Source organism: Parambassis ranga, chromosome 15 (genome assembly GCF_900634625.1).
Source record: "Parambassis ranga chromosome 15, fParRan2.1, whole genome shotgun sequence".
Lineage (NCBI taxonomy): Eukaryota > Metazoa > Chordata > Actinopteri > Ambassidae > Parambassis > Parambassis ranga.
Genome location: NC_041035.1, coordinates 12,285,445 through 12,544,091, shown reverse-complemented (window position 1 = coordinate 12,544,091; position 258,647 = coordinate 12,285,445). Strand labels below are relative to the sequence as shown.

General features: G+C 41.9%; 12 protein-coding genes across 36 annotated transcripts; 8 read left to right on the top strand and 4 right to left on the bottom strand.

The window, feature by feature from the left end:
• Positions 1-14,756: 14,756 nt before the first annotated feature.
• On the bottom strand, positions 14,757-22,666 carry klf5a (Kruppel like factor 5a). Its single transcript, XM_028424149.1, is given in 6 exon segments — positions 14,757-16,693; positions 19,010-19,069; positions 20,140-21,277; positions 22,208-22,395; positions 22,398-22,442; positions 22,445-22,666. Coding segments are annotated over 6 exon segments (1,803 nt in total). The 5' UTR covers positions 22,638-22,666; the 3' UTR covers positions 14,757-16,514.
• A 505-nt stretch (positions 22,667-23,171) lies between these two features.
• pibf1 (progesterone immunomodulatory binding factor 1) lies at positions 23,172-36,162 on the bottom strand. The gene is made up of 19 exons (XM_028423096.1): positions 35,575-36,162; positions 35,400-35,500; positions 35,112-35,310; positions 34,895-35,014; positions 34,609-34,742; positions 34,303-34,411; positions 34,074-34,193; positions 33,927-33,988; positions 33,683-33,808; positions 33,408-33,506; positions 30,466-30,631; positions 29,308-29,458; positions 29,074-29,164; positions 28,556-28,658; positions 26,225-26,355; positions 25,183-25,267; positions 24,108-24,287; positions 23,781-23,865; positions 23,172-23,553 (listed from the first exon to the last, which is right to left on the bottom strand). Exons 1-18 carry the CDS (start codon positions 35,839-35,841, stop codon positions 23,812-23,814), a joined length of 2,298 nt encoding a protein of 765 aa, XP_028278897.1. The 5' UTR covers positions 35,842-36,162; the 3' UTR covers positions 23,172-23,553; positions 23,781-23,811.
• A 168-nt stretch (positions 36,163-36,330) lies between these two features.
• On the top strand, positions 36,331-42,450 carry dis3 (DIS3 exosome endoribonuclease and 3'-5' exoribonuclease). The gene is made up of 21 exons (XM_028423094.1): positions 36,331-36,872; positions 37,193-37,350; positions 37,449-37,645; positions 37,736-37,809; positions 37,908-38,075; positions 38,208-38,372; positions 38,599-38,712; positions 38,809-38,946; positions 39,082-39,228; positions 39,316-39,432; positions 39,531-39,632; positions 39,875-39,939; positions 40,038-40,122; positions 40,301-40,428; positions 40,530-40,616; positions 40,705-40,861; positions 40,950-41,164; positions 41,254-41,422; positions 41,526-41,684; positions 41,799-41,921; positions 42,050-42,450. The coding sequence occupies exons 1-21, from the start codon at positions 36,654-36,656 to the stop codon at positions 42,116-42,118; spliced, it is 2,856 nt and encodes a 951-aa protein (XP_028278895.1). The 5' UTR covers positions 36,331-36,653; the 3' UTR covers positions 42,119-42,450.
• A 230-nt stretch (positions 42,451-42,680) lies between these two features.
• bora (bora aurora kinase A activator) lies at positions 42,681-46,331 on the bottom strand. Its single transcript, XM_028423097.1, has 12 exons — positions 46,195-46,331; positions 45,761-45,915; positions 45,479-45,585; positions 45,354-45,399; positions 45,183-45,261; positions 45,005-45,049; positions 44,863-44,919; positions 44,493-44,770; positions 44,213-44,363; positions 43,547-44,106; positions 43,307-43,447; positions 42,681-43,200 (listed from the first exon to the last, which is right to left on the bottom strand). Exons 2-12 carry the CDS (start codon positions 45,908-45,910, stop codon positions 43,180-43,182), a joined length of 1,635 nt encoding a protein of 544 aa, XP_028278898.1. The 5' UTR covers positions 45,911-45,915; positions 46,195-46,331; the 3' UTR covers positions 42,681-43,179.
• mzt1 (mitotic spindle organizing protein 1) lies at positions 45,675-48,247 on the top strand. 3 transcript variants are annotated; one of them, XM_028423100.1, is made up of 4 exons: positions 45,675-45,689; positions 46,568-46,656; positions 46,821-46,966; positions 47,851-48,247. In XM_028423100.1, the coding sequence occupies exons 2-4, from the start codon at positions 46,605-46,607 to the stop codon at positions 47,872-47,874; spliced, it is 222 nt and encodes a 73-aa protein (XP_028278901.1). In that variant the 5' UTR covers positions 45,675-45,689; positions 46,568-46,604; the 3' UTR covers positions 47,875-48,247. The 3 variants fall into 3 exon arrangements, with proteins under 3 accessions (XP_028278901.1, XP_028278900.1, XP_028278899.1); XM_028423099.1 differs by lacking the exon at positions 45,675-45,689 and adding an exon at positions 46,367-46,455; XM_028423098.1 differs by lacking the exon at positions 45,675-45,689 and having other exon boundaries at positions 46,379-46,656.
• Positions 48,248-55,554: 7,307 nt separating this feature from the next.
• dachc (dachshund c) lies at positions 55,555-77,012 on the top strand. 2 transcript variants are annotated; one of them, XM_028424248.1, is made up of 11 exons: positions 55,555-56,350; positions 63,217-63,326; positions 66,001-66,111; positions 68,965-69,143; positions 70,281-70,401; positions 70,533-70,658; positions 73,353-73,549; positions 73,939-74,086; positions 75,294-75,422; positions 75,583-75,690; positions 76,612-77,012. In XM_028424248.1, the coding sequence occupies exons 1-11, from the start codon at positions 55,767-55,769 to the stop codon at positions 76,647-76,649; spliced, it is 1,851 nt and encodes a 616-aa protein (XP_028280049.1). In that variant the 5' UTR covers positions 55,555-55,766; the 3' UTR covers positions 76,650-77,012. The 2 variants fall into 2 exon arrangements, with proteins under 2 accessions (XP_028280049.1, XP_028280048.1); XM_028424247.1 differs by having other exon boundaries at positions 73,936-74,086.
• A 2,502-nt stretch (positions 77,013-79,514) lies between these two features.
• On the top strand, positions 79,515-84,433 carry ubac2 (UBA domain containing 2). The gene is made up of 10 exons (XM_028423299.1): positions 79,515-79,723; positions 80,118-80,242; positions 80,557-80,676; positions 80,782-80,888; positions 81,650-81,773; positions 81,878-81,925; positions 82,315-82,423; positions 82,567-82,709; positions 82,855-83,001; positions 83,120-84,433. The coding sequence occupies exons 1-10, from the start codon at positions 79,693-79,695 to the stop codon at positions 83,225-83,227; spliced, it is 1,062 nt and encodes a 353-aa protein (XP_028279100.1). The 5' UTR covers positions 79,515-79,692; the 3' UTR covers positions 83,228-84,433.
• Positions 84,434-100,478: 16,045 nt separating this feature from the next.
• ank3a (ankyrin 3a) lies at positions 100,479-201,836 on the top strand. Of its 19 annotated transcripts, XM_028423039.1 has the most exons (48): positions 100,481-101,062; positions 149,651-149,752; positions 149,857-149,955; positions 151,989-152,087; positions 152,842-152,940; positions 154,133-154,318; positions 154,727-154,750; positions 156,131-156,229; positions 156,827-156,925; positions 157,079-157,177; positions 157,724-157,921; positions 158,149-158,247; positions 158,341-158,439; positions 158,540-158,638; positions 158,734-158,931; positions 160,088-160,186; positions 161,478-161,576; positions 163,149-163,346; positions 163,476-163,574; positions 164,236-164,334; positions 164,442-164,540; positions 164,646-164,741; positions 165,787-165,859; positions 165,994-166,050; positions 169,537-169,660; positions 170,997-171,008; positions 173,965-174,052; positions 175,603-175,712; positions 177,844-178,068; positions 178,159-178,313; positions 178,604-178,815; positions 179,018-179,225; positions 179,451-179,547; positions 179,978-180,206; positions 180,325-180,450; positions 180,784-180,906; positions 181,400-181,426; positions 182,825-182,906; positions 192,225-192,299; positions 192,535-192,666; positions 192,804-192,947; positions 195,066-196,464; positions 196,554-196,701; positions 196,934-197,011; positions 197,304-197,387; positions 197,518-197,625; positions 198,407-198,498; positions 199,756-201,284. In XM_028423039.1, the coding sequence occupies exons 1-47, from the start codon at positions 100,994-100,996 to the stop codon at positions 198,476-198,478; spliced, it is 6,645 nt and encodes a 2,214-aa protein (XP_028278840.1). In that variant the 5' UTR covers positions 100,481-100,993; the 3' UTR covers positions 198,479-198,498; positions 199,756-201,284. The 19 variants fall into 19 exon arrangements, with proteins under 19 accessions (XP_028278843.1, XP_028278855.1, XP_028278856.1 ...); XM_028423048.1 differs by lacking the exon at positions 165,994-166,050 and having other exon boundaries at positions 100,480-101,062; XM_028423049.1 differs by lacking the exon at positions 170,997-171,008 and having other exon boundaries at positions 100,480-101,062; positions 173,950-174,052; positions 192,804-192,884.
• A 1,142-nt stretch (positions 201,837-202,978) lies between these two features.
• LOC114447469 (coiled-coil domain-containing protein 6-like) lies at positions 202,979-214,026 on the top strand. The gene is made up of 9 exons (XM_028423749.1): positions 202,979-203,326; positions 204,391-204,540; positions 206,083-206,211; positions 206,666-206,769; positions 207,124-207,284; positions 208,118-208,274; positions 209,414-209,514; positions 210,276-210,397; positions 212,770-214,026. Exons 1-9 carry the CDS (start codon positions 203,072-203,074, stop codon positions 212,968-212,970), a joined length of 1,380 nt encoding a protein of 459 aa, XP_028279550.1. The 5' UTR covers positions 202,979-203,071; the 3' UTR covers positions 212,971-214,026.
• A 2,924-nt stretch (positions 214,027-216,950) lies between these two features.
• Positions 216,951-224,094, top strand: LOC114447450 (monocarboxylate transporter 9-like). Of its 2 annotated transcripts, XM_028423717.1 has the most exons (7): positions 216,951-217,410; positions 217,537-217,641; positions 218,325-218,576; positions 219,906-220,049; positions 220,885-220,980; positions 221,368-222,240; positions 222,461-224,094. In XM_028423717.1, exons 3-7 carry the CDS (start codon positions 218,378-218,380, stop codon positions 222,643-222,645), a joined length of 1,497 nt encoding a protein of 498 aa, XP_028279518.1. In that variant the 5' UTR covers positions 216,951-217,410; positions 217,537-217,641; positions 218,325-218,377; the 3' UTR covers positions 222,646-224,094. The 2 variants fall into 2 exon arrangements, with proteins under 2 accessions (XP_028279518.1, XP_028279519.1); XM_028423718.1 differs by lacking the exons at positions 216,951-217,410; positions 217,537-217,641 and adding an exon at positions 218,064-218,209.
• A 247-nt stretch (positions 224,095-224,341) lies between these two features.
• LOC114447133 (protein FAM13A-like) lies at positions 224,342-240,525 on the top strand. 2 transcript variants are annotated; one of them, XM_028423220.1, is made up of 22 exons: positions 224,342-224,534; positions 224,941-225,136; positions 225,226-225,435; positions 225,676-225,856; positions 227,256-227,427; positions 228,142-228,248; positions 231,960-232,178; positions 232,386-232,488; positions 232,683-232,714; positions 234,112-234,169; positions 234,563-234,643; positions 235,978-236,182; positions 236,881-237,130; positions 237,247-237,379; positions 237,714-237,795; positions 238,148-238,368; positions 238,470-238,553; positions 239,056-239,157; positions 239,345-239,559; positions 239,793-239,894; positions 240,007-240,040; positions 240,328-240,525. In XM_028423220.1, exons 1-22 carry the CDS (start codon positions 224,505-224,507, stop codon positions 240,379-240,381), a joined length of 2,871 nt encoding a protein of 956 aa, XP_028279021.1. In that variant the 5' UTR covers positions 224,342-224,504; the 3' UTR covers positions 240,382-240,525. The 2 variants fall into 2 exon arrangements, with proteins under 2 accessions (XP_028279021.1, XP_028279020.1); XM_028423219.1 differs by lacking the exon at positions 240,007-240,040.
• A 335-nt stretch (positions 240,526-240,860) lies between these two features.
• On the bottom strand, positions 240,861-258,424 carry LOC114447134 (phytanoyl-CoA hydroxylase-interacting protein-like). 2 transcript variants are annotated; one of them, XM_028423223.1, is made up of 6 exons: positions 258,253-258,424; positions 257,625-257,741; positions 245,824-246,020; positions 245,148-245,322; positions 243,989-244,106; positions 240,861-242,635 (listed from the first exon to the last, which is right to left on the bottom strand). In XM_028423223.1, exons 3-6 carry the CDS (start codon positions 245,986-245,988, stop codon positions 242,092-242,094), a joined length of 1,002 nt encoding a protein of 333 aa, XP_028279024.1. In that variant the 5' UTR covers positions 245,989-246,020; positions 257,625-257,741; positions 258,253-258,424; the 3' UTR covers positions 240,861-242,091. The 2 variants fall into 2 exon arrangements, with proteins under 2 accessions (XP_028279024.1, XP_028279023.1); XM_028423222.1 differs by lacking the exons at positions 257,625-257,741; positions 258,253-258,424 and adding an exon at positions 253,246-253,905.
• Positions 258,425-258,647: the final 223 nt, after the last annotated feature.

Sequence of the window (258,647 nt, the reverse complement as noted above, 5' to 3'; positions counted from 1 at the left end):
CATGTGTGTGCAGAGTCTGTACAGATGTCTGACATCATGGGTGAGACCATTGTGTTTTCAGTGATTCAGTAATGTGAAAATGGCTGACCTCAGGGCTTCATAACATATACAGTAAATTAACTTATATAACCTTAACAGGTGCTAATAAACCACTGTACATGGAAGATTTGTTGATATTAGGAGTTCAACATTAGTGGTGATGTATTGGAAGAGCTGAATTACCCAAAACAGGAGAAGTGTTTTCATAATCATATTAATAATAATGATAATAATAATAATCCCATGCAGGGCACTATCAACTGGTGAAACTGTCATATGATTCTGTTTTTTACTGCTGCAGGATATGGAACTTGTTATCTAGCTTCACAGAAGGGCCGGAGGGATGTGAGTACGTGCATGTAGTGTTAGAGTGGAATAATCTGTGTAATATAACTGGTGTATGCTGGACCAAATAACTTTCTAAAATGTGAGATGTACAAGGTTGTTGTGTAAATGTGTCTTCATTAAAACTCAACACTCGTGGACGCCTCGTGGAAGGCTCGGAGAATATTACTGTTTTGTAATGAATGATCAGAAATGGCAAGGAAAGCTGGTTTGTGCGTCACAGTGCTGTTTGTGATTTGAGTGTGGGGCATGTCTCACAAGTACGGAGGAGGATTAGTGAAACAGAAATTAAATGAAAGAGAACCCTCTTTGCTTTCAGTTTATCGAAGTGACATGCTGCTCACACACTGATGCTTCATTAAATATAAAATTCAATAATGTCATATATAATAATCCATCAGTCAGAGGGATAAAACTAGTATTCAAAGTATTCAATGCTTTTGCTACATGCTAATTTTGACTTATAATGAAGTATTCGGTACTTGTACTTAAGTACTTCTTCTAAAACTACTCATTTTGTGTGCTTTACCTGTTCATTGACAGGGGCTGCTATAACATAGCTCTTACCTAAATGTCATTGGATTCATAGATCATCTGTATGAACCTTTAGAACACTGAGCTCCAATTACAATAAAGGTATGAAATGCAATTGTTTAGTTGTCATTAAAACATGCTCAGAAGAAGCAGAATAGTCTTGAACCATTTCAGATATTTGTGTTGCTATAGAAGCTGGAGGCTGTTTGTTCTGCAAAGACTGTTTGTGGTTTGCGGAGCCATTCTTCTCTGGGTGAGAAAAAAAAACAAGATCAGAGGCTTTCATGGTTCTCACCATGTTCAGATTTTACTTTCAACACTTAAGTAACCAAACCTGCACGTTAACTTACAAAGCCAACTCCCTATTTGTCCCGAGGTTATGATAGGACTGGTCTTCCCGCTTTTGTTTCTCACCAGGTTTGACCCATTATGAAGGACTCACTGTGCTGTGTAAGGCTCCCTCGTTGTGTGCATTTATCCTGCTCTTCCTGCTAAGGACTGATGTTGTTGTTTAGTGTGTGTGTGTGTGTGTGTGTGTGTGTATACACTCTGTAGAGTTTTCTTTTAGCTTGAAAAGCAGTCGAAGCATTAACTAATACCAACAACAACAATAATACAAAGTTTCATGTAAACTGTGGCAACTCCACCACTATTTTCACCATGCACTGTGTCTAATAAATGTTCTCGTTTTGGTAAACATGTCCTGTGTTGGAGTATTTGAATGTCAAGAACAAAAGAACACAAATACTAATATTTATTGCAGAAATTGTTTTACATGTTAATGACATTTAAATACTGTGGTAGAAAAAGATGGAGCAGTGGTAATGTGAGAAGTTATGTTTGCCCTCAAAATTAAAAAAACTGGTCCCAATTAACGACCAATAAACCCAAAATCACAAATGTCATACAAAAATATTCAAACAAACAAACCATACAGCCACAGTGAGTGGTAACATCATTTTTAGCAGTTAAATATAAGCTGCATATTAGGATGCAACCAGTAGAGGGAAGCAAATTACCATCTCCTCCACCACTTTAACCATCAGCCCATTGATCAGCCCTGAAGGTAAGTGGATTAAAACTGGCCTGAGCACCAAAGTGAGACTGTGTAACTGAATTATTTTTGCGCCTTATTGATGACATGCTCTGTAACAGACTGTCTGGCTGACCTCCTAAAAAGTGAAAGGCAACTTAACCTCCTACAAGAGGCAGATTGGCTGAAAAATAGTGGCATGTTTTCCCATCTGCATCTGAGTTCAAGAAGCTCTCAAGGAAAATATTATTTCTGCCTCTGACTGTGGTGTGTGTGTGTGTGTGAGGGATAAAGACAGGATGAACAAGTGATGGAGAACGAGGCAGGCCTGACTCTTACATGCCTAAAGCAAAGATTCATTATGATTTATACAGAACTGAGAAGCCTGTGGAGAAGTTACACAATAGAAAGATCAATAGAGCTGCGCACTGAGCTGCAGCTCGTCTCCGGGTCTCAAACAGAAAGGATCCCAGAGATGGACAAACACAGGGGAGGGAGAGGAAGATCAGTGGTGGTGCAGATAGTTGGAGAGGCACACATCAGGAAAAACAGCAGCAAAAACCAGATTGTTAATACTCCTTCACTTTTTAGCTAAACCTATGTCTATACTTAAAATATAATGAAAATATATCGATTCAAGTGTTATTGTTTATAATATACAGTAAATGTTCAATAATGTTCAATAATTTTTTTGCTAAGTTGAATAGTGTGCAAATGTATAGTGACACTCCTAAAAAAAGATGAGAGAGGACGGCAAACATAAGGAGATTGAATGAAACATGCCACTGTTGTGTCTACCAAGGTAATTCTGTGAATTGAACCTTTTAATATTTATTACCTCACTTATGGCCTTGTGTCATCTTGAAGATTCCATGTAATGAAGACTCTCATAGTACATAAATAAACTTGCCTATTATTAGATTGTAAGTATGAGTGCATTCACATGTACTGTAATGACTGTAACGTTTGTGTGAGGGTGGGGTTAATACTTTAAATATTGCAGTGTATCTTTGACATTGCATGATAATGTACTATATCATCATGATAAAATATTTGCTTAAACTATACTACTACAGATCTTAGTTTCATTATTATTATTATACCTACATACTTTCCGCTGCTGCAACTAAGATTTAATATATTGAGATATAACCATAATTCCGAAAATATTATTGATATTTACATACTCTTAAACTCTTAAAAACAATAAATTACACAGCGTAGTAGCATTTTTAGCATTGGCAGCATAGTAGCAAGGCTGCTGTGCAGGTCTGACTGACAGACAAACCATTGAATGCACACTAGACAATTTATGGTATGACAGCAGGCGCATCTATTCTTTATATTTTTACAAATTATGTTGTGTCTTTTTCCATGGTTTAAAAATTTATTTTACAGTTGGTGTTGCCCTGGTGTGTTCAGCTCCTCATCACTTGCACTGTAACTTGTATAAATATCAGTATACAGCACACTGCCTCTTACTTTACACACCGTAAACACACCTTTGCTTTTTTTTTTTTTTTATGGGCATTTAATAGACATTACTCATCTCAAATATGAAAGTTACAATCCTGAGAAAATGCTTTACTCAATTTTATAACCTCTGTCTCCACGATGTCTGGAGACTCCACCCGTCCTATGTGTGCAAGGTTATGACATTCTCAGCCCTCTTTTAATCAAACTCTCAAACCTACACCTACACAAGCACGTGTCATTGTGTTGTAATCATTGGTTGTATTTCACGCTAATCACTCTAATGGTTGTATTTATGGCTATTCTTTGATATCTTCTCTTTAGAGGTCAGTGGCAGATTGTGGGGGCACCTCCACCATCCTTTTTTTTTAATAGAAAATTACATAAAGACACCTTCATGCTCATATTTTATTGGGTTGGTTACATATGTATTTGTCTGAGAAAGGAGTTGATCGTTGATGTAGAATGATTAACCACAGTCGCCCATGTCTGTTTTTTTGCTGCTGGCCTGTTGCAACACTTGTTACACGTTCCTAGAAGAGAGGAACTGGAAAAAAAAATCTCACTCATTTTGACATGAAATATGGTTTTCATGAACAAGGGCCTGCCCTGTGTAGATAGGGCTGCCGCTGGACTTTTGACACTGGCAGGCATGATGCTAATTAGGCTGCTATAATAATGAATTCTTCTTCACATAAAGGTGTCAAAAAACTTTCTGGAAGGGCTGCATGTCATCGTTTTCCAGTCAGGTGGCATGAGTGAATGTGTGTGTGTGTGTGTGTGTGTGTGTGTGTGTGTGTGTGTGTGTGTGAAAGAGAGAGAGAGAGGGGATCTAACATGTATCTGTCATGTTTCCTGGTGGATGGTGGCTCACTCATGAATCACCATGTTTTCTCTAGACAGATAAATAGACAGATAGATAGATTTCCCATTGAAACAATGGCTTACAGCTGTAGTGTGTGTGTGTGTATGTGTGTAAGTGTGTGTGTGTCAAGTGGGCCTCTTTACTCCCACTCAGGTCACATCTAAACAACAGGACAGGGTCAAATTCGTGCACATTAAACTATTATAAAGTGAGTAGGACTCAAGGGTGGAATCATGACCAGCAGTTATGAATACCAGGTTTCATAGAAAATACTTTAAATGACACACAGCTGCCAAAGAAGAAAGGGGAGAGAGAAAACTGAGAGGAAGGAGGAGGGGGCATGTGTGATTCTTAACCTCCTTATATACGTGTGTGTGTCTAAGCCATGTGTCCAGTGACTGTGTGTAGGTGTTAGGGGATATTTTGTCTGCAGCAGGGGGATTCAGGCATGAGAGAGAGGCCTTCATCATATAATAGGATAATGTTTTATCTCATCGGAAGAAGAGGTGAGGGTTAATGAGAAGGAGTGAATTATTTTCATAAGACTGATCTGTTATCCACCCACAAAACTCTGCAACGTGTTTAACTCACAGACACACACACACATACACACATTAGGATTACTGTATCTGGTTAGACGGGTTAGAACAAGCCACAGAACTGCTTTTCATTATGTAACATCTATTCATACAGAGAATTATGGGCTTATCCTTTAGCTACAAGAAGCCACATGCCTCCTGCATGTGTGTCGTACAGTATGTGAGCGCACACGCTGCCAGTTAGAGAGTCATACCAATACAAGAGTCTTAGTGGACAAAGTGGCATAGCTGTGAAAACACCGGACACTCCTCCCACTGCAAACACTCCTCCAGGCCGGAGCTAAAAATAAGATAGTGGTCCTAGTAAACCGGTCTGGTTAGTGAAGGACGTTTAGGTTTATGACTGTTATTAACTTAAGGCCTCTTTCCTAAATACTTTTCCTTCAGTCACAGCCCAGAAAAATCCATTTAGATGTCTTTTTTTGTCTTTGAGTGGAACCAAAGTTGGATTATTCCTTTCTTTTTAAATGTTTCACCTCATTTTAAACAACAACACACACAGTTCACACAGTACTGATTAAAATTCATAATTTTACAACCATAACACTTAGGTTCAAGCTGGATTAGTATCACTCCTGTAACATCAGAAGAGTGTTTATATACACATCATATGCAACTTTTAATGGGATCTGTTTAATATCTCAGAGCTTAAAGAGCACTGTAGCTTTAAAAGTAGCAAGGTCTTTATTCTGTTCTCTCTAGCAGCACACTTGGCAAAAAAAACATGTACTTCTAATAACTGAAGGTATGTTTTTGGACTTCTTTCACATCACTGTGTGATGCTGTGAGTCAGAGGATGAACTGTAACTACCCAATGATATAACATGAGTAACTAACTGACCACTGCTTATGATTTTGAGAAGGAATGTCACCACAACCACCTAGCTTGTGATTACTGTGGCGGTCATACAGCATCATCAGTGCCTGTATTACAATTTTGTCACCACATTTATGGATAATAAAGATATTTCTAAATTAAAAATCAATAAGATTCTTTACTGTTGTCAAACTTAGGCTGTCAGTAAGTGGGAATCTCAGAAAAGACTTAAAGATGTAGGATCATTTTACTGACACATTTTGTTCTTTCGCCAAATAGCCAAATGTTATGTGGCTATTTACATTACATAATAGAACACGCCTGATGCCACTTGTTATAGGAAGCCTATAGGTTCAACACTTCATCTGTATCACAGTGCTTATCAGACAGTTTATCATACTACTGATAGATTATTTTCACTCCTACGTGCAGTGCAGTGCTATTGCACTCAGCCTGCGATGTGTTTGTAATGTGGGAGGACGCTTTAAGAAAAGGCTTCCAGAAACTGAGCTCATGTGTCAAAATCATACATGATTATTCAGTTTAATGTGATGTCAGATTATCTTTGGATTATTTCTTTGTATTTACAACAATGCATTGCTGCAAATCAAAGTGAAATTCCCCTTTGCAAGCAAGTAATTTCATTAAGTGGTCAGAGTGGAGTCATACTTTCTCATTCATCATGCATATAGATTTAGCAATAAACCCTCCTACATTTTTATTAGCATGTATCAAAATACCATTATAGTGTGTTTCCTGAAAAAAGTGATTTAAGCTCTTTAATCAAACTACCTCGGTTTCCAACTAAAACCTCTTTGTGAATACCAGAATTTATGTCCTGCCTGAGGATACAGCATGTTTCTTGTGAAATACATCAAATAATAGTCAGCTATAGTTTTAACAGAACTGCCTCACTGGGACTTTAAATTTCGGGAATTTAGTATGTTCTCTGAAGATAAGTGATTGGATGTTGCTGAATGATGAAGACCTAACAATGACAGTATTGTATTTTGTGCGTTTCTGTTATGAAAAGAACTTAAAATCCCCCGCTAGAGATTTCACAGGATTAGTTTCTCACAGTGAAATGATAACAACAGAAAGAAAAATAAGTGCTTTAAGTCGTCATCTGTTCTATACTCATGCTGACAAGTCACTGACCTATTACTGTGTTCCCCTCACATTATGAAAATTAGAGAGTGGGTGTTGTGGTCAGATCTGACTATTTACCACCTTTAACCCCCACCCCCAAAAAAATATGTACAGAAATGAAAATGTATGCAAATATATTGCTCAACTTTACAGCTTAAAAGTGACCAAATATTGAAAGAATGCCTTTCCTTTAGAGCTGTTTTTTTATCTTTACTCAGAAAGGCCTTTCCTGTCATGGCACTAATCTGCCTCACAGAGCCACAAGTTATTTACCTGCCAGAATATAATAAGACCTCTGAATCCACATGTGTCTGTGTGTGTGTGTCTGTGAGTTAAACACGTTGCAGAGTTTTGTGGGTGGATAACAGATCAGTCTTATGAAAATAATTCACCCCTTCTCATTAACCTCTGAATCCAAGAATCACTCTGTTAGTGACGTTTTGTCTGGCAAAAAAAATGTTAAAGAGCCAATTTTTCCTTGTTTACATAAAACTAATGTGAAAACTAGTGAAGCCAATAAAAAAAAAATTCTACATTGGTGACTTCCTAAAATCAAATTTAAAAGGTCAAAAAGGTATAAATAACAACATAAATAGGCATTGCTGCGCTAAACAGGGATGCTAGCTCACATGTAAAAAGATTCATTTTTAAACAGATGCTCAGATATGTAGATATGTTATTGGAAATAAAATGATAATATACATCATGTATATTATTGTAAACATGATGTTTGTTTGTTAGCTAAACCTGCTTCACAAGCCTGATATGCAGTCAACTCAGCTACCGGTAAGTAGGCAGCTTGCTAGGTAGCAGCTTTTTATTTTAAGTGTGACTAACGCTGATTTATGTAACTGACGGAGCCAGGCCGTTTAAGTTGTTGTGTTTTGCGTATGCGTGTTTCACCTCCTCTGCGTCAGCGGGGCGTGCTGGTTGGTTGGCTCGTCTGCTTCCGTGCCTAAATTGCTGGGCCAATCAGCGGGCAGCCCTGGACTTATTTGAAGTTTCACCGGGTGGCTGTGTTGTCCACCCATGTGCCTGTCCTTATGTACTGGCTGTGTTCTTGACTGAAAGTGAAACCCGGTTGTAATTTCCAGCCACAATGTTTTCGGTTGGCTCGTGATAATATGTAAATATTGTACAAATATCACGGTTTTGATACATTTCGTTTATAATGCCCATACCAATGCATTATTGTGCTGTGGCCCCTTTAAGACGGCCCGATGCTCGGGCTACTGGCGGCTCAGTTCAAGTTAGCTGCTGGGTGAACCTGTCTGTCCATGCTATCTGTGCTGCTGCTTCGCCTGATAATATTCTGTTTTCCCTGCTAGGTAAGCATCAGTAAAAGGCCAGTATGTGTTTTTATTTTACTAATGATGTTTTATGTTTATGTTGATGTGCCAACCTGTGAGTTGGCAGAGTATCTATCTGAGCATGCTAATGGTATCAATGTAGAGGAAGTGTCACAAACAAGTGAACAGGAAATGGACAGCATGATACCTGCAGTAGAATCATTATTGTGTGAGGATAGTGCTTTAAGACCCAGTCCTGATTCCAGTTCCCTCAGCTTTTCCTGAAATGCCTATGGGGGACTGCTGTCTTTTGCAATGGTAAAATTTTGCTCTAGCAAGGCTCTTAGGCATTCTTGAAGCTCAGTCTGATGATGACGTGTTAGACAAAGAATCTGAGGAGCCACAAGTCACTCTTTTTTGCGTGAAAAGTCCAAACTAATTTTGTTAGGGTGTGCTGCACTGAATTGGTTTCAACCAGAGGGGTGATGTTTTCCATCAGCTGGTCATGCTCGAAAGTCATAGGGAAAGAGCAATCCATGGTGTTGATGATGAGACTGGACACATGGGCATTAAGAGAAATCGAGAACTCGCCAGAGCAAGGTTTTATTGTGTAGGAGTTGTGCAAAATGTGTGCAGTGGAAAAGCCAGGGCAGAAAGGGCATCCAAATTGGTTAACACCAAGGTTAGTGGTCCCATCAAGCTAGTAAGTATAGATTTTAGTAACTGGACTCAAGACACTATGAACATATTTGTCATAACTGATCACTACACAAAATTACTACAAGCATATACAACAAAGGGCCAGACGGCTACAACAGTTCTAGCAGTGTTATGGGAGAGCTTCATTAGTCATTATGGCTTTCAATGCAGGCTGCATAGTGATCAAGGAGCTTGTTTTGAGTGTGAAGTTGTAGCAGAGCTGTGTAAACATGTAGGAATTTTTAAGTCATGTACAACCCCTTACCACCCAAATTGAAATCTGGGTGAAAGATTTAACAGGGCTCTTCTTGACCTTTAAGGCACACTGGAGGAAAAGAAGGAGGAAGAATAGAGAAAGTATGTGAGACATTTTGTACATGCGCTTTTTTTTCCTCATGCTTAGTTGAGAGCCTCATCTCCTTATTGACCTCTGTTTTGTCATCAATCCCCAGGGGCACAACCCCAAAACACATTCTCAGTCTGTGCGGGACTTACAGAAAAGGCTCAGACAAGCTTTATGCACTGGCTTCTAAAAATAATGCTGAGAAATGTCAGATGTTGAACAGGAGATGCAAAATGTCAGGTTTGCCCTGAACAGCCTGATGAGAGTATCCCTATTGATGTACTAGTTGGTCCTGAGGATGGAGTAGGCAGAGAGTGGGTCTTGCATCATGACCTGCTGCTTCCCTGTGGCTTCTTACCTGTGAGTTTGAAAGCAGAATGCGTGAAAGATCTCACCTCTGCTGTTTTGTTGGTTTTTCTTATTTGAGAACAGAAATCTTCCTAAATGGTTCTGTGTGTGTAAATAATTGTTGTCCATATTGTGATGACAAGATGTTGCTTCTGACCTGAAAATGAATTGAAATCTTTAATTGATAGTACAATGTTATGGGAACACTGACCCGCCGCTGCTCATTGGGTTACATAAGCATTCTTATTCATGTTTGCTAGCATTATGCTGAGTACTAGTGTGTTTTGTGTTCTCGCCTCTCGTTTTCTTGCATCGACTGTTAGCACTGTGAATTGTCATGCTCGTTTTTGTTAGTGTAGCACTAGTTGAGGCACTTGTTTCTATATGTCAGTCCCATGCACTTTATTGTTTTGTTCACTGTTGGAGCTGTCCCTTCTTTTATTGTATTATTTGACAGCTGCCGCGTGTGACTTTGTCAATTGGAAAAAAATCAACAAAGGTAACACATAAGTTTATTACGGTAACTTCCCTTATCATTTCCAACTGGTTTATGTTACTTTCCTTTTCCCTAGTAAGCCGGGTCGTAACGGTAATCTATTAATTTGAATTATAGGACACTGTGCCAGGTAGTTAAATGTGACTCTTCACCCAGGAATTTAAATGTTAGTAATGCAATACTGTTGAATATATTTATCTGATTCTATTAAGTACATAGTGTATTAAAGTAAAATTATAAAACAGTCTGAACATATCTTTAGTTGAATCCTTGGTTACATTCCATCAGTTATCTGCTATCGGACAGTATGACAACCCAAATAGTGACCACATGTGCTTCAACACCTCTAATCTATGACACCACATAATATGTTAGAAAATAAGAGGAAACTATTACCGGTAGCTGTTTGGTGAGGGAGGCGTTCAGTACAGTCATAACACTCGAGACACTTGCAGTGAGCAAATAGATATGATTGAGTATATGGATAGTGAGGGTATATATATATGTTTTTTTTTCATAAATCATGATAAGAACTTACGAAAGACCTCCACTTCTACACTTTAAGTGTTAAAGCAAGAGGGTATCATTGCAACTGGGTCTTTTTCAGGTGTAAAGATATTGGTCTGATATGACAGAAAGCTAATGGGTTTGTCCTTTGAACTCCTCTTATATACAGTGGAACCCATTGGAAGATTACCAGACTTATAGACTGCGGACTGTTGCAATAGATTTCTGACTAATAGAACTGAACCTGAACTTTCTTCATCAGGAACAGTGTTGAGAGTCTGTGACTGGTTTGTAGGTTCTGCCATAATTTTCCTATTAGTTATGTGGATTGATGTGGACCTGCTTTGACAACATCCGTTTTGTGTGAATATTGGGCACTCGTGTGTTGATTTGGTAGAAGAGCTTTCTCCCAAGCTTCTCATGTTGAATATTTTTCTCCTTTAGCTGCCTAACCTCACCAGGAAAATGTAACATGAGGTTTAAGGTTGATACTTGCTTGTGCTTAAAAATGGGCATATGTATTTCTCCAGCCACATCTCTACATGTTTGAGGTGTGATGGTAGCCACATGTGACTTTGCAAGTAGAGTTTTTCTTTTAAAACATGTTTGTAATGTCATTTGTGATCTTCATTTAACCTCTTACCTTTGTTTTTAATGCCTTACTTTACTTTGTTTCTTTTTGCTTTGCCCAATTCAGCCTTCCCTTTACTCCTGTAAAGGTAACATTTTGGTCAATTCATCCATGTGTTCCATTAGCATGAACATAACCATATGTCATATCTGCTGGGTGTATTATCAACCAAACGTGTGGTTTTGCCATGAGGACATGTTGCCTTTGGAACAATGTGATTCACCAACGGCACTTCCAGAAAACAGAAGATCTCCTGTGGCACATGAACCTCACTGGTTTGGTTTGGTTTTTCTGGGAGCCTGCTGTTCTTTCTTCTTTGGTTAGAATTTGTGCACCCAAGTCTGATTGATGATTACATATTGCTTAAGCGATCTCTACTTCAGAAATGGCAGATTCTTTGTACAATTTGTAGATTGTTGTTAGAAATCACATGGACATGTTCCTGTGTGTTGCACAGGGCCCAACTTCGAGCCTCATTGAATTCATTGAATTCAGCAGCCCTCTTCATTATGCTGTAAGAAGGAACATCTTGTGTTCTTGTGATCCTCCTTTGGTGATAAACACTCAGGACTGAGGTAGAGCTTGACAGTATTAAGACAGACAATGTCAATTTTCCCAGACAGTCCTCACTTTTCAATTTTTAGTTGTAGTTCAAACTTTGAACTACACATCTCAAGGATTATTGAAGGTCTGGGGTCTGGGTGTCAGTTGCCTGCACTGCCCAGATAATGCTTTACTGTTGAGTTGAAAGATGCAGTGATGCAGTCTGGGTCTCAACAACTTTTTGAATATATTCTAGGCAACACTACTAATATAGAGAACCATACAGTTCTTATCAGCAACCAGCGCTGATATTGATATTAAACCTTTAACATTCTCTAACTACTCCGTAGTTCACCTGAGGCAACATTTTTTTTAAATGAACGTAACGTCTTGAAATGAAACCCTCCTCACTTTCTGATATTATCTTTAACTTTGTGTCAGCTGTTCTGCTATCTCTTCCATCTTTGATAACAACATGTTCTATTCTAAGAATATTGCAAAGGGTTGATTTTGGAGGGAGTTACGTGTGTGTGTGTCTGTGTCTTTCCGCGCTCCCCATGGTCATTCTATTGGTCTTCTGAGTGGGTGGTCTGTTCCAGGAGAGGAGCTCTGGAAACATTATACCAGCATACACACTCACAAACACACGCACACACACAAAGGGAAACTGGGAATCACACCAACGCAGCACAGCAGAGGGTGGAGCAGGCAGGAGCCTTCTTCCAGATGTGTGACATTAATTTAGTTGATCCAAAACATGAACCGGTAGCTCCCACTCACTCATCACCACAGTGTGTGTGTTTGTGTGTGAGTGAGAGTGTGTGTCACAATTGTCCTATTTTTTTTTAATATTCTCAGAAAACACCTGCAAGCTTTCATAAAGACTTGGCCACAAAAAAAGGAGTCAAGATTTTACAACTAAAATAAAAATTCTCCTCATGAGTTACAGGTGGAGGAAAAGATGGAGCAGAGAGGACTTAAGGGAGAAGAGGTACAGGATTTAAAACAGGGAAAAGATGAGGAGTGGAGCAGGTTATGAGAACAGACTCCACTCTGACCCATGGAGCAGCGCCCCTGGACTTTCATACAATACACTCCACCGGGGAGGAGAGGGGGATATGGTGCATGGAAAGACAAAGAGAAAGAAAAAAAAATGAAATTAAATAAGAAGAGCGGAGGAGTAGAAGAAGCTGTGGAGATGTAGGAGGACGGAAGTGGTTGATTGGGTCTCCCCAGAGATTCTTTTGTTTAGATTGTTCTGCATTTCACTTCTTTCACTCTCTCCCCTCTACCTCCCTCGTTTCTGACATCTGAGGTAGATTACAGCAGAGACCCCGGGTTACATTTATGACTTAAACCAAGAACATATGGTGTGTGTGTGTGCGTGCATGTTTGTACGTCCATTTCAATGCAGTGGGATTCCCCTCCGGTCCCCGAGTGGTGGTCAGATTTATTTTCTTGTCCATTGTCTCTTGCTGGGATATCAAAGGACTATTGTTTGTTGATCAGCAAGGGTGCTGCAGGTTACTTGCAGGTCCTGGACAAGACCGTTTTGCCTCTCCTCCACATTTTCCTTCTTATCTCCTTTTGTGCTTAAGCTGAATTTTTAAGCATGACGACCTAACCACAGTATAATCCAAGACACAAAGGATCAGTGCTTTTAAGAAACCTTGTTCTGATTTTAAAAGATTAAGTGTGGTTATGCATCGTTTGTTTTATTTAGGTTCTGATAAGGCTTGTCTGAAAGGCACCACATTCACCCAGGATCTGGGTTTTATGTAGGACATCTCTTTCTCACTTGTGTTTTTTTTCAGACTTTCAATGGTTTAGGAGAAGGAAAAGCTTGTGGTTTGGGTTTCAATGCAAACATCTTACATTTGCAACAAGCTTCTCTGCCATTTTAGGCCAGATTTTACATACAGCAAATTCACACGACTACATGACACTTGTATATGTACAAGTACATGTGGGTGTGGAGAGAGTGTGCATAGCAGTGTAAACATTGGTGGCTACAATTACATGAACATTTTAACCACTACATGTTATGTTCTTGGCAAAGAAGGAAATCGATTCAATCTAGCACAAAAAGCACATATGTAAAAGTGTCATTTGACTTTATTAGCATTGGCTTCGCTCAGTTGAAGAAAAACTTTGTCTTTGGAACGTTTAACATGGAAGAAAAAAAATCTACAAAATAAGTTGTTGGAAGGACAATATATAAAACAATGGCTTCAAAATCGCTTTGACAAAAAAAAAGAAAAAATATAGGCTCATATAGTTTTGGATGCGGGGCATTTTCCCTCTTTTTGCCCTATTGTTACAAAATAATAACAAAAGAGGAAAAAAAATAAACAAAAAAGGTATTTACAGTGCATGTATTTACATTAAGGCATTTTTGCTGGGGAGAAAGACGGCTGATCTGATACAACCCCCACTTTGACACAATCAAATAAATAGTCAGATTTACCATGATACATTACAGTGCTATATTATCTTGATGCTACCTGCAGTGAGTGAACAAATACAGTTATAGGTGCAGGCTAAATCACACCCTCAAAAAGGACATGGAGATCTATGTTAAAGGATAGGTTCGCACTTTTTCCAGACATGTTCATATATACATTAATATAGTTTGTGTATGCAAGTGTTGGATAATGAACCTGTTCTATGAAAAGACAACATCTGAACTTAGCAATAAATTAAAGAATCTTCTCACCTTTTTTATTAAATGTCCATGTGACCTACATAGTAGTGTTTGTATTGTAGGGATGCACATACACTACTATACTGTACATACACTAAGTTTGGGGTCACCAGGCCAGTTCTATAGCTTCTCTGATCGGCATAACAGTTCTGCTGTGCTAGCATAATTTCACAGGCCTTTTCTAATCATCAATTAGCCTTTTTAGCACGATTAGCTAACACAATGTACCGTTAGAACATAGGAGTGATGGTTGCTGGAAAAGTGCCTCTTTATACGGTACCTTTGTATATATTCCATTAAAATCTGCCTTTTCTAACTAGAATAGTCATTTACCACATTAACAATGTCTAAACTGTATGTCTGATTACTTTATCTTCATTGGAAAAAAAAAACATTTTTTTAAAAAAAATACATATTTCCAAGTGACCCCAAACTTTTGAACGGTAGCGTAAGTGTAGTGATGAACTGGAGGTCTATAATCATTGAATGCTGAAGAGACGTCTAAAATACTGTTGACTTTTCTGTGCTTGTCTGACCAGAGATACTGTCTAGTGAGATAAGGGATATGTCTTTGTATGCTGCCAGGTTAATTTGTTGTCTATTTTTACCTCCAAACATAACACAACGCTGCCTAGTTTGGTGAAAATTGAGTAAGGAGGAAATGTGATGCTACTACTACCACGAGGACCAGTCACAGTTTTTGTGGTCACTGTATTTCTAAAGTAGTGCTAGATTCACTCCAGAAGCGCAAATGAAGCTTTTGCATGGAGCCCAAAGATGCACAGTGTCACATGTAAAGGACTGTGGTTATGCCAAAAACAAAATATAGATGAAAATGAAGTGAACCCATCCTTTAACAAACCACATGTCCAAGTTTGTTTGACTGATAGAGCAGAGTTAGCTGTGTACAGAGTGAGAGAGTGAACACCCCTCAGAAAAAAGGACCACACAACATCAGGATGTCCGTGAAGTGGCCAGAACCAACCTGTTACGTTACTATGACGATGGCTAAAAGTCTACAGATAAAGAAAATAAAAACAGCACCATGTGTGATTTACAGGACTGTCTACACTCAGCTCTGCTACCACAGGACAAAAAAAAACACATGAACCAGAGGAGGAGGCACTTAAGAGGTGTTGATGACAATACTTTGGTTAAAACATTGAAAAGAAGTCAAATGCTGCATGACTATTCTGAAGACGCTTAATTCAAGCTTGTGCGTCAATTCTATTTTAACTGAAGGATGCGTCTATGGGAACATTTCTCTGGTTAGAAATCCATTGAAAGACAACCTGAATAATTCATCACCTAAGTGCTGCTCTTTAGCATCCATCCACCTCCCTCTTGTTCCTCAGTTATCCTCAGATCTCCTCTCTATAAAATCAAAACTCTTCCCTCTATCTCCTCCCTCATTTTCTTCCCTCTCTCCAGAGTATAAATGCCTTCAATTTTTAATATCTGAACAGCAATGATTTGTGTGGCGTTCACTGAGATCCAGTCCAGTAGTGATAATGATCGCTCCAGTGGTGAATGAGACACGTGCCAGAAACAAGGCTGAGATTTCCAATTCTAGTGCAAACCTAAGGATTTCGTAAAAACAAAAATCTGGATTTTCCAGTTATAAGCACAAACTAACAAACCCAGTAAAAACAATGATTTGGCTTGATTAGTTTTGCAAAAAAATAAAATAAAAAAAAAATGAAGCCAGTTATGTTACTAAAGAACAAAGATGTTTTGAGTGCTTTCATTCCAGTCACATAAGAGTTCAAATTGACTGAAATCACAATTTGGAGCTACCATTTTGTTATTTTTCTTCTTTGCAATTGTCCAAAGAATTCTTTACCTGGAGGTTAATGGGCTGGGAGCTTCATCTGGCCACTCCCTTCTTTCCTTTACAACCTCTGTATTGTCCCACTCTGGGTTAAGAGATTTTGTCAGGCTATCGCACCATTTTAGCACATGATAGCAGCACCAGGAGGAGCAGTGATGTCAGTGAAGGCTGCTCAGGCAGCTTGTAACATTGCAACTTTGAGTGCTTTGTGTGTGTTGAAATAGTGCTTGTGTATATGTAGTAGTGTGTATGTGTGTGTGCAAAAGTTGCTAGTTCTGGTGTCTCTTCATGTGCAGGGCGAGGTGGTCGGAGCGGGAGAAGGAGCGTGAGCAGACAGCACACTGGAAGGGTTTGGCGCCTGTGTGTTTCCGGTAATGACGTGTCAGCTCATCCGAACGGGCGAATCGCCAGTCGCAGTTGTCCCAGGTACACCGGTACGGCTTCTCACCTGCAGGACAGGAGACGGAAAAAGGGAAATAATGAGTGCAGCTGCCCTGAGATGAACTGAGGGAACAGAGGCCCTAAGCAGATGCTGTTGCTTAACCGACAGACAGAGCAGAGCTGTGTCAATTTACAGGTACTGACAGTACTGTCTGATGACACTGATTATCCTGAAAATACAAACTAATTCTCTGACTTACATGATTCATCCAGCTGGGTGGAGGAACTGGGGAAACAGGCTTTACTGAAAACTCCAGTTGTCTAACAACATATACAGTCATAACACTGTCATTCACAGGCATTCATCAAGCTCTCAAACAGCAGGTTTCTCACGGTAACTGCTGTGTATCTTCTGCATTTAGCTCTGGATTTTTCTCTTTGATAAATGCACTGCGTTTGTCTGTCACTCAGTTTTCCAGTAAACCTAAGCTGCAGCCACAGGCACTGTGTTAAAGTGAGTGTGGCCTCTCTCTTTCACAGACAACTTGGCTAATGCATACAGAAACTACAGGCTCAAAGGTGGGCGTAAAAAAAATCTAAAAACCTGAATCACCTGTAGTGATACGTATTTACACAATAACTTAATACAAAGGAGCAAAGCCAAGTTTAATTTGTGGCATTAAAAATAATGTAGTAGTAAATAACCCTAAAAGTTCTTTATTCGTCCCAAGCTGGGACATTTCGCAAGAACTTAAAACATTTAGATTTTTTTTGTATCTTGACTGTATGTACATGTTTCTATGTAATTAATGCCCTAACTGGATTCACACCGTTATTTGAAAATGTTCTATTCCAATGGTGACCGGCTGCAGATTTATAAAGATCAGTAGATATTTGTTATTCTGATTAGGGAAGTTAGGTTGAGTCAAACCTGCAGTTTTGACTCAACATCAACTTCTCTATTTATTATTTTACAAACCTAAAATGCATAAAAACATGGCTAGAAATATGTCTATACTATATTTAATTATTTAGTAAACCTAAAAAAAATACTCTGAGTGATTACCAGTCACAATAAACAGCTTCCAATTGATTGACACATGGAAAACTACCCACCAATGAATGTGAGTTGAGGTTTTTTTTTGTAATTTGGGCAAACCAGCAGTTTAAAAGAAGCACTACAAGCTCTGCAGGGACATTAAAACAACCAGAGCAAACCTGTTACAAAATTAACCGTCACCAAACCCACACACCTGAAACTAAACACAATAAGGAGAGACAATGAAAAGACACTGAGGGGGGGAAAAAAGAGAAGTGTTCACACACACATGGATAGACACACAAACAATCAGGGTAATGGATGTTGATGGAGATTAGAGTGGGAACTCCCACTGGGACCTAAATGCATTAGGAATCATCTCATACAGATTACTGACAGGTGTGTGTGTGTATGTGTGTGTATTCAAGCAGCTGAATAAGAGAAGAAGAATGAGTAACAGACAAAGATAAGGGAGGGGGGATCCAGTGAGGGGTGATGTTGGGAGGATGGCACAGAAACAGGTCGACTCAAGATGAATGAAAGTAAATAACTGAGCTGACGCTGACAGAAGCAGTGAGGATATGTTGTTACTGCTACACAACCTTTTACGTGTTGTGTTCTCATCTTGTGGTCTGTAATAACCACAATCAGCCTGCAGCATGAACGATGCCAGATCTAATTGTCGTGTCATGTTCCCAATACTGCAATGCAAGGCACGCACACCCACAACCATGCTCTGAACAAGCAGTTCAGATTCACAAGTAGGACAGCTTCTGGGTCAAGAGTGAATTTTATGTGTGTGTGTGTGTATGTTTGTGTGTGTATTCAGATGAGTGAGGAATGTGTAGATAGCAACAGAAGCTTTGTTTTGTTAGCTGGAGCTTTGTTAGGTGGGGCTCAACACCTAAGCACTTGTTTGTTGACTTAGCAAAAGTTCAAGATGTAAATGTGAAAGAAGAAAGCAGATTGGAAAAACTAGGCGCATAGAGGAGAAAGGAACATGCAGAGGAACAAGATGTGCAGACGCATCTTGTTTATATTTATTTATAAGTGTATTAAAGCATTTAAACAATTTTAAAATGGGCATGGAGAAAGATGGCACCGCGCGTCTAGCGCTGACCACATAGTCTGAGAGTCATCCCCTGGCAGAAGTGTGTCACTTCCACCTGTTTTGATGGAATAGTATATTGGGCAGAGGATGGAAATGGGGTAGGATACATTTACACACACATGCCAAGAAGACAACATTCTGCCTAGCAACATGGTGCCAGCGCAGATACTGAAATTCGAGTCCTTTGGGCAGCGTCCTTTTTTTTTTCTCATCAATTATGAGGAACATCTTACCCGTGTGAGTCCTGAGGTGGGCTTTCAGATGGGAGGACTTGGTGTAGACCTTCTTGCAGCCTGACAACAGGAGATAAACACAAACAGACAGCTTAATCCACACATTCACATGTGTTAGATATGTATTTACCCAATAAACTAAGCTGTGGTATGTGAGAAATCTGAGCTAATGGAGAACAGAAGCTGGGTGGAATGAGAAGTCATCAATGTTTGTTTTGCAGAAACCCAAAACTCACTAAAATGCAGCCACCATAAATACTGTGATTTGGTATTAGGCACTAATAACAGTTATTTTGAGATTATTTTTGAGTACGAGGATTACAATGTAAAATATGCAGTCAGGATTTTAATAGTTTAAGAAACATTTAACACAACTATAAATAAAAAAAAAATGAAAAAATTTCCCACATTGCTACGATTAAACTACGAGCAGCTGCAGCACAGCGTGACTAATATACACTTGGATCTGTGGATATGATGGATCTGCTTCATCTGACTTTAAAGAAGAAAGACGTGCGCTAACATGCAGCAGGAGGCTCTGCTTAAGCCTATTTTACATGCTGCCACAGGCTAGTTGACATTACATATCCTACAAGTAGCTGCACATACAGCAGCTTACAGTGTGTGTGCCAGTTAAAACAAATACTTTAATCAGAGTGAGCAATCTCAAGTGTGCCTGTATGCAAATGTACATGTGGGAAAAAAGGATCAAGGAAAATATCTATCTAGTTAACACGCCCACACACACTTACTCAGGTTCATTCCACAATCATACCAGCAATGACTTTAAAACCACAGTATTGTGTAGCTGAGGGTGCAATGGCTATTGAAAACCAGACGCTTGATTGAAAGGCAGTGACACACTGGCTGCGCTGCCAAAATATTCTAATTTCAGTACAGCATGTTCTCTGTCCTGGACCTAGGCACATATTGTGACACGATGGTCTGGGAAAGTCATTCAAAACGCAACATATAATTTGAAAAAAATGCACAGGGCGTCTTAAAATAAAGCTGGTTTTCATAAAGCCGACCTTTGAGAGTGACCAGACATTCACCTGACCACAGTGCAGTGAAAAAAAGAAAAAATGTCAGCATACAGAACAGCAGCGGACGTGTGTTATTCTTCTAACCTGGGTAATCACAGTGGTGGATCCGTCTTTTCTCCAGGTCTGGGTTGTTCCTGCGGTTGTAGCGGACAGGCGCGGTGCTCTGTGCTGGGTTTGGAGCTGGGGTTGCTACAGGGGCTTGGGGTAGGACCGTGGGTGAGCCTGGGACTGCTGTGGGACCTGTGGTTAGGGGTAGAGCTAAGCTGCCTGGTCCTGTCCCAGGTCCAAGTCCTGGGGTGCTACTAGCCAGCTTGGAGGCAATTGTAGCTGCATAGGATGGAGGAGGTGACATGGTGTGGAGAAGCTCCTTCTGTCTGTCAGGGCTGCCGGGCTCTGAGCTTGGCGGGGAGGGTGGCAGGTAGGGCACCTGCTGCTGGAGGAAGTGAGGGTGTGCCTGAGAATGAGGATGGGGGTACACCCCACCACCCAGGCTGTGGTAGGCAGGCTTGGCGGTTTGATCTTGTTGAGAAGCAGAAGAAGCTCCTGGCAGGTCATGGAAAGGCGTGTGGATTGTGGTGGCGGAAGTGTGTTGTATCTGCGGCTGCTGCTGCTGATGATGATGATGATGATGATGCTGATGCTGAGCCTCCATACCATTGCCATGGTGATGATCCAAGCCAGAGTTTAGGAGCTGAAACAGCGACCCGCTGTTGTCGTGGTGGAGAGCATGCTGCTCAAACTGTGAAGACATTTCCTGCTTGACAAACACCTCTGGCACTGAATCGCCACCATGTCTGCCGCCCGACTGATTGAAAACACTAAAGTCAGGTAACCCTGTCATGTTTATGGCTGACGTTTCCATGGCAATACTGCCAGGGGCATGCCGAGATGTGCTGCAGCTGCTTGTGGGCGTAGTGTTGGGGCAGTGAGGCTGTAAATTGGGGGAGAAACACGAGGAGGCGGATTCTGTTTTGATCTGAGTGAGACCTGCGTGATTCTGGTGCTGAGAGGGCCGCACCTGCTGACACAAGCCCATCCTCAGGTAGGCAACGTCAGGGAGGTAAAGATTCATGTTGAGTGTGTAGGGAGTGCCGGTGTTATCATCAGGAAAGAACTGGTTCACCACAGATGTGCTGTCTCTGTGTGACTTCTGCTGGTTGTCTGCAGGAGGTGCATGAGGAAGAGGCTGAGGGCTGAGATACCGGTCCATCTCACACTTTGTCTGCAGATAAAAACAAAAGGCAAATAACACGTAAAAAGAATGGTTTATATACAGAATAAACTTTGGGTAAATGAAAAGTACCCAGCTCTGACATGTGCACCTCTGAGGCACTATATTGAGAAGACAAAGGTTTGATAAGACGGTCACTGCTAAAACATTTATCAAGTAGTCATCAGTAGGCGGCTGCCACATTCCCTCTCTGCCTGCTAAGGCTGAACTCAGAAACCCGCTGGCTGTTGAGGCCAACAGTGAGGGTCAGGCTATGTTCATGTGGAAATAAAATCAGATCAGAATAGGAATTTCATGATAAAAAGCAGCTCAGCACAGGCACCACAGGTGAACAACTTTTTCCTTCATATGAATCAGTATTAAAGTTGGAGGAGCCCTGCAGCAGAGGATGAAACAGCAACATGAAAGGGAATGAGGAAACACCCATGCCTCCCTGCCCGCTGCAGCAGCAGCAGCAGCAGTCTGGGGATGGGCTGCTCCTTAAGGCTCCTGTTAGTACCAGCTGTTATATCACCCCTCTGCTGTTTCACTGCTAACTGTGGGGGACAGAGAGTTGCCGGGACCTTTCTGTCCGAAGCTGGAGTCAGTTGTTGTCAGCGTGGTATGATGGTAAAACGGGAGGAGGAGGAGGGAGGGAGGGAGAGGGGGGGACCAACAACTGGTGACCAACTGGCTGGCACAGCAAACATGCAGTGAATGCAGGCGGAGCAGATCAGCTTCACGTCCAGCTGGTCGCAGCCTGCTCGCTTATTACCGAAAATAGTGCAAAAACAAAAGTGATGATTAACAGCAGGCAGCGAGGCCGAGTAAAATTTGGAGGCCACCAAAAAAACAACCTGGCTTTACAACCAATCTGCCACGCCCATTCAATGAAACGCATCACTAATGTGTGAAGTGGGTCTGATCTGTAAACCGGGTTACCTGTGTGTAGTCATTCTGTCCTGCCTTGTCCGGGTCGGTAATCTTGCAATCCAAGCCAAACAACGCCGACTCCTCTAAAGCAAATCCAGCGGAGAGAGTCGCCTTCTGCAGCGGATAGAAAGGATCCTCCTGCACGCCGCCGCTCATCGTGAGTGTTGCGGCCATGAAGCTCCGACGCAGCGCCGCAAATGATCGCTCGCCTTGTTATGCAAAACGGAGGATGCTGCTACGGAGAAAAGAGCGGAGTCCGACGAGGTGTAGTGCGTGTGGTGGAGTAATTGAAGTGTGCCTGTCGGCTACATCTCCTTCCACTTGTTTCATCCCTCCGGCCCACAGACAGTTTTCTGTCTCGTTGTAGGGCGGAGCGGTCCAGTGTAAATACAGAGCACGCACCGCCCCCCAAACCTCCAGAAACGCTTTGATCATTCATTCACTGGCCACCGCCCTACGCTCCATCTAAATACATTATCAACAGTGTCGTAAAGTGTACAGGACCGAGCAGGCCGCATAAAGGTAGTGTGAAGGTTACACACGCGTAAAAACCTTCTTACGCAACATTTATTCATATTCTTCCTGCAGATATTAAGGAGAAAATCAGAGCAAGATTTTTTTTTAAAATGAAAAAAGACAAAAAAATGTTTACAATAATGTTAAAATGTCGCCACAACGTACATACAATAGAAATACTCATAGGGAGTTTTTATTAAAGAAGTTAAAAAGAAATTAACACTCTGAGAATAAATTTAAAATGTCCAAATTTTAGACAAACTGTCTCAGGTCTAAGAATAAAACTGACATTTTCAGCATAAAGTCACTGTTTTGAATATAATATAGTTAAAATAAATTTCATAGCTTTATTTAATGTTCACACCTCGTTTGTAAAATTTAAACTCTTTTTACTCTTTTCACATAGATTTGAAATTATTTAATTTCTCATCCTTAGCCTTAAAAAAAAAAAACATGCTTAGGTGGAATGCCCCTTTATTTTAGTCTGAAGTGTCTGCACCCTGGTTGTTGTACACTTTCAAAAAAAATCCAGAACTAAAAGGAATATTTACAGATGCAACCAGGGAGGGAAAAGGAGACAAATCATCTTTAGTGCAGTCCTCTGGCTGTGTTTAATATGACACCAATAGGAACATGGTCTGAAACGATAAAGGTATGTCTACTATGTCTATATTTAAAGCCAAAGGAAGCTCAGCTTGAGCAAAATCAAGGGCTAAACTTCCTGCGGTGCTGTCCATCTGTAGTGACCAGTATCTGCAAAACCTGGAAAAGATGAGAAAATAATGATAGACAGTCCTAATAAAACGACCACAGCCAAGAAAGAGGAATTTTTGGGCAGTCAGTTAGGGAGGAATGTGTACCTTGTGGAAGGTAATACCTCCGATTTTGGACCAGCATGCAGGGAATTTACCCTCAGAATGATATTTAGCCAAGGATGAGAAAAACAAAACACACTGGTAACTGGTTTTCTGCTTTTCTATTTTTAACAAAGATATAAAAAATGTGTAGTTTATAAGTTTACAATGCAAAATCCTTGATAAAACCTCCTACAGTTAAAGTCCTGAGTGAATGCTAGACATCAGTAGCAGCACAAATGTTCATTTGGGTTTCTGCTTCAGCTTCTGGTACCAATCAGGAGCTTCTTTTTTGGTCTGCAAACAGAAGAGACAGAGAGAAATAAACGATCTTAGAAAAATACAAGGTGCATCGCAGCAAGTGGAAGCGAGAGCTTTATTCTGACTTTCACAGTAACACACTACAGCCCATCTGCATAGAAACACTCAAATGAAACTAAATGATAATAATCATGTCCTATCAAGTTTTGTCTGTACTTCTGTCCAAGCAGGTTAAGGTAGTGTGACTCACATGGGTGTTGGCGAGTCAAGATACTTACAAACACAGTGGGTTTAGGTTTGTTTGGTGATTCTTCCTCTGCTGCCCTGTTGATACGTTTGGACTGCAGTTTTCCTGAACCAGAGGTCCTGATAGCAGTTTTATCTGTTTCCAACAGGTTTGGAGCGTCTCCCTGTCTGGACTGCATGCTGATCAGGACCTGCTTCATCACTGCTAACTCCTGCAGAATCACACGGTTTGTAAAAAAAGAGAGAGATGTGGAAACAAGAGTAAAACAATAAATAGGAGATTATGAGGAATGACAGAGTAGAGATCAGAAAGCCTAAAATTTAAAAAGATATCCAGGTCACATTTGACTTGACTGAAACATTTGCTTTATAATATTTGTTTCTAAGAATGCGCTGCTTCCTGGTGACATATTTGTCCTCAGGCTGACACAGCTGAGCTCTTAAAGTCCAACTATGGGATGACTTGCAGTCAGTTCAACAAGCTCAAGGGTCTGCAGGGGTGGCAGCAGCAGGGCAGAGGGGAGGACTCTGGGCCATTTCACGGTTCTATTTATCACCTCTGAGGACATGAGCCCTGGCATGTCGCACACACGCACGAGCACACACACGCACCCAACAGGCATCTCAAACAGCCAAGCGGGGGAACAGCTGTCTGTGACAGGGCACATACTTCATACAGCAAACGGCTGGTTTGGGGAACACACTCCGACGTGCACACACACACACACACACACACACACACAGGCGCATACAATTTTGATGAAAACATTGCAACACAGTGCAATACCTTGTCCAGACTATCAAAATAAGATTAGTTATGCTTCTCAACGAAGTTAAGATCATTAATTAATTTTACAGCAGATATTTACATGCCCATGTTAAAGCAGAAGCAATAACCAACAATATGTTAGCAAACACAGAAACAGTAGACAATAGGGGTCAACAGCTACTTTTTGAGGAATATTAAACTGAACAAGCCACTCTCTGAATCACAAAACATGAAATTATTAACTGATTGGTCAATAAATAATTCCCTCGAACTTGTTTTGCTCCCTTTTTTGTTATATGTGACAGCAAAATATCTTTAGCCATCGTCACCATGTTTACCTCTCGATGGTTGAGAAGTCGCTCCAGATCGGCAGCCATATTGTTTTTCACCTGCTGCAGAGCACTCCGTTCTTTTCTCAGAGAACTGCAGGTTGTGACAGAGACATAAGAGTTAATATAGAAACATTACTACACTGTTTTTAATTCAGTGTGTTAGGTGCTTATACTGGTTTCCGTGAAAACATAAATCCACCAAAAGCCTGTAAGGTGTCTGTAGATGTCTGTTTCATTTTGTATTTCAGAGGGAAGTCAGTTTTTGATAAACTCAGGATTAGATGTAAAGTTTACATTTTTATTTAAAACAAATCAAACAAACAGCACTATAACAGAAACACAACTCAAAAAGCCTTTAACAAGTGTTTGTGGCTTTTACGTTTTTAGAATGCTGCTGAAATGTTTTTTCCTGTGGCTGTGAGGCACACAAGTAAGAGCATGTAAGATAGATTTAAAAAAAAAAAAAAGCTGCACCGCTGTTCACTGTACTGTGGTTTATAAATATTATTCATAATGGCCAATTCTGAATATCAGCAAGAAAACGGTTAATGTGATTAAACCAGCACAGACATAAGCAGAGTAAAACACGACAGTGAGTGAGAATCTCCTGTGTCTCTGCTGTTATATTGGTAGTCCTGCACAGCCGCAGGAAAACTTCAATATTTCTGTCAGATGAGGAAGTTTGAGAAGCTTGACAGCATTTTTTCCCTCTCCTGTTGCCCCAGGTGAGCGTTCAGTGGTAGTGAGCAGCAAGAGAAAACCTGCTTTCTATCAGTTTGCATATTTGTCTGACTAAAATACAGAGGGTGACAACAGGGATTTAGGTCAGTGCCAGGTAGCTGTAAGAGTGCTGATGTGAAACAGACTTTGGGCAAGGACCAACTCATGCACACGTACAAATTTGCTCACAGGCAGTGTGAGCCAAGGATAAAGCAGAGGTACCTCAAAGAGGGGGAGGGATGTATTTTTGCAGGCTGCTGTGACCACAAGCAAATTAAAAATGTGACAAAGTTTTGTGAGAAAACTAAAATAAAATATTTATGTGTACCTGACGTCTTCCTCGAGCGAGGCCATGCGTTCCTTCAGCATGTTGATTTGTGCATCCCTTTGTTTCACTGTGTCAATCAGGAAGCTGTAAGGCTGCTGCGTCTGCTGAAGGAGTTGGTTGGCTGCCAGCAACTGAGAGATGGGTAACATGCAATGTGAATATACTACAATAGACATTACAGCACAATTACTTCTCTGCGCTATGTTAGCTTTAACTTTAATTGCATGCCAGAGTCAGGTATGTTGCAACAGGATCTAAACGTGGGCCACCACATGTGTACGTGTCTCAACTTTTACATTCACTTGTAAAACCTGATGTTAGGACTTAAGGAATAAAGTAGATTATACATGTGGTTAGTATCATAAAATAAAGCAAATCTCCCTCTGATCTCTGATGTTATCAAAGGCAGCTCGGGAGCCCATAAATGTTACTTTTATGAAGGCATATCTAAGTTGTATTCTTTTTATTAAAAGCATACATTACTGCTCAGTCAGTATCATGCTTAAAATCAGCTAAACAATAGATAAAGTTAGGGTGTTACATATTAAACCACGTTTACAGCCAGCCAGTAGTGAGTAGAACTGGGTGGGAGGGTAAGGACAATAGTTAGTTAATCAGAGCATTTGTGTGGGTGGTTAAGTGGGTAACACCCTTAGCCTTTCTGAATAGGAAGTATAATTCTTCACTTTTTTTTCTTTCATACTTGATGAATCATGAGGTATCCAGGCGAGTGCTAGTCAATCACAGCTGACATTTGAATGGGTGGCTTATTTAGTCTTAAACCTGCCCACACTCTCTGTTCTACCGTACACGCCCTCTCCTCTCTTTGACATTATAATAAGTAGAAAGGAAAAAAGCTAGTTCACTGGCCGCCAAAGCTGTCACTCTTACAGTTTCAAACCTCACTGGAGGATTTCAGGTATTGCTTCACAAGAGGTAGCCATGTGAGTCCTCATGCGGTCACAAACAAAATACACACACACCCAAAATGAAAGACACGAGAGTTGTATACACATGAACACAGAGTGCCAAACACAACAAAAGCTCAATGATTTGTGCAGTGAATTGTTTGGGGAATAAAGAGTGTGGCTGTCACGGCTTTTGGCAGCATTCCACGCTATGTCAACAAGTGTGACAGGTACTGAGACGAAAGCTGGTTACATACATACTCCGTGAGAACAGAGAAATTTGTTCATTTTCTTGGGATGGCAAGAACAAAAACAGAGTTTGTTTCGGCCGGGACATGTCGTACTTCTCAGAGAACTCCCTTATACAGCCCTTACACACACAAACAGGTTTTGAAGACAATTCACTGCAGTTTAGGTGAACATGTTTGAAGCAGAGGAGGAGGAAGATTTGGGATTGGGTCACTTTTTGGGATTTTGTAGTTTTGCTTGTTTGCCCAAATATAGTTAAATAAATATAGTTTACCTGAATGAGGGATGATAAGCTGATAATGTTCGTGCTCGTAGCATAACAGATTGAATAAAAGGTCTACTCCTACCCTGAAACTCTGACCAATCACACGACACAGCAAAAAAAAAAGGTTCTGCCCAGACGATGTGTCGAGAACAAGCTGCAAGACCTCCCAAACCAGCACCCCAAGAGCAAAGTGACGTCATTCTCTTCCCGGGGCTCTGAGAGCAAGAACAAGTTTCTCTGTTCTTGTGAAGTATGTAACAAGCTTTTACGTAGAAATCTGTCTGCAGTCTCTAGTGTGTCTGTCTGCTCTTTGACAACCTGCCATGACTTAAAAGGTAGACTCAGGTATTTGCCAGAGCTATTAAAAAGCTGAGGATGTTCACATCAGTGCTGAAGTGGGTTTGATGATTTTAACATACATTACTGCTAGTTTCTACTTCCTTCTAACCCCTGGTAGAGTATTGTATCTATATTTGCAGGATTCACTGCTCTTCTAGTCCTTGAAGAAGTTTGCAGTTTATTATGCTGCAACTTAACGTAACGTGTCTAAACATAGTAGTGTTTGGCAGCTTTTTTTTTTTAATTTATTTCGCAAACCTGCTTTAATGTCATGGTTGCAAAGTGTCTTGATGGTGTGAGAAGGTAAATAGTGGCTGATGAGAGAGGAGACACCAGGCCTGGCTCTGTAATAATGTTATGTCATGAGCTGGAACAAATCATTACAGCTTAGATAGAAGCTGTGGAGTAACTATAACCTGAGCTGTAGAAGATTTGTAATAGAGGGGAAACTGTGTGCTTGCAGGTACTGACTTGCAATCCTTTTAAATGAACATTAAATTGGACTTTGTCCCATAACAACAGTGCCCTGGTAGACATGCACCTGAGTGTTGTGTGTCTAGATGTGTGTACCTCTTCAGATATCTGTCCTGCCTCTGATTTGTGTCTCTCCAGCTCTCTCCTCAGTGACGTGTTTTGCCTCTCGAGCTGCAGTACCCTGCGGGCCAGGTGAACGCTGCACAATAGACACACAGACAGAGTTATGGAAACTACAAAACATGATGAAGAATACAGTAGTTTGTGATTGCAGGTCATTTTTTATGGATTATATAACTTGTGTGAACAGTAGAAATCTAGACTGAACATATACTGACTGTGACAATGACAATGTGGATGACAGCAAGATGCATATCAGCACCTGATTTGCAACTTCAGGCTGGAGCCTCTTACATAAACAGGGAGCTCACAACTCACCATTTTGACCATTTTCAAGAAGATACAGACTTCTCAGAAGGATTATTTAGTTATTAATTTGCAGCATCAGTTGTTATAGTGATGCAGCCTAGTTAAAAGAGATCCCACTAACACTAACTCTGTTTAGTGCATTTTATTGCTCACAGTGGAATAATAAGTGTTTCATGTGACTGTACCTCTGTTTTAGTCGTCTTTTGGCCGTTGTGGGAACATTAGCTCCGTAGCCGTATGAGAAGAGAACTCTCTCTGCCTCCTCTTCATTCTCAACTGGCAACAGATACACAAACACAAACACTTTGTTTGTCCAGACAGAGGTATTGATATCAGCCTTGCTTTGCTTTTGTTTTGCTAAGCCTCCCAGTTATGTGTTCAATGTGCTGGCTAGTATAGAACTACTGCTATGTACTTACTTTCAGCAGCCTGCATGGTGACCTGGTCCAACTCCTGCTCAAGCTTTTCATACGTCTCCAGCCGAGATGCCTGCTCGGCATTCTGAGCTTGCAGCTCTGCCGTCCGCTTCTCCGATGACGTCTGTAGCCTGTAAAACTCCTGAGTGAGAAGCTGAGAAGGGAGAGGGGGGGATACAATGATTGGACTTTCAGTGCTGCTTTTATTTGTTTACCTGTTGGACTTGAGGGTGGTACATTTTGTTCCTGTGTATTTTGCAACACACACACAATTAATTTCATCTTGGCATTCTAATTCTCATACACAAGTATTCACTCCTTAGGATAAAGAAAAAGTAAGAAATATGTAGTAACAAGTAAACAAAAACAAAATTATATACCTAGAAATACCTAGAAAAGGGAACTCTAACCTTAGAAGAATTTCACTTCAAGAGCATGCAAGGTGACTCAAACCTCAAATACAAGTTAGTGCAGGGTGGTGAATGTACCTTAAGGTGCACAGAGGCAGATTACAAATGCTAAGAACTCCACCTGTACTAGAGATCATGTGAGGACAGTGTGTGCTGTGACACTGCTATTAGCATGATTGTGTCACGTTGCCTGAAATGAAAGTGCAATTAACAACATGTCACAACATGACTGAAGAGCTCCTCTCATGTTAATACTTTTTCTTTCTAACTGAAACATTTATAATGGGATTGTGGGGTATTTCCTAAAGACCTAGTACCTACCACATAGCTTCCTATTAGCTTAAGGGAAGCCCTACATCTGTTAAAACTGACTATAAGTGACTGAGCAGTTTAACTTAAGGCCTTCAAATCAACATGTAATTTATAATTGCCTTATATAAAAATGTTTTTTTTTGTACGAGGCTATTTATTTTAACTGGGAAGTTGGTCATTTTAACATAGAGGTCAATGGGAGCTGACTTGATTTGGAGGTATGCAGATATTGACCATTTCTTGTTAGCTTCATTTTTCAGTCCTGGAAATTGCCACTTGGTTTCACCACAATTACATCATGTTACTACGATTACAATTCAAAAGTATGGAGTATGCAGCGCCTCTTTGATGTTATGATATCTACAGTATTATTTAAACCATCTGGCCATCTTTAAACTGTGAATACATTTGCAGTGTCTGTTTTATCAAAGTACCGTACCTCCAGTTTCTTCTGCTGCTTCTCACACTCCACCTGGCACTGGGCCAGAGCTTTAGCTGTCTCATCTTTGACCAAATGGGCACGTTCAGCTTCGAAGGAGTGCAGCTTGGCCTGGTTGGACAGCTCTGCTACACGGCTGTCGGTACCCAGCTGGAGCTGACGGAACCTTGTAGAAGAAATCACGGACACACACACACACACACAGATTATCACACACCTCACTAAAAATGAATCTGAGTTTTATTGAAAGAAAAAAAAGGTGAGATCACATGTTTTGGCAGATTATAGAGAAGTGTAGATAATAAAGCAGGGTGAACTCAGCTGTAGGCTTCTAGCTGAGCACAGGCATGCCTCGTGGTTTCGAGTGTTGCAGTGTCTACAGACCCAATTACATTTGGAGACAATTTTCTTGTTTGTTTGGAAATTGTCAAGAAAGATTACTTGGCGTGCCTTGTGCAAGAAAATATTTATTAGGCTTTTATGTTTCCAAGTGTTGAGTGGCAAATAACGCTGCTCGACAACAAAATTCAAATATGAAACAGGGGAGCCAATTCTTAAATCATTTTGTTTCATCACAGTATTACTCAATGACGCTTGCAGCAGCATTTGATCTTAAGTGGCTTTAGCTGGCAGCAGCCAGAAGGTTGAAGTATTCAGGTTTTTTTAAGAAAATATGAACATGCAGCACATTCTCTACTGTTTTCATGTGATGCATATAGAGTCATAGCTAAGAGGTATTAGTTTCTATGCATACAAAACAACAAAACAAAAATATTTTGTGGTTGATAAATGAAAATAATCTTTTCATTTATTTATCAGGCACCTTTCCACATCAACACCCTTATCCTATTCTTCCTTGTTTTTGCTTAATAGAGAAAATGGGTTTTGACATCGACACAAATTATGATCTTCAGCAAATTAAAAGAAAATGATCATTTGTTGGAGTCGTAAAATCAAAATCACAACAAGCAACGGTTTTCAAGTTACTCCTCAGGCAGCTTTGAGGCGTGCACACACACTCCATCGAGCCATAGAGTTTGGTTGGATAATATTAATAACTCTCGATTACAGCTGACCTGATAAGATTTCATCATCCATAGTGCGCAGGCCAGAGCTATGTGCTCACGGTGACAGACGTGTACACATGGTTGACATTTTATCCCAACTTTTATTAATGGCGGCTGAAATCTAGAAGCAAAAGTACCCGCAAAAAAAATGTTGCTTGCTTTTCCAGAGGTCTACATCAAATTCCAAATTTATTAGAAAGATTTACAGCTACAGCTGGTAAGAGAAAAACTGTTATGCCCCCTTAAGGGGTTTTTTCATTGCATAGCAAATTGAGGTCAGCTAGAGAAGTGAAAACGAAAGAAATGGAATCGACATTTGGCTTTTGTTTGGTAGGATTTGATCACTTTAAATGGTCAGTATTCTGAAATAGAGCTGGACATCCAAGCTTCAATCATCTGACGCCATTTCAAGCTTGTCCCATTCATTCTTTGCCCCAAAAATAGGGGCATGCGTGGGGTTAGGGGTTAAGGGCTTGAGGCTAGCATCTGTCGTTGCTGGCTTGCGATGCGACGCAGAGAGGGAATGTGATCGCAGCAGAGAGAGAGAGTGCAAGGGAGAGTGTGTGTATGGAAAGACTAACAGCTGGTGGTTTGGATCTAGAGAAATGTCTGGCATGTAGTAGTAACCCAGGACAGGGACGCACTACTGCTGCTGCTGCTGCTGTTGTTGTTGCTGCTGCTGTTGTTGCTGCTGCTGTGTGTGTGTGTGTGTCACTTCTGTTTGTCTGACAAAGTTAAGAAATTAGAAACTCTGGTAACTTAAACATGGAAAAAGGAAACATTTCCCCTCAGATCTGCCCACACATGACTATGTTAACTGTGTATGCTATAGAGGAATAGCACAAAAACAGGAGGATGACTCAAATATCTCCTTCAATGAGAAAAAAAGGTGGCTTAATATATGTGTGTGTGCAGCAAGGCTCACAAATTATCTGTTGCAATTTCCATGCAAGACGTCTATGACCCAGAGGGAACTTTCAGAGCCTATACCGACATGACCACTTGTCTAGCAATGCGCAGGTGGACACAAATCATTCGAAAAATGTTTAGAAGTGAAACACTGACAAAGCTGAAGTGTTAAGACGCTCTATAGAATCCTGTAAAACTGGAAGTATTTCCCTCCTGAGGCAGAGAGAACACTGAAATGTATTATTAGTACTGAGCAGACCTTCAGTAACCACTGATAACATGACCTCCTGACCCCTCCATTACAGCACAACATATTTGTGATGTTTGTAAACCACAACCACCAAAGTCCTGCCACGCCCACATTATGGAACAACAGATTGCCGCTGGCTCACAGATCTGCGTCAGAGCAGGAAGAAGCTAAAAGCCTTTTTGGGTTAACTTTGAGAAATTCCAACTCACTCACTGGTTTTTAAAAATACACTTAGAAATACCAGTTAACACCTGCCTATTAATGACTCTAGCATGGCCACACACACTACATGCTAACACTGGTTGCACAAGGAGTGAATTTGAAATATGACAGGTTAACAGTGACAACAAAGAATTGTGTCAACCGGTTCCCTCTTCCCTCCGGTGAAGTTCCTTAACTTTCCATGAAAAGCAGGAGGTAACCTGTTAGGCTAAGTGCTGCTGGAATCTGTAGTTAATGAGTACTAGTGAAAAACTATTTGAGCAGTTCAAGGAAATTGTTCTTTCAATTCAAGTTGTCAGTTGTGTTTTTGGAATAGTCTGCCGATCCTAATTTTAATTGATAGATTGAAGAAGAAGAAAATAAAACCCATGTTATCAGAATGGGAGGTACACGTAAAAAAGAAAACACATTTTGTTGTAAACTAGACCAACCAACCTCTGTATATGTTTTTTTTTATATGTATCAAATTGTGTGTGATGGACGTTAAAACTCACTGCTCCAGCAGCTGGTCATATCTGGACTGGGTGTCTCTCTCAGCAGCCACAGCTCGGTCCTTCTCTAGCAGGGCATTGTCTCTGGTCTCACGCAGGCTCCTGGTCAAATAGACAGAAAACAACATTTCAACATTCAACATTTTTTGTTATATTCTGCAAGATAAAAAAAACTTTTCTCTTTAGAAGTTGGTCTTTAATAATGTGTGATATCTACAGTGCATAAACCCATATCCTCATTTTACTAAATAATATATAATCATAATAAGTATTAATACCTGTTCTCCCGCTCATACATCTCCCTGGAGGTTCTCTGCAGGTTGTCTATCTCCTGACTGGTTTTCAGTCTAATGTTCTCCAACTCCTCTCTCAGTTTCATCTCATACTCTGACTTGTAGTGGTCTCTGTTGTGGAAAGAAAAACAAATATAAACCAAGAAATGGAAATGTTTTATGGAGGCTTTGTTGAGAGGTGAGATTATAATGCAGCCGGTAAATATACTGGAGGAGCATAGCAGCTGACCTGGAGGCTATATATTTTTCATAGGCATCCTCCCTGGCTTTCTTAGCGTCTTCTAATTGGACCTGGACAACAAAAATAGGCAATATTGATGACATCTTTCTATTACGGAATGTCTTTTTTTTATTGGTGATGATGAGCTATAGGGACCTGTAGCCTCTCCAGGCGGTCTTCTTCATGTGCACAGCGGACACTGCTCTCCATGTTCTGCCTGTGTAAGTACTCCTTGTCCTTCTGGAGGAGAGTCACTGATTGCTGCAACGTTGCCACCTGGAGGGCAATAGGAGGAAAAAATTATATGCAATCACAAAACACAGCATGACCAAGGAGCACTAGAATTACGAAAACAATGTTAAAAAAGTGTGAATATGTGATGTACCTCTTTGCTCAGTGTGTCCCTTTCTCTGGTAACTGCAGTGTGAGTCAAGTCAAGGGTCTCATATCTCCTCTTAAACTCTTTGAGTTCTGCTTCAAAATCGTCACGTTCTCTATTGAAAGAGTTAACATACAATCAAAACTGAAACATCACATGGTATGTATTACAAGAAACAAACCAACATAGTTGTTCCAGATATTGCTGTTGTAGTAAAATGTGTTTTATACATAAATTAGTACTTTTCTATTTGTGTATTGGTCAAGACTCATGTGTCAGCCTGAAAACGTGACTTTTCTATCACACACACACCGTTTGATGTTCGGGTAGTTCTCCCGCCTATAGTCTCCTTCTTGAATCTGCTGTTTGGTATCAGCCAGTTCCAAGGTCAGTCTCTGGCTCCTCAACTCCAACTCTGTGCGCAACCGCCGCTCCTCCTCATAGCTCTGCGAGTGCACAAAAGAGAAAATGAGGCTGAGTGTATAGTACATATTTGTATGTGTGCACTTGAAATTTCAACATTTCTGTTTATTTAAATTTCACATTGTAAAAACATGAAACTACAACACAATGCATAGGCGGAGCAAAGGGTTTATACCTCCATCAAAGCCTTCATCCTTGTCCTGTGTATGTCCAGCTCTTCAGTCAAGCTGCCATTCTTCACAGTGAGCTCAGTCATGTGAGTCCGCAGAGGAGTCACCACCTCATAGAAACGCATCTAAACACAGAGCACAAAGAAACAGTCACCATGTTTCCTGACAGTTTCATAATCTTATATATTATGGTGTGACAAGAGACAACCCCTCCACACTTACAGCTACGTATTCTTGTATAGAGAGTTTGCCATCAGGGAGGCCGCGGAGCTCCTGGTATCTATCCGGGGAGATGTCCAGATCCCTGAGAGACCGCCGCAGCTCTCCAGCCCTGTCACACAGCTGGTGGTTTGTCTCTTCCAGCTGCTGCTGCCTGAGCAGGATGGCCTCCATCTCCTGCTTACGCAGAGCTTGCTGCTTCCTGGTGATCACAAATATTTGTGCTTGAGGAGGTAAATTAAAGGTTATAATACAATAATTGAGTTTCTTCTGGTACCTGACATTTCTCACCTGTTCTCCTCCTGGGCAAGTTTCAGCTGGCTGTCCAGTTTTAGGGACAACACTTGTTTCTGATGCAGGGTGTCGTTAAGCCTTTCTTCCAGTTCCTCAATCTGAGACATAATAAACATGTGAAACAACTCAAAGGACTACTTGACTGTCACCCTGCGGCATCCCTCTCTCCTACCTTAGACATATGATCCGCCTTCATGTTGTCTATGATGAGATTCTTCTGAGAAAGCTCGATTTTAAGTAGTTGGACATTGTGCAGCAGTTCCTTCCTCTCGATCAGCTGCCGGGTCACCTTCTGGGAGCCGCCACGCTGCTCGTCGGACGAGGAGACATCCTCGATGGTGGGCACAGTCGTCTCCAGGCTGATATCCTCAGACTCGAGGTCCAGGGAACTGGAGGCGTTGACTGCTGCTGTCCTCAGCTGCTGCTTCTTCGGAGGCATTGTGTATTGTTTTGGGTTCTGACTTCAAGTGATCTTTTTTAGCTAGCAAATGTTAACCGGCAAGGCTAGTACGGAGGAGATTATTGAGAGATTACAAAGTTAATCAAGACTTCGCGGAAATCGCGATATGTGGCTTTTAAACGTTTGGTGTAAAAATTCTAGGCGCCTTTGAATACTTTTATTGCCATTGCTTGGCAATCAAATTATGGCTGACTCCATCCACGTCCAGGGATTACCAACGGCACTGAAATGTTTTTGTTTTTAAGGGTCCCGCTTCTATCCGTCTGCTAACCGCCGACAGCTCCCCTGTTTGGTGGCATTACCTGCAGCCCCCTCTGTGGTACTACACGTTTATTACAATCGACACGCCCTCCCCGACATACAGTTACAATGCACAGCCGTGCAGTACCCCCTCCTAACTTCTAGGGGTCGCTACAACATTGGTGAACTCTAATAATCGGTCCCTCCTCTTCCGTCTTCTGCTTTGTTTTCATGGAATAATTAGATGGCCAACCAAAAGTAACCCCACGATTTAATATAATTTTATACGAAATCTTAAATTTATTGATTCGTTTTTTTGAGCTATGTGAATGCTGTTTAACATTATTTACTAAAGATAAACTAGTATATAGGAACATTGATATAGACTATATGAAATTACTTGCAGTAATACTTTTGAGTTACTTCAAAACCCCTGGAAGGTTTTGTGGGCCTACCGAGTTGTTTCATACACATGGACAACTAACTGCTTTGGATTCGGTGGTAGAATTCAAAACATCTCAATTTTACTTTTTTAATCGTCTACCGTCATTATGTTGAAATCTAAAACCTTCGTTAAAAAGACCCGGTCGGGTGGGGTGATGAAGATAGTGCGTGAACATTATCTGAGAGATGATATTTGGTGCGGGAGTGAAGCTTGTACTGAATGCAAACATGAGTCCACGGTGTTGCAAAAAGACGCGTGTATAGAGAGCAATCTGTGCTCTTATCCACATTATCTGGTCCCTGACACGAATGTGGTGCTGCATCAGGTAAATTATTACTATATATATCTATCCTATGTGTTCTGTATTATGCTTGGTACCAGAATCAGTCCAGAATCAGTGATGTTTTGTCAGTTCTCTCTGAAATGAGCACTATAACAAACAAACTGGTCCATAATCATCAATTTATAAATATGAATTGACTTCTAGTTATATGTTTTCTACATGTATGGTGTGTTCTTGTGTTAGTGTTTTCTTTTACATGGAACAGTTTGTTACATATGGTGATTCCTTGATTATTATTATTTTTAATACTCACCTATCCATATAATCTTTTCCCCAATTTTCAATTCTCATTTGTTCTGCAGATTGACATTTTGGAAGACCCTGTTATTCGTAATGTGATCATCCTTCAGACTGTACTACAGGAAGTACGGCACCGCAGTGCACCGATCTATAAACGACTGAAGGACATCATACATGAAAAAGAGAAACACGTCTACACATTTACCAACGAACACCACAAGTCAGAGACATTACTAACATTGTAAAATTGTTTCACAATATGCTAACTTAACTTATTGATCTGTTTGAGACATACTGTTGTAATTTGTGTTTTTTTAGGGAGACTTTCATTGAACGTGAACCAGGGGAGAGTGCCAATGACCGCAACGACCGCGCCATCCGTGTGGCAGCCAAATGGTACAGCCAGCATCTGAAGGCATCTGAGGCCGAGGCAGATGGGCTCAAAGTGGTCCTCCTCACCAATGATCAAGGGAACAAGCAGAAAGCAGAGGAGAGTGGCCTGCTGGTGTACAAATGTAATCAATGAAAAATTTTAAAAGGATAAACCTCCTAAGTTGTGGCGTCATCTTACTACTACTACAAAGACTGTTTCACATTCGTTGTAGGTGAGGAGTACATCAAGAGTCTAATAGCAAACCCTGAGCTTGTCGATCGCCTGGCTTTGTCCAATGATGAAAAGGTAATCATTTGAAAAAGTTTTGCGGTTATATTTGTCTTTCCTCCTTCCTCCCTGATTTTTTTTGTTCCCTAACTATTCTATTCCTTTTTCTACCTCAGAATGAAATCACAAGCAGTAAAGTGTTGTTTCCAGAGCATCTTCCTCTCTCCAGGATCCAAGCCGGAATTAAAAGTGGCACCTTCCTCCAAGGCACCCTTAGGGCCAGCAGAGACAATTATTTGGAGGCCACAGTCTTTGTCCAAAGAGAGCAGGACGATGGCACAGAGGTGTGTTGTTTGTGCATACAGAGTACAACCTGTAGGGGTCAGAACATGTCATGCTATTTATTATTATTAGAGAATTAATTCGCTGTGAAAAGGTGTACATGTATGTTAAAGGCTCTTTTGCCTTGCTGCCAGGTTCTCATTCAGGGTCTTCAGAACCTCAACAGAGCAGTGCACCAGGATGTAGTTGCCGTGCAGCTGTTGCCACGCAATCAGTGGGTGGCACCTTCCTCAGTTGTCCTGCAGGATGAAGGCCCAGCAAAGGATGACGGTGTTGAAGATGAAGATGAGGAGAATGTGGTAAATTTGGTGTCAGTGGAAGAGTATTTAGTCTTTGCTTACAGTCAGATGAGATATGGTCTTTTACGTCTTATTATTGTAAGAACCTTCAGCGCCTTGTTAACTGATGTGCATAGATGTGGTTGCATAATGTGTTACTCTCCAAGAGTAATGTTTTACTTTGAATTTGGCATTTGTAGCTGCATGTTGTGTCTTAAAGAACACTTGTTCTTGTGTGTCTGAGCAGTTGAAGACATCAGCAGCAGAGTCAGCCAGGAAGCTCACAGGAAAGGTAGTGGGCATCATAAAACGGAACTGGAGGCCATTCTGTGGCATGCTCAATGTTTCCCATATTAAAGAGGTACATTAAAAGTTTGGTTTGAAAATATGTTGTCCCTCAAAATCGGGATATCTGTTTTAGGTGGTTAATAAATATTTTTGTTTCCATTTAATTCAGTCCACACGCCATCTGTTCACCCCAGCTGACCGCCGTATCCCTCGCATTCGCATTGAAACACGACAAGCGTCCTCACTGGTGGGTCAGAGGATCATGGTGGCCATCGATGGTTGGCCCAAAGACTCCAGATATCCCAATGTGAGTTGGAATCTCTTCTAATCTATGGAATCTTTTCTACATTTTTTTGGGAAATCAAGCTTCTAGAGCACAACAGATAATAAAATGTAAAATAAAATATTTATGTAGGGAAATCTTTTTTTCTCTTCTTATTAGGGTCACTTTGTGCGCAGTCTGGGAGGTGCTGGGGAGAAGGACACAGAGCAGGAGGTGCTGCTGCTGGAACATGATGTTCCACACCAGGCCTTTTCTCAGGCTGTGCTCAGTTTCCTTCCCAAGATGCCTTGGAGCATCACACCAGAGGTGACTATTCTTCTTGAGACAGAGTAAAAACTATATGTGTTTATGCATGTATTAATGGGCCTGTGCACAAATGAATGTATGGTACAGGACATGGTGAAGAGAGAGGACCTGAGGAGCCTGACAGTGTGCAGTGTGGATCCTCCAGGATGTACAGATATAGATGATGCTCTGCACTGTAGAGAGCTGGAAAATGGAAACCTTGAGGTACACTTGTCATAAACTTGTGAAATAAGCATAATTTGTATCTGTATCATGTATATGATGTGTATTTCACTACATGGTATTTTGCTGTTTTGCTGTAGGTGGGTGTCCACATTGCTGATGTCAGTCACTTCATCAGATCTGGCAACGCTCTTGACAAAGAGGCTGCCAACCGTGGCACCACTGTGTACTTGTGTGGCAAAGTAAGAAGATCTCACACACATGTTTGCATGCCTTTATTACAATTTCAACTCCAATACCTACCTTAAATCAGTGGGACAAGAAAAAACTATTTTTAGGTATTTGTATTGTGCCTTGTTATGTCTGCCCAAATGTCTTCTGCAAATGTCACTCATTTTTAAAATAAGATGTTTATAATTGATGAAATTTGAAATGCATACAGTTCACATGTTGTATTGATCATCCAAACTCTATTGTTTAACAGAGGATAGACATGGTTCCTGAGCTCCTCAGCTCCAATCTATGTTCTCTACGCTCTAATGTGGATAGGTAAGGACTGAAAATACATACACAATAGTCAGTATTGTCGATCTATTGAAGAAGTAAATCTGTCTAAATGCACTGATCTGAATCTTGTCTTTTACCAGGCTGGCTTTCTCGTGTATCTGGGAAATGAACCATAAGGCTGAAATTCTAAAGACCAGATTCACAAAAAGTGTGATTAACTCCAAGGTATATTACCAACACACAAGCACAAAGAAATGTTGCATTATTTCTAATATGTTTTATACTATGTGCATGTGTGAAATTCCCTTTTGATTATTGTTTTGAAACAGACAAAGACATAAAACTACAAGGTTAAGATATTTTCAGGCATGATGTTTACTTGTTTTTGTGGTGTTTGATTCAGGCCTCTCTGACCTATGCTGAGGCCCAGATGAGGATTGATGACACCAACAATAATGATGATATCACAGTCAGCCTGCGGGGTCTCAACAAACTGGCCAAAATCCTCAAGAGGCAAAGGATAGCAAAAGGGTGAGAAATATGTCTTTACATGTAAGGGAAAAGTAAACTGGGAATGCATATTTAAAGTAGGTGTAATTAAACATTGACATGACTTTTGTGTCCTCCTTCAGGGCATTGACGCTGTCGTCCTTAGAGGTCCGCTTTCACATGGACAGTGAAACCCATGACCCCATTGACCTCCAGACCAAAGAACTCATGTAAGTAAAAATGTGTATTTATTTATTTTTTCTAGTGTGTCGGGTGTGTTTCGGATGGATGCAAATAAAGCTATATCTTTTGTATTAGGGAGACAAACTCCATGGTAGAGGAGTTCATGTTGCTGGCCAATATTTCAGTTGCCCAGAAGATTCATGATGAATTTCCAGAGTGTGCTCTGCTGAGGAAACATCCTGCACCGCCTCCTTCCAACTATGACATTCTGCTCAAGGCTGCAAAGTCTAAGGTGAGTGGAGACAAATGGTTGGACAGGAAAGAAAATGCTTTTTTACTGAGCTTGCTTTTCTATTTTTTATTTTTTTTTATTTTTTCAGGATGTGGAGATCCACACAGATTCAGCCAAGGCCCTGGCTGACTCTCTCGATGTGGCCAAAGTGGATGGCTTCCCATACTTTAACACGCTACTGCGCATCTTGGCCACTCGCTGCATGATGCAGGCTGTCTATTTCTGTTCTGGCATGGACAGCGACTTCCACCATTATGGCCTTGCCTCACCCATTTATACACACTTCACCTCTCCTATTAGGAGGTATGAAACCAGATATTCTCTATGTTATGCCGATTGATCCTTTTTTTTTTTAAACTTCTGTCCTCCACCTTGTTTCTCTGCTTACACAGGTATGCAGACATTATAGTCCACCGCCTGCTGGCAGTGGCCATAGGGGCAGACAGCACATACGCAGATTTGACAGACAAACACAAGCAGTCAGCTCTCTGCAACAACCTCAACTACAGACACAAAATGTCTCAGTATGCACAGAGAGCATCTGTGGCCTTCCACACACAGGTAAATCTGCATGACTGAATCATGGGAACTGGTTTGTAGAATACATACAAACAATCTGAACTATCATAACCGGAATTTTAATATAATCATTTTTTATTTGCAGTTGTTCTTCAAGAGTCGAGGTGTACTGAATGAAGAAGGATTTGTTCTGTTTGTGAGGAAGAACGCAATCATCGTACTCATCCCAAAGTTTGGCCTGGAGGGAACAGTCTTCTTTGACAGTAAAGACAAAGCTGCCCCGAATATCGCTTTTGATGAAGAGGTACTTTAACTCCTTTCTTTTAATGTCATTTTACTAAAAAAAAAAAAATAACACACACACACACGTTGTCTTGAGTTACAACTCCTGTTTTATATATAATGTGCATATTTGTAGGGTCCCACACTGAAGGTTGAACACCATACATTTCACATCTTTGACAAAGTGAAGGTTACCATCAGTCTGGATGACTCCAATATTCAGCACCAGAAGATCCGCATGGCTCTGACTGAACCTGTGGTAAGTTCCTCTTCATTTCTCAATTTAGTCATCGTTTTTAAGATTGAATAGTATAATAATTCTCTAGTTCAAATGTGATGATGTGTTCATTGGAGCTTTGTTGTAGCAGTAAATGTTGTTTCTTTTAGATCGCTGGTGTGAGTGTTGCAATCCCAGATGCTGAACCACAAGCCAAGAAACCTAAACTGGACCGCTGACATAGAAAGCAGCACTGAAATTCAAACCTGAACCACAAAATCGATCTTTTAGATCAGGTGTCAATAAAAGGACAAGAATGTACTGCTCAATGTAATGACACACGTGTAATATAAGTTTGTCAGTGTGGTATGTTTTAGAATTTATACCATAGCAAAGGCACTGCTCCATTCTCAGTTGTACCACTCTTATGTTTGCCATTTTGTATGATTTAAAACAAGGGTGGGTGCAAAGGACTGTAAGTAACAAATACAGTCAATGAGGCAACTCAGTCATTAAAGTGTTTTTACTTGTATATTTCCATATTTTCTCAAATACAAAAAAAAATCTCCCACTGAGTTCTTTTTAAAAACCATAATATTGTAAATGTACAGCAACATTTGTTAATGCAATTAAACATTATCTAACAAAGAAATCTTCAAGCCAGACAAAAATTCAAGTTAAGTTTTGTGACAATGTTCAAGCTGAGTATAGGGGGAAAAAAGGCTCAATTAGCTTTTAATTCACTAGTGGTGCTATTCAGTGTGCTATTGTGCAATAAATAGTCAAATAAAACAAGTAAGGTCTTGTCAAATAAAAACATGATTTAGTTTTATAAAACTTAAATACAGTACAAATCAGATGTCATTGTCACGTTGGCACCAATTCAGATTGAAGTTATAGCATTAGTCTCATTACAGCATTAAAGAAGGATTGTTGTGCAAGGTTGATATATATATTACCCCCCCCCTTTCCCTTGATGACATCAAGACCCAAAACTACTGCTGAATTGCAATAATAGCTCTTCAGTGTACTCCAGAGGGGCTTGATCCAACATCCCTTTGATAAAAGTGGTAACGCATTTGCCGGCAATGTGAATTTAACAAAAAAAAAAAAAAAAAAACACCTGTGAAACCCGTCGGTTCTTTTCATACTTCACTTAATAGCTGAAATCATTTACTCAAACCAAATAAATATGCTATAAAAGCTTCAAACATAGTTTAAACGTTTCTGTATTTCACTGCAAAATAATCATCTTAGGCTTCCACTGGAGGAGGTGTCCCTTTAAATGCATAAACGAGGATCAGTGGTGAGGATAAAAAACCTGGAGAAAAAGAAACATATATTTAGTGAAATGTGAAGACTGTTACAGTAAAACTATGACCTCACACATCCACACCCTATGACTGTGTGTGCATGTTTAACTGTACCTTTGCTTTAGTGTGTCGAATAGTTTGGAAGGCTTCATCCACCACACTTGAACTGAAGGACTCTTTATTGTGACAGTATGAGCTAAGGCCATCGATAAGACTAGCAGTGCCTGCTGAGGTAGTGTTGTATCCGCTGTCCACCTGCACACACACACACAACAAAACAAAACAAAAAAAATCAGTTAATTTACAAATACTATGTAGTAATTAAGCTGCTCGACTGAAATCATCCACACAAACCTGCATGCTGGAATCATAGCGTATGCTGCTTCCCTCTGCCAGAAGGGATACAAACATCTGTGAGCTTTCTGTTGCTGATGCATTGGCCATGCGAGAGCTGGTCAGCTGTGCCGAAGGCCCACTGCCCTCTTCTTCTTCCTCCTCTAGCCTCATGTCTATGCCGGTTTCCTTGCCCTCATCCATTTTCACAGGTCCCATGGGTTCCAAGCTAACTTCCTCTCTGTCAATAGGATGAGCCTTCCAGGGCAGGGGTGAGGAAGGGTCCAGTTCCATAGAAGGGAGACATGAGAAGGAAGAGGAGGGGAGGTGTTCTTCAGCCTCCTGATTGTCTTGAAGCCTAGGGTTGAGCAGCGGGGAGATGAGAGGAGGAGAAGCAAAGTAGCGGACTTTGGGTCTGGACCTGGGTCTGATATTGTGGTGGGGGTCTTGCTGGCGATAAAGCTGGTTTGGGGAACAGCTACGAATGGGAGAGCAACCTTCCACAAATGGACTCTCACTGTAGGGAGTGATGTCCAGGGGGACACTGTGTGGGGTCAAATTGTTAAGCAGCCTCTTCTCAGCTACGGAAAGCACACAAATATAAGAAAGAAAACATGAATGTCACAACAGATTCCGCTTTACTTTGATGTTACAAATATCAATATGAGTTAAAAAGTGAATGTTTACCTGATCCTACAGGTGTGCGTGCTGCATAGGCAATAATTGGAGAAATTGTGGGGGAGACAAGGCCAGCAGGAGAGGATCTGTCAGGGAACAGTGGACTGTTGATGCTACTCAGGCTACAGCCACGTTGAATGGGACTGGATGAGAACTGACCCTATAATGGAGACAATAGACATCAATTAGCAGATTTTCATAATTTAAACAAATCCTTTAGCTGTCTAGGACTAAAACATATTTATATCTTTAAGTATTGAACATTTTTTATTTGGATCCATAAACTCACCGTAGAGGGGGTCGGAGCCGAAACACCACAGGACAAAGGGGAGGAAAAGACAGACATTTTAGCTTCTCCCTCACGAGCTTCAGTCCTTTCCACTCCTTTGTTAAGACATGGTTTCTCCTGGCTGACATGGCTTCTCTCTGGGCTGGGTGGGCCAGAGCTGTCAGAACCGCTACCACTACCGCTGCCCTGACCATCGAGGAAGAGTTTTCGTCTCAAAGAGGAGGAACTAAGACTCTCCTGCACAGCATCACACACTTCCTCGCAACGGTAGTACTCCCCTGAGATTAAAGAGACAAAGATAGTGACTTGTTTGCAGAATACTGGTCATAATAAATTCTCAGACTTGCAGTGGCATGTAGCAAAGACATACCTAGTACTTTCTCCAAATCAAAAGCCAAAGGCAATGAAAGAGTGGTCTGACAGGCAACTATGAATCAAACAGAGGCAAATTAGTATACAAGAAGCCAATGAAGCTCTGAACATAAACATAGAATGTTCATTATGACACCAACCTGACGTTTTTTCTGGCTCCTCTGCAATCGTTGCAGACACAGCACCTTGACATCACACAAGAGAAGGTAACATTGAATAATGTACAAACATAGCTTAGAACAGCGTCTCTAATGCAAATATAAGAGGGGGGTGTAATTAAAATTTAAAGGCAGAATTTAAAACAATAAATAAACTTACTTTTCTTATACACCTGAGGGACTTTACGAGTGTCTGGTGCTGCCCAGGGGGATGGCACTATAGCTCCTTTAGTGAAAAACTTTTGAAAAACAGCAGAATTACATGAATACAGGACAAACCATTAATATGTACATTTTATTTTAGACAAGAGATTTAATGAGATTTCCATACCTGGTCAATAGCATTCTGACGTTTTTCCTCAACAGCAATATCCGTCCTAAAAAAACATTGAAGAAGAAGATATATTAAGAAACGTTGTCAGTGTCATCGTTATTGATTGCCATGACAGTACATACCTTGTCTGACTGAGGTATAAAGACTGTCTCTGGATCTCCTCTGGGTCTATGTGGACTGGTAGTAGACTGGCCATTTCTTCAATAGACCAGTTAAACTTGGGAGGAGTCTGGAAATGAGACAGACGAGGAAGTGACTAAAAGACACCCTTTAATAAAGCAAAACACTGTGCAGTGATGAATGCAGTGAAGGTTGTGGGGCCCTCACACTGTGGTAGGTCAAATTGGCATATAGTGATCGATGCAGTGTGTGTGTGTGTGTGTGTGTGTGTGTGTGTGTCTTACAGCTTTACAAGGCTTTGATTTGAAGACTGACGGGCTTGGCACCAGGGGTTCACGGAGATGGTGGTAATCATTGGGACTATCAAAAGGGTTTCTGATGGCAGGTCTGCCTGGAGTCTCTGGAGTGATCTGTAGCTCAACAGCGTCCCCCATGTTAGCTGAAAACGACAAATCCCACTCAATGTAAGAATAGGAAATAACGAAGAAAACTAAATCGAGGTAACCCACCAAAGCAGCAGTCTGTAACATTTATAATCCAATGTTTACTTACGCACTGTTTGGTGCGTTATCACCACTCAACATTTTGACTAGATCTCGAAAGAAGCGACTACTTACTCCGAATTTGGTTACAGCGGTACGTTACACGCGTTTCTAAAAACTAAACATGATTACAACATTTACGTATGGGTTATATAAATCACACCATTTGTACTTACTACTGTTAGTGCGACAGAACGTTGATCATACAGTTAAAAAACAATCTCCATTAAAGAGCAAGCAGCAAACAACCGCAGTCAGTGGTGGTTCAAACGTTTATTTCAATTTAGTACGCACAGCCGTGAGCCAATAGGAATGCAGCAGGAAGTTCCTGGTATCCAATGAAGAAATGTATGTCGTCACTTCCTCTAACATTTTCGTTAGCGTGTTTAGCAACCTAGGTGGTTAGCCAGCAGCTAATATAGGTTCCTATTTATTGTGTATGTCACTTTTGACCTAAAATGAATACGACACGTTTAAAGTCTGATTAAACTGTTGTAATTTGTGCCGTGTCAGAGATTTCATCAAGATAATTCATTTTTCATTTATTAGCCACCTGCTAATAAGCTAACTGGATTCATCCATCACTATGGCAAGTGCGGCAAATGCAAACCTAAACGCGGTTCGGGAGACAATGGACGGTAATTGTGGTTTACATATAAGATTGTGTTATTGTAAATGTATCTATAAATATATTGGCTTTTGGTGTATGTTGTTTGTAATTGTTTTGCTGCCTAATCGTACAGGAAGTGCAGCATTCACGTTTTATCTTCTGACTGTAGTGTGTCGCATCCTTTTTCTCCAGTGCTGCTAGAGATCTCAAGGTTGCTGAATACAGGGTTGGACATGGAGTCTTTATCAATATGTGTGAGGCTGTGTGAGCAGGGCATCAACCCAGAAGCCCTGTCTGCAGTCATCAAAGAGCTCCGCAAAGCTTCAGAGTCCCTCAAGGTACCTTGGACTACCTCCTTATGATAAACCTTCTTATACGACTGTAGATAATGCGTTTTAGGGTTTTGTTTCAGTGACTGGCTGCAGAGAAATACATTTTTTGGGTCATCATGCTACTGGACATGTGTAAATCGATCAATTCAATGTCATAAAATGTCTTGTGTTGCTTAGGAAATGGTTCAAAACAATGACAACACTCCTTTAGGAGCTGTAGTTAGTGTACTGTTTTAAGTTGACACATTGCTTATACATCATCTTTTGCTCTGAAATAATAAATACATTTCAGTACTACTATAGATGGTGAATTGAGGTCAGTACAATAGCCTACACCTGTTCTACTTGTAGTTTCAGGATGTAAGGTGAGATGCTGTTGTTCTGATATTGAAACCTAGATAATCTGTGAAATTGAAAACTGTTAACAAAGCTGTGATGTGCATCTCTACAATAAGTAGGTGTAGGGTTGGTTGAAATAACAATATATATACAAAGAGACAATACAAAAAGTGGGTCAGCTGCCAGATATCATGCCATGCTATTTAAACTGTGTCACTTTGTGCGTACACAGATGTGTCACTGAGATATTTGTAATGTTTGTAAAAAGGTGAGAAAGTATACCGCCAAGTCCTGAATCCATTACTCAGGTATTTATATTGCATTCGCCAAAAAACATACCAGAGTGATTTCCCTAAAAATGGACTTTGCCATTTAATTAGTGAACATCATGCAACTCCATACGTTAATATGGAATCATATATGAATATTAAATAAGAAATTATAATGTGAAATTGCAGCTTATGGTTATGTTTTCCTTTCCGAGCTGTGTATATTGTAATTAGGTCACTATTGGTTTTGAGTCATCACTGATTCTATTTTTTGTCTTTCAGGCTTCTGAGAATTCCACAAACTGAAGTTTGGGATCTTTAATGGCCCAGTCATGGCCCATTCCTGGATCTGTACCTACCATGGGCCATGAAGCCCGTCAGATTTGTCTGTGTTCTGGCACTCTGTCCCTCGTACCTCTTTGATAACTAATGTGCTCCTGCTCTGTGCTTGGGCCTGTGTATTGGTTTTTGTGTGGAGGCCCAAAACTCAGTCTTCTAAAGAAACAGCTGCCTTCTTGCTCTTTATGCCTAAGATGCAGGTTGTTATGCACTTTTCATGTTTTTTAGACTTTTGTAATAATTTGTGAATATTATTTTGGTCATTTTAATCTGTGTCCCATTTCTGTTATTCATGTGACCATTAAGGATTCAGCTAAATTAAATTGTTACGCTAAGTGGCCACCAGGTGGTGTTGTGTGTCTTATTCCCATCTGAGGTGTATGAAGGTCTTCATTAGGTGTTGGAACTTGCGCAGTCTCACCTATGAAATAGTTTCCTGATGAGTCAGAAGTTTTGTGATTTAATTCAGTGCTTTTTAAAAACACATTTCCTCTCTCTCTTTATTGTCATTTTGTATATGTTGTCCTGATCCAAATGTAGAATATAGCAAAACAAATGTTCCCTGTGATATCACTCCCACAGGCCTTTCCTTAATAGGAGGGACCTTTCTGATTAATTTTATAAAGGAAATTATCTTTCCTGTGAGACTAGGTGAAAGGAACAAAGATACCGGTAGATAATTGCACAATACAAAAACAGCATGCAAAAGTGATGGCTGTGGGTGCAAGCCAGCACACTTCAGACAAAAGAAGACAAGAACAAGGGTCATGCTTTATAACAGGATGTCCTGTTGATCTGAAATCTACTCTTTTATCCACAACAAGTATTAGAGATGTATTGCAAACTTGACAAAAAAACACATCTTTGATCAAAAAGAAATGAACCCCCTACATCATGTATCTAACTGCACGGCATTGTTTTGTTTCTCCGCTGTCTGTGAAATAGCTCTATTCATCTTCCAGACGAGGGAAAGTGCTGAGAGCACAGAACATTCCTCCACAGGCCAATATACAGGCAAGGAACGACCTCTTATCCACACAGGCTCATATCTGTATCTTGTAAAGTCTGCGTGTGTGTGTGTGAGTCCCTCTGTGTGTGTGAGAGTTTAGATGTTCACGCAGCGCTGTAGATGTCTACAAATGAGTAGCCCCTAAGCCATCTGACAGTAACACCTCACCCCTCACAGGCACACCACAGAGAAAGGCAGCAAGCGAGCAGGAGAGTATATGTGTGTGTGTAAGCATTTCTGTCTTCTTTTGCTTTGTCTCGCCATCTTGACTGACAGGCCATGAGTCTAAATCTCTGCACTGCTGCTTTGATCTCTTAACACAGTATCTCTCTGTTCCTCAATACCAGCATCGTGTTAGCCAAGCATGAGAGACGTTCAGATTCAGTGCAGTGGCTCTTCTTGATAGCCCATAAGCTTAAACTACCTCTGGTCTCAGCAGGGGGGGTTGGTTAGGGGGGCTGCATGAGATGCTGATGGAGGGAGACCCACACTGAGAATCCTTTCTTTACAAAGGAAAAGAGTTATGCATGGCTTGATTGGCTACTATGGGCGTGGGATTCAGGATGCATTGCTTTCTGTTTGATGTGTTTGAAGGGTTTCTACTTATCCAAGCCAGTTACTTTGATCTCTGTTAAACAAAATATTCCCAAATCCCACAGTCCTAACAGAGATTAGCGTCCATATATGCATAAACATCTAAGGGGTGTTCAACTAGGGCACTGGTCAGGTCACATGACTGTATCAGCTTAAGAAGCAAGCGGGTCCTCACATCAGAACTTCTAAAGGTGTTTATATTTGTATGTCTGATAATTATCCAGGCCGAGGATTATTTTTCTGATAAATGAGGGCAGTCTCATTTAAAAGTGAAAGATCAATGTGTAGCAATTACTCCTCAGGTGTGTGCAGTGGATATTAGGAAAATAATTAGACTGGACTGATTAGAAGTTTCTTATGTCTTATTAAGGAAAGACAGTGTGTTGATGTTTTTCCAAACTTAAACTACAAACATATTGTCTCATGAAAACAAACACAGCCTTATTTGAAGCGGAGTTTATCCAAAAGTCAACGATCTCTGTGTGCAGAGTTAGGTTTAGGTCAGTAATTACCATTAACAATAAACAGGTAGGTTTTAATGGTCTCCCTGCAGAGACGAGGCTTTGTTTGTCCATTTCATGTATTGTTTTAGGGAAATTTGTTTTAGTCAAAAATCATTCTGATTAGTTCTCACTGTTGGATGATGACTTAAGGAACAAAAATCTGTTTTTTTTCTGTATCAGATTTTATTTGTATTTTTTTAGTAATTTAATATGATCTGTCCAAAACATTTTTCACCACTGCAACAGGATACTTCTCGTACATAATGCACACAGGTGAAATATACTAGATTGCTACCATACCTCCACTCTAGCATTTTATACTCACACTCCATTGCACGTGTCTGACACCTACAGTACAGGCTGTGATAGCTCCACTCCAGCCAGGTAGGACACTAAATTGCACCATACATGCAAAATGTTCTGCACAATTTTGTAATCCTGTTGTATATTGTGTGACATATATGCTTGCAGCAGTATGTATCCTGGAGAGATAATGCTTATTAGTGATTGAATTATTAGAATTTCTGTAAAAATCAAGCATGTGTGGCCCCAGCAATGTGAAACTGACTGAGGAGTTCCGTGACCTTGTTAGAGGATTCTCCCTCACACCAGCCCTGATTAGATACAGGCCAAACTTTTACGCCATGTACGAGTATACTATTTAGATCCCAATTAAATTCATAGCAAGGAAATTAGATCATAAACTCTTTAAAGGATCGTTAACAATCATTAGACAGGATAATAGCATGGCAATCAAAATATGTAAAAGGAAAAAAAAACTTCCAAAGTCTTTTAGTGACTTTGTTGTTTTTGGACATTTTCCAAGCTGATTAATGTAGAATTGATTGATTTACAGTTGTAATTAGCTGCACTCTGCATAGATGCATAATAATCATATATCTCCTTGCTTGTTTTAAAGTATTAATTGCTTTCATTAACAAAAGCAGTTAATTGAATAACAATTAACAAAGTTGATGATGATGGTATCGATGCGGCGCGTGCGAACTCCCTTGTGTTTTCATCATGATGATAATGAAACCACCTTTTTATCAGATTGGAATTTTGTGTGTTGGACTATGTAATGACTAATATGATATTGGGCTTATTAGTTTATTCGAGTGGCTCACTGAGGCGTTAAGCTGGTAGTGAACACATTGTGTTTAACAGGTAGGGACCATATGCTGCTTTAATCAGACATTGGAATCACATTTGGTTGTTAAATTGTTTTCTAATAAAAGCATGTAGTAAAACAACTCGAGTTAATTTAATTTCAGGCCAGTTTGGGTGAAGAGAGCAGCTGTTCATATTTGTTGAATTGTTTTAACAATCACCTTCTTTTTTTGTCTGTTTTTTTGTGGGTTTAACTCCAACAGCCTGCTTGTTCTTCAACTTTTCTTGTAGAAAATAGAGATGGAGGGTGGACGAGCTGTCCACTCTCCTTAAAAGAAGACAATACCAGGCATATTGTAGTGACAGCTTGCATTGTGTGTGTGTGTGTAAGAGAGGGAGGGGCAGAAGGGAGAGAGAGCATGTGTGTGTGTGTATGTTAGAAAAACAGAAAAATATAGAGTTGTGTGTGTGTATGTATGTGCATGTGTGTTACAGTGACAGCTTGTATTCTCCGTGATTAATGATGTGCTGTGTGACTTGATAAGTGCTTCGGAGGACCAACGCTTGTTTCAATTAGACCTTGTGAAGGTCGCGACGCCGCGCCGGCCTCTCATTATCATATCCATAATCAATCCACATTATCATAGTGGAATGTGGAATGGATGTGTGATATCTTGGTCATGCACGCACACACACACACACACAGACACCTAATCACATACCAAAACACAATGACATACTCTCTCACTCACGAGAGAGCACACACACACACACACACCCTTCACTCCGAGTTGATTTGAATCATAACAGTGGCTGTCGGAACGGATTGTCTGTTCAGATTAAGTGTGTGTTTCTGAGAATTAAGCAGCATTGATGGTGTTGGCATTTCAGATCCCCACTGCAGACACAAATGCCAAAACATCATTCTGTCACCCCCTCCGTCTCATTCACACAACCACATATAATGCCACACACACACACACACACACACAACAAGGACCCTGGGGCATTTTTAATAGAGGCGAAGTGATTCGTATGTTTTTACTCCTCTAATGAGAACAGATTGAGTGGTATTTACACTTCATCGGCTGATCTAACCACCTACACATTTCCCTCATGCTTCTGCTGCTCACTGGCCAAAACAGACATGTGGAAAGGACCAGAGCTTGGCTTTCAAGCAGCGACACAACAGGAACATTATCTTTCTCTCTTTGGCTAACAGTGGCACCATGGCAAGATGAAAATTGAACAGTTAAAACATGAAAGCTGCAGCAAGATCTAGTTTCTGTAGGAAAGCTGTGTGTGTTTGTCTCAGATGTAAAAGTGTGTAAAACCGGATTTTAATCTCTGGTAAGCATATTGTTTGAAGGGGGCGACCCACTTTGAATTTAATTAATTCACGCCAGGAATGATTGATAAGTTTGTGCCCTAAGGTAGAAGGAAAAAACACACACTGCCTTTGTGCTTCTGGGTCTCAGTATTTTTTAACGCGTGCACGCAGTCTACAACAAACTCTCAATAACCAAGATGTCAGCTTGCTGGGTTATGACACACCCTGCAGCATAATGAGGGATTTATATCACTTCTTGTACCTGAGATTAAATCATGCAAAACCTGCCGCACAAAGGTCACCTGTTTCCTCAATACATCAAACTAATACAATACAAATAAAGTGAGGCAAATGTTGGAGGTTAAAACTTAATCACACTGTACTGGAGCAATTAGAGGAATCGAAGAAGATATAAAACATTAATTAACTCAGTGAATGAAGAATCTTCCCAGGTGGTCTGGACAGATAGGCCTGCAGAGTGTGAGGAGAAACTTCAAGGAGTGCTTCCAACTACACTGCAGCACAGGGGTTAAGACAGCCAGAGGTTCAGGTGTGTCGAACTGGCTCATGCCGATTCAAGCACAGATTCTCCCAACACCTATAAACATCTTTTAATTAAATATGAATCTGTTCCCTTCTGTACTGCATACAGTGTTTTTACAGAGATATTGTATAAGTATCAGTTCATTGTTTAAGCACAAAGGCTGCTGTATGAATTAAACCTGTGACCTTCCTGTTGTGAGACAAAGTCACTTCCTACCAGAGCATCGTGCAACACACTGCTAACAGAGTTCTCTTAAATACAGGAGCTGGGAATGGATCAGCTAAAATGAACATTTTAATTAACACTTACAAATAATTTCTTTAAGCTGCTATATTACTCATCAGGTTCTGCCACTATTGTAAATTAACTCAGAGTTCAGTGTATATCAGTAAATCTATTATCAGATCGTGCCACCAGCTTAAAGCACCTGCCTGGGAGGTTAAAACTGAACATTTTACTTCTTATTAAACACTTTAAGGTGGGAATTTACAACATGAATCAGCTCAGCTTAACACTGACGACTTTATCTGTGTGTTTTCTACAGATGGAGAAAGAGAGTCGTGACATTTCTTTTTGGCAAGGAAAAGGCCATACTCAGCAGGAGTTATCAAAGGCAAAAAGTAAAAAGTTCGAGTTAGCTATCTCTCTCTCTCCCTCTCTCTCTCTCTCTCTCTCTCTCTCTCTTCCCCTGGAGATACTCATGTTAAGCATAATTAAGCAGATTTGATTAGCATCAAGCCTGGCTTCCTCTCTTGACTTTTAATGAATGTAAATCTACCATCTACATCCTAAAGATTAATTTCTGCCAATTAAAAAACACAAGAGGGCTTATTCGAGAGAGGGTGGGGGGGCAGAGAGGAAAAGAGTGTTAAAGTCCTTTGAGTTAGAGTACAGTTGGAGTTTTATCCTCTTCCCCCTTGTCTTATGGTGAGATGGTCTCTGGAGATCTGTGTCTCTCTCTCCCTCACGACCAAGATCATTATCAACACAATGTTCCGTGAAAGCCACTTTGAAAGGACTGCAAGCTCCATATGTAAATGATGGCAGTGTGTGTGTGTGAGTGTGTGCGAGTGTGTGTAAGTGCGAGTGTGTGCACGGACTGGATGAGGAAGAAGCAGTACAGGGAACAGGTAAAGGGGTCAATTTGTCAAACCAAGGTTATTGTTCCCTGTATGAGCTCCTCAGTCTCTCATCTCTCAAATTCAAATTTCAAACATTAACAGGTGCAACATTAATTAACAGAGGAAGGTGCAATATTTTCTCAGGCACCTGACTCCTGTGGCAGGTTCACAATGAACCATAACTCCATTTATTTATAATTACAGCGTTTTTTTTAGGTTTTGGCAACAAAACTTTTATTTAAAAAAATAATCATGGTTAAATTTTACAAGGGTCATTTGTCAGAGTGGCAACAACCTGCCAGAGTTGGCTTCACACACATTCTGAAATGTGCAATATTACTATAACCACAAGGGGGCACTACATAGATTTAAAAACTCTTCTAGCATAGTTTTAAGGGCTGTTGTTTACAGTATATACAATATTGCTGGCTAGCTACCATGCTAACATAGCAAACATGACAGTTGTAAGTGACAATGTTACATAAGGAAATTATGGTTCAGTGCATTGGCTGTAGAACAGATGGTCAATGCAGTTCTGCCTCCACTGATTTTATGAAAGTGAGGCCACAATATCTCACTTATGGGCGCTGCCATGTTGGGAAAAGACACCATCCTGGAGCCAGACTCTGCACAGTGGTGGTCGAGAGGTGAAGCCGCTGAAGCACTTCCACATCAAGCCAGCAGCACAGCTCTTCTTTTTAAGGCAACAATATGTAAATAAATAAAAACATATAGATACAAATAATAATTCTTGAACACAGATCAGAGGGATTAAAATATATAGCTAACCATGGCTGTTAAAAATGTATGTAGTTTTTCGTTGGGTCAGTGTCCCCATCCTCTAACAAGAAGAAGGCGGGGCTTATGACTCAAAGCGCACTCTGCTGGACAAACTGTGCAATGACACCATTTCTAAATTACCCCAAGCGTCTTTATTATGTACCATCTATAAATAAAAACGTTTTGTAACACTTCACATTCTGTTTTAATCAAGGAAACTTTGATGAACAAGTTCTGCGCTCTGTTTATGTATTTCACCTTATAAAGCCTGTTATGAATAATCTCATTTTGCATAATCTCTCAGATTATATCCATATTTACTTGTCATTAAACATGAGAAACATTTGCTCTGAGGAACAGCACTACAGTAATCAGATCATATTGTGCGATTGTCAGCTTGTTTTAGGAAGCTTACAGTGATGTGGAGGTTTGGACATGCTTAAAAGACACACACACACACACACACACACACACACACCAATAAGAAGCATTAATTTTAAGGTGTCTTTTCTTGTTGGGCGTTCATTAATAGGCTTATCCAAAGTTTACGTAGGCTGATCTTTGCTCTCCTCTGCCTCTCTCTCCTCGTGTCTCACTCTCTAAGAACATGCCCAGGCTCCTCCTCTTTATGATAATGTGACAGTAGCATCTCCAGCTCTGAGACAAGCCTCCGCTCATTCTGATTCAACTATGTGATCTGTTTTTCCACACACGGACCCTGTCTCCTGTCCTCTCTTCTTTTATCCCCCCTCTCCTCCTCGGCACACTCAATGCGCAGCGCACACTCGCAAATCATCTGCGTGTGTTCAGCGAAGCAAGTTCTTAAATAGTTTGACTTTGAAGTTTACTTGTTCTCCAATTGTCGGACATGACCACCATGGCAACTCCTGCTGCTCCGGCTCTGCTCCCCGCCGCTACACTCGGACACCATCCGGCGCCGAGTTCCGTCTCTCCGTCCACCAACTCTCCGCCACCTGCGGCCACCTCCGCCGCTTCCTCGCCGGCTCCACCGGTGGCGCACCCGGCGCTACTTCACCAGTTCCGTGCGGACCTCTTATTACCGAACGGGACCCCACTGAAGAGCGGAGGAGCACCGGTGTCCAGCAGCGCTAAGCCCGTATACGCCACCGCGTCACCCGTGGAGAGCACGCCGCAGAACAACGAGTGCAAACTGGTGGAGGTGAAAGGTGCCAAGCTGGCCTCCTTCACAGTCAAAGGCACGGAGCTCATTTGCCTGCCTCAGGCTTTCGACGTGTTTCTTAAGCATCTGGTCGGCGGGCTCCACACCGTTTACACCAAGCTGAAACGGCTGGACATTAGCCCGGTGGTGTGCAACGTGGAGCAGGTCCGGGTGCTGCGGGGGCTGGGGGCCATCCAGCCCGGGGTGAACCGCTGCAAACTTATCTCCAGGCAGGACTTCGAGACGCTCTACAACGACTGTACAAACGCAAGGTGAGGTGTGTGTGTGTGTGTGTGGTGAGGGAAGGCGGAGGTGACAAGTGTGACCCAGTCTGATGCGGTTCATGGAGGGGCTACCCAGCTAATGTCTGAGGGGGTGGGTGGGGGAGGGGGTGCAGCAGGTGGGGTTAGCAGGTATCTGTAGCAAAGATGATGAACATGGAGGGTTTAACTCACCTCCTTTATAGTTAGATCACAGTAAAATATGAAATTATGAAATATATAATTTTTGATATTATTGGCAATATTAAAGAGTAAAGGCCTCTGTTTAACTTGAAAGATTTGATAATTCACTTCCATGACAGTATCGTTTATTTTGTGTGCATTAGAAAGTTGTGTCCCATTTGATGAAAACTGACTGGACTTCCAGCGAACTCCCCTTTCTTCACTGCTGCTATAGGCCTCTCACTAATTACCATTTTAATGGATGATAAAAGCTGTGATGGTGATGATGGTCTTGACGATAATGAATTTTAGTAATCCTAATAAGAAAAACACTCTTAAAAGTTTGTCATGTTATCATATGCTGTCATCTCTCTCTCTCTCTATCTCTGTCTTTGTGACACACACACACACACACACACACACACACACACACACACACTTTCTCTGTGACACTCACACATGCACACATTGAATCTGACACTGTCATTCTGAGAAATTGATTCTTCACAGAAATTAATTAATTTTCATTTGGCCCCAAGCGGCAGCTTAAATCAGGACAAGCTCACTCACTCACTGGCTGATCCCTTTGCTCTGCCTCTCTCCTTCTCCCTCTCTCTCTCTCTGTCGCTCTCTCGCTTCTTAATAACTTGCTGTCTTATCATATCAACACTCTTTAGCCCTGAGCATCAGAACAGAGGAGATGATTAAATGAATTCTCGGTATTTATGATGCGATTATGTAAATTAGCTGTTTTGCAGAACTCCAATGGTGACCAACTACATGGGTCATCAATCCGGTGTGCCGCAGAGATGTTTGGATAAAGGGGCTAAATTGGCTGGGATTTGTGGTTTCCTGGTGCCTCAGTCTGCTGTTGTGCGGGCCACATGCTCGTAACAGCATGAGTTTGAATCCAGAGGAGTGTGGATTAGCCTTAGTTTGGGGAATTTATATTGTTTGATGGTTAATCCTTGCTCCGCCGAGCATGAATGATCCAATTTACACCTGCCATTAAATGCAGATAGAGGATGCATCAAGATGTGTACAGATAAACGAGCAGTTCTTCTACTGTAAAAACTGCTTTTTTTCCATTTTCTAAATCATTCCTGTGCTTTGATGTGGATCCTCTTTTTTTAGCTTTAAGGTGTGATGTTTTAAGACACGCTTTGACTTGTTCAAACACTCCAAAAGGAAACAAACTATTGTGAGATTCAGCTCCCAGCTCCATGTGCGTGGATTAACACCTGCGCTTTAAGCATTTGCGGCCCTCCAACCAAGACAAAAATCCAGATGCATCTTCTGGCTGCTTTGGGATTTCTTCTGTGTGTGGTGTTAATGGGAACGTTGTTATACAACCCCCTGAAAAACACACAGCCTCTGCCGTCTCTAATTATCCACACAACACTCAAAACAGCCTTTAGTTAATGAGATCTGAAAACATCACTCGTCTGAAATCTTCAAACAACTTCCGTGATTCTTTGTCTGAAGGCTTTAAATGTGCTGCCATTAGTATCAGCGCCCCGGCATTAGAAGTTTCTAAGTAATCCCTCGTGTGGATAAGGCAACATATAGCAGCAAGTAACACACACACAAAAAAAGAAGTGGGATGGTTGTCGTTAAAGCAGGAAAACTCAAAGTTTCTCCAAGAAATATGATGTTGCTGCTTTCTGACAGTGTCAAGGCTCAGTGAGGGTTTTGTTACTGATTAAGACAGCCATCACTTATTATTTTCCAGTTCAGTACAGTCAGACAGGCTGGAGGAGCAATAACAGACCTGTCTGATAGTTTAACATGACTAACAGAAAGTAGTACATGATATCTGCTGTTTGATTATTCACTGGTTCTCCTTTGTAATATTAAAATGAAGTAAGGTTAGAAAAATGTCCAACATTGTTTTTCCTTCTCACCCTCTTTGTCTCCCTCCACACACACACACACACACACACACACACACACACACACACACACACACTGACCACTGACTCATCAAACCATGAAGACGGGTCGACTTCTCCCTCACTCAAAGCCTGGTTATAATTCATGCATAGGTGGCACACAAACACACACTCCTATGCTCTGTCTCGCTCTCTCTCACACACACACACACACACACACACACACACGGTCACGCCTGTGTGTTTGCTGGCTTTGCTGCTAAATGACATTAGTTCCACAGAGAGAACATGGCGTGTAGGAGGCAACCTGATCCTCCGTCCTTTTCTTTCTCCCTCACAAAGGAACAGTTTCATTCTCTGTTAGTAACACACATCAAACAGCTCACCCAGCTCAAAGTCTGTGTGTGTGTGTGCCTATACTGTATATGTATACAAAAAAGCCACCCATCACGTGTGACATAAGTAGTAGAAAGGAACAAGATCAGTAACAAAGTATGTGGAAGTGATAACATTCTTTCTTCATTTTTCACTTGTGACATTTTTAAACACACAAAGACTGGAGAAGTACCACAATATACATATTTACGCAATATCTTGTGTGCAGTTTATATTTTTCCTCTTTAGCCCTGTGATACAGACCATGCATAGGATTTTGTTTGTCCTCATTTTAGTATATTTGCGTGAAGATTCTGCCTAAAGCCTAATAATATTGAGGCAAAAGTAAAAGTGTTTTTTTCAGGTGGTGCGTCATTGGGGTAAAATTGTCCCTTCTGATCAGATCCTCACCAGAAAAACCAGTGCTCTTATTTAAAGTTGATTAAAGCGGCCGATGTTTATGCGACTACAGTGTGTTCCCTCGTGCTGATTAAGCGCACGTATAATCTTTCATTTGCCGCAGGATGCTGGACAACTTGTAGCAAAGGGATGAAGTCGACCATGATCTTTTTCCTAAACCTAACCAAGTATTTTTCTGTTGAATCTGATCATAAAAACAATGCTCTGACTTTGTGTACGAGCCTTTATAAAGCTTGAACAGCACCATTTTCTGCCAGCTTGTAAACATGTTTATTTCTGCTGTGATATTTTAACATGGACTTTAATGTGCATGGATTTGCATTAGGAGCCAGCCTCCAGTGGCCATTAGATGAACTGCAACTCACTGGCAACCTACACTGCTGTTAAGGATTTGAGGATTTTTGTGAACCAGACTAATATTACATGAAGTATATTGAGGTGGAAGCAGAAAATAAAACCCACTGCACATCCAAATAGGTGGAGACATCAAGTAGGTGTAAACATCACACACAAAAAGGCAAACTCAGACAGTGATGAATGAAAAATTGGCCCGTGGAGTTATAACAAAAGCATTCTCTTTGTGTTTCTCAGTGGCAAAATTTTGGCCGTGCAGTTGGCAAAGTGGAGCTGATGTTGTGTATGTGTGTGTATGCATGGGAAGGTGGACTCCTCAAAGCTGAGCCCCACTGCCATGCTATAACTCACTGTCAAAGTCAGCAGTGTGTTAGGATGAAGGGGAGGAGGAGGAGGGTGCTGTGCGTTCTGGTGTGTGTGTGTGTATGTTAGGGTGGGGTGGTTAGCTCAACTTTAACCTCCGCTCTCTTTTGATGTTTTATAGAGACGAGCAGGACGAGATAGAGAGAGGGCCTCCATGTCTTCCACTGTGACAGGTTTTAATGGACATACTTTTACAGACACACACACAGTCTTGACATCGTCTTGACCCTGGAATGTGGGAGAGGAATGCAAGGCGGTATCAGTTTAGAAGATCAGATTCTTGCCATGATCAAACGTCCTGTGTGTGTGTCTGTGTGTCTGTGTGTCTGTGTGTGTGTTTCCAGCAGCCTGCTTTTTTCATGACATCATCTCACAGGCTTTCCTAATAACAATGGTGCATAAAGCTTTCTCAGCTCTCGATTTGAGAGGAAGATCACAACATCAATCTTTGCCTGCCTTCTCTAACCAGCAACATAAGTCTTCCTGCGAACAGCGACGACGTTATGATTTATCAAACCGGACCGTGACGGCAAATACAAACCCATGTGATAAACACAGATTGAAAGGATGGGACCATGGGAGCTGTAAACTGCCGCTAATATATTCCAAACAAAATCTTGTTTGAGCAAGTTCTCTCTTCTTTTTTTTTCTTCTCTCTGTTCTACACACACTCACATAAACACATGCACACACAGCTGCTACCTATCAGCACCTCAGTCCCTCCAAGCCAGTAGCTGTTCCACTGTTTTGACTGTAACACTTCCTCTTCTTTCATTACTTTTCTCTTTCCCCCGTGTGAGTGTGTGTGTGTGTATGTGCGTGTTAGTGAGATCTGTCATCTTTGTTGTGTTTTGTTTCTGTTCCACCTGTGCTAAGCTCCAGCTGCCATGTTTGGCGTTTCATGTTTCAGGTAACACACACGCCAGGCTTGGAGGACAGAACTCAATGTACAGAGCACCTTTTTTTAAAAAAAAAATGTGTGTGTGTGTGTGTGGCCAGAGTGTTGGCATGAGGGAGGACGTCTGGGTGAGATTTTAATTAAAGTTTGAGACAAAGAGGTCATAAGCCATACACCCCCTCCTCTACACACACACATACACACACACACACTTTATACACACACACACACACAATGAACTGTGTTTTCTCTCTTCCCCCTCCTCTCTCTCATTCCATCCCCTCAGCTTGATGACTTTTCCATGAAAGGCTTTTTCATTAATCCTACCTCAGGGAACCGGTGCTCTCCAACCTCACTCACTCACACACACACACACATATACACACAAAAAACACACTTGCATGCACAACACACATATAGACCTCCCTCCATGGGTCACTTTGATGTATCAACGCACTTGCAGACTAAACACAAAATTAGGTTCCAGTTCTTTATGCCCCCTAAAATGCAACATATACAAAGGAGCACAACACACCCACCCACCAACACACAAACACACACACACACACACACAGGCCATTAATTAGTGTGTGCAAATAAACAGTAGTAGGGAAAGGGAAGCGGCTGCAGTAAAAACCAACCACAGTCTTTGGTCTCAGTGTGTTTTATTTCCCCCCACTGATGCTCACTTCTGCGGGCGTGTGTGTGTGTGTTTGAGTGTGTGTGTTTTCGTTTGAGGTGTTTCAACATCAGTTGCAGTGTTGCTTTACCTTCAAACTTGAGAACTAAAAATACATTTCCTGCTTTTGTTAAGCCCAGTATGATTCTCTATATGTGCTGCAGAAAATATTGTGTGCAAGTGTGCATGCCCATCTACCCACACACACACAAACACTCACAACTTTACCCTTGTTGCACATTCCTGCTGTCTGTCTTTCATGTTGTGTAATGTGTTTGTATGAGTTTGTACCTGTGTGTGTTTTTCCCACTGCATGTCTATATGTATGTGTGTGTGTGTGTGTGTGTGTGTGTGTGTGTGTGTGATATCTGATGTCAGCTGTCACATCCCAGTCGGTCTGGGCCCATAATAAGAGACAATAATAACAACTCATTAAAACCGAGGGCAGGAACTGTGGAGCTCATCGGCTCATCAAATTAACCTTTGAACACTTCATACACACACAGATACACACACGAAACAGACACGACCTGACACACACACACACACACACACACACACATGAGTTACCTGTTTTTCTCCTACAGTTAGTGACTACACAATCTTTCTCTCTGTCTTTTTGTCTCTCCCCCCTCCTCCTCTCAGCCAGTGGGTGTGTCAACAGGGGATTGGTCCTTTCTGCTGGGTAATTGATGAATTATATGCAATATGCAAATGAGGCGCCATTAATCTCCTGACTGACAGCTTCGTTTATGGGGCCTTAATGACGGCTGGATTAGATTCTAATTAAAATCTGCTCAAAGACACCCCACGCTAGGAAGCTGCTGCTGCTAGTCTATCTCTTTTTTTACTCTTTCCCACCTTTTCTCAGCATTTCGAACTCTCCCTTCATCTTTTCCTCTCGCTTTACACCTCTTCATCCTTCCTTCCATCTTCACTTTCAACTTTATTGTTTAGTTTTTTCTCTCGGTCACACCTTCATCTCTTCTTTCCTTTTCCACTCACTCTGTCTTTTAATATCACGCAGACGCACACATGCCTACAGACTCATGTTATGTCAGGCTGCTATGAAAGGAGACGAGGTACGCTGGTTGTCATTAAACCTGATGTGGCCCGTGTCATTTCCCCTGTCAGGACATTCACACCGTTTAGTCAGAGCTAAAGTGATGTCTGACAGCTTTTCACATACTTCCTCCAGGATTGATTGAGCATGCCCAGCTCAATCAAAGCACACACAAGCGCACACACACACACACACACACTTAGACACACACACAAGAATCCATGTGATTGCATTTGCCTGCATTCATTGAGGGAATATGTGGCATGGCAGGAAAAGGGGAATGAATGACCAAATGAGGAGAGGATTGAGGGCGAAGGAGGCGAGCAAACACATTTAATAAGCAAACAAATGAATGAGTAAGCTAAACAGTAATGAGGTGCTTTATTGATGCCACAGGGAAACTCCTTTTTGCTTGCTCGAATCCACAGGGAGGTCAGATTTGCTGTACAGCTTGCCTTCCTGGAAGTGGTCAGGTTTCAGTGTTTTTGCTTGTTGACACTTCAGCAGGATCAGAGGTTTACAGACTGAAGGACACTCTCTCTAACCAGGCCACCCATCTCAGTCTCAGCATGAAGCAGTGACTGACTGATGGGGGTAAAGTATTAAACTGCCTGTAATGACTAACGTTCGCCTGTGTTTTCTGCACTGCAGTTCGAGGCCTGGACGACCGCCCAAGAGACTGCAGAGTGTGACAGAGAGCGGGACTCACCACATGCTGTCTCACAGTGGTCTGATGCACGCTGGGATCATGCCTCCTGCAGGTGACCACCCAGACTTCATCACACACATACAGTACAATAACGCACACTGTTTTCATCCCAAGCATCATATACACTGACCAACATTTTTTTTTAAAAATGTCACAAAGTAGTGACATTTTTAAAATATTTTTTTCCATGGTTCACACTAGCTGTGCTGTTTGATTCATATATGCCTTTGGTTTGAATTTTCTCTGTACTCTGTACCAGACTATTCACAGACTCACAAAAAAGTCCTGATCAGGATCCCTTAACTGATCTCTTTGACCTCACTCTGCACAGCTGCCTTTTAAAAAAAGGTTTCCCCCTTTACATGTCCAAGCAGGCCTATCAAAGAGTCAGCACACATGTGTAGTCAAACTCTCATGAGTTATGATAAATGAACAAATCGGAGCGTTTAGTCCAACCACATGACATTTTAGGGGGATAAAATTTCAATCAGAAAAGAATAAAGATATACTCACAAAAATGTTCTTTATTTGGAAAAATAGAATTGCCGTTACTGATACATCTTAAAATGAAAGAGAATTCATAATTCATACATTTTTTTGTAAAATATAAATACTGCATGCAAAATTATACATTATCGTGTGACAACAGCAAGTATAATTCCTGCTTTTGAGTTACACTGCTATCCTTGACACAATTGTTCCTTTTAAAGGTAAATTATAAAATGTATTATTTCTTTTAGACCATCATTTATTTGCTGTGTTTGGTGAGGTTTTTGTGGCACTCTCTGACATGCCATAGGTCAAGTGTCAGCTGCCACAGGAGAGCCAATGTCTCAAGTGAATCACAAATATGAGCATAGTTTATCTGAACTTGCTTCTCTTCTGGAAGGCTTCTTCAATTCAAAACTTATCAGAAAGTTGAAAGAATAATCAGCCAACTGGCTGATTTAGCCCATTAATTTAAAGAAGAAAACAGGTTACTTATGCAGAAGAGATACGCCGACCCCCTTAATGACACATCTTCCCCATCATCAATAGTAGATGGTGGTAGGGTTCTGGGAGGTGACCGGTGTGCTGATTAATAAAATTAGCATACGCACTGCTGACACACAAAAAAACAAGTCATAATTTGCAAGCTTGTTCATTTTTTCTTGAATTATAAGTACACAACGTCCTCCGTTTAGGTTTCGAAAGATTCTTTAGACCTTTTTAAAATTCACCTTATAATTGAAGTGGGAATATGATTAGTTCGTTCTTCTTGTGTAAATGAGACTCCACTAATTGTCTCTTCAAGTATGCTTCTATACATAGTGGCAGAATCTGTTTTATCTTTCTAAGAACAGTCAACTACCTGCTGAAGCCCATAGTCCCACATGTTTTTGTCACAAGCATTTTGTGTTTGTGTCTCTTCTGTGTGTGTGTGTGTGTGTGAGGCAGAGAGAAAGGGAGAAAAGTAATTGTTGGCACCTCACCGCTCTCAAAGTTGCCCTTGGCTTTGTGCTCTTCACTGCAACCTGATCTTTTCATTCCCCGCCTCAAAAGAAGCCATTTTCTATTAGCCTCTGCTTCCTCTCACTGTTCAAAGGTGCTGGAGTGTGTGTGTGTGAGCGTGTTGTGTCTCTGTGAGCGTTCAAGAGCATCTTTCTCAGTGGGAAAAGAGTCTTTTTCCACCAAAGGAGAGGGCACGGCGGCAATGTCAGCGCCACTGATTAGAACTGGCCACATGAGAGGGGAGACGTAGACAGAGAGAGGGAGGACATTTGAGCGTAAAAGGCAGAGAAAATCTTTGATGTGATCCTCCTTAGTCTCTTTCTCTCGCCCTCGTGGGCTCACACACACAGACACACACTCACGCACGCAACACAGTGGCTTATGTCCCGCTGTGATGCTGACATTTGAAAAGGTAAAGTAAGGAAAGGGGATGGGAGGAGTGAAGGGGAGAGGGCAGGGAAGAGAGGGAGAGAAGATGAGAAGAAAAGTAACAATTTGTTGTGGTTGTCGACGTCTCGGGCAGACAAACTATTCACCTCAGACACCCATTGTCTGAGGGAGATATAAAAAAAAACACTCAACGGTTCAGTTTGTTGCAAATGTTTAGATGTTTCCAACATCAGGAAATTAAGACTTATGGTTTGTTTGTATTTCCTTAGTGGTGTTTGCACAGTTGTGCGCTTTGTCCCAACTTTAATAATTCAGCATGTTTGTCTGTATTAGAGCGAAAGATATTTAATTTTCTATTTTAAAGCTTGCACTCTGGGTCAAACTACCTTCAAAGGTTCAAGACACAAATTAAAATGTATCTCAGCACTCCTGCCACATTTTGTCGCTCTCTATTACGTATTATCCAAAAGTGCACAACCCCCATTAAGGAGTACCCTCACTTTTTGCCTTCTAATTCATACTGATAAAGAGACACTTTCTGGCTAAAAGGTGGAGCTGCTGCTGCTGTTGAGTGTCGTCCTGTGTGCTGTGGGATGTGATATCCCTGTGTGGGAGAGATGAATGTCCTGGCTTGTTCCTATCACTGCTGATTCCCTGGCAGACTAAATGGCCAGTGCAGTGGTGCAGTCAGAATGAATGGCTGGCCTCTGTCTTCCCATGACAACCTCCTGCCTACCCACAGCTCTAATCCTCCACCAGGGGCCATTGATCTGGCTCTTATTGATTCTTTTTCTTTCTTTCTTTCCCTCTTTTTTTCCTCCTATCTATATCTGTCTCTCTTTCAGATCTCTCTGCCCTGGCCAAAAAGATCAAGCTGGAGGCAATGGCCAGTTACCACAGCAACCAACAACATGGCGGGCCAAACGGAGAGAACGGTGACCACAACCCAGGATTGGGTGAGTTTCACTTTGTCTATCCACGCATACACATATCTGCATTGGTGCGGAATGTTTAATCCGACGGTATAACACATCGCACAGTTGTTGTCTGTACTCATCAGCGGTGCCAAGTCAATACAACTTGAGCAGCTGTGTTTATGTGCCGCCGCCGAAACCGAGCTGATTAAAACCAGGATGTGACATCACCTCTGCTGCATGTACGTTTCCTTTGAATGCTGAATGAAAAACAAACAACAGCAGCAATGAATCCATTCTTCAGATAGAATTAGGAATAAGACATCTGGGTTAGGTGGTCCAGACAATCCAAACTTTTAGTGCGTGTTTTTTATCACTGATTTTTTTTCCCTTCAGCTTGGATTTGTTTGGGATTCAGTGAGATTCAGGAAACATTTCCTGAATAACACAGTTGGCCATCCGCTCCGTCGGCTCAAAACTGCCAGCAAATCATTAGTACTTATTAGTCATCACATCAACCCGATCTTGTTGTTTTAGTCACGCTATATGACTGCAGTATTTGTCATGTGGGGTGAAGGAAAAAGAATCTCTTAGAACTGGATAAACAGGTTACTCTTTACAGTTACAGGAAAGCACAGAATCACTTCAGTTCAGAGTTAAATCTCTTTGGCATGTACACTTTTTAGTGGTGTGTTATTAAAACACTGCACCCATCCCTGGCTTTGCAGCAATAGGGGAGAAATCATAGCATGAGTGTATGAGAGCAAGCAGCACACCGGGATGATAGAGAGATGAATAAGATGAGAGGCTGAAGCCAAATCAATAGTCTTCTCTCTAATTCACTATCCTGAATGCAAACGACAAACGCTGGACAATCGATGGCAGGACGGGCACACACACATGCGCACATACACACACACACACACAAACAAATCGGACGCACCGCCCCCACTGTTATCGACAGGTTAAAGCGACATCAGTGTGTTTAGACAGATGACAGGGCTTATGGAGGTCTGTGTGGAATACACTATCAACCTGGGACACACACTTCTTAACATGTGGAGCACACAGCGAGGCTTCAGGACAGGAATGAAAATGTGCCCTTGTGTATTTGTATGTTTTTACTCTCTCTTTTTGGCTTTGCGTGTAATAAATTCTCCTCTGTATTAAGCTTTGTTTACTGTTGTATACACTCTGCCAGCATCTGTGCGCAGTTAGGTGGCATGGTTACCACCAGCCATTATAAACCTGTAAAGCTTAATCACTGTTAATGATAGAGTCAAGTGGAAACACACACACACAAATACAGCGCAGGCATACACACACACACATATATGTGTTTTTTTTCCATACCGCCACCCACGGCCTTATGGGAAGGATAGGCCCCTACCAGCGCTTTAAACCACTACAAAGGCAATCTCAGATTACACACATGCACACACTCACAAATGCTGAGTGTGACACCTTATGGTCTGGGGAAGAGCCAGGGAGCAGCCATTTCTGCATTTAACAAGATCTTCTGGGAAATTTACAGTAACTGTTTGTTTACAGTAATGGTTTGTTTGGATAAACATAAGAGAGGCACTTTGACTTTTGATGTTTTTTAATGAAACATAAGAGAAAGTGATGGGAGGGAAAAGAGAGAGTGAAGAGATGGAGAGAGAAAAAAAGTTAAGGGGGCAGAGAATGAGTGAAAATGAAATTATAGAGAGGATGGGTGGGGGGGTTGGGGGGTTGGGGGGGTGACAGGAGTGGAGCACTGGTTTCTAACCAAGGCTTAATATTTGGAGTTGGCTGCTAGTTGATTGTCGGAGCATCTGGTTATTCAGCTCCATTCAGACAGATCTTTTGTTTGGATTGGTTTCTGCTCTGGGCAAGTGAGAGACTAATCTGCCAAATGCACAAAGCACTGCACATATGTCCAGCGAGCCCAACTCATAAAGTCAACGCCTCACCCCTTTATTTCTTACTTTTCTCCCTTTCTTCCTCTTTTTTCCCGCTCTCTCTCTCTCTCTCTCTTTATTTGTTCTATTTCATCTCTCTTCTTTGGATAGCCTTTTTTTGTTTCCATGTACTCGTTCTATTATTTGTGACAATTGTGTGGAATAGAGTCCAAGATTTTTTCCTTTGTGTTTATAATTACCCAGCGTGCATTGCTGGCCCAGCACCAGGACTGCCATCAGCTTCTTTTGTTCTACTTCCTCCCTGCGTTTCTTTTGTTTTTGTTTTTCCTTTTATTAAATGATAAATATTTATGTCATTTTCTCCCCCCACACCCACCTCCCCAACAGGATTGTTTGTTTCATGAATAGAAGGACTGCAACAACCCACTGGGGTGCTGTTGGGAGGAAGGATTTTCTTTAAAGATAGTGGATGCTTGTCTTAAATGGAGGAGTGTGAACAACAGATTGGCCGAGATAATCAGAGTTTAGTTTCACCGTGTTGGATTATCATAAAGAACACCAGGGCATTGATGGAAAAGTTTATTTTGTTTATCTTAATTCCAGCAAGGCTGGGTTTTTGCGAATGACACTCATAAAAGTCGCAGTCTTACACCGGGAACATGCATCCAGCTCATTACAACACAGTCATGTCTTCTCCTACTCCCCTCCTCCTGTGCTCATCTCTCCACAACGCACACATATCTTCTAGCAGCAGAGCGCAGCCATCCAGGTAATACTTCACAAGTGGAATGACGTTAGTGGTCAGATGCACTTTCAACTCAGTACACATCACTGTACCCAGCCAAGAAGGTCTGGTACAGCTGAAGGAAAAAGGAAAGAAGAAGAAGTTCTTCCTTTAAATCTGCTGCACCTGACCTTTGCCATAAAAGTAGGACTTCACTGTACTCTCTCTCATTCTATTTCTATTTTATTCTTTTCTATTCTACTCCAGTTCTGGATCAGTTGCCCTTCATGATGATGTCACATCCTCTGATTCCTGCCAGCCTGGCGCCGGCCTCCGTTTCCATGGCGATGGGCCAGATGAACCGACTGAGCACGCTGGCCAGCATGGCCAACGTGGCGCAGCTCCACGCCAACCCCCCTGCCAGGGCTCCCACCTCCGTCATTAAGGTGAACTCAGAGGCACATCAGCGTCGCGGATCTGAACACAAGCCAGTAATCGTCTGAGTCCATGTGACACTCAGGAAGAGTTTCCCGAACATTTACATGGAAATGTTTTTTTAAATATATTCACATTAAATGTCCAAGAGAAGCTTTCATCCCCTAATTTTCAAGATGAATAAATCTTACACGGACAATTTAAAAAGACATTGTAGCCAAAAACTAGTATACTGGTGGATGCCCGAGTTCTGGATCACTACCAACCTAATCAGTTGTTGCTTGGCTTCAGGTCAATCCCATATACATCTTTGATATCCTGCAAACAAACAGGAACAGCCACCTATTTTAACCAGATTGGTCAGTCAGCCTAAAAACACTCTTCTGTTTTCTACATCAGTTAACCAAAGTTTTTTATCATTATATCCTCATCAGTAGCAGGAAGTTGCGTCTTTCAGGTCATGATTCTAACGATGCTGACCATTGTTTTTCAGATGTTGGACTGTATCCTAGATAGTTTATGAGGCTTTTTGAAACAAGTGCCAAATTCTCCTGCTCATACCAAAGAACAGGTCCACCATATTGTTATTGGTAGTGTTTCCACAGACATGGGTGGCTGTTTTGTTTGGCTGAAATTGAGTTGTTTTTCTTCCTTTTTCTTATTTTGTTTTTACTTTTTAGTTCTTACACTAAAAATATTGTGTAAAAGACGCCATGCACAACAACCAAAGCACAAAAGCATTTTAGCTAATTAAATTACCACAAGCTAGCTTGCTACTTTTTGCACCAACTCTCCCTTTGGTAGCAGTGTGTTGCTTATAATGATAATGTTAATAATTAAATGTGTAATCCATAAAAATGAAAGGAGACCAGAGTAGCCCTGCTTAGTCACAATAAGGACACTGGTCAAGAGACCATCTAAACAACAATGCTGACATATAGTCCATATATAGTTGGTCCAAAATAGATTTCTCAATATCATTTATGGTTTGTGATACAGAACTCTTTAAAGAATTTAAGCAGCTCAAATGCATTATTGTTTTTATTAATTATTTCTGTAGCTGCTGTATTTTTGTATTTATACCTTTTTTCTTTATTTCTCATCATTTTCATGGATTTTGCGACTACATTCTTTCTTTCATTTGTTAGGAGCGGCTGCGCGACAGTCCCTCCCCTTCTCTCTCACTGGAGGAAGCTCAGATGTCATCCAATCACAGCAGCAGTGGGTCCAGTTCGCCGTCCCACACAGAACGCACTGCAGAAAACACACGTATGTACTCGCCTGTGGGATCCCCCCCACGGCAAGGTGGCATACACACACTCTTACAGAAGTGAAGCATTTCAACACAATACGTGTGATTAAGTTATAGAAGTTGTTAACTTTTCATATTTCCTCTCTAGTCCATGACGGCCTGACGTCCAGTCACAGTGTGTTGGGTCACTCCCCTGGATTGGCGCAGGTGGTCAGGGAGTCAGATGTGACTGTGGAATACAACAAGGAGAACAAGAGGAGCCATGCTGACAGAGGTAAAACACACAATTATATAAATGCACTTTGAGAGGTCTGTTAAATCAACTTCAGCACAAAGGTCGACTTCTTGCTGTTTTCTGAGAATTTCTTGTTACGGTCATTAATCATTTAATAATTATTAATGACTAATGATTATTTCACAGAAAAATCAATTGACTTTGAGCACCGTCTGTCAATACAGGACAACTGGCATTCAGTTTCCATCCATCTATGTCATGTTTTATACTGGATTCAAACACCTGTGTTAGCTGTGCAAGAGAACCTTTGACTTTATTTATTTTTAAGGGTTTTAAACAGTTCAAGAGGAAAGAAGTATCAGTAACAGGTCGATAAGGATTCATCGTCCTTTCTCTCCACTTCCTCTTCTGCTCTCCTCCTTCACGCTGTCAGTGGCCCACCGGCTTCCCGCAGAGAGCAAAGACAAATAATTCTGCAAAACAGGACTCCATTAGACCAGGAAGCGGTGTTACATTAGTGAGCCATTTGCCGGGCCGCGGCCTAACGAGCCAGGCGGCCTCCCGCGCTCTCAGCTGGACCTCATCTGCATAACGACCGCCTCCCTGTCGTTAGGGCCTGCGTTGCCACGGCGCTGCAACGTCAGTTGTTTGGTTCTCTCTGTCAGGGAGGTTTGCATTAGCTTAATGAGGACTGCTCAAGGACAAACAGTCAGCAGAAATCTACAGCGAGAAAGCGAGAGAGGGAGAGATTGTTTGTATGCGAGTTTGTATGTGTGTGCACGCGCCTGTGTAAATGTATTCTAATACTGAATCACATTATTCAGTAATCGAATCTAAAAAATCACAAAGGCCTCCCAGGTAAGGTTTCAGATGCTGTCAGGTATCTGTGAACGTATTGACAAAGCAGTGATGGCACCAACAACGTGAATGCCATGCATCGCACATCGCATTTATGCAATTGATTTTCAATTGATTTTCCTGCATGCAAATGAAACACATGTACATTTGCTGGATTGCAAGCTTTTGTATTTGACCTACAACATCACAGGATAGGTTTATCATGGATTGAACGGAGTTTCAAAGAACACTTCAGCGCTGTCATTCTGTCAATCCATTGTATGATAATCTGTGAGTGTGTGTATGCAAGTCAGTTTTGGCTGTGTGTGCTGTTTCAGTGGTCTTTGAACAACGTATCCATGCAGCAAAGATCAGAGGCCATCCCTGACACCTCACTCCCATTAACCAAACATCAGCAGAATTTTATTCTCTCTCTGTCTCTCTATTTCTCCCCCCTCCTATTCTCTTCCGCTGACTGGCAGTCTTCACGTGGTGAAGTTCATTAGCCCTGGGGACGGGTGGGAGAGGAATAAGAGAGGGGAAAAAGAGAGATGAAGTTAGGAGAAAAGAGAAAAACAGACAGTGACCTTGGTTAGGGAGATGGGTAAATGATCAAACAAGCTGGCAGCAATGTGCGTGTGTGTGTGTGTGTGTGTGTGTATTTATGCCAAACGTGTGTGTGAGGTAAAGTAGGCGTAAAACAGTAACTCAATAAAGGATCAGTCACATCCAAGGAGCCTGGGGAGCCCACGCTGCTGACTGCGCACTTCAGCGACTACGAGTGTGTGTGTGTGTGTATGTGAGCCACAGGAGTGTAGTTGGATGCCCTCCGCTGAGCTCGCCAGCACCTGCTAATTACCTTTCTCTACAGAGCAATGCTTTTAGCAAGAAAGAGGGAGAAAGAGGAGGAGTGGTGGGTGGGGGTGGGGTATTGCTTCTCATCTGTGAAACACCTTGAATGTGACAGTTGCCAAGACGTGAGGCCGAGGCAGAGTAGGGAAGGTGGGTGGATTTGGAGCAGAAGATGCTGTGGTCAGCTAAGTGGAGAAAACACTGTCATTTGTCACAGACAGAGAAAAGTGCCAGATATCACATCGCACGTTCACACTCCTCTCTGCTCCAATAACCGCCGGACTCCCAGGACGTCTTCGTCCTCAGTGGCTCAGATGACAGTGAGCGCATAAAGTGAGCGACTGCCTGATGCTAGAGGGGGAAAAATGCAGAAAGTGGCTAATCTTCATCTCCCTCACTGTCACGAACAGGGAACACGGTGTCTCAGGTTTATAAACAGATGGTCATCCATAATGCAGGTTCTTAGCTGCTTTTATGGGAGATGTCAAGCTGTGATGCATTATCAATAGGCAGACTGCCATCTAATAAAGGGTAACCACATTTTTAAAACCCCAAACCGGGACTTCTGTGTATGTGTGTGCACTTGCAGGCGAACAGTAATTAGTGTAAACACCAATTTACTGTTGGATATGTTTACGAGAAATTAAGTAAATGTATTGGTGAGCTAGAAATTTGCATTGCACTCTGATTACATGATGTTGCACAATTGATGATCCCTGTGCAGATTTTAAACAAACATTAACACCTGAATGCTTAGAAACAGCTATTGAGCTATGAAAAAGATAATGGAGACTGGTTATTGCTAAATTATATTGCACTGTTAGAAAAGGTGAAGGGTAAAAAATAGATAGATAAAAGATAATGTATAAAAACAAGCAATGATAGCCCACATTTTTTTATTAATGCCTTAATTTTACATATTGAAGTGATGTCATCCAGTGTATGTGTGATCCCTGGGGGTGTGTGTAGGAGCAAAGTAGAGGAAGCTTGGTGTGCTGAAGTGATTTCCATCAGGAGACATCAAACTGTCTCTCTGCCCTCCAGATAACAGCTCCGTGGCACCTCAGACAACCAGGGAGAGCTGTGATAGACAAGTCTACCAGAAACCCCCATCAGGCAGGGACGGCTGCGAGAGGGTATCTTACCCTGCAGGACAGAAGCTCCCAGCAGGTCTCCACCACGCTCCCTTCATCTTCCCGGAAGGCTTGTCCTCCATAGAGACCCTGCTCACGAACATCCAGGTGAGGCTCTGCCGGGGCTTTATTGTTATTATGCTCTGAGATGAATAGGAAAGAAGATGAGACACACTCTTTGGGATTTCCTGAAATGGTAAAGAGCAGCCAAGGCAGACATTTAGGATATGCAATAATTGGCATTGGGCGTGTGCTGACCTGCTTCTCAGATTTTACATGTCTTTGTTATAGCACAGTCATTATAAAAGTCCTCACTGCTTGGGTTTCCACTGGGGAAAGCAACATGTTTTTAACCTCATCTGACCCTGATGTGTTGGCAGTTTTGCTTTAAAAGTCGTTACATTAAAACATAAAAATAGAAATATTGACATAAGTGAAGGTTTTAGTTTTTGCTCAGTGTGTAACCTGTTGATGTGTGCTTATGTGTCTCCAAGCAGGGTCTGCTGAGGGTTGCCATAGAGAACGCTCGGGCGCAGGAGAAGCAGGACCAGCTGGAAAGGACGGAGCTGAAGATGGAGCTGGTCCGTGAGAGGGAGCTCAGGGAGACCTTAGAGAGGCAGCTTAGCATGGAACAGAAAAACAGAGGTAGACGGCATGGCATGCAGTTTCTTACTGTAGAGAGAACCCTGTCCGTGTTTCCTTGGCAAGTGTTGATCGGAGTGTTAGATTTACCCCCAGATGAATTTATTAACACTGGCATGTTGTGGATTTTAACATCCAAACACTCACAGTTCTGCAGTGCAGCTAAATGCGCTCGGTCTAATCCACTTCTAAGCTGACAGGACGTCCATTAACTTGAAAATCAGATAAGGAAGTGAGGACACCTACTGTATATTACCCCTCAAAGCATCTGCAGAGGTGAATTACACTGAGGCTGGCAGTACGCTGCACACTAAATCGAGTTTGGCAAGTTCACAAAAGCTGCCATTTACAGCCCATGTCAGAGCAAAATCCAATCAAGGACAGTTTGTTTGATGAGGTCACACCAGGTGGAGAAGTCTTTAAGTTGTGGTGGAAAGTGATGTGATTTTACATACCTGTAGAAGATGATGCAGTTAAACATTTTAACCCTTTGAATCCCTGGTGTTTGCACAGTGTTGCTTTGTTACTGTAGAGTATGTTTTGTTTTCCTTTCAGTCTTTCTCATCACCTCCTCTGCAGATCAGTCATATAGTGTCTGAATTGTCATTATCTAACTGTCAGTCACAGATAGGACCTTTAATGTTGTAAAGCACCATATTTGTTTTTCACAGACTCTGTGCAAAAAAATATAGTTTTCACAAATTTTTAATTAAAACATACAGAATGAAAATTCCCGAGTTGATTAAATTTGTCAATTTCAGCCCAACGCTCGGCCTTTCTTTTCCATGATAGAAACAGAAAGAACATTCACATTTTTAGAAGATTGATATTTCAACACTTATTGCAAAATTGTCAAACTCCATCTGTGAACAAATGAAATGGTGTGCTCTTACTATCAGTGGACTGTAGGCCAGAAGTGTATGGACTTCCTTTACTGAGTAATTCTCTGAAAATCACAACAATACACCAAACACTGCAAGCTCAGAATAGCTTCAAAGTCTCTCAAATCTCTTGATGTAAATATACTGGAAAGTCAGGAAGCATGGAGGCCACACAAGAAATATAATAAATGAATTCTTGCAACAATAAAAATGAAGTCAAGTAGAAATTTAAGTATTTTGACTTCTAAGCTATTTTAATTGTAAACATGTATTCTGACATTGTTCTCTGTCCATTCTCCTTTCATTTCTCCTCCTCCTCCTCTGTTCAGTTCTAATTCAGAAGCGCCTGAAGAAGGAAAAAAGAAGTAAGAGGAGACTACAGGAGGCCTTGGAGGAGGAAGTCAAACTCCGTGACCAGGCAGAGCACACGCTGCTGCACACTGCCAACACACAAACGGGTACGTACACAGATGCTTTTTATTATCATGTATCTTTCAGCTTTGTGAAAGAAAATTCAGATTTTTATATTAAATGTCACTAAGCCGTCAGTGCAACTTAGTCTCAACTGTCCATTTGCCTCTAATTAAGTGTCTTTATTAATTAATGACCAAACCACAGGCCATCAATCATCAGCAGCAGCAGCTCCTCACACAGAACCTGTGAACCAGGACGTGGACGGGAGCAACCATGATGACAACAGGCTGGATGCCAAGGCAACAGTACAAGGTGCATGTGTCCACAAAGCAGATACAGCTTCCTCAGTGCGTTCCTGTGAAAACAACCTTGTGTTATTTCATCTGTAAAATTGTTATAGTTGTTTAATTATTAGACAGAAAAGAAAGCTTTATTAACAGTGCTTTCACAGTACGTCTGCCTGTGAGGATTTATTTGGCTCCTATCGACAAAAGGAAGACAACAGATTTCATTATTTCACCTACTCACTGCTTTTGATGCTTAACTGACCAGTCTACTGGAAGGGTTTTCAAAGATTTCACAGGGAGACCGCGCCCGAGAAATTGAGCAAAATGAAATGAAGCATGAGACAGTTCACTGGGGCTGCCATTTTAATGGAGGCAGGCACTTTAATATTTTTTTTTCCAAAGTTATTGTCTTCACAGGGATAGATTAATGAGAAAATCCCACATGTAACATCTTAAACAGACAGAAAAAGAAATGGCCATGATCTTTAGCCCGGCCTCATCAAAGCAGTGTACGGGTTCCAGCCCACCTCTGCTCCGCGCTGTGCCAAGACCGCCATACCAGACAGCGTGCTTGTTCAAAAGCAATTTTTAATTGAATGTCAGTGAAGCAAGAAGAGAACTGGCCACTAATTAATGGCTGTCTTAATTGTCCTCATGACGAGTTTGTTTGGACATCATTTGCATAATTAACACCCAGTAATAAATCATTTAAAGGGGAATTGTCTGTCAGACAGCAGGGCAGGATGTGCTTCCTTTTGTGCCAGGAAGTTTTATCGCCAAAAAATGGGATCTGGGACTAAAAACCTTTTCAGCTGAGCCTTTCTTAATAATGTTCCTTTGTTAATGATCTTTGGTCGGGGTTGTATAGGACTGTCTTCAATATTTGGATGAATGGAAAGTATTTCTCCTCCAACTTTATTAATGTAAATTCCTTTGTTGATTTCAGAGGGAAGAGCGTTCCTGCAAACCGGTGGGATGTACTGAGGATGAGGTGAAAGGATGAATGGATGAATGGGTGAAAGAAGAACAGAGTGATTTATGGGAAATACAATCGGCAGGCACGCTCAGCGACACCACCACCTCCTCCTTCTCCTCCTCCTTCTCCTCATGAGGACTCCTGCATTTCAAGAAAACCAGACATATGAACTTTTTTTCCAGTGTTTAATTTATTGCATTTATCACCAAATCTCAGCCGTAGTGGGACAAGTACTTTCATTCCGATGTTGTGTTTGACTGTGTTTCTTTTAAAGAAGATTTTTAGCTCCTAGTTGAAGATGACCATCGTTGTTTTTTTTGTCAGTGCTGTTTATCTGGACACAAGTGTTAATTATAACTTGTATCAGAGTTGTGTACATAAATATAATCGACTTTTTTTGTTATTATTATTATTATTATATAAAAAAACATAAAGGCATGCTGTACAGTCAGTAAACGACTTGTATTGTGTATGTTATGCAGTAGTGCAGTTTGACAATACAAACAATACAATTCTTTTTATTAAACTGTGTCATTGCTTCTTCCACAAACCCTCTATAAAAAGTTGTATTTGCATAAGAAGGAAATGTCCACCTGCATCATCGTCAGCATGTGAGGGTGTGTGTATGTGCGTGCGTGTGTGTGTGATGCGGCATTGATTCTCGCTCTGATCTCCAAAAACGTACACGTACTGTAAAATATTGACAGGATGGTGGTGAGCGGGGTCACATGTAAGCTGTCAGGGAGTAAAACATGTTGACGATGCACTTCTGTGTGGCTGCACTCATTTTTATCATGTTCCTCAGAATAGACCGAGGGACAATGCAAGTAAAATATATGCACTTTATTCTGAGTAAACAGACCAGGACAGGAAATAGACAACATTGATAAATATTCGGAGGATTAGGAGCCATAATTAAATGAAGATTTTTTTATGTACTGTATGTAGAAGAGGCTTGTGAATGTGACTACTTTAGGTCTTTCCCGACTGAGGCAGAAATTCTGAATATATAATAAATTATGTGCAGGGGTCAAAGATCCTGTAGGCTGTCCATAAGAATTTAAAGAAATTTCTTCTTGAATATCCTCAGGATTGTAACCGCTAGGGAATATTAACCTTCTTCTGAACTCCTAAATAATACATCTTCTGAAGACACTTGTGCCAAAAAAAGTCCACGTTTTTTACTCATGCAACCTAGTCTAAATGTGCTGTGTGCCATTTCCTGGACACAGGCAGATAAGCTGGGGATGCAGGAGTAAAACAATACCTCTGTTACAAGCAATTCTTCCTGAATGCAAAGTGGCTGACAAGTGAATAGCAATGATTCACATAAATGAATGTGTGAATGAGTCATCAGCTTTCAGATGACCACCTCAGAAGCTGTCTTTACTAAAAAGGTTTGTGACTTCATTCAGTACTGCCCCACTCTTTCACGGTCCCTTCTGTCACACACACACACACACACACACACATCCTCTCACAATTCACCGAGTAGCATTGTCCTGCCGAGAGATGTGTAATGGAAAAGATAAATGGAGGATAAAGCTAAGGTGACAGCACAGAGCACACGTGTGTGTGTGTGTGTGTGTGTGTGTATGTGTTATTTGCATGTGTGTTTCTGTGTGTGTGCCCGCATGTGTGCACTGCACAACAGACCAGCAAACCATCTGCTCATCTCCTCTTAATGAACAAAGCAAACAGCAGGAGTCAAGGCTGTCTCCAAATCTGGAGTCTCTTTATTGGTAAGCACACACAAACACACACATACACACATCCCTGCGCTGTTTAATCTGATTATCTTTGATTGAGAACAGGGGCAAAGCAACCTTTTTAGACCTCACTCCTACATCAGTGACAGAGAAGGTCTGAAACACAATTAGCAAGCTGTTACTGAGCTCTGCTTTGCAGTCACATCTGACCACAGGCAGCCAAATAGACCTAATGGTTGGGAACTAACCAATGGGAACTAACACTACTGCATCTGTGGATGATGGGGAAATGCAACACTATTAGACAGCTGTTCGCCATATCTTTACAAATGTACTCTAAGCTTTGAATTGGCCAGCAGAAGAGCGATCTCGGCCAGGCATAGAGATACACAGTGTGTTTGATGTGACTAAAACTGGCAGCTATAGAGATATAAGACAAAGCAGGGCCTCTGCTACGGAAGTCTGGACCTTCACAAGATATGACACTGTGCACATAAGGCCAGAGGACCATAAGAAAAAGTCATCAATCTGGACTTTGTGTAGCCACATCCTGCTTCAGGCCCAGAGGATAATTAACAGAGTTACCACAGAAAGGTAGGCCACATGGCTGTAAGACATGAAACACTCCCTGTACACACCTTACCCTCGATATATTACATGAATGACCATGGATGACAGGGCTAAAGATCAACATGATTAGACCGATGTTCGAAGGTCCAGGAATGTTTGAGGTTCATAAAATGGCAGCAGGGTGGCATCATGGGTAAGAAGGCCAGCAGGAGGATCATCCAACCTGCCCTGCATGACACTATATCCCAGCTGCAGAAGTGCTGCTGTTGTTAGATCAGTGGATTTTAATCTAGGGGTGTAGACCTTTCAGTGGTCACTCACCAGGCACAGTCTGCAGATGGAGATGACTGTCGATGAGATGTGTTGTAAAGGCACTGTGACCTGCCATAAAAGATACATTTATGTCCACAATAATTCCCTGCTATGCATGAAGATGATGATGATGATGATGATTATTGTTGTTGTTATTTGTGGGTTTAAACGGTTTAAATGTATACAAAAGCCTGGTGGAATGGCATATAAATAACATACCAACATAGAGTAACAGCGTCCTCTACTGACCACTTTTCCCTAATATTTTCCAGCTAAGAATGAACTCCTTTTGGCCTTCTCGGGCATCCGTAGCGTCTTCTCTCTCTTCTTCTCTCTTTCTTTCTGTTCGTAGTCACAGCATGGATTCTGTCTTTAACTTTGATTCGGTGTTTTAGTGTCAGTTTAGTTTTGTCCTGGGATTGACGGCCTTCGTCTGGATCAACTAACTCATACAGACACCATGTTTACCACCACCGGCTCACGGGGCCTCTGTAAGTATCCGGGTTTCACCAATAAACCACAGCCCGGCTGTCGTAGCTTTCTCCTGTCAGTTTCAACAAGCGCCAGCTAGCTTAGCTAACTGCTGTTAGCATAGCACTGTCATTCATCTACTCGAGTCTCTTTCCGTTACAGTTAGAGCTTAATTTTATTCTAAATTAAACACGTTATGTTTTTACGGATCAAAATATTAGAATCCAATTACATATATGTAAATATAGCAGTAAGGGGCTATGTCGCTGCACCGCATCTATTTAAACTTGATTAGCGTCTTTTAGTCATATTTCTATCAACAAACCTTACAACCACAGAGCTGCTTGTTGACGAAGACAACGCTGTCAGTGTTTATTAGTAACCGTGTTGTGTATGTGTGTGTATTTTTCATAGATAAGGCTCCTCTGTGTAAAGGCCTATTGCTGGTTCTGAACGGGCTAACTGTGATGCTCACTCTGCTGCCACAGTACCAGGAACTATTCGAATACAACTTACAGGCTGTCACACAGCAGCACCAGGTGTGTTTACTTCACCAGCTATTGTAATCATTCACATGTTCATAATAAATTACAGACATTACAAACACTCAGAAAGGAGTCAGGAGAGATTGAATAGTAGAGGAGACAGCAAGTGCATTCACATTGTGCATCACCATCGCTTATCACTGAGCTGAAGTTAGGTCACACCATGCCATCTGAGCTAGTTTTATGAGCTCAGCAAGATGCAGCTGAACACTTAAAACATGTCTTTGCCTTAAATTTATTTTGACCTTAAAGTTGAGTACATTTCAATGAATCTGCTCGTGAGATGACTTCTCTCCTGTCTGCTGCAGGTGTGGAGGCTGTTGTGTGGCAGGCTGGTTTGTCTCGATGTCAAGGACTCCTTCTGCAGCAGTCTGCTTATTTATAACTTTAGAATATTTGAGAGGAGGTTTGGCACAAGGAAGTTTGCTGTAAGTACAAAAAAACTTGCAAACATTCATATCTTAAGTAGCTTGAATGATGCAGTTTTTATTAACTGTTGTAATAACCATATATGACTTTCTGTTTAATTCCAGTCCTTCCTGTTGGGCACTTGGGTTCTTTCTGCACTGGTTGACATCCTTTTGGCTCAGGCTTTTCAGTTCCTGTTTGACTATGAGGTGGAGGAACTGCCTTCGGGACTGTGAGTAGCATGTTACAGCAATGCTTTACTGAAAGTGAATTTATGGCAGATGTGAATTATAAGACGGACCTGTTTCAATCACGTTGGAAGAAATGGATGGATTATATAAAACAGCACAGACCAGATTTTGATTTTGTTCATTTCAAACTCTACAATATGTAATTACAGCAACGAACTCAACTCACTCCCTAGTTTGTTTTTATTTGTATTTGTAAATGTTTCGTTTCTCTTTTTTGTATGTTTTTTTTTTTTTTTACTTGTTCTAAAAAAAAAAGAATATTCAGGCTCGGTGTTATTGATCAACAACATTGATAATGTATGTTGAACTTGTTCTGAATGTTAATAAAAAATTAATTATAAAAAAAAGAAAGTGAATTTATGGCCGATGAGGACTGTACAAAAAGTAAAAAAAGTCAATCGTGTTAGCTGTCTTAAAGCAATGTTTAAACCCTGTGTCACTTTAGTGGAAAATAGCACCATGTAAGCCTTGGGCAGTGTTCAAGTATTAAAATTTTTAATCCTCCTCCTGCTTTAAATTTGGGTATGTTGTGTTTAGATGCCAGTAGACTGTGACAGCAGCAAACAATCCACCTCCACAAAAAGAGGAAGATTTAAATGCCCTAACAGACTTTGTGAAATAATGAGTTATTAGTCAGAGAAAATAAAATAATATGGTAATCAGTGAGTGCCAACATTTATGTAGTTTTTGCTCAACTTCTGTTTTCTGCCCTCTCCTAAGTTTTGTGTTTCTCCTCTCACAGGCTTGCTCCGGTCTTCTCTCTGTTTGTGCCTTTTTATCAGTCAATACCCAGAATGCCAGTCACCCAGGTAGTAGGCCAGATCCACATCACCAACAAATCTCTGGTCTACATAGTAGGATTACAGGTAAACCCATGTTCAGCTAGTGTTGATGGTTGTGCAAATACTCTGTATCTTTTTTTTCTTTTGAAATCTTGAAAATACTCAGTCTTAAACCTTTCATCCTTCAGCTGTTGACTTCCAGCCCCTTTATGTGGCTCCTTGCACTCAGTGGACTGGTGAGTTGATTGGTTCTTCCTGTCGTGTATATTGTATCTAGGAAGTGCATCAATATATTCAAAACTAATAAGCAATTTCTGGGACTTAAAATATAAGCTATGTTAGGGTTTCCTTTAGCACAGTGTGCTAAAGGAAACCAGGAAGCTTTGCAAGATGTATTGGTGATGATCATGTTTGCCATATTGTTCAATGTTAAAACAATTCCAGAAGTTTTGCACAAAAATCTGAATATATTTGAGTGTTAGACTGTTAATTAGGCAAAGCAAGGCTTTAAAAGGTGTCGTAAGAGTATTCATAGATGAACAGTAGATTGCAAGAAAATTGCTTTTAATACAGCTCTGCCTGAACATGTTACATCGATCTTGTCTATATTCCCTGTGCCTTTCAGATCTCAGGTGGACTGTACCACTCCAACATTTTGCACTTACAGAAGATCCTCTTTGTGCCCCTCTGGGTGTCTCGTATTGGCCGATGTCTTCTTGAGCCTATTTTCTCAAGTGAGTTCTTCCATTTGTTGTCACAAACACAAATCCTGCCCAAGGACCCAAAATGTATGTTTTTCACAGACAATCTTTAATTTCCTTGTTTTTTGTCCACCTTTTTCCTGCCTGGAATTGTGTTAATATCTGTGATTGTAAAGGTACCCAGCCAACCAGTGAGACACCTCTGGGAATGGGAGCCACTCTGGACATTCAGAGACAGCAGAGAATGGACCTGCTTGACCAGCAGCTGCTGCTGGCCCAATACAACGAGGCCAGGAGGAACGCAAGGCAACAGCCGCAGGTAGAGAAGCACACATTGATTTATTATACACTGATTTACACACAGAATGTCAGAACCTAATTGACTCCAAGCACGATGCCTTTGACTGCAGTTGTTCTATCTATCTAGTCTGTATTTGATTACAGTTCTGAGTGTGTTTGTGCAGGCTGGATTGTTACAGTGGACCAGGCTGTTCCCCTCCTTGAGACACAGGGGACAGAACCGACCTCCGATGCAGCCCCGCCCACAGGCTCAGACACAACAGTCTACACAGCCCCCATTACTGGATAACTCTCCTGTTGCAGAGGAACAGGTGGGAGTTCTCATGAATGTGCATTCTTTGTCTTTTTCAGTTATTTCTTGCTGTTACTCTTAATTGATTTCCTGTGCTTTTCTCCACCTCATGTGAACCGTTGTTTTTTGTCCCTCAGGTTGCACGGTTAGTGGAAATGGGCTTTTCCAGGATTGATGCCCTCGAGGCCCTCAGAGCTTCAAACAATGACATAAATATGGCAACCAATTTCCTATTGCAGCACTGAGGGAAAGAGCTCAGTGAGAAAACAAAGAGGTGAGCGAGGACAGAAAGAGAAAGCAGAAAAAGAAGCAACCAAAACAGAGAGAAGCTAAATGCAAGAACAGTTCAGAGAATCAAAGATGGTGAACGCTGGAGAGTAGGTGAGAAGATTTTGTACACATAAGGCGGCATCACTGCTCCTTTGAAAAAGTGTTAGGCTGACATGAGCTGAACTGAGCCCAGTGAGGGTTGGCTGATTAATGCAGAAGTGTGAAGCACAAAGTGAAAGACATTTGCGTCATAGCTTTCTGACGGCCATCATAGTGTGAAACAGGCGTCATTGCTCAAGGCAAATGAAACTCTTAAGGTGCCCAGTGAAAATGACACAGAACCCAAACAGGTCTGAGCTTTCTTCACATCGTTTAGTCTTTAGTCCAGTGGAGGAGAGTCACTTTAAAACAGAACTGATGCCAATCAGTTGTGACTCTCCACATGGAATGTATAGCTATGTGAAATACAGTTTTATGTATCATAATGTCCCATACTGCCAAGTCCAAAATGGCTACTGTGTAACCACATTTTAAGACCCTGCTAACTGAGAAAATAATGGATTAACCTCATACTAGCAGTAAAATGCATTAAAGAAGTAGATTCCATAATTTTACTACACAGTTTGTTTGGCCCATTCTGCATTGTTGCTGCCACACAGTGTTTGGCAGGATACTAGTTAGGTGGGCTTTCTCAGGGTCTGACTTGTGTTAATGACATCACATATACGAATTGACAATAGCCAGTGGAGGAGGTCATTACGTGTTCTCTCATGCCTACACTGCACACACTCCCCAAAGTTTTATTTATTCTGTCTTAACAGAGTCTTTTTGGTGCCAGCACACTTGTCTTCAAGTCATAGCAAGTCTTAACAGTCTGTTAATATTTATTATGCAATATCATCCCAAGAGGACTTGACGGAAGCTATGTAAATAAACATTCATGAAAGAGAAGTAATATTGTGTATTGATGTCAGAGACAGATGCTAGTTTTATATTTTGTGCATACTAATATTGATAATATATGACCACTGAAAGGAGTCTGTTATTTGTGCGTATGTGTTTTTGAGAGTGATATAATAGTATATGATTGTGATGAGGGAGTTGTTGCATGGGCAACTTTGTGATGAACTGTAACCAATCACATTTGATCTGTGGAATAAATCATCTTGCTGATTGATTTATTTTCCTGTTTTCTATACTGACTCTTATGTTATATAATAGCTCTATTATGCTACCATACATTATACACACCATACATTCATGGTGGACTGTTGTGCTTCTTTACTTGGTTAAGTAGTTCTTGTCATAATAGAGATTTGAATAGTAGCTAAATAGAGCTATCCATCTGTGTTCATTCACAGTTTTGATGTCTAGATACGGTGTAATAAATTTAAACTGTAGTACTACTTTTCAACACACGATGGCAGCCTTTTTCTAAAAACAGATATATTTACCATTTATCTGTCACTTGCAGCCAACCAGACAGACTTGTCTAGTAGAAGCCACTGTATGTAAAACAGAATATTTTTGTTGGTGCCTCTTTTACCACTGCATGCATTATAATGTTCGGTGTTTTGGGCTGTTAAACCGAACCTTAAGTAGAGATGCCTTACACATACATGTCTTTTTTAACAGTTGGGGTGAAAACTCATTGATACATACATGGATGCTCATTTGGAAATCTAGAAATGGGACAATATGTGTGATAAAGTGCAGCTGCCATACTGAAAGCAATCAAAATGGAGTCTCCCAACACTTGTGTGTGTCATTTAGGGAAGAAATAACCGATACAACTAAAATATATAGATTATCTTTAAAGTATATTTCTGGAAAATAATTGCCTAGAGCTGCATTTAAACTGTTCAAATTTTCAAATGGGAAATATTTTTCAGCTTCCAGACTGGATCTGAACAGATGTGTGTGTTTGAAATCGTGACTATAATTTCTTTTGTGGGAAAAAAAATCCATCTCTTATGTTAGTCTTCCTTTGGTCACTAGATGGAGACATTGAGTCAGGGCCGTGGTGGTGTTGTTGCCAGTCAGTCCTCTGCCACACCCACCAGCTCCCATTATTGCACTAAGCAGACAGCTCCAGTAGACACCCTTTCTCCAGAGCTGTGGAATATCAATGCTGGGAAATTATGCACATCTTCAAGCCATTTACATGGTTCACCAACTATTTCATAAAATACACTAGGTAAATTCCACAGTGAGCAGCCTATATATTGTTGTGTATGCATGTATGTATGCATTTGTTGAATTCTAACAGGCACTTATTTGTTTTGACTTAAAGCCCTCCTGAATTCACTGTGACACAGTTTTCATCCAGCTGATGCTGAAATCACTGGAGCGGTGCAACTTTTAATGGCAGCTGAATTGAAAAGCAGCTTAAACCAGAATGATTGATCTCTTTGTGTCACTGTGGTTTAGTGTTTAATTAAAGACAGTGATTAAAGGGGGAAAACTCATTTGGGAGAATCTTTTGTGGATGGTGTTCTTCATGTGCAGAACTAATTGTGTCCTGTTTGGTGGCAGTAAGTGTTGGAGGATATTTTGGTGGAGGAAGCATGCTTTATGTTTAAACTACGTCTGCTACGTACCCCTTTGTTTGAGTATCCGTAACAGTGACAGTATGATGATGGATGGTATGTTCAGGGGGTTTCTCCTTGTCTGGCAGGAAAACCATTATCATTTACAGTACAGCCAACTGTGGCCTTGAAGCATCAGCAAGTCATTTTAACACTATTTGTCATTTCAGGTAAGCCGTTTGTGAGTCTATTACTGTACTGTACAGTCTATTATGATATACTGCTACGAACAGAGTGGTGAAGCTGTGCTAAGAGCTGCCACGCAGCCTTTCCTGACAAAGCAGAGACACCAGACTACAGCTACAAAAACAGTAATTTTACCTTGCCAAACACTGGCATTACATCCTCAGTGCTGTGTGGCTTCTAATGTTGTTGTCTTCTAATGTCTGGTGGCTTCAGCTCCTGATTGCAAGGTAAGGCAGGGCTTATATGCTGAACATATTGGCATTGTTATATATATGTTGCTGCTGACACCAGATCACAACTCAGCTGCTCTCTGCCCTGTCATGTCACCTTATACTACAACATTAACATGGCATTTTTACCATTATTAATAAAAGATACTGCTTGAAGTTACACCTTCAGCATGATGCAAACAGGCTCCACTCCCTCCCACATGTTTTACGTTTCAGTGTGAGTGATTTGCTGATGCTTTGCTGCTGGCTTGCATGTATCACTTCAAACACCCAGAGGCCATCACCAGCTCCAGCACCATCTCCGCTATATTCCCTCATCAGCTCTGTTGCCATGGTGAGTGCATGCCGGTTTGTGTGGTTGCCATGGGGACCCCATGTTACAGCTTGCACTCCCTGCTCTCGTCATGTTTCTGCACGATCATTTGTATGCCTCCTGTATGCTAATGCTTAAAAAAAAAAAAACCATTACCAGTGAAAGGAGGCGCCCTGAGGGATTGCCGTCTGTAGAAACACGCCCAGGTATTTCTGACGTTTTTCCACAAAATAGAAAAAGGATACTAAAACAGCTGGATGATTTTTCTCACGGTGACTCTGCATGTCTGACAAGAGGAATGTGTGGCTGTGATTTAGAACAATGCTGTCTTTTATTTTTTATTTTTTTCCTTTCTTCCTGGCTACAGAAGGCCAGAATGCCAAACGCCTCCTACTGTTATGGTAATAATATTCAAGTGAGTGTGCTTTGAGATAATGACATCATTTGTTTGCCTGAACAATTACACACTGGTTATAGTATGCTGCATTCGTACATGTATGTGTCAATATCTGACTGCACTGTGCACCATATAATGCTTGCATCCCATTCTCAGGGCAGAGAGCGGGCAGTAAAGGCCACTGATGTTTTCCTCCAGTCATTTTTTACAGGAACTTCAGTTAATGGGGCAAAACAGTGCACCTGCCTCCAGGCCATTCAGAGCTTTGGCATTTCACTTGCATTGTGTGCCGGCTCCTGTATGCCACTTGTGGTCTGTTTAGTCTGTGCTTGCTTCGGTTAAAGTCAAAAGCAAAGCGATCTTCTTTAATCATTAGGGTTTGTCTAGGTTCACTTTAGGATCTGAGGGTTTGTATAACCTGTTTTTTATCCTCGTGATGACAGCGTGCGGATGTGAAACTTGTTTTTTTTCCTTTGTTGTCATCTCTCTCTGCACCTGGACCTACACTATACCTGGGACCAATTATAATAAAACCCCACAATCCCACAGGATGCTAAACAGTCATTTGTCTGTTCATTAATCCTGTGAGGTAATCACATGTGACCATCAACTGAAGCATAAGTCCTTAAATTAATAATGAAAGGTTTTAAAGTCCACCAGCAAGACCACATAAACAGCATATGGATGTTATGAAAAAAGCATGATTTCCATTTCTTTTTATATCATTTATTTGACAGGAAGGAGATTCATTGAGGTGTTTTCCTATTTGGAAAATACACATTTAAACACTCTTGTTAGTTGTGAGAGACTCAAAGACCATTTTATAACTTGATTTTTGAGTAAAGAAAAAACTTGACACCAGTCCAGAAAAGTGACAAGTAAGAATTATGAGCTTTTTTGTGCCCTTTACTCTCACAGTCTCTCGCCTTTTCTGTCCGTTTCCTGCTCGCTCACACAGAGCTGAAACTCAGACACACCACAGGCTCCCTCAGTAAAACTCACATGTGCAGAATGTGAAAACACTCTTACTCTTCCATAAACTATACCATGATCTTTCTCCTGCACAGCACTCAGTACACTCCCAGGAATCTTTGTGTGTCCTCTGACCTTTAACAGGGTTCACTTCCTCTGTAATTGTACACACACAAGGTATGGCATGAACGCCTGCTTCGTGCGCGGGTGCATTTATTTTTATGCATCAGTGGATACATGCCTCTCTGTGTGTGTGTATGTGTGTGCGTGTCTATAAATGTGATGCGCACAGATTGTCCATTCAGACTTCTAGTTAAGGTGAAGGTGTTAAGCTGATGAAAGCTTTCTCTTCCGCTGCTGCTTTGAATGAATGCTACACACTTACACACGTCAGCAGATCCATTACATCCGGTTTGACACAGACTTCACTAAACACTTCCAACATTGTCCGGACTATGAAAGCGTCCAGCTGCTAGCACATCCATCACCAAAGCTCAGAGCTGATCCTTGTCGTCTTTCTGCAGCACTAACACGCAGCACGAACATGTTTCTTTGACTTAACGGCTGAGAGGAAGGCCTTTTTAGCAGAGCCATCTTTCTGTGGTTTCTGCACACTCATGGTACCAATTCTCATTTGCTCAATCAGTCTGTGTAAGTAGTGCTAATTGGGCATCCTGTTTGCATCTAGTACAGGACTCAGTCAGCAGGTAAACACATGCTGCAGGTTTGGTTGTAGAAACAGATCATTTAAATGAAAAAAAGGTGCAGATTTCATCCAATCAAAAATACTTGAATTCATTTTGGATGAATATTTAATATTTAGATGTGTACAAAAATAACCTTCTCATGTACAAGGATTGGAATGTGATGAAGAAAGTCTCAGACACTGGAAGGGAATGTGAGACTATGAGGTAATATGAACTGTGATGGCATCATACACACAACAAAACTGCATGTAGTCACACATCCTCACTCATAAACAGCAGAATAGACTGACTGCCAGTGATTCTCAAAACAACACAAATATGACATTGTTTATGCGCAGCAGTAAAAAAGACCAGTCCACCAGTAGACAAGGTCTGCAGGATGGTGTCACTAACCTTAAAGAAAAGTCCAGACTTTCACCAATAGTTCATTTTTGTTGCTCCAAAGTAGGATTTAGGAAAACAGGAGCTCTTCCCTGTATTAAGATTCTTGATTTCTTGGTCATGACATCCCAGCCAGATCACACACACATCACACACACACATCACACAGTTCATTCACTCACTGCATTTAATGAGGACTCTTATGTTTGAGACCATGAAATAAAAAGGCTATTACGGTTATTATTCCTGCAGATGAACAATGAACAAACCAACCTCCAGATCAAATTAATATTAGTTATGGGTAAATGAATGGTGCCGTGTGCAGTGGAAATATTTAATGTGCCCAGAAAGGAAGGTGGACACTGTGGTAGTACTATAAATCTCAAATTCGGTGTATTTCTGGTACCTTTTCACATCATCATGCAGGAACAGTCAGACACTTTGATCACCTCAGTGTTGAGAGTAAGATAACACAGAGCTCACAGTGTTCTTTCAGTCATGTTTAAACACAAAGAGACCCCCCCCCCTTTCTCTTTATAGTCTGTGCTGATTCACAACGGTCTGGAGCCAGCCTGCTCTGGAAGCTTGTCTCCATGGAGACAAGGGTGGGAAGGAGAGTGATGATGTTGCTGGCAGAACAGCAGTCCCGAATCAACCATGTGTTTCAGTGTGTATGTGCTGGTACACAGGAGACGAACTGAGACGCAGATTATATTTTCCTTCTTGGAAGAAGGGTAATGCGGTCGTCTAGCAGAGCAGAAGAGGCGGCAGCTTTCGGTCACTGTGTGAGTTCAAATCTAGGCAGAAACAGCTCGTATTGATAAGCAGTGCCACACCGAGGATTGATTGATGGTACAAGTTGTGACAAGCAGTGAGAACAACCAATTTCCTGTGACACACATATTGTTAAACATACAGAATAAAGATAGCAATGAGTGACATCTGAGGTTAAAAACTGAAGCCTTTGCAGTTTATTGAAATGACCACTTGAAGCTGCTTCCATTAACTGTAAATAAAAATGGATGAACCCTCCATGACATCATTCATAGATCGACTGAAGAGGAGTTTTAAAAAGCTCAGTAGCTCAGTCTTTTAGTGGGGTTAGTGTAAACCTGACAGTATTTGTTATAGAATGAGTGAGAATGAGTCCTAACTGCTTGTTATTTTGAATGTCTAATGCCACAAGTTTGCATTTGGCCACAGCGTTGAAGTGATGACAGTGACGATGATGCGGTCGCACAAAGCAACTGGTGAGGCAAATCTTTGTTTTGCTGGCGCTCTGTGAACTCACCTTACTAAAATTAAGCTCAAGGTTTTGGACGCCATGGTGATGGAGAGGTGTTAATACCAATTTTGTGAGGTGGAAAGAGAGGGGAGGACCGGATTAGTCATTGTTTTCGATGAGGTGTGTGTTTGTGTGATGCTCACACAGAGATGAACACAGTTAGACTGTTTGATTGCAGCTGGCTTGAGGGCTTCTTATGTTTTAATGCAGTGAATTTCACATGTATGATATGTTACATGGCAAAGAGACTGGCTCCTGCTTTACAGGGACACAGCCATGTTATAATGCATCACTCAGTGTGAAGAATTTGCTGTTTCCTCCATTAAAAAAACCTGCACAGACACACGCTCTCATTTGTCAGAGTATATTATCACATTTATATCATCTCTTAGGAACAACCGTAGCAGAAGCACATCTAATATAGTGTGATACAATAAAGAGAAACCAGAAAGCTGCACACTCAGACCCAGCTTTACTTTATTTTCCATAGAAGAGTGTCAAATAATACCTCTTGACTCTCACGGTCGCTTACCAAACACACAGAAAGGAGACTGTGTATAGAGATGAATGATGAATGTGGGTTCAAGAAGATCAGACTCAACAAAAAGTGACTGAGTTTAGATCATTGGCAGGCCTGGTGTGCCTGTCACTTTAAGAGAGAGTTGCATTAAGGGTAGTTTGTAGCTATGGTGGACAAGTCAGCTACTTCCCACCTGCAAGCAAGTTGGAAACAAATATCTGCTGTCAAACATAGAAAGAAAAAAAGGTGAATGAATTTCCAAATGTCTTCGCACAGCACACAACAAAAAGTCAGACTTACAAAAGTAAGTCTGACTTAATTAGCAGCTGCCACAGGTGTGTTTTTAGTCAGTCTGTGATGGTTCTGCTAAGCCTCACTGTAGCCTTATGCTATGCTAATGGTGTTTAAAGTTTGCCTAATGCATTGACTTCATACCAGCTATTGTTGTGTGCACCTTCAAGCTAAACAAAAAGATTAGCAAAACATTAAGAGCTCAGGGGTGCAGCTGCAGCTCGATGACAGCCATGCATGCACATGGCTGTATGTATGCATGGCTCTATATGTTTAATGTGTTTACAAACACAAACCTGTAATTTTGTAATCTTAAATTAGACTGTGGTGATTGACCTGGAAACCAACATTGTGTTAACTACAGACCTGAATGTAAGCATCTCCATGCTTTCCCCCTTAAAAATTACGACTAATTTATGAGTGAAAAGGACGTAACATTTAAGTCTCTCTCTGCCTGAAAAACATGGTGTGGAAGTACAGGACATAAAAATACAATCAGTTCATATTTTTCTTTACTTTATGCTTTTGTTTTATATAGAAAAACCTCCAACAGTGAATCTGTTTTATTAGTTTATATGTCCGGTGAATTTGAAGACAACTGGTGCTTAAACAAGTTCTAAACTGGGGGCTTTGTTGCTCAAAATGTCACAAAACTTGTTTGACAGCTTTCTTCAAATTGTTTTCCCTCTTCTTGTTGCTACATGTTACATAACTGCGTGTGGAGGGCCACTGAACGCAGTGTGCTCCTGGTGTTGTTGGGGAAATATCTGCAATCTACCTAGAAGTAACATGATAAATTAACAGGTGTCTTGGATCTTTGTCAAACAGACACATATTTGTTTCTCTCTGTCCACAGGGACAAAACAAATTCATCAGGTGTGTTGTGTACTGCCTCTGCAGTACAAAAAGTGTCAATAAACACCACTGTGCATTGATTATCAGTCATCCTGAGCATGATGAAAAGATCCTGCATCTGTGCTGGTGTTTTGCTTTTATAAAGAAAGCATGATCCTTCAAGATGTTTTGCACACGCACCTGTGATTTTGTTTTTACAAGCATCAAATTACTTTGATTCTGTTGTACCTTCAACTCCCTGTTTGTCGGGGTGAGCATGTGTACAGGGCTTAGCACAGCAAAAGAATTCCTTCGCCCAGAGGCTGCTAAGGGACATAGCTTAGGAGAATGCATTACGATGATATTAACCAAGACAACAATGACTGACATTTAGAGCTGGAGGGTAAGAAGACTTCTGGCATAATCAGATTTCTCCATACATCACTTCAGCATGAAGACATAATGATGAAGTAGCAGGGCCTCAGGGGGAAACATTTTCACATCTCATATTTACAGCATCAAAAGAGGAGTTATTAAAACTGATATGGTAATACTGTATTGTTAATTTAAGTCTATTATGCTGTTTTCTATTGTAAGCTATGTCACAAGGCTTTTCTCATTTCTGTTTCATCACCCTTACTCATGAGTGCTGCATTTGTTTTCACTCTCAGGGAAAAAAAAAACAAAACAAAAGCTCTCCGGGTCCAGTTCTCCATCTTCTGGGAATGCCGCTCTGACGTTAATGGCCCATTTAAGAAGGTAAATGTAATTTTATGGTGTTTCAAACAGCATTATGTTGAGCTGTAATAGCAGGTAATGGTGCTGAGTCACAGGGATATGTTCTATTCCCAGCATAGAATGATATCATCCACACATTCTTCATAATGATAATTTGTACGTTTATTATAACAACAAAAAATAAATGTTTCATGGGACCTTTAAATTTGACGGATCTTGCTTTAAAGTGAAGCTCATTTCAATACCACGGACAAGTAACATTCCATTGAACAATAGTGTCACATGTTAGGCACATGTCAAAATATTTCCCTCCCATCACCTTCAAGTCTGTCGGAATTTAAATTTGACATGTTTCACAGCTAATCAATCGATGGTGATCATGTTTCCAAGGGGACACGCCATGGACAGGAGACACAACAGCAACACAACCCTCTGTCTTACCACAGTCTTTCAGCTCTTTACTGTAGCAGAGCTGACACCGTTTCAAACATTTTGTTGGTATAAGACAAACTGCCAAACTGTATGTGTATGCATTTGGCTGGTGCCAGCAGAGAGGTAGTCCAGCATTCACTTGTTAAATGAACAGCTTCATGAATACATAAGCAGATCCAACACTTTCAGTTTGAAGCAGACCTGAGTTGCGTAACTGGATCCGCACTAGATGTCTGAGCCAGATCATCAATCATCAGGGAGTGCAGACACATAATCATAATCACAAATCACCTGTTTTTATTATTTTGTCAACCCCCTCAGGCTCATTTCAATGTTGCGTGGCTGATTAGAGGTGAATCCAGACCTACAAGTTCCTTCAGGTTTCATCACATTAGACTGAGCAGGAATAAAACTAATTTGTATTTAATGAAAAAATAAAATTCCGAATTTAATTTTAAGCTCACCTCATAGGACTTTCTGTTTACCCTGATATCAGAATGAATGTGGATGTTGCATCTCACCCTATCTGCACTATCATTACTTTGCTTTGGGAGAAACGTGTTATCATAAAAGTGGTTGTTATGCTAAATAATAGTAATTAGAGCATTTCTTGTTTGTACCGTCATAACTGAGGAAGTCTGCTCTTGAGTAACTCCCTTCCTCTGCTCTCCTCCTCCCTAGTGTTGAGACTGGATTGACTGGAGAGTTCGGGCAGCCCCTGGACATTGCAAAGTCAGCAACAGCAAGGCAAGTGTAAGACTCTCAGCACATCCACCATTCTTACTGTGCTCACTAGAAAGTAGCCAGACACACATCTTTCTGGTAAAGCCCTGGTGCACACAGACAAATATGAATTTACCCATCCAGCCTCTGCATTGATGCCCCAACCATAGAAAAATGCGAAAATCAATAGCCGGCTCTTTGTCATGTTTGCATTGCATGCTGCATTAATTTTCACAGAAGGCAGTCGGTTGTGATGGGAGCGCTTGGTGTGGGGAACAATTCATTGAATAATACAATACAACGGTATTGATTTTTTTAAAAGAACACTGCAGGCTCGAAAAGCAGAGCGTTTCCCTGCTAATTAAAAGATGTCATGTTTATTTGCTGTAGAATGATGAGTTGTAGACCGGATTAAGTGAGTGTGAGAAGGTAATTTGAGAAGGAAATATACAGTTCCACACATAGGAAAACAAGCAGAACCTCCTTTGTGACAACCGACCAATCAGATTTCCAGTTATGACAATAATTTAATGTACTTATTCAGTGTGTCTTATTGACTGAACCGCCATTGTTCTGATACAAGTGTTTGGACTGAACTTGGCAAATTTTGATGTCATCAATTTTATGAGCAGCCTGCCTTCTCACAGAGTACAGGATGATGTGTTTAGAGCCACAGAGTCCATGTAGGCTGGAGGTTGAGGTGGATGGATGGGCCAACACAAATCTTTGGAAAAAGAGTATTTGTTTTTTTTTTTAAACAAAAACTGACATCCGTGGTTTCCAAAATGACATAGATCCCCAGAAAAATACTGACAAAATCATTTTAATAAAAAGCTACTGTTTTTGATTACACAGGAAGGACAATTTGGGAGCTGTGTCCTTTTCTTTCAATCTAAATAAAGTCCTAATGAATCACAGCTAAATAACAGGTTCACTTCTCTGAAAATAAATGTACCAGTTGCTTGCTGTGCTGTGCCCATTTGTGCTCTAATGTTGGTTAGCATTACTCTCCAAAATCATCAGTAGAAATGGAGCCCTCTATCCACACAGCTTTTTATCAGTCAGAGAGCACCTGTCCGGACCTGACCTGATTACTGAGGAAAAGTAGGTCTGAATTTAACCCTCATCGCAGTCAGTCTGACTACCTGAAAGGACACCGCTAATAATGAGCCCATCCCTCACTCTTCTCTCCACAGCTCAGACACAGTTAAAAAAGGGAAGCTCTGTGTGAGGGTCTGTCTTTCAGAGATACTGCCGGTGGATAGTTTTGCAAATGGATTGTGTATTTTCTTCATGGAGCTGTTTGTGCTTGAGGTCTTGGCTGGATTATTTTGTGTGCTGGTACTCACTGGTTGACAAACCTAAATGTATGTGTAGCAGCAGTACTTGATCAACAAGCCTTTTTACTGAGGTTTTTTTTCGCCTGCGCTGTTGTATCTTCTCGTCCCTGTGGCCGTCTTTTATGAACGTTTTGCAACTTCTTAACCCCAAAACCATATGAATAGTCTGCAGACGGAGAGACAGGGAAACATTAATGTCATCCTCTTTGGTTTAGTTGTAATGTTCACCAGAGGTGCATTTAGGCTGTTTATTTGGTGTTTTTAGCACCACATCCTGTTGCCATTTAGAGCTATTGTATTGGAGAAAAATCCTCAATCCTCATGACAGCAACTCTTGATGGACAAATAGCTTATCAGCCCACAGGAACAGTATTAATATTTTATTTTGAGGCAGACTGTCCCATTTTTAAATATTTAATTCCATTGATATCTGAGTTAAAGTGTGTGTGTGTGTGTGTTTCTCTTTCTCTTCTAATTGTTCAATGAGTCTTCAGCAGTAATTTTGTTTGGACCAGACCTGCTGTCACAAGCAAAATGATTGGGGCAATAATGACAATGAAGGCAATTGATTCCGGATAAACACACTAGATGATTTTTAAATGTGGGTTTAAATGACACAGAAGATGTGTCTGCTGTTATTTCGTGCCATCAGTGAATTGATGCTAAGCTCACTATGATTCATTGGAGCATTTTTTTGATGGAGGAAGCAGCATTCATCTCATGTGATGATTGATTTCTAGTGAAGATGCACTTGATTTGTATGGAGCCCCTCCCCATGTGAGCGTGGGATGGGACCCCTGTAGAGCGGCCTGTCAGGCCCTATCTGGCCTCTGCGTACAGCACATTGATCAGAGATGTTCGATTGCAAGCATGATGGATGTGAGAAGACACTTCAGTGCGAAGGCTCTAGGGTGGCTGTAGTCGCACTCTTGAGTAGCTGACATGTCTCAGTTACAGTAGCCGTGGAGATTCCTTCCCAGATTTACATGTATATTAACAAAGCCCTGTCAGTGGGTGTTTTAATGGAGCTCTGACAGGACACATGCAATCCACACCATCAGTGTCAACATTTTATTTCACTCGCTGGATTTATGGATGATTAGATCCAGATTGAACCATCTCAGCTGGTTATTCCATGAATTGCAGTGTGTGTACAGGCATTTGTGATCCTTCCGACATGTAGAATCCTGGTTTTATGTCTGCATGTCTGGTTGTAACACCATGAAGCTGCAAAACAAGTCTTCTACTGACAAAAATGCCTTTTATTAGCATTTTTTCCCCCTCATGCATTCTAATTTCACTGTCTCATTCTTGTAAGTGTGCACATCTGTGCCCGGACCACTCACATGTCTGGTTGTTTAGGTCTCAAAGAAATGAGAGGAAAATTAGATTTCCGTGCATCACTACATGTGTCTGTCAGTGTGTGTTTGTGATCAAAGTCACATTAATGACAAATGTAACTGCAGCCAAAAGATCACAGTCTGATCTTGTGATATTGTCTGGTCCTTGCCTCAAGGACAGGACACAGTTAATGACACGGTGTTGGAAACTGGATGCTCGTTTAATGTTTAATTTCTCATTAAGAAGAGCTAAAGTGATATATCAACACATTATATGGACGTCTAGTGAAGTCTAAACGTTTTTTTTTATTTGTACGGCTTCTTGTCAGTCTGCAGTGGTATCCACTCTGTCCCAGATATCACTGGTTTTATTTTCAGGACTATTATTTGACATATTATGAAATACAGTAGTTCAGCAGTTTTTTTTGGTGCTGTGGTCTCCAGTAGCTCATTATAGCTTTTCCAGGTAATTAAAGACCACATAGTAACTGTAACTAACTTAACGTGGATTGGTAATCAGGGACACTGACTGATAACCCTGCAGATAGCCTAGCTACTGTACCGGAGACATCCTAGGTAGTGTCTTCTTACAATGATAACCTTTGACCCCCCCTCCTGCAGACAAGCTCACACCACATGCTAAGCTGCTCAGCATGTGAATGTAGAACATACTATGTACAGGGAATAATTGTTGGTCTTAATTTAAATAAGAGAAAATCCAATAAGTGTGGGCTAAATATATAATATATAATTCAATTAAACAAGATTAGGGAGGAATAAAGCAGAAATAGTGCTCAGAACACAGAGACACTGAGAGGAATGTATGACCTGAATGTGACCTTTTGTCTCTTCCTTTCTCTTTATCCTGTAGTTAGCTAGATTAGTAGCTGTATCTCCCTTTACTTCTACTACATCTCTTTCTGACCTTATCAAGGAGATTATGGACAATTTGTGGATGATCGGGCAGCTGAATTAGTCACAGTGGAAATCCATCATCTGTACAAAACACATACTATGTCCATTAACCATTAACCATAATGGTTCTACTATGTGACTCACAGGTGCCCTAATAAGAGGTTTTAAAGCCCACTGTGGGAGGCTCTGGTAATCTGTCATCATCTGGTGATGGCACCCACATGTTACTAATGCCTAAATTTAAGATTGAATACAACGAAAACACATGAATTATACATAAATATGTACCAGGCTGCAATAAACATGTTGCTCTGCTGTAAAGGTGAACATTTTAACATATATGGAGTCTGCCGTATGTGTTCCTTCGTGGAACTGCAGCTTTTGGCACTCATGTGCTGGCTCATTTTTTAGCCCCAGAGGATGCCGATTTGACTGATGTTCTAGATCAGCAGCAATTGTGCATATGCACAAGTTACATCACAGCCATCAAGGAAGCCAAGCTAAGTGTGCCCTTGAGTGTAATGTCAACTTTAAAGGCTTGTCAGACTGTCATGTTGCAATGACTGTTGTAATTAGTTGAAAATGTAAACAGGGTTATGGGCAACTTTAGTTGATATAATTAAGGGCACCAACAACTGTAGTTTTTATTGTGGGAGGTGCAGCTCACACATCTGAGTGTAGCTCACCTTCACATAATGTTGTTGTGTTAACAGATTTCTTCATGTTGGCAGTAGTTTGATGACTTGAAGGGGAAACACACAGATGTGCATGGCTTCATATTCTGTATTATTATATGGTGTGAGGTGTGTGGATTATAAAATGCCTGGCTGGTGGAGATGCCTTCTGGCAATCAATAATATTCACCACTGGCACACACTCAGAGGCACCACACCCTGAAACACACACAAACACACACACAGTGTGCCTCTGCCATGTGCACACATCCCTGTCGGCTTTGCCACACACAGATGCTTTAAAAATGGAGTGAAGAGAAGATATGCCCAGCTACAGATTAATGTGTGAAGCTCTGTGTAATCCTTCACTGCTCTCACTCTAATGGCTTGATGTTGTACATGGGGGAAGGTGGAGTAAGAAGAAAATGACAGAGGGGAGGATGATGGTCTTGACTGCATGAAGAACATCATATGTCACTGATGCTACTGCTGCAGTAGTAATAAGCTTTCACAGAGCTGTCATACGTTCAGGAACCTCCACTGAAAGTAAAACCAGCATGACTGTCCTGAACAGCATCAACAGGTCTGTTAAAGGTAGGGTAGGAGATTTTGAAAACTCAGTGAGTCAGCCAGATTTCGAAGGTAAACACACGCCCCTTTCTCTCAGAGCTCACCCGAAGCCACGCCTCCCAATCACATGGACGCGCATTACCTGAAGACGAGCTGTGGTCTTCGACTTCGGCCATCATGCATGTACCTCTCTGGTGCACACAGAGCAGGAAGAGAGCAGACAACCAGCAAATACTCTGCACAGGGTGGTCCCGGAGGATTGGCTGATGTTTTTAGGGTTTTATAGCTTCCACAGATGATTAATATTCTTTGTTTTAATGCGAAACTGCCAAACTAATTGGTTGCTATCGGCTTGTAAAGAGAAGTTACACTAATTTAACAAAACGTGCAACGTGAAATCTCCTACCCTACCTTTAAGTGATGGCATTAACCGCATTCACACATACATGATTAACAGTCATGTAAACGCCTCCTGACTGTCTTATTGGATTTGATGTCATAATTACTGCAATTAAAGGTAATGATCTGACCAGTTTAAGGTTATTAATGTTCATGCAGTCTGATTTCATATAGTGTCTTTACAGTCTCGTGGCTGTCGCTACAAAAATTGTATCACAATTTTATTATAATAGTGCATCTATCTATCTATCTATCTTAAAGTATAAAACAGGTTTTATCACTATGATAAACGATGCGCCCAAAAAGGTTTGCCCTTTTCCACAGGCTGTTTGAAGGATATAGGAACTGGAGGCTGCCTTTAAACAGGAATATTAGTGGAATTCCCTTCAGCCTGTGTTTTTCAGAGTAGTGACAGGTCCAGAGTATTTTGTTCATGATTTCTATCTGCTGGGTTTTAATTGCGTTCTTGTCACTTCTGTTGGTGTTAATTGGACTTCTGGAAAGCTCTCAGTTGTGAGGCTGTGAGCTGATGCCTGGCAGCATGGTGGTGATGGCATACAGCTCACCAGGAGCAGACGGGAGGGAGAGATGGTTAACAGCAAATGTACCCTCCCCCAGAATAAAGAACCTGTTGTTTAGAGGCCAGTCACAACACACCCTGCCTCTCTGTGCCTCTGCCTGCTCCTCATTTGTTCTTTCATCCTCTCCATGCCTTCTTGGTTTGACTCTTTCACTGATATCGCATTGTTTTTTTTCCCACCCTCCCTACCTTACTCCTCCCCATTTTCAACCATCACCCCCTCTCTCACCCCTCCCTCCCTCTGATCTCTCTTTCTGTGTCACCCAGGGCTTTTTGTTCCCATTTTCTAACCACTTTTCTCTGATTCTCCCTTCCTGCCTCAGATGCTTCAATAGGCGTGGTCTTTTTGTCTCTGTTGAGTCGTCGATTTATTGGTTGGATAATATCAGCCTTGGTTGTATGTCTCACACACACCTCAACCAAGACAGCCAGTCAGTTGGTGCTCAGTGCAGTTCAGTTCTGTTCCAGATTTCAGTAAGCTGATCCTGCTGGCACAGTCTGCTGGGGAGACTTCCTTTTCTGGAAAGACCTGATGCATCGTGTTAATGATCCTCTCCCTCTCTCCCTCGCTTTCTTTTTCCCTGTCTCTCTCTCTCTCTCTGTCACTCTGTTGGCCTGCTCATGAAGAGTCTCATTTCATATTACGTCTGTGCAGAGAGCGACAGCGGGTTTCATCCAGCAGGCTGAAGTGAAGAAACTGTGGATCACACCCCCCTTTTAAGCCTCGTGCTCCTTCTCTCTTTCACTAACGCCAACAAAACACTCTTTTCATTTATTCTTTCTTTTTTTTTGTGTATTTTTGAGCTCTGTCTCTCTTCATGTTTCTTTCTTCTGGTGTCCAGCTTCAACTATAGCCAGCCAGGAGTACACTGCTTTCTACTTCTGTCGTTCCTCATCTTCCATCTCTATCTCTCCGCTCTCCTCCTTCCTCCACACCCTGCCTCTGTGTGCGCTGGAGAGAGCCGCCAGTTGCGCGCGGCAAAGACAAGCAAGTGGGAGTGGACCTCAGTAAGTGAGTGTGTTTCCAAGTGTGTGTGTTTGTGAATGTGGTGAGGAAGAGGAGAGAAGAGGAGGAGGGAGAACGAGAGAGAAAGAGAGAGAGAAAGAGAGCATCAGCACAGTCCTCCCCACAGCCTCTCCTCTCTTCACGCACACTCCCACTCTGCATGGAACAATCCTGCCTTCACTGCTTCTAAATGGACATTTCTGTGGCAACGTTTCACCAGTGAAGATAGCTGCTGCCGCTCCATTCCACAAGCTCCTACATGCTGGATTTAAAAAAAAAGTGAGGAGAGAGGAGAGGAACAGTGGGTGAGATCTCTGAATATGAGTGAGGAGGCTAAGGAGAAAGCAGGCAGCGGGAAAGCTGTCCATCGCAAGAAGAAAGGCAAAAAGGTAGGAGAGAGAATGAGTCTTCTTTGTCTTTGTTTGGTGTGTTCAGCCTTTCATGTGTTTGTATGGGAAGTAGGAGGTTGGGTGAGGTCCATGAACCCTCTACAAACTGAGAGAGGGTGTATTTCTCAGCAGGTGTAATGCTGAGTTTTTGTACAGTTTGCACACCTGGTTGTGTTTTTTTTCAGTGGAATGTTTCTCTTTGTAGCTCGACAGCACGAGGGAGAAATATTTGTTCAGCCTCACCCGGAATGTTACCAAAGCCAACTGACATGCTGTCTGTCAGTCACAGGTTATTATAATCCTGACGCTGCAACTGGTTGGGCTGGTTGTTTAGCTGTGGGTGACTGCTGAGGCTGAGCACTGGTATGTAAAGTGGAGAGAGAGAGAGAGAGAGAGAGTGTATAATGGGAAGCGAGGGGATGTCCTCAGGGGTTAGGGTGGGGGCAGCATAATGCACGCTCCACGCAGGCATCTGTTGTACTGTCAAACCCCTTCACTGTGTGTGTGTGTGTGAGAGTAAGACACATGCACACCTATCCTGTTGTGTTGCCCAGCAGCTGTTATTATGGCTTTTAATTGGAGGTGTTCTCCAGAACAACGTGTTTTGACTCATGGCAGGGAAGGCTGGGCTGGGTTTTGCTTGTGTGTAAGATTGTGGATCATCATGTGGACCTTGAGGTTGTCTGTTTTTAGCACCACTAAAGCACCTCTTCTTTGCCATCCATGCTTTTTTGTCTATGTGGAAAGCCTTTGGTGAAAGTGTTTTGGTGGCAGAAGCCCCTGATCATACACACATAGAGAGAAACATATTCACAGACAGTATTTTCCAGATCCTCTGAGCTGGATCAGAGGTGGCCCTTGAGACCTGGGATTTGTAGGTTTATGGGAAAGACCAAAGCATAACACAGAGGCACAGTTACAGCTGCCCGTAACATTTTTTTTTTTACACGGTGAGTGGAGCTGTTGGAGGAGGCAAATGTATTCTGTGTTTCCCATTAAATAATTTATAGCTGCTGTAATGTGTGCCACCCTCAGTGGTAAAGCTGTCAGTCTGACTGACAGTGATGTTTGAGATGTTGACACAATGGTATGTCACATTTTATGTAACAAGGGCTGCTGAAAAGCAGAAAATGGTAAACAGGAGTACTCTGGATCTTGTTTACCAGGTGAACAGTATGAACAAAAAGTGTCATTACAGAGGTGACCTTTCTGGTGAAACACATGGGATGTAATTCAGAGAGAAATATGCAGAAATTTCTGATCCTAAGTTTGGCCTATGTAGTGTGCAGTCGAAGGCTGTAAAACAGAGGTGGAGGGGTGGATGGTGGCTGAAGGAGATGTTTGGGTTTCCATGTCCCATTATTTAACATTATTTGATTTTTTTTCATTACATCAGACTCATTTCCACCCATTAGACTGCTTGGTTAGGGTTAAAACGGACCATTTCTCAAACACATAACATCTGTAACAAGCTTCTCTGCTGTTTTCTTGGTCACCACGGTAACAGCGTATACCCCCATCCAAAACAATATTTCCATGAAAATGATTGGCAGCATTGACAACAAAATTGACAAGTCTGGTCATGTTAAGAGCCCACCATGCTCAACTCTAGCTTTGTAGCACTCATTCTTGTAATTCAGGGGATGGTTCAAACCATATGAAAAACAATGATAGCACTAATGAAGTGTTTCAGCCAATGGTAATATCATATCATATCCTTATCCAGAGACAATAAATTGTGAAATATGTTTTTTTTTACATTTGGAATATACCAGAATCGTAAAGATTCTAACTCCATTTCCCTCTCGGATTAAGATAAAGAAGGTTGTGTTAAATTCACCAATAGGATTATGACCGAAGCCAAAAGTTCTCTGTTGATGTATTTTCCCCCAACAAGCCTCCACCCGTTATCTCTCTCACACAAGCTCCAGACTGCAGCCATGAAACTGCAAACAGCAAATGATGAATATTAATGCTTTTTATGTATGTATGTTGTTTGTGTGTCCATGTGAGGCTGTGTGCGCATGTGTGTGCCAGATAACTATGCCAGATGTGTTAATGATTGTAGTCATGGCAACTAGTTTCTGTTCTGAGCGAAAGATGTTGAGGGCAGAGAGTGAGTGAGTGAAGAGGGGGTGGACTGGTGAACTTGGTGGCCAGAACAGAAATATATTTTTCATGAGGCAGCTGCTGGGACGGCTGAAGCTCAAGGATACAATCAAACATCTTTTGACTCAAGGTCCCAGACTTATCCTGATTTTGACAGGGGTTGTAAATCAACACCAATCACAATGTTGTGCTTTTTTTGCCGTGTTTTTGTGTGCGTGTGTGTATTTGAGTGTAGCATGTCTGGTATGTGCATATTTCTGGCTGTTTGTCAGCGTTGTTTGTGTAGCACTTTGATGTTCCTCCAAATGCTCTATGATCTCAGAGAGGCTTAATGATAAGAATTTGATGTAGTGATAGTGATAATGAGGTTTACATAACAAGCATGCATGCACGCACATTAAAAAGAATTCAGATCCATACATTCCCATCGCACAGAAGCTGCTCTTGACCTAAGAGCGGATTTTAAATTTTAAATCGGATATTTGAGCATGTGTGCATTTTCATCCATGTACTATTTTGTCATTGGACATCTGGTTTGTTGTGCTCTGCTGAGTTTCGCTGTCTAAATTGCACATAAAGCAGTTTCTGCACACTTAAAAAGGACAGAAATAAGAATGGAAAGTGTGCCTACGAGATAAAAAGACCCCGGAGGGAAATATCTTCCTTCCAGAATCCTAATAACTAAAACTGAAGCACAATAAAATGTAACTGCTCGACTTAAGAAAGAAAACGCATTGATTATGGAGACACTGTAATGACGTATGACCTGTCACTCAAATCATCATTCCATCAGGTTCACATAAGGGTTGGGTAGACCTAATTAACAACATGTCAACATATGCCACCACTGTATTAAACTGACATGTCATTTTGTTTTGATTATTCCCATTTTGGGTTTTCTTGTATTAATACAATATGCATAACATTATTGTTTATACAATGGGGAAAAAACTCACTTGTCAAGCATTAGCTAGGCTGTGTATGTTAATACCCAATAAGTACTTAAAAACTTGGTTTATGGGGAAGAGTAGTGCTAACGATAACAGTACAGTTGGCCCACATCAATGTCTTTTCCAAAATAAATCTCCACCACATTATATAACAGACGCTCACGCGGAAATACCACAGTTTTACCAGGTTTGTACTTCCCAAAAATAAACTGTCCTCAACAGTAAGATATACTGGATGGTTTACACTTGAAGATTGTGTAAGGAGCGGTGGTGTTTGAGTAAGGGGGGGGAAAACTAAGCAGAACTGCTTCTGTCAAACGTGCTGAAAAACAGAGACAGCTGTGAAATCACTGAATTCTGTCACAGACAAGCTTCTGCTGTTTATCATATTTCTCCACAGTCAGTATATCCTGCTCAGTGTGTTTCACACTCGGGACAACAACTGCAGGTGGCACAAAGAGTGCATTAACTTGTTGCTTTATGGTTTTTTCAGGGATGTACCTGCTCCATAAAAGCATCTCCCCAACTGAACTTTTTGCAATCTTTTAATAAGAACTATAACTTTGGCACATTTTTCCTGCATCCTTCCACTTTTCACTGGACTGCATACATCTCTCTTTTGTGCTGCCTCTGTTGTCTTGTTCCTAATGAGACAGCCAGGCAGCCAGGCAGCAAGGCCTGGGCAGCTCTGTTCTTTGTCTTGGATGGAAAAACCCTGCTAGAGACAGAGAGAGCCCCGCGTCTGGAGGACTGGTGAAATAAGCCGTTCTGTGACAGTGCCTTCAAAGAGAAATGGTACATTACATCCCCCAGATAACAGCAGGGCACTGGTGAATGTGCTGATGGAGGATGTAAAGTGTGTGTGTGAGGGTGGGGAGGTCGAACGAAGTGCTGCTTTTGTTTTTCAGATTACACTAATGGACTTGGCACAGATCAAATCCTTAAAGTGGGGATGGATGTGCTTCATGGGCTGTTTGGGAGAGAGTGTCTGGAGACAATTTAGGGGAAAATACAGTAAATACTGTTGCTACAGTAGATTTAGCTGAGCCAATCACATTTTGATATTTAATTAATTGTCTAAGTCATCTGTAAACATCTCTTGTTTATGCAAATCAAAATAAAGATTTGATGTTTTTATTAAATCAATAAAAGTAAAGTAAATAAGTAAGTAAAAGGCTCTAAATGTAATCCTTTGTTGTCGTTTTCAAATTTTCACCCGGGGTTATGAAGGCAGATTTATGACACAAAGCTAACTTTAAGGTTATCACCCCTCGCCACACAGCCCAAGATAGGAATAGTAAGATTTTACACACATATTATTCACCCATGTTCAAATTCTTACATATTGATCCTTAAATGAGCATGAATTGCAGCTAATCTGTCATAGACTTCTGAACCTGGACATTGGTATTACCATGCCAGAATATCCTCTAATCTCTGACTCCCCATCACAGCACCTCTTTGACATTCCTCGTTTCTGCTGCATAAAAATGTGATGACTTATGTAAAGCTGCGTGCACACACACACACATGCACATGTGCTGTATTAGTTGGAGTGTGGAGGTGTGAGCGAGTGCACATGTGTGCTACCTTGATAGCTCTATAAATGTATGCATGCATGTGTGTAGGTGAGTGTATTCCTGCCGCTTCTGTGTGGATGTGTGCTTTTGTAGGTAGGCGTCGCAGAGCCTGGGCGCAGCTGCGCGCCCTGGGGAGAGGGCAGAGGGATCAGCCTGTCAGAGCTCCATCACTCTCAGATGAACTGTCTCTGTTCCTCTCTTGCCAATGAAAGGATGGGGTGAAACAGGAGGAGAGAAGCCAAGGGAGAAAGGGATGTGGATGAGAGAAAAGGAGTTGGCTGAAAAGACGGACATGGATGGAGAAGTGAGAATGAGGTGTACTTTGGGGAGTGATGAGGGAGAAGGTGTAAAGAAATAGAAGGAAGTGTGAAAGAGGAGTGTTTCTCTGTCACCCAGTAGCTTTTGAGCTCTCCCTTGATCTCTAAACTGCTGGAGGGGAGGTTTAAGGGGCGTGCCTCAACAGAAGGGCTTCAAACACCTTAAGAAAACACCTAAACCAAAATTATCTTTTCTGATGTCAGAACTCATGGTTGTACCTGGCTATTTCTCAAGCTTTTCCATAAGTAAAACTGTTCCAGCACCTGGATGGGTCCGATAGTGAGACAGTTAGAGATGTTTATGTACGTATGTGCCATCTCTGTGGTCGTATGAGAGGGTGCATGTAAAAATGATGGAGAAACTTGTTGCAAACCAAGACGTTTTGGTGCCTAAATCAACAAAAAAAGAACTGAAACAACTGAAAATTAATGTTCTGACATCAGAACTCTGTAAAGGGACAGTTTGCTTCCTATGGCCACTGGGGTGTTGTCATTTTTGCCTTTTAATATAGTGAGACAACATGTTTTAGAAACTTGTAAGGCTAAGTTGCACCCTTACAAATGCCTGATTTACTGATCATCTGAATGTTTAATAGTTTGAAACAACACATAATCATACATAAATTACATTAATTGTTTATCTTACTCTTCCTGTTTAACATAACCCTGAGGCAGCAGCTTTTGTCAGACAAAAAGATGTGCTTTCATACTCTCAAGCAGCCTTTGGTTTAAATACAAATGTGGTACATAAAAACAGGAACACAGACCAGAGATGGAGACAGATCGGCCTTGGCCAGCTAACAAGGCTGTTGAACCAGACCTAATCAACAAAAAAGCCCTAACAAGGGCTCGCCACGCTTCTTTCTATCCATCCCTCGCAGCACAAACCTCTTCCCTCACCCCCTCCTCCATCAACAAAAGCAAGCAGTTTGAAAAAAAATGCCTTGGTTAGTTTTTTGTCGGCGAGAATGAATCAATACCACTGAGAGCTCAGCGCAATTTCTCTCCCTGCCCGAGCCAGCGTTTGAACACTTCTTATTAAGCACATGTGAAAACCTGTCTGTAATAGGAGGATATGCTTGTGTCATTTGAAATTTTGTATTTTAATCAAAATGCAGCAAAGCATAATAGACTTGCTGAATTAGAGCAGAATTAGAATATGAAAACATTTTCAACCTGGGCTGCTCAGTGACCCAGACAGCAGTTGCTTTGAGACGTCTCTGGCACAATCTAATAATTTGTGCTCTCACATCCACTCTACTGGTATTTTCCTCTGCTGGCAGCAGCTGCAGCCTGAACCCCGGCGCCTCTTCCGTTTCCCACAGCTCTGTCCGGAAAGCTTTTTACATCTCACTCTGTCGTGCTTTTTCCTTCCCTCGTCTTCTTCAAAAGACTTCGCTGTACAAGTCATAAACAGAAAGCAAGTCAAATTGAGCCTCACTGTCAGATTTAGAACTGCTTTTTTTTTTCTTTTTTCTTTTTTACCAAGTTTGGGATCCTCCTTGAGCCTCTACTCTTGGCTCATTGTCTCCATGGCAACCATTAAATGCAACAGAGGCAGGATAACAAAAGCTTTTGTTCCCTACCAAAAGCAATAAATGTGCTTTATGTTCACTGTGTTGTCTGCCGACCCTGTTGTGACCGCAGCATGCTCTCACATCAGACATCAGTGACGAAGGACGCCGTATGCAAACAGATTGAAACCAATGGTCTATTTATAGTTCATACTTTTATAAGGAACTGAGTCACAGATGAGCTGGATGTTAATTGGTCTTCACACTAAAAATCAGCGCCACGGAAACTGATGTACAAGTTATTATCATAAGGCTGAAGTCATGATGCAGGAAATAAGACTGGACAAAGATTGCACTATTCCCACACCAATTCCCACAGTAAAGCAGCAGGGAAAAGACAACTTGTCACGTGGTGTAAATTCTGGTCTGTCATGTCTGCTGTGAAGCCTGATTGCATTTATTCATGATAAATATGCATAGCAAGCACCATGGGTGCAAACAGGCATGACGTTAATTTCTGATCTCTCTAGCAATCTAACAGAAAGAATTCTACTATTGAAAAGGAGGAGAGGAAAAAAAGGTTCTGCATCTCTCTCTGTCCCTCCTGGTTCTCAGGTGTTGTTTATTTAACTCGGATGAGTATTCTGGGATCAGGAATACATCCACAGTGGAGCCTAGCCAGATGGCTCACCCCTGCTTCCTCTACTGGATGAAGTATGAAACCTTGCGAGTGTATAAAATAAATGAAATGAAAAATGAAATGTGAGGATGAGAGCTGCACACTCTCTTAAAACTGTCATACGCTGAGACCCTTCTGCTGGCTCTCAGCTTGAAGTTTCATTTAACAGCAGGATCTGACTTCCTCAGACATTCACAACAGCTGATGGATAGCCACAGAATTTAGGCTGTGTTTTGACATGTGAATTGTTTAATATGCTAATCTGCTTCCAGAATTGCTGTGAATATCCTGGAGATGCACAACAGACTAATAGACTAAACAACCTTTCACTCAGAGACAGACAATGATGGTTTTCATGGTATTTAATTGCATATAAAATTGAATGTGCTGCTCCTTTGATATGTTGCTACCTGAAGAAATGGTTTATTCAGCATTCAAGTGGAGTGCGATGTCCTTGTACTGAGTGTTAAGTCAAAAGATGGCAGTTTTGCATTGATTGGAGGCAAGTGCAATACCTTCCTTTTGGAACGGCTGGATTTATTTTTGTAGTTGCTAATAGGTTTAGAAGCCTTTTACAACGGTCAAAAATTGAAGTGCAATTTCCAGGAGAGACATCTTTCTCTGTTGGGTTGTTGTTCAAACAAATAATTGGCCTCATAGTGAGGTAAAAAGGTGATATTCCCCTGGAATAGGCTGCTGTGCTCTTTTCCCACATATTTCTGTTCACAGATCAATGAAACATTAGCTAACATTGCCATTAACAGTCAAAAAAAATTTGCATTAGCAGTGGGATTTCCATCAGCCGTCAGCAGGGGTTCCACAATGTTACGCTTCCCTTACTCATGGTTTTAATGTTTTTTTTTCCCCAGGCTGTCTGGTGTGTTTTTTTTTTTTTGCAGGGGCAACCCTATCTGTGCGCTCCTAAAGCAGCACATAGATGTAGTGGTGCGGGGGTGGACAAGAAGGTATACCAAGTTCAAGGACTAAATGCTCTCCTTTTTAGATTTCCGTTTAGGGATGACAGCAGCATAATGTGAAGCCCTAAGGCAACACCACCTGAGCCAGGTGGTACAATAGCACTGGGGAAGTGGATTGGAAGGAATGAATCGGTATAGAGCTGAAAGGTGGAGGAGGATGATGGATGAAATGTGGAAACACACCGGGAGAGTCACATCTTTAAAGGAGAGCAAAGTGTGGAGATTCGTGACAGGTGAAACCAAAGGGGATTGTTGAGGAAAGTAAGGAGAAGTGGGTGGGTATGTATGTAAGTGAGTGTTTGAATAAACCCCTACTGGTATGCCTGAGATGCACAGTCCCAGGGGCTTCAGTGACAGATCATTGTACTATGAGACTCAAGCAATCATCTCCTTTCTGCTGTAGTAAAACTGTGACACTTGTCAGAGCAAAAAACACCTCATCTGTTCTGTCACTCCTTTCTTACAGTCACACAGGCGAGGAGCCAGACAAATGAGATTCGCTTGATATCGATATTGATAATTCAATCTCTGCTGACCTCAGGGGTGAAGTTAAAGTTGGCTGTCTGCTTTTTTTTGTTTCTCTAGCCTTACATTGCTCTGACTTTTTTATTTTCACCTGTGTGGCTACAAGCAAGTGTTCGTCATAAATGATAAGATAATCTTCACTTTTATTGCCGAACCTTTTCTCCTCTCCACTACATTATACACTCCCCACACCAGTGCCTTTAATGAGAAGCTCTTAGTGGTTAGTGCTTTGTCATTTTCAAAAACATTTGCTTCTCTCCACACACATCCCAATATGTTACCAACAATAGGGATGTAATGGCCCATTAAATGAAAGAGTCACATGCCACTGGGACAATATTCACTCACATTTCTTCCCAAGTGTTTTTTTTTATTTTATATCTCAGTATAGCTGAATATCCAGTTGATCATACACAGAATGTGTTGTGGTCAAATGCACCCTCCGGGGGTCACATATATAACGGATGTAAATGAATGGTTTGACCATTTCAGTAACAGCCGTTTGTCCCCTCCGTCTCCATTTGTAGGCTCTAAACTTGGAATGAACTTTGTCTAAACAACCAATCAACCTTTTCTGTCTTTGATGAATGAGGACGTGCAGCACATTTTTGTAATTGTTGTCAGATGACAGTTGATAGGTAGTTAATTGATCGAAGGTTTGAGCTTCCTGCACAGTAATCCCTGACATTTAAAGTCTTTCACTATGTTGGCTTCTAAACAATGCTGCTATGCAGGAACATCTGTGAAAGTCGCCGATCATTACAGAATGTTTTAAGACGGCGTGTTCCCTGTCAACATTGATGACACAGGTATTTTTAATTTCTAGAGGGTGTTTTTGTCCAAGCTCAAGCTTCCACATTAGAATGGATGGTTACCTGAAACAGAGGGGAAATTATGGATTTTAAAATTGAACATTGATTGTGGTCCAAGTGGAAAGTGCCTTCTAGGCACAGTTGCCATTATGCTATAAACACACTGTAACTGAACTGTGTTTACTGGGCTTGCAATAAGCTGAGGCGTTAAAGCGGCATCGCCCGAGGCTTATATGAGGCATGTGGGAGTTGTGAGGGATGGCATGCAATTTTCACATATATATATATATATTTCTGTGTGTGTGTTGTTGAATGGCCCGGTGGTTGCAGAGGGCTGGTGTGTGGGTTGTTGTCTTTCCCCTAACAGTGACAGGGTTTCTCCTGCCCTGTGGTCAGTGACGGCACACACACACGATGTGACAACCTCCAGCTGTGAGGGTGTGAGTCTGTTAATGAGATGCCCTTTGGACCTGGTGTGTGTTTATATGCATGTGTGTGCATTGTGTGTTAATGGAATGACCTGAACAACAACAACAACATGGGCGTCTTACAAGAGGTGGTGATTCTGTCAGCTGCCACATCAGACCATTAAAAGGCTGCAAATACGTTTAATAACTCGTAAAATTGGCCCTGCAACATATTTTAAATGGAAGCCAAAAGGCATACAGTGTCAAGTTAAAGGGATGTTTTAGGGTTGATTGTCATAAATCTATGCTTTAAAAGATGAAGCATTACAGAGATGAGACTGAACAAACTGTTCCCATGTAAGGTCAAATTACTCATGCCTGTGTCAGTTTGTTGCCTTTTGTGGGGGATCATGTCAAGTTTGTATTTATAGTTCATGGTAGTTTTAACCACTTTTGCTTGTAAATGATTGCCCAAATTGAAAGCTCTGAGTGTTGCCACCATGAAGAGAAAGTAAATATTGTTCATTTGTGCATTTGTATTACCCACATTATATTAAAGTTAATTCAAATTCTAATTATGAAGCTACAACCAGTAGTCCGCCATATGTAACGACAACAACAACAACGATTTTTGGTGGTGTGGTCAGATCCATGTAGTTAAAATAATCCCTGCTCCACACCTTCATTGCATGCAGTAGGAGTGAAAATGAATTGCCTGACACTCAGTGACTTAATGTGATTAATATGAGTAGGTAGAAAATGAAGGGAGGGGAGGAGGAGATGTGGGCAATACGGTGGGATCAAGCGGAGGAGAGAGGATGTGAGGACGATGCGATAGTGTCTAGGATGAAGCTGAGGGAGCAGAAAAAGGCTCAGTCTTCACCCACTTGTTTCATGAATAAATCACCGCTGAGATCTCCTTGCTGTCTCTGCCCAGCACAGACCAGTATGCTTTCATAGTTATAGCTCATCCCAGATGGCCTAGTTTACCCACAGAGAATAAGCCAAGTCGTAATTTACCAGCTGGGGACTTTTTATGATTGCTTCATCCATCATCAATTACCCAACACAACTGAAGTATGCAGGGGAGGCCAGTTGAGCACTATGGGCATCCCCCGCTTATTGAATATTACCTGCATGGATGACAGAAAGATAAAAAGGAAGATGGATGAAAGTGACAACCAAGAATAGAGAGGGAATCCAGATACTGACCAGTATTTTAATAGAGACCTGAATCCTCTAATGTCAAACATGAAATGCCTGTGGAAAAAAATACTGGGCTTCTTTAATACAGTCGCAGCAGAGGAGGGTGTTACATAAAAGCGAGTGGGAAGACATGATCAGTGCCAAAAAAAAAAACCCTAAATGATGTAGACTTGTCAGCTCAGTACAGTACTGCACAGCCATACACAGTGATAGAGTTGTAAGGGAACAAAAAGGAACCATTTCCTCCCTCAGTGTCATTAAACAATGGAGACATCCTCCTCACAGCCAACACAGAGAGCGATTGAGTGTCCTACTATGGCTGTGATGGATGAATGTTGTCCATGAGGGCTGGTGTGTGTCTGTATGACACACAGGCGTGTAAGGCACCGAGACAATGAAGGGGATAGAAAGTATAACAGTGGGAAGTGAACATTTTCTATTTATGGCGGATGTCTCTCCACTAAGTGGGGCTGAGAAACAAACCCTACATGCAAGTGTCAAAAACTGCAGTTCTCCAAGTGGCCTCTAGGGGCTGACTCCAAAATGAGTCGGTCCCGACTGTAGAAATAATCATGTGTACAGCCTGGTACAAGGAGAGGAGGGAAGTAGGAGGTTTGAGATGATCATGAACTACAGTTTTTCACTTCACCGCATCACTGCATGTCAGACATAAGGGTTAATGCAGGCCCTTGAGACTGAACCGTCTCTCCTTGTGCTTCATTCAAATGGTTAAAAAATGTGCTACTTACTACTACCTAAAAACTTGTGTAGTCAGAAAGACATCAAGCTGGGGATTTTAATTATCCATGTATCATCTGTATTTGTATCAGATGATCTCTGAGGAAGTGGCATCCTCCATATTTCTATAAGCTACGAGACGCCACTGCTGGAAGCTTTTATTAAATTCAATAACAGCAGTAGCCTGATTCTGATTAGCATCTTTGTAATATTGGTCCTGCACAAGGTCGTCTTCGTGTTGCTCAAGCTTCCAATAGATTTCAGAGAAGAGAAATATCATTTCCTAACTGACACTGGCAGATAATTGCCGGCGTTACCAGCACAGTCACAGTTAGAAAAAGATCAAGACAGCATTAGTATTGATTCTACATAGGCCTGTGACTGGGTAATGTGCTGAGAGCTGGAGAGATGTGGCTCACAGTGTGGTGGACAAGGGACAAATAAAGTTAATGTTTGGTGCAATTTTAAGATGTGCAAATAAATGATAAATCACAGCAAAAAAAAAAAAAAACAGCAAACGGCACTGGAGGCGTTTGAGGGGTAAAGCTGTGAGGTGCCCTTTTTGGTGGTTCTTATAAATGTAATATCTGTATAACTTTGATGTTGAGATTATCCGTCTGAAGAGTGATTCATGTGGAATTCTGAAGGGATCTTCTCCACCGCCATCAGAGAGGAGATTGGAGAGAGTGGGAATGATCCACGTTCCACAGTGGGACTTTACCTTACAATGCAGGCTAATTGGAGCTGTCAGGGTGGGTGCTGATAATCTGTTTCAGGCTGTGCTGTTCAAAAAGGCACAAACTGCACAAAGTCAAGATTTCTAAGAGACATGATTAGAGGGTGAGAGTGTGAGTACGAGTGGCAGAAAGAATGAAAAGAATCTTGCAGCTTGTGAGTGAAAAGGACAAACCCAGCACTGGTTTGTGTGACAGAAGACGTAATGAAACAGATTGGTGATTCAAAAAATTCCTCTTTCCGCTTCCTCTTAAGGCTTCAGTTTTTGCAGCATAATGATGACAGCTTGTGACTTCAAACCATGAGATGTCTTTAATTAGCCTAAAATAATTTATTAAAAAAATAAATTCTCCATTCTAACGTGTGACATCAATAATTCTTCTTACATCTTACATGCAAGGAGTGACTGAAAAGTCTTCGGTTTAAGGTAGAGGCCGTTCTGGTTACATACTTCACATGCTCATGCTGAAGGTTTTTTTTGGCATTTTTACTGTGTAATCAGCATTCTTGCAGCCATCCTGGAATGTGAATTTGAACTTGTCCAAACCTGCCCTGTTTGCCTGATTTGACAGCTCAACATCAACAGTGTTGATGATGTCACTGTTGGTGTGAACCACTTTCTAAGTGACATTCTGTCTTTCAGCCACAAATCCCATTCATGTTAATGGTCCTTATGGCCTTATTCAGACAATAGTGTTGACGTGGAGTTGTCTGTTCTTCTCGCTTCTCTTTTCACATCTGTATGACACATTTCTTCATGTCTATGAACCATGTGTTCAAACTCTCCTCATATAGTCCATGGTACTGGATCCAGAGGGGCTCCCTTTGATTTCAGCCTCTGCTGATGTCGGGACTTCAGGCATGAACCTGTTACATTCAGATGGCAGCGCCTTTCTATCCCAGGCCACACACTTATCAATCACTCCTCATGCTTTAATTAACATCCGTCTGCCTGTCCATGTTTTTTTTCCTTTCTCAAACTAAACCTTCCACCTTCAGGCATTCACACTCTGGCTCTGTGCTATACAACATTATCCACTGTCTGACCTCCTTTTCTCCTCACACTCACAGCTCTCTCTCGCCTTTTCTTTCCTTACTGTCAGTCTGCTTCTTTTCTCACTGCTGCCTCAGACTGATGGGAAGGAACTGTGAAAACCTGACGGAGGGTACAATCTTTGACTAAGAAGCAGAGTAACACACACACACACACACAGACACTGTCTCAACATCAAAGCTCCTGTCATCCTCTGCCTGCTGACATGCCAGATCACTGGGCAACCTAGGCTAGAAAAAAAAGAAAAATGGAGGTAGAAAATGAGGCGAGACAGAGAATGTAAAACAAGGACATCCTTATCTGTGTGTGTCACGGTGGGTATAGGTGCTTGACAAAGCCGTAGTAGGAAATGGAAGTGTGTGTTTTTACCGATTTCCTGTTTTGGCACATCCAGCAGCCACTCAGCCCAGCATGTGGCATCTGGAACCATCCTGCAAGCAGACTCTAACAAGGCTTCCAGAGTGTGTATGTGTGTCAACACATGTGGTGAAAGTGTCTATTTAAGCTGCTATATGCACATTTCTAATGATACATATTGAATGGAGGGGTTGTGTATCCTGCTGCACCTCTCTCTCTCTCTCTCTCTCTCTCTCTCTCTCCCTCTCTCCCTCTCCCCCTCCCTGTCTTTGTCCATTTCTCTTTCTGTCTGTGTTCCTGTCTCATTCGCTCACCTCCTCTGTCTGGGGCAGCCACTGATACTTCATCATCTGTTCCCTTTGCAAAACACATATCACTGTATGTACCTAAAACAGTGTCAGCGTATTGCCCCATAGAACTAGTATGCAGAAGGAATGAACCTACTTACTACTAAAACAAACATTGGAAGCTTAAAAATGGATTAAAAGGACAGTCATAAAGTAGTGAAATAGTCTGAATAGTGTGGAAACCCTGAATTTGTCGTACATAAACAACACTTTGATTCCAGAGGGATTTGAAAACTGTCTGAGCTGGAGTCTGAGAGATTCCAGGATCAGGACATGTCTTTTTGTTTTCTCTTGTGATGATGGTCTTTTTCGCAGCCTCCCTTGTGCCTGAACGTTTCTGTCCCTGTTTCCATGGAGACCGAAAGAGGTGTAGAGAATCCTGAAGCCCTTCTGTGGTCCCTGGCTTTGTCATATGTAGTGCCAGCCACAAGCACTTACCTTATAATGGCCCTTCACAGCCAGCTGCTTTGCAAAGGAACTGTTACTTGAGTTTGGTAATTAGAAATAACAGGTGGTTGTGGTAGTCGTCTGGTGCCACACTACGTATTTTAATATTGTTTATACATCCACAATATCAGTATTATGTTTTAAACTGACCGCTTTATGACTTCAAATGTGTTGCTTTAAGATATTAAGTCAACAATCTGTCTCATAAATTATTCCCACCAGAAGGCTTAATGCTCCTGCTACACTCGGCCCTCATTTAGATCTGAATTATGACAGTAATAACCTCGTTCTATACATACTGTTGTTCTCTTACACAATGGCATTGACCTGCTCTATTGTCTGTCGGGTTGTGTCCTCCTTTTCAGCGCTGAGAGGCTCATTTGTTGATCTCCTAAATAGATTAGCACTTGTCTGATTAACTGCCTGTAACCCCTGCTGCTACTTGTGGAGAAGTGGGTTGTGCAGGGCTGCGCACTCTCACTGTGGTGTCTTCTTAGTCGGCTCATGGCCTCCGATACACTTTCCCTTGTTCACTTGTGGACCATGATGGATAAAGGCAGGATTAACTGAAGATGCAAAGAGTTGAAACGGTGAGTTTAAAAAAAATCACGTGGGTTAGTCTTTTACTGCCCATGATGACCAGCCTGTGTATAGTACAGACAGTCCCACAGAGTGGCTGCAGCTTGACTAACAGGGCTGCTGATTTGCTCATTAACACTGGTGACCTCTTTACCTGTTAGTGCGGCTCAAGATGTACTCACCCATGCGGCTTTGTTTTGTTACTCAGTTGTCATTGCAACACTGTTTATCAAGATATACTAATATTTAGTATGCCACCTCTTTTTTAATGGAACAGCTTTTTTTGTTATAATAATCACACTAATGAGTAGACCTGGACCTCTTTGTTCCAGACTGACATTTCCCCTTTGCTATTGGGTGAATTCTGTATTTGTACTGTATTAATAGGTCTACCAAGGCTCAGTAAAAGTGACCAGCCAAAGTTTTTTGGGGGCTATTGTTGGAATGAGACTTGTGGAGCTTCTCTGGTTAATTTTACAAATGAGTAGAGAATAAACACACGCCACACTGCAGACTGTCACACACCACACTGCCAGGGGGCCAGCGCCCATCCTTGGCCAAAAGCACTCACTGAGAGCACACAAAATTAATCTTTTATGGGGGAAAACATCCTTCTTCAGTTGTGGAGGAGGTTGACTTTCTTGTTTTTGAATAAACACTAATGAGCATTTAGACATTTTAGTCATATTTGTATTACAGTTTTTAACCCGATGATGTATTGTATTAACCTTTAAGATATAGATTGATGGAGGTTTCTTGCATAGAGGAATTCCCTTTACCTTTTTCTCCTTTGACCCATCACCTTTTCATTCTGGCCCCTGGCTGAGCCACCATGACAGGCTGAACTCTAAGAACGAGGAGGTGAAGACAGAATATGAAGGGGTCGAAGGAGGCGAGTCACAGTGGGAGGTGAGGTTTGAGACAGAAAGATACACGCATGGCCGGGTAAATTTTGCCTTCAAGTGCCGGAGATGGGGTGACAGCCATCGTGCAGGGACTGTGGACAATGGGCTGGGGGAGAATTGTGTGTATGTCTGGCCATTGCAGCAATACTCCCCATGCTATGCAATCACTCAGACCATCCACTGGAGTGACAGTTTAGGAAATTTCCACTGATGTGGGACTGGGGCCACAGCTGTCATCTCAGAGCAGCAAGGAGGGGATGGGTGGAGTGAAATGAGTAGGAGAAAGAGAGAGAGGAGTGTTGGATGTTGCTTATCAGAATTGGCAAGATCACACAGCTTTATGGCGTATGGGGGGGGGGGGGGGCGTTGATAAGTTCTCTCTCTTCTTCCCTTGTTTTTTGTCTCTGTTCATTATTGTGTTCAGTGATAGAGCGAATGATAGCCTGTCTGTGATGTTTGCTGCCTCTCGCAGAATGACTTGGGTTTTGTTTTCTGATCTACCTAAGATGAGATAAGTGATGCTTTCAGCCCCACAATTTATGAAACCACACTGAATGCAGATGGGATCCTGGTCAGGAGGCTGTGTGTTCGAGGACTCTAAGTGGTTTTAGAGGCCTTCCAATAAATGTTATCTGATGTTTCCAATATACTGTACCTAATATTTATTCTGAACATTTAATTATGTTTTACCTTAGAAATCCCTCTGGGTGGGTATGTACCCTATACAGCAGCCTATAGGATATGTATCCGTCTTGAACTTTGTAATACGGTTACTGAGAGGACTTGACATTTACACCACCTCTGTCTCACCCTGCTCTATGATCCTAACCATCCAGTGTGTGTGTCAGTCTGTGCATGGTGATCATTGCAAAGGTGTGAGAAAGATGAGGTGACTGGATCTACACTCTGTTTATGTTCTATGTACAGTATGTGTGCTTGCATCTGTAGTTTTCTGCTCAGCAAATACAATTAGCTGATTTACATCCAATTAAAACTGTCTCTAACCTTTCCAGTGCTGTATACTTTCCAGATATCATATCAGCACGTTGACCTTTTGCCACAGAATGAACTAAGCTGTAGTAGTGCTGCATTTATTAGGCAGAGTCGTCTGTCTGGGGTGGCCTCCGTCTCTGGCTGACGGTCATCTTCCTTGTTCCAGTGAGTGAAAACGAAGCCTGCATGATGATAAAACGTCCGAAGCTGTTAGTGTTACTAGGCAAAAGGTCACCATTGCAAAACATTAGTTTAATTCCAGTTTATAAGCTTTAGTCACTGGCAAAGTTCTGTGCTTTATTTATTGTATTTCTGATCATTGTAAGTGTAGATGAAAGATCCAGTGAAGGCGATGCTATGAAATGCTATTCTAAGCAGACCAATCATATATGTTTGCATCAATTAAGCCTGAATTATACAGCACAACAGATCATTTGCATCTATTCCCGAATGTTGCACATGTGTATGTTATGCTAAAAATGCTAAATGTCTCCAGGCTAAAAACAAAAGAACAATTTCTAAACATTCAGTTTGACCTTTCTTCAGTGAGAAAAAAGCTGCAGCTGAGTGTGTAAAAGCATTTGTCTGTGCTTGGCTGTGTGTTTACTCTCACAGTAACACAAGACTTAGGGGTTCGCTGGGTCCGACAGTACTTTCCAGGTGGTTGCTTTGTGTGTTTGTGTGTGATGATACTTTGATATGGGTCTGGCATACTGCGCGAGAGTGAGCAAGGCTCCCCAGGCACTGTGCTTCTTGGCACATCTCTATGATCCCGTCATGACAGGGAAACTTGACACCGGGGAGGATATTCCACTGGCCAGCAGCTTAGGGAAAGTAACAAGGCCGTGCAAACACACAGCTCCTGCAGTTCCAGTAACAGGGTCTAGTGAGGTTACGCCTGCACAAACACACAGGGCTTTACACACTCCTGCTCTTTGTCACTTTAACACAGCATGCCATGCAAAGAAACATTCAACACCGTGTAGCATGTAAATGCTGTGTATACTATACACTGTGTGTGTTCGTGCATGTGTGTGTGTACAGTTATCTATATACAGATACATACGCATGCAGCCATGCACACACCCCCCCACCCCCAGGACTGCACTAATGAACACTCCCATTGCTGAGCGGACAGTGAAATGATTGGCACAGAGAAAGCATTACACCAGCACTTTCAGGCATATGGCATGTAGACCCACTGATGGGCACACACATATGGTGCTGGTGGCTTCCACTGCTTCGCACGGGAGGAAGGCAGTGCGCTCGCCTTTGATCAGACTCCAAATCACAGAGCACAGCACACAAAGTACAGACTAAAAAACCTCTAACTGTTTGGGTTGCATCATTTTCGCTCATTATATAAGATATAGAAAGGAATAGATGACACCTCTTGAAGTCAAGAAAATGACCGATGTCACATGTAGCATTGTACACCTCACACATTAGGAGACATGAGTCTGAAATACAATAAAGTTGTGAGAAGTAATGAATTAAAATGACACAAGTCTCTTCTCACAATCAGACTCCACAACACAACTTGTGTGTATGTGTGGTATTTATTGCGAAAACTGCTGTAGTTATCACACATTTAGCGCCCTCATGTTTCTTTCATCAGCAATATCAACCTCCGGTTACCACGGCAACTTTGGCTTTCTTGATGTTTTCTGTGTGTGTGTGTGTGTGTGAAGGAATATCCCACCACCTCGCCCACCAGAGGGTTCCTGAGGATTTCGATCTAAAACTGTCTATGACAGGGACTAGTTGCCATGGTTACAAGCCTTTTTTTTTTGTTCCTCCTCGTTTTATATGCTGGGTATGATATGAGCTGACATGGAAGGGTCATGACCTTTAAGATATCACACTGTATACATCTACATCCAGCCATTAGCCGGTTGCTAATAAGAGTAGCTTCACTGGAAGAGCTGTTTTAGGTCCACCTAGAGGTTACAGGTGTTCATTCATTATTTGTCCACAGAACCAACTAAACAAGCTAAAGGGGCAGTTCACTTATTTTTCCTGTGGCTTGAAGCTGCCTTCCTTCTTTTCTTTCTTTTTTTATAATTTTACATTTGTGGCGATGATAAGTATTGCACCAGCAATAGCAGCAGCACTGAGACATTATGAATTTATTGCTGTCTTGAAATGACTCTCTAACTGGCGTCTCCTCAGTGGCGACAGTGTAATGAAGCTTATGGGTATTGTAGCATTTTCGGCCAGCTGTCAGGTTTAAATGACAAATATAATAACCCAGTTCTGATAATAGAAACTGCTTGTCCTGTTTATTTTTTTGCATTAAAAAATACTGAATATATTTGTGAAAGAAAAATGAAATGGGAATACAGAGGGACGAAAATACTTCCTGTCTCAATCTAAAAATTCAGTCAGCAAATGTTACTTTAATTTTAAAGTCTGTTTGCCTTTTTTTGTATTTGTTGTCCTTTCAATAACTTCAGGACTGTAGTTTTCTTTATTTATGTTTTCAATTGAAATCCACTCAGGCTGACTTGTAATAGCCACCATGAGGAAATGTTGTTTATTAATGCCCCAAATTGGACTTTCTGCTCAGCCACAATTGTAATGACTCTGTGCACTGCTGATTTCCAGGACAAAACAATATAATGACTTACTGTAAACCGACAACAAAGCTTGCAGAATTGAGAGATGAATCAAATGGAAAATGCTGCATTCAAAAACATATTGCACCTATTAATCAATGCCATGTCCGGCCTCTCTTTTATACTTTTTAAAGCCTCTCATTTGTATTGTGGAATGACTTATTGCTGTACAGTATGCTAATATGAAGCGGCCTGTGAATAGGAACACACTGGATGTGATTGTGCAAGACCGTGTATTACTCTCCCCAACAGACCGTGAAATTGTTTATTCTTCTGCTGCCGTTTCTGTGTAAAAACAGAAAGGAGTTCTCTTCCTCCCTTCTGCAAGCCTTCACAGTCAGACCGCCACTTGTTTCAGCCAAGAAATTAACTCCCTATTGATTACCGGAAATTCTTAATCACAAGGCAACCATGTTTTGTACTGGATGTTATTTGGATAGCCTGAAGTTGTTGTTGAGGAAAAACCTTCAACATATTAAAATTATTGATTATATTTCCTTGCTTCTCCACTCTTATGGTACGGTGCTTAATTTATTTACTTGCTCTGGTTGACCCACTTAATCTTGTGTACACAGTGTGCTTTCTAACTGTCATTGAGTATGAATGAAAAATACCTAAGGGTCCTCTCTAAATTAAGCCTACTAGCCTCTACAGTCAGCTAAGGCTCCACCTCAAAGCTTATAATACACACTGTCTGCCTTTGGTTGTATGTGTGTGTGTGTATTATTTCATCCACTGTGAATGTCTGTCTGCCCCTCAGTGGGGAAACCATGGAAGGACATTTTGGTCTGGTTTGAAGGGGACCGCTTGGTCGTGACACACATTTAGGTAGGTTACTGGTAGCTAAACTGGGTTAAAGCGCACGTCTCATGGCACATTTTGCTTATCCGGAGGGAAGACATTAGAATAATTTAAGTGATGGAGTAGAGCAAAGAGGGGGACATCCAGGGTGGGGAAGAAAAATCGATGTAAGAGTGAGCTTGTGCATGTGTTTGTAAGTGAGATCCAGTTTGCAAACATCTGTGACCTTAGAAGCTGCAGAAGTCCTTGAATCTGTGACACACTGTCTTGTTGGTAGAACTAATCCTGAACTGATGCTTTGTTTTCATCTAGGTTTTTTTTCTTTCTTTCTTTTTTTGGTTGTCACACCTTCCACCGCTTTTTTACTAGCAGTGATTGATAAGTTTGTGGCCTACACTAGCATCCTCATTTTGCTCTTGTGTCCCTCCTGGTGTTTGGTGATTAGTGTTTGTTTCCGACTCAGTACCCTCTATTTAGCCTCATTCCTCACCATGTTTTCCCCATGTTTATGCATTAGTCTTCAGGCCAAGTGTGGGTGGTGCAGAGTGAGGATTGAGGGGAGGTTTCTCTATGTGGGTGGATGTACTTCCTGTCAGTCTATAACTGAACGACTTGCCATTTTGACCTTGCACCTGGTATACTCCTCCTCCTTTTTCTTCTACCTGCAGGCGATTCAAGAGCAGACAACCATTCCTCCATAGTTGGAGAGGAGGGGGGGGGGGTTGTACCTGCTACTGATTGACAGCTCTTGCTGTTATGAGTTCTTTCAGCTGCATCAGCACATGATCATAAGTGGAAAGCACTGAGCAGAGAAGATTAAACATTAACATTTTTAGTGTTTATTTGCACAAAGAGAAGCATATGATTCAAACATTTGATTATGTTGCTTGAAATATTTAGGCGCTGTTTAAGCTGACAATTTTGTTGTTGTTTGTTGTTCTTTGATGTGTAATTGTATCAGTGCATTTTCTGGACATTGTTTGGACTGCTGATGCAGTTACTCACTAGGGGGCAGCAGAGTACAAAGAATGAGTGTAGTCTGGCTGATCCAAATGGGGACACAGTGTTTACCCCTTTCCCTCTTTTTCAAAACACCAAAACAGCTGTTAAATCCAAAGCATATGCAACATAAATGTGTTTTTACAAACTACAGTATGTTTCAATATGATGATTAATAAATGATATCGACAAGGAAGGCAACCCTTGGCCAATACATGACTAAAAACATCATGCATAGATAAGGGCAAAGCTATTTCCATCAGTGCAATCCTTTATTTATGGCATTAGTATAATTACTTTGGTGTTATTGTGTAACCTCTGAGTGACCTGTCCAGTTCAAACTCTCCAGATGGCTGTGTCTGCTTTGGCTGTTTTTGTTGGTGTATGGGGACACACTATTGTGGCTGCAGAGGTCAAAAAGGCCAATGAGATTGATGCTGTGATTGGTCATGTTGCACTCAGGGGAGTTCCAGCAGTCGGACACACACAGACTCATGCTAACAGATAGCAGAATGACCCAAACAACCTGGTGTCAGCACCATCTGAACACGATGGAGAAGATTTGGAACATTTAGTTTAAATGTTCTGTTTGTTGTCTCTTCTGTTCATTAGCCAACTAATCATCTTAACTTTGCACATGAACTTCATTTTGTGTGAGATTTATTGTTGTAGTAGCAGTGCTTGTTTGATCCTGGCTCTATATGTATATGGCATAGTGCCTGAAAAATGGTGGAAAACGTCCAATAACGGTCCACTTCTCCAGTTCACCGGCCCCCAGCCAACACTGCTCTATTGTAGTAGTCCTTATTTCTCTTTGCCTGCAGATTGCTGGTGTTTGAAATATCGGACACCTTGGCAGAGGCTTTTACTACGAGTGTGGCTGTGGGGCGGTTATGGTCTTCTTCTGGCTGTTAAAGTGTGAATGGAGTTTTATTAGTGAATGGATTGTTAAAAAGGCATTACAACTGGCACTTGTTATAAGCGTGTTTTTCTGTGTTGTATTTTATATTCCTGTTTAATTCCTCATTATGTCTATTTGCTTGCTTTTCTTCAGACAACATTTCTTTTCCTTTCAGTATGGTAATTTGTTTATCATATCATGTGCACATTTGTCCCATATATCTTCTCCATGCATCCACACGTACCCACCCCCTGCCCCCCTCGTCTCCCAATCCCCCACTTCTTACCTCTCCACGCTCCTTATCCATCCATCCTGTCCTCCCCAATGCTACCCCATTGGCCCTCGCCTAGCAACCGCATGATAATTTGGCATAATGTGACACCCCCTGATGCATGATGGGGGCTGTAAGTCAGCTTCACCCCCCCCCCCCTTTTTTTGCTGGTGGCTGGCATTTGCGGTTGAAAAGAAAGAAAAATGAAGTGGGGAGGATGAATAGATGTGAGCAGGAGAAAAGGGAATTTCACGCTCATATCGTTACATGACTGGTGTCCACTGGCTAAACCTGTCATGTCTCCCAGGAGGGTTGTCCTCTTGCTTTCTCTAGCAGCAGTGCTCGATCATCTTCTTTTCTTATTCTCAGCTTCTCTCCACATGGTTCCCATTGTAGTCCATATGTAAAGCCAGAGCCGTGACCAGATAACGTTAGATTTTCTATGGAGTAGACAGGCATGTGATGAGGCAGCCTTTCAGTTCCGACAGGACCCAGCCAGGCTCATAGGTGCCTCTGACATGCAGGCAGCGAAAGAAACACAAAGATGGCCGCTGCGTGCTCCATCTGTCTCCACGCTGCCATGTCTGACGTGAGCACGGCCGTTGTGAAGGACATCCTAACTAAGACGCCTGGTGTGTTCCCCCCCTCCTTTCTCTATGCCTCTCTTTTCTCTATAGTCACAAAATCAAACAAGCTTTTGTGGTCTCTCCCTTTCTATGTGTAGGTCTTCATTTCTGCCTCTGCCTCCTTCATCTTCGTTCCCTCCTCTGGTGTTCCTCTTCTTTTAACAAAGACCCGAGTGATTTAGTGAAACAAAAGCTCCCCTGGTCCTGTTTGACCCCTCCATCAGGATGTCAATGATCCCAGATGGGTTGAATACATACTGAGGTTAGAGAAGCACTGAGGAGTCATGAATCAGAGAGGGTTAGCCGTTAAAATTTTGATTTGTGCTCTCCTTTAATTATTGATTCATTCATTTTAATAAATTATTTAATATTTGTTTAGTGGTTGGTTCATTCAGCAGTTCATTCATCCACACATTGATGATATAGCTACCTCTTACGTTTGTGAATCGATCATTCAGTCTCTCCTCCCTCCGTCTTTGCCTTCACCTGTGTCCTTTTCATGTTCTTCCCTCTCTGTTTCTCAGCCACCTCCAGGTGCAGGTGTGTGTGTCATAGTAGTAGATAGGTGGGGGGTCTAAAACACACTCATACTTAAATACACCCCCACCCATTCGGTTGTTGCTCCCTGGCACCATTTCCACTTTGTTACCTGCCTTTGCTTCATTCATGCTCTCAGCACACTCACACACAATTGTACAATTTCTCTTTCACACTGTCACTCAGACACACACACGCACACAAACATATATACTTACACACACGTATCTTCAAGGTGGAGCACCAGACAAGCTGCAGCAGGATGAACCAAAACACAGAAAAAAAGAAAAGAAACATTTAAGAGAACAGACTGAAACAGAGCGTTGTTACCATAGTAACCCCCCCTTGCACCCTCCCTTCCTCCTTCTCTCCACCTCCATTCTCTCTCTCCTCCCTCTTTCCCTCCCTCCCTCCACCTCTGTGCTGGTGATGCTCGTGTCTCTTTTCTTTCCATCCGGTTTGTCCTCACCTCTCCTGGATGCGCTCCTCTCACACTGCCAGCGGATGACACACGAGGAGGAGGAGGAGGAAGAGGAGACGAGGAGAAGCTGCTGTCTCTTCTCTCCCATCTTTCCATCACTTTAAGAAAAAAAAAAGAGAGAAAGAAGAAGAGAGGGCAGACCAGACCAGAGCAACAACCAAGAAAAGAGAAAGGACATACAGGATATACATACATACTAACACTAATAGAAACCCTACTCTTCTCCATTCTCCTTTTCAAGGAGGGCATTTTTCTTCCCTTTCCCCCCCTTTCCTTTTCTACCCCGATTTTTTCCTCTGAGATCCCGGTTTTGTCAATTATAGCCCCCTGAACTTCTCTGGGATTTCAGGTGAGGCACGCGTGTGTAGTGTGTGGTGCCCCTACATTTTTTTTCTAACCTATCATGGCTCACGCGGCCTCCCAATTGAAGAAGAATCGGGGGGAAGTGGATGTGAATGCAATAGAGGACGAGAAGGAGAAGCGGAGGAAGAGCAGGAGAGCAACGTCCCGGGAACAAAAGAGAAAGGTAACAGACGAGGGCTGGCTGGCGGACTGACTTGGCTGGCTTGGCTAGCTGGTGGCTTCATCTGCTCTGCTCCACTGTCATCACTGGAGCGTGACTCTGTATGTGTGTGTGTGTGTGTGGATCTGATATATACAATTTGGGAATAGACATATGGTTCTGCTTTGTGGTGACACTGGTCACACTGTCCTCTAAACATGTGTGTGAGATCAGGTGGAAATCTTGTATGCATATTCCCCCATTTGTTGGTGATGATGTCAGCTAGCTGTCTAGGTGAACACAGTCTGGACACATGGACTGGTTCTTATATGGTCCATCTTCCTAAAAAGTACGTCACACAGAGCGTCTTGAAAGATTTCCACATCATTCCTTGTTTGAGTGAAAAATGATAGTGGATCGCTGGGAGTTGTGGACTTTTTACCAAATAAGACAAAGTTTCAAAGGTCATGGCTGAGTGCGTTTAAGATGCTATCAAATAGAGCACACACAGGGCATGGCATATAAAACTCCTCTCGCTCATGGTTTTTGGGAAATGTGCGTGGATGCTTCAGTGTATATGTGTGTGTGTGTGTGTGTGTGTGTGTGTGTGCCTGGATGCACAGACAGCCATGTATAATGTATACACAACTGATTTATTGATGACAAAGCTTTTCGTATGATGGAGGAGGAACTGAAGTGCACGTGGGTCTCCCTCCTCTTTCTTCCTCCTCTCTGACATGACAGCTCCTTCCTTTGGACAAACCAGTGGATGGAACTCATGCAAAATACAGAATAAGCTACAACTAGTGACAAGCCCGGTTACATATTAAGATAAATTCCACACTGCATGACTATTTCAGTGCATTCTGAGTATTGAGAGATTTGACCGTGAGAGATCAATTCAATAACATTTACTGTACTTCGTGCCCATGGGTGCTTGGTTTTGAATTATGCTGCTGGCAACGTTATTTGACCTTAGCATAGACAAGGAGTGAGCCATCATGGCCTAATCCTTCCAAACCAAAAAAAAACAATAAAAAAAATCTATTGATAAACTATTTTTATGCTGCGAAGTATGTTTTGAAATTGTGGTCATACCTGTAAGTGTGCATTACTTTGCACTTTTCTTCAGCTTGTTGCGTGCTTGTGTGTGTGTGTGTGTAAATGATGTGTCTGAGATGCTGATGTGTATTGGAGGTTTTATAGTCCGTATGAAGGGTCATGTTTCATAGAAGAGAACAAGAGACTGAGATGATGAGGAGAGGAGAGTGTTGTATTGATTGAATTGTGCACAGCACTATCCATGAGGATAATCAGCTTTTTTTTCTTCCCAGTGTCCTTTCCCAGCGTCCTCACACAGGTCTGACTCTCTGTCTGTCACTTTTTGTCCCTTTGCTGTCCGGTGTCTTTGCCTCCTCGCTGTTGGCATGGCTTCTCTGTCCCACCCTGTCCATTCATGTATCTCTCTCTGACTTTTTTATTATTAAAGCTTCCATTTGGCTCATGCTACTACCTTTTAATAATACACCGTGACAAAACAAAGTCAAGCACTAAAGTTCATTTGTTTGTCACTTGTTCTTTACTTAAAGGTGGCGGACTGTGCGGCCGTTGCTGTCGGTCATTCACTCTCTCTCTTGCTGTTACACACCTTTTATTGGTTCCATTCCTGTTCTCTGACTGTCCTTGCTCAGAAAGTGGTAACTCCTGTTTAGCCTTCCAACTCTCACTTTGTCTCCCAGTAGACATGTATTGACTGTATTTGCATTGGTGTGATTGAACTTTGTTGTCCATCTCTCTCCACTGTATTTCTGTCAGCCTCCTGTTGCAGTAAACTGGTCGCCTTGGCGCAAATTGTGCAACAAGCTGCTTTTGAGTCACTCCCTCCACAGCCCTGCAAACACTATATTTAGATGGCGGAGCAGGTAGAAAACTGTTTGTAGAGAACACTTGTAAATGCAGAGTAGACTTTTGTGCATTAGTCACCATCAAGCAGGTGGATCCTTATATAGGCGATGCCTTGAAATGCGGCAGAATGTTTTCTGAATCACAATTTAAGGCGTACGCAATTTGCAACAACTCCTGCATGACCCCAGAATGTGTCCTTTAAGTTTAAGTCATTATGTACATTAAGGTTAACTCATGTGTTACATAGTTGCATATCAACTGAACTCAATAATATACAATATTATTGAGTTCATCATATTAGTTATTTTATGTCATTTGAACTGTTTGAACTATAAAATGATTTTGGTGTCCTGTATCTGAACATAACGTAATATGCAGCCAGGTGGAACAGATTGTCTCTGGCTACTACTACTACTACTACTGCTTCCTCAGTGTACTCTGAGATTTTGGATGTTGGTTTGTGTCTCACTCGCAGGTGTAGAGTCACACAGTTGTAATTTAAGCACCTATGAAGTGCAACACATTGTATTTGTGGATTTGTTAGTAGTTTCACTTTCCTGAGGGCATTATATAATACACACATTTCACCAACGCTCGCATTTTGAAAGCATATAGAGTGTAGAGTGTTATATAAATATTTGACAAAAAAAGTCATGTGACAGAGGCCAGAAGTGGTTTAGCTATATGTCGGGCAGTTTAGGAAGAAAACGAAAATATGCTGCCTAACAACTTCGTCTCTGAGTGTTCATGTTGTGCGTCGGCACAGAGGGAGATGAAGCTCCTACCATTACCTCCATGGGAATTGTGGGATGTTAACCTCAGAGACTGAGAACACAGAAGAGGGACGAGCCTCTAAGTAGCTGTTTGTGTGCACAAAAGCTGGAATTAATCTTCAGTGTGTTGTATGACAGGTTGTGAGAGAGAGTTGGTGAAAACTTAGCAGCCACAGTGGTCATCTTAGTGGGAAACCCCCATTACGACGTTACATAAATTCTCCAAGCGGCTTTACTTCTAATGACATTATCTAGAGCCAGGAGCCCCCAATGGATTCCCAGAGAGAGAGAGAGAGCGAGAGAGAGAGAAAGAGAGCTTAGCAAAGCACAGGTTTCCTCTTGTCGTGTCCCAGTTTTACACACTGTTCCTGTGTGCAGAATGTGCATTGCTATTATTTCCTCTCAGGTTTATATGGGCCACAGGCTAGCTGTTGATTTGATTTGTGTGTTCGCTGTGTGTTGCTGAAGCCTGTGTCGTATCATTGAGCTTGATAGAAGGTTTACCTGTGAAATACTTCAGCACCTCCTCCTCATCATCCATCACTGTTATCACTGTTCATTTAGAGGTCTGAATCTGGATAACAGTGAATCTGAAGCAGTATGGGACGAGTGCTGAAAGGGGAGTGGCAGTATTGAAATTGGATTTGAGCCCTATGCTGCCTTCAGAGCCAGCCCATGGCAACAGTGGCAAAGCAAGAGTCTATCTGGCCCTTAGAGGAAAAATAAACTGTGGGGAAGAAGAGTCATCAGGCTTCAGGCTGGCAGGAAGGGAAACATAATATCAGTGTGTATTTTCAGAGTTTCCCCTCCTATTTTTCTGTATTTATTCTCTTTCTGTCTCACTTCATCCTCTCATGTCTCTCCACACACTCTCTGGCTTGGCTGAAACAAAGCCGGCACGCGTGCTTCTTCCCACCTCTTTCTTCCCACCTACTGCTTCACCTCCTCCCCTCCCCACCAGCCCTATAAAAGATGGAGGTTAATGAAGTCGGCGCTCATGCGTGCCTCGGCTAATTGCATTGGCATTGGGAACTCCTCCCAGTATTACAAAATGTTTTCACCATCAAGATGGCCACTGGCTGGACAGCCAGTGAGTGTGACTGAGAGAATGCTGCCAAGCTTCTGTTAATGGGAATATTGACAACCAATGTAGTTTATATTGCATTTTTGTATTTACTAATATGATGTGTGAGACTCAGATTATATTGTTTAGTATTGCTTGTGTGTGTGCGCATGCACTTGCATGTGTGTGTGTGTTTTAGTCCCAGAGGGGCAGTATAGTCACCCCCAAGCATGTGGGATAGCTTCATCGGTCAATGTCCACTAATTAAAGTGAACTGAACATAAAACACTTTCACACATGCAGTAACTCAGATGCAGATGGACAGACAGACATATGACACATTCACTGATGGAAAAAAATGACTTTTTACTCCATGAAAAACCAATTAAGACTGATACAAAATTTAAAATCTTAAAACCTGCTAGTCACTGCTGTCATAACCAAATTTTACAATTTTATACCAATAAGTCATCCATGGATGTATGCACTTTTTTCAATACTAACCTCTCTTTCTTTCATTCTGAACATCTCACCAATGTTAATCAGTGTTATTGCAATATTGCTAGTGGCTGTTATGTCTCCTAGATTACTAAAATGCCTCATAAGTGGGCCGACAATGCCTTTCTCCTTGCCTTTCTGCATTCCGCTAACTTTTACCCAATATGTTGACCCAGAGACAAATACAGTGCTACACTGTATATTGTATACAAGTTTACTTTTTTATAGTAATATTCAGTAAAAGTGTCAGCAGACCTGTGTTTAAATTTGGAATTCTGTCCTCGGTCTGTGCAGTAGATGCATTGTGGCTGTATCAAATTCACACACACACTCTATAATACAAGTTAATCAGTCCATTTTAATCCTCAGTCTTGTATTTCACATGTCCAGAAACGTGCAGGATCCTCCAGTGTGCAACGTAGCGTCCTCACCCTACTGTATGCTGCTATTGTTCTACATTAGCTTCAGTCTCTGAGGGGAAATGAGAGCATGTAATAAGGATTGTTCTAATTATTGATCGACCACTTCGAGGGTCCTCACTGCGAGCTGTGGCTGGGGGATGGTGTGTGCGTTGGTGTCTGTGTGTGTGTGTGTGGGGGGGGGGGTTTCTTAGGGAGCCTTCGTAACTGGAAACCAGTGTATGAGAGGATTTGTTTGTCCTACCACTGGGAAAAAAATCCATGTTGTCTAGTTGTGGTTGCTGATCTGGAACGTCTTTTGAGTGTGCATCAGGTGATATGTTTAGTATTAATATTTTACATCCTTTTGATGCTAACCAATGTGTGTGTGTGTGTGTGTGTGTGTGTGTGTGTATCATAGATGAGAGAAGTGCTGAGAATAAGGCATAGATGTAGAAACAGAGAGATAATGGACGAAGAGAGAGTGAGCATGTGTGATAAAAAGAGGGCGAGATAAGAGGAAATGGAGAGAATTATAGATGCAGGGAGAGAGGAAGCATGATCGTAAGCCTAAAGGTCATTTGAAGGTGAGTGGCGTCTTTCTTGCAACTCTTCTCATCCATGTGCGCCCTCTCTCCTCTTCCTCTCATTGTACCTAATTCTGATGTGGTGTCATATGAGGAGCTACAGTGCGTGAGTTCATATTAAGCATAATAACACAGTAATGATCAGATTTCACTGTGTAGAACCACCAGTTTATTTTTTGTGGGTTATCGTTCCAACAGCCCCAATATGGGGATACATACACACTTTAGTAAACAATAATCACATATGAACTGTATGTTACATTATATAACATGGCATTTAAAAATATGTGAAATACTCGAGTACTTGTGTATGACAAAATAGAGCTTGCTGAGTAGTTGTGATGATTTTCTGTTTGTGTTACATAAAACAACCAAGACATTTTAGGTTCTTGTTTTCAGACAAAATGAGCAACTGTTCTTTTTTTTAGCTATTTATGTGAAAATTCATGCACCAAGTGATTAACTGAGGAGTAATTACAACCCAAATGTAGGCCCAATTATGTTGTAGCTGTGTTTTGTTTTTAAAATATTAAAAATGTGCATGTAATCTCTAGTAGAATAAAAGGACGCCTATAACCTTCCAACACTGCCTGCAGCTACGGAATATATGCATATAAATACAGTGCTGGTTGTGCCATTGTACTGCTACATAAGTAAACGGTATGTTGTTAATTGTTGGCACCAATTTGGTGTTCCAGTCTACCTTAGTGGAACCATGAGCATAACATTTCCTGTAGGGATAGAACTCACCTCTGATGTGACAGAGAGGGAGTTCACCGTGAGATTATTCACACATAGTTAAGAATACATGATGCTGCTTAGTGACATAATTACAGAGATGAATGAAGAAGGGGAGGGGAGGCCAGAGACAGAAGAAAGGGGGGGGTGATAAAGATGTGGAGAGTTGAGGGAGAGAAAGAGAGGGCAAGGGGCAGCAGGTGTGGAGAGACACATGAATAGAAGTGTGGATGACGGCAGAGGAAGACGTCCACTGTCCACAGTGAGTGATTAGCTCTCCATCTTTTCACCTGCTGATACCCTGTTAATGCCTTTAAAAGCATAATGCTGCCCACAGGTTCTGGTGTATTTCTTCCATTTTAAGCACATGTCCGCTGTTGAGTCAATTTCAACTCACTGCTCACTGAAGCACCACTGTGTATGTATGTGTGAAAGAGAGAGACCCCCCCTCCCCCCTCCTCCTACATCACACTTATTAATCCCCTACTGTGCATCAATGCCAGACCTCTTCCACCATCAGGCTCTTAAATGGGCCAAATGTTGAGTCACAGGCGTGTGTGTGTTTTATGCATGTATGGCAGGTGCTCCTCACACACTCGCAGATAAAGCTGAAACTGTGCAGTCCTGCTCTCTCTCTGTCTCTCTCTCTCTCTCTCTCTGCCGCTCTGCTGACCCTTGGGACTCACGCCTGTACGGCTTGATAATTACTTTCATTTGCTCGCCCCCACCTCCTCCTCCTCCTTCTTCTCCTCCACCACCATGTCTTCCTATCCTCCACTTAACCACCTGCCATTCCACCATAACGTGCAGAGATAACAAGAATCATGGTGGTCATCAATTTTTTGTTGTTGTCAGGCTTATTTTTGAGACCCCCAGAATACTCAGAAAGAAACAAGAAGAGACAATAAAACCTTTATTTAGCAGGATTCATTTAAATACATTAATACTTAATTAATGTTATGTTGTCAATAGGTCTGGATGTGTCGTCCAGTTGTCACATTTTCTTTCCCATAAAAAAAAAAAAACATGTTCTGCCCCTGGCCAAGGACAGTAGCATGTGGTCCCGGCCTTTTGGCAGACCCACCATGCAGGCTGGAGCTCGGAGGCTTTGAGCTGAGGAAATGGGCTGTGTTAGGACAGATCGATGGTAATCACACCTCTTCACAGTTAGCACGCGCACTCTCTCTCTCCCTCTCTCTTTCTCTCCCTCTCTCCTTCTCTCACGTGGGGGGCAGGGAGAGGAGAGAAAGGAGAGAGAGGGTGCGTGTGTGTGTGTGAAGGTGGCAGGGGGTGTATGCAGGGCTCTCATGGGAATACAAAAAAAACGCCTACATTCATTATTAGAGTAAAAAATAACCCCCCCTCCCCTCTATTTGCTATGTACCAATTCCAAATTCCCAAATATGGATGCGCCCCATCCTTCCACCCAGGCCGCTATATTGTTTAAATTTAAACCGTTCTTCTTACAGGTCCTCTTGTGCCACACTTCTTCCTTACTGAAATGTGTATTATTATTACCCACTAAAGCACAATAAACCTCCTGCAAAGGCAAGCTAATGGACTCAACTACAACACTGGCTCTTAATACCACTTTGTCACAGCATATAGACTGTACTCCATTGCACCCTAAAGGAGGTAATTTAGTGTGAAAAGGTTGCAGTGCAATCTTAGCATGGAAATTCAGAATTTTCACAGTGTGTATGTTTAGTGTGCGGTATACTGGGAGGTAGAACAAGGGAGTGAATTGATTGCCTTTGTCATCTCCTGGCTAGTTGTATAGCATATGTCCTTATTGTAGGCCTGTGCAGAGTGCGGTAATCCAGCATAATGCCAGCTGATGGGAAAAAGGTTGATTGTAGCTCCGAGGTGGAATTGGTATTCTTTTACTCAGCTGGTTATGTGTCAGATCACTGGAAATGTAGACCTTTAGACAGTAAGTATTGCACATAAACACACACAGAGTCCAAGACTTTGGCTGCATGTCTCGTGTTTCTGTACACAGCCAGAATAGAAGCGAAGCATTCTGTCTACTTAACGTTTGATACTGAATTATTCACAGGCAGCTTTGCCAAACATGTTTGCACTCTGGTATCAGTGAGCGCTCACAGCATATTGTGGGATGCATGTGTTTTTTTTGTTTTTTTTTTTAATTTGTTTGTTTTTTTTTATTGAAAGATGACTGAAGTAGCAGACCCTGTTTTTTCCACAGTGGTAGCTTTAGAAAGGTCAGAGAGGATTCCTGCCGTAGTTCCACAGGAGCGCAGTATCAAATTGTACTATGTCTGAAATTTAAGGATGCTGGCTGGGAACAGAGCTAAGCGGTGATGTATATCATACCTATATTTGTGCCTCCCTCTCGAAATGTCCTCAATTTCAAACCCAGAGTCAGCTGAGGTTTTTTTTTTTTTAATCTTTCTGATTTTCTTCCTCCGTCCTGCCTTCTCGCCCTCTTCCCGGTTCTTCCTGAGTGTAACCAGAGAAGGAAAATCAATGCCTGGCCTGGAGTTATTAGCAAAGGAGTTTGGCTCTGTTTTGACCTCTGATCCAAACCCTCTGATTACAGTTTTCTGTCACACACCTGTTGGTGTATAATTACAGTAAAACACAGATTTTGACTATATAACAATTGCTATATAAACTAGTCTACAGTTTACAGGAATGTTTTTAGAGCCTCTTTGAAAATACTTTTAATGTGTAGGGGGGAAGATTTCAGTGCACGGCGTCTGTACATGCTGTGATATAGGTTTACCATCAGGACAGAGGATTGTGTACGCTGGCTCTGTAGTGCCCTCCGAGCACACCGCTCCTGTCACAGATCCATTACAAATACTGTGGAGCAAGGGCAAAGGAGAGGAGAGGAACGAAGAGTAAGGCTAACACAGGAAAGAGAGCTTTAAATTTTCTCAGTCTGTTGTGTCATTTTATAAACCAAAAAATGATTTTAAAAGAAAATAATCAGTAATGAAGACAGTAAAGAAACCTTCGCTGTATAAACTTTCACCTTGTGCAGTCATCGCCAACACATGAGCCCACCCTTCCAGCAATGTGTGTTAATAATATTTATCCCTTAATGTACAGCTGTACGTGTCATCCCTCCTTCTTCTTCCTCTGCTGGTTCATCGTCACTCCTGTTTGACGCTTTCACAAGCACCCAGTGTGTTGAAAATAGAACAGCCCCTACAGCTACTTCCAGACAGCTCCCTTGATGATCTGTATTGCCATGTTGACAATCTCACATCAGATATTTTTGGTCTCTTTCTGGTTGTTATTTCGAAAGCAGCCTGACTCAGAGATGCTCCACCGTCTCTTCATGATGTGTCTCACCTGTGTTGCATCATACAGTTTATCTCGTAGTAGTATGATCAAACTGACTCCAGAATGAAAATGAGAGATATTACCAAGAACTGCACATTTCTTGTTTTGCCACTATTTTAACAAAAATGGATTTGAATCTGTTGTATTTGAGATGTATGGACATTAAACAGAACCTCTGGCCTCTGGGTTTGTCATGTTTAAGAATTTGAGGTATGTACAGCAGCTCGCAGCAGGACTAATAAAAGTTTCTTAATCAATTAAATAATTATAATTGACAATTCATACATTTCAAAATTAAAACATTTTAAAATTAAAACCAACAGCTACAGCGTGTGACAACATAACCTTACACATAAAAAAATGCTTCTATAAGAAATAGTATAGTATAGTATCCCTCTTCAGTGTCTGCAGTTGTGGTGGCCCATCAGTAGGCAGCATACTATTGGAAAAGGAATAACTGGTTTTGTAGCCTAAGGAGGATTCATGCATTTCAAATGGTTAAAATGGTGACCACTTCCTCCTCCTTCATCTTCATGGGAATAAGATTGTAATCTGAAGGTGGAAAATCTTATTGAAAGAACACATCCCTGCACTTACTTCAAATAGAAAGCAAGACCTGAAATGTTCAACATAAGCTGATCACCAATACCACTATTCGGTTGGATGAAAGGAGTCTTTAGTTGTCTTTTGTGATGAAGATAAATGTTAACACAATCCAAAATGAATCAACTAATGAACAATACTTAATCCAAATTCTGCAGTTTAGACAACATTGTTCTCTTTGTGAAGGTCTGTCTAATCGCACACTTTGCTTTCTGTCAGAGGAAGGGTTGATCTGATGCACTAAGACACAGCAATACCAGTCAGGTTGTTGTTAGCGTTGCTGCTGACTGTTGCTCTCGTCCTGCGTGTGTGTGTCTGTGTGTGTGTCTGTGTGTGTTGCTGACTGGGATTCTGTCAACTGTGTGTGTCAGCTTGACACCTAGAGTGCTTTTTGAACTTTTCTGGGACCTTCCCTTCCTGAAGGCTAAATGGCTGCTCCAATCATGCAAGTTGCTGAAGTGACCAATTATAATAAGTGTTGGAACTAAGCAGAAATGACACAGGAGACAACAATGGGAAAAAGCTGTGCTTGTTTTTCCTCTTTTTTCGGGGTCAGCATGACATCTGTGTCATTGAAGTCCTAACCTTTACAATTTGTTGATTATATGATGCCATGTATTGATTTAAAATGGATTTAAAGCTCTTTCAGATACTCTTGATTGGTAGGTTTAACAGTCGACTGGAGAAAATGGCTGCAGGAGTCTATCCTATCACGTTATGATGTGCTGGCAGAATTGAGATTCAATCTCGCCATCAATCCAATAATGTTATGAGTCAGGCTGAAGCCCTTTTACAATAGCTGGTGGTGTAGTATGGAGCTTTGGTGAAAATGCAAGATTGAATGTGTGTGTGTATTTGCATATTATGTGTGTGTGTGTGTGCAAATGGTACAGTGCATGTGTTTATGTGATTTCTCTGTGTGTAAACTGCTGATTGCTAGATTGATGTTATGGAAGAGGCATTTAAAGGTGAGCTATGCGCGGGAGCGGAGACTGCTTGATCATATAGCCTCAAAATGTCCCTATAAGAACACATATCACCTTTAACCTGGTGGAGATAACCTCGATACAATGTCTGCCTCTCCATCCTGTAATGCATCATCAGAAGTCAATGGCAATTTTTCCACAAAGTCAAGAACTCTTTATGTTTTTTGTAGTACAATTAAAACAGGAAAACACTGCTAAAGAAAATAAAACAACACTGAGAGATAAGATGCGAGTGGTGAAAAAGATGTGGTAAAATTATGTATAGCAGATTAGAACCCACCTCAGGGATGAGATGCTGATGATGCTGAGCTGCAGAGAGCAGAGGTGTGTGGGAGAGAGAGATAATGTGTGTGTGCTGCTCTTTTGGCTGCTGCAGCCAAGCTAACTGACTGTCCCCATCAGTCAAGGTTGTGTCTTATTATAGGTCATTAGTCTCTCCGCTCAGCTGCGACCTTGATGCTACCTGCTCCAGCATGTATATGTACCATAGTAGGCAAAATAATACGTATGTGCACTAAAGTGTAATGCACTTGTAAAAAGTGTTGATTGAAGACTGCTTACAGTGTGTTGTGGCTGCAGCCTTGATGAGCAGTCAGCTCTGGCTATGTGTGATGGATGGACGGACACGGGGGGTGGGGGGTGTTTGGGGTGGGGGTCAGAGCGGGTCAGCTAACACACCCTCATACAGGGTGTTGGAGGTGGATGTCAGTCACAGGTTTAGTGCCACAGGACTAATGTTGGTCCAAAGTAAAAGTGCTGCCACCAACAATAAAAAAATTGTCTGCCGTGCAGGACAAGGTTGTGTTCCAACTGCCAGCAGTCATTTACTGGCTGTATCTCCTTTACCCACTCTGACAGTTGCACAGTTACATGCAAACCACAGTATATCATCAGGTTTTCATACAGATATATGGACCTTATGTCGTCACCAGTTGCCTTGCTTCCCCATAAAATAGTCTGGCACAACTCGTCATCTTTCTTATTTGTACTGATTATACAAACTAGATATAATGTTGTAACAAAGCTTCCAGTTGATATTTTAGCAGTAGCTGCTTATTTAAAGACATGAAAGCAGCATCAGCATGATTGTAAACAAGCTGAGTAGAGCTGGAGGAAGATGCTTGAAACTGGGAGGCTAGTGTGACCCTGATTAAAGAAGAGCTGCACCTCTGGCCTCTTCTGTTTGATAGCCTTCATCCTGTAAATAAAAAGATACATGAAACTTGTTTATCTGTGCCACATGAAACCAGCAGATGTTGACTTGATGCTCAAACTGTTTTTGTGTGATCTCAGTGAGCTGCTGTGCTTTCCGAGCCTTGGTGTGGATGTACACTGGTGGATCCAGGTACATATTACAGCGTCCTTCAGAAAGAAAATAGCCAACCAAAAACCCAGACCCAGATGAGGAGATGAGAGGGAGTCAGAGACATTCTGGATCATCCTGTACCCCTCCCTTTATCGATTTTCGTGTCCCATGTCCTGTGCTAAACACAGCACAATTGGTAGAGACACTGATCATAAAGTCTGCATTAGCAGGAAGGCTAGCAGCAGAGAGCTTTTATATTTCCATCTTACACGGTCTAACTTTTCAGGCCCACTCCACCTCAAGTGTAGTAGCAGCATTGTTTGTGTGCACTGACATCTGCTGGTGTTATTAATCTATATGAGTCACTCTAATCTCACTGAATGACTCTGTCCACTTAAATGTATTGAAATCCTTCTTCAGGCTACGCTTGACCCAGTTGACCTCTTTAAACTGTGATGGCCTCAGGAACGGCTGCTAGGGTTTGATCATGGCATGGTTACTGTGAAACATGGCCTGATATGTGTGGCTGTAGCGGCTGGTTAATTGAAACTGAATTGTTCGAATGTATTTAGACACACACTTCAAAGAAAACCAGCAGTCTGTAGTGATTTTTTTCTTTTGAGAAATTGACCATTTCTATACAACTAAACCCAGGTGAATGCCTTCACTGTTGAATGCTCACATGGCCTGTCTTGTTGCCACCTTTGGGGAGAACTGCTATTATGGATTTGGGCCTCCCCATTCAACAGCCTATTACTTTACACTGCCTAAAGGGGCAGCTGGCTGTTTCAGCACCTAATAGCCTTCTGTTTGCTGAGCAGAAACACTGGTGACTGAGGAACGTGTTAGAACCTCTGTGTTTGAGGAGGATGGTACACAGATTAACGAAATGAAAGATCAGCAGTTGTATTGGTGAGCATTCGGGATAACAGATAAATCCAGTGTAAATCCTCTTTTTACTTCCTTCCTTCTCCTCCTCATCCGTCATGTCTGGAAGGAGCGTTTGCCTTGTGTCAAAGGCCGATCATCATTAGAAAACTTTCCCCTAATTTTGACATGTTTACCGAACCATCCGTGTGTATGTTTAGTTTAGGTGCTTGTGTGCATTTTGGAGTCTGCTTGTGCATGTGTGTATGTTTGTGGACAATAAGGAGTGTGTGTGTGGGGGGGTGGGGGGACTCAGGGGGGACAGATGGCTCGTGGTCTGCTCTCGTCTGGTACTCCACGCCTGCCAAAGATCAGGCGAAAACAGTTATAGCACCCTCAGTGCTGCCCGACGGGCCAAAATAACAGACTCTTTATATGTCCTGTTTTTATAGATAACTTTATGAGCTATTAAAACGTTATGGTGGATGCTACAGAACAGACATTTACAACACATTTTGTTTTGTTTCACTGACAGACAGCGAACGCCTGCTTTTCCTTTTTATTCTTGTTAAGCTGCAACATTACAACTTAGACCTGTAGGGAGGCGTGTGTGTGTGTGTGTGTGTGCTTATGTGCTGTCTTTCAGACTGCAAGACTTTAATATTTCATCAGGGAGTTTTCTTCATCTGCTCAGATTGTTGATGCATCATATTTTACACGAGGTTTCATTTGATCTTAAAACATTGTCACGGAAGGCAAACACAGCTTATCAAAAACTTTGTAAGTCTTTCCATAGGGGTTAACACAGGGTCACACTTCATATACAGCTGCTTGGCTGAATGTTAGAGCATCAGCTAAATGCATTTCTCTGCCTTTGTGGTTTCATGAGTAGCCATAATGTGGCTTTTAAATGTGTTTCTTTCCTCTCCATGGAGAAGAACTTCTTGTCTATAGGGGCCTAAGTGGACACACACAGATACACCTATAGCAGATACCGTGCAGTGCGTATGTGGGAAAGACACTAAGATGTTAAAGTAATGCCATGCCTATATGACTGATGAAGAGAGGGAGACATTAAAGTTTGAGAGAACAGTCTGTGACAGAAGTCACAAACAAACAAGGTGTTACAAAGGTAGCTGGCAAAACATCCGGAAAGACACCTTCAAACTTGATTACGTAACTGTGAAAGTCAATTTCAATTTGACCATGCCCCACTAAATGTAGGAGCCAGGTGGACATTCAGTCGCTACCTTTGACTTTCACTTACTGTGGTGCAAAGCGAGTGAGTGAAACCTGTGTTTTGGCCCTTTGAGCCACTATGTCAAGTGACAAGACATTTTAGAGTCATAGAGATATTCTGCTCTTCATGTGTTATAATGAGATTTGAATTCAGCTTTTATATGTGTGAACTACACAATTTATGTGTAACATGTGACTCTTTCTCTCCTCTGCATTGTCTCTCTCTCTCTCACACACACAGAGTGCAATTTCAGGTTCTGCAGCTCATTACCTGCAGTTCATCCATGATTGGCTCATATTACTGAGAATAGTCATTCCAGCCTATTTTACTGGTTGGTTATTTGCATTTTTATGTCCCATTACTGCATGACTGTAAAGATTGGAATCTCTTATGTAAATGTATCTCTCTGCAGAGGAATGAATTTTTGTCACAAACAGTGTTTTAAGATGGTTTATGGACTTTTCTCTTTAGTCATAACTGTCAGGTGGCTACACTTGTGCACCATGAAATTTATGGTTTACTGAAATTATGACGGTGTCCTGGAAGTCTGTTTGATAAAATGCATGTTTACTCTGGGGTAACAGCTCTGATGCGTTTCTTTTTGTATGTCCATATTCAGACATTATCAGGGACAGATAAATAAAGTTAGTATCTTTCAGCTCTTTGTTTTTGTTTGATTGCAAAATGATGTGTGCTACTTGTGTGGTGAAACAAGCTTGTTGAATTAATTGTTGCTGAACTGAGCAAAAGTAATAGTTTGATCCTGAGAATCTAAATGATGTTTGCAGACTGCATTTTGTCTGTTGGTGATTATTCTTTTGACCAAACCTAAGTTGACACACAGAGACCTGTGATGTTTGGCACAGTTGTCATGCAAGTGATTGTCCACCAGAGTCCAGTGTTTGACTGTTTAATAGAGTCTGATGCAGGTCAAACAGAGGCTAGAGATGGAACGCAGGAGGGGAGAGGAGGAGGAGGAGGAAGAGGAGGAGGAGTTTCTGACTTTGTGCCAGACATAACTAAACTCCTAAATGTTGTTTAATTTTCTTCTGGTCTTCTTTCTTTCACCATGTCCTTTACATTCCTTCTTTACTTTCACTCTCTTCTCTTCACTTTCTCCTGTTTTACCCTCTCACACCTCTAGTCTGTCCACTTTGTTTCCTTATCCCTCCCTCCTCCTCCTGTGCGACTGTCTTCTGGAGCCACTCACGGGGTGACTCTTTGGCGGGACAGGTATTGATTCAACATAGTGCAGTAGTGTGTAGGTTTCACCTGTGCAGCTGACAAGTCAGTTGGATGAAATCCAATGCGACATTCAACGTCTCCTCATGTCAGAGTCAGCGTTATTGGTTCTAGACAGGAAATTTCATGTGAGCAGCAGTAGTAAAACTACATGACAACTAATGTTACATCTAACGTCTCAAAATATTCCAGAATTTAAAATGTAAATGGGCCTGTATTGTAGGGCTTTAATAATTTAATAGCTTGATAATAAATTATCATATATGTTAGCTGGGAGGTGTTGGTGCATGTGAGGTGGAGGCTTGCCCTAATTCTGCAGTTCACCTATTTTTCCTTGTGAGCCCCCTCCTTCATCACCTCCTCCTCCTCCTCCTCTTTCTCTCTGCCTGCTTGGCTCCCTCCTTCCCTTCCTGACGGTAGCATGTCCCGGGTGACAGAGGGTAGCTGTGCCCTTGAGCACAATCCGTGCAGCACAAGCAGTAAATATCTGTCTGTTGTCTGTGTGTGTGTGTGTGTATTTTCTACAGGATACTCCGCAGAATGACGATGGTGTGATATTTTACAGCTCCTCTGAGATAGTATCTGAGCTCGCCAATGTTTGTGAAAACAGGAAAGGAAATAGAGGGCAAAAGTTGTATTAGCCCAGAGCCATTTCTGCTGAGTTTGAACATAAAATCATGGAGATAATTTTAGGGGAAAATCCTTTAACAATTTTCACTGCAGAGTATTTCAAAATGATAATCACACAGCATTGAGATATATCCTAAAGGTCAAATGCTCAAATGAATATAAACACCACAAAATACCCATTCAGCTTTGAATTCCAGCATCAAGGACTCTGTGTGAGACAGGCGCTAACAGAGAGTGAGCACCACTGTGCCAAAAGAAATCATTTTCCATAAGCAGACCCGACTCCCTTCTCCTTTCTGTTTCTGTAACCTCCCCCGTAACCATGGTAACCCTGCCTTTTCTAAGGAGGGCTGCCCACCATCGGTGTTAGCGCAAACAGGCCTGTGATCCACCAATCACATGTTTCACTCGCCTCTTCTGGTCCAGAGCATCTGTCACTCCCTCTGTCAGGTCTCACGTACACACACACACACACACTGAGGGCACACACCACCGTTTGGATTCCTGTGACTCACACTGTTTGTCTCTAAACCGTCTTTGTCTCTGAGAGTTGACAACACTGGAAAATACCCATAATGCAGTAGTGTTATTTATCTGGAGTGGTGACAGAAAGTGGCTAAGGGATAGATAGCCATGGCTGCATGTGATTGGCTGTGGGGATGTGTATCCTACAGAGGTGTGTGTGTGATGTTCCAGTAAAAAAAACAACATGTATGGGCGTGACGCTCATGAACTGTCAAAATACCTCATGCAGAGTGTCCCTGGGATATTGACCTTAGTATTTGTTTACTCATCTGTGGAGAGCAGCTTTTTCACTGATGATAAAAGTGTGTATTTAGCAGAGAGTAACAGGAATTGTGCAGATGCAGAGTTTTTGTAGTGTAATAACACGGCTTGGCTTTTGATCTGTTACCCTGTTTTTGTCTCCTATAGAGGCAAAGACATGGATTTGACCAAAAAATTCTGGTATCCCTATAGTTGCACTTATATTAGGCATCCTATTAAATGTTGCTTCATAAATATATAAATGTTGTTGTGGGTGGTGATTTAAGATAAATAATGAGACCACTTACTGCCCTCAGGTGTAATAACCCAAGATAAAAATGTAACATTAGCTATGCTGCATGTCACGCTTTAACCTGCACCTGCCTATTTTCCCTTCTCCTCACACAGATAGTGATCAGATCCAGCCATGCTTTGTTCAGTAGAGCAGTGATTTTTCCCGGCTGAAATCTTACTGTGTCGGTGCTTGAGCTATGAGGAGAATTTGTGTGAAGAAAACAGTGGGGGTGAAGCTTGTAAATGACAAACTCCCCTCTGCTGCTGACTGCAGTTGGGGGCGTGTCTGCTGAGGGGTGAGAGGTGGAAAGACAGAGGGTGTCCCCAATACTAAAGGAAAAGCCCCTAATCCTCTGTTAAAGTGTCCCTGTTGACAGTGGGGGTGCCCCACTGGTCCACTCGCCCCAAAATAGTCTCTGGTGTTATTGTTGTTCTCTGCCCCTCTATCTCCACTATTAGCACTACTGCCAGTCTCTTCCCTGCCGATTCTATGCAGCCAGGTATATATATGTAGAGCTTTCCCAGCTCATAGCTCTCACACTGGTCTGGTCTTTGTTAAAGGATAAAAAAGCTGATAAGCAGGATGACAATAAAGAGCAGAGTGCTGGCAGAGAGGCAGGGAGAGCGAACCAGAGAGAATGAGTGGGAGGGAGAGAGGGAGAGTGGGTGGGATAACAAGTGGATGAGGGGGTTGGCAATTTAGCAAAAGTATTTGTTTCAGCTGCTATTTTCAGTTTGGCCCCTCTCTCTGCTTGCCTACTCAACCTTGGATATCAAGATCACACTTATACCCCCCCACCTTCCCACCCTCAGAGTAGATGAAGATGAGGAAGAAAAAGAAGGAGGCAGAGCGGGAGGGAGAAGCCTCTGCTATTATGGTAAGTCAGGGTGTTCTTCCTGCACCCTCCCCACTGGAAGGTGCTTTCTGGGGCAGGGGCCAGCGTCTGCGAGGCAGCAGGGATTTACCCTTGTTGACACATTTAAAAAAAAAAAAGGCAAGAGGGAGGGAGGGAGGCAGCAGAGGGGATTTGGCGTGTGTCCTTTCTGCAGCGTGAAAGACTATGAGACGCTCCGTGCTTTGTTTACTCATCACTGCAGAGTTAAATAGACCCCCTTTTCCTCTACCATACTCCCTCCTTTACCCTCCCTCCATCCTTCTGTGTGAAGTGTACAGCATCGACCTGAAAGTGGAAGCAGCTGCTGGTGTGCTTTGATTTTTTTTTTTGTGTGTGTGTTACCTGAGCCAATGGCACCTTTCCCCTAAGTGGGATGGAGGAGGTTCATGAGGCTGACAACAGACCTAACTTACTGAGTGAAGAGATGACTGGTTGGCTGCTTGGCTGCTTGGCTGCTTGGCCACTCTGAGCTCATGTTTCACTCATTCAGAGGAGGGAAGGAAAGAAGGTGAACATGGCTGTGGAAGAGGGTGCTGCTTTCCTTACCCAAGTGAGTAGAGCTAACATTAAGATTTATTCTAGCATTTTACCTCAGAGCTGTGTAGTGAAGGAAAATTCTAATTAAGTGACAGAGGTTGAGTTGAATGTTGTGAATGAATTAGAACACTATGATCTGCTCCACTGTGATTTAATATGACTGCATGTGTGTATGAGCCTGGAGTCAGCTGATCTGCTGCAGTCAGATCAACAGTACTTGATGTATGTTTGTAGAATAGTTTAATCATATCTACCACTATTATACAGAATTTCTTCATACACATTTATTACACCAACAAATTATACTACATGTCTTCATTGTGATGCACAAGTAGGGCATTGGTTGACTTTTTTTCCTGGTTGTCCTTGTTGTCTTTAAGCTAAGCTAAGCTAACTTTACGTTTTGCAAAATAACGGAATTAATCCACGCTTCCAAATCTTCACAAAAAAAATCAACGAATAAAGATTTAAGTCGCTGTGTAATGAGTTCAAAATTGGTTAAAAGTCGTTTATTTACTCTTACCACACCGGATGACGTGTCTCCTCTTTGCAGTGCTGCTAAATGTGTGGTCCAGCGTTACAATGTTTACAAGAGCTGTGAAGCAGGTGCTGATGCACTGTGTGTACTACACATTCAGATCGCATTTTACACTGAAATATGAGGAGGCTCCGAAATGTAAAGACTCTTTATATAGATTGTCATTCATTGCTTTGTCAATAACATCCCTTGCATCCATCCCTTTGAAAACCTTCATAATGATTCTCTGGTATGTGGTTGGTGGTGAAATGGGAGCATTAATTCATCAATAGCTTTGCTATATATAGAACTAAGAGAAGGAAAGATGTTCTGTGAGGGACCATGCAGAGCAGGAGATGTGCTTAGAGATAAGAGGCGTGGATGTGGTGGTTTCTGGGATGAGGCTCTTTGGCCCCGCTTGATGTCCCGGGCTTTGTGCTCTAGCAGAGCTGTAGAGCTGTGTGTGTTTTGTGCTGTCAGGAGAGCTGGGGATAAAGTGAAACAATACAGCCGCCTCTGGTCTGGCTCTCCCCTTTTAAGCTCCCTTGGTTTACACAGATCCTACAGTCATGACATCAACATGTGTCTGTGTTTGCGTGTACATGCTTTTATTTGCATGTAAGTGAAGAGCCTGTGCAAAATGGAATGTATTATTTATTGTTTCAGGGGAGGAGAAATTGGTGCACAAGTTTCTGTTTTGTTACAAGCAGGATACACAGTGCCAAACTGACATCATCATAGTCTGGCTGACCGGGGATATCAGTCTTTATACTAGCTAAATATCCTCAATCCATCTAGGCTATCACTGCGTTGATGTCATGAGGAGAAATAGAGCCAAGTTCAGAATCAGCAGAAATTTAAACAAACACCACAAAGCTCCAAAACCTCACGAATCTCCATACATAAGGAAGAGAGTGACTGATCAGCTTTTATCTGAGGCCCTGACTTGCTGCCACTGCCATACATATGATTGCTCTACACACTGTACTATTTAGCACTTAGTATGCAAGAAAAAAAATAATTTAATAATTTATTCTAAGGAAATCATTTTTGAATTGATGCTTTCCTTTGGATAAAAACTCTTAGAAAAAAAGAAGCAAAGAAAAATATCCCCAAAAGAATAAAAATATCTCATAACTAATACATTTGTCTGTATTATTTCTGCTATAAATGTCAGTCATAGTGGATTAGATTGAGCCTGTATGAAAATATGCAGTGGTGTAGTCAAATCTGCACATTCTTTTTAAATGACAACAACAAAAAACTTCACTATTATTTATCCAGTTTCTCCCTCTGCAGACAGCAGTCAGTGTCCAAGGGGCATTTTTAATTACAGCTCTCATGGATAATTGTCATTTTTACAGCATCTTACCAGGGAATTAGCTGCATTTCTGACTTTTTAAGACTGTAATTGGGAATGATGGTGTAATTTTCAGATTTTCCAGTCATCACTTTTGTGTCACATTTCTCTCTCTCATCCACTCCCTTCTATCCTAACAGTAGATTATTGCTTTCCTTCAGGCTTAACCTAGTCTTTAATGGCCCCATTTCCTTTGAACCTCTGATCTGCAGAGGCTTTCTCTTACTAATCTCTTACCCTGTCCGGTGTAATACTTCATTCACAAAGACTCCAAGGATCCAGCCTGGTGTAGATGGGATGTGGATGGAGGCTTGGACATGTTGGTCATAGGTTCTCACTGCAGGCATTAAAGGATAAAGAGAAAATGATGTGGAAATGGATTGAAAACTCTTTAATCTGTTGGCACTCAAGCTTGGGTAGATGAAGAAGGAGTGGCAAAGAGCCACTGTGTGATGTTTAAAGGACCATTGCTTAATACAGAAAATGTTCTGAATGTGAGAATCACATTCCTCTTGGTAATGGTGACACCTGTGGCGGCTGGGTGAACTGCAGTTTTTCCCCCATGAGGACAACAACCTCATCCTTGCATCACACTTTTGACATTTGTCGCACAGCTGTTACAGACACCTGTGAATGCTGGCACAAGTCTCAGTTTTTGCATAAATCACATCAAATTTTTATGGAACCAAGCACTCTATTAGAAATCTGTGTTACTGACAAAAAGCAATGATATCATGTTTGACTTAAATCATTGTTGACATGGTATATTTCTTAGTAGTTGTCATGCATGCTGCCTGTCACCAGCAGTGTGACCTGTGCATATCCATGTCAGGTTTTAGAGCGCTCACACATTTGGTTACACTCACTAAAGCCTGAGAGTCACATACACACATACAGCTCACACACATCACAATAAGGACACATGCTGGTTATGTAAGACACTGGACAACTGTTACTGTGACATGTAGCAGACATTCAGACGTGCTCATACACACAAACACATGCTGCACAGACATTGTCTTATGTGGAGAGACATTTGTTCATATTGTACTGATAAATACTGTGTCATAGTTCATAAAAAAATGTTATAAGGAGAGGAGCAGGACGAAGATGTAGGGTATGAAGTTTGACTCTGGTCTTGGTTAGTTTATTTTCCTTCTTGTTGACATGTTTTCTCCCCACAAAGACATTTTCTTTCCAGCAGGGCACCAGATGCCACTTTGAGTCAAATTGTTAGCATATGACATGCAGACATGACAGGGGGGGGGGTATCGTAAGAAAAAGGACAGGGAGTTTTCTTCAGTGATAGTGTTGAGGTGATACACGGTGATGACAGAGCGCTGGTTGGAAGTGCCTGCTGGCTGCTTCCTGACTGGTTGGGACCTGAAGTGTTTCTGATTCTCAGAATAACCAGAAGAAAAGCTTGGTTTGTGTTTTAAAAAAAACTCACAGCTTCTAAAACTTTTTTTAGGACATTACATTGCATGTTTACAAGTTTTTACACACTGTGGCCTATTTCTCTGCACCAGGATTCATTATTATTTTGCAGCTGCTGCCAGGGTCTCACACGCTCTCAGAGTGCTTCAGTCATTAACTATTTTATGTGTTTACTTTAATTTGACTGCACTTCTGCACTTGCATCTCTTATTGCTAATGGTTTAACATTTCCTGTAAAGGTCCTTGGCTCATCTTTTGTTGTTGTACCAGTAATTCATGACTTCTCTCAAGAGCAGAAATATCATTAGAAGTTCAGCGCCTACCAAACAGACCTCCGGAGGTTGGGGCTATGGAAAAAGGAAGAAGACATTTCTACATGTGGGGTGATTTGCTGCAGAGATTGCGGCTTTTGTAATCAGGAAATGACTGGGTTTCCAGTTAGCACTGCTTCATTTGCCCTTAATTTGTTTGTCCATACAAATATTTTCCTCTCACAGTTTTTATACAGACTATCAGTGGGACAATCTGATGCTTGCTTTCTTGTTCACTAACATTTTGGCGTAGGGTCAGATCCCTCTGTGCTCGTCAGAGTTATTTCTGGAAAAGCAATGCGGAGGGGGGTGGGTGGGGGGTGGGGGCGGAGAATACAATGTTGGATAACTGCTCGTACTGTACCATTTGGCCCTGCTGAGTTTATCCTTAGTGTCTCTGGACACCAGGCTAAATTTAGCAGGTCTGGGCTTTTGATAATTCAGGGGAATTTGGTTTTTGAGCCTCTGTTATAAAGCTGCATATCACAGCCTCTCTCTCTTTGCTGCTCTCAGCAGCTCCACTGGTAAGTTTTACAAAATGTTCTTTGCAAGACTGCTGTGAAGAAAAAAGGAAGACAAAATATGCAGAGTTCGCTGTGTGTCATTTCATGTCAAAGCTGATGTCCTCACTGCCTCCACCCCTTCTTCTCATCTCTTCTGCAGCTTTCTCTATCTCTTTGTCTTTCCTTTTCTCATCCTTCTTTCGATCTCACCCCCTCCCTCTCTCCTTCTCTCTCACGCACATGCTCACCACATTTGTTACAGGGGCAAAAACATGCTTGCCTCATCATTTTATTTGGGTGTGCAAAGCCCTATTTCTGTAGTGAAATAAAGGACAGCCAAGCAGAACAGAGGATGCTCTGCTTCTCGTAGCCCCAGACGAACAGTAGACTGCTTTGCCGGTGGATGTAGTTGAGATCTCTGAGAGAGAAAAAGAGGAGGTCTCTGTGACAGCTATAAGGACCATCCGGTCACTGAACTTCCCACACTGGGGGCTCGGAAACATTTGGATTGAACAAACAGTGGTATCTGATGGATGGAGGATGATGTGAATTGTTGGGATGACATGCTGTGGCTTCTGCAGGCTTTTTCTCATGGATTTGTGGGGATGTTGCTGGATTTTTATCACGAATGGAATTTAATGGATTAATGACTTTAACATGAGAATGGACCCTCTGTGGATAAGGGCTTTGTTTTTCTTCTTGTTAAGGTGTTTTCGGGTATCTGAGAAATTATGACAGAGCTCTACCTGGTACAGTAATGCATGTGCTGTTCTTCTTCTGTGCTGAAGGCTGAAATGTTGATCTGCTGTCTGACTTGAAATACTTATATGTTGCTTTTTCTCCTCTACAGTCTGATAGCAATGCCAGTTACCTGCGAGCTGCCCGGGCAGGGAACCTTGAAAAGGTCCTTGACTACCTCAAGTCTGGGGTGGAGATTAACATTTGCAATCAGGTAACTTTTCTGAGACAGTGTTTTTGTATCAGGATCCCTTATAGCACACCTACATCGTACTGATCCTTTCATTGAAGAATGAACTAACACTTTTTCTTCTTCAGAATGGTCTGAATGCTCTTCATCTGGCCTCCAAGGAGGGGCATGTAGAGGTTGTTTCTGAGCTGCTAAAGCTCGGTGCCACTGTGGATGCAGCTACAAAGGTAAGGCCCACCTGCTGTAAATATGGCAGCCCCCAGTGATGCTATACACAGGACCATATTGGGGTTCCTGCACAAAACAGGGCTTACTCTGTAGGATCACGCAGCATGCAGCTACTGTACGGCTACTCTTAAGTGTGCAGCCTTTGTTTCAAGTTGGATCAATATTTAATGACCCCTGTGGGTGTTGCTCCTGGAAATAGATGAAAATTAAGCTAAAGAAAGCCAGCAAAATGTGTTCAGTGATATGTTTTAATTGGGTATGTATGCAATGGTTGGCAGAAGTTTATTTCATGTGCTGTATAATAAGATATATACTAAGGAAGGTGCAGTGGAAACATCGTTCTCCTGATGCTAAAAGGAGTTGAAAGGGAGAGCCAGTAAAAACATTTTATATATATATATATTTGTGCCTGGTAGGCTTTCACTCCCATTTAGTCGTCTGGTTCAGCCTCTGTGCCCTTGGGCCACGTGCCTGGTGCTGACATAAACACAGGACACAATGAAATATTCAAGATCAAGAAGAAAATCCCCCCAATTAAAGTCTCTCTCTGTTTTGACCCCCGAGGATGCAGCTGAGGGATTAGTTTGAGATCTTGGGAATCCACTGCCTGTGTCCTAAAGCGTCTTAAGTCCTATTTGATTGAGGATGGCTAGGTCTTGTAACACAGGGTGTGTGGCTGTGAGTTTCTGCCCTTGTAACGTAGTGCTGGTCTTGTTGTGGGAGGAAGTAAACAGGAGGCCCTGTTCTTGGTTTATTAGCCGTTCAGCAGCTCTGTAACAAATCGCAACGTTGAGGCTGTCGGAGAGGTGTTGATTTAACTTTGTTGTAACGGTGGGTGCTGCAGTTTGTGTTGCTCAAGTGGATTTCACTGTTCACTGTGAAGGAGATTCCACCCAGCTATTTAAGATGTAGTGGTTTCATAGTTTTGTGAAGTTTGTCTCTTAGCTTTATCTATATGACAATGTAAAATCTAAATGATATTTTAGTTGCTTTAAGCTGAAGATATCATTTTGCTGTTGTTGGTCAAAGAAATGAAAGAACTGTTAGCCATTGGCCAGTTGAGCCTTACAGCCTTAACACACAGCAGTCAGCAATTCTTCAGCACTAAGGGGTTACCATATCTTTAAATGAAGGACTTTATAAAATGAAGCTTTGCAGTGGTAGAATATTATGAGCTCAGGAGTTTCTTTACTAATCGCCTCCATGCAGGATATTGGAGACACTGCCCTTGCCCTGTTGTTGCTTTGATCTTGAATATGTTGTGTTTCTCTTTAACAGCTGAGGTGAACTGAAGCACAGTGCGATGTTCACTATTCTGTTGTGAGTGTGAGGGATGTCAGCATCCAAGCTGAGATGTTACACAAGCTGTTGTGCATTTTAACTGTGCCTTTATTACAAAAAAGCAAACAGACAAATATCCTGATCTGAACTGGATACCTACTGAATGAATACTTTGGTAAATATATGACATTTGGCACCAGTGTTTAGTATATAATGACTGAACAGACTGTAATCAGTCTGTTAGCTATGGTAACGTAGCAGTACAAACATACCTTTTGCACTCTATAAAACCCTTTAGGCTGAGGCAAGTATGAAATAGTCTGCAATGGCTACATGATATTCTTGCTAAAATATACTATATGGTACACGTGACTAAGCTCTATTGCACCTACAAATCCCAGTATCATGTGGCCAGGACACAGTCAGAGGGTCGGCCCTGCCTCCGTGATGATCTGCGTACAGCCCTCTGTAGTTTTATTTCAGGCTGGGGCTCATTTATGTTTGGGATGTGGGGATCGGATGTGACACATTGTTGGCAGTGCAAGCAGGTGGCGGTAGGGTGATACCAGGGCTGGAACACCAGCCGCACAAACATGTGATTTGTGTGAGAGGATTCACTGGGGCACATAGTCGTGGATAAATTTACAGATGATAGTGACAAGCTTACTGTCACAAGCACACAGGCAAAAACAAGTGGGACAGGTGGGACAGGGTGTAACACGCATTCCTGTGGTTGTTCCATGTAATCCAGAAAGGAAACACTGCTCTGCACATAGCCTCGCTGGCTGGACAGACAGAAGTGGTCAAAGAGCTGGTCACTAATGGAGCCAATGTCAACGCACAATCTCAGGTGAGACTTATATACACATACACACACACAATGTCAAAATGACAGTAACATCCACCCTTAAGGACCAGAATATTAATTACACAGCCAGTGTGCACACATTTGTTTGGTTGATACCGAGTCCTGAAGTCACTGACATTGAGGGGAAACACTCAGAGGAACGAGTCAGGCAGCCTGCCAACTAGGCCTCTGCGTCTCCACGAAACTGCTGTCCTCACATTCTCAGTTAACTCAGTCAAATGAAGGTCAGAGGAAAGGTTTCAAGCACCTTCTTTGTCTCTGACACTATCAAACCACACTCAGAGATGTGACAGCTACACCTGACAAAATTAGGGCATGTGGTGCACGCAGTAACACAAAATGCAATGGAAAAAGGGTAATAGTGTTGTCTCTTTCCAGGAATCATGACCTAGTTAATAAAAAATATCCATACACCTTTTTAAAGTATTTTTTATACGAACTATTGGTTTCAGAACTTCACCTTGGACACACTGCACAAAAGGCTGATGCCTGTGACAGAGTAGCATTAAAATGTGTCATGGATTCACTCTGTGATTCACACTGCTTTCTGCACAGTAATATAAAAGAAATGGTAGTTCCTACACCCTCTCACCACACAGATATTTTTGAGAAAAATGAAAAATATGAATATTTCATTTTGTGGTAAACAGTCTCTTTAAGACTCTAGTGTATGCATTGCATTTAAAGAATATAACACATGTTTCTGAAGAATGTGTGTGTGTTTTGGTCCATGCAGAATGGCTTCACTCCTCTGTACATGGCAGCCCAGGAGAATCACCTGGATGTGGTACGATTCCTTCTGGAGAACAGTGCCAGCCAGAGTATGGCCACTGAGGTACTGTAACATACACATGTGTTTTGTTTTTATTATTGTCTGTGTGGTGGATTTGTGTGTGTTTTTGTACTTGTCAGTCCTCCTCTCTACAGTCATACAGTACGTCTCCATGCATTTTCTCTGCCTCAGTCATGTGGTCTTTACATTTGTTATACTAACCACCTTCGTCTCCTCTCCTCCTCTGTTTCCTTCCCATCCTCCTTTTTATCATCCCACCTTCCTCACTCTGCCTTCCTCTCTCCTTATCACTTTCCTGTCTCTGTCTTTTCCTCGTCCTTACTGTCTCACATTCTTGTTCTCTGTCTTTTCACCCTCCTCCTCTTCTTCCTCCTCCTCCTCCTTCTCCTCCTCCTCCCCCTCCCCATCTCTCCATGAGGGACTAGGCAGAGCTTCATTGATTGGTAGTGTATGGTGGTGGAGGCAGAGTGACCTTGAGTGGGTCACAGATGAGGTTGGCTCCGCTCGCTCGCCTCTCCTCCACGGCTGCTGCCGCTGCTGTTACTGCACTGATTTACGTTGCTCAGCCTGTGGAAACCCATACACAGACATTACTTACCAGTCGCCACACGTAAACACACATGCACCTGCACACACATGCAGATAAATAGCTGATGGAGCTAATGTAACACCCGCTCAGTCCACTGGTTTACATGGACAGGCTACATGACACATGCACGCACACATGCACTTACAGATCACTTTAAACATGATGTATGATTGTGCACATATACAGTGTAGTTGTATTCACACACATTCAGACATACACACTTAGGGGAGCTTTCAGCTGAATTATGCATCATAAGGATAACGTGTGTGGGAGATGTTGGCCTTCTCCACCACATCCTCTCATTATATAACTTATATTGGTGCACTATATGAAGAGGAAGACAAGAAATACATGAAAACAACTGTACAGTAAACGTCTACATTTGTATGAATGTAATTCAGCTTTTTGTGACATTCATCATTGATCAAATATTTTACACTATAAAGAGAATTTATCTCCTACAAAATAGTGGACCCTCCATAATATTTGCAGTATACCTTCCTGTTGAACTTTGCATTACGTTCTTCTGCGCCTACAGCAGAGTCATAACATTCGTTTCTCACATCAATTCATTGCAGCGCCCTGCAGCTTGCACTGACTCCTCTCTGTCGTCTCCCACCTCCTCCTCTTCCTCCTCACATGCAGGATGGCTTCACCCCTCTGGCGGTGGCCCTCCAGCAGGGCCATGACCAGGTGGTCTCCCTGCTACTGGAGAACGATACAAAGGGCAAGGTGCGTCTGCCTGCCCTGCACATCGCTGCACGCAAGGACGACACCAAGGCCGCGGCCCTGCTCCTGCAGAACGACCACAACGCGGACGTGGAGTCCAAGGTGAGCAGGGGGGTGGATCATTACTTTGATTGCTTTGATTTTGCTTTTTATTTTCTTTGATGGTTTGATTGTTTCTCTGAATATTGACAACTTTTTGTTGTAAGTTTTATGTTTTTTTGCTGCTCTCTCTCTTCTTAGTTGTTTGAATTGATTTTAATGCTCCTTTTTGCAGAGAGAGTTAAGGAGCTGAGGTGCATTTTAGTTTTTATAACATTATTGAACATGAAAGGATTTTTTCTTTGAGAATGGTGTGTATTTCTCAATCCTAAAATCCTCACAGATTTGACTTTCCTGCACCAAGCTCCTTTTCTTTTTTTGCTCCTCCACTTCACATCAGTGGAGGCTCCCTTTTTTCTGTTTTTTTTCTCACTAACTGCCCATTCTCTCCTTTCTCGGCTGGCTCTTTAGATGATGGTGAATAGAACAACAGAGGTACACCTCTACTCTGTACATTATGTAGTCTCTCTCCATTGCAGTTCATAAAAACCTTGAGAGCCAAACAGTAATCACTTCTGTGACTCCCTGACTTGACATGATAGTGTTTCTGCAGCCCTTGTTCCTTGTCCATTTTAGCTCCAACACCATCTTCCTCCTCCTCATTGCTCCATTAATGTAGTAGATACCTGTAGCCATTGAGAAATTAAGAGCAATAGCGCATGTTTCACTAATACTGAAATAAATCCTGAGGCTGAAGGCTTGGGTATCAAGGTTTCCCTTGATTCTAATGGTTTCATGGTGTCCAAAGCTTTTATTTTTTTGGGGGGACAAATTTTTTTTTGTGACAAATGTGTCCTGATAAAATCCTTCCATGAAACTGATTAACATGATAACCAGTGTTCGCATGAAAAGTGGTTATCATTCATAGAAAAGCAGCAGTTTGTCCATAACCTGCATGGTAATCGAAGGAACCTGGCCTTTAGCAGCAGTACTACTTCTATCCCTCAACCCTACTGCACCTACTAAAGCATTTTGCATGGGACCAAAGCAACAAGCTATAACATGACACTGCTTTGTGGAAACAAAGGCCCCATTGTCACACCAAAGGTGGCCACCTGCTGTCTGAACCCGTTTTTTGGTTGGCATTGTCTTTTAGCTTGGACAGGCTTGAACGATGACCTGGTTATGATTCATTTGATCTGAGACTTTTGCATCGTGGTAAACAAATGTGCATAAATGGAAGAAAGCATCAGATTAACCTGCTGTATGCCTACAGCCTCAGTACAAAATATTTTACACATAAATTTACTTTTAAATACAATTTGGATTCACATATTTTGACTGTTTTTTCATTGCTTGAAACTGGCCTTCCAGTGATTAGATAGATAGGTGGAGATTAGATAGCTTTATATCAGATTCACTCACAGATTGTTTCCAGCGTCCTTTTGTTGCTTTGACAGCTGTTGCTCACTAAGCCAGGGGGTTTTGCCAGGAACTCATGTTCACAAATGAACATTAGATTTATTTGCAGGGCAGTTTTTTGCACAGTTGTAGTATCACAGTGTTGCACATGAGGTAAAATAGATTTACAGTTTGAATGTATTCCCAAGCTGTCATGTGTTTGGTATACTGGCCCTAAAAACCTTTCAGTTGTCCCATGTTTTAATGCTTCATTATTAGACTTTTTCTACTAGAAAAGTCAGGTGTATCAGTGTACAGTAAAGTGTGTTCCTGTCTGATGAACATGTCATGAACGTGTAGACTGCTGTAACCCTGAGGTGTTATGATATGCGTCATGCTGTTTCCCTTTTTCTAACATGATGTGTATGTTTGTCTGTCTGCGTGTGTCTGTTGTCGGGTTTCTTCGCTCCTCAGAGTGGCTTCACCCCTCTTCACATCGCAGCACATTATGGCAACATTAATGTGGCCACACTTTTGCTGAACAGAGGGGCTGCTGTGGACTTCATGGCTCGGGTGAGTTTATACTGCCCTCTGCTGTTTGGGAGGGGTATTAACAATCTTCAAGGTAAACAGTAATAAATATTTATAGAGTATTACAATGCTGAAACGCCACTGTGAACAGTCAAACTGTCTCTGTTAAATCCTTCAGTAATACCCTCCATATTTAGGCTTAGCCAGGTGATACACGTAGTGCTTATATCGTTAATCATACAGTTAATTCAGATTTGATTTAACAAAATCCCTAAAAAACATTGCACTGTTTTGCTGTTTTTTTGTTTTTTTTTTATCTAAGCATGGTTGCCATTGCAAATGCATTCAGATGTTGTCTAAACAGTGTCAACAGCAGCCTCTAATTATATAGGCTAGTGTGTGAAGGAGTGTTTGTGCTGTTTTCTGACGCTGATTACAGGTTGGGTCCTGAAAGTCATGATACAGCCGAGGAGATTAAACAATGAGCTGGATTACAGCTGTTGTCCTGATAATAAAACATGCTTAATAAGGAGGAGTGTTTAAATTAAAACACCACAGTCTTACAGACCATCTGTTCCCCGTTCTAACGAAAACATTTATATTAAAATGTACATTCAATTATTCTCTTTTTTAATTTAGAATGACATCACACCGCTTCATGTGGCATCAAAAAGGGGAAACAGCAACATGGTCAAGCTTCTGTTGGACAGAGGGTCTAAAATTGATGCAAAGACCAAGGTGAGTACCAAGTCTTCTCTGAAGACTGTATCAGAAGTAAAGCACATCTGAAGATGTAAATTCTCATGTGCCTTAAGCATCCTGATCCGTGCTTCTTTGTCCTAACAAGACTTGGTCTGTAGAGTGAAGTTTATTGTCATTCTTGTTGTATAGGATGGCCTGACACCTCTTCACTGTGGGGCGAGAAGCGGGCACGAGCAGGTGGTAGAAATCCTACTGGACCGAGGAGCACCTATCCTGTCCAAGACCAAGGTAGCTACTAGGATGATCAATTCAGGAGATGATGCTTAGCTCAGAATAGAGAGAGGAAAAGCTCACAGACACATAACATATTTAATGTTTTTTTCACTGGCTGTTATAAAATACTATATCAAAGAGTTCATATTTTAACAACAGTGGTTTCCTAAACAATCAGAGCTATTTGAAATCAGGTAGCAGGTCTGCTGTTGTTGCTGTAGTGTTGTCGCATTGTCTCCATAACTTCTGTGCGACCTCTCCAGAACAGCCTGTCTTCGCTGCATAGCCCTACAGTTTGACCGCGCAGGACGACCAGTGTAACAAAATAGACATTGTTGTAATGGCCTCGTTATAACAATGCTTCTGTAACCTTCCCAGCAACTTCCTTCACAGTCTGCTTGTGCAGAACACGGCCGCGCCCTAACTTACTGTGTCTGTCTGTCCATCTGTCTATGTGTCCGTCTGCGTGTGTGTTTGTCTCTCTCTCTTTGTCTGTCTCTCTTTCTCTCTCCCCCACCTCTCTCTCTCTTCCTTCTCTCTCTCTCTCTCCACCCACAATAGAACGGCCTGTCGCCGCTACATATGGCCACTCAGGGGGACCACCTGAACTGCGTCCAGCAGCTGCTCCAGCACGACGTGCCAGTGGATGACGTGACCAACGACTACCTGACCGCTCTGCATGTTGCTGCCCATTGTGGCCACTACAAGGTGGCCAAGCTACTCGTGGACAAGAAGGCCAATCCAAATGCCAAGGCTCTGGTAGGGGAAAAGGACGGGGCGGGAGAGGGTTGAAAGTGATTAACCTATGGCTAAATCTGTGGCCAAAAGCATTATGTTGCCAGGTTGTTGTTCAAATTCAACACAAACCACATGGACTTTTAACCACAAATCAAATGTCAAGTCAACTTCATTGTGACATGATAATGTCGGCAGAAAATATTCCAACATGAATGTAATGTGTTTTTTTTTCTTTTGCCTGTGGTCAGAATGGTTTCACACCGCTTCACATTGCCTGCAAAAAGAACAGAGCCAAAGTGATGGAGCTGTTACTTAAACATGGTGCATCAATCCAGGCAGTCACAGAGGTAATATGTCACATTGCACCTTGTTTACTAAGCTGTAATATCATTAATTAGTTTTGGAATGTGGGATTTATGCTCATGTCTGTCTCCATGCAGTCTGGCCTGACGCCCATCCATGTCGCAGCATTCATGGGCCATGAGAACATTGTCCATGCACTGACACACCATGGAGCATCCCCCAACACCACCAACGTAGTGAGTGGATGGTTTTTAATCCATATGATTTGTATGTTTAAGCTCCTCAATGCTGCAAATAAAAAGCTGCCCCCCACAACCATTTCTGTGTGTCTTCCAGCGAGGGGAGACAGCTCTTCACATGGCAGCCAGGGCAGGCCAGGCTGACGTAGTTCGATACCTGCTGAAGAACGGAGCCAAGGTGGAGACCAAGTCCAAGGTTAGCACAATGAGCTTCACTATCGATCACTGTTTGAGGGAGAAAACAGTCCCAAAATCCCAGGGCCAAAAGTCACATCCTCCGCCTCTCTGCAGGACGACCAGACAGCGCTGCACATCTCCAGTCGGCTGGGGAAAGTCGACATTGTGCAGCAGCTGCTGCATTGCGGCGCCTCTGCCAACGCTGCCACCACCTCAGGCTACACGCCTCTTCACCTGGCTGCCCGTGAGGGACACCAAGATGTTGCGGCCATGCTGCTGGAGAATGGAGCCTCTCTCTCTTCCTCAACCAAGGTAAATCTTTTGGCTGAACAACATGACAGACAAACCCATCTAGGGAAACAAAGAGCTGTGCAGATGCTTATTTCCTGTATCTCCACTAGTGGGCATCGGTTTGTGTGATCATACATATATATATATATAGTCTGAGTAATAAATGCTGAAATATTCACAGTCTCCAGTTATGAGGCCCATAAAAAGACATCAAAGGAGTCTTTTATTGTGGATCTTGTCTCTGCATGCACACTGGAGGTTTGTTTCACTGTCACTGCTGTTATTGTAATTTTGTTCCCTTTTTATACAAAGTATAATCATCACTTTAGTCAACACATGAGCACAGTGACAGTATGTGATGGTGTAGGCTGCTCATCTGATTCATCTGAAAAGAAAAGATGTGAAGGAGAGTTGGGTGGTGCAGCTGGAGGCTGCCTGTGAAGGTGACCTCTGTCAGTGGAACAGATTAATGAAGGGTAAACCCCATGGTGCTCTCTTCCTCCCTCTCACACACACACACACACATAGCATCTTCTGGGACATTACCTGAGTCAGCTGTTCCAGGAAATGATGTCATCCCAATGTGGGAACAGAGGAACTAAGGAGATGGGAAGCACGATTTGACATATTTGTGTTTTAAGAATTTAACTGAACCCTTTACTCAGCAATGTGCTGTATCTTCTCTGAAATTACCCTGTTCTGTACAAGTTGGAAGAATACTGACTGTGTCCAATCACACAAATGAGGTCATGTGTTTCAGAGCGTGGAATGGGAATCTGTGGGAGTCCTACATTCCTCTGGAAAATATGACCTAATGTCTTTAAATATCTTCACATACACACAGGAAGGAAGTCAATATCACATTATACAACAGGCATTTGTTGATGTATAGTGGGGGCTTACTTTCTCAGGCTATCACAACCTTATGTTTATGTATGGTAAACATTCAACAGCACTGAATTTCAGGATTAAACTGGCTGGATCATATTTTCACCCAATAATTCAGATGAGGTCAACACAGCTAGGTCGTAGTGAAGAAGTGCATGATCAGCCAAATCTGAGCTTAAATAGTGCAAATATTTACTTCCTGTTTAAATACACGTCTGTCCTTTTCTCTCTCAAATTTTCCACTGACCTTCATTTTAAAGATGCATCTTGTTTTTATTGTTCCCAACAGAAAGGGTTCAGTCCGCTGCACGTGGCTGCAAAGTACGGCAAGTTGGAGGTGGCTAGTTTGCTCCTGCAGAAGAGAGCTGCGCCCGATGCTGCTGGGAAGGTGAGAGAGTCTGATGCACAGCTCACTTTTGCGACAACATTTAAGAAGGATTACAGATGTAAAAGCTCAGGCTGGCAGTAAGGGGGGGGGGGGCAAGCTAACAACATTTTAAAATCTCCTGCAAGGAGTGTCAGAATAGAAAATAAACAAATGGAGGAAAATTTTGGAAAAAATTTGGAAAACAGGTTTAATTGCATATTAGACAAAAAAAGAACCAACTTCTCCTGTTGAGATCTGGCCAAAAAAATCAACAAGACTTTCAGATACTACAAACATTTATCATTCTGCAAGCCTTTCTGTCGCCCCTTCTTATCCAACCTGTCTTTTAAGAGAGTAAACAGAGCCTTTCTGAGGCTGTATTTTCCGAGCTGCAGCTGTACACAGAGGAGGTGGTGGGGATGGTGGGGATAATTGTGTGGAGCAATGGTAGGCTTAGTTCTGATCGCAGGGCAACGCGGCAAACAGATGCTTGTCCTGTTACAAAAACCTTGTAGGCAGATTTGTCTTTATTCCTCTGATACACACACACAATCATGACATGTGTGCCTCTTGCCACCATCTGAGAACATTTAACATAATGGCAGTCAGGTAATGAAGCTTCCCCGCTGTTGGGTGGTGTCACGCTAAAGTCAGCCCCGCAAAGCAAAATCAGCTCTTTGATTGCACACATATTCTTCAGGTGAAGGAAAAGACACTGAGTTGTTTAGTTTTTGACCCAGAATTTGACTGTAACACATGACAGCACTATCAAAACAAAAGTGACTCCAGCCTGGAATCTGACATATGATATGGATCACATTGAGTGTAGCTCAGAACCATAATCCACTATCTTCACTGTGCAGAATGTATGCAATATGCAGACGCTGTGTCCTTTTCATTTTATTTGGAGTGTGAGTGTGAAGTTCAGTGCCAAATTAGTGGAATGTTCCTTTATGGATGTAGATAATTCTCCCATTTTCAGCTAAATAAACCTTGAAAAAAACAGCACATGTTGGGAATAAATATCAGCGAGGACCTGCTCTATCTTTCTCTGCCTCTTTGAATAACATCATCCTCCTTTCCTCATCATTGCTTCCACATTTCAGCATGTAGTTGCTCCTCTAAACTGAGTCCTATACTAAATGTGTCCATCAGTTTGATGTCCGCCTTCCTTCATCTCTCAGCATTCTGCTAATTCTTTTATTTTAATTATCAGTGTTATTTGGTGATCTTCTAATCTGGTGTTGTGTTGCATGCCTGTGTGCGTGGATGTGTTCTCTTGCATTTCTGTGTGTGTGTGTGGGTGATTTAGAGTGGGCTAACTCCACTGCATGTTGCTGCTCACTACGATAATCAGAGAGTGGCACTGCTGCTGCTGGATCAGGGAGCTTCCCCACATGCTGCCGCCAAGGTATCCACACAAACACACATAAACACACAATACATTTACGTGGCTTTCATTAACAGTGCTGTGTATGTGATGTCTGCTGTGTGTGTGCAGATCTAATACCCATTCTCTCCCATCCCATCTTGTCAAGACTTTTCCATCATGAGTGAATGTGCCGGTTTTTCTATGTGCCCAGCCAGGTCTTTGAAATCACTCAAGCAGCCAGAATTGAGCTCAGATTGTCAACATGTTGGTCTTGGTGGTTTGCAAGAAGCTATATTTCATATTTCTCATAAAACACAGTTATGTAAGTGAATGTGAAAGAGCTAGTAATGTCTTACACATAAATTAACTGTAGATCCGCTCCAAACCACCGCTTGTTGTCTGCTCTGGAGCTGTAAATTTTGCACTTTCCCAATAAAATCCGACCAAAATAGTGTTCTTGTTGAAAAGTCTGACACACGCAATCACACGTGGTCTGTGACATACAGTCAAGTCGTGGTTCATCTCCTGCTAGGCTTTGGTAGTGTGTCAAAACCACAGGACAAGTATGAACCAGTGAAATGCAGAACCAGTGAAAATATGACAGGAAACGGCTGTTTTTTGGCTTCATCGTCAACCAAATCCTGTGCGAGGAGACCGAAGCTTGTAAAACTAATTTATCTTTGCTCACCATCTTGTCACTGGCTCACTCTCTCTCTCTCTCTCCTTTAATCTGTATCTGTCTCTGTTCCTTTACTTTTCTCTCCTCCCTCCCACCTCCTCTTATTCATTCTGCCCTCTCTCCCATCTATAAATCATTTTTCATTTGGCTGGCTTCTAAAGTTGGTGTGCCCTGTCTAATTTAAGTGCTTTTTGGAAAGGGATCAATGTGTGTGAGTTGTCTAGAGGCTTTTTTTTCACACAAACACAACATAGTGAATTATTACAGAGCTGTGTCATTAAACACAGTTCATGTGTGATACATCTGTGCTCAGATAGGATCCACAATCCAAAAACGTACAGCATTTGTTTCACACAAAGAAATGAAATGTATCAGTGCTATAAATAAAAGAAAAGAAACAAATAGAAATAATACATAATGCACATACTGCATTGATGTTTATACAGTTTCAAATTAATATAGAAGTTTAATTTGAAAGATAAGATAAGGTAAGATAAGAATTCATTAGCTCAGCCAGATGTCTGACATGTCACAAGCATAAGTAAGGTAAGCAGTTGTTTCAATATTTATGTGGGTCTACTGTGGTGAAATTGAAATATTGCTGCTACAAAGAATCATGGGATACCAACACAGCACCAGTAAATATACTCTCTGCTCCATGTTGCCCAGTAGCATCAACCTAAATCATATATCAGTCAGGCGCTATACAGCGTTATCTCCATTTTCTGATGCATTGTATTCAACTCCACAGCCATACTTCACTCTATAATGTATGGAGTGAATTCCATTTCAATTCAGAATGGAAGAAAACGCCTGCTTTATGTGACACTGAGCACAACCAGCCAATTCCCCATCACAATAAAATAATAATATGATCTGTAGAGGAGCACAGTCCGGCCTCCTGACCTTTGCATCTCTCTTACCTGTCTCAGAATGGATACACGCCGCTCCACATTGCTGCCAAAAAGAACCAAATGGAAATTGGGACCACACTGCTGGAGTACGGTGCTGACACCAATGCAGTGACGCGGCAAGGCATCAGCCCCATCCACCTGGCAGCGCAGGAGGGCAGCGTGGACCTGGTGTCGCTGCTGCTGGCCAAAAATGCCAATGTCAACATGTGCAATAAGGTTACAATCAACACAATCATGGATAAAACAAGCAATTATTGTTTACGGACATTTTGCTGCATCCTGCTTTCTAAGAAATTCTGTGTTCACCTGTGTGTGTGTTTGTGTGTGTCCCTTCCTCATATACAGAGCGGACTTACACCACTCCACTTAGCAGCTCAGGAGGACAAGGTCAATGTTGCAGAAGTCCTTCTCAACCATGGAGCTGACGTCAACCCACAAACAAAGGTAAAGTGCACACACACATTGTAAATACATGCAAATACACACACAGGAGTCTTTTATTATCTTTTTAGTTTGCTCTGCATGCTTGTTTTTTCTTTATTTGAACTGTGCATTTCTGGCATTGGAAAAACACACACTCGCCACACTCTCCTGCTGTGATCATCCCGCGTGATGCATAAATAAAGAATTGATACCTGAGTGGAGGTGTTCATGTCTTTATGGATGCACCTCACACTGCAGCAAACACATGCATGCACACGAGCATGTACATGTTGTAATATTAAATCTCCCTCCCATAACAGGGTGCTCACGTTCTCTGAGCCTGACCTGCAGCAGCTAACACAAGGTTATTTGGTGTGTTTGTGCTGACAGGGCAGTTGTTTACAGCGAACAGGTTATTCACTCACTCATCTTAATTATCGTAATTCACAGAATTAATTCATATACATGATATATGAGGGGGTATATGTATGTATGACATGAAACAGAAGCTACATCATTTTTTCATGTTTAATGTCTTCACAATCATTTTAGAATTCAACTGTCAGTTCTTTGGAAACTGTGATGTAACATTAGGAGCGCTCCAGTCAGCATACGTAACTAATTTTCCCTCTTCTTGTCACCACCCATGTGCCTCTTCCTCCATCTACTGTCCTCCACACAGATGGGTTACACTCCGCTGCACGTGGCTTGTCACTATGGCAACGCAAAGATGGCAAACTTCCTGCTGCAGAACCATGCCAGAATCAACGCCAAAACCAAGGTATACACACACACACACACACACACACTCACTCACAGACTTGTATTACTAAATCCATATTTTCCTGTATCAATGTAATGTCTTTGTTCCTTTCCTGGAATATCTAGAACGGGTACACTCCTCTACACCAAGCAGCTCAGCAGGGCCACACCCACATCATCAACCTGCTGCTTCAGCACAGAGCCTCAGCCAACGATCTCACCGTGGTCAGTGCGCAAATAGAACTGAGGGTTGATGACACACTGAAAGCTTAATATGCTTCCTGTGCCAGCTCCTGTGAATAACTTCCTCTTTTGTCTGTGACTGGTCAGAATGGGAACACTGCCCTGTCCATCGCACGCCGTCTTGGGTACATCTCTGTGGTGGACACTCTGAGGCCTGTGACGGATGAAAACCTGACCACTATGGTAAGACAGTACCAGACACACACATACCAGATCCGTAATCATACATAGTACAAAATGCTTTGCAATCAAAAGATACAGGTAGAATTATTTTGATTGATTGTAGCATGAAAACCTTTGTTTGCAAGAATATATATAGTTTATTTCTTCTATTTTTTATTTCTACTTCTAGTCTGAAGTAGAAATAATCACCCCAAATTAAAACTTGGCCCGTCAGCCAGTCAGCAGCATGCTGTAAGTGAACTGTGTGTAAACTCCAAATCAGCCTTCAAGTCAGTCATTCAGTCACACTGTGTCACATGTGTGAAGGTGTCCTGATTAACAGAGAGAGAGTGAGAGGGCTTAGATTAGAGCTTAAGGTTTCTCCTCATCTAGCCAAGGTGGCTAACAGCGATCTTATCCACACACGTGAGGAAGGAGGCCAAGAGGAGAGGGAGAGGAAGTGGAATGATGAAGAGGTGACAGGAGTGTGAGCGGTGTGTGCACCGAGTGAAGAGGCGGGCAGACAGGTCACTTGATGATCCAGCACGATCAGCAGTAAAGTGTATTAGTCACAACTTAAAGCTAAGCTTAAAGATCAAGGTCATGTCCCCACACCTCTGTGTGACTGATCTGTCCCTCAGTGTGTGCAGTCATCTGCTGTTGTTTTATGTCTCTTACGCCTCACATCTGCACCCTGTGGAACCTTTGCTGGTCAGTTATGTGGGTTAAAATGGCCTTCAAACATACAGCAGTATCACGTCTTGCTGTGACCGGGGCCACAGCCAAGTTTAATGTCCATATTAGGAAATATATGTGAAGGTCTCACTTTAGCTGGAATGTCAGTGCTGATTTTGTTACTAAGTGACTACATCTGTCTGAGCTTAAGGCAATATAATGCTTACTTTTTTAAAGATATACTTCCTGATTTTGTGGTAGCACATTCATATTTATCTCTTCATTCGGTGCTGCTGTCAGGGGCAAACTGTTAGCAGTGAACTGATGTAAAACATTGTGTGCTTTCGTCATATTAAAATTAATGAGTTGTCACTTTACTTCATATTTACAGAGTGCATCAGAAAAACACAAAATCAATGTGCCAGAGACCATGAATGAGTTCCTGGACATGTCAGACGATGAAGGTATGTCAAATAATTCTTTCTATATATATGTAATGAGAACTAAAAATAGTTTGTCCTAATTAGGACTAATTGCATGATTTCCATATATTGTGATGTCTTTTTTTTTATTAACATGTGCATGTTTCACCGTACAGTCCGGGCTAACGTGCCAGAAATTCTCAGTGAGGACTCTTTTTCAGATGTTGAAGAAGGTATTTGTCACCAGTGTGAATCCACTTTGTTTTCCTTTAACACTCCAGCTGAGCTCCCTTGCCTAGAACTAACTGTCAAGCCTTTGCTACCTTGTGGCTTTGCTGTTTTAATGAGATGTCTCCAAGCAAAAGAATGCACCTTCTACACTTTTATTCCTTCATTATTCTGCAAACACTGCACTGTTAGCCAATAGCAGCTTGAGTGAGAGCAGATCTTCTGGCATGAGGTCGCAGCTATAGCCGCTTCATTGCAGAAATTTCATCAGCAGACATTAAATTGTGTGACTGTTAGTGTTTCAGCCTTGAACCTGGCAGGTCCTGCTTCTCTTCACAAACTGGCACGGCTAATGTTATTTTTACCGCAACACGAAAACACGTTTTGTTATTTTTAACAACTTGTCCAATACTTCAACACAGCAGTCTCTTTGATGCAGCTTCTGTGACAAAACGACAGACTGAGAAAAGATCTGCATACATTCAGTTTAGTCATTTTGTCTTGTAAAGCCGCACTATGTTACATAACATCAATAAACGCATAAGCTGCAGAGACATACTGCCAAGTTTATGGTACAAGTCACATTGTTTTCTGGCTGCCCACTAACGGTCCTCTGTGCCTTTGTTTTGGAACCACAGAGGCAACATGCTTGTAAAATTGATGAGCTTGTTGCTTAGAGAACAGTCAGGGGTGGGTGTGGAGTTTCTGTGTCAGGTGATACAGCCAGACTTGACAAGTACACACGCATATCAAGTGATAGAGGCTGCTTTTGTTTTAGAGCTGGTATGATGAAGATCCTCATCGGCAGGGTGTGTTATCACTCCAATGTAGAAAATATAAACCAAGGGTTCATGTACTCCACATTACCTGTTTATATATGGTGTACATAATTCATCAGGATTGCACTTCTGCAGTGTGGCCTTGATATAATCAGCAGCAGCAGACTAGCCTGCTCGATCTCATCTTTATTGGATGGTTTCACTGTGTGTGTGTGTATGTGTGAGAGTGAGAGTGTGTGAAAGGGGTTAGGGAGCACAGAGTTTCCACAACTCTCTTTAATCCTATATGTGGGGAGCCAATCCTGTTAAGCTGTATGTTGCAGAGACTGTAAGGTGTCACTATGTTTAGTGGCTGGCGTGTCTGTGGACTGCCTTATCCCATGCTTTCTATAGAGTACTATAGCCACTGTTCACCTGAGAACAGTTTAACTCTTTGTTTGTCTTTGGGGGTATCCAACTGGTTAAAAGTGTCTTGCATAATTGCTCTCAATTGACTTGAGCAAGATGTGCGCAAACGAGGAAGAACTAGACGTTGCTTAAGAATTTTAAAAAAATGGCTGCACAATGTGGTTATTTCATCATCACTTCAACCCTACTCCCAGTTTGACATGCAGCCAGACTCCCTCTGTGACTTCCACCACAGAGAAGAAAAGGCTGAGGAGTGTTCAGTGAGAGTTTTCTTCCCATTTGCCTGGCCGACCTGTCAGCTGACAGCGCTCTCCACCGAGCGGAAAACACTTCCAGCGCGGCCCCTGTTGACGCTTGATTTTGTTGTGGATGCTGCTGATGAGCCCGGGGACACACAAAGACTCTCTCTCTCTCTCTCTCTCTCTCTGTAAATCCAATGAGATGAGCTTTTTTTGACCCGCCTGCAGGAGAATTAACCCCGGCGTGGCCTCTCCTTTCGGACTGTTACTGTTTCTATCCAGCGCTGTGTCCGTTTTTGGCGTCAAAGGAGGCGCAAAAACTTTAGCGGAGTTAGTGTTTCTTTGCGAATAGAAGGCGGCAATGTTGCGCACCAGCAACGAATGCGAAATTTGGTTGGAGTGGAGTGGAGTGAAGTGCTTGAGGTGAAGAGAGGGCAACTTTTTCCATCAGCACCAGAAACACTGAATGGACTGATAGTTCCAGCCTCTCTCTGGATTTACGCGTTTGGCTTGAAAACATTTTGTGGAGTTTTAGAACATTTGCGCAGGGATTATTAACGGAATTGTCATCAATATGGCTTCAGTGGATAAAGGTAAGTTTGATGTGGCATCAGTAAGTAGTTTAATAGCCGGCACCAATAATAGCTGCACCTCAGAGGATCAGACAGAAATAGGAAAGTGAGAGATGATGTGAGAGCCAATGTAAAAGAGAGGCCCTCATTTTGATGTTAGGATTTTTTTTGAGGTTATTGTCAAGATACATTTTAATTATGTAGGGATGTATCTTTATTGTTATTCATTTATTTATTATTTGTTTGTTGGGGTTAGAAACCGGGATCTGGACACAGATGGAACATGTTTACAGTCTTGATTTAGCAATCCAGAGGGGGCGTCAGCCTTAAAGGAACCTATAGGCTACAACAGGAGTGTGTGTGTGTGTGTGTGTGTGCTTGAATGGGACGGTGATACATTATTATAGCAGCCGATTGTTCCTCAGTTGTGTTAAGTCAAATAGAAATAGCTGGGAGTACACAGGAAGTTTGGTCAGCAGGTTTTTGTCAGAATAAAATAAAGTTGCAGCGTGTCTGTGTGCTAAACGTGGAATATTCAGCATGATCAGTCGTGTTTCTTCTGAGATTTTGCAAAATGTTGGCATGTGTGGTGATGCTGTGTGTTATTAGTTATGTTTGAGAATTTCAGAATAAAAGTGCACGGAAGACTTCGGATTCAGCATTTATGTGCTGACTTATATAGTTATAATAGTTTTTTAAACATAATGTCATATATTCCTCTTGAAAGTATAACATTGATTTTCGTTTTTAATGCCTTTATTTTTTGCGCAATGCTTATTTAAACTGTCACAAGTTTTGGCGAGCCAGGCTTTTATTTTGAAATGTGACACCGGAAATGCCTGCATTTGGTGTCGTGTGACTTGACGCTGCTGTTGGGGTCTGATCGGAGTGCGGCAGTACTGAAGGCAGGGGGAGGGGCTGCGGTGAAGGAGCAGAGTGTTGCAGGCAGGACAGAGCTGGACATGAGGGAGAAGGAGAAACGTTGTAGGCGCTCCGGCGGCTTCATTGACCGGCGTGTCATCGTCCACCGGTCCGCCGATCGAGGTGCGGTGCGGTTGTGCACTTTCTGCTTGTTCTCTGTTTTATTGTCTGTGCTCGGGCTTTTGGTTTCAGCTGCTGTCAGTGCTGTGAAAGGTGCTGCGTTTGGTTTTACAGGAGACCTCCAGATATACCGCAAAGAGTGTCTTTGCTGCTTTTTACCTTAACAATGTTTGTCTGCTCTCTGAAACAGAGGGGCATCACCTCTGCTCTGTGCTGCAGCTCTTGGTATGTTGTTGTGCCACATCACAGTCAAATGAATAAGAAAAGTTGCAGTGGGCTGTGCTGTTGCAGTGTGGTGGTGATGATTGTCCAAGGCCTTCTTTAGGAACTGTAATCGAATAATAGGGAGACTGGAGAGGGCTTGTTTTCCTTTGGTGGGGTGCCGCATTGCCTTGCCCCTCTTGCTTGGATTATAGTTGACAGCAGGATTTTAATTTTACCCCCTCCACCAGGTGAGGATGCAATGACCGGGGACACGGACAAATACCTGCGGCCTCAAGACCTCAAAGAGCTGGGGGATGACTCCCTCCCTCAGGAGGGCTACATGGGTTTTAGCATAGGAGCCCGCTCCGCCAGGTAGGCATCTGTCATTTCTATTATTAATATCTAAAATAGGTGTTTCATCATTCCCGCTTTTGATTCTGTGGCGGCCCTGAGAACATACTGGTGCCATGAATAGCTCCTGTTAGACTGATATAGATTATATAAAGCACAACGCACATATTCACTCACAAACAGAGTCATGGAAGACACTAGAGAAAGCAGCTGGAAAGATGCCATCTGATGATTCCATCTGACAAAATGATTCAGCGTTTTGTGTGACCTCATTTAAACCTTAGACAAAAAAGTTACACACGTCCACCGTAGCGTAACACAAAAGATAAAGGTGATCAGCTTTTGATACTCAGAGTGAACAACAGCTGCATTCTGGGATACACTCAAATAGTGGACAAAGTATGTGGTGGAAAACTGGCAGGCTCCAGTGAAAACACATCAGCAGTGTATTGTAGCCACACTGACAGATGGCAGATGCACTGTGATAAAAAAAAGAAAACACTAACTGTGACAGGAAGCTGCTAACATCAGCAGGGCGCAGCGAACGAGGGCTAACAAATGGAGAGATTTCATGGAAACAAAGATTGTTTTGTTTTATTCTGGAAAGAGTTGGGGCAGATTTTGTGAAAAGAATTCATAAAGGGACAGTTCACCCAAAAAATATTCATTATTTTGTGGCCTGTAGTGCTACTCATCAAGATTGTTTGTGCCATCATCTAATTAAAGTGAGCATCACTCAGTTTGTGGGGCTCAAAAATAAAATTTTAAAATTGATTTTAAGGCAACAATGTGACCATTTGTTGTGATGGAAATTGATCACGTGCCATTCACAATAAATTGATAATGAGGTGAACTCTTCCTTTAAAACTGTAAGAAAACACATTTAAGGTTTAGATTTGTACGAACTAAACTGACTCCTGTAAACAAAACTTAGATGCTTCTTATTCATTCTAATGCACTGCTGCATTACAGTGTGTAAGCTGAAACATCAGATTTTAATATTGTTGACTTTTTTTTTGCAGGAGTGTAAAGCTGTGTAATATATAACCTCATGTATTGATTGATGTATATGACGCTGAGCAAGTCCTTTGCTTTGCCTTACCTTTTCTGTTTATGACATCGACATTGCATGGTTTATCTTTCTGACTGGGCTGCACGCATATACAAACGCACACTCATGTCAAACTGAGAAAAATGTGTGCCTCTATAGGCAGCGTGCAACCATGCAAGCATCAATGTCATATGTATTTAAAAAAAAAAAAGCCACATCACGCTCAACTGTCCTTCAAATGCTTTGCTTTTCACTCTACTATTTTGTTCTTTTTCTTGTTTTCCTGCCCCCTGTCCCTCATTCTAGCCCTAGAATCAGGTAAGAAAAGAGCAGTAGTGGTAGAAGTAGGCAGCTTTAGCTGTGTATAATCACCATTTACTCATAAAACCTCTAACCCAAACCACCACCACCCATCACTTATTGTGTCTATTTGTGATTAAGATTTGTCTCAGTGCTTTTAAGTGTATTTTAGAACCATTACTCCATTGTAGCTGATTCATCCTGTTTTCTCACCAACAAAAAGCCATCATAGCTGCAAGTCATGTTTATTTTTGACGCAGGTGTGGAAGACTGTGTTGCTGTACATGAGAAAATAAAAGCAGCACTTTGGTGTGTTGTTTCTTCTGTTTGTGTGTGGACTAATATCCCCCTTAATGTTGTTGTTGTTATTGTTTTTTGTTGTTTTTTTTTTGATGTGGCTCAATCGTACGTGGCACTTTATATTTTTGAAGTGCTGCTAAAAGTGTAACTTCCAGGGATTAAACGTATCAGTCCATATTAAAAGTCCTATCTGTTTGAGACGCTCTGTTAGTAATTGGAGATGTCCCAGGACGATTTAGGCTGATTCTGGTTGCTAAGTTATGGTTTACAGAGATGGAAACTCTGACATGGAGACATTAACGCAACACTCACATAGATGTGCTGTGAGAGTGTCAACAGTGCCTCTTTGAGCCCACACAGATGCCTTTTTAAAACCATAGGACTGTTATATACATAACGATGCCAAATGAAGGGGGAGTGTAGGTGAGGTGATTGATAACTGTATGCCCAACTTAGTCCCATATTATATTTCTATACGTAGCCCACACCTTCATTATTGAGGTCAACTCAAAAAAGTGATCACCTGAGCTCCTTATTCATCTTGGGGAAGAGATTGAAGTCCAACGATCTGACTTTTTCAGTCCTGATAATGATACAGATACCTGAGCTTTGCATGTCAGTCATTAGCCGATATCGATCAAATACCATTTCCTTTGCAGATATTTCAAGTATCTGTTAAACTTGTAGGTGTAAGGAGTGAAATGGCACCATACAGCGCCCTCCATGTTGAGCTCTGCATTTGTTGTAAGTTGTTTTTACTGCCATGACATAGACTTGAAGTGAATCGATCAGACCCGTTGGTCAGTTGGTTATTTAGTCGATATCGAGTCGATGTTGAATATTCAGTGCATTTCCACTAATTATGTAAATCAGGTAAACATGGCAGGTTTTGTAGCAGATATCTATGTTACTAGATGGCATTAGCGCTCAGGACTTACTCCTCTTAATCTTTTGATCTACTCACGTAGCTGTCTCAGAGATCACTGTAGTAGAACCCCATGCTAGTGAGACTCTTCTCAGGTAGTTGACCTGCACCGATTTGGCTTTTCTTAGGAGCCAGTGTCTCTCTTGGAAGCAGCCTCCAAACTTGGCAGATTGTCCTTTGACGTGTGCCTGTCTGGGTTTTATTAGAATCCCACAAACTCACACCTTGGGTCTTTTGGTGTTTGTTGTTATGACACATTTCTGGGACATATCTTTATACCACTGTGTTGTGGTTGGTGACAATGACCAGGGTCATCTTCTTCAAGGCTGCCTTTGACTCGTTTGAATTCAGCAGCCCCCTTCTTCATCGTGCTGTAAGAATACCCTGCTGTTTTAAGGCCATGAGCTTATCAATTACTCTTTGAGAAAGTTTAAAAAAATGTGTGTGAAAAGAAAAAGAAAGATGGAAAAAATGAAAAGTCTTGTTGGAAGAGGCTTCTAGGCTTTGCAGATGAACACAAATAGCAAACAGATCAGTGGTGGAAACACAGAGGGTAAAGAATTTTAGAGGAGGAGAGGAGGATGGACAGAATGAGAAAGAGGAGGAAGCTGTGAAGAACAAACAGGGCTCGGGTGAGAAGAGAACGGGAGGGGAAAGGGTGGTTGTGTGGTGCTGACATGCCAGCGAGTCCATTCAGTCTGTACAGAGTTGCTTGGTAACTTCGATGGCGGGGTAGGCAGTCCATGCTGAATAAAGGGCTTCTCTCTGTGCTGAATAGTGTGCCCACTCAAACACGCTGAGCTCTGCATTTTCTCCCCCTCGCTCACTTGTCCTCAACCCCCCCCCCCCCCCCCCCCCCCCCTTTGCACTCATGCACGAGGCGCATCAATACACACATAGACTGAGAAAATAAGGCACACAAGCTCCAGCTTTGTTAGGTGGTATAGTGTCACTTTACAAAGCCCCTTATAGAAAATCACAGGACAACACACTCCTCATGTTTATTATATGCCTATAAGATGTGTGTAAAGTGCCTGGATAGCAGCTCTTCTGCACTCATCAAATCCCTGTAGGGAAAAAAGAACAAGAAAAAAAACCTGAAAGAAATCTACAGCTCCGCATTGAGAGGCTGCAAAAATAGGCACACGTCACCGTCGTAAAGCAGACTGCAGCAAGACAGATGGAAAACACCAGTTTCTTTTTTGTGTTTGGCTGCTCTGAAACAGGTTGAGGTCAGCTAATCTTAGAATAAAGCAATGTCATTCAGCTCAAGTCAGATTTAACAGAAGAAACAGCTTTGTCACTAGAACAGGATCTGCACAAATGTGTATCCTTTACACTCTCACCTGCCGGCCATTGACTGCTAATCTGCCATACTTTATCATTCAGACACACTTAGTCACATCTATGTTCATGATACACCTACATGTAGAGGTAATCTTTGTCTCCTTTCCGTTTCCTCTATCTCTTAATGCAAACACAGTGACCTCACTCTCATTTCCATCTCTGAATAACCTGTTGCAGTATCTTATCCTCGTGGGCTCCTCCACCTCTCTCTCTTTTTCTCTCTGTGTTTTCCGCTCATTACTTTTGGACTCTTTGTCCAAGTCAGTTAAAACCTGGTTCCCTGGAGGTTGCATGTAATAATGGACTCCTTGCTTTTTGTTTTTTGCCGTGTTCCCCTGCCCGTCACTTGTTGTTGCCCGCGGCACTGGGTTGCGTGGTAACATGTAGCCTCCGCTCCTTCAGTTCGGATAGGTCCAACACACTCAACCGGAGCTCCTTCGCAAGAGACAGTATGATGATCGAAGAGATTCTGGCACCCACAAAGGACACGGTAAGGCCCAGTTCTTATTTCTTAATCTTTGACTGTCTGTCAGATCGCTTGAACCATTTCTCTGTGCTCTCTTTCTGTCAACGTCTCGATCAAAATGCAGGCTGAGTAGATTACAAGCAAGGGAGCAGGGTAGCTTTACTTGTCTTGCACAGAGGTCATAGCAGAGGGAGTGTTCACACCATGCCAGCGCTTGCCAAAGTGCTGAGGATGAGTGTACAGCACCTTGACGAAGAGTTTATTTCCAAAGCTAAGGGCTTTGAGAGGCCCCCTTTGCTTTCTCATGGAAAAAAAAAACCACACTGCAGCGTCCTGCTTGTTTTATTGGTAAAACTTGACATAGCCACAATATGTAGTTAAGACTCTTGTTTTATATTATCAACACATGTTTGGGGCCTGTAAACTGCAGCATTTTACTATATGTGTTTATTTTTTCTTATGCTTAATGCTTATGCTTTTCTTTGTTAAACTAGTATAATATGTACTTAAAAGTATACACAATGATGAAATGTGAACTTCATTTCCAGTCTCATGATTTCATCTCTGAGGAGATAAGGGTGTGTTTTCCTTTTTGAAAACTATTCTTCAGAGAAGTAAAGCTCAATTCATTTGTATGGCCCTCTGAACTGCTGCTCTTCTCCCCTAAGCTTCAGAGTGTCTGTAAAGACATTTCCTACTTGGTTGACCCACTCAATAAGGTATAAATATTGATGGATACATTCCTCTGTGTCACTGTCACAGTTGGTTCAGCTCCCATGTCTGTTGAGTTTTGTTTGTTTTGGCTCTGTGCCATTCTCATCTTTTATTTGAGCTGAATGGTCATTCCCATGCTCCTTTCAGTCCATGATTCAGTGTTCACAAACAAAGCTGCTTTCCAGTTTTTCTTACATTGTAATCATTGCATGTTCATTTTGTCTGTTTGTGGATTGTCACTGCAGATTTATAGTAACACATTCATTATATGTTGTTTGTTGTGTCTTCTTGTTCTGGTTGTGGCGACACATGTTGAAAGCTGTAAATGTAATCAAGGTGTTACAAACTGAGACCGTATGATGGTTTTTCACATGTACCAACCAAACATTGATCACGCTCACAGACACATATAAGTAACACCCAGACGGCCCATCCTCTGTCAGGAAAGAACATGACCTCTGCTCCACAGTTGTACATTTCATTATAAGGGTCGATGGGAACTGAACTGAGGCAGAATTTACCGAACATCTGAAGTTGCTGCTGGGTGAAAAGCTTTGTTGATTGTGGAGATGTTTGAATGGTGTTTGTATTCCATATTAAAATGTATACATTTGTTTATTTTTTTCCAATTTTCATTCAATAACAAAGAACTAAATACACTGCAGTATGATTCAAACCAGGGGTTTGAACATTCGTTGCAACACATTTAGAACACAAGTTTATGCCACTTTCTCGAGGTTTGCCATCATGGTGTTGTATGTTTTCATCTTAACTCTTGGGTTTTTCATCTTTGTTTTTTTTCTGAACTTCTTCACCTGCGGTCTTTGTCTCATCTCTGCCTTTGGTTTTCCTCCTCCCAGCACCTTGCTGTGACCAGAGACTACAGTTCTGAGTGTATGCGACGCTACAGCTGGACTCCTGACACCGTGGACCACAGCCACAACACTGTGTCCAGCCCCATTCACTCTGGGTAAGAACAGCTGCACTGTCGCCTCCCATCTGTCAGGATGTGTTTAACAGCCTGCACACTTTCATTAAACCTTCTCTGTGTGTATACACAGATACACACAGTTTACCTGTATTTGCATCCATACAACAGTTGCAGAAATCTCATATTTTATGCTTAAAGTGCAAAACTGTTGTAGCGTCTTTTGTTCTCCCCCTCCTCAACGAGTCAATATTCAGCAAACCCTGCAGCACTGATGCAGACAGGGTGCAGGGCTGTGGGATTTCTGCAGCGCTGCCACGGTACACGTTACATTACAGCAGCAAAAGATACACTTCATCCTCTAAAGCTCTCATGTCATACCATAAGTCTGGAGACACGGTCCAGAAGTCTCCGCTGTGACTCTGTGACATCATGCCATTTCTGTCTGTACAGAGACAGAGTGCAGGCTCTGTGTGAGCACATGGTGCGCAGTCTTTCATTTGGATACACCGATAAGATTTCATGCTTCCATTCACAGTTTGAATATATGACATCATAAAAGTCTGCTTTAAATGAACAGTGCTGTCTTTGCTCAGAAATGAATTGCTGGGATCTCTCGTGGAGTTCTTATATTTCTGTTTTTTGTTTCTTGTTTGTGCCATTTTTGTCCATTTATATTATTTCGTTGTTGGTCCCATGTATGTCACTATATTCAGGTCTCCCTCTACTTTTCCCTTGTAGTTTTGAGTCTTCTTCCATCTTCAGTGTGTACCACAGATCCCAGCCATGATTGTGAAAATGTTGATACTAAAACTAGGTTCTGGGGGTTTGCCTCCTGCATTGTCTCCATGTGTTTATTTTGCAGCTTCTCCTCCCCGCTCCCTCAGTATGACTCCAGGTGATGACTGAGTCCGCTGCTTTCACCCATGATGCCGCAGTGATGTCACTCACTCACTCACTCACTCACTCGCTCCACCTCTGTCTCCTTCTCCTCTCCCCTCTTTCACCAGTCTGTGTTCATCTCATCTGTGTGTGGTCTGGTGTTTCATTTGCATTGCTTAGATATTAGAAGTGTGTAGTGGACGTGTTTGGGAGTCCTTCGTTGATGTGCCATGTCTCTCTCTCTCTCTCTCTCTCCTTTTCTCACAGTGCATATTGAAAATAAATCTTCATCAAATTCTTACAGGGATTCAGCTATTTGTAACACACAGGATAGGAAACACATCACACCAGTGAAAGCTTCAGGCTTCAGTTTCTCTTTTCCATCCCTTCTCTAACTCTCATGATTATATTAATAGGATGGCTCTTAAAGGGACGGTTCACCTCCAAACTAAACGTTCAGGTTTTACTGTGGCCATCAGTGCTACATATTGATCTAGATTATTTAGTGTTATTATGTGAGTTTTGGAAAGATTTGTGTCTTCTGTTCTCTCCAGTAAAATATAAGAAAGATGCCAACAACCCTCATTAGTGAGGTCTCTTTCTAGAAAACTTTACCTGGTTACAAAAATAAATACAAAGAGCAAATTTTACAGTTCCAACTGAGCACCTGTATCACTACGCAAAGACAACATGTATCCACCCATTTAAAACATATGCCTACACCAAGAAAGACACCTGTCATCATGGCCCCTCACGGCCAAACCTAGATGGATAATTAGCACTGCAGGCCATAGGAAAATATACATTTACGGTGAAGAACTGCCCCTTTACCTTGGAAGAGCAGGACACATCACATTGCAGTCACATTAACCCTTTCTTAGCAAAACATTTGTTTAATGTGTTTAATATTTGGTCACTGAATGTTGCTTTAGAGGGATTGAATCTTTGGCCACAATCTCACCTTTAGCCTCAGACGCTGAAACTAAACTTTCTGCAGCTTCGGTAGCCCTCTGTTTAGTTTCACTCAGTGTTTAATGTTCCAAATTGAGGCAGATGAAAGTGAGAACTGCCAAGTTTCAGAACTCAAAGCATTTTTTCTCATCCTTTCTCTTGTTCCTTCTCTCTTTCCTTGTGTTAATTTCTGTCTTTCCCTTTATTTTATTTGGGTGTACGGTGATCACAGCATGGGAATCGTCCTCCTCCTCACTTGTGTCCGTGGCTTCAGTCTAGCTTTCTCTTCTGTGTTTTTAATTTTTGCTCCTGTTGAAATGTTTTTTTTGACCCCCTGCAGGTTCTTGGTCAGCTTCATGGTGGATGCCCGTGGTGGTTCCATGAGAGGCAGCCGCCACAATGGAATGCGCATCATTATCCCTCCCAGGAAGTGCACGGCACCCACACGCATCACCTGTCGCCTGGCTAAAAGGCACAAGCTGGCCTACCCCCCACCGATGGTGGAGGGAGAGGGACTTGTGAGTCGCCTGGTGGAGGTCGGACCGGCTGGGGCTCAGTTCCTTGGGTAAGCTTTAAGCAAGAGACAAATGATAGTGATGGAATTTATAGGTGTTTTAAGTGTCAGGAGAGCTAACTAACCTTTTCTCTCTCTCAGTCCTGTGATTGTGGAGATCCCTCATTTTGGTTCGATGCGGGGAAAAGAGAGAGAGCTGATTGTGCTGAGGAGCGACAACGGAGACACCTGGAAGGAGCACCAGTCTGACTTTAGACCAGAAGACCTCACTGAGCTGCTTTCTGGAATGGATGAAGGTAAAGTGACAGTTACAGAAAGGCAACATTAACTGATTGCAGCCACTTTTTTGTATGCACACATGAAGGTGAGCTGAATCATTTAGAATAAACCTGTACTACATAACCCAAGGCTATGTGTGAGCTGGTGACCTAGAAAATCGGATTTTCACCCCAAGAGCATGTTTTTCTTATGAATCCAAGCTGTTAAGCCGATTTAGTGTGTTTTAAATGATCCAGGCTAAAATATTTATAACTGAACAAAACCTTGCTGAAAGTCACTTTTATGAAAATAATATTTTCTGCCTCAGAGCTGGATAGTCCTGCAGAGTTGGAAAAGAAGCGCATTTGCCGCATCGTCACCAGAGACTTTCCGCAGTATTTTGCTGTGGTGTCACGGATCAAGCAGGAGTCTAACCACATGGGTCCTGATGGAGGCCTGCTCTCCAGCAGCACGGTGCCCATGGTCCAGGCCTCTTTCCCTACAGGGGCACTCACCAAGAGGATCCGGGTTGGCCTGCAGGTACAGTAAGACTTTTTGGAGCGGCTCAGATTTCTTTCCAAATGCTGTCATCAGACTTGTTATTTATTTATACATGACCTATTTTTGGGGACATTTGATTCTACCTGACATGTCTGGGTCAATTAATTGCAGTAAAAGTCTGACTGAGCATTTCTTAAAGTTTGGACAACTGATAAAATATTAATTCTGTCCTTCTGGTCAGGCCCAGCCTGTGCCAGATGACATGGTGAGGGCGGTCCTTGGCAACAGGGCCACCTTCAGCCCTATTGTCACTGTGGAGCCCCGAAGGAGAAAGTTCCATAAGCCTATTACTATGACGATCCCAGTCCCTCCCAGATCAGCGGAAGGCCACCCCAGCGGCCGGAGAGGCGACTCAGCACCATGCCTGCGCCTACTCTGCAGCATCACAGGCAAGTGGACCACCAGATAACTAGAGCATCACATGATGGCATGACTCTGAACCCAGGCATAGTCAATCCTGTTGATGAGAGATTTAAAAGCTTCAGGTTTGATGTCAAACCCACAGGTGGATAGAGTGAAGATGAATAACTAAAAAGATAAAAGAGAAGAGGATGACAAAACACAGAGAGGCTGGAGAGGCTCTGAGCTTACTTTTTGGCTTCTGTTCCCCACAGGAGGGACGTCTCCTGCGCAGTGGGAGGACATCACAGGGACCACACCATTGTCCTTTGTAACAGATTGTGTCTCTTTCACCACAAATGTGTCGGCCAGGTGAGCCATACACATACACACTCTATACACCATAGACCACCAAGTCAATCTAGATGTTAGTGAATGTGTTGTTTTTCTGTCTATACTGACAGCACTGGTTAGTTAGTAATAAACTAACTTTACACTTAACCAAGTGGTAGAAATTTATAACATGTGCCATATGACCTCACTGAGTAAACTTCCATCCTAACTAGATTTGAATCATGTGGTTAGTGTGCGGCCTGATATTAACAGAGCACCCGTTAACTCTCTGTAATTAGATTGCTACACAGCTGTCATGTGTCTGTCTGCAATCAGCTTGTTTAATCCCTATGAAATGTTTTTAAAAATCAACCTTTTTCTTTTTTTTTGTTTTTACCACCACCTTTCCTGTCCCTTCCTCCTTCCCGTCCTGCTCCTCCTCTCCTCTTACCTCTGTCCTCCACCTCAGGTTCTGGCTCGCAGACTGTCACCAGATTCCTGAGACGGTGAGTCTAGCGTCTCAGTTATACCGGGAGCTGATCTGCGTGCCATACCTGGCCAAGTTTGTGGTTTTCGCCAAGATGAACGATGTCATTGAGGCTCGGCTGCGCTGCTTCTGCATGACTGATGACAAGGTGGACAAGACTCTTGAACAGCAGGAGAACTTTGAGGAAGTAGCACGGAGCAAAGATATTGAGGTGGGGATGTGTGTCACCTGAACAATTCCAATATTCCAATATGTATCCAGTACAATGTCAGCTTCATCTAGCTCACCTCCACCTTGTTCAACTTTTTTTGGTCCATGGACTTTTGTAGGTTCTCGAGGGCAAGCCGATCTATGTGGATTGCTATGGAAACCTGTCCCCTCTTGCCAAAAGTGGGCAGCAGTTGGTTTTTAACTTCTACTCCTTCAAGGAAAACAGACTTCCTTTCAACGTTAAGGTATAAAATACATTCCTCCTGTAAGACTCCTTGTCTGCTAGAGTTTAGTGGAAATGTTATTCACTGTTGACTCCTTTTTAAAGTTAGATTGCTAATTCAATTAGCTTTTTAGCTGACATTCATGGCAATAGAAATGCTCTTTTGACATGCTTACTTTCAAATGAATCATGTTTTAACCTGCTAATCATTACATTTGTATAAAGAATGACAGACTTTGAACTTGTTTTTGATTGCAGTAGAAAAAAATGTGCTCCTGAATTTGTTTACATTTACATAGCATACACTTTAAATGGTCATTAAATGGGATGAATTCTTTTTTGCTGACTCCTACAGATCAGAGATATGGGCCAGGAGCCATGTGGCCGCCTCTCCTTCCTGAGAGAGCCAAAAACAACAAAAGGCCTTCCACAGACTGCCATATGCAATTTGAATATCACACTGCCAACCCACAAGAAGGTAGGATCAACTAACAGCTCATCCTGTTTAGGCCATGTCATATCATCTATATGTAATAAAGTGGAAAGAAAGACATTCAGAGAAGTCATTGAAGCTCATTTGGTCCAGAAATGACCTGCTGCTTGTGTCTTTTGTTAATGTTAAAGCCTGTGCCAGTCATAAGACCCCACAACGTACACATGCAGCCACACATGCACATCATGCCTCGATCAATTGCCTGGCTCAGTGTGGGTACATAGGAATTATGCAATTATTGTTTGTTTGTTGTGGTGTTGACTGATCACAAGAAACTGTAATTATTTTTGCTTTTGTTATGTTGCTGTTTATTTTTATTAATCCCATAGATTTTTTCTGATGCCTTTTGTTGTTTTTGCTGCTCCATTTTCATCCCCTGAATTTCATTTCTACCCCCGCTTCCCGCTCACTATAACTTCCCTGCTCTCCATTGTGTCATCTCTCTCCTCTCCTGCAATGCATCTTGGAATTACCACAGGATATGGAGTCTGATCCTGATGATGAGGTAAACAGATTCTTCATCATCACATGGAACTGCTTCTTCTCTGCCGTCCTTTTCTGTTTGCTTCAAATGTGCAAATATTTTGTCTGTAGCACCTGGAAAATAAGTGTGTATGTGTGTGTATACAATGCTTCTGACTGCATGTAGGTTGTTGTTTTTTGTTTTTAACAGCTGCGTCATTGCTGAGGTGACCCCATGTAGTGCATGTGTGGAAATGTTTTAAACAGCAGGGATTTATTTATTGTTGTCTCCATCCAGTCCAGTCCAGTGGAGCCACAGCTTGTTTGTCATCTCTATCCTATTTTCCATACATGTTCAACAGGACTCCATCATGACTATTAACTCATGGGGGACTATGGTGTCTTTTGCCAGATTAAGGTGTAACCGTACTCATATGTCCACCCAGTCGTTTGTTTTGTTGTATTTGGGGTTTCCCTTGTTTGTCACCTTTGTCCTACTAACAGCTGCATGCCAAAACATGGACATAGGAGGCCAGTTTTATATTTGAGACATTATACAAGGGCTGATTGAAGTCAGTGACCTATGTCAGAAGGAGATGAGTTGTACTGTTCCTGTTATAGGCATGCAGAGGTCATCTTTTTGACTGATTACACAACAAGGTTGAAGTCAGTCATTTTTGGGGGGGCCAACATTGAAAAGGTGCAACATCGGGACTATGAGTGTTATCATATACAGCTCTCTATCAGTGTGCTGTTGTCATTTAATAATCTTTCAACAACATGTCATAGGTATTTTTAGTGGTCTCCTGTGTGGTGACAGTGATAGGCCTTCAGGGATGGAGGCTCTCAGGACCAGTCTCTCTCTGCAAAATTTGAATTTGTCAGCCCATCTTTTTGCCACCAGAAGGAGCACCTTCAGTTAATGTTGCACATGTAGAACCCCTTTGTGTGATCAGCTCTGGACGTCAAGGTAGCAGATGAAGAAAAATGTCACATGTGCTCTAAATGACCAGAAACAGATGACAAAAATGACTTCAAACTTCCTGCATAATCAGTCAGAGATTTTTAACTGCGTGTGCACGTAATGAGAGCTGTGCAACTCATCACTCCAAAGGCCAAGTTGGATCTTGCCCATGCTTACCTCTTAATTGGAGCAGGTCATACAGACAAAGCACATATTGTCTAGTTATTTCACATCAATGCTTTCGGGACATGCAGCAAGTGAAGAGAAGCAGGAACAGTCCACCCCCCTTCCCACAGGAGGCACTAATGAACACCTGCAGTGCCTCCTTGTGCCAGTACTAACAGCATGCACTAATTCACTAAAACAGGACTATATCCATGCAGCAATAACATCTATAACGAATTTTGATAGTCTAGAACCACATTTCATCATATTTTTTATGTTAAAGCATCTTTTGTTCTTTTTTGTTTGTTTCAGACTGAAAAGCCAGAACGACGTCATACCTTTGCCTCCTTAGCTTTGCGTAAGCGCTACAGCTATTTGACCGACCCAGCAGCGAGTGAGTTTCCCATTTTTACTTACATAAAATTATTTATTTTACAAATCAGTTTTAGTATCTGAAGGTCCCGTAATGTAGTGTGCACATTTCTTTCATATACATCTAGTATAGAAAGAGATCTACATGCTCATCAATCATTTATTCTTACCACCTGAAACACACTTCCACATCATCTGTCATCCATCACACATTTGCATGGTTTACTGTGATCCGCTTTGCTTACCCATCCCATGTTGGGGGGAAAAAAATGTCTCCCTGTTCCAGGCATCTTATTTTACATTTGTGTACACACTGGGAATCTGTCTTCTCATTTATCATTTGAACAAAAAATGTTTTGATTCATGTGGAATAAAAATATTCTTTTGTATGGTTCTCATTCTTTTAGTGACCATTTCACTCTTTTATTGGCTTTATGATTGTGTGCGGCTGTGTATTAATGTGTAACGGGTTGCACTTTACATTAACCTCATCCCCTCTATTGTGACAGAGCAAGAGTTATTTTTATTTAAAAATTCCCTTTGTAAAATAGTGGCACCTTCATTGCTACCATTCAATATTTCAGGGTCAGTTTTTATGCTATTTCATGCATATTTTACAAAATCTGAGGTATTCTGCCCAACCAAGTAGTGATATCACTCAACACTTGGAATAATCATAACAATATCTTAAATTACACACGGAACATGTGATAATTAATGATTTATTGTTACTGTTTTGTGAAGTGCAACCTCATGTTTTATTTTAAATCATGACCAAACAAGTATGATGATATTTTCTTCTAAGTGATATACACTTGTGGGGTCATCTGGCTTTAAAAATGTACTCAAATGAACACTTAAGGACATTTTGACCAAACATGTACAGCAAAAGGCACTGTTGCAAGGAGGCAAATAGATTAAGCACATCAAAAGTCAATGGAATTGTACTTTTTTTGTTATCATGTCATTTTTTTGTCATCATATGTTAAGCATTTTGTGTTGTTATCCACACTTCACTCTGTCAGTTTTGTTAGTAGCTGTCATTATATGTCATTTCTCTTACATTTCATGTGTAAAATTTTGCTTGCTGCTGTGAATTATTGCTTTTCTGACTGACTCAAATTTCTCTTTCTGGTTTTTATGTTTTATTTAAAATTATTTTACGTTACATTTTTCTTTTACTTCCTTATTGCTTTTGGTTTAATTTATTATTAAAGAAACAACTGATCGAAGCTCGCCGAGAACACAGCCTTCTAGCTACCCTCACAAACCTGTCTTTTCAACGAGATCTTATCAGGCGTGGTCGCCTGTTCCTGTCGCCGTCCCTGGCCAAGCCAAATCTGGGTTTGGCTCCCTCTCCAGTTCGTCTTCCAACACGCCCTCTGCCTCTCCATTAAAGTCTGTCTGGTCCATCAACTCTGCCTCCCCCATCAAGACCAACATCCCTGGATCACCTGCCTCTTCTGTAAAGTCAGCTAGTGACATGGCCTCTCCCATCCGCTCTTACAGAACCATCTCCTCTCCTATAAAAACTGTAGTCCAGCAATCCCAGTACCCTATCCAGGTCACCCCCAGTCCCTTGGCTTCACCAGGGAAAAGTGCCCCAGATCCTTTATCAATGAAAGGATTGGCAGCGTTGTCTGCTCGGACCTCACCTATAAGTAGCTCTGGAGGAGGTAGCCCTCTTCTTGAAAGAGCATCCATGGGCATGACCCCGCCAACTTCTCCCAAATCTTCTCTCACTATGTTCAGTTCACCCCTGCCATACAAAACCATTGTGGGAGGCTCCAGTGGCACATCTTCCTCCTCACCAATAAAGACAGTCCCTGGTCTCTCCTCTGTGCGTTCTTTTGCTGCAGATGCCACTGGCCCTGCAAGAAACCTGCTTTCTTCTCTATCATCACCACTTAAACACAACACCTCTCCAAGTGCTGCAGCTCTAATCAATGGAACTGTGTCGCCGACACAGTACCGCTCTTCATCTCCAAGCAGTCTGCAAGAAAGAATTCAAGCAACCACCAATGCTGCAACGACAAGTGTCAATGCAGCCTTTGATGAGGTTGAAAAAACATTCAATTCTTGCTCTGCAGGTTATGGCACCCTCAAGTCCTTGTCCTCTTCTGCATCCTCCTCATATCAGTCCATTAGATCATCAGCGTCCAGTTCCCTCTATGCTTCTCTACGGTCCCCCCCTAATGCCACCACTGCTGTAACGTCCAGCACAATGACTGTTCCAGTGTACTCTGTTATCAATGTGCTCCCAGAGCCCCAATTTAAAAAGTTGCCTGAGGTGTCAAAGTCAGCTGCTGCTCTCCTGTCCCCAAGAAAGACTGTGCCCCCTGAGGTGAATGCTCAGTTGCAGTCTTCCTTTGCCAGAACTCTCTCTCCCATAAAAGCCCCTTTGTTTTCCCCTGGTCTCAAAGCTAACACATCACCACTGTCATCCAGCCAAGAAATTCTGAAGGATGTAGCAGAAATGAAAGAAGACTTAATACGAATGTCAGCCATTTTACAAACAGACCCAAATTCCACAGCCAATAAAGGTTTTCAGTCTGATTCACCCAAAGAGGCTAGGATAGAGGATGAGGAGCCATATCGGATTGTGGAGAAAGTAAAACAAGACTTGGTCAAAGTGAGTGAAATTCTCACAAAAGATGCTGGGAAGGATAGTAGAGTTTCCTTATCAAGGAGTTCCTTGGATGACATCCACTTCTCAAAGGTGCATGTTGAACAACCACCCAGCAACTGGAGCTATCCTCCAAGATATGAGACAGTGGTTCCTCAAGCCAAATCAAAAACAATACCTGACAGAGATTTCAATCTTTCCAAAGTGGTTGACTACCTGGCCAATGATGTGGGCAGCAGCTCTTTTTCCAAAACACATGACACAAAGCATAAAGCAGATGAGGGTAAAAATGAAGGAGAGGGCAAGGAGAAGCAGAAACGTGTCTTAAAACCTACTATAGCTGTTCAGGAGCAAAAGCTCAAAATGCCTCCAACAAACATGCGGTCTTCATCCTCAGATAAAGAAATCAGTAAAGTAGCTGATGCTCTTTTTGGAGCAGACACTGTGCTCGAATCTCCTGATGATATTTCTCATGAACAGGATAAAAGTCCTCTGTCAGACAGTGGCTTTGAGACCAGAAGTGAAAGGACACCCTCTGCCCCCCAAAGTGCTGAAGGCATGGGGCCCAAGGCCCTTTTTCAGGACATCCCAGTTCCACCAGTAATCACTGAGACTAGGACTGAAGTTGTCCATGTCATCAGGAGCTATGAGTCCCCAGAGGATAACAAACAACCTGCACCGGAGGAGCCACATCCTGTCAGATATATTGATTCAGATTCTAAAGGGCATCTGAATCAAACTCCATCAACGACAGAACAGAATAAATGCTATTCAATAAAAGTCAGTCCTGATGAGGATCCAATGGGAAAAGGGATGAGAGTAAAGGAGGAAACTCACATCACTACCACCACCAGGATGGTGTACCACAAACCCCCTGGCAAAGAATCAGCATCAGAGAGGTGTGAGGAAACTATGTCTGTGCATGACATAATGAAGGCATTTCAGTCAGGCAAGGACCCTTCTAGAGAGCTAGCTGGACTGTTTGAACACAAGTCTGGCAATGAGGAAACATCACAGAGAGTCCTTGAGGACATAAACTCTAAACCCAAGGTTGAAAGAATAATTGAGGTTCACATTGAAAAAGGCAATAAAACAGAACCAACAGAGGTCATCATCAGGGAGACAAAAAACCACACAGAGAAGGAAATGTACTACTATCCAGGCTGTAGACAAGAAGAGGAGGAGCCTGAGGAGTCACTTCCAGTGTACCTCGACTCCCCTAGAGTGAATACACCCATGTCACAGGAAGAAGACAGTCGCCCTAGTTCAGCCCAGCTCATGGCAGATGACTCCTACAAAACACTAAAGTTACTTAGCCAGCAGTCTGTAGAGTACAATGAAGATGAATCATCTGAGCTTAGGGGAGAATCATACAATTTTGCAGAGAAAATGCTACTCTCTGAGAAATTTGATCAGTCTCATTCTGATACAGAGGAATATTTGAGAGATAGGTCTCGCTTCCACTCGCCAGACAGAAGCACTTACAGTGAGGGTAGAGCTGGGGGGCCAAGGACAGAGTATGTCTTTAGGTCATCAAGAAATGTCTTTGACAAATCTGGACGAATGGCCAATGTTGACGATAATTTTGACAAACTGACACTTTTGCAATATTCCTCTGAGCCTGGTAGCCCAAAGCAGTCCGTTTGGATGTGTGTGTCAGATGATGTGCAGAGAAAGGAAAGAGAGCAGCTCATGTATGAGGACAGAGTAGATAGGACTGTCAAAGAGGCAGAGGAAAAACTAAGCGAGGTGTCACAGTTTTTTCGCGATAAAACGGAACAACTGAATGATGAGCTGTCATCTCCTGAGAAGAAATCCCGCAGACCAGACTTCAGAGAATCACGATCAGGGCCCAGTTCTACACACAGCAGTCCAGAGAGATCAGCTTATAGGAATGGAGGTAGTGGGGAAGAGTGGAGCAGAGAAAGGCTTAGGGACAGGTTTAGCTCCAGTGACAGGAAATGTGCCAGTTTACCCAGCAGCCCAGAAAGAAGAGTATTGTTGCAATACACTGATTCAGATCCAAGAAAAAAAGGAGAGGGCAAAACACCAGGAAGCACAGGTGAAAGCCCAAAGCAATTTCAAATGTCTTCCTCCAAAGTCAGTGCAGTAAGGCTAAAGTTTGAGCAAGAAGCTCAAAGGCAAGATAGGAGTTCTCAGGGTGCCCAAAATACAAATCCCCCTATCAGGAAGCTCCAGGAAAGTAAGCTACCTGTGTACCAGGTGTTTTCTGGATCAGGTGTTCCAAAAACACCAGATAGTCCCAGAAACCAGAGGAGATGTTTAGAGAGTGAATCAAATAAGTACTCTCCCAAGCATGAGAACAGTGGAAAAGATCAGGAAGAGAAAAAGTCATTCAAAACATGGGAGAGCCAAGGTTATGGAAACTATAAACCCCAATCTCCAAAGCTATCTCATTCTTTAATCCATGACACCACGAAAGATGGCGATGATAGTGATTCCCAAAGACAAGAAACAACTAAGAAAATTATCTACACAGAATTTGTTGTCAGAGAAAGTCCAAATAGCAATGATAGTCTAAAAAAAAACTCGGAATCACAAATTCCTGTAAAAAAGCCGTCTAATTTCTCTGAAAATCAAAAATCCAGTTCTTCAAAAATAGATGCTTCTGTTGAGCCACATGAGAGGACAGGGTCTCATATACCTACTTTAACTAGAACTCGGTTACACAGTAGCTCTGATTCCAACAAGTCTACTCGTGGATCATCATTAGGAAGATCTACAGACTCATCAGAGAGTAGCCAGTCAAATGTTGTGTGTAACGGTGTCGATAGTGACCAAGTAGAATATTTGGATCAAGTAACTCCTGTAATTGTCACTGAGGGTTTCAAAGATATCAAACCCTTGCCTGTATATGTCAGTATCCAAGTGGGAAAGCAGTATGAGAAAGAAACAGCCTCTGGGCAGCTGGGCACATACAAAAAGATAGTAAGCCATGAGAGTAGGACAGTGCATGAGACAAGGGGTGCGTTTTACACTGTCAAACAAAAGCCATCTCCTCAAGGAAGTCCAGAAGATGACACTCTAGAACAAGTGACTTTCATGGACAGCTCTGGGAAAAGTCCTGTTACCCCTGAGACCCCCAGCTCAGAGGAAGTGAGTCTGACCTCCAGGACACCAGACTCTGTGATTGGCTTCATGCCTGGCATGCCAAGTCCTATCCCAGAGGAGTCTGAGGAGGAAGATGGGAAGACCTTTATCTACAAAGGGCCGTCAAAGGAAAAATCTAAGCCAGCTTCCCCAGAGAATCACAGTAAGAAACAAGATGGAGAAAGACAGAGGTCAAAGGACAAAAGAGTGGCTTATATAGAGTTTCCACCTCCTCCTCCTATAGAGCCAGAGCAGTCTGAACTTGAGAAAAAGGGTTCATGCGCTTCTTCTGAGGCAGAGACAGAGATGATGGAGGTGAACCTTCAAGAGGAGCATGATAGGCACCTCTTAGCTGAACCAATTATCAGGGTCCAGCCTCCATCCCCTATTCCCCCTGGAGCTGATAACAGTGACTCTAGTGATGATGAGTCTGTCTTCCATCCCATCCCTGTCAAAAAGTACACATTCAAAATGAAAGAAGAAGGAGAGAAGCGGCCAAAAAACAAAAGATCAGAGAAAAATGGAAATGGCAAAGAGTCTGGGATCAATGGTGTTGTAAAGGTGGAGGATGCGGACTTTGAACAAAATGGTAATGACCAGTCAATCACTGACTGTTCAATAGCAACCACAGCCGAGTTCTCCCATGACACAGATGCAACTGAAATAGACTCATTAGATGGGTATGATCTTCAAGATGAGGATGACGGACTGAGTGAGGACCCTAAAACATCAAGTCTTTCTAATGATGGCAAAACAGCTGACCGCTCATTTAGTCAGTCCAAACTTGAAGTGATAGAGGAAGAGAAATGTGAGGAAGGAGGGGACAATGGAAAGACTAAAACCAGTACATCCTCGGTGAAAAGTAGTGGAGATGAAAAAGATTATACCCTCGAAGGAAGACATCCAGATAGGCAGGGCTTTGCCGATAACTACTTTGGCTACCAACTGGAAGAGGAACTCAATTCCACCTTTAAAACTGTTGCCACAAAAGGTCTGGACTTTGACCCCTGGTCAACAAAAGGTGTTGATAATGAAGGTGTGTTTGAGTCCAAGACTAAAGAGGAGGACCCCAAACCCTTTGGTTTATCGGTGGAGGACAAATCACAGGCTACAACACCTGACACAACCCCCGCTCGAACACCAACTGATGAGAGCACACCGACTAGTGAACCTAACCCCTTCCCTTTCCACGAAGGGAAGATGTTTGAGATGACTCGCAGTGGTGCTATTGACATGAGCAAGCGGGACTTTGTTGAGGAGAGGCTTCAGTTTTTCCAGATTGGTGAGCATTCCTCTGAGCCTAAAACAGGGGAAAAGGGGCGCGGGGGCAAGATCCTGGGGGTTCTTTCCTCTCAGTCAAAAACAGGGGAGAGGGCCACAGTAGATGGGAAGGTGAAGGTAATAGATACTACCATAGACAGCAGCACTACACCAACAACAACACCAGCACCAACTTCAGCAAAATGCAGCCCTGTACAGCCTGGCAGTGACACTGATGGCCCCGCCTGTGAAGCCACAGCTGAGACTGCCTCCTCATGCACAATCACAGCCTCTAAGGTTGATTCCAAATTACGCACTCCTATTAAGATGGGCATAGCTGCTTCGATAACTGTGAAAAAAGACTCAGGTGATCTCACGGATTGTAAAGCTGAGATGTCAGAGGGTCAGATGGTGCCAGAATACATTAGTATAGAGAGTCAGGGTACAGACAGCCAGTCTACCAGTCACACAGAGCCCAGGTTAGAAAGAAGAGATTACCCTTCTGAAAACTGCAACAACAACAATAACCTTGAGTCCTCCAGTGTGCAGGCTAACTATATTCAGTGTGGTAGTGTAGTGTTTAATTTACAGTCCTCCTCTGAGCCCACCCTTCAGAAAGCCAGCAGGATAGAAACGCTTTGCTGTAAGGATTTAGAAGAAAGGGTGGAAGTACACAGTAGCAGTCAGGTGCCAGAGCAGAGAAATGAAACTGTTAAAGAAAATGAGGGGAAGCAGCCCAAGTCAAGACTTCCAGTTAAAGCATCAGGGTGGTCATTTCACACACAGGGAACAGCCATAGGCAAACAGAAGCCCAAGCAAGCAGTGAAAGTTGAGGTCAAGAAAAGAGGAGAGCCAGCCATAGCCAAAGTAGAGCCCAGGTCGAGGATACCGATCAAGGATGTTAAAAAGAGCAGCCCTGCAGCCACATCCAGCTCAGTTGTATCAGTTCGAGTTACCTCACGGCCAATGAGGAAATTGGACTCAGGCCGTGCAGCCATACAGTTGCCCTCAAGGCTGCCACTGACGGACAGGCATCAGGTCAGCAATGTCACAAGTGAGGCAGCATGTAGTCAGGACAGACAGGAAAGCCCTAGTGAGCTTTGTAAGCGCACCATCGAATACTTTAAAGACATTAGCGGGGAGACGCTAAAGTTGGTGGACCGCCTGTCAGACGAGGAGAAAAAGACGCAGACAGAGCAGTCGGAGGAAGACAGCACCTCCCGGAGCACCTCTCTGTCGGACGCCTCCCAGCCTTCCCAGCCCTCCCAGCCCTCCCAGCCCTCTCGCTCATCCAGGTCTGGTAGAGGTTCGAGGGCTGAGGCCGGGGCCGCGTCCGTAAGGGCAAAGGTGGCGACGACGGACAGGGCCTCCGGCAGTGAGAGGAGCAGGAGGAGTAGGCGGACTGGTGGGAAGGAGGGCAGTCAGGGACTCACAGGGTCTCGAACGCCTCCCATCGCGGAGATCAAGCCTAGTTTGTAAAATTTTCACACTATGTTTAAAATACATCTCTATATTTATATATTTCACTTTTAGTTGCATGACATCGTTGTGATCGTTTAATGGATTGACTGGAATGCCTGTGGCGTGTTTACATATTCTCTTCAGAACAGTAGCTGTCATTTAAATTTATTTTTTTTGTCATTAATGTACTGTGTACTGTATTGTTTGCAAGATTTCTCTTTCCCCTGTTCCCCTCTTCCAACCCTGTCTAATTTCCGTATACTAGAGTGAGCATGCCAGTAGTAGCGACTGGTCACTGGCACAACCAGTCCTGTGTTTTGACAACTCCCTGGTTTGTCTGTCTGTCTGTGCAGGGTGGAGTTATTGTGGTAGTTTGTCGTTACAGAATCTTCCATGCAATTGTCATTCAAACTAACAAGTGTTGGTTAAGAACACACAAAAAGTGCCTTCGCATGTTAACGTTGTAGATTCTAACATAGACCTATCCACCCTAGATTTGTCAAAGTATGAGTCTGTTGTTGAGAGTCATGTTATGCGTTGTTTTGTGTGGTTCTCATGACAGTTACTGCCTGCCTAGAGGATACATACCACAAACAGTCACAGAGCACCACTTAGTCTATGGACATATTTAAGTTGCCCATAATTGTCTCTATTATGAAATATCCTTTTCTTGCCATCTTGGTGAAAAAGGTAAACATACATACAGTCATATTCAAACCTTTGTAATATAAATATTGTGAACACAACCACGATTAATTGTTTTAATTTTGATGAATAAGTGGCCAGAAAAGGAAAATTACATGTTTATTTTCTCTTACATTAATATAGAGGGAGAGAAGAATGTGATTTGTATTAATGAGCCATTGTCTTGTCTGTCTGCAGGTCCCCAAAGTCCTTGTGAGCGAACAGACTTGCGTATGGCTATCGTTGCAGATCACCTGGGGCTCAGCTGGACAGGTGAGAATGATACCACATAGCTGTCTCTCAGTGCTTGCTACCTTTCTGAGGCCTCACAGTCTCAAACCTGGACATTTACTGCCACCTTCAGGCTAACAGTATGTCTTGCAAAAGCACCACAATAGGGTGTTTTAATACTGTCCTTCTCTGCCTGTATTTTTTTTAAACTTTAATACACAAAATGCATTAAAGTTTCAGTTTTAATTTTGAAGTTGCCATGTGTGTCCCATCACAGAGCTGGCTCGGGAGATGAACTTCACTGTGGATGAGATCAACCACATCAGACTAGAGAACCCCAACTCCCTGACAGCACAGAGCTTCATGCTTCTGAAGAAGTGGGTCAGTCGAGAAGGAAAAAATGCCACAAGTAAGACTATTTTTATATCTGGTCTTTTTGGTATCTCATCAATCTTTCTCCATTTGATATGTCAACATTCACATTATTAGTAAGCTGATAATTGTAATGATCACAGGTAATAATCGTTTTTTTTCCTCCATCCACAGCGGATGCCTTAACTACAGTGTTGACCAAAGTCAATCGGATGGATATTGTGACTTTACTGGAGGGCCCTATATTTGACTATGGTAACATTTCAGGCACAAGATGTTTTGCTGATGATAACGCTGTTTTCCGGGATCAGGCTGAAGGTAAGGTTTAGCTCTGTCTAGCTGACCTCTTACTCCCTCCCTGCTACCTTTCTTTGTTTGCACCAGTGTTTGAATTACTTGTATATAGTAGTGGTGCAAATCTTTGACTATTCAATATGGTCCGATTTGGACTTGATTTGGACAGCTAGACAACTACTGTTCCCGAAAAGCATCCTTGATTTGTTTTGCAGTATATTTGCCACTGATGTCATTATAATCTGTTTACCGTACATTTAAATGTCTTTAATTGGCTTCTGTTGAAATCAGGCCATGCTTAAGGTGAACACAGATCCTATAATGTATTCAGTGGTCACAAATAAACAATATTTACTGTCAATATCCCATTCTAAGTGCATGCTGCATACTACATGCTGCTTTAAATGTTTTTCAATAATGTCTGACTTGAGTAGAATAACCTCGTGGAGTCTGCTTTTCTCTGTTGATTTAGTTTAGTTCTCCTAGTTCTCCTCCAGTTCCTCTGAGCCTTCCTTGGATAGATGAGAGAATCTCTTCCTCTGTGAAGCCAAACTGCCTCCTCCTCCTCCTCCTTCTCCTCCTACCACCTCCCATCACCCGCCCACAGCAGCATTTAATGCTGATAACACATAACGGCTCTTAACAATTTAAGAGTCATGTGTTGCTGATATGTCACCTGTGCCCATTACCCACCATGTTGTTCATTCATTGTCTTGTTGTGCAAGCATGTTTCATTTCACATTAATTCTTTTTTTATATGTTCCTTCTTCTTTTTTTCTTTTTGAATCTCCTTTGCATGCTTTTATTCCTTTACCTTAGTTTGCGTTATTATCCCTTTAACTTCTAAAAGCACTGAGGCAGCTTTCATTCTACAAACACCTAGTCCCTTCTTTCCAACACCAACCCCAACACCTCCACCCACTCCCCTCACTGCAAGTTCAGCACATAACTGCCTCTCCTATTCGCCACGTCGCTCTCCTAGTTACGAGTCCTCCATTACACTCAAAGACTTGGCGCCTGTTGCGCCCATTCAACCAATGCACTTCAACTTCCACTCCTCTCTTGCCCCTGCCAACCCTCATCAATCTCCTTCTTTCCCTTTCTCTCCCCACCTGTCCTCCCCAATTCCCCTCATCACCTCACCTTTACCTTCCTCGCCAGCTCCTACCTCTCCATCACCTATTCCTACCTCAGCAACATCTGTCCCAACATCTCCCACACCTGTCCCTGCCTCACCCACACCCACTCCAAGTGTTTCACAAGCAGAACCAGTCTCATCCTCTCTTACATTATCTGGATCCACCTCTGATCTCACCTGCGACACTGCTATGAATTTAAAACCCAACCAGTCTCCACCTGCTCTCTGTGCTGCTACACCTTCTGTAACGGACTCTCACAGCAAAGAGTCTTTAGCGGCCCAGCTCGCCTCTTCCCGCCCCGTCTCCCCTGTCTCCTTATCTCCTCTCCCGCCCATCTCTCCCTATGGGTCCCGTTGTCCTAGCCCCGGTCCTTTGTCCCCTCCACTGCGCTCCCTCTCTCCCTGCCCTGCTTGCCAGTGTACTTGTGCACCCTCAGTCAATACACCTCCTGTTCAACCACGCATTGATCCTTCTTCAATGGAAATATTTATTTAGCATGCTCTGTCTGTCCTCCTGTTCCTTCTCCTCAAAATGTCTTACTTCGCATCTCACATCTGTCATCTATTTCATGTGAACATGTAACAGAACACCCTGACAGATAAGTTCTTACATTACATCCCTCCCTATGATTTATGTGTAATATGTCCCAATTTTATTGTCTAACCCCACCAAAACTGATGAATAATCACTTAACTTTTAGAACAATTGGAGTATTTTTATGTTCAATATCACAGCATTGTATAAATGTGTGTGTAATGTGGCATTTTTCAAACATGTACACTAAAATGTATTAACATTTTAGTGTACATGTTTAATATTGCCTTTTATACAAGAACCAACAGCATATCATCACAGCTGGTGGTCTGAATACATGCTTTTCACCTCAGCCTATGTGCCATTGTCCATGTCGTGTGGTGTTAAGGTTTCGGTGTATTTTTTTTGGTATGCTTTGGTGTTAGTGCGTGTATGTGTCTCTCTACATTTGTCATCCTGTCACCTACAGATTATCAGAGCATTCTAGCAGAGCTGCAGTCCCCCGCCGCACTGCACTCCGATCCCTACTTCCTGGAACCTGAACTTCCCGTTACCCCCAACCCTTCCCTCACCCACCAGCAGCAGCAGCACCATTACCCAGAACCAGATACCCCTTTGCTGGCTGACACCCAGCCTCAGCCCCTTCCGTGGAGTCCAGAGATAGAGCCTGGTAGCCAAGAACCAGACAGCCCCCCTAGGAGCCCTCCCAGACCCTGTGAACTCGCCCTGTCCGTCCCAGCCTTTGAACTACCCGATCCTCCTAAGGTCAAAAAGCCCAGCATTGCTCTTAATGACCAGCTGCTTCTGAGCGAGGAGGAGGACAGGTCTTTTCAAGAAATGGAGCCGACCCACAAGCCCAAGTCGTTCTCCTTTCCACCCATGTGTGAATTAGACATTGACATGGCGTTCTCCACATCTTCCCCTTCACTGTCATCTGTGTCATCAATAACCCCTTCATCGCCCGAAAGAGCACAAATGGGAGATGGAGGAGTGCAGATGGATGCCCTCAATGGGTTGCAAGAGGATGTAGATTTGAAAGGAAGTGAAAAGAAAGTGACAGAAGAAATGGAGAAAGTCGTTGAGATGGTTGCAGAAGTGCTAGCAGAAGGAAGTGTATTAGTGGAAAAGTGGGTAGAGCAGGACTTAATTAAAAATGTGGAAAGAAAATGTGAGATGATCACACAAGATAGGTCTAAACTGGCAGAGGAACATAACATTTTGGTGGAACAGAAGAAGGAGAATGCAGAAGGAGAGAAAGATGTGATAGAAAAGCAGTATGATCAGGAGGAGAGTAAAGTGGGGGAGGAGGAGAACATGCAGAATGTGACAGAAAGTGGGCATGAAGTGAAAAAAGATGCACAGGCTGTCGGGGAGGAAATTGATGAAAACCCTGAGGTTCAGACAGTTGATGGGGATGTTGAGGAAAGGGTTGACAGACCAGACGGCACAGATGGAGAACAGTTTAAGACTGAAGGGTTGTGTGTCGGTGTAAGAGAGATTTGCACGTCAGAAGAAGTCCCGGCTGCTGAGGACCAGCCAGTAGCTGACCTCTCCCCTCAAGCCTGGGCTGAGGCACTTGGGGAGCTGCAGCCTAGTGAGTCTGCATCTAACGAGGAAGAGGAGGCAGAGGAGGACAAAGAAGAAAAAGAAAATGAAGAGGTGGCAAAGGAAAAAGAAGGCTCAGAGGTCAAGGAGGAGGACGAAGAGATGAGCCAGTCCAGGGTTCAGGAGATTCTTGATCAGGCTGAACAGGCAGAAAAAGACTTGTGTTCACTTTCAGGTTGGCACAGTGATTCATCTAGCGTCAATGTGGAGCCACCAACGCCAGGCCGCAGCGTCAGCTCGGACCTGCTCGACAGGCGGGAAAGGTAAGTGAAGTGTTTGAGAGTCTGATTTTTTCACCATTTACACTATTTTGTAGGTGAAAATTCTAATTCTTTTGTTTCTTACCCATCAGCCAAGAGAATTCCAGTGACTCCATCACTTCCTCATCCAGGTCCCGACAGAACGGCAACAACTCAAAGCACTCCCATCAGGACGCCTCATCAGAATCATCAAATGGCAGAAAGGAAGAGGGAGCACTGGTATCAGAGAAAAAAGTCCAGGTAATGTTACATTTAGTGAAAGACATCCCTACTTGTATTTGTAACACTAGAACACAATCCTGCATCATCATCCTGTTATTGTGGATACAACAGAGTGATGAAACATTTTATTTCAGGTGTCTCGTTTGATTCAGCCAATCACAGAGGTGAAGAACAACAAGGCCTTTAAGAAAACATGCTTCATCTAATTAAATCTCTTGCCTTTTGCCTCTTATAATACCTTCCTTTGCAGCGTGTTAGTGTAGACTCCGGTTCAGAGGAAGAACAGACAGTAACCACCAGAATCTTCAGACGCCGTCTCATTTTGAAGGTAGAAAGCCTGGAGCGAAGGCTCAGCTGAGTCTTGGTTTGGTTTGGTTTAGTTTAGACTGATTGGTGGTGGTGTTCCTCATCATTATCCTGCTTTGTAGACTGATAGTTTTACTCTGCGGTTATGTTTTTGTGTGTGTGGATATGCGTGTGCTGATCAGAGTTTGTGGTTGAGGACTAACCCAGCAGCTTTCTGATGTAGACAGAGGTTTGACTTCAGTGTGGTGATGGTGAAGGATTTTTTTAGCAAGGCAGTGAGCCTTTATTCACATGCCAACCACAAACACTTGCAGGGAGAAGAAGCAAAAAATATCCCAGGCGAGTCTGTGACAGAGGAGCACTACATGGACCATGAGGGTAACCTCGTCAGCAGAAAAGTAAAGTATAATCCTGTTTCCCACTCAGCCTTCAGGAAAAAAGCATCACAGCGTGTGTGAATGTTTTTTTATGAGATACAACTGCATCAGATCTTTTCTCCCTTTTTCGACATCCTTCTGCTTTGGGTAGGTGATCAGGAAGGTTATTCGGCGAGTGTCCACTCCCACACCAGAAAACCAAGCAAGTTGGCGTAGAGACCTTCAGTGCAGCCCCACTCTGCAAGAAGATTGGTCAGAGGTTGGCATGAAGATACCTTTAAGAGTGTTCCTTTAAATCTAATCTTGATGGCATTCCTCAGATACAGTTATCCTGCTGTCCAAAAACATTATAAGACTATAATTAAGGTTAGGCCTAAAGCTGCACTTTGTTACAGACTTGGAAATACATTGAAAAGATAAAGATTATTATTAAGGGGATTTTAGGAGGGAATTTCAGCTTAAATTTGCTGTAGTGATCTTGAAGATCTTGGTCCTGTTTGGGTGCAGCTTTAAGTCAGAAATCCAGTACGTTTTGTTTTACTCTGGTGATGCACTTGCATTTTGGAGCAAGGGAAGAGCATAATTATAGAAATAAACTGCTGCCGTTTGAAGTGCAACGTTGCATGTTGTGCCTTGGCTACATGCAATGTCTGCTATATTTGCATAACAAAATGGATGCTGACTTTGCTGCTCCTGTGTGATTTAAATGGTCTGATAAAACCTTTAACCAATTAGTAGACATTATGACTAACGAGTGCTGTGACTGTGTTCTTTTTTTTCTAACTCTGTTAACAATAACATCAGTTTTGTTCTCCTAGGTGTCGAGGTGCTGTGTGGTTTGGGTCCTAATTATAATCCTGACAATGAACTACCACTTCTATTACTAACTTTTGCTTCGAATGACTGACAGGTTCCTTTGGCATATCAGGTTTTGCTTTTGTTGTTACAGGTTTGCTGTGGTATCGCACCATGTTCTCCTCCCGTCAGGAGATAAACAAAAAAATCTCACCTATATTTATGTATGTGTTTGTGTTTTTCAGCAAGGGGAAGGGTCAAGGAATAGCAGGCGAAAGGATGACAGGAGGTCAGGAGATAAAAAGCACCATTCATAGGGCTGGTTGCGCTCCACCAGGTACAGTAGTTTACTGTCACCACAGATTATTGCCCATCATATTTAATCAGTGTGTTTTAGAGTATGCAAAATATAAACAACATGAGAGGTGTGTGGATTGTCAAGAAAAAAAGAAAAAAAAGTGTTATTTTTTCATGTTTAGCCAGATGCAGTGAGAGGGTGAGAGGGGTCAGGATGGGACTAATACATACAGTACAGTGCAAACTCAAAAGGTGATGACATTGTTTAGTTCTGATACCGCTAAATTCCATACAAAGTGGAGGAAATAATAAATCCAACCAACATCAGTGTGGTTGTTTTTTTCTGTCAAACTGGGACTAATTGTCCTAGGTGTGCTTTCTCCAGGCAGGTAGACGTCTTGTTCTCTTTGCAGAAGACTCTTTTTTAAGAAAAGTCCCATGACAATTTCATATGACCATTTACACAGAAGCAATAAAAAGTATCTTTACTTGAAACATCACATTGACCTGAAGCGTCAGTAGGTGGATAAAAACTGCCCATCTAAGAGCATCAGGAATGCAGGTGAAAGGTGTCACAGAGCACTGAAGGACAATAGAGAACCTGGACATACCCGGTCCATCCTGCTTTCCTTTTTCAGTCTATGAGATCATTAACATTTTTTTTACTCATCGTAACTATAATTTAGATATACAATCCCGTGTTGTGTATAAACAAAAACTTTTTCATAGTACTGTACATAACTGTGTGGTATTGATCATGAAAACCAACACAGTGTCAGACTCTTCCTGTGATCAGTGTCTCACTGTCACACAGTGCAAAAGGCTTACTGGTCTGGGCCTGGATATCCCTTGGCAACATTTCTGCCCCCTGAGGGTGTGTGTGAGTGTGAATAGGGAACAGTCACAAAGAGAACAGGGCTGATGGGGGTGGGGGGTGGCACACACCTCAGCATTATTTTGCCCCCTCATATACCCTCCATGAATGTTTTTGTCCTCTAAATCCCAAACTCACAACAGCATTGTACCATCCGAAAAGAGTTTGTTATCCCGCTGGCCAGACCGTTAATCCCCGCTGCTGCTCACCCTTATGTTCAGTTTGCAGTGAATCATTCCATCTGTACAAACCAACGTAGAAAATAAAATGACAGTGCTGTGAAGTCTGGCACGGAGTTTCTATGGTAACAGAGGTCACTATAACAACCCACGGACCATCAGGTCTAGATAGCATGTTGTGGGTTTTTCATACAAAGGGACAGGTTTTATAGATAAGGATACTATCTCTCTTAATGTCTTACAGATGCACAGGAAGCGAGTTGGATGTTTCCTGGGAACAAGAGAGGGCTGGGAGAGTGAAAATGTGAAGACTCAAGGCAAAGCTCCAGCCTGCAACTTATAAGCTTCAAACACATAAGAGGAGTCAACCCTTCTGACTTAAGCATGAGCATGAAAAACTCACTCCAAGACCGGGACGCTTCTCACTCTCTGACCACTGCGGTGGACCAGTGGACGATGATTCTGCTTCCTGTTTTGTGTGAAACGATACGTGCCATCGGTCCACTGGTGTCGTGAGAGCTTTTTTTTTCTCAAGGAGCATCGTTTGTTGTGAAAAAACGACAAAAGACTCTTATAACCACTGACAACCACACAGGCGCAAAACTGTGACCAAAGATGGCACAAAGAGCTCAATCCACTGTGGTGGGTGGAAATAACAACACACACACACAAATCTAATGGAACACTTCGGATCCAACTTCAACACTCGCCTTATAGTTTTTTCTTGAACCCATTGTTGTCAGGATGTAAATTGTTTTTGGATTTATTTTTCTTTCCTTTTTAAAACTAACACAAAAGCTTTTTTCTGTATATAAAATTACAATGTGTATAATTCTTAAAAAAAACTAAACGGGAGGGGGGGTTGAGTTGCTGGTTGAGAATGCACTGAGGAGAGTGAACTTTTCAAGTGCTTTCACAAAATTTACTGAAGCGGTTCCACTTTTAAAGATTTGAGTGTAACTTCACAGGTTCTTGTATAATTAATTATTAGAGCAGGTATAATGTTTGTACATGAAAAAAAACGCTGGTTTGATTTTAACAGAGGAAAATTTCCAGAAAATCAAATTTCAATAATTCCCAAAGTGGGATTGGATTTAATCCTGCAAAAAAAAGCAGCCTTTCAGAGTACTCATATTTTCATGCATGCTGTTCACATTATTTTAAGTACAATTTTTACAAGTTTGCAAACACTGATAAATACAACCCCTTTATCTCTGTACACACATAGCCCTGGTCACCAATTTTTATATTTTAAATTGAATACCATTAAAGCATTTATCACATGGGTGGAGGATGATTTAAAACAAAATAAAATAAAAAAAGTTCTATAGCTTGTTGAGGATGTGATTGTCTTGTCTGTGTGTGTTAAACTGGAGGGCAGCTCCCTGCTACGAGAACGGAGATATCTGAATGTAAATGCTAGTAGGCCGGCTCGCTGTAAAATTCTAATTGTATCGTGCGTATTGGCTATAAGGTGTAGGAGTCTCTGTACACTGTTAGACTGTCTGTAATCATCTTAGCAGTGTGTCCATTTGGTTTTCTAACTGCTGCTGTGGTGTTTGAGGAAAACGGGGGCATTTCACTTTTTGATTTTTTTGATTTTATTTTTTTTATTTTTGGTGAAGTATTTCCTTAATTTAAAATCTACTCACATTAAGGACACATAAAGACATTATTTGATTGTAGCTCTAAAATAGCATATTGTATGACAAAACACTGGATGGTCAAAAACAATGATTTAAGCATTAAATAAATTGTGTTTTAACTCTGAAACTGTGTGATCTCTTTAAGGCTTGAGAGTCTGTATATGCAGTGTCAGAATTGTTTTCACTAGCTCACTTTGACAAAAAAATTACTTTATATATTAGGGATTATCTTTGTATTGGTTTTCATTAGATGCCCATGTAGTTCAAGTGTGGTGTTCTACTGATGCGACGGCTCAGTATGCTGATGTCTATGCTGACATGAAACCTGTATTTTTTTTTGGGGGGAGTGGGAAGGGTTAAAGGAAGTCAAGTTAGAGTGCTGCTGTACCACATCCCCTTATATTACTACTACTACTACTACGACTATGTCAATCAGGGGGTAGAGGATCCTTTGATATGGTTGAACTTTCAATTTTGTCAATTTTGTTTGATATGTGTTTTCACCTAAGCAGATTTTTTGATGTACAATTCTTACTAACAGAGTGAAGCCATTGAAATGTATCTATTCTAGCACTTTGGTTATTCAAGGTCTTTTAGAGGCTAATAGCAGCAACGATGCCACCACAAATGTTTCAGACGTCTTTAAAAAAACAACCTTAAAATAAAAAATGCAACGATTTCGCAGTACTGTTGTTTCTGTTCTTGTCTTGGTGTCCTTGAGCTTTTCTTTTATATCACAGAAGTAATGATTTGTTATGATGTCATAAGGGCTTCTTTGAACGACAGATAAGAAGCTGATGATAAAAGTAGGCAGCATTAGTCTTGGACAATGGGAGGTTAATTTTTCAAACAGATCACATGGACTTGTACAAACTGCCACAATGTTAACACTAATGTGTTTCACCTTCATTCACACCATCATATATAATCCACATTTAAGGAAAACTTCATCTGTGAGCCCTTTTTATGGCACTGAGATTAATTTGATTGCTGCTACACAATCAAACTCTTGTTATTCACCCTCTTTCTTCTTCTTCTTTTTTATTCTTCCGTACTTTTTTTGGCACAGCGTATCTCCAGCATACATTGACCGATTTCAACCATTCAACTATCAAAATATTAATCTCATAGAGGACATTCTGGGTCAACTTTTTTCAAAAAATTATAGTTTTTCAAATATTAAGCAATTTCAGTGTCATTTTCAACATGGGAGTCTATGAGAGAACCCTTCAATGAGGGTCATCTGCCAAATGTATCTCCTCCTACTAATTTCAAGCTACATACTCCATTTTAGTCTTAAAACGCTCATTAGATGCTGCTCTATCAAACATGTATTCAGAATTTTCTAATTCCGAATTGTTTCCGCACGCCAGGCTCTGAAATTTGGAGTAGATTTTGAGGTCTCCTCTGGTGTTACCATGGTGACAGGTTGACACACAGAAGCATACAAAGAGGCATACAAAGATCTGAATTGCTCTGATTCTCCAGCAATTCAGAGCAATCCTTAACATCAGCATTCAAAGCAATGCTTCAGCTGCAGCAATCAAACTTGCATTTTCTTCAGGAAATGCTTTTTTTCTAGTTGGAAATGTATTTAGAAGGACCATCACGTGATTTCCAAATAGGGTCTGATTACTGAGTGCACAAAACTTACTTTAAGGTCTGATGATCCGGATTACTTGGAAAGGAAAGTCCGGTCTTGGGTAGAGTTGAAAAAGATGTGTTAAAGTTTCATCTCATATGGGTGCATCTTGTAGTACTGGAGACCCCCTGTTAGGGGCGGTATGCCGAGACTCAAGAGCAAGGTTACACGGTGTACCATTCTGCTGCCTGCGCTCCTCAAACGCTGCAGCTGCCGTCCTCCTCCCCACTCCACACACACACACACACACACACACACACTGTCGCACAGCCATGGCGGACAGTGCTAGCGAGAGCGACACGGACGGAGCGGGGAGCAGCTCAGCCACCCCGATGTCGTCCTCCGCTTCAAATTCTGGGAAACCGAGCATAGTCATTTCACAGTTTCGTCTGGAGGAGCTGACGAATCGCCTTGCTTCGCTACAACAGGAGAATAAAGTTCTTAAAATTGAGCTTGAAACGTTCAAACTCAAGTGCAAAGCCCTGCAGGAGGAGAATCGGGACCTCCGCAAAGCTAGCGTCACCATTGTGAGTAACGTTAGCTAGCTAACTAGCAAGATGCTACCCCCCACGCCACTTACTATTATATTGTGTTTGTCAGTAAGTTAGCCCTGATCAGACTTGCTTGTGTTGTGCTAAATAGTCAGTGTTACCACATTCACTGCGTTACGTGGGAGTTATAGCTCTATTTAAACACAACCCTCTGATGTTTTGCTAGCTCTACAACCGTTAGCTGGCTGGATATGTTGCTAATTTAGCTTGTGGGATAGCGTTTGTTGTGTGGATGGGCAGCGACAGCCAGCTAGTTTGCTTTGTTTTGTTTTGCGTTGCTAACCTTGGCTAACGTTAGCTAAACTGCTAACGTCAAATCAAAAATTAGGTGGGTTGGGGGGGGGGGATCTCACGATCCAAGTTACCAGACTGATGTAAGGCGATTCAGTCAGCTGATTACTCATTGCTGTACATTGTCACCACGTTATGACCAACAGGATACGGTAACAGTGAAAATAAATATCCTTGCGGCAGCATTGGCATGGTCTGATGCGTCATATGTCTTCATGGTCGGTTAATCAGTCCCAGCTTAATAAAAATGTGTAACCGATCTGTTGGTAGGCCAAACTTAGCGTGCTAGCTAAATGCCATGCTCCTGACTTTGGCAAGTCAACCTCCCTACACCCTGTTTCCTCTCTCTGTGTATTTGTAAAGCTTAACTTGCTGTTTGGTATGTATTGGCTCCTTATTATAAGGGAATCATCTAGCAAATTCTCACAGCTTGCAAAACGGCGTTTAGCTTTGATAACAAGACAGACAAGGGCAGCCGTATCATCTCACTGTAATGCTAGCTGTTCTAGCTGTCCCCATGTTTCACCCCTTGCTGCAGTGTCTCTTGACTCATTTGGAAAAGTTATGCTTCCTGGCTGATTTACTTCACTGCAGCAGACATTGATTTGTGCATGGGTGCTTATACTCTCTGTTGATCGTTACAATTTAATCAGAATAAAGGTGCAAACTTTTTGATGTGTCAGACGTTAGAGGGTATTATGTTAATTAATGTTTCTTTTGCTGCTGTCTCACATGTTTTTTTTTAACAGCAAGCGAGAGCAGAGCAAGAGGAAGAATTTATCAGCAACACCTTGTTCAAGAAGATTCAGGCCCTTCAGAAGGAGAAGGAGACACTGGCCGTCAACTATGAGAAAGAGGAGGAATTTCTCACCAATGAGCTGTCAAGGAAACTCATGCAAGTAAGTGATGCAAACAAAACCGAAAAACACTCATTATTATTAACTGGAGTTGTTCACAGTGTTTAACACGAGCTTGCTGGCCGCATGTCTATGCACACAGCACCTTGAATGACTGTGCATCAGCTAGTGCATTATCATCAACTCCACTGGTACTTGCCTGAAGCCTGGAAAGGCTCAAGATGACTTCACTGCAGCTGCTAGCAACTCTAAATGACTCTCAAATTACTCTCCTCCCGTCTGTCGGTTGTTTGGTTCAGTCTGTTTTCCAGATCTTTTTTTCCCCCATCGGCAAAAGGCACGGTACACCTATACTCGCTCTTGCACTTTCAGTGGATAGCGTTAGACTGACTAATGGTTTGTTAATATCTAAAGAATTGGGAATCTGGAAGGGACACATGCAAATGTCTGAGCAGACCCTGCTTAAGGTCGTACAGATGGACTGGTCTGGGCTTTTGTTGTTATCTTGCCTTCTAACTTAACATGAAACAGACCTGTATCTGCCCTGGACATGTTGCTGACAAATGGCCCAGAGTGTGTATATATGGGCATGAGTTATACTTGTGCAATGTTAGAAGGGAATTTAAACTAATGTAGTCATTAATTTACCAGGTAGGTAAACTCTTGCATTTTGTCCATTTTTACATTTGATGGGCATTTAAACAGTATTGGGTTGAATCAGTGCCTGCCATTTATTGACATGTACATTGTAAAATTGACATTCTGATATTTAGATAAGACACAGATGGAAAACAAACTATTTAGCTCTATATGTATAAGATATATAAGATAACGTTTACACTGTTCCTGTACATATATGGTCCCACTTTGCCTATTTGAAGGATGGAAGTGCCCAAGTCAAATCTCCTGCAGAGTCTGCAAATAAAAGTGGTGCCACTCAAGGCAGTACTTTAGGGTGGAGACCTGCTGTACAATAGCCGGCAATATTGACAAAAGGGCGGCACATTATCAGAACAAACAAAATTGTGTGTGTTAATTAGAAGGAAAAATATGGCTTTTCTGGGTGTGGCAGAACTTTGTAGAACGATTGTCTGCCAAGAATGTGTGAATGCTGTCATTGTAAGTTAAAACAAACTGCATTGTCTCGAGGTGTTCTAGACGTTTCTCATAGTAGCATCATGGAAACGGTTACTTCTGCCCTCTCTAGTTTCCGCTGATAAATGAATTTGTATCCCTTTTTCCCATAATGAGTAACCACTTATATAATCCATCAAAGAGCTGTCCCGTTTTGAACTGATGCTGAGCCGCACCCTGTTTTTTCACTGGTGAGCTGCCAAAGGTGGTTCTTTGGTTGCCAAATCATTATTTTATGCTGTCTGCTCTTTTGGGAAGTTAAATCCGATATCCAGTAGAATGTCTGTTGGCTTCTTGTTTTACCCTCAATGTATAATGTAATGTAGTAGTCAAATAGTTTTCAGGTGATTCACCGAGATTCTGCAGGGAGCAAAAGCTTCTTTTTATCATGTTCATTTTATTCACATCTACTTCTTTTTCTCCTAACTGTTCTCTTCTTTTCCATCGTAGCTCCAGCATGAAAAGGCAGAGTTGGAGCAGCACTTGGAGCAGGAGCAGGAGTTCCAGGTTAACAAGCTCATGAAAAAGATCAAAAAAATGGAGAACGAGACTATCTCAAAGCAGCTAACCCTGGAACAGGTATGCTTGTTGTGCGAGATCCCCATCCATGAATAGATGCTACCATTTCAGTATCTCCTAATTCTCCCCACTGCACGTTAACTGGAAAGAATAGTTTGCAGTCATGCATGTGTATTTAAGCCCCTCTAGAATATTTCCAAGCTTGTATGACAGGATTTTTCTGTGCATGTATACATGCTTCTCATTCGTCAGTGCATCTGTGTTGTAGAGTTGTGTAATGCCACTGTATGTTGTCCAGATGGAGGTATAACCACGTTCACCTCTCGACAATGAGCAACAGAATATTTTAGTCTTTTTATCAGATGCTGCCACCAAACAAAGTCTTCACAAGCTATTCTGAATGATTGTATTTTGCATTATTTTGGACAGCTTTAGGGACAGTCTTGTGAATAATTTTCAGTGTCAAGGTGTTTCTGTCTCTGAATGTCACTCTGCTTCTGCTTTTATTCTCCAGCTGAGGCGAGAGAAGATCGACCTTGAGAACACATTAGAGCAGGAACAAGAAGCCCTGGTCAACCGACTGTGGAAACGAATGGATAAACTGGAGGCTGAGAAAAGGTGTGCAATCATTATGTTAAGTATTTCAGGATTCAGCCTAAGTGTTATCAATAAGGACTATTGATTAGTTAGCATTGGCTAATTATGCGGCTGAATAAAACAGTTGCTGAAACTTTATTTTTAAATTTGTTTTTTAAAACTTCATCTTTCCATTGACAGTATATTTCACTAATGTTTTTGTAAAATAGTTGCAACAGTTCATTCATTAATAATGCATTTTACTTCTTCCCCTTTTTTATCTAATCATTGAACACAATTACAGGCACTGAGAACTAAACTAAACTGGTTGTTGATAGGTTCATCATTTCTGTTGATGAATTCTCATCACATTGTGCTTTTTTTTTCCTAAACTAGAATTCTTCAGGAGAAGTTGGACCAGCCTGTTTCAGCTCCTCCCTCCCCGAGAGATGTTTCCATGGAGATAGACTCACCAGAGAACATGATGCGACATATCCGCTTCCTGAAAAATGAGGTGGAAAGGCTTAAGAAAAGCCTGCGCACCACTGAGCTGCAGCGTAAGTGGCTGTTCAGAATGTCACATGATCTAAAGGGGGCGTGGGTTCTGAAGGGACAGATGCCCTCAAGTGTTGATAAAGGATGTGATTGGTAAAACGGATCGTCTGTTTGGCAGTGGGGGCGAATTCATTTAACACCCACACTGGTTTTGTTTTACATAGACCAGAAAGAACAGGATACATTCTGGCTGTGAGCTGACACAGTTTGCAGCCTTGTTGCGTCCATTCACTGGTCACATTACACAAAATGCACCTTGAATTACCATATTAGGATTAAACTGCAGTATATCCCCATTTCCTTTGTACCAATTAAGACATTTTCTTTATGTTTCCAATGATGCATATGAACATTTAATGAAATCTGCAAAAGCATATAGGTGTGGACATAGCACAAAGCAAAACACCCCTTTGCTCAATGCCATAGTTTTGAGAGTCTGCTGTGTTGATTGATCTTTTTGTATCTTAGAGAATTTAATTAATGCACATTGAACTAAACATTTCTGCTTGGTGCATTCAGAATTATTGTGTCTATGCTGTGCTTTTGCCACTAGAGGGAGATGTCAGTCCAGCCTTTAACAAGGTTTGAGAAGCTGGCTCATATATCAAGATGCTATCACTGATCAGCCTTGCTGTTTGCTTTATAATCTACTGTGTTAGTAGAAATCAACATTGACCCACTTTTACTCTCTTCCTGATAAGAAAACTTTGTAACAAACAATTTGCTTTCACAGGTTTGTAGAAGAAATGGTTTTGTCTGCAGAGACATACACTTCATGTCATGTTTACAGTGACCATGTTCTGTGATTGAAAAGAACTGTGTGTTCTTCCCATAGACACAGAGAAGCGTGCACAATACATAGAGGAGGAGCGACACATGAGGGAGGAGAACATCCGGCTGCAGAGAAAGCTTCAGAGAGAAATGGAGCGCCGGGAGGCCCTGTGCAGGCAGCTGTCAGAGAGCGAATCCAGTCTGGAGATGGACGATGAGAGGTAGAGGGTGCTACACAATGGAGGTCACAGTAACATAACACTGTGGTTAAAAAAAAAAAAAAAAAAAAAAAAAAAAAAACATCTTCAGCTTGTTAAATGGCTCAACTTACTGATGTCGATCAGAGGGTCCAGAGGTATTTGGCTCCATTGGTCAGTTACACTGCTGACATTGCTGCTTTTATAAAAGAGGTTTGTGTGAATGAAAAGAGAGATGGGAGAGATGCAAAACGGGCATGTGAGCCACCTCGGCACACGACAGTTGCTATATCAGTTTGCAGTCTTTGTCGTTGTTACATAGGCCCTCGTTTTTTAGGAAGGTAATGTGTCCATTAAGCACAGCAAACCCTTTTTTTTATCTTGGTATGAGTGTTTAGTACTGCCCTGCAGATTTGATAGAGGCCAGATTGATTCAGACATGGACAAACATCAGAATAATTGGCAATTGCTTGTTTTGGTTTTGTGCCAGATCTGTGTTCTCTAGAGCTAACTGAAAATGCCAAAATTATCCAGATCATTTAAACCAAAGACTGCCTTCTGATGGTGGGCAAACTGTATTTGAACTTTGTTTGATCTCTTTTAATACTGGCAGTCATTACCCTAATAGCTCAGGCACATTATGTTATACCAGATGTTCCATTTCACTGGACTGGCACTGAGGCTTCACCTACAGTCAGAATAGCACTCAAGTTGTTCCATTTCTCCTCGAATGATGTCATCCAGAAAGGTTTACTAATGCAAGTATGTCATGTTGGGGGTTGACATTTTGTAGTATTGTTTATTTGTGTATACCAGCTTCAGATTTGTAGAGGTATTGTGTGTGGCACACTTCAGGGTGCAGGGTTTTAACATGCTAATACTGGGTGGAAGAAAAATGATACCAAGAGTTGAATGCTCTTACTATAGGGTTGGCCATTAGTTTTAATGACAGACTTATGGCCCAGCTGAGCATTTTGAGGCATGCACTTTGAGTAGCCATAAAGGTTATGTCTGGTCTATTATTATTCATTTATAGTTATCATGTAACTTTGATCTGATGTTTTACTCTTTGCCTATGTAGCCCAAGGAAAGAAACAGTGATTCATTTTTTTTAAAATAGAAACATAAAAAATAGTCAGACAATTGCCGTCTCAACTCCTCAGGTACTTCAACGAGATGTCTGCACAGGGTTTGCGAGCAAGGACCGTGTCCAGCCCTATCCCTTACACCCCATCCCCCAGCTCCAGCCGGCCCATATCACCCGGTAGGTACAACACGACAACAGAAAAGCATCTTTTGACATCTTGATATTCATTTGCCAAAAAAACAAGCTTTATGTTTTGGTCACCATTAAAATTGGTCTCGTTCTTTGTCAAATCTGCAACAAACGTGGAATTACAGACTTAAGGCGACATGAGGTATTTACTTGCACACAGTGTTGAATCAGCCTTCTTTCACAGCCACCACAGAACTTTGGGTAGTAATGAGTTGTTTGACCTTGGTAAATAACTTTTAGAGCATGACAGAAGTATTATGAAGACTACAAAATTTACCACACAAAACACAAAATGGAAGAGGTTGCCAACAGGGTATGAATGAATGATCTTTATTGTCATTTTACGCAGGGTACAGTGACACTCTGAAAAATGATTTATCTTTATCATGTAACTACTAACATAACTCTTGTGATGTTGCACATTTTGCCTATGTAGCTCAAGTAAAGAAATCCATATCTGTTCCTTCCATTGTACAAGTATCAAGGCTGGATATTCAAGGTCTTTGGCCCCAATGCCAAAAACAAGGTCCACACACTTGTGGAGTGTGATTCAGTGAAATATCAGATTACAGCCTGAATATTTGCTCTGCAATAAACAGACCGCTGGTGCCAGAACACTGTTGTTATTCTGTCCATTAGAAACTCTAGCTTTTAGGTCAAAGTCATTCTTGAACTGGTATCAAGTAGAGACATTCCAGTATTAATTGATTTTATTGATTGACTGGCCTTTCTGTCCTATTCTATTGCAGGTCTCTCATATGGCCCCCACACAGTTGGCTTCACCCCTCCGGCTACACTGTCCAGAGCTGCCATTTCCCACTACAACACCCCCGCCCTGCATGTCCACGGAAGCTCCTCTCATGCCGTAGCAGTAAGTAGCATGTGACCACACAATCTTAACCAGACATCTTGCAAAGTTTTTTTTATACCAGAGTTTATGGTTGTTTTGTCGAGTTTGCAACCAAGATTCCAGTGTTCAATTTCAGAATTTGAAGATACAATCATTGCTAATATTCAAATAGTCAAATTTGGAGACATTCACCAGAGGACAGGCTGAAACTTGTTTTCAGCTGAAGTTGCAGATCTCCTTGGTTAGTCATTGGACTAATATGAAATGGCTTTAAAGTTAACTGCTGCTTTCAGCTTCAGTTTAAAGGGGTGAGTATTTACTGTAAATATTCTTCACCTTTCAGTGTATACATTATGATTATATACTGTATACCTGCATGCTATACTCATAATGGGAGTAGACATTGCAAACCTAAAGCCTTCCAAAGAAAACTGGCCTCAACCTTATGCAAATGCAAATAGTAGGAGAATTTACCGCCCATTGTAAATGTCCTCTGTGTGTTTATCTTCTCAATAACTCGCTGATAACTGAATCAACACACTTTTATGATACTTATATTTTTTAATAATATACTCCAGGGTCATGGTCTATTGATCCCTTTATCCCTAACTTCCATTCTGTTTTGACTGTTTGACTGTGGGATCTGTCTGATGTCATAAAACACATCTCTAGCTGATGTTTTGCCCCAATACTTATCCTTAGTGTGATCTTGTATGTCTGTAGGACAGATCAGCATGAGTGAAATGTCCATAAGAAAAAAAAAGTGAATGTGTCTGGGTGTTTTATTTATAGTTGCATGATAATTACATGTACAATGTTGTTTCCACCTTTGCATTCCCCATGGTAACAGATCATAGGGTTTGTTCAGAGGTTCTCCTCCATGCTGTCTCTCTGCCCTCCACAGAACCACATGTAGCAGGCTGCCCCTCCAATGGAAACATCTTGGCTTTCTAAACTAATTACTCTGAATCCAGCTGTTTCTAATGTACTAATAGCAGCACTTTTAAGATGAGAGTAGTTTCGATTGTGGTTTTTAGTTTTGGGGGTTGATATGTTTTCAATGTAAGAAATATTGCCACCCCAAGGGAGCTAGGTCAGGTATTTCAGAAGAAATAGATCTACAGTTTAAAGGGCATGTATATGATGTCAGGGGATGCGGAAGTCATTGAAGTTACACCCTGTGCATGGCAAAAAGCTTGCCCAGTGGAAGCTTTGTTTCGAAAACTGGTTTACGAAAAATTAAAAATCTAGAAAGGAGAAGAGCTGTTGTGCCATTGAGTACAAATAGATTCAGCAATAAATCCATGATCATTTTACAGACTGCCAAAATCTACAAGGGAGGAAGCAGCAAATATTTAGATCGTTCTTGTTTCTGCTTAGTACGTTTGAATTAAGCACGCAATTGGCAGTTTTACTACTGCTTTTGTTTTTTCCCCCATACTGAAGGCAACAATGTTAGTGGGTTTTTCCCCACTTAGTCCACATAAAGGGACATCTGTGCATATCCTCTATAGCAATGATACAGTACTGCACTTGCTCCTCTATACACCATGATATTATATAAAATGATGTGAGCTACTGTGTTGGTTCAGTGTTTATACGTCACATCCACAAACATTTAGCTTGATCACCTCAAACATTGTCAACACCTACACAGTAGGGCCAGGCCAACACAAATTAAAATCAGTTTTTAGAAGAGTCCTCTTTGACCTGGCTGTCATCTGCCTGCCTGTTACTCTAAAATGCCTCACTCCGACTCGCTCTTTAAAACAGGTCTGGCTAGAACCTTGCCAGTCCCTTCTGAAACACTTCACCAAGCTCCATAGCTGTAGCAGAATTTATTCGTTAGTTAGTTAGTTAGTTAGTTAGTTAGTTATATTTAGTCATCTGAAAAAAAGTAACTTAATTAAACTCTCAATTCTTCAATGTTTAACTCATCCACTTTCTCTTGTTGCATGTGGAAGGCACAGACTACATGTCTCCCATCACTGCTCAGCCCACCCAGGAGTTAAACAGAGAAATAACTGTCTGGGAACTCAGAACCTCAGACAGATTAATTTTTCTGTAAACCTCTTTTTTCTTTGCTCTTTACAATCATCTGACTAGAGTTGGAGTTCATGACCAACAGCTCAGTGGGAAGAAATATGACTGAGACAAGTAAACCTGTCATTTGCCATCTTATTTATTTATTTTTCAGTGTTTTGAAAGAAAGTATTGTCACATTTACCTCTCTTTTTTATGCTTAGTGTGAATCAGCTCTTCCATCTAGCTTTTTTGCCTAATTTATTCAAGAAAGAAACTTCTCACACAAATGTATTTCGGCATGATAATGTTTCCCATATAAAGTTTGGTTATAAATTAAAGCATGTAAATGTGTTTTCTCTCTCACACAGAGGCCCTCCCCAAGAAGAAGCACCAGCCCCGACAAATTCAAACGTCCAACACCCCCACCCTCGCCTAACACGCACTCAGGGGCCCAACAGGCTCAGCCTCCGCTACCCCCACCAGCTCAGCCCATGGTCCAATCCATGTCCTCCCCGGCAGCCATGTCACAGCACGCAGCAGCAGCACAGCAGCCTCCCTCCCAGCCTTAACGCCACACACATATACACACAGTCTCTTGTCTTTTGCGCGTGACTGCGCCCACCGAATGCCACGTTGCTACTGCAGCAAGCTTCCATCATTACCAGCTCTGGAAGTCAAGTTTCTTACTCTTTACCAACAACACAAGAGACGCAGCTTCAAAATGTTTTAGAGGTAAAAGAAGCAAGATGGCAACTCACCTTTGGTGAAGCTAGCCGCCTGCCAAATCCACACGTGGCGTTACTTAACTACTCTTAAAAGGAATGGAGGACTGAAAAATATTCTGGGATTTGTAGGATAATTATCTGATCCACCTTCTGTCTTGTACATGTTTTTTTTTCTTTGCTTGGGACCTTAGCTGGTTGGAATTGTTGTTGTGGCGCTTCTAAGATAGCACAAACAGCACATACAGTATGTGTCATGGTGGTGTTTTATGATAGGTTGGATGTTTGGAACAATGGATGGATGTATGGCTAGAGAAATGGATGGATTAATAGATGGATGTGGTCAGTTCTTTTGATGCCTATAATATGACACTCGATTGCAGTAATGTCCTCCACTCCAGCTCACCCTTTGTCTTTGAAGCAGTGTCAACAGTTCATCCCGACCTCAAGTTTAACGTGGCTTTGATTAGGTCAGGTAATGATGGTCATAAAGACAGCTCTGAGTTTCTCTGTTAGGGCATTGATCAAACAGAGCTTGTGGCACAGTTGTTTTAGGTCCTGAAAGCATTCAATCTCTGCTGTTCTTCAGTAAAAAGAAAAAAAAGCATCAATGAAGATGGACACTGGTACATAAACCACAGATAAATGTCGCCTTCTGAGGTCGTTACACATATAGTCTGAGGTGTTTCAACTTAGTCATGTACTCAGTCTCTACTCTGCTCTTCTCTCTCTGGTGTATTTCTGAACGCTTCTATCATCCTTATGGATATTCCTCATCAAAAAAAGGAAAAAAAACATAATGCTCTTTACACTAAATATACATACTGCTAAAACATTCTAAATGAATGGTACTGTTGAATTAAATTTCTATGTATGATTAAAGCTCTTGAGATGACAACTTCAGTTTTAATTGTCAGTTTTATGGAAAGCTTTTATTATTCATTTGAAATGTGAGAACACGTTTGTTCTTTGTAATAATTTTTGTCTTTGGGCAGAATTGGATGCACGTGGTTACCTAAGTGAACAAATCCCACCCTTTGCAGGTACCCTTTTTTTGTGTATATAGCTTCACTGCAATGTTTTACTGTGGATATTATGACCTACCAAACCCTTATAGTAGTTGATGGAAAATGTTTGTGCCTTAAATAAATCTGCACCGTCAAAGCTCACAACTGGAGATTGTAGAAACAAATGAATATTTCTTAGAGTGGAGGACATTGTTTTTTTCAAGTGAGGTGTTGCATGTACAGAGGCAAATGTGGAGTTCAGCATAATGGGAAATGCAGCTTCCTATATAGATGTCCCAGGCTTCCTACACTTCAGTACAGGTAAGACTGTGCTATTTATGTCTTAGCTGCCATGGTCAATCTCTTACTGGAAAATCTTAACTTGGAGGACAAATAATATAATAAACAGCACATCAGCTATTACTTAAATTTACAGCATTGAATTGGATGTACACACAGTAATGACGGAGGATTCCCAGTTTTTTCACTCAGGCCTCTCAGGGAGGTAAAGAAAGCTCCTTGTCTTCTGATCTTGGTCTGTGGTAATCAATAATGTTCTCTCTCAGTCAACGTTTGAGCACATCTGATTTGGTGCCAAGGTGTAATTTTCAATTCCTTGTCTATAAAGTTTTAACCGGTTCCAACTGGCTGAAGATTGGAGAAGTGGTTTCTATAAATCATTCCAGGATCATTTACCATGTAAACCTTTGTAATGTGGGTTCAATAACCTGCGCAAGAGAAAAACAGGGCGAGGATGACGGCCAACAAAACACATAGTAACTGTAGTCCATTCACACAAAGTCAGTTTAAACTCGCCAGAATCAAACACCTCAGCTTAAAAGTGACATTGGTATATCTTTGTCCAAAAACTTGCTGAGAGTTCTGATAATTCTATGTTTTTGTACCGTGTTGCCTTGTTGTCGCGCACTGCTGAAGCCAGCAACCTGAACTAATCCAAGCAGGAATCTGGACTGGAGGTTTAGGGCTGCCATGCTGGGTGCTAAAGTGGCCTTTCACCTCTGCAGCTTTATGGAGCTAGGTGGCTGGAGCTGGGCAGATTTATCCAGCCTGCAGGGTGGCTCTATGTGCTTACACCTGCCAAGCCTCTTACGGAAAATAACAGCAGGAAGCTGCTTCTCAGATGTCACAAAAGTGAAGGAGACAAAGAAAAAGATATTTACCATGTCAGATCATCAGGTCAGCTCACAAACTGCTGCTGGGAATGTGCGAGTGTGAGTTTACGGATAAGCTGTGGAGGGGTAATGTGAGCATGTCTTCTAGAACTAAGCCCCCTAAATCCTGAACATCATTGGGCTCCTTGCCCTGTGTGAATGGGAGTGTTCCCCTCATTATCAAATATTCACTTTTTCCTGTGGCCAAAATAATCATCCAAATGTTCAATTGAATTCAGTTTTAGAGAATCCTAGAACCTTACCCCGAGCAAGTAGTGAAGTAAACAGTGGCAAGGAAGAACACACCTTTGAGCAGCCACTATGGGGGACCCTCCTGCTGATGGCTTAGCAGATACAGGAGGAAAAAAACAGTCCTGCAGAACAAGTGTAGAGACAGATCTGCTGTCTGAAGACAAGAAGATCCTTTGAAACTTAGGCTGTGCTGTGATGGCCTCTGAAGCCAGACTGACAAATTTCAAATAAATTGTTCTTTAGCAGATGGTCACATAACTGACACACTGCTTTCTCAAGTATTTAAGAGATACTGTTTACTGAAATGCTTAGGTCAAGAGAGCAGAAGTCTATTGTATACAGGTGGTATATACCTAAAGATAAGTTGATTTGATCCAATATTGAGGTGCCAGTTAGAGAAAAGACATCCTTAGACAAGTTGGGATTGTGGCTGAAAGACTTGTGGATGGTTTAGCCGTTTGTGGTTTAACTTAAGTTGAAGTAATATTAAATGGAGGTTTCAGTGATACCATGAGTTAAAAAGCGTTGGATTTATTTTTAATTCAACCCCAATTAATGGTCCATATACAGTGGTAAATAGACTTGTAATTAGTCATTAAATGTATTAAATGACTTAAGTAAGTCAGCAATATTGATTCTAGCATCTGTGAATCTGTAATCCTCCCCCCTCACTGCCCCTTACATGCACCACATCTGGTTGGAACTGGTCTGGGTCATGTCAGTAGTGCCAGTGTAAAGTACAATTAACTCTGCTGCCCTTGTACTTTTTTCACTTTTCACTTAATTGTTCAGGCAGAGAGGGGATTACAGAGTCCTAAATCTTTTGTGTAAGACCCTTCCTGGCAGCAGACCTGTAGTGTGGGAAAAGGCATCAAAGTTCCTGAAAATGTTCTAGGTTCATTCAATGTGAAACCCAGCTGCCCCCCCCTCCCCACCCTCTCTACTTTTATCTTGTTTCCCATCACATTTCGTTCCTACTTATGTGTTTGAACTGAGGTTATGAAAAGGGGGCAGTCACATTGGTGATATCATTTTATGATGGCACTGTGTGTGCTCCCACGGCACGTGTGTGGATGCATGACAAACAGGAAAGGAAACCAACAGAGGGCCAAGTTCCTCCTCGATTTTACTGAATACGTGTCTCATTCTCGTGTTTTCAGAACGTTTTATTACCACATTTCCTGTATGATTTGTCTGTTTACAGATGCATGGCAGACTGTAAACATTTTGCGCACTACTGCGGTGTCGTCGTTACATTTCCGGAGTTTGTGCCAGTAGTCATTAAATCAGAGATGAGTCCCTGCAGTCCGCCCTACTGGTGTAGCGTGGTGTTGTTACTACCATCCATCAACCGGTTCAGACTGGACTGACGGTGATATTACAGTGTTCCTGGAGAGAGGGCGCACACACGCACACAGCCCCCGTCCTTGGCGCACGAAACCCCCAATTTACGCAGATGAAAGGAGTTAATGAGCCGTTATGTGTTTGTGTGTAAACTTTATAATAATCATTACAAATTCAGAATTTTAACTTTCTACAGTCACTTTTGATTGGTGCTTTATAAAATAGAACTTGGTGTCGCCCAGAGAGCTCGCAGGTAAACCGTGTGTTTGCGCATGTGCACGCTCCTCTTCTGCCTTTTGTTTACTTAATAATTTCAGGTGTAGCCTAGCGAAAATTAAAAACAAAGTACGCTACATGGCCTCATCTTTCACACTGCGGACACACACACACGGTGCGCGGTGCGCTCAGGCGCGCTGGAGGAAGCAGCGCTCTTCCTCCTGTATCTGCGTTCAGGCTGCTGCTGGACCAGCAAGAACAGCTTTGAACCGGTTTCTGACGCCGTCTACAAAGCGGTATGAAAGGGATGCACAATGAACATTGTTAGCGCAGAGTGCTCTTCTTATACGTAGACAACACAGACCTCGACTCAGAAAGACTGACATCCGTGTGCGATGCTTTCTTCTTTATGTCTTTTGTAGCGTCTGTGTTGGAAGGGCTTTTTAAAGGGAAGCCATCCTACATGGAAAGTTCCCACACAGCGCCCGGCTCTGTAGGCTCCCGCTGCTGTTTTTGTAGATGCTGAGGTGAGTATTGCATCTGCTTTAAAAAGCAATTAGCGAACTGTAAAATACAATGTCTGTGACGGTAAATAGTGGCTATGATTCCAGGTAAATATGGAGGTTTTAGCTCATAAGTATACTTCATCTAGGCAGTGATTTTAGGCACCGTGCGCTTGTCTTGGAATCTTTTATTTTTCTGTAAACATCCTGCATGCTTTGCATTTATTAAAAAAAAGCTCTTCACAAACTTCCCACCATAAAGTGTGATGAGTTGTGGTTAAATTTGCTGCAGCAGTGGGCTACAAATTATTAATAACAGGACTTTGAAAAAACTTGTCTCAGCACCTAAGACTCTCCTATCCTCCTATTATGGAAGGCATGGAGGCAGGTTACAGGTGGAGGAGGGCACAAAGCAGAGTAGTTTTCTTTACTTTTCCCTCCTCCAAGGTGTGGTTATACAGAAAGGATCATAAGGGGCAGCAGACTATGTCTAAGCCCCAGTCAGTCTGCGTTTAGGAGCTCACACAGGTGACCGGCCTGTTTGCCCAGGTCAGCTGCTGCTGCTGCAGCTGTCTTTACATCAAGGCTAGAAGTAAGTAGTTTGAAAGATATTAGTAGGGTTAGTAATGTTTGTTCTTCACTGAGCGTCTATTGAACTTTTTTCCTGATAGTCTTATGTGTCTTGTTTGTGGTTTTGTCCTTACCAGGAACCTCTCCTCTGTCAGAACACCTTCCAGAGGGCAGCAGAAACATCAGCACCATGGCTGCTTCTGCAAAAGTGTTGGATGGAGGCTGGGGATGGGCCATTGTTGTGGCATCTTTTATGGCCCAGCTCCTGGCCTATGGTTCACCCCAGTCGGTGGGTGTCCTCTATCCCGAGTGGCTGCATGCCTTCCAGGAAAGCAAGGGCATGACGGCTTGGGTGGGCTCCCTGGTAGCTGGAGTGGGACTAATAGCCAGTGAGTACAACACACACTGTAATAATATCAAAAGCATTGGTCCCCATTTGAGTGGAAAATCTACACAAGATATCATTTGAAAGATGTCAGTATTGTTTGCTTATTGTTTTTACAGTCTGATTATTCTCTGCTGAGCAATAAATTATCATTGGCCTACATATTAAAGACTGTATATCTGCTGACAAGTGGGATGAAAATAGAAGTGCTATGTCTGTGCTGTAAATAGAGCACTCACCTGTCTTTCTTTTTTTTATTGTCATATCACATAATGTCACTGATAACAAAGGACATGCAGTACTTCTTCAAAGTCTGAACAATGAGTGCAACATAAAGAAGCAATTAATCTTATCACCAAGAAATATGCTTATTTTAGAGTTCTTTACTGCAGCATGTTTACAGGATTCACAAACATGAGCATGTTGTGGCTCCTAGAAGGGTTGCTGTTATTGATTTTCTACGCAAGTGCAAGTCATCCCCGCTTTCAATGAAGGAGGATCACTTATCCCTTAATCCAACCACTGAGGGAGGAAAAGAAAGACAGATTGAGAAACTGATAGGGCATGAAACTTGATCACTTTGAGTTGAGCAAGGTTTTGTGTATAAACTTACTTAAAGGGAGGCCTTCTAAAGTGTAATATATGGAAAATGTGATGAAGTATACCTTCCTATTGGCTGTGGAGCCAATAGGAGCAGTGATTGATTGTGGCCTATATTCCTGTCTAAGGCAGAGCTCCACTTGTAGCCTGGCTGTCTGCCGTGAAGTGAAAATCATGACTGGACAGATCTGGCATTGCTATGTCTTGGACACGTGTCCCAGCTGTCTGCCTGCTGCAGCACTGCAGTTGTTGCTGCACAACAGCAGGGTCTTCCCACTGGTTAGAGGGGAAGGAGTCAGTAAATGTCGCATGATGCATGACTCAGGGAGCCTCAGGATATGGGAGTATCCAGATCAGTGGAATAGCATTGCATATTGAATTTCAAAATTGCACTCAGGCCTGTAAAATCATCCTGCAGCTCCACTAAGCTGGAAAAAAAGCTAAAAATAGTATTGAATTGGCGTGTGTTTACCCCTTCTGGAGGCCAGGAAAACTGTAAAATGTTAACATCGAACCTGTCAAGATCTTTTTGGGACATGTGACAACACCTCTGACAGGTTGCCAGTTTGAACTTAATGTACTCTGATGGTGTCATATTCAGATGCAGAGTGATCATGTGATGAGGTTTGTTTTTCTGAGAGACTTTGGTTGTTATTCCTTTGATATTTTTGTCCTTCAGTCTCTCACCTTTGCCTTCCTTGTCTTTCCTTTCTTCTTGCCTGTTCTCCCTCAGGTCCGGTCTGCAGTGCCTGTGTGGACAACTTTGGAGCTCGTCCTGTGACCATCTTTAGCGGTGTAATGGTGGCAGGTGGCCTGATGCTCAGTGCCTTTGCTCCAAATGTCCAGTTCCTCATCTTTTCCTATGGCATTGTGGTTGGTAAGGAAACACTTCATGATAATGCCCGCTGGCAGCCTACTTTTTGTGTTTTATTACACTACACATGCCTACAAAGATAAAGCTTCCAGAGACCTAATTCACCTGACTGTGAAAGGAACAGTTATCTGAGTGAAGTGTTTGATGTTGCCTTGATCATGGGAGTTAACTAAGCTCCTTATCCCTCGAACATATGAGAATCGCATAACACATTGTATAATCATGTCAAAAAGGCAGGGGCACATGTCCAACTATTATGCAACATTTGAACCTCGGTATATCCACACTTAGCAATTATTGAATACCATTGTACAGTAGACAAGACAACACATACAGCTGAGCATTGCACCATTTGTTGACTATGCTGTTAAGGATGCTGACAGAAAAATAACATTATGGATCAGGTTGATCCCCATGTGTCCTTTTATTGCCTCTGTGCCCTCCCTGGTGCCTGTGTGGGCCTAACACCACCTGTTATTACACATTAAGTGACAGCTCAGACATGCTTAATTGTGGTGAACCCCTTGCTGTCAGCACTGCCTTTCCAGAGAGCGAACGCTGTAGAGGGAAGGCCATGCATATTTGAAGACAGTGATTTTATTTTTAGAGATGCCCTTAGAAACACTGTCTACAGCTACAATCACGTGCAGCTTGTTTACAGCTCCACATATTTTGGATTTTGCTAAATGTATAGTGCAAGACACCCAACGGACTGTGAATGTACAGAATGTAAAAACTAAACACAATGTTGTCCTGCAGTTCTTTCTGTTTTTACAGAATTTCACCTGGGCTAATGGAAATTGTCTTTCCTTATCTTTTCTCCTTTCTCTTCCCATAGGCCTCGGTTGTGGTCTGGTCTACGCTGCCACGTTGACAATCACCTGTCAGTATTTTGACAAGAGACGTGGCCTGGCCCTCGGCATTGTCACCACAGGTACTGCCGTCTACTTCTGCCCCCGAGATCTCTGGGTACACACCAGTTCTTCATGCTCACTTCTTTCATGTATGAACTGCTGGGAGCCTTAGGAAGCTGAGGTAAACATCTGTAGTGTCACAAAGGCAGAGTGGTGTGTTAGCTAGTGACATGGACAGGTGACCACTGACCAGATCTGGGTTGACTTTGGAGAGTCAAAAATTTGATGGTAATGGTTTGGAAAGGGTGAAAATAGTCTGATACTACATTAGACAAAATTATTTCCAATAAGTATGTAATGATTTAGAACTCCTGAAGATGGGGTGCATAGTGTTGTCTTTTAAGTTGTCTTAATAAATCTGCTGCTTTATCACACATGCTGAATTTCTGTCCTCTCTGCTCACCCAGGCACAAGTATCGGAGCATTCATCTATGCCACTGCCCAGAACGAGCTGATCGTGCTGTATGGCCTTGATGGCTGCCTGCTTATCATCGGAGCTGTAGCACTAAACATCATGGCCTGCTCTGGATTCATGAGGCCCCTCAACATGCCAGCGTACTACCTCAAACAGAAAGCTGCTCTGGAGCGCAATACAGAGGAGCAGCTTTTCGAGAAGCCCCCATTAGAAGACCTGAAGATCACCGCAGGCTCTACTGCGAACACTCCAGAGAAATCTCTGACCGTGAAGGAGCTGCTCATCACCATCGATGCAAAAGACATTCAGACAGAGAAGAAGACAGGTAGGCCTCTGGCTGGGTTAGCCATAATGAAAGCCATCAAAAAGAGGCAGCAGGCTTACTGCAAGTACATGCACTCCATGTATGAGATCCTTCAGGACCAAGCCATGGTGGCCTTCTGCATTGCTGTCTTCCTGTTCAGTCTGGGTGCATTTCCTCCTGTGCTATTCATAGAGGACGTGGCACAGAGTGAAGGACTCATTGAAGAAATTAGTGTCATTCCCCTGGTATCAATAGGGGCCATTGCCACTTGTGTGGGTAAACTGGCCCTAGGTATCCTGGTGGATATCAGATGGATCAACGGCATTTATCTGTACGCCTTCACCATGTTTGCAGCAGGTGTGGCACTGCTTCTCATTCCCCTCACCAAGAGTTATATGGGTCTGCAGATCCTCTCTGCTGTCCTGGGTTTCTTCTCCGGAAACTGGTCTCTCACTTCCTACATCACTACAAAGATTGTCGGCTTGGATAGACTGACACAAGCACACGGGATCCTCATGTTCTTTGGGGGATTTGGAATCATGCTTGGGCCACCTGTTGTAGGTAAGAGGGCTTGTATGATTCTTGTTTTACTTTATGCTTAGTTCTAAGGTCATATTTTCAAAAATCAAAATATTATATCAGACAGGCATTCAGAGCAAAGCACAGGACATGTTGACTTCAGTAAGGAGACAGCTTGTCATGTATTTAGCTGACTGCTGCATCTGCCAACGAATCTTTGCTGACTGTGCTCATGCTGTCTGTTCCTTCCAACACTTTTCAGGGTGGTTCTTTGACTGGACTCAGTCATATGACTTGGCATTCTACTTCAGTGGGAGCTGCGTGGTGCTAGGATCATTCATTCTCTTTCTGCTAACCCTTCCCTGCTGGAACAGGAAGCACTCCGAGAACGACAGGCCAGACGTCCAATATACCAGCAACTGTGACAAAGTTGCCTCAGTAGCCTGAATATTAACATGTACTGTACAGCAACTATCACTTAACTGTACCTGATTCACCTCTAGGGGGAACTTTCTTTCTTTAGATGGCTGTGGCTCAGGTGGTTTCTTTCTCTCCCTGTCCCTGGCTGCATGCCGATGTGTCCTTGGGCAAGACACTTAACCAATTGTTGCACCACTAACCTGTGTGAGTATGAAGAGGTAAATGTGGAGCAGTGTAAAGTGCTTTGAATACCTTTCAATAGGTAGAAAAGCCCTCTACAAATGCAGATTATTTACCTTGACTGCAGAGGGGTTTCCCCTTGTTTTTGCTGCCAGGTTTTAATATACCAAAATTTTAAAAATGCAGGCTTTCCTGTGTACTTTGCCTGTGGTTCTCAGGGTCAAACCACATGCTACAGATTTTTTTAAAGGTTTGACTTGATGCCTGTGTTGTTTTTTAAATTATTGCCTCATTTTACGAGGTCGAGTGAAGGATATTGTTCAAATCCCAAATCTACACTGTGTTTTATGAAACACTGGGTCTCATTTCATTGTAGCGTTAAAAGACATGGTGCCGTTAATAACATCAGTTAATGTAACAGTCACTATTGAAATTACTCTGCACATATAATCACGGTTGAATATGAATGCAATAGAACATACAGGGATTAGAAGGAGTGAGGGAAGGAGCCTTTTTTTCATGATCACACCTTAAGCATTACATTTTTTTATTGTGTCTTATGTTATACCTTAATTACTTACACCAAAGCATCCATGATAGTCAATGCCTGTCAACACATAATGCCTGCTGGAACAATACAACCGCCTTGCTTTCTAGATTTTTGTTTTCAAGTGCATTGACACAATTTCTAGTTTTCTAGAATGGCTTGAATTCATCATACCTCCTGTTTCTGGATCAGAAAAAACAATGATCCTGATTCACAAACATGTAAAAACATTGAGGAGATCCTACTGTATTTCCAACCCTAAATGGCATGTGGATTCTTTTTGTGGCATGATTATTGTGATCTCTTCTTTGTCCATAATGTCATCTGTGTATGTTCATGTGTACATGTGTGTGCACACACATGTATTTGTGCACAGGTTTGTGTGTGTTTGGATTGTTTGATAATATTTTGTATTAGAACTAGTTTGTAAAGTTCTATGTGCTTGTGACTTTTTATATGCACAAAACCAGTCATAGGGCTGTAATGAAGTTATGAATTTGTCTCATTTTATTATTGTGATCATACTTGTGATAAATTCTTTGCTATAGTTTTTTTTGTAGTTACTTGAATGTTGTTAAATTGACCACTACAAATGTCAATGATAGTTCCACAGGTATAGGAGTAAGTGTTGGCTTTTTATATTCATAGAAGATGCATTGCTGTTTTTGTTCCAGTATTATAATATTTATGTTTCAATTCATGTTTTCTTATTTTATTAAAAAAGTGCCAATAAATGATGTTTAAATGAATTGTATTTAGTATCTGGATTGGTATCCCATGAAGAAAGCATTGAGCTTCACCGCAGTGATAATTGGAGCTCCCTTTAAGATGATGTGAAAAGGAAGCTCATCTATTTTAGCATCTTTCAGGCGTTCTGCCTCTTCTCCTCCGCTTCCTGGCAACCCCACCACAGGTCGCTATGGATACACTCATGTCACGTGACGAGCAACATAAACAAGTGTACCAGGCAGCAGTACGCTAACTGCCCCATTTTGACTGAGGTGTTTCAGCCTGGCGCTGGGATGTGAGGGAAATGGCTGTAACTGTTCATCGTAGGTTGCACTTTCCGACAGTTTCACAGAGAATGTCATGCCGAGGAGGGGGAAATCTACGTACAACCTAGAAATGGAGAGCTTTCCTGGTCCACTGAGCTGAAGAAATGGGAGCTAGCGCTTCGATATCGCTCTGTGTAAGTTCGGCTACTAATAGCAATTAGCATCTTTCCCCCCCAGTTTGTCTGTAGTTTTAAAGGCACTTAGACCTACTTATATTAAGCACGGGGAGCATTTTTTTTACTGTCAAATACCTCGGAAAAACAAGCAAATTGCATTTTATGGAACTTAGCAGCTAACTTTTTGAACTTTAGCATTTACTTACACATTAATTCATATTAAGAAACTATCCACCTGTGTCTTAAAAAGTTCATGATTTTATTGATGACACCGGCTAACCATTTCAAGAAAGAAAGAAAGTGAAGCTGTAATGTCATACATTACATTTTAAAATGGAATATGGTCCACCATGACAAGCTCCTCCCCAGCTGTGGGCAGTTTGGTGTTTCTGTTTGAATCAATCCTGCTCTTATGTCCATGCAGAGCGACCTGTCTTCAGTCAGAGTTCTGAAGCCTAGTGCTAAGGTCAGTCCAGAGCCCACTGCTCCCACCCCGGTGTCAGAGCTCAAACCGAAACCTGTGTTTGGTGTTGTCTTGGAAAAACTGAGACAGGACGGGCAGATGATATGTGGAATACCCCGTGTCCTGAGAGACATGGTGGAATACCTGAATAGGAATGGTATGCGTTTTCTCACTCCTTTTTCACTATGTGGGTACATCACCATTGACACATCCCCTGCATGTATACTGACTTTTTTCTTATCACAGGAATGCAACACAGAGGTCTGTTCCGGCTGTGTGGGTCAGTGGCACGGACCCGGCAGCTGAGGCAGCGGTGGGACTGTGGAGAGAGGTTGGACCTCGAGCAGGAGGGAGATGTCCCCACTGTGGCCTCGCTCCTCAAACTCTTCCTCCGGGAGCTGCCGATCCCCGTAGTCCCTGAACCCCAGCGCAAACAGCTGGTTCTCAGCCTCACAGGTACTACAGGATACTGGTATTTTAAAATTCAGATTACAATAATATTCTTTAATATATTCATATTAGTTTAATTGCAGGCATATTTAAAATAATACTGTTATTGATATTTGTTGGATGCAAGAAAGACACTTGTGAACTTAATATTTCTTGATCTCAACAGCCAGTCTGGATTACATGTCAAAGGCTAGTGATTTAGTTGTGTGTTGATTAATAGTGTTTTTCTGTTTTGCCTTTTTTTAGGACATGCAGATGAGGCAGACATGAACCGGAATCTGAGAGCAAAACTTTGCCACCTTCCTGATGACAACCTCATTATTTTGTCTTACCTCATCCACTTTCTGTCCAGAGTGGCCACTCACAGTCACTTAAACCACATGCCTGTAGAAAATCTGGCAACCATCTTTGGGCCTTGTATTTTCCAGTAAGTTGTTGCCATAAAGCTACATTCAGAGCATTAAATACACAGTTTAGTGACTTGAGTCACACTACGTAACTACTGGGTATTGTTTTTTTTGAAGAGAGGTAGGATTTCTCCAGATAAAATTAAACTCTTTTTGTTAGTCACGATACCAGCCCACTAAGCTTCTGGCTTAGAACATTAACCTCGGTTGTGTGGAGTCGGGTTGGTCCCTTCGCGGAAATGGGTGTGGGTTGTGGCTAATAACTCAGAGCATGGCACACAAAAATGGAGGACAGATATTACAGAGGTAATCAGGATTTTGTCCATTGCTTCTCCCTTCCTGTTTACAGTAGTCAGCCATCACTATAAACAGACAAACTCGCTGGGGATGTAGTTGTATTCAGTCAGCAGCTCCCCCCCACCCCTGTGGTCTTCCAAGTCTCGTCTGTGTCACCTCTGTTTTCTCAGAAAGTTAGTGGCATATCAGCGGAATATGGTGTTAGTCACACTGTAGAGTTCTGCTTTTGAAGGGAAAATTTCAGATAATTATATGTGGACGATGTAGTTGGCAGCAGAAGTTTTGAAACAAATAGTGGTGGGGTAGAGTTCTGGCGGCCTCAGAGATGTGGAAAATATCCTCTGCTTTTGTACTGCTGGTATCACAGGAATTAGGATTACAAGGAATATAGCGATTTAATAATGCATTTAGTTACATCTAATTTTTGTAATAATGTAATTGTAATAATTTCTTTCATATAAAGATTAAATGGTTAAGGATGAGGGACATGGAAACACAAGTACATTGCAGCATGCAAGACAGCTTCTTTCTTTCTGACCATAACTCATGTCTATTTGTAAACAGCCAGTACCCCTCATGTGTTATGTAACCCACGTGATAGACTACTTCTGTCCTGTCATTTCCACTGACTGGCCTGCCATGTAAACACATGTCTATTAATACTTCAGATTTTTCACATTCTCTTCAGTGTATATGAACCTTTACATACTGTGCGTGTGAAAAGATCTAAGGAAACACAGGACGGATGTCCCTGCCAGCGCGGCATATTGTAAACAAATTGCACCTTCTATTTTGGTCTGACGTGATGATCCCAAGTGTCAATGTTCTTGCCAGAAGTCAGACACGTCTCTGATATTTTTAGTGTAGAGGTTGGCAGTGCCAAATTGAAGCTTTACTGAAACCTTTTCACTGCCTGCTACCTGATTGTTTATTTTGATCTGCAAAAAGGTGTAGATTGACCCTTTGTAGAGTGAAAAACATCTGACTGCTGCTGTATCTCCCTTCATCCACTAGATGGAACCCTTTCCCTTCTTAGTCGTTTACAACAAGAGAATGGACATTTGTAATACTTAGTATTCTTGATATTGTGTGGTTGTTGTCCTTGTTCACCTCTGTATGCAGCGTTGAAGACGGACCCAGGATGCTGGAGGAGCAGAGTGTGTGCAATGCCCTGTTACTCCATCTTCTCAGGCATCAGAAGGTTCTTCTTCAAGTACCAGTCGAGGACTCCTCAATGACCTCCTCCGCCTCCTCCTCCCCTCCCCCTGCTCTCTCTGCTCTTTCCCACTGTGAGGTGAACATTGTTTTCTTTCATTTAGATAGAAACATTGATATGTTTAATATTATTTATTCCTAATGTATTTTGATGATGTAGCAGTAAGTGAAAGTGCCTTATAAAGGCCAAGGTAAGTCTTCCTTCTCATTACTTTTTTCAACCTTACACAGATAGTAACATTATTTGTGAACATCGCTCTATATTACTTTTGTGCCTTTTACACTCTTAAAGGTAGAGTAGGGGATTTCATTCTGATGCACTTTTTGTTTAATTAATGTAACTTCTCTTTACAATCTGATAGCAACCAATTAGTTCGGCAGCATTAAAACGAAGAATATTAATCATCTGTGGAAGCTATAAAACGCTAAAAATATCAGCCAATCCTCAGGGTGGACCCTGCGTGGAGTATTGGCTGGTTGTCACTCTCTTCCTGCTCTGCACGCAACAGAGAGGTACGTGCATGATGGCTGAAGTCACAGACCGCAGCTCATCTTCAGGTGATGCACGTCTCTGTGATTGGGAGGCGTGGCTTCGGGGTGAGCTCAGAGAGAAAGGGGCGTGTGTTTACTTTCACAATCTGGCTGAGTCTCACTGGGTTTTCAAAATCTCCTACCCTACCTTTAAGAGGGATTGTTGAAGGGGGCATAACAATCTTTGGTGTGGCATTTCAGCATGCTCTGTGTTGTTCTTTCTCCAGTGCACCTGTAAGTTAACTCTCTTTGCCCTTCATAGGTTCGACGCAGCAGCTGTCACTCGGAGCAGAGTAGTGCAGGCAGGTCGGAAGGAGAGATGACCAGAGCCTTTAACCAAACAATATGGATGCCGTCTCAACTCAACAGGTACAGTCATGTTAATTAAGCTGTTTCAATCTCTTTATGTGAATTAAACACTTTAGGTATCTTGTCATTGGAGAATAATTAATACTTTGCCATTTTACTTTCTGGATTTTACATTCAGCATTGTGTAGCCAGTTGTCAGGCTAATTGTTGTGTCATTGGTAGAATTCACAGGGAACTAAGGCCAGTTTCCTATGGGGTTTTTTAAGGATAGTTTTAGTTAACATGGTCTTATTGTTGTCTGATGGCCCTGTATCTTCTCTTGGAACCACTTTGTCACACATTGTAAAGTCTAATCAATGTGAATCTGATGCTCTGAATGAGTCTAACCCAACATGCATTTAGTGCTGTGACATGGTTGTGAAAACATCTACAGATTTAAGTGCAATCTTTCATTTATTCAGTAGCCAGCTTTTTGATTTCTCTTTTGATATCTATAGCATATGTTAAGCTGTGGAGAAAGTGACTTTTTAAATGAGGTTTTTAGAAGATGTTGGCTCCAGAGGAACACCTCTGCACAGAAACTTCCACACTGAATGTCCGTAGTCAACTTGAGTAAGTTATACTGCCTGTACAGCATCTCTGTTTTGCTGTTAGAACAAGCAGGAATAATGGCAGACATCATCTACATGCTAACAGCCATCTGTTTGTTGGAAACTTGAAGGCTAGTGTTGTTATTTTCTATTTTTAAATTGTGAATGTAGGTTGCTGCAAGGCTGCAATCCAGACATTAAATTACCCTAATCTGTTTTTTGTGTTTGTCCTTCCCTGTTCAGCATGCAACACAGCTTTCATGTGTCCACTTGCTGATTATTTTTATAACTAATGAATTTGAGTACAGATGCATGTCTAGTATCTGTCTCTGTTGAAGGATGGGGGCTACACTTGAATCCATTTAGGATAAAAACAACTGTTTGTTTTGTCTGTTTACTTTGTAATAGTAAAAGGACACCCACAGTGGAGTTTAGGTTAAGATTCTAAATAAAAGCTTTGTGTTCTTAAAGCTACCCACTTGTGCCAATTTAAAGAGGAGTCAGCTGTAGATTTTGCTGAGCAGGTGGTACAAAATGTGCATTTTGTTTGTGTTTTGAGTCACCAGGTCTGTTTAGCATAGCAGCACACACATCTTTTTTATTTAGCTTTTATTTTCACAGCAGTCATCCAGGTTCCTACCAGAAAATTGCTTTTTGTGTTTGTCAGATTGTCCCCACCCTGTTTAATAAAGCCAGACACGAAAGTAATACCTTCATTTACCCCCAAGCAGGAAAAGCTTAACCTGTGTAGAATGATTATTTCAGTGTGGAGTTCTTATCCCAGGATTAGGCACCCTCTGTAGACACATCATCAAATCATTTCATACAACATGGACACATGGCAACACTTCTACAGATATTAGACTCTTGAGCTGTAAAATCTGTCACTGACGAGCTTCAAGTAAAAGCTGCATCAAGCCGTTTTTATGTCAAGTTATCAAAGTGTTTGTTTTTGAGCCTTCAGAGGGGAAACAAATGTCAATTTTTCATAAACAGCTTCCCACTCTCATCTGTTCTGGAGGCATAAAATGCTGTATCATTCCAGCTGGCTGTTATTTCACATCTAATGTGCACAGCTTTTTCCTCTTTAGTATTGCAAGTCCAATTTCTTCAAATAAATGATTCAAATTTGAATGACAGCAGGGAGTAAAAATGTATTTTTTACTAAAGCATAAATTCAAAATGCGTGTTCACATTTTTTTATGGTTTTGCTGTTTACTTTATCTTTTTGGCTTATTGGCTGTGACACCAGGGAGACTGTGACGTGAGACTTTCTGTAAATATGTCTGACATTTGCATGCCGTGCCGTCTGGCCTTGTCTGGACCTCTAAGCTTCCCACTTCAATCACAGTCCATATTGCTTGTAATGTACACTAACGTCCAAAAGTCTGGGGTCACCAGGCCGGTTTTATAGCTTCTCTGATCAGCACAACAGTTTTCAGCTGTGCTAACATAATTGCACAAAGTTTTTCTAATCATCAATTAGTCATTTAACATGATTAGCTAACACAATGTAACCTACCATTAGAACACAGAAGTGATGGTTGCTGGAAATGGGCCTCTGTACACCCATGTAGATATTTCAGCTGTTTCCAGCTAGAACAGTCATTTACCACATTAACAATGTCTAGACAGTGTGTCTGATTACTTTCATGTTTTTTTTTTCAATATACAGATTACATCCCAGAAGAAAAGGATAACATGTTTTCAGTGAGCTATTTTACTACTGTAATACTTTCAAATAACAGCCCATGCATCTTGTTTTTTCATCTAGTTTGGAAAGAGCCTAAGATTTAGGTCAAGAAATAGACACTATGTTGTATAAGGTTTGTTGCCCGATACCCATTTAAATCTTTTCTATCAAGTGATGGTTTTTGAAATAAGTATTGAAGTCTCTTTAGTAATTCTTATCTGTTCCAGTGTCATCATATGAACTCCTCTGGACATGATATTTGTGTATTCTTTCTCATGCTAGCCATTCTGGCCTACTTTCGCCCATGCTGCTAAAACTGGAGCTGTTGACCCTAAATATGACTGAGTCCATATCTGTGTGTGTCTGATGTGCTGCCTGCACACAAGTGTGCGCGGTCATGGGTAATTGAAGTGGGCGGGGTCAACTTTCTGCCTTTGGGTGTCACACGTGACCGTTAGGAGCTCATCATCTGTGCTCTATTTTTGTTATGTCTATCTGCATCCCTCCAGAGCAGCAGGCTGTTGTCTTATCACATGTAGTCTGGGTCCTAGTTAGACTGCTGTAAGTTTACGAATTTTGGCAAAAGGATGTTTTCTTGTCTCATCTGCTTCAGCATCAATAGCAACAACCATGGATCTACAGTCCTGCGCAAGTGAGTGAGCTAATGCAACATCATCTTAGACTCAGATGATCATTTGCTTTGAGCAGAGTCGAGTGTACGTATAGTATATACGTACATTCGACTCTGAGTGAGGTATTCTCACTCATGTCTGTGGTTTGAGAAGCAGTGACTAACATGGTGATTTACTTTGATTTGTGTGGATGTTGTTGACTGAATAGTACTTTATTTGGTAGATCAGGTGTATTTGTTGCTTTGGATGTTGGTTCTCTTGAGGCATTGCATGTTTTAAGGGATTTTTTTTACAAACCTAACTTTTGTAAACCCTGTATTATAAATATTAATACAATTAATGATTTGTTTTTTATTGCACTACTGCTAAAAACACAGAGGTGCGATTTTTTTTCAATGTATTTTTTATTGTCACTGTCCTTTTCTCACCTTATAAAAACACCCCACTTACAAGAGATAAGTACCTTTTACAAAGCCTGCATTGTTGTATTGTCAGATTACAATGCAACAGGTACACACTACTAATTCTGGATTTTGTACACCAGTTTATGTGTGTGTGTTTTAGTTTTACCTCTTTACCTTTGAAAAATAGCCATATTTTTTATGTATAGAATCTGAAGAAAATGAGACAGTAGGAAAAGGGTGGAAGACAAATTAAGCTATAGCGAAAAATCAGGAGGAAACGAGACAGCAATCAGTTTACATATAAACACTGTCCCCCACACCATCGACCAGGAATACAGCCATTACTTTATAAAAGGTGCCTCCTTAGAAATAGGTTGTCCTTCTTCCTCATCTCCTCCATCTGTCTCACTCTCTCTTTTTCTCTCCCTCCCTCCTGTTTTGTCTCCTCACAGACCTGACACGGTGATACAGGGTTGTGACTTCAGCTCTGACGTCAGTGCTGACATTCAGAAGCTGGTTGCAGACCAGAAGGTTCTGAAGGAGGCAAGTAAAAGTACAGAGACAGGCTGTGTGCCATCGTGCCCCACTGACCCGCCAGAGCGACATCCACAGAGCGGACCATCTCACAGCGTTGAGGGGGAGTTACCGGAGATGGAGTGTACCACACAGGGGTGAATGTCTTCTCTTTGTCCCCACACACAGACGATATTCTTAAAGTATTTGACAGCAGTGTCATACCTGATCACATCATTATGAGATAATAGGAAAGATTTGTGCTTCTGATTCTTCATCTGCCTTTTTTAAATGTTCAGACACTTAATAAAATAAAATATTATAGAAATTATGTGCAGTTTAATGATTGTTTTTCATATCAACAGGATTTTCTCACAGATGCCGTGGTTCAGCTTCATGTCAAAAGAGGAAGAAATAAGCAAAGATAGAACGGCACCCTCGCCCTCCCTCATAGACAGCTGTTCAGTGGTGCGTCCTGTTGGTTTTTCCTCACTTAGCCTTTTATATTCTTGTTTCTATTTTTTCACTATTTTTAGCTGTGAAAATTAATTTATCAGCCATTGCTAGAGTTTTAGCTGTATTTCTTTTTTGTGGCACAATTCTCAAACTTAACTAATTATGTGTAAAGAACATTGTATGACATGGATTGAACTGTTTTTCAGGCTCCTACAGATGCTGAGCAGCACACAGAGAGGTGAGAGCAAAGCTCCTACATGAAGACAATACAAGATGACATCTTTGCTGAACTTGTGTTTTGCCTTGTTTGTTTCTGCTTTGTTCTGTTTTATAACCTGTCAGACTATTTAGAACACTATACACAATATGACAGTGGATCTAAATATTTTTTTGTCATCTTCATTAACATTTTAGGAATCACACAAACAATCAGAAAAAACAAAGATAAACGATTATATTTATATTATTTGACTGTTTTTGGTGCTACACGTGTTACATTGTGTCCCTGCACCTCTCTGTTCAGTTCATCTCTAAGCCTGCAGTCAGCTGAGAAGTAGGTTATCAGAGCAGTGTACTGCTTACAGTCATAGTTTTGATGTGATTCCAGTCCAAATAACACTGAGTTGCCACAGGGGCTCACGTGGAGCCGACCAACAAGCTAGATTAGATCGACATAGCATTGATGCTGACTTTTTGTTTGTGCTGTCTCTGCAGAGCCGGACGACGGGTCATCTCAGTTATGCCTCATTAATGTCAGACAGGAATAAGCCCTAACCTTAATGGCAGTGCCAGAAGACCCGCTGGCCACTAAGCTGCACAGAGAGCTAGGTAGTTTTGTTTGTGAGCAGATCTGACACAGCACTGATTACAGACAGTGCACAATGGGTGTTTTATTTAAGTCACATGGACCGTGACAAGGGAGGGAGAATGAGAGCTTTTACAGAAACACTGACAGTTTTTCATCGTTTGATATGATTTTATGTTTATTAGGCCCCAAGCACTGGCAGCAGTGCAAAGGCCCTATTGAAATGCAAGGAGTTATCTTCATTATTCATCTTTTTTACTTAAGAAGGCATGTATTCAAAAACTCAACACACTATCCCCAGAATTCAGTTTCACTGTCTCCAAGAAAGGGTGTGGCCAGCAGTGACCCTTATAATGCAATTTGGTTCCAGGAAGGACTTTCACCATTTTGAAAATGTGAGATTATCCTTTCACACACATCCTATTGGATGAAACTCCTTCTAGGGAAATAATCTGATCAGCTTGAAATCTGGTCAGATTGCTCTCAAGACATTGATGGGCAAAAGCTTAAGTCGTCACACTGAGTGGCCATGGCGATGCTGCAAACATGACCCTTCATCATAAAACAGGATGTATTTCTAACAGAAATGGTCTTGGTGGCTATAACTTAGTGACTGTTGGTCTAAGGTCCTCCAAACGTTACAGATAAGAGTATGACATTTATCTGCCACTGTACTCTAACAGCCATAGCGCCACCTAGTGGGAACAGGTTTTTAGTTTCATAGGCCCAGTATTATCTGATTTACATTAATTTTACAAGGGGAGGCAGGAATTAATTAGTATTAATATCATTGCAATTGTATTCAGTTTGCCTAAAATCCTGTTTTTCAGTCTTGTGTACTGCGTAGTGAGCAAGACAGAAGATAACACTTCAGTGTCTGAGTGGAAGGTAAGCAGGCCTTTTTACTCTTTTAAACACTACCCTTTCACAACCATACAATCATCCTGTTATCGCCAAGCCTCCACATCTGTAGTCAAGTGAATTCATGTATAGAGCACATCAATAAACTACTAACCACAGTGCTTTACAGAGATAGAAGAAAAGCAGAAGAACATTTTAGTCAGCTCATCTAAGATTTTAGTGCAAAAACAAAGATTCACATTGATAATAAGGTTCGGTTAAATTCCTGGAGCAGACAATATATACAGATAAATAAAAGATCAATATAAACTTGTCTGGTGCAAAAATGAAAATAATCCATTATCTCCCATTTGTGTTTGCCTTCATTTTTTGTGTCAAGAATAAGACTTCTTCACTTGTTAATGCTGTCTGTTCTTTCAGAGGGTTAAAGAAGGAGGAGGAGGATGTAGTGGTTCTCCTGACAGACACATTGATTGCAGAGGCAGAAACGGCAGCTGTGACGTAAGTTCTGCTTTCACTCTGTCTTAGATGCGCACATTAACATAGGGGTGTCTGATGCTGGCACGGCTGAATCCTCCATGGTTGTCTGTGTGTGTGTGTATTTATGTCCACACCTGTATGTGTATTTGTAGGTGTGAGTTTGCCTGCCTGTGGGTGATTTACTTTAGTAATAATAGCCTCACTGCTTCTCCCCACCTTCCACCGCCTCTGTGTGACGCACACAGCAGTGCTTTTTTTTGTGAATGAACTGCCGAGGAGGGTGAGAAAGAAGCCAAGCCTTTATGTGCTGCTGCTCTTGATGATGATGATGATGATGGTGAAATTGGTGTCAGAACGCCTAAATAAATACCCAAAATGTATCTGCTTTATATTCCAGCCTCTTCAAAATATTTAGTTGTTGCTTACTCGACATAACAGCGTCAGAATCCTACACGCCCACTCGCACACAGACACACGCACAGAGTCAAACAGCTACGTGACTCCTGGCAGCTTCATCAAATAGACTCCATACCTCAGCCTGACAACGTTGCTATGGCAACGCCTCGTCATATACAATACCTCACTCCACCCTAGCACACACACACACCCACACACCCACACCACACGTAATGACATGAGCGGTATTCCTGCCGCCCCCTTTCTTCCGTGCATGATGAATAATCCATGTGGAGGCAGTTCAGCGACAGAAGTCTCGGGAATGCCGGTCAGAGGAGAAACCATGTGGATGTAGGGATTCTCTTCAGGGATTTACGTATTCTTGTACTCCTACGTGCACCCACAAACGTGCAGATTAGGTGAACCGGGAATGACACTGTTAATGGAATTGCAGTGTGTTGCTCATCAGGGATCCCACGCTAGATGCTGGTGCATCTCCAATGACTGACAAAAGGATTCACGTCTAGCTGGTGGAGAGCTTGGCTGACTGACTAGCCTTTTTTTAGACCAGAGGGGAGCTACAGCAGCGGAAAATCCATTTCTGTTTCTGAAAATGCGCTCCACCTCTCATATGCAGCTTGGAGGATTCATCATTACTATCTCCCTTAGTAACTGAACAGTAGCCTTATTTTGTGTACACTGGAGAAGAGTCTTTCTCGTGCCTTTTGACTTGCATCTTCCTTAAGAAGACAAAGGAACCACTCATCTTACTTTTACCTGCAACTCTTTGCCTAACCACAATCTGGATGAGAAGAGTGCAGGATGATTTTACAGAACTTCTCAAGATTCACAGCCTAATTTACAGGACTCCCTTCATCTGAGCGACGACGCTTCTCTCTGACGTCTTCCTGTTTCTTCCAGTCTGCAACCCTGAAGCCATGTTCTGCTTTTGTTTCCAGAGCCCTTCCCTCAAGCTACAAGCCCTAGAGGCTGACATGGGACCCCTGCCAACACCAGAAGACCCCAAAGCTCAGGAAAACCTACCTGCTCAGCAGCAGCCACTCTCTGCTGAAGTGCAGGGCTTTTATTTGACCCACAAGCTGCTCCTTCACTCACCAGCATCACCACCTGCTCTGGATCAGCCCGCTTTCGACTCATCACCCGGTAAGGCAATTACAGTAAGGTGATAATAGTCTAAACTGTGGATGTTGTAAAAAAATGTGAGTGAAAGATGGTATTATTCAAACCACAGTTCAAATCAGTGCAGTATTTTTAGCTTAAAAACCACAACCTCAGTGGGAAAGCCATAAGCCACTAATACATACTGTATTAGTGGGTCTATTTGTAGTATCACCTCAAATCATGTTTGCTGTCATTTAGAACACCACCCTGGCTTCTGTGAGTCCTTTGTGTGCATATTACAGTCAATAAATCTTGACAACGAGGTTTAAGGTTTATAATTTCCCACAGCTGGGTGTGTCGTTTCTTAATAATTAACTGTGCAGTGAGGTTCAATGCTGATTTGTTGCATCACATCACAGCTACTGGTATTTGTACATCTAGCAAACAATGCATTATAGTTTTTCTATGACAAAATTTAAAAAGTGCTAAAAATATAATGTAGATGACTGACCAATTAAGAAGTTAGATGTGGATAGGTTTAATAAAGAAAAGGTTTTTTTTTTTTTACTTCTGTGTTTTCTTGTTTGGGCTCACTCTGTCCATTCTTACTCCTGTTTATATATTTGCTTTTTGTTCCATCTTCCAGATTTATTTAACACATACAGAAAAGATATAGTCATAATTATCAGATTTGGAGTCAGTATTTTATTTATATTATTATGTTGTTCTTTTTCATGCAGTGCAAAGCCCATCACCGTCTTTACTGGAGTCCAGTCCTAACCTCTCCACTGCTACTTATTCTGATGAGCTTTCGGGAGAAGACCCACTGCCGAGTCCACCGGACTCCAACGCCAGCCCACTCCTCTCTCGTTTTACAACAAATGACTGCCCCGTTCCCTCGCCACGTTGCCCCAACCTCAGCCACAGCCAGCGCTACAACCTAGACCCAGACACAGCTCCATCTCCACCATGCTCACAGCACATACGCATGTAAGGCAAATTTGATGCACTGACCATGTGTTACAGATGTAGAATGCTGAAATTTCTGAATATGTATATGTAAACATTTCAAGCAGACATACTGTATGTGTGCTTTCTGCCTGCAGGGCTCGCTGTAGTGTCCATACCGAGCCAGAAGACGGTTCTGTGACCATCTCAATGCTCAACAGACACATCCACGCACTCAGAAAACGAATCCGCCGTTTTGAGGAGCGCTTTGAGCAGGAGAAGCACTACAAGGTGAGAGAGGAAATCAGACACTGGATTTTTTGTCATACAAGTTTTAAGTTCCTTGCAGAAGCATAGGAGATATTTTTTATCATATAATTTTATTTTGTGAAACGAAGTTCTAAACTGATGCTGCTGATGATAACCAGGTTGAAGTACTCCCTCTACTGGTACATAGGACAAAAATACAATATGTTGCACAATGGATCTGTAACCACCTGATTAACAGTGCTAATAATCATCATTCACACATATATACATACACACACACCTGGAGACCAGGAGACAGAGTTAAAAGACTTGGCTCCAGTAAGGCTGTGTTAGTGATGAGTTTGTCTTTTTTTAGCCTGCACATAATGACAAGACAGCACATCCTGAAGTGGCCAGACTGATGAAGGAGCTCATCAAGAGTCGCAAGCAGCTTAAAGGTCAGTTATATAACCATGAACACACACACACAAAGAAAAGAAAGAAGTTATTGGAGCTTTACTAGAAGTCAGTGTTACTTACTTGTTTGGGATGTTTGAGCTTCACTGTGTAGATGAGATTGACACAAAAATCTGAGTTAAAGGTATATGTGTAAAGCCAGCCCTGGTCCAGGGGGCAAGAGGCAAGAGCGTTAGGAGGCAAATAGATTGGGCAGGAAAGAAAGGAAAGAGGACAACACATCTTGGCAGTGCAATGTGTAAATGTAGAGGAGGAGATGTGTCAAGTAAAGTACATATTACAAATATATATTCGGCCTGCTTTTTGTCTGACTTGGTCATATCTTCTCTACAGAAATGATGCTGAGACAATCTGAAGGTCTCGTAGGATTATACTCTGCACATGAACCATGTAGGACTAACATAGAGCAGAGGGAAGCTGTGCCCATAGGAACTGAGCTGCAGCAACTTAACAACAACAGCAACACTAAGCCAACAGTAGAGGAAACCGTCAATATTATAACCAACAGGCTGAAAGAAAGACGACGAGAGCTGGGCCTGCCTGACAGCATTAAGGTTAGTGTAACGAAACAGACTCACCACAAATCACTGTACATTTACAGGTCAGATTGCCTGTGACATTACCTGTTAAACAGTAACTCACTGTGTCTGTACAGGAGATGTCCCACTTTCAGATGAGCATGGAGAAGACCAGCATGCAGAAGTGTTTGCTGTACTTTGAGAATCTGCACGGCCGGCCGGTAAGACGAGCTCCGATGATTTCTCTTTGTCTTTTTGCTTCTCTCAGGGTTTGTACAGTGCTTGAAATTTTAATGTTGTATTTTCAAGTTATAACAAAAATGAAAATACATAGCAAACACTTTTTTAAAATACATGATAAATTGTTTCCAATGTTATGATCAAACAAATGTAGGGAGAAAAATATTTTTTGTATAAGAATGTGCTTGTGTGTCCTCTAACCCACATCAAGACCAGCACCATAAAAAATTATTTGTTACTTCTTTTATGATGCTTAAAATAGGAATATGCAGGACAAATTGTAACCAACCAGTCTTTCTTCAAATCATGTGACAATGTAGGGGACATTTTTAGAACCATGTTTCTTTTGAGTGTGTAATTCGCCATTGCTGTTAGTGAAAATGGTCTTGAAAGTGCTTGAATTTGACTTTGGAAGAGGTGTACAAACCTGTTTGCTTTCTTCCTACAAATGACCAGTCTATCTTTGTATCTGTGTGTCTGCAGAGTACCAGGCAGGAACGGACGCTGATGAAACCTTTCTATGATCGGTACCGTGTTCTCAAGCAGCTGCTTTCCTCTGCAACGACAGCCGTCATCACAACCATTGTAAGTAACCATTCAAGATGTTTTTTTTGTTAGAGTAGCACATCACAAATTTTCATGCAACTCAGTTTAAAAGTACCACTCTGCCCTCCAGTGGCTGAATGTAAGAGTTACATTACAGTAAGTTTTTACGTCCATCTTTTGATTTGCTCAGACAGACCAGTGACCCCCCCTTTGTGTGTCTGCACAGGAGGAAGAGGAGGACTCTGATGAAGAGCGCCCTAAGCAGCAAAGTCCCAAGCAGCAGCCCCTTTGGTTAAAGCCACCCAGGTGTATGTCAACTGACGAGTCTCAATATCTGCATTTCCTAGAAATGCCTGAAACACCTCTAGTGTCGCCACTGGAAGAGGTGAAAAGTCTCCAGCCACAAATTATCACCATGGCAACACTACACGAAGCTTCCAGGTACACTTATGCTAAAATAAGGACCCTTGTGTTTCTTTGAAGTGGAGTTATGAGATACTTATTTAAAGACACTGCTCTTCGAAACCTCCATCGGCAAGAACAGCAGTTTTTACCTAACTAAATGGCAAACTATGTACTGGGGGTAATATACTTACAATGGATAAGTAAATCATTTGTCATAGTTGTGTAGTTGCATTATAAAAGATGTAACATTTTTTTCTGTCCTGATGTAGACCAGAATTACTGGATCATCTCAGAATGGTTCGATTAGAGAAGCGCAGAATTCACCAGGCGCTCCGAGACTTCGAGGACCAATTCTACGCACAGACTGGCAGGTAACAATCACACTCAGTACGTCCAAAGTGCTTCTTTTGAATTTTTATTTTGTCTTTTAATAAACTTGGAACATTTGTTTTTTTTTCCAACAATGCCTTGTGAAAAACAAAGAAAAAACATCCACAAAAGAAACTCCATCGTAATGGTACGACAGTGTAATGCACACTAATGTAACGTTAAACCAGCACAGAGAGAGCTCAAGAAAGAGACAGAGAGATAGACATTTGCTCTGAACTGTACACATCCTTCGTCCTGTACATGTTAGTCCTTCAAAGTAAATACAGTCAGTTTTCCATTACAATACACACTGTACAAAGCTATCTGAGTAAGGCAACATAGGGACTATCAACCAGTTATGGAAGCTGCTGCGGGTTGTTTGGAAACAACAACAAAAATGTGTTTGCATTTTCTCTCCTTCTATGTTTTTAACAGGACTTGTCAGAAGGAGGACCGTGGACCAATGGCGGAGGAATACTGCCAGTATAAGAACCTGAAAGCAAAGGTCCGTCTACTGGAGGCCCTGCTCAGTAAACAACAGGATTTGACCAAGAAAAGTTGAGTTACTCACAGTGGGACTTTTATTTAACTTTAACAGGACTCGATCTTTTCTTAAAAAAAAAAAAAAAAAAAGTAGGTCATGAAGCTGGTCTTGTTTCATGCTCATTTATCAGGATGCACTTTACATGAATAAAACTGGTGAACAATCTGAATGAAATGCAGGGAAACTGCAGATTTTTTTTAGTCCCAAAACCACATCCCCCTTATTATCATACATGACACATCCTATTGTAAACCTGATGTAGCAAGTGTATGTAGCACAAATCTACTGTATGTCAAGGATGAAGCGCTCGATGTTAGCGATGTTTGAGTCATTTTCAAATGATGTATATTATGGCACTCTTGTTACTCAATTAATCTTCTTGCCAGAATACTATTTTTTGGACCGCTTAGTCCGTAGTTGATGGTTTTTTTTGAAAAGTGCTATCTTGGCAAAGAAAACGCTTAATTGCAATCAGTGAGACAATCCTGCAGTGTTTGTGCATGTCAGTTTAAGTCCTACATTGTGCTATGATATGCATCAAGAACTCCATAGTTGTGAATCAATTTACATGTTCACCTTGGAAAATATGTGAACGTAGTGCAACTTGTATCTGCTGTCAAATTAGTGTTTACCCACCCCCCCTTTTTGCATGTTAATCCCCCCTAAATGCCATTGTTGACAATGATCAGAGCTTGTGACATTGTGCACTTCTGGTTTATATAGTTTTCTATATATAGATATATATGAATGTATCAATAAAAATAAATATTTTTCCACATTTATTCTGCTAAACACAGTTTAAGGTTCTACTTTCCTTCTTTCCACTGACTACAGTAAAATAAGACTTGAAGAAAAGGTTGCTATGGTGGAGGTACTGACAGCTTTCATTCTCATGCTGCACAAAACGGCATCATGCTTCTGTTTTTGTTCCTTAAGATTAACAAGTAGTTTACACATGATCACCAGAGACATTTTGGAGGCTGTTGCATTAGAACTGTTTACACAGCAGTTTGATATCTGTCTGGTTTGTAATACCTTTGGTATAAAGAAAGATGACTATCAATGCTGCAGCCCTAGAAAATTGTAGTACCAGTCCATACCACTAGTAGGAGGTAAAAAAAAAAATCTGATTCTGTCACTTGTGAAATAACAAAACGATTCTAAAAAGACAGTTAACAACAAAATCCTTGTCCACACAGTGTGGACTCCGTTTATAGGTTATCAATAATAACAAGGCAAAGAGCATTAATAAAATATGGGATTAAAATAAATAGAAAACTGAAGCAGCCTGTGTTTGTGTTAGTACTGTTAAAGGGTTTGGTCAGTTTGCCAGTGTGAATAGATGGATACATGAATGGATCTGTGGCTTTTTTTTTTGTTTTTTCCCCCACTTTTTCACTTTTCAGATGAGGAGATGAATGTGAGTGTGTGTCTACCTTCATTGCATTTTTCTCCATTCTTTGGGAATGATGCCTCTTCAGTTTACAGAGCAGTGTCGAAGATATGTTGGTGTGCATGTCTGGGAGCCTACTAATTCTGCTGCTTCATGCATTGTGTTGGTCTGCTTCATTCAGTACATGTGGACTTTCCTTTGTGAGTGTAGAGGTCAGTCACCTCTAGTCCTTCCTTCCCTCTCTGCACATGCTGCGTGTTCCTTAGCGTCCCACACTGATGTTGCAGGTCTTGCAGCTGGGGTCCTTCTTGGCGTTTACTGTGGAGAGACTCATCAGCTGATGCCCGCTGATCTCTGCCACCGTGCCCATCGCCAGGTCGACAGGCTCAGTGTAGATGACCTCCAAGATGACATCCTGTGCGTGATGAAACACCAGGCTGCCGTCCCCCTCTTCGTCCTGCTTGCAGGTTAGGAAACGGTTGTTGGTGATGTCGAGTGCCGGAAGCCTCTGCTTGCAGAAGTCATCACCCCTGGAGCCCTTTGGTGCTAGGACCAAAATGACGTAGTGGTAGGCTGTATACATGCAGTAGAAATCTCCGAAGTACAGATTGGTGTCAGGGTTGAAGAGCGCGTCAGCCTGGACCTCAAAGCGATGGCGACCGTATGGGGAGTCCTGAGGAGGCTTGCCTGTGTTGAACTCTGTGTTGCAGCTGAAGAAAACGCCCTCCAGCTTTCCACTGATGGGTGAGCCATGGCTGCCGCTGTTGTCTTTCACCGATGGCAGCATTCGGTTCTCTTGAACCTCCCTGGAGAGAAATGAAAATGGAACTGTCCGTTAGTCAGAATTTCATCAGTTTTCTTTTTATGCTGAAATAGAAAAGTGCAAAACTTATTTAACCTTAAACTTACCCTAAATATTATTTTACATTTATCCTACAGTTTCTGCTATAATAGCTATTATATAACTCTCATATTTCATTTTACTTCTCTTTAAAGCTGCAGTGACTATATCAGTCCTGTTTGTCTCACAGAAATCTTATTAGCTCCACTAAACAAAAGCAGATTTAACAGATGAACTGTCAAAGCGATTAATGCTTCTTTGGCAGCTGCATGTCTTTGCCTCAGAGTGCCAAAGCTCCAATTATGAACTGTAATTAAACAGCTATCACTCCAGAGGTTGTTATACCCATAATTAATTCTTTGTTGTGGTCATTATGGAATGATTCAGCTCCCGTAACAGGTCATGGGAGCTCGTCCTGCCAGCACCGCTACACCCCACATGATGGCGCAGTTTCACAGACACTCTTTCAGCAGCAGCTGCAACTCAGCAGACGGAAGGAGAATGTGCAGATTACGTCATGCTGTAAAGCACCAAAAAAACAAAAAACAAAAGAGTGCCTGCAAGCCGGGGCTTTACTACAGAAACTGTGTGCTTTGTCAGGCTCCAAGGCACAAGATGAGAGGGAGACACCGAGCAAAAGGACAATAAGATGGGAAGTTAAAGAAAATTAACTCAAAATCAAAGCAGACAAAAATCTGCGTCACAGAACAGTGCTTCAGAACTGTCTCTCTACTCTCGCTCCTCTCTCCCTGTCCTGTGTCTTCATACTTTTTCTTTCATGAACAACTGTTTGTTTTTATGGGCAGGAGAAAAAAATGCACGCAGAAGAGGTTACTGGAAGAACTACTGGCTGCTGCTCCAGCAGTTTGATGTAATACTTGTCTGGATTTTGTACAGCAATACAAAGTAGGCTGTACAGTACATGCTTTGTTCCAAGCAGCATGAGGGAAATACAGCCATCATCTGTTTGTAGACAGAGTATTTTACCCAATATTTGTCATTCTCATTCTAAACCATCTCATCACTATACTATCTGTGTCTTTACATTGATCAGTTCCAGCCTTTTACCTCATTTAACTAATACTGGTTATATGAGTCGATACATTCATGGCGTGAGGTAGGATGAGACAAGAAGATGTCTTCACATGTACGGTATATGAAGTTCAACTCTTCCAGTGATTTAATTTGTTCAGCATCCACCCTATTATGTGACACCTCTTTTCCAAAGTAATTAGTAGAGTCTTTGCTATTAGGACAGTAATGATGTTAACCATTTCTAAAATCAGGACATCATTCTACATGTAGCTGTGATGTGTACCTGGCGTGGTCAAAGTACTCTTTATTCTGGTTTCTGTAGAAGACAGAGAAACGCAGCATCCGCCCAGCGATGACTTCTGCCTTCTCCAGCAGCTGGTTTAGATGCACTGTGGAATAATCTGCAAAGAAATACAAGACATATGCTTGCAAACATTAACATCTTGTCATGAGGAGGACTGGAAAGTACAAGATTTAAATTCTCTCAATATAAAATGACCAGATGCACTCGCTTTCCTCTCCGTCTTCTCCACAGTCATAGGTTGAAATGACTCAAAAAAAAAAAAAAAATAATAATTGAGCCTGTAAGCATCCATCTGCCAAATGGATATGAATGTTATCCAACGTGTATAAAAAAAATATCATGATTAAATAATTTCCCCCAGTTTTCCCACAAGCACTGAACCCATCGACACAGATGAGTGCACTTTAGACAGAAATGAAGCAAGGCATGCAGTTTATTCTGAAACTATTATTTCAAAATTTCAAGCTGGTTGATTCTGTTGCAAAAAGCTGTGAACATGAATGTAGAGCAAAGGCTACCTCATAACACTACCTGTCAAAACATGGTCTGCTTTATTTTGAAGGAATGGGAGGTAGGAAGCTTTTGCCTGTGGGGTTATAAAGCATCAGCACAATATCTCTCTCTCTCTCTTTCGTTCTCTATGTTCTAGCAGCATTGATGATCTATGCTGAAATATAAACACTATTGGCACGTATTTACATGAAATTTGAATTAATGTTTAGTCTCCCGAGGGTGACCATCATGGATCTTTTACAGCTCATAGACAGAGTGGTGATTTTGCCAAATCAAATTGTGGACTGATGTTGTCTTACACTGCTAGACCCACAGGGAAGACCCACCCCTCCCTCTCTGATAAATTGTCCCCTCCATCCTCCGTGGCATCATCTCCTCCCCCTGCCTCCCCTCCCCCTCTCTAAGCCCCCAGCCTGTGTTGTTGAACTTGGTGACCTCTGCATCAGAAGATATACAGCACAGCTTCCCTCTTTCCTTTAATCCCCCCCCCCATATCAACCCCTCCTCCACCTCTCCATCCATCTTTCCCTATGCTGACTGTATTAGTCTCCCTTTAGTATTCTCTGTCTGTGCTATTCTTTTCTTATCTCTGAAAACGTATGTATTCATTGAACCACTTGCTTACCCGCAGTGCAGAATTCAATGATCTCGCTCCACTCAGAGACGGCATAGTCCCCGTCGGTCTGTTTCGACGCTGTCTGGACGGCCACGGTGTACTCTGTGCGTGGACTCAGGAACCAGTGGCCCCGGACCGTCATGGGCAGGGGCACAGCCTTGGCAACGAGCTTGGTTGGAACATCCTAGACAGAGTGTATGGAAAACAAAAATGAGATGAGTGTTGACAGGAAGGGCCGAGTCAGAAAGACAAACACCATGTATGGCTGTCTTTCAGCCACATTTGTCACATGTGCTGTGGACTGCAGGTATTGCTTGTGGCTTTCTTGTGTTTCAGTGGGCTTTAGCAGCTCATTGATTGGACCAGGAGTCCCTGCCTAGCAACAGAGTCAGCCCATTAATCCACCAACACTGTTGCTGCACACCATCAAAATACTTGTGTGGGATTTCCTGCTATAAAAGACCCACTGTACACAGCACCCAGGGTATGAGTGTACAGTAGAGAAAGGATGCTGATGAAAGTCATAAAAAAAACAAATCATTTACTAAAATAAAGGAGCTGCTTTTTTTTTTTTTTTTTTTTTTAAATCAGCTCGCTGTGCAGTCGGCCAACCAACACACCCTGAAGAATGTTCTTGCCTCAAGCATGAAGTAAAGGAAAGATGGCTGTTAATCTGGAGCATCACCTTGTGTTTGAACTTGTTTGAGTTTTTGTTCTCCTTCTTGTTCAAGTCAATAAAGTAGTGTGTGATGCGCTCCTTGCTGCGTGCCTCCATGTCCCAGCAGATCTTGAAGGAATCACAGGTGATGTTGCTGATCTTGATGTTCTGAGGAACGGGGAGCTCCTCCATCTCAGAGATGCTGCCATCCTGGGATTTACTTCCTGCAGAGATGAAACACTGCGTCAGTAGCATACACCTTTAAATCTGATTATAAACAGTATCCACAGCATATTCATGATGTCACAGGTTTTTATCCTAGAGAGGACACTAAATGGTACAGTGCATTACCTGCCCCCTAACTCCAATCCCTTACCACAATGTCATCACAATTTAACCTCAACTCTAACCTTAACACCACCTCAGATTACAACTACACAATGCAGGAATGTCCTCACAACAATGGCAGTGAACCACAACTGGTCTACATAAACATAGCAAGACACACAAGAACACCCTGAGTCACTGACTACCATATATGCTGCCATGGTAACACATCAGTCCCTCAACATCCATCTGCTTCCCCGGACATATGCAGCATTTAATATTTTTGAATAACTGAATTCCTTTGCTTTTCCAGCAAAGATTGGTCTATTTATAATCATTTTACAATGCGATAAAAAGAGAAATTCAGACATTCACTTAAGCTAAGCAAATTTTGAGATGATTTAAATTTCATGTCATTTCTTGGTTGAGATGAGAAGCCTACTGCATCAGTGCATTCAATTAAAGAAATAACTCAGCTGCATTAATTTTATGTGATTAAAGCCTATGATGCACTCTGAGGCAAGTGTAAATGTAAAATTCAGTTGAATAAGAGCTTTGTATAATTAGGATGAATATAGACTTTGCGTCACATTACAAAACGCCCACTTGGCACGGACAACAATGTGTTTTCTGTGCGCTCTCTGGGGTCCAAACACAAGAGTTAAATTAAAGAGTGCACCATTTTGGGGTTAATGCTCAACAGGACTGGGCTCAACGGAGAGTTGACAATGGCAGAGACAGCGGAGCGTGAAAAAAACCATCTCCGTTCATCAGCTGAGAGGGGCCGAGATAACAAATTAATCCCATAATTGGGTGTGTGGCCTCACCTCCACACAACACTGTGCATTTGTAGGATGATTCATTTCAGGAAATAGACAAGCAGTAGATAATTTCTATGCTCGGTGGGTAACTGGTTCTTAAGGGCTGAAAACATCTAAAGGCTACGTAGCCTTGCAATTTGCAGACAAGACCCCCTACTTACATTTGTCCTAATCACGCCTTCCTAATCACTACCAGCTGATTACCACAAACAATCATCTTTAACTTACAAAGAAAGGTCTCTTAGTGTTACACACTTGGAACAAACTGCAGCTCGTTATGAATGAAACTTAATGCACTGTGTGGATTAAGTATGACTTTTCAGAGATTATACTACTTTGAGTCTGTGTACTTAAACACTGGATTTATTATCTGTACTTACTGCACGCAGCTTCAACTAGATATTAGGGGCAGTAGGGGTAAAGCAGAGAAATGTAAACTGGCCAAAGCAGTTAAATCCTCAGCCTGACTGCACCATGCATGGCACTCAGATATCATTGCGGGCACACACTGCTATGCCTCTTTGATTTGTAATAACATCTCGTGCTGCTGCTGCTCAGCATTCAAAGCCCATCTCATTATGCTTAAAGCCCACTGAGCTGATAAGTTAGGCTCAGACTGAGAGAGAGGGTCAACATGAGGCATGAAGGAGCAAGTCAGCACAAACCAGACGATGATGTCAGTCAGTGATGTCACACGGGAGACTTTATGTTGCTGACCTTTAGCAAAGAAAATTTAGAAAAAGCCTTTTGCCATTTTCTTTTTTTCTAAGTTGCCATATGAAAATTTAGTGCCATGTAATGAACTGATCATAAAGCGTGTTAAATTCTCCCTGCCTCAGCTACCTGCAGTACATGACTGTCAACCCAAACACTGAAGCTGAGAAACCTGCTTACTCACTTGCTGCGCGTGTGTGTTATTGAAGCTCCTCAAAATGTTAATGTCAACACTGATGTTTCTCTTAAAAACGATGCCCCATGCAGGTCTGTTGCCCTCCCAACTCCCTGTGACTCCACCGTGCTGATTTAGCTCCTGTTTACTCTAATGCACTCCTAATTAACACACAGATGCATTACATCAGCACAGTGAAGCTTTCCAAATGCAGTAAGATACTGCCTACATAACACTATTAGGACAATGTTATCAGGGAAAACAGGCTCTGAGGGCTTTAGATTACTCAGAAAATGCACACGTACACCTATATATACACACACAGAACCACAACTAAAAAGAACACTGAACTAGAAAATAAAAACAATGAGTGATTGTTAAAGTTGTGACCTAAAGTAGAAATCCCTTCCTATGTTTACATGCTAAGTCCAGTGGAGCATATGGATCCCTTCTTAGCAGATGATCAGTAGTGATGACATCATTATCACAGGCTAAATGAATAAGCTCCTTCCTCATCTTGAGGGAGATGGTGCAAAATTAGAGGAATAGGTATTGAAAGAGTTCCACCACTGTGGACTTGTGGCCTAGAGTTTCCTGGTAGAGGAGTACTCCTCTTGTCAGCTTCCCACACTGAAACTTCTTCACTGTAGTAGGTTTATATAATAGTACAAACACCACTAGGTAGTCTGCAAGCCTTCCTCTCTTTGCCTCTCAGAAAACAGAGGCTTACTGATTTGACAGGAGTCATCTTCCAGGCACTGTCAGCAGCCCACTTCTTCACCATGCTGTAAGAAGCAGCATCATCTCCTACATACTGCTGCCCAGTCCTTGCAGATCTTCATGGCTAATAAGCCCTTGAGACATGTCTACATGCATGAAGCCCAATATGAACATTGCAGACAAGTTTAAAAATGTTGAACTGCATGTATGAGCTCTGTCTGACTTAGACCCTGAAGTTATCAATCCCCTCTCATATAATGTTTGCTAACTTGCTAAATTTAAATATCTATATACGACTCTGCTCTGAAAACCTCTAGGACGCAAAGTTCACAGGATGAAAGATTCAGCCAAACAATATGAAGGTCAGGTCGTAGGGGAGAAAGCAAAAGCATTGCCAGCCTCTCACAGGAGGTATGAAGACTCATTGTGACTTAAATTTTGTAAAGTTTGTACCCTCTGTACTTGTACTGTTTACACACTTGCATTTATCTTGCTGAGCTTACACTGAATGAGCTCCTGCTATTGCATCTCATTATTTATTGCACTGTATTAAGAAGATTCTTCTTAATCTTCATGATGCAAAGTCATTTTTTTTGCATAGGAACGCAGATTACTCATGCTGTGCACACACATACAGGGAGTCCAGAGTGACGTTCATGCTTGAGCAGACAAAGAGAAATAGCAGCCTTATAGAAAAAAAACATGGCTGTCTGGAAGATGGAAAGCCTCGTCCAGTGAATGTACTAAACTCTATCAAATGGACCTTATTGGGTAGTGCCCTTTTACTCAGCGTGCAGTCAAATGCCACAGTGTGCAATAGCAATAGATGCAGCATGATCAATAAAAATCTTGTTAACATGCATACGCATTGCTATCCTAATGGCTCCCTGTGCTAGGATTTGTTCCAGTCACACCTGGCTTCATATTGTGAATTACCTGTTAGAGCTCTTTACCAGCAGTAGAAAGGCGATTTGAATTCCACCCAGGTTCTCTAAACAATAAGAAGACTCTCTTGGTGGTCGGCTTGTGAGACTACAGTGCTCCATTTGAAGGTGCAGGCTACGTGAATTCAAAACAACTTACAAGCTAGATTAATGCTAAAAAAAAATCAATTTCCTGAGCACTGCTGGCAGATGATAGCAGCACTGATTGTTACTGACTGCACAAGTGGGCACTCAGCTCAGACAGACGAGCCTCCTACATTCTAAGTTGCAGTATTAGGTTTAAAATTGCACCGTAGACACGAGCAGCACAATAGACACTCACTAGGGAGAGCTGCTCCCAGGCCTTTGAAAAATCACGCCTTTGTTCCTCTCAGTGCTCAGGCTAGACTGAGACAGCGACCATGCTGGGAGTGAGAGAAGCTGCCAACAGAAAAGCATCTTTCTTTCAGAGCGCGATAAACAATGCCCTGTTCACTGTGGTTACACAATCTGTGTTCCACCTATTACACATCAATACACCCCTGAATGGTACACAGAGACCTCGCAACAACACTTTAATAACACAGCGTTTGAGTTTCAAAATCAACACATCAAGTCACTACAGCAGATCTTCAGGGACGACAGAACGGTTTATTTTTTCTGCTTGTCCAAAACCAGAGTGAATCATCATGTCCCATTTGCATAAAATTTGAATCCCAAAACAACAGACCATTATAGTTTTTGCAGATTATATATCAGCAGTAAGGCACTGAAAACACTGCAAAACGGAAATTATCTTGAACATTTGAAGCAGATTTTTAAGCTCAGACTGCAATTAAGCTCAAAGAACACCCTGAAACAGTTAACAGTTTGAACAATGTAGAGAAGTACTGAAATAAAGGTAGCAATGGAGTTCCTATATCAGAATATCTTAACACTCACTGTTATACATGAAAGAAATGACCTTTGTAAGCATATTTTTGAACACATTTTAAGAGTGTCCCTCCCAAACACTGTGTACCTGTAACTCTTGCCAGCACAGTCATGGAGCACAACTGCTCACACTGAACATGGGCCAAACTAAAATGCCAGCTTACACAGATGACGCTGTATGTCATAAGGCAGGCCTGCTGTTATAGCATGTTGCAACACACTGGGTAAGCTTTACACAAGACCACTGAGTAACAGTTATCACAGGAGTCTATGGCCGTACAAGCAGCTCACTGGAACAGAGTGGTGCTTGGTGCTAAATGATAAAATGCTCACAATGAAGATGACCATGAGAACAATACTCATCCGTTATTACACTTTCTAATTAGCAATAAAAACAACAGAGCTAGGTTAGCTGTGTTTGCAGGAGGCTGAAAAAAACTCACATCTAAATTTAATTTGTGTTCCATTAACTGGTTGTTGAGATATTTTAGTCTGCAGCTGACTGACAGCAACACAATCATTTCTCATACTGCAGTTTTAATGGCACAAAACACAAAAAAGAGAACTGCGACTGTTGAAAGTTTTAGCATTGCATCCATCCACCCATCATCAGCTGCCATACTGAGGGCGTCACAACTCCTCCAGACATTTCAAACATCACAGACACACTACTTGGTTGCATAAATGGCAGCCATCCGTCATGGCAACTTCATTATGTCAGCAGCCACTGCACAAAGGCCCTGTGTTTATTTCATTATGTCCTGCAAATACACGCATTAACTGTGGATATGAAATCAAAATGGTGGTCCAGGCATCCTAGCAGAGGTTGGTGACAAATTTGATCCAAGTACTGAGGGCGTCGCAGCTATTTCAGGATGATCCAGAAGTCCTTTCTGTGTCCACAGACTTCATGTTTCCACTACTCCTCACTCTTAGCAAGATTTCTACTTCTACCCCTAACACTAATGTAAAGCTCTTACACCAGCTCGAACAGAGAATCAACTTGTATCCTTCTTCTTTTATGCACTGATTATGTTTCTGTGTGTGTGTGTGTGTGAGAGAGAGAGAGAGAGAGAGAGAGAGACAGCTCTTTCCCACAGACAGTAGGCCTACTGATGCTGTATGCATCCATTTGCTGGGTCAGCACAGGCATATAAGCCTCTCATGCTGACAATTAAATATTAATAGATTTAGGAGACAAATTTAGAAAGCTACGTAAAAACGGAAATGAATGCAGTCCTTGGGAAAAAATGGATTGATAAGATAATATAACAATCAATTTCTAAGAAAGCTAAAAGTGGGTGATGCAGTCTTTTAGCACAAAGGGAGTGGCTGTAAACTATACAGTGTTACTAGAGGTCATTTTCCAGTGTCAACCAAAATTCAAGTGCTGGACAAAAAACAGTAACTGAACATCAGTATAAACAGAATTACACATCACAAGCTTTATAAATGCTTCACATCGATAATTTGTGCCTTTAAGTTGGGCAAAATGGGCTGGGGGTGAATTTACCATCCAAACATGGTAATATTGACCTTTCTAGCAAGCCAACTAGTTCATGAACAACAACAACAAATTGTTCTGAAGAATTTGCTCATTGTGACTGTGTTGCTTCATAAACACAGAGTATGTGGGTGTCTCAAGGACACAGTGACACTGTTTACACTGGGTAATCTACTTGACAAATAGAAAAGTGACTGTTGGGTGCTGCAAAGACCAGGCTTATATATAAAAAACAGACAGGCTTGCCAGTAAACCTGCGGCAGAGGAGCTGGCTCAGTGTTCATTTGAGAAGTGCAGCTCCGGTCTATATACCATTATTAAAATTAAAGCCCTTGAATGAGGCCAGCAAAGCACTAAGAGGATATAAACTGCATCCTGTTGTGTTATATTGTGTAGAGCAGCTCTGGCAGATGAGAAAATGAGGCAGTGTGTGATACAATGACTGCACTGTGATGTGATCAGATGCTGGGGGTCCTTAATGAAGACCATTGACTCCCTGTGAGTCTGAAACAGCCAATCCAAATCCAGATCTGAGAAGCCTGGCATAGCTATGAGAGAATCAGCTCCATCAAATATGACAACGCACTAATTAAACGTCAGTCTTAATTAGAAGGCATCTTTGTGACCATGCCTCTTCACTCAGATGGTGTGTAATTGCAATGATGGGTGTGTAGGGCTGCACCGCCTGCACACACACATGTGGGTGCAGCCATGTTTTAGCCTCTCATTCTCTCCTGATGATGACTTGCTTTTTTCCCATACCCCACCATCAGGGTTAAGCCTCCTCTTGGACATTTTAAATCAGGCTCACAGAGGTCATTTTATTGACAGCTGAGCTAATTTCACGTGTTTATTTAGTGATGAATATCAGAAAACTTTCCAATTCAGCAACAGACCAGCATGCATGCAGCTGGAACACTTGATGAATTATAAATGCAAAACGCACGGGGAGAGTTGTTGTGAGTTGGGGCGGAACTACAGGAGTCTTTTCACGCAGTATGTGCACATGCATTGATTAAAGCAGCTCAGTGGGGAAACGACAAGCAGCAGCGGTTAAAGGCGGGGTGGCCGCCGGCCTCTGTCCATGCCTGTGGTGCTGAAACAGAGACACTGCGTCCTCGCCTGTGCGCTTCCATTGGAGCCACTCTCTTATTAAAACCTCTCCACTGTAAAGGCACTTAGTTATTCCACACACGCACAGGCGCACCATCCATCCACGGAACCAGTGGAGCCTCTATCTCCCCTCAAACACACAATAAGGGTACAGCATGCAGCTAAATGCAGCGGCTCTTCAATTAACAACAGGGCCTGTAGTGTTATGCTTCCTCTTACCATCTCTTTCGCATAACTGTATAGCGTCCAAGCTAAGGTCCTTGATCATCCCCTCGCAGGGACTTAATGGGCTGGTGATGTTGTGCGCCAAGGCTGGTACCTCCATCTCCGCAGAAGAGCTTGGTGATGATGCTACGTTTGACTACTCGTTAAATGTCGGTCGCGCACAGCTGCAGGTCCACGCTCGGTGAGGAATGAGAAAGAGAAACGAGAGACCGGTGTCCAGTCCGTCAGTCCGTCCGTCAGTCAGTCCGCGGCTCGTTCCGTCGCTCTCAGCCCTCCTCTCTGTCTCCTGGGTGGTGCGGCTAGTGGCGCGTCAGCGGAATCGTCACGGGCTCGCACAGCTCAAGCCGCCAGTTGCAAAAGGAGGCATAGCAGCTTCCGCAGAGACGCGTTTTAAGTGCAGAGAGACAGCACTATCTCTCTGCGTTTATCTTTGTTCACTCGCTCCTTCTGTAGGCAGCGCTTCACTTCTGCGCCTCCGGAGCCACAAGTGTGCGCGCCCGCCTGTGTCCTGTGTGTTGTGCCGCGCCGCGGGACAGTTGAACATGAATACCTCCACGGATTAGCGCAGAGGCGTTCTGGAAATTCAATGGCTTCTTTATGTAACCAGATTAGCCCGGTGTTTCCCTCCTCCTGTTTAGGTCTCCATCTAAACCGTCGGCACACTCCAGTTGTTCTTTCCCCCATTTTCACGTTCAACGTCATCCAAACGAGGCTCTTACATGTCCTTATTTGGTGAGGTGTGTAGCGCGCGTTTGCAGGAGCGCAGGTGCAAATGGACCGCGCAGTAATGAGCTTGGGGGAGGAGGGGAGAAGGGGGATTTCTGACACAATAACCGAACAGCATTAATGCTGAAAGCCATGCTTTATGATGGGGTGGATGTGTTTTAAGAATTATCTCCCTACACCCTCTTTATCAGTGACCCACAGAAAAGGCGCAAAAGGTCAAGTGCCCTGATAAACTGTGGCTAAAACAAAACTATAGGGGCCTTCAGGGTAACTATTTAATCATCGTGGAGTCATTTTCATTCTTACATTTCCTAAAGCACTCTCTAAACTCCAGAAGGGAGAGTCAGAGTGAGGCAGTGTCACTTTGTATTTGTCTGCCTCAGTGTTACACAAGGCGTCCTGAGGAGAGGCCACAGTGTTTATCTATTCAGCGGACAACGGCTTCTGCAGCTGCGCCTATGGGAGTCCTGAGTCATGCTGTTCAAAACAGCAAAGAGAGAGAGAGAGAGAACTGCTGCATAATCTGCACTGCAAATTAAAAGAGGAAAGTCAACCTTGTGAGGCACACGGGGCAACACTTTGTAATACAGGCAATGATTTAATGCATCATGAAATTCTGCTGGTCATCCTGATCCCTTCAAGATGATTCGTTCACACACAATATTAAGATTATAAGCCCTCAAATTAGCCTTAGATCAATACATTTGTAGGAAGAGTACCTATTACAGCATTAAGCTTCATCAGATGCAAACATTTGCTGCATGATGGGCAGCGACTTGTTTTACCTCTAAGGATAAAGGCATCTTCTCCAACTGCTGACAGACCCAAAAAATGCACAAGGGATCAGTCAGTCTATTGATCCTTAGGGCTTTGTTGTCTGCAACTAAATTGTCTTGGCAAAATCTGGAAACACACAATCCAGTACAGTGACCCACAGAATCCAGCTTGCCTTAGCCAGAATCAGCAATTTGAGGTACCATGCAAGCTCACCACCCACAAACTCCAGAGCAGGGATCAGGTGCAATGTGTGCCTTCAAGGGTGTGACAGCAGAAACCAGTTAAATGCATGGATCTGAACTTTGTGGGAGTGAATTGGTTGAAAAATTTTCTAACATATGATCAATTAAGTGGGAACTGATCACACGGTCCACATTAGCTCATGGTGAGCTACAGGAATCCCAAGTTAATACCACATTCATTAGTACTTTAAGTGATCATCAGTCAGTCATTAGTCAGGCAAAAGTAGGCTATATGATTTGTACCATTAAATAAAGTTTTAACAGAAAATACATTATATAATAATGAAGGCTGTCTTTACCATCTCCATATTCTAATATCTCCGTTTTAAACACAGTTAAGTCTACACACTGGGGAAATATTATGCAGACAGAAGGATTAAAAATGAGGTTATGGCGGGCAGGCGAATTAAAGTCCTGTAAGCTTATAATCACTGTGGCATTCAGATTCAGTGGGATACATATTAGACGCACCACTGAAGGCCTCAGTGTATTCCACGGTAAGATTTCATGAGAGCATCACTGCATCTGGCTCAAATTTCCTGCCTGGAAAATGCAACTCATTAAACGTGAAGGTCAGTATGCTGATCACAAACACTCAGCCATCTGTGTCTGAGGAGAGGATGCTGCCAGGGTCAGCATCAACAGATGAATCAGAACCAGAGTTATTTTTGGTATGCATTCCAAATGCAGACAAACTGTGGCATTATGTGTCTATATGTTTATTATATGAATGCTGAAACAAACTGCCCCCCTGCTGTCTCAGATGACTTCCAAAGAGCTTTACACTGCATCTGTTTCTACAATAATTTTAGAAAGCAGCTCATCAAATGCGTTAAAAAAAAATAAACAAAATAAGCCAGAGCACAGCTAATAGACCTAAGAACACCAGTAATAAAAATAATCATTACCAAAACCTATTTCTCTTTGTTGCCCTGCCTTCCTCCCCCTTCCTATTTCAGCAGCTCTGCCTGCGATGGTTATATAGTATAGGGGAGGAGGATGGGGTGGAAGAGGAGGAGGAGGAGGAAGCTGACCAATTCTGGAGGATTCCTCTTCATCCTATACCTCTATCCATCCTCTTCTCCACCCGCCCGTATCCCCTCCAGCAAGAGTCGCCCTGCGTTAGCATCAGTGTTTCCAGTCGAGCTGCAGGGGGACGAGGAGAGAGTGACACTGCGCCTCATGTAACACACACCCAGCCAAGTCAGCCACCCCCCACCCCCTCCCTGATCCACCTACTTCTCCTCTCCCCCATCACATCTTTTACCTTTTGGGTTGCTAAAATTCAAATCCTCTGTTACAGTTTCATCTTTCTCTCATTTTGCTGCTGCTGTACTCTACATCTCATATGGCTGTGTGTACACTATAGGCCATAGGTGTATTGGCAGACCACTCCGATTTGTTCACTCTGCTGTACTCAGAGGCAATATGAACCCACAGCGACAGATGGAGAAACAGCAGGTGTAGCAAGAACACAGGCCAAATAGGTATAAGAATCATAGGGGGGTGAAGAAGAACAGTGACCCATATCCAAATATCCTTCTCATTATTTTTACTCCTTCCTTTCAACATCCTCCTATTTATCTTACACAGACACACACACACTGTGGTCAGTACACATCACTTCTCATACAACAGGTCAGGCAGTATGTGGAGCACAGGCCACAACATTTTGCATCAACAGAAAACAATACAAAGCCCCCAGGGTTCAGTGCGTGTCTGTCACTTCATGCCACAAACGCATTTGTCTGGCGTTTGAGGGCAGCAAATGAAGCATGTCATTGATTTGGAGTGTGAGGTCTGGCCTCAGCTAAACTGCTGTTTGATTGAAAATAGAGATGTGCATCTGTTTTTTCCTGTGATTTATCAGAGCTCTTATGAAATTCAAATGAAATTCATGGTTTGTACAATAAGAGACCCACTCATTTCAATCAGAGAGCAATTAAAAGCTAAACACAAAGAGGTATTCATACAATTAATCTACGGTAATACAGAATGGGCTTACAAGAATAGTTTGACATTTAGGACCCCTGAAGAAAATAAAATGCATTTTCGACACTGGTGCATGTCTTGGTATTGGCCCTTGTTAAAGACATATTTCAATGATTTATATAATGTTCGGTGTCATTTTAAAGGGGACATTCTGAGCTTTCATTCAAACTGTTTGGTATATACTTTTGACAAGTACAGAGGACACTGGAGCCTCAAGTGAGACATTCAGGGCCGGCCCAAGCTTTATGTGGCCCTAAGCAAACTTTCATACTGCCACCTCAGCATCAGATGCTTCATCATCCATAGGCTGCACTGTGTATAATATGTAAATCAGAATCAGAATTACTTTATTTATCCCCAAGGGGAAATTCTTTTTTTGTTACAGACAAATAGAAATCAAAGATGAAATTGAAATATATAATAAATATCTAAATCAACAACATTACATGGTTACAATCGACGTGATTGTGACTTAAATGATAACCATTCAACTTCCCAAACTCTCCCAATGTCCATATGCTGCACAGTGGCCCGAAAGGGGCAGTGTGGAAATAGTCTGTGTGGAGAGGGACGTGGCAGAAGTAATGCAGGGGGGCAAAAGTTTGTGTAGGCTACAGGAGCTTCCTACCAGCCTACCTTGGAAAGGGGACTCCTCAGGCTTGAGGTGGAAAAGTCTTTTCCCATCTTGAGTTGAGATGAATTAATTGAGTTCAAGCTCTAGGCCTCATGAGTAGCTCGCCATCAAAACCTGGCCTGGATGAGACACAGGGCCAGGGCTTTAGTTAGTGTGCATCAATAAATGTGTTAATGTACATCAATAAATATGATGTCAAAATAAATCACATACAATATTAATCAATATTCATTAACAAAACTGTTAGCGTGCATGAATGTATATTGATATAATATGTATATTCTGTAATATTGAACTATATTATTTTACAAAAGGCATTAAAACAATACTCTAATGCACAGTGCTAATATAGGACAACAACAAATTCAATCAATTTGCATTGATAAAGTTTCGGTCAAGTTTTATGTAAACACTCAAAGAGTCACAGGACATTATTGGAGTTATGGACACTTCATTTAAGTTTGCATTATTTGAGAAACAAAGCTTAAAAGCCCATGCTAACCGGCCCATTCAAATCAACAGGTCCGGCTAGGCTAGCGGTAGCATTAAAATAGCTTGAGGCTAACAAGTCAATGCAAAACAAATGAAGCGGCTAATGCTAACGTTAGCTTCGAACAAACAAACACTCACCGATTCCGCTCCGTAGTTGAACACAAAGCTCCTTTCGCTTAATTGTACGGTCGCGGTGGAGGCTCCTACAAGTCAACATTCAGTACATTTAATAAAAAGCGCTGTCGGCCAATATTACGCGAACCGAAAACTTTTAACCACACCTGCAGCAAACTTTTCCATACTCTGCAGCTACCGGTGGTGGTTTGAGGTTTGACTAATACTGCTTGTCAATGGGCTCGACGCGGTCATGTGACTATGTTGTTATTGGCCCAGCGCAGCCACATGACATACAATGCTATACTCGCGAGAGTACTTAATATAGCGAGAGCGATTTTGCATGAGAAATACAGCGGAGGAGAGAGATTACTGATTTTTTTCACCCAGGTCACAGGCACTCTTTGGGCCCCTAAAGC

Coding starts and splice junctions, on each gene's coding strand:
- pibf1 (XM_028423096.1), bottom strand. CDS start 35,841: ATGCCTCCGAAGAAGCAGCAGCTGAGGACAGCAGCAGTCAACGCCTCC. Junction 33,507..33,682: donor ATGTATGAGCGGGAGAACAG/GTATTAATACTT, acceptor CTATTTGACCAG/GAGCCTGCGTGAGACCAGAG. Junction 25,268..26,224: donor TCGCTCGAGGAAGACGTCAG/GTACACATAAAT, acceptor CACAACCTGCAG/TTCTCTGAGAAAAGAACGGA.
- dis3 (XM_028423094.1), top strand. CDS start 36,654: ATGTTGAAATCTAAAACCTTCGTTAAAAAGACCCGGTCGGGTGGGGTG. Junction 38,713..38,808: donor ATGTTTCCCATATTAAAGAG/GTACATTAAAAG, acceptor CATTTAATTCAG/TCCACACGCCATCTGTTCAC. Junction 41,922..42,049: donor TGGCTCTGACTGAACCTGTG/GTAAGTTCCTCT, acceptor TGTTTCTTTTAG/ATCGCTGGTGTGAGTGTTGC.
- bora (XM_028423097.1), bottom strand. CDS start 45,910: ATGGGGGACGCTGTTGAGCTACAGATCACTCCAGAGACTCCAGGCAGA. Junction 45,400..45,478: donor TTATACCTCAGTCAGACAAG/GTATGTACTGTC, acceptor ATGTTTTTTTAG/GACGGATATTGCTGTTGAGG. Junction 45,050..45,182: donor CCCTCAGGTGTATAAGAAAA/GTAAGTTTATTT, acceptor TGTGATGTCAAG/GTGCTGTGTCTGCAACGATT.
- mzt1 (XM_028423100.1), top strand. CDS start 46,605: ATGGCAAGTGCGGCAAATGCAAACCTAAACGCGGTTCGGGAGACAATG. Junction 46,657..46,820: donor GGTTCGGGAGACAATGGACG/GTAATTGTGGTT, acceptor CTTTTTCTCCAG/TGCTGCTAGAGATCTCAAGG. Junction 46,967..47,850: donor AAGCTTCAGAGTCCCTCAAG/GTACCTTGGACT, acceptor TTTGTCTTTCAG/GCTTCTGAGAATTCCACAAA.
- dachc (XM_028424247.1), top strand. CDS start 55,767: ATGACCACCATGGCAACTCCTGCTGCTCCGGCTCTGCTCCCCGCCGCT. Junction 74,087..75,293: donor CATGGAACAGAAAAACAGAG/GTAGACGGCATG, acceptor TCCTCTGTTCAG/TTCTAATTCAGAAGCGCCTG. Junction 75,691..76,611: donor TGCCAAGGCAACAGTACAAG/GTGCATGTGTCC, acceptor TGTTGATTTCAG/AGGGAAGAGCGTTCCTGCAA.
- ubac2 (XM_028423299.1), top strand. CDS start 79,693: ATGTTTACCACCACCGGCTCACGGGGCCTCT. Junction 80,889..81,649: donor GAGGAACTGCCTTCGGGACT/GTGAGTAGCATG, acceptor CTCCTCTCACAG/GCTTGCTCCGGTCTTCTCTC. Junction 81,926..82,314: donor TCCTTGCACTCAGTGGACTG/GTGAGTTGATTG, acceptor TGTGCCTTTCAG/ATCTCAGGTGGACTGTACCA.
- ank3a (XM_028423038.1), top strand. CDS start 100,994: ATGAGTGAGGAGGCTAAGGAGAAAGCAGGCAGCGGGAAAGCTGTCCAT. Junction 149,753..149,856: donor AGATTAACATTTGCAATCAG/GTAACTTTTCTG, acceptor TTTCTTCTTCAG/AATGGTCTGAATGCTCTTCA. Junction 178,314..178,603: donor GCTTTCTGGAATGGATGAAG/GTAAAGTGACAG, acceptor TTTCTGCCTCAG/AGCTGGATAGTCCTGCAGAG.
- LOC114447469 (XM_028423749.1), top strand. CDS start 203,072: ATGGCGGACAGTGCTAGCGAGAGCGACACGGACGGAGCGGGGAGCAGC. Junction 203,327..204,390: donor GCAAAGCTAGCGTCACCATT/GTGAGTAACGTT, acceptor TTTTTTTAACAG/CAAGCGAGAGCAGAGCAAGA. Junction 204,541..206,082: donor TGTCAAGGAAACTCATGCAA/GTAAGTGATGCA, acceptor TTTCCATCGTAG/CTCCAGCATGAAAAGGCAGA.
- LOC114447450 (XM_028423717.1), top strand. CDS start 218,378: ATGGCTGCTTCTGCAAAAGTGTTGGATGGAGGCTGGGGATGGGCCATT. Junction 218,577..219,905: donor TGGAGTGGGACTAATAGCCA/GTGAGTACAACA, acceptor GTTCTCCCTCAG/GTCCGGTCTGCAGTGCCTGT. Junction 222,241..222,460: donor GCTTGGGCCACCTGTTGTAG/GTAAGAGGGCTT, acceptor AACACTTTTCAG/GGTGGTTCTTTGACTGGACT.
- LOC114447133 (XM_028423219.1), top strand. CDS start 224,505: ATGGGAGCTAGCGCTTCGATATCGCTCTGT. Junction 232,489..232,682: donor TCATAGACAGCTGTTCAGTG/GTGCGTCCTGTT, acceptor ACTGTTTTTCAG/GCTCCTACAGATGCTGAGCA. Junction 234,644..235,977: donor GCAGAAACGGCAGCTGTGAC/GTAAGTTCTGCT, acceptor TTTTGTTTCCAG/AGCCCTTCCCTCAAGCTACA.
- LOC114447134 (XM_028423222.1), bottom strand. CDS start 253,351: ATGGAGGTACCAGCCTTGGCGCACAACATCACCAGCCCATTAAGTCCC. Junction 246,021..253,245: donor ACAGTTATGCGAAAGAGATG/GTAAGAGGAAGC, acceptor TCATCTCTGCAG/GAAGTAAATCCCAGGATGGC. Junction 245,323..245,823: donor CAAACAAGTTCAAACACAAG/GTGATGCTCCAG, acceptor CACTCTGTCTAG/GATGTTCCAACCAAGCTCGT.